Source organism: Calonectris borealis, chromosome 1, assembly GCF_964195595.1.
Source record: "Calonectris borealis chromosome 1, bCalBor7.hap1.2, whole genome shotgun sequence".
Lineage (NCBI taxonomy): Eukaryota > Metazoa > Chordata > Aves > Procellariiformes > Procellariidae > Calonectris > Calonectris borealis.
The window spans coordinates 75,337,191-75,586,907 of NC_134312.1; the positions used below are offsets into that span (position 1 = coordinate 75,337,191).

Consider the following 249,717-nt stretch of genomic DNA (forward strand, 5'->3'; position numbering starts at 1 on the left):
CATTATCATTGTGTTTACGCACTTCATGTCAGCCTTGTGCTGCAAAGAAATGCCGTTTTCCCCAATTTATAGATATAAATCAGAACAATTAAGCCACAAATTCTCAGTGGAATGTAGATGCTGAGCTCTCACTGATGTCAGTGTTACCAGGAGCCCAATGCTCCAGACGGACACAATGCCATAGTGTAACAGCTTCTCAGGGCAATGTCTCATTTGGGGCATTTCTTTCTTCTATGAACAGTTCTCTAATGCACATCTGTGAATCCAGCCTTATGTAAGTCAAAACTTTCAAAGCTTTTCCGAGACTACCGTAGCCAGGGTCTTCCTAAAATCCACACCAACCGCTGTGATGTACCACATTTTTATAAACCTGAGATACCATTGCTATGTGAGTTACTATTCTGTGCAAGCAAAGGAGTTGTGCAAATAATTAACTTAGATTGGTCTATTGGAGAGGTCAGACTCAGGAGGGCTGGATTTGCTCAGTGTCTGAAATGAATAATTTACCTGCAAACCTAAGCAGCAAAGCACAGTCTGGCCCAGGCAGTGGCTATGCAAAGTAAGATTCTGGAGTAAATATTTCCTCCCTTATGCTCTCCTCTTCAATAGCTCTTGAGCATTATTTCAACGTGTTTATACATTCAGTATCCGAGGTAAAAAATCCAGAAAATTTGTCAAAATAGCATGAAGGTGGATTCCTAGCAGCGTTGATTTCTGGAAGGGAATATTCATAATTCTTGCTCTGTGAGATGTGCTAAATGAAAATACAAAGGGAAGAAAAAAGATATTTTGCTTGAGATACAGTTTTCTCTGTGCTGCTAATTCTGTATTTCAGACAACAAGACAGAAATGCAACGATTTCCAAAGTCTCTGTTCGTTCAGCACTCTCCACCAGTGGTAGATACTGGAATACTCGCCCAGTATCACTGGGAATCAGGCATGATTACCGTGTCTAAGAATCACATCAAACTCATTTTCTTACCCGCATATGACCATAGAGTAGTCCCGGATACTCTCAGACTGAAGATCAGTCTAGAAGAGTGTTTGTTGTCCTTCTGTTCATTTTACTGAGTTTGTTTTTCACATAGCAAATTGTTGTGCAGTAGGAGGAGATAAGTATTTTTTAAATTACTTCTGTACTGGGCTGATTCTGAATGCTGCAGGCTTTTTTTTTTTTTTTGAAAGATAAAAGTCAGAAGAAGAATAAACAGAAACATCTCTTTCGACATGCTTCAAGGGCATTCAAAGTCAGTAGAGTGGTTCTCAGAGAGACTGAAAAGAAGTTAAGACCACAGTCGCCTTAGGTCAAGTGCCTGTATTCCACTGAGTAGGATTTATGCTTAAGTGGTTTGTTGAATGGGGTTAAATTTCAACATGTTAAATTTCAATCTTAATGCTGATCATGGCATAACCTGTTTTTTATTAGGTCCTTACTATACTGAAAGTCCTTACTATATACTTCCATAGCTGAATGAATGGAAATGCCTCTTTCAGCACTACGCCTTTGAGTTTGCAGCATAGTCTTTCAAAGCCTAGAAACCTTTGTCTGCAGCCGGAGAAGTAAAATGATGCAGTCCTGGCTACTTGAGGAGATGCAGATAAGCTCTGTGAAGCTGCACTGCCAGCCCCGACAACAATTCCTCCAAGGTCACACGAGAGAAGAGAGATGTACTAAGAATTCATACCTAGCCTGAGCTTTTTAACATTTCTAACAAAAAAAACCCCAAACCTAAGAGAGTCCCCTCTGAAGTATCAGAAAGGAAGAACAATTATGATGAGAAAAGGAATCACGAGAAAAAGGGAAGCTCCCAGAATATTAGGCAAGTGAGGCTGCAGTCCCTCTGTGATTACCACTTGCAGTTAAAGAGAAAATACCACAAGTTACACCAACACACTGACAAATGCCCCTGCTAGATATGATACAAACACTGTGCTGACCACAGAAAACAAACAAATATCAAAGCAAATATGTGCGTCTATATCTATGAAAGTGTTTGTGAGTGTCTTTGTACCCGAGTCTGAATTACAGGTGGGGGCATGGCACTGTACAGTAAAAAGACAGGCAAAACAGTGTATTAGTCTTGCATTTTACTTTTACAAGTTACAGCCGTATCAGACGTCCCACAGAAAATGTGGGTGTTTCTCAGAAATAGTGTTTGCATGTGCCTGTGCATTCATTTCCCAAAAGAACTAGTGGGTTTTTTTCAGTCTCGAATGCCTAGTGCCTGACTGGAGATACAGAAAGGGAGACTGCTCTCTCAGGGAACGTGGGCTCTGTGTCCACCCCTTGTGAAGAGATCGCTTCAGGTGCCTGGGGTGAGGTGACTTAAAAAGGGGAACATTCCCAAATCTCTACTCACGTGGGAAAATGGCATACATAATTTGTAGCGTAGCTTTTATGCATTTAACAGTCCTGTCCCTCAGAGAGATACTTGGTCATCGCAGCATTTATTTTAAACTGTAAATAGGACGGTAGCGTTCTGATGCTTATCCAAGTTGCAGGATCCAGCTTAGTGGCCAAGCTACCCAGGCATCCTTTTCCAAAGCCAGGTCCAAAAGGATTAACATTAAACTTGCCCCTGGCAAACTGATATCTGCAGGATGGCTAACGCTCATTCTCACTCCCCTGGATGAAGCAGCAGAGGCCACAGTGCTCTGCAGAGCTGGGAGCGTCAGCCTCTCAGACCCCCTGATATGAATGTCTTTTGTTTGGTGTGTCACGGAGCCCACGCACTCCACGCCTATTTGGGATAAAACATGTACCAGATGTCACTGAGGAAAGTCCTTTGTGTCACATCACTCCCCCAAACTTAAAATGTTTCATAGCCTCTCCTCCCTACTGGCCATTTCACAGGGTCACTGTACAGCTGCCTTCTAACTGGAAGGAAAAATTCTCCACTTGTGTGAGAGGTGGAGCATTTTGGGGACTTGCACAAAGCAGGGATGAAGGCTGTCGCTTCACAGCTGGAACGACCTGAACTTGCTGAGTTCAGGCAGGCAATTGGGGCTGGCCCTAGAGCATTTCTGAACGACTCCCTGATCTTCCCCGGACGCTGCAATGACCCTAAATGACCAATGTGCTAGAAAATGAGCTATTCTCTCCAGGAGCTGTTCTCTCTGCAAACAGCTTTGTCCTCCAACAGCTTTCTGGTATGCTGCTAACAATGCCGGGGAACCCTCAGCTGACCGCTCAAGCAGCCTCACTTCTCGTGACATTTGCACAGCAAAGCCAGCAGCTCAGGAGAGCCCACGCAGCAAACAGGTAAATGGCAGCAAAAAGGAACAGTCTCGCTGATGGGGTCTGATTCCCCAACAGCTAAGGCCCTTGTGATCAGGCCTAAAGATGGCAGCCATTGCAAAAAGAGCAGTCGGCGACACCCCTAGGAGTTCACATGCTGTTTGGAAGCATGAGTTCCTTTTACTTTCATAGGTGTTCTGCTGTGGTAGGAAAATAAAATTGTTTAGCTATTTGTCATGCCACACAACTGTTATTATCCTCTCCTCAGTAATTACAGTTTTGAACAGGCAGTTTTCTCTCTAAAACTGTTACTCCATTCACGGCAGCCTAAATGCCATGAAGACCTGGATATTTCCAATTACTATTTTAACAGATATATACAAAATAGTTTGCAGTGCTGATATAAATTGATGTCTCTCTGTCTGTGGCTTTAAGGGGCATATAAGCATTTACAATTATCCTTAACATGTTTGGGATTCAGAATTGAGGAGGTCTCTACCAGTTTGGGAGTATCCTCAGCCAGGAATTTCTCAACAACCATCTACCCCAGAATGCCGGGGCCCAAGGCTGAGTTTGAGGCTGAGGTCTTCTACCAAGGATAGAGTGCTTAATAATACATTATTTTCTAGCCTACAGTATTAGGAAAGTCAGGTCAGGCTGGTAAACGCTTATGATCCCTCCAAACTTCTGAAAAATCAACTAATTGGTAGGGGGGTATACATCCCCACCAACAGATTTTTCTAGAGTTCCCTTGGGCAAGCAATTTACCATGCACATTGAATAGAGCAGAATCATAGCTATGTCTCAAGTAGAGAAAGAGAGAAGGGTAGCTGAGCTAACAGACATGTGTCCCCCACCTCCTCAGAACAGGTCCTGATTTTATCAGCTACTACGACCTGGATGTGAAGCTCCCAGAATTTTTTCCCAGACACTTTTCCAATACATTTGACAAGAATTTGACCGTACGCTGAGTGCCAAATGCTTTAAGGGTAACTTAAAGAACCTCACCATCTCAGTCTGACGCAGACCTGTCCGTCATAATCCAGCTCTCCCATTGGGTTTCAGAGCACACGACAGCTTGGCAGCTGGCCAGCAGCGCTAAGATGCCCGATCGCAAAGCCTCTTTAAAAAAGGAGGAGGATGCTGGTGAACAATTTAGACACATCACTTAGGCAGGTTTGCTTTATTACTCTAATTTTCTCTACCACTTTGGGATTTATAATGAGGTTTACTAGATTCTGAAGCAAAATATAGTAAGACCTTACCCTTTTCTCTTTAGAAGGGTTAAAAACAAGTGCAGCCAACATCTTCCTGTGGTCATGTAACACAAAACTAAACGACAGAAAATAGACATTTCTACCTTAAAATTCTGGAAAAGATTTTTTTTAATTAAAAATCTGAGGTACACTGATATTGCAAAAGTTATAAACAATGAGGCTTTCCAGTGGGGTGAAAAAGACACCTACATCACATGGAGATCAAAGGAACACCTTTAAAAGTTAGGCAACTGAAGACAGGACATACCACAATGAGGTTCAAAAGGGGAAAGAAGGGAATAAAAACTGGGGTGAAGAGGGAAAAAAAAAAACAACTAGAATGTTATCATACTGCTTTTTTTAAGTCAACAGCATCCTCAGCAAACAAATGTCCATAATGTGCCCCTTTAGAAGAGCGGGTATGACTTGCAGGGGCACAAAATAAAGCTCAGCCTCCATCTCTAAGTTCCTTAAGTTTCTTCATAGGGGTTGCTCTAGCCTTGGCAGCCCACACTGCTGAGTACTAAGAGCTCATTTTGTTAAGGATCCCGTCTTTGCTCTTCTTTTCCTCTCTTCCCTGTGTCTCTCAGCCTGAGGCAAGGGCTTTTCTTCCAGATGGAGATGCCCCATTTTGCTGATTGCGTGGTGATTCTGTTTCCACGGGCTTCGTAGAACTAAGGTTTTTCATGAACCAGGATCCGGTGAGGGGGATAAAACAAAACAATAGAGACACTGGAGAACTCCTGTTAATACCATCAGTGCCACCTACTGCTCTGTTAGTAAAAGTGCAGCGTGTGTACATCAGTAATTGCTACAAACCATGGGAGCTTCCTCCTGTAGAACTCGACTCCATGTGTATGAGCATTTTTAACGTCTATGTCTTATTTTTTTCCCTACAGTTAACGTAGGCAAACTTTGAAACCGCAGTTATGTTTAGAACAAGCCAGACCTAGACAGTTCTCTCATTATAAACTCGTACACACTGAGAGTGTTTCTTCCCCTAACACGCACTTTCTCACTTGCAGCCACGGAGGCTGAAGTTGATTTTCCAACAGAAAAGATTGTCTGAAGTGGTTCTTCTGGAGGGACTGTGGTGTGAAGACAACATCCGTGACTTCCTGAGGTGATGTGCTGAGTTAGTGTTTGCAGAAAACTCTGCTCTACCCAAATAGACAGAGTGAGATCAAAGCGTGCAGAGAAGACAACAGCCTGGCAGGTAACAGTTTCAAAAAGAGTTTTAGTAGGGCAGGAAACACGGCATTGTCCCTGCATTGCTATCTTCAGAGAACTGTAGAAAATTTGGGAAAAACAATACACACTTTGTATGATTTCTCTTCAAAGACCTTGCAGATTCAGCCTTCTTATTGTCCAGTATCCTTGCAAGTTACATTATTTCACTTCTGTGGGCTGAAAAAGAATTTGGTGGTATAACAAATTACATCTGGCAAAACTGAGTCACATTGAATAATGCATTACCAGAGGGCATTTTCATACTTTGGTGATAAGAGCAATATGGGAACCTAGATAGGCCAGACTCAAAACCAGTTTCACTGGTTTCCAGATTTGTGGAAAATACTTTAATCAATGTTGTATTTTAAAACCTACTATTTTGGGTACGTTTACATCTTCCCACTTCAGCAGTTGTCCTCTGTTTTGCTAAAAAGGAACAAACTGTACAATCGTAGTCAGAACCTTTCCCTCTTTTGTCTCTATGACAAAAACGACATGTTCTAGCGTTAGCAGAGTCCCTTTCACCACTTGCACTTCACATGGAGGATAGCTAGTGGCTGTTCTTCTGTCCCTTTCTGCTCTCGCTGACCGCCGCTCTGCTGTGTGTGCCAAGTTTGCTTATTCTTACTGTCAAAATACAGCTTTTCTCCTGGAGAGCTCATTTTGTTGAGGGTGCACAGCTACAGGCATTACCTCCTTTATGGCAGTAAACATAGACACCTCCATGTGCATCACAGAGATCCCACACTTGATCGTGGCAGGCCTTAAATATAATGAATAGGGCCCTTTGCTCCCTAGCAATTAAGAGCATTTGCACGGATGAAAGTTTTTGGCCTGTCTCTTGGATCTAACTTTTCCTAGGTACTTCATATGCTTTTCCCTCACTAATAACAAAAAAGCAGGAATCTGGGATGGCACTGCATGAAAAAAAAGCTTCTTTAAGACGTGTAGATTGGAATAAGTGAAATGTACTCTGAATATTAAGGAATACTAATATTCACAGTGCTATTGAGCACTTTTTATCAGATCAGAAACATTTAAAAAAACCCATTAGTATTATCTCCAACCTGCGAAAGATGAGTTACATGAGTTGCCCAGGTTCACCCAATGATGGTGTTGCCAGTGCTTGTGAAATTATTTTGTGGTATCTAATGATTCTTTCAAACCCATTGTCCAAAGTTTAAGGGGTTATATCATCTTTTGTCAAATTCAAAAAGTAAAAGAAGTATCCTCTTATTACAAAAGCTGGAAAAATGTGACACCCAAAAACCTGAAAGCCACAGGCTATATAAAAAATTGTATTATTACAACTTCAGTTCATTGTTCTAAAATTATTTGCATGGTTTTTAGGCTTTTTAATGCTTAGGGACAGTGATATGTCAGTGAGCCAGTGCCACTGTTTATCTGGCATCACTTCTAGAGGTTTGCTTATCATCCGTGGAGAGGTAACTGGTGTGGGCAGTTTGATTTCAGCATCTTGAATGAGGTTCAAAGGACTGTAGAGGACAGTGGTGCCCAGCCAAGCAGTGGCGATGGGGCCCACGCACCTGCAAACCCGTCCACTTTCCCTCTGGGAAGCTGCAGCTTGCAGTAGTTGCTCGTAACGAGGGCAAGCAGGCACGAGTTCCTCTGGCGGGGATCTCATTTTTGCTAAATAAAAGTTGACATGTACGGCCTAACACTACAAACAGGCCCACTGACAGTTCTGCTAGTGAGACACGCCAGAGCCTCTGCCCGCCATCACATGAGTTGGTGCAACGGGCCGAGGGGACCGTGCGGCCTGACATGGCGGCCCTTAGGCGGCGCCCCCTGGCGGCCCGCGGGCAGGATCGCAGCAGCGGGGCCCGGCGCGAGGGTCGGCGGGGCGGGAAGCCGCTGCGCCGTGGGACTCGGTCCGCAGGCCGCCATGAGCGAGGCAGGTTGCGGGCTAACCGGCCGTGCTGTGGCGTTTAAAATGTCTGGTTTTGCAGTGTATTCGTTGACGCAGGGCTGACGAAAGCCTCTGGGATTAGGACGGGCTTGTGGGCTGCTTTGTTCTTACCTTCTCCACTTGTCACCCGAGATGGCCTTTGTGAGACTGGCAGCTTTCAGCCTCGCCCTCAGCGTTTCCAGGGAAAAGTGTCAAAATGTGACTCGGGCAGATTTGATGGTTCAGAAATGAAGTGAGCCTTAAAATATTACTGTTTTTTCTTTTAAGTAACACAATTTTTAACCTATAGGATAATATGGTTTCCTACTTATTCCAGGTAGTAAAAGCCACAGCTGCTCCAAAAATAATGATTGTCAGCCAGGCTTTTTTTCATAAACTGGTAAATAGGGCAACTCAACCCATTGAGACAAAAAGACATCCCCCCAATAAAACCCTGAATCCTTCCCTGGGCAGGCTGCAATGCCTTCCAGTTAACCTAAAAGGGAACTGTCTCTCCCCCAACGCACAGCCCGGCCCGTGGGTGAAGCGGCACAGCGCAGCTGAGCCCGCCTGCCAGCTCCACGGGCTGGAAACAGGCTGCCCAGGGAAGTGGTTGAGTCACCGTCCCTGGAAGTATTTAAAAGACGTGTAGATGAGGTGCTTAGGGATATGGTTTAGTGGGCGTGGTGGTGTTGGGTTGACGGTTGGACTCGATGATCTTAGAGGTCTTTTCCAACCTTAATGATTCTATGAAAGGCGAGACAGTATTCACTTTCACCTTTCCCGTCTCTCCCTGTTTCCAGCCGTGCTGCTCCATCCCCTCTTGCCAGGCTCTTTGCTGAGACAGCTCTGGCTCCTAACTTGGCAAAAAAGTTTTCTGTGTCCTTAGGTTAGTTTGGTGAGCTGTATCCATCAGCTCAGGGATGGGTCTGACTACCGTAAGTGCAGAGAGGGCACGGGAAGTGTAAGTGGAGGAGCAAGTCTTTTGGGGAATAGTTAGTCTTTAAGGTAGGTTTAGCTGTATTATGTATGTCTAAGAGACTTTTATGCAGATGGGCTGTCTGTCTTCTAAACCAATTGCCTTGGAGCTGTTTTGTCTTAAGTGAGCTCAGAGCCTTTCCTTCTATGTTACTATGTAGTCCATGCCTGCTGGTGCAATTTTATTCTCCACCATGCCAGAGATGCCCTGGATCTCACCCGGAGATTTGCTCACTGCTGAACTGCAGATTTTGGGCAGGTTGTGCTCTAAGCTCAGAATCGGATTCAACTTACACAGCTGTCCCAGAAGCACTGGCTTCTCAACAAGACGTGTAAGCACATAAGCATCTTCCAAACAGGCAGCTGCTCTGTGGAGCTTTGGGGATCTCAGGTTGCGAGTTACGGACCGACATCTCTGCAGACATGTGTGCACTGCTTGCAGCATCCCAGGTCTATGCTGGAGCAAGATAGGAGCATGCTGCTCCCTGACTTACTCACTAGTTTCCCTGGGCAAAGGACATGGGCCCAGAGGCCACAAAAGAGCTGTGGCATAGAAAAAGAGAAACCAGGTGGAAAATCAGGCACCAGCACTTCAAGGAGGGCCAAAGTGCATGCCAAAGTAGGGACAGAACCTTTGTAGCTTTGTTTGTAAAAGCTCTCAGGGCTGCTCGAGAGCAGAATGAAGCCAACAGCTTGCGCAGAGCCCTGGGAACACAGCTGGAGGTAATTGTGGAGGAAGGGTATGAGGTAAACTAGTGCTTACAGGCTGATGAACTGAACAAGAATAGGTAACAGCATTTAACCTGGCAAATAATCTAAGAAACATCATGTAGAACGAGTCTACTAACCCAGTTGGTAAGTGGCCAGCTGATAGAGAAGGTCCATGGGTGTTAATGGGAGGGTGTATCTCGAGGGGAGGACTCAGGGGCCGGACTCAAATCAGGTGGTGAACTCAAAGTGTCCTCCCTGCTGGAGTTTGCTCAGGGCAGTGCTGAATTTACAACCGTTGAGTTTCAGTTGTCCCTGAGGCGGTAGATACTGAATGCTGTGGCTGAGGAGCTCAAAACCATTTTTTACCTCCCTCTAAGAGAAGAAAAAGAAAGAGCCCTGGCCTGAAAACAGTCAAGACCTTTCTCAGGTCAGTCTTAAATTCTTACCTCTACCAGCAGCTGCTTCTCAAGCCCTGAGGATTTCACTGAGCCAATTTATTGCTGGTGGTCAGACAGTTTAAACCCATTAGCTCCCAGCTATCGGAATAATTTTCTCCTCGGAGCCCAGCACACTGGCAGACTGCTCTAACCAGAACTGCGGAGAACTGCCACATTAACTGGACATTTGCTAACTGTTGTGGCCTGCGTGGTGAGCATTCGAGGGCTGAAGAAAATGCCACTGGCTAGATCACTGTCCATGACTTCTCTTAACGGGCTTCCTCAGTGGGAGGATGAAGACCTGCCAGTGGAGGATTTGTTGCTCTTTGAAGTTTCTTGGGAAGTTACCAACAAAGGTTTGTACAACACTCTAGGAGTTAAGTATTGCTATTTTCATGGGAGTGGAGGGAGGCACGAAGGGCTTGGACAAGAAAGGCATTAAGGGGGGATTGGGGAAAAGTGGGCTGCAGAGCTGTTGTATTGGAACGAATGCGTGTGGCATCCGTGTGTAATCGTGCATGCTGTGTGTGGGCTGCATCTGCCTGTGCTTGTGTGGGATGAGTATACAGTCAGGACGTCTGTGTGTCTTTACATGTTTCACCACCAGGGATAGGTTTAAACAAACATCTAAGTGTTATGCCTGGGTGTGCAGATGTATGGATATATAGATGTTGCTTTGTACATATTTATATTTTACCTTCCATGCAAATTCACTTGGGAATGTAATGCATGAAAATGAGCCGTAAAACAGACATCAGATTCAGAACAGTTTAGCAGTCTCCCTCAGCCTTCTAGAGCAGTGCAGAGAAGAGGCAAAATTTGAAACAGGTATAAATAAACATAGCTGCATTGAAGCCACTGAACAAAAAACAGATGTCCATGACTAGCAGTCTTTATGCCAGCTGAAACCCTTTTGGCCTGGTCTTTGCAAACACAGATGGTGCCAGACAGGGACTTCATGCTTTGTGCATGTGTACAGATTGAAAATCTGTTCACTGCACACAGCTTGTCTATGCAAAGTGCACGCTGCTTGTTATGCAAAGATCTTTCTGCCTCCATTTCTAATTTGCTCATCAAATCATCCCCTTTCAGGTAGGTGTAGTTCACCAAGGGGGAATGGGCTCCATTTTTGCCACAAAAGTGAGTTAGTATTAGTAAATGATTGACCTCATGTGTCTTATTGTCCTGGCAGATAAATAGATTAGTCAGGAGAAGGGATCTGTAATCTGTTAAGATTTTAACTCTAAAGGGGAAATGTATGTGAGAGGAGCAGACAGTGCTAGGGTTTATCTCTATGGTGAAACTGGAATTACTATTCTGTGATAGCTTCTGGTATTTAATCTGGACTGCAGTGCAATTTTACATTGTTCTTTTTAGGATGGTGAGTATCAATAAACAGAGGTAGTACAGAGTAGCTTTTGCACTTCAAATCCCTGTGGGCTTATTTTTAAGTAGCTTCAGTCAAGCTTTTTGAGTGAATTTACTATTGTGAGAACTTGGATCATGCAGCATTTAGTTTTGCAATGTGCATGATAAGTAAGGCACTGGCAAGCAGATGGCAGCAGAAATCTAGCAAATTCAGGTGTTCCCACTAACATCTCTGAACTCCATAGTATATATATTTTCTGAGTCATCTGGACCCACTGGTTATAAATAACACACAATATGTTTAAGAAAAAGTAAAACAAAATTAGATTTATCTGTCTTTCTGTGTATGTACAAAATGCAGTGAATCATTTAATCATCGATATAGTTCTCATTAACTTGACTGAAGCCAAATCAGCTGACACAGCTAAAAGTTATTATTCTCACCTTTTGTGAAAGAATTAATATTTATAAGACTAACTGTTTATTCAGCTAGTTTAAAAATAAGGTGCTGTTAATTACATCACTTACCAAGTGCATATATTCAAACAGGGCTGACTGAACTAGTCATGGCAAACAGTTTCTTCATTAGAATCAGATCTCTGTGCAAAGTTTCCATTAACCAACTTTGACTGGAAACATTTGTGCAAACGCTCTTTAATAAGCCTATTTCAGCTTATTTTTTCTGGTACATTCTTGATACTGAAATTTTTTTTTCTGTATCTTCCAGGCAATTGAATGTCTAAGTCACATGGTGAGATACTGTTCCCTGGGGACCGAACTCTTCTAAACAGTTCTTGGAAAATGTTGAGGCGCTGTGTTTCTTAGGAGAGAGAGTAGGCAACAAAATACAGGGAGAGTCGTCACAGAAGATACAGAGGCTTAGGAAATAATAGCTTACACTGTGTTTTTCCTGCCTCCTTTAGCAGAAGGAAGAACTGTTTATTTGACTAAGTAGGCTGACCCCACATAGATTTAGTACTGCTACGTGTTTTAGTGTTTTAGTTTTAATGTTGTATATGTAATGTAATATATATTCCTTAGATAGAGGGAAAGATAAGCATTAGCTGGGTTTATTGTCTGACAACCTAATTTTGAGCATTTGATGTGAAGGTTTCTTTCTTTCTTTCTGGCAATGCAAAGGTGTGTCAGGGTAGTTCAGCATGAAGCTTCCTTGCACTGCTAAAATGGTGCAAAGCTGCTGTTGCCTACAGGAGAGAGTTCAAGTCTTTGTATTAACTTTGTGTGCATCACTAGGTGCTTGGCTATGGGTTCGTTTCCTCCCTGACCCGTGCTGCTTCTTAGTGGTTCCTCCATTTCTCCATGACAGTGACAATAAGGCTGAACGTCGTCTTGCCTGTGAGGAACTACCAGAGCTCACAGATGGCTATCTATTCCCACACCTGTAAACAGTGCACTTTACAGGTGGTAAGCTGTTTTCTGAACCTCTCAAATATATTCTTCTTCAGAGGTTGAGGATGATGAAGGGGTCCTGCAAATTGGAGCACATCTAATTATGTATTGTGAGAGGATCTTCATGTGTCAGGCTGCCCACGGGGAGCGAGCGTTTACTGGGATTTCCCTGAGCTGGAGATGGTGCTGGTTGGTATTGAGGCATGAGATGCAGCTGTAGGGAAGGACAAGTCAGTTGTACGAATTCAGTGCTGAGAGTCTACAAGTATCCATTATTTCCGGAATCTCATCAATTCTTTCTCTGGCAGCTGGCACAGCAGAGGTGTCTCTCTCTTTTTTTTTTTTTTTTTTTTTTTTTTAAATCTAGATCATTTTAACACATGCTTTAACTAGGCAGAGCTTTCTACTTTTCTGCTTCTTTTTATATTCTCTGTTCTGGCTGCTGCCTGTGCTAAGTGGCAATCTCTGACATATATGTTGGAACGCACCAGCAACTCTTCTTTCTTCTTTTCTCTGTCTGGAGCAAGGAAAGACAAGGTAGCTGAAGGGGAGAATGAGAAATAAAAAAGGCTCATTTGCCAGTGTCACTCTCCCTGTGGAAAGGAACTTGCCACCTAAACTGAGCACAACATTGAAATCATCTTGCATTGAAAGTCCCCTGCCAAAGAAATGAGAAAAATGTAGTTTGTTTTGCAAGACTTTTCCCACTTTATTTGACTCTTCACTGATGGGCAATACCCATACTGTGAAGTGAATCTCCTGTGTTTCTGTGGCAGAAGAGGAAAAAAGCAGGCAGGCAAGGACCCCAGTGCACTGCAGGGCCACATGATCTGGTGGTAATCTTGGGGAAGCTCAGCTTTTTTCACCCTTCCACTTCTCTCCTGGCCACTGTACTCCAGTAAAGCCAGGTCTCGTCATATCTCTGTGCATGTTGGAAAGGAAGACTGGTTTTCTTTCCCCTATAACATGAAGACCAATAAAAACTTTAAGGACAGGAGCACAAACCAAGTGGCTACAAGCTGTGTAGATCTTGTGTCTGAAGCCCCACAGATGGAAATTGTCAACAGGGAGCTGCCAACGGCCGTTGCAAGAGTAACGGCAGCAGTCCTGGACATTTTTCTCCTTGAAAATTTAAGTATTTAATTTGGGTATGGGGTAGAAGTCTAATTCTGTAAGTTACAAGAACAGTTAGATGTAGTTTAGTGCGTTTTCTGATACATTAATCAGAAGGTCTGAGAATGTTCAAGATCTGGTCTGTGCTCTATAAAGATGTCTTTAAAATCATTCCAGTGATATTTAGATTAGTATCTCCTGCTGTAATACTAACAGCTTTTAGACAGAAAATAGAAGAAAGCTTAAAAATGCTGGGCAAACAGCCAGTTTGTATCATCATTCAGCTGTGAATAGATTAGCTCGAGAGTCACCGATAGATGAATCCTAAATGTTTTTTTCCATCCCTATTGGAATGAAGACTCTGCTGACAACAAACCTTGGTTCAGTTCTCCCTGGAGCAGAGCTCTGTGTACAGTTTCTCTGGTGAAAATCTGGACTCTTGGAAATTAAATCTTGAATCCACTGAAGTCAGTAGGATGAGCATTTCACCCCCTCTGCATTAAACGTCCTTCCATGATGAAAGTTCCTTGGGAGAACGTGAATGATGTAATCTGTGACACACCTGAACTAGCACACTGGGAAGTGGGGATGTGCTGGCATAAACTGGGCATAAGCACAGTATCAAAGCCCTGTGCATTTCTAGAGTGGGGTGTTATGTCAATGTCAGATCAATCTCTGATGAAATTTTGTGCATTGGGGGTGATGCACACAGAAATAGCTTCTGTATTGTATTGTGGACATCTGTCATAAATTTCAGTGTTTCAGTATTATTTCAGAATATGTTTGGAATGCCAGAATTTCACAGAATTTAGAGAACTACTACCTTCTGATGAGTTCTGGCCACAAACCTAGCGAAAAATACATGAAAAACATCTGCTGTCTGAAGATGCTGGGGTTTTTTCACCTGACACATTTTATAACTCTAAAAATGGTCCCCAGATATGTCAACAGGCAATAAATAAATAAATAAATAAATAAAATTCCAACCAAACATTAGAAAAAATAAGTTCAAGCCCGATTTTATCACATCCCTATAGAACAAAGATACATTCTGAGGGGAAGGGGTGAAAGGATAGTTGATGTAACTAGTAATTGTGGCAGTGAAGTCAATTTGAATCCTGAACCTGGGGTCCCACTGCTCTCTTGGATTCCGTGACAGCCATGGTCCTCAGGAAAGCTTTAGTGCTTTCAGAGTGGCCCGATCAGGCTGTAGCAAAGAAGCTGAAGAGCCCCGGGAGCACCCTGGTCCTCTGTCTCTGTGTAGCAAAGGCGTGTGGGGAAGGGCTCCTGCACCGATGAGTGACAATCTCCACTTATCTATGTCTCACTTGCATAGCTTCACTTCCTATCACTCTTCTTCCTTTTTGGTTTTGCTGCTCCTTCCCTCTGTCCTTCTGCAATGTGGCCTGGGTGGGAGAGCAAGTAAAATGAATGGTGGGTATCTCTGGCAGTTTTGAGAAGTTTTGGCAATTCCATGATCAAAGGGTTGCACCTCCAGGAGACATTTTTTGTCAGCACAATTCCTGGGTAATGCTGGAAGTTGTGGACCCTTCCTCATCACGTGACAAAAAGCATTGGCATGCATCTTTCCACATAACAGCTTGCGGCTGAAAGAGCACATCTACATATTAGATCTTGCATAAAGATCTCCAGTTGCATAGTTAGAGCTCCACTTCTGCCTAACGTTATCCTCAGTAGTGATATGATATTGGGAGACTGTTCTTGTCTCACAGACTTTTTATTTATTTAGATAGTTCTGATGTCTATCCTGAAGGGCTCTAATTGCTGCTTGGATTTTAAATATACAAAAGAAATAATGCACCAGGACTTGAAATGAGGAAAGAAGAAAATGGCTGGAGTGATGCAGATAACTCCTTTAGACAAATTCATAATAGTGGTAACAAATATGAAAACACTGAAACTTCTAGAAATAATTCAATGAAATATTTTCTGAGAAAGTATTTTGGTTTTGTCTTCTATTTTTTAAAGATGTCACGAGAAGAAGGTCAAACTTCTCTTAAATGAACAAAATCCTTCTTTCCCAAACGTTTTAATTCCCCTTTCCATGCCAGCTTATTTTTCCCTGGAAAAAGAGGAAGAATGGAAAGGAAATAAATTGGGAAAAAGGTTTGTTGTTGATTTCCTTTTTAACTTGATTTCTTTTATTCTAAAAGTTAAAAGCACACTTTAAAAAGAAATAATAAAAATATTTTTCTCTCAAGGACATTTTAAAATGATTAAAACTTAAAATATTTGAATAAAACGTTTCGGTGGAGACCAGAACACTAAACTAGCCCTGTATCCACATTTTACTGCTAATTCCCCATGTTTGTGACGATCCGAACCAATTCTCTGGATCTGATCTCTCCTGATTCTGCATCTATTTCTCATTTTGTCTTTTATTGTTTGTTTTAAAACCTGCTTCAAAGTACAAAACTTCAGAAGCTGCATAGAGAAACTTGCAACATGGGATTTTGGTACATCCCTGTTGTTTGGAAAGGTTTTCTGTTTATAACATGACCTTAAATCATCATATTAGAGAAGAATAAGGAGGTTTACCAAATTGTTGGAAGTAATTTGAGAATTCTGTTAGGCTCCAAGTGAATATGTAAACCCTGACTCTGTTACTTAGTAGGATATGTAATGCATTGCTTACTGGCACAGGTATTTCCAGGGAATTCAAAGTAACTGAGCAGATATAAGCTGTCTCTTAATGATATATAATATGTTCCTTGAATTTGCTATGGAAAAGTGTAATTTCAAAAGTCAATACATTATTCTAGACATTGCTCTGTTCTTCTCAAGATGTCTTTTTTAAGTTATGCCCAACACTTTCCACGTACATAGTTTCACTTGGACACTTTCCCTCCCCTGTCAATTAAAGCTTATGCAAAGACATGCTTTGTGAGTCATATTTCCACAGTGACGGAGAAGACAAAAGCAAGTTTTGGGACCAGGTAACCCAGAGCTTTTATTGCAGCTATCTTCTGAAGAGTTTTCACAGTCCGTAAAACGTACTCTTTTGTTTTTATCCTAAGTACTTTTCATTGCATTTCAGGCAAATCAGTGGCCTGAAATGTTTTTTACCTTGCTGTGCAACAGATTACGATGGCAGAACACAGCATACTCTCCGCTCTTTCCCTCAGAACAGGCCTTCCGTACGTCTTCGGCAGGGCACGCTTTAGGACACACAGTGATCCTAAGCAAAATCTTGTGAAAAGAAACATTCGGCTGTTGGCTATACAAAACAGAGTTCCAGGCTCTATTCAGCTCCTGAGCTGCAGCTTTCATATTAATCTTAAAATTAATGGCTGTGGAAACTCAGCTACCTTACTGATCCCAACATTGAATGCCTTGCAGTGTGAAAGAGGCTGATCTCCATTCCTGTGATAGTGGGGAAAGAGCTTTGCACCACTCTAGTCATATACAGCTTTATAATGTTATTTAGTATCTTTCATCTTGCAAGTAGATATTTAGTAGATATTTTCTCTTTTCCTGGCGTCACCAGGCTGCTTTGCACAAAAATCTTTCTTTATTGTAAGCTCAGTATTTCTGCCAGTTAAAACCAACTAGTTACATGACTAAGATTTCTACCAAGCCCCTTATTTATCCATGTAGGATTACAGTGCCTTATGCTCATATGACGTACTTACCACCCCATAAGAACAGACGTGTCATCATTACTGCATCACTTTATGGGTTGAACATTCTGACTTGTCTCATATAATGAAAATTATATGTTTATCTGAATCCAAGCTATGTAATTTTGATGTCACTGCTGAAAGGCATAGCCTTTCCTTCTTGCCTGGAGTATTGCCGAACGTTTTCAAATTTAGTGGAGAATGAAATTTTTAAAGAGGAATACTAATTCCCTTCCTGTTGCTTCCTTTGTTGTTTGCTTGTACTTGTTGAGCTTCATTTGTCTTACCATACTTTAAAATCACTGGAGCTATGCTAAACTTGTCTCTGATGTACAGCAGCTACCTAGCTTCTGATTTTCTTTTCCCTTCCCTTCCACTTGCTGGATTCAAGCATCCGCTGTTGTTCTTCCAAATTTGTGGTGGTGGAATGCCCACTGCCTGGCACCACAGGTCCTGTGGCAAAGGGGGCTTTGCAAGACTGCCCTGCCAATGCATGAATTACAGGGCTGGCTATGGAAAACTGTGAGGAAGAGCAGCCAAGTGAATCTTGCATACCATGTGCAGGACTAGGTGTACTGACTTGTCAGGGGATGTTTTCGCATTCTCTTATACATTTTATATTGTGTTTATTTTTAAAATGGACAATATTCTGGTGGAAGATGCTGCAGACATTTATATTGGCAGCGTAGGCTACGTTCCTTCCAACTTTAACAACTCTTTAAAATGGTGATGGAACATGACACCTTTTGTGTTGAGGATACTGGTTTAAATCCATTTTTATGATCAGTAGTCAATGAAATCCATCAGTTCCTCAATTTCTGTCAGTGATTTGTGTAAAACAAGCTGGGAGTGCCAGTTCAGTTCTCACCACATGTATTTCCACATCACAAAAAATGTATTTGAAAATTGTAACTGCTGCAATAAAAAAGCAGAATGCTGTACTTGGGATGCAGTAGAATCAAGATTAGGCATGGGAGAGTGGAAGCATGAGCCCCAGGATTTGAATCCCACAATCTGAATGTAAAGATTTCAAGGTCCAAAAAGGGAGGAATAACATAAGAATGAAATAATATATTGGTCGAACATTTGTGGTGTGACTTTGAACACCTAAAAGAAATCTAAAAAAATCACAGACTGGATAAAAATAGCAGTTAAGGATAGAAAGTATCCATTTGAGATTAGAGAAATTGAGAAATTCAGGGAAGCCATATGCAGTGACCCAGGAGTAAGCAAAGGGTTAAATTGTCATTTAAGAATTACACATGGTCTGCTATCCGTGCATACTCCTTAAATGAACTGTGAAGCTCTGATTCCATTTAAGAGACTGAACTTCTATTTATTTGATAGAGACTGGGTTTCACTTAAAATCTGAATATGTGAACTGATTTAGCTAGAGGTGTATCTGATCCACAGGTGGGTTGGAGCTTATTCCAGAGCTTTGTAGCCTATGCCCCTTTCTACTTTTTGTTCTTTGTGATCTTCTTTTGCAGTGGGAGGCATTTACACTGTGATCCAGACAAAAGCCAAAATTACAGCAGATGAATGGGGTGAAAACTATTTTCTGGTTGGTCCCTATTTTGAGCACAGCGTGAAGACTCAGGTGGAAGCATGTGAGCCTCCAAACCCCGCAGTTAAGAAGGCAATGGACACCATGAAAAGCCAAGGATGTGAGGTAAATCAGATGTGCTGCTGCTTCCCAGGGCAACAAAGCTGACGCTGAGGAGATTACAATTTTGGTTAATGCTCTTGCCGTTCCACTTGACACAGCAGTCCTGGTCAATGTCACAATGGGAAAGGCTTAGAATCCACTGTTAGAACAGCAGAGACAATTCATTAAAGGTTATTTTTGAGGAAGAACCAGTTTATCCAATTACAGGTTTTAACAGTCATTTATCTGCAAGTCTACTTAATTGGATTAATGACTTATTTATCCAGTCTCTAAATACAGTGAGATTTTAGTAGATATAATATGACCTTTCTTTGACTGAACCCTTACGTTACATTTGGCATTCTTATGCTGGAGAGAGAAAAGCATTCCGCTAGCTCACAATTTTTCTTATGTAGCATTATATTGAGTTGAAAGCCAGAAAGGGACAAACCACAGGTGGACTTAAGAAAAGCACCCAACTGACAAAGAATCTGCTTCCTCAGATCAATGCAACTAGCTGTCTGTTCCCTAGGAAAACAGGTTAAACCACAGCACAGGGAGTGAGTTCATTAACCAGTTTTTTTCTGTGTGATCTCAGTCAAACCTCATAGCCTCTCTGTGACTCAGTTTCTCCAACAGTAAACTAGAAATAAACTTCATCCTATAAAGGTGATCTGCTGAAAGGAATAGAATCTACTGTGTTGATGGGCGAGCTACTAAGCTGCAAGCAGCTGCAGCCTTGAGGACAACTGATTACCTGAAAATGGGTAGAAGATAACACATGCTAAATCTGACCTCCTTTCTTGAAAGTCCTCATCAGAGATCTAAAACTCACCTTCACTCTGTTTCAGCATTGAGTCCCTCAGAAATGCTAGTTGGGAGGAGAAAAAATTATCTGCTGATAATATATGCCGAACAGATGTGAAAAGCATTGAGAAGCAGCATCAAGGAAGCATTCTTACAAGGTTCTGTTGCTGAGGGGCATGACACACTTTAATGTAGAAATTCATAAACTTCTTGGACTGCTACCAGCTGTGGCACTGGCGACGTGTTATCTCCCTTTTAACAGCGCTTCTGCTGTTCTTAGGATCTAATGCCCTATTGTGTATTGTTGGACATATATGTGCCATAGCTTTGGAAAATGTCTGTTGGGGACACTAACACTGTGTGATGCTTGCATTGTTCAGGCTGAGGTTCAAACTAAAAAATCTAATCTAACTGCCGTTTCTTATTTCTAATCAAATTTTCATAAGTGATTGATCAAGTTTTCCATGTTTTCTCTGTTGCTTTCAAACAGATGTCTCTGCAAGCTGTGTAACACTCCTGTGTTTGGAAAACAGCTGACGACTTGTGGGGCAGATTAATTGCAATGCTATATGTACACTTCATGCTGTTCCAGCAATGCATTCAATTTAATTAGCCAACTCTGCCAGCCTAACATGTGCATTGTGCTGCTGGAGTATTCATATATAGCAGCAAATCTGTCCCAGGTACATCAGGTATAGCTTTGATCTCTAATAACAAAGCTTTCGTTTCCAGGAGCTGCGCTTATCCTATTAACATTTATGTCTGGATTTTGCTTATGCATCACAATGGATCCCTTTAAACCAGGGAACCTAGAACGCTTTCAAACTTCTCAGGTCAGGTGTGTTCCTTGCCATAGCCTAACTCCATATTTAGATGAAGTCTGTGTTCACACAAACTCCCTGCCCTTTAACCTCATTTTCCTGAATAAGAAATCTGATAGCCTGAAATAAGTACATAAGGAGCTGACCCTGCTTCACACACCTGTCTTTGTTACAATCTGTATTTTTTGTGCAAATGGATCTAAGAGCTTTTATCTCATTGTTTTCAAGACTTGACCTCTACTCAGCCCATTCTAGCATCAGGGCTGGGTTTAACCCCTGAGGTCCCAGGGGTTGGTGAATGAAAAGAGATTGAACAGTGGCATAAAAGATTCTTCTGCATGGGGTATAAGCTGCGCTAGACTCCCTATAGTACCTCGTTCTTCCTGGTTAATATGTCTCTACTGCTATAGCCATTTTGATGGTAGAATTAATGTGAAATAATTTGACTGTGCAGACTGGTACAATCTGTAGTGTGGACTCAGCTGGGTTTTGTTGCCTTATGACAGTTCAGCCTACTCTCCTGGTTGGGCAGGTAGGTTATATCAGTAGAATTCTAAATATTCTTAGAGATATTTAACTATAGTGATGCAGATAAAGCAGGAAAGCTGTATTTTTAGGCTGACGTGATTTTAGGTATTATTATACCTTCTGATTGATCCTTCTGCTCTGCCAAAGGGCATCAGCTGCACTGCTTGGCCAGAATGAGGAAATGTCATGCTAGATACAGGTCCCAAGCACCTGTGCTACAAAATCTGTCACCAGTAATGTAGCATAAATGGCAAAAGATTGGTGACAAATCTGACGGAAAGAAAATAATAAGTTTGAAATAAGAACAAAAAAGGCATAGATACTTCAATAAGAACATAAGACCTCATTATTCAACCAAGTATAGTCTTCCTAAGCTTTTTTCCATGAAAAAAAGTTAAAATTGCAATGAAAATCTAAATTGAAAGTCTTAAAAACAAAATCTTCCTAAAGATTGTAGTTTCCTTTTACTCCTGCCTTTGGACTAGTACTACTCCATGTATTTTGCAAGGAAAACCACAAATCCTGGGTATGTAGGACTATGATCATGTATTCCTTATGTAAAATATTTAAGATTTGATGGATGAAAATAGTTATGCTAACTGGCCTTTACAATCACTGTCGTGGTTTAACCCCGGCCGGCAACTAAGCACCACACAGCCTCTCGCTCACTCCCCCCCGGTGGGATGGGGGAGAGAATTGGAAAGGGTAAAAGTGAGAAAACTCGTGGGTTGAGATAAAGACAGTTTAATAGGTAAAGCAAAAGCCGTGCACGCAAGCAAAGCAAAACAAGGAATTCATTCACTGCTTCCCATGGGCAGGCAGGTGTTCAGCCACCTCCAGGACAGCAGGGCTCCATCACGCATAACCGTTACTTGGGAAGACAAACGCCATCACTCCAAACATCCCCCCCTTCCTTCCTTCTTCTTCCACCAGCTTTATATACTGAACATGATGTCATATGGTATGGAATACCCCTGTTGGCCAGGGAGCACCTAGCTGTGCTACCTTCCAGCTTCTTGTGCACCTGGCAGAGCATGGGAAGCTGAAAAGTCCTTGACTAGTGTAAACATTACTTAGCAACAACTAAAACATCCGTGTGTTATCAACATTATTCTCATACTAAATCCAAAACATAACACTATGCCAGCTACTAGGAAGAAAATTAACTCTATCCCAGCTGAAACCAGGACATTCACTTTAACATTTTCTGTTTATATCCTCGCCTCTTTCACATAGGTCTTTTTTGGAAGATGGCTGATAGAGGGCAGCCCATATGTCTTGCTGTTTGATATAGGATCAGCAGCCTGGAATCTGGACAGGTGGAAAGGCGAATTTTGGGATGTCAGCAACATAGGGATCCCTTTTCATGACCGAGAAGCCAACGATGCTGTGATTTTTGGATCATTAACAGCCTGGTTTTTAAAAGAGGTACAGTTTTTAAATCTAGAGATTTTCAAACCTCAGCCTTGTCAGCAGGGCAAAAAGCTTTGGGATGTGGTTCCTATTCTCCAGTTTGAAAATTACTATTTTAAGGAAGTTGATACCTGGTATAGATCAAATTTGTATTTAAAATTTAAATCTTAAGTGCTCATTTAATTATTTTTCCAGGGGGGCGCCCTATGTGAAATCTTACGGTAGGATCTCAAACTCCCTTTTTCTCTCTTATGGTAGTCAAGTTGTCACACTCATAAACTGTTCTTAAAGCCAGTGAAGCCATACCTCAGCTATTAGATAGTACCTTGAACAGGGAATAGAGGCAAACAGAAAGAATGACAGCACATGTCACTCTACCATAGCCTACCTGAACAGAGGAGACTTTGTTAATCTGCAGAATCATGTCTGACATAGGTGCTCACGATTTTCTTATCCAAACAAGAGTTTCAACAGCAGAAGAGCATGTTAAAAGAAAGAAGAGTGACTGTGCTTGCCAGAGCTCCTCAACACTCTAGGAAGGATACTGTTCTGAAGCACAAGTGAGGCACATGTGCTTCTTGGGCTAAGGATTAGGGCTGATGGGAATCAAGACACGTGACTACTTAGAATGCTGTACTGCTTTGTCATACGAAAGAAAGCAAGCACACAGAAGAAGGCATGAAAAAAAAGAAGTTTCTAAGGCTGGGATGATGAGCAGGATAGTATGTGTTTCATGTGTGTTCTTTATAATTATTTTCAGCTTTCCTGTCAGTTTGACGACAAGCCCAACATAATTGCCCACTTCCATGAGTGGCAGGCAGGAGTGGGTTTAATACTCTCTCGATCTCAGAAACTTCCTGTTGCCACAATTTTTACTACCCACGCGACTCTGCTTGGGAGATATCTGTGTGCAGCCAGTATAGATTTTTACAACAATCTTGACCAGGTAAGAGACATTTTTCTCATTCCTTCTTTTTTCAGCTAATCACTCCTGGATCCTTTTCTGTTTACTGTGCTACACTATATGTTGTATATTTCCTGTCTTGTGTGATCACTTGCGATTGACCCACAGCTGCGTGATAGGTTGTCAGTTCCAGAGAAACAAATGGTATTTGTAAGACCATGGGTGTCTAGGCATGAGTGCCTTTGTCTCTGTGTCATCTGACAGGTCCTAAAGCTCAGTAGAGTCTAGAATACTTGCAGTACCTTCAGTGAACTTTGATTTACCAGATTTGCACTGCAGTGTACTGAAACTCATTCAGCCTCCAGGCAAGTCAGTGCCTTAATCCAGTCCACTGATACATGGAGTAATATTGCAGCAGTACAGGATTGCCAACAGAGATTCTTAACCTTCTTTTAAATGGCGTGGGACATTTTCAAAAGCAAGGGGAGAGTTACAGGCCCAAACATCACTGCAAATCAAGTGTCCGTGAGAATCTTCCCCTTTGTCTTCAGGAAAGGCAATCAACTCAAGCAATGGATGCTACGGTTTGGGAGTTACTGTTAGCAGCATGAGTAACCAGTGAATGTAAAACCTATTCAGCTGTAGTCATCATCTGACACTTCAGGTGCAGCTTCACAGCACTCTTTCTCAATGAAAGGCAGTAGAACAAATAGCCAGTAGCCCTCCTCTTGCTGAAATTCTCTGGAATGGCATTACATACTTTTCTGTTTGGTTTTTTTTCCCCCCAGACAACTTCTTAATTCTTGCAAGTCATAGTAAGTCCTTCTACTTTCATGCTTTTCAGGTTAGGCTTAATGCGTAACTGGCAAATATAGGAAGTATTTTCTGAGTTCAAAAGACCCATATCTGTTTCTTGGAATTTTTGTAAACTGTCTAGTGGTTTTGGTTTTCACTGTTCTCTTTCCACTCAAAGCATAACACAAACCAACATTTCAAGGACCCAGTCTTTAGCACTGCCTTCAGCAGAGGTACGTTACATGATCTGGGATTTCTAATATGGTTACCAACAAACTGAGTTCAAGAGATTTTTGCATTCCAGCTTTTATTGAGGGTAGAAGTAGTTAAAAGGCTAGAACAACTGCCTTATTCACTGTCCACACATTTCCTTGTCTAAAAACAGTGAAGAAAATTACTTAGTTGGCAATTTTCAGTTGGATGTTTGTTCCACAGTGTGTGAAGCTTCAGTGTCTTCCAAAGACAAGGCCCAAGCAGTAGCGTGCTAGTGTGCTACTGGCCTTATTCAGAAGCACAGAATAAATTGTCATTCCCTTGTACTCCAAGGAAACAGTCATTCATCTTACGACTCTTTTTTTTTTTTTCTTTCCCACCAAAGGCAACTACTGAATCTACTGAACTCACTAAGAGTAAAAGACTGTCTCCACTCATTTACTCATATGCATAAAGGTTGCAGGATGGTAGTGTGTAGGCGGAATTCTCTGCCCAATATGAGGTAACTAACGTAGGTAACTAACCTAAGTTAGGCTCCCTATATCATCAGTGGATTTACAGTAGCCTCTTCACTATTTGTGTAAGGCAAACATCTTCAAATTACCATCTGAAAGATCTGTCTCCGTCTATCAGCTAGGAAAACTAGTCTCTTAATGAGGCAGCATGAATAACGCAGTCATGCTGTCAGACCCAAGTTTCAGGAGTCTAGACATTCTTACTCCCTCATATTCTCCTGTCGCGAATGAGTGGTTTTGAGGCCACTTAAAGAATCACTGGCAAAGGAATTGGCAAAAGGTGATTTTAACAGAAATTTGTAAAAGCGCAACTTAACAGAATTCGATGGCAAGGTTCACTCTATTACTCATTACATGGATTAATTATACATAGGGAAAATCATGTCAGAATTATGTTGGAACGATTTATAGAAAGACCAAGAACAAAAAGGGTAAGGAAGACCCTCCTGTTGAGTCAGGAAGTTCAAGGAATAGATCCTCTTGCTTTCTAAACTCCTTCCCAGAGAGGAGTCTAGGCGCAGCTGGATCTAGCCCTAGTCTCAGACCTGGTCAACGGTTTAGCAGCGACCTAAAGTTCATTCACAGTTTTAATGTAGAGCATAAGATTTTGACAGCACTTAATCATTGACTAATTTAACAATTACAAAGCAAGTTAATCAAGTTTACTACAATTACTAAATTACAGATTATGCTTATTGTTAGTTATCCTCTAAATCAATACACACACACACACAATATAGATCTATTCACACACAGGGGCCCATAGCTAGATAAATTCATGAAAGACAAAGGCCTATAGCTAGATAAAGATACTGGTTAAAAATTTCCCTCGAGTCTGTGAAATACTCACGTTAAATGTCTTGGCATTTCTCAAGGGGTGAAGGGTTGAGCCCCGAGAAGTGTCTCGGCCGAGGAGTATTTCAAGCCCAGGTTCTGACGGTCCTCCGAATATCACAGACTTGAGAGTTTGTGAACTCTGAGAGGCGTCCCACTCAGAGGGAGACTCTAGGCACAGCCTGCTGCGGTCCAGGAGAACTCAAAGGGTCTCGCTTGGAACTGCTGTTTATAGGTTTGCAAGATGATTGGCTTTAGTCATCAGTAAATTTCCATCCTGGCCACTGTCCGGGGTGGTCCAGGATAGTAATTATGGAATTGTTTCACGACAACAATGGTATCGTTTCACTTGAGCTATGACCCAGGCAGGGAATGCTTCAGGGCTCTCAGAGATGACGAATTATCCCCCACTCTCATTCCCTACCTTGATCAGGCAGCCGGTGTTCCTGGTACGATCATTGTCACTCTCCACCTTAGCCATGCAAGAGTGCCTGGTACGGTCAAGGGACGCCCAACCGCGCAACTCGTTACACAATGGCTAACTCCTAACAGGAGTTCCTGAGATCATAAAGTGGCCCAGGGGAAGGGGGGAAATGCACCACCACATCTCCTTATGCAAAGTCTAGCTTTAAAGTCACATTAAATTATTTTTCTCTGGACAGAGCTAGATTGAAAGAACTAAACCCAAGCAGTTTCAGGTTTAACACTTGAGAAAGTGGGGACTTTTCAGCAGTAACTTTATTCATTCACCCTTGCATTCTCACACATAATTTGTTAGTAAGGAAGCCATAGTAAAAAAAAAAAGGGGGAGGGGGAAGGGGAAGAAGGGCATTTACAATGAGAAATTAGAGTTAAAAAAAAAAAGAGAATGTTGATTGTTTTACAAACTGATGCTAAAAATACTATGTCAGAGCCTTGCCTTCCTTTTGTAAAGGAAATTCTAAAAAAATTTTTGTTGGTTTGTATTCTGGTTAATTTGGTGAGCTGCAAGTAGTCTGGCAAAATAGTCTGCTTTTCTCAAAAGCAACCTTTTTTTCTTTTCATGATAACTTTGAGGGCCTCACCCTTGTCTGTGTACTCAAAAGAAAAAGTAATGATCTTACATCTGAGCAGACTTACAGGTTTTAATATAATCTAGTCACAGTATTAATATAATTTTTACTGTTCACACGTGACATGACCAACTTTATGTGATAAGGTACTGTCCATCATTCTTCAGCACTTCACAAATTCCATTGGTAACTATCAGCTACATGATAAATACAGAAATTTCTATTCAGACTTTATTCTAAGAATATATGGAATGAAACATATGTATCAGTTTAAAGTATTATGATAAACCGCTGTAAATAATATTTAAGGGATGAAACTTGTGGACTTCTAGACCTTAATGCTTTATGCCCTCTGTGGAGAGATTGACATTTAAAGGTACTAATAGAGGAAATTATGCCAAGCTGTTATACTACTGTTTAACATGCTTATAGTGTGCTAAAGCTCTTCCTGACAAAGTTAAATTTTAGTAAGAGATCAGATATCTTAATGAGGACTCCTTTGCCTCTAAAAAGGTCAACCTGGCCCAAAAGTCAGTTGAGAAACTAACTGATGAGAGGTTGATCTAGAGTACAGTAATTAAATGATACAGATAGCTAAATCTTCAGAGGCTTTTCTTGTTGCTGTCTTCTAGTAGTAAACTATTAAGGTCAAACAAGTAATTTGTCCAGTGAAGGAGATTCTCTCAGGGCTTCCTAGTGTTTAATCTTTGGATGAGACAATATATTTTTAGGGCGTGTCATGTCCTCCCATCCCAAAGTAGAATAGCTGGTTTTCCTGTTTCAGTGCTATTGTACAATTTTCTTCTTTTAAAGCATAATAGTAATGGACTTTGATCAGCGTTTCATAGTTAGAACACAATTTCCACCAGCTTTAAGCACAGCAGCTGAAAAGATGGGTAGAAAAGATGCAACTGTAGTATGTGCTATGCTAGATATCACAGAAAAAATGGTTGCAGCGCAAAAGGAATGGGTATGGCCTAACTGTGCCTAGAGACAATCAGGCATGCACAGCTCCTACAGAGAAAAGAGGAAACCTCATGTTCCCTTTTCTAGTCCCCAACACAGTCCACAAAAAGCTGGCTTAGAACGTGTACTAGAGAGAGCTCTACTCAGCCCTCTGAGGCCAAGTGCTTTTCTGCAATGTGGAAGGATTTAACAGGGATCCACAGGCAAAACCATGACATGATTGATGACTGATAAAAGATATTTACCTGTTGTATTCACAGTCCTTTCTGTCTCTCCTTTCACAGTGCCCCGGATGTGTGTTGTTCCTCACCATAATATTTCCTGTTAGCCCTGACACTGTAACACGCTCTCAGCTTGTCCTCCACTGCCTATCATCCCTGCCTGCTCTGCACAGACACACACACGCATGTGCACGTGCCCACGCAGTGCAGCACTCATCCACTTCAGTGTTAAACCACCCCTGTAGATAAGCAGGACCAGAAGATATGAGATGAGTTCAAAGATCTCTTTTAAAAATATAAAGGATTACTGATATTTTCTTTCTTTCTCTGGATTCCACAGTACCACTTTAATTCACCTTCCTAGCAAAGCGCAGTATGTGCCAATTGGCACAAGTATAGAAGGTACAAATGTATTCTCTGATGTAACCCAGTGAGGTCAGTAGCTTTAGACCAGAGAAGACTTTGGCCCAAGTCTCAACCTGTTTGGAGTGAACGTCAATATCAATGATCAGGCAAAGGGCTGTGCAGTGCAGAGTGGCTGACATTCTCTCTAGCACTTCTGTGAACAAAGAGCTCGAGTCACCAGCCCCTGTCAGGTGATAAAACTGGAAGGGAAGGCTCCATGTGGTCTTCTGATAGCCCTCACAAACACTGGACCTGTGAAAACTTGACCGTCAGCCTTACTAGTCTTCTGGAGAAAAGTTAAGAATGACTTAGTGAAGGGTTGCCACGCTGTGATGCATGATTCTTTACGGACTCTCCCTAAATCGCAGAGAGGCCTGAACTGTACGCCACCAAAACTCTTTGTTTCTTGAGCTGAGGGCACATGTCAGCCTGTGAGCTGTAAGAGGACATTTTCTGGGGGACTGAAAACCTAGTCGACCTAGTAGATTAGAGCTGTAGATTGCTGGAAGATAGGAGGGTGCACTATGGATGTAAGACTGTAATGTTGTTTGACTCCTGACCTTTTCCCAAGCCATCTGCTCTTTGCCTCAATCAGAGATAGGATCCTGGTTCTTATAGAATCATAGAATTATTAAGGTTGGAAAAGACCTCTAAGATCATTGACTCCAACTGTCAACCCAAGACCACCATACCCACTACACCATGTCCCTAAGCGCCACATCTACACGTCTTTTAAATATTTCCAGGGATGGTGATTCAACCACTTGCCTGGGCAGCCTGTTCCAAGGCTTGACCACTCTTTCAGTAAAGAAATTTTTCCTAATGTCCAATCTAAACCGCCCTTGGCGCAACTTGAGGCCATCTCCTCTCGTCCTATCGCTAGTTACTTGGCAGAAGAGACCAACACCCACCTCGCTACAACCTCCTTTCAGGGAGTTGTAGAGCGCGATGAGGTCTCCCCTCAGCCTCCTCTTCTCCAGGCTAAACAGTCCCAGTTCCCTCAGCCACTCCTCATAAGATTTGGTCTCTAGACCCTTCACCAGCTTCGTTGCCCTCCTCTGGACACGCTCCAGCACCTCCATGTCCTTCTTGTAGTGAGGGGCCCAAAACTGAACACAGTATTCGAGGTGCGGCCTCACAAGTGCTGAGTACAGGGGCACGATCACCTCCCTACTCCTGCTGGCCACTCTATTTCTGATACAGGCCAGGATGCCATTGGCCTTCTTGGCCACCTGGGCATGCTGCCGGCTCATGTTCAGCCGGCTGTCAACCAGCACCCCCAGGTCCTTTTCCTCTGGGCAGCTTTCCAGCCATTCTTCCCCAAGCCTGTAGCGTTGCCTGGGGTTGTTGTGACCCAAGTGCGGGACCTGGCACTTGACCTTGTTGAACCTCATACAATTGGCCTCGGCCCATCGATCCAGCCTGTCCAGGTCCCTCTGCAGAGCCTTCCTACCCTCCAGCAGATCAACACTCCCGCCCAACTTGGTGTCATCTGCACACTTACTGAGGGAGCACTCAATCCCCTCGTCCAGATCATTGATAAAGATACTGAACAAGACCGGCCCCAAAACTGAGCCCTGGGGAACACCGCTTGTGACCGGCCGCCAACTGGATTTAACTCCATTAACCACAGCTCTCTGGGCTCGGCCATCCAGCCAGTTTTTTACCCAGCGAAGAGTGCACCTGTCTAAGCCGTGAGCCGCCAGCTTCTCTGGGAGAATGCTGTGGGAGACAGTGTCAAAGGCTTTACTGAAGTCCAGGCAGACCACATCCACAGCCTTTCCCTCATCCACCAGGCGGGTCACCTGCTCATAGAAGGAGATCAGGTTGGTCAAGCAGGACCTGCCTTTCATGAACCCGTGCTGGCTGGGTCTGATCCCCTGGTTGTCCCACACGTGGCTTGTGAGTGCCCTCAAGACGAACCGCTCCATAATCTTTCCTGGTACCGAGGTCAGGCTGACAGGCCTGTAGTTCCCCGGATCCTCCTTCCGGCCCTTCTTGTAGATGGGTGTCACATTGGCAAGCCTCCAGTCGTCTGGGACCTCCCCAGTTAACCAGGACTGCTGGTAGATGATGGAGAGTGGCTTGGCAAGCTCCTCCGCCAGCTCCCTCAGTACTTTCGGGTGGATCCCATTCGGCCCCATAGACTTGTGAGCGTCCAAGTGGCGTAGCAGGTCGTTAACTTCTTCCTCTTGGATTATGGGGGATTTATTCTGCTCTCCATCCCTGTCTTCCAGCTCAGGGGGCTGAGTAGCCTGAGGATAACTGCTCTGACTATTAAAGACTGAGGCAAAGAAGGCGTTGAATACCTCAGTCTTTCCTTCATCCTCAGTGGCAATGTTCCCCCCCGCATCCAATAAAGGATGCATTACTGTATGAGATTATACAATTCTTATATTCTTACAGTCTTTATTCGGTTCATCTGGACTGGGAGAAATTTAGCTGCCTCTGCTCCAGTGGAAACCTGGGTGTTAAACCATTAACAGTGTGCACAGGAGCATAATGAACACCAGAAGTAACACTGTTGTGTCCTCATCAGCATGTAACAAACAACAGATGGGCTATGTCTGAGCTAAGGAACCCTGAGGCAATAACCCTATAACAGCTATTCAGTGTATGTTTTAGTTCCTAAATTCACATTTAAATCACTCTGATTCTGGAGGAAGGAAGGGAGAGAAAACAAAAAGAATAAACCAGAAGGTGACTTGCACAGTAACTGTTAGCGTGTGATCTTTTTGTTTACTTTTAAGCATCTGAAGAACCCTGGGTAAGCAGCTGGGTCAGGGACTGCTAACCCTACCTGCAGGTTACTGGCTTGAACTCTTCCAAAGTTAACACTTTCTAATTTCAGTAACAAGCAGGGTATGTTATGAGCTTAATTCCCAACAGAGTTATTATCATAGATTTAACTATGCTTAAGAAGTTTTGCAGATCTAAATAGTCCAACCAGCAATGCATTTTTCCCATAGTCCCCATGTCCAGTGTAGCTTTTACACTGGTGAAAGTAAGGTTATATTTATTGCTAAGATAAACTGAACCAAAATAGCTAATCCAGAAGGTAGGAAATTCTGTGAAAAAAGTTCTGAACCTGTTCTTTTTCTCCTCAGGAGGAACTGACTTCTCAGCTGAAGATCAAGAATGTTAATCTTTTATTGCTTTCCCCATTGTTTAAGGGGATTGGCTTATTTAGGGATTATTTTGGTTGGTTGGTTGGTTGGGTGTTTTTTTTTGGTCTCATTTCACCCCTCTAGGGTTTTAAATAGATGAACACCTTTCATAAATTGACTGAGAGACACTGATGATCCAGGCTAGTTCATAGGCGAATAGAGAGCTGTATCGGGAACAATCTTTTTGGCAAATGATCTAGCCTGGAATTTCACCTGAGAGGTGACCATCTGAAATGGTTTTGTGGACTACTGGCCTGGCATAATGGAGAAGTTTTTAGGCTTCTGCCTCTGATGCTTCTTACTAAAAAATCACCTTGAGTTATAATGGAAAAAGTGCTCTAAGGAGAAGGAAAAAAAAATTAGTCTCATTCTTCATTGCCTTTTTCCTTATATAAGGTTGCCCTGCCAATGTGTATCACTTTTATTTAGACCTAGCAACATTTTACATTTGGCTCATATAAGTACAGCTGAATCTAGTTGCAAAGTGGTGGAGAATTCTATCCCAAAAGGTCTAAAAGGAAAAGTACTAAAAATCCCAATGAAAATGAATGGTCAAGAGCTTCTATGCTGACAATACATGAGCACAAGCTCTCATTCCACTTAGTACAGTACTGTCACGGCTGTCACTGAGCTCACTGTTATGCAAAGCTGATCCGCTTTGTTAGTAGAGTAGCTAATGGAAATCTGACTTAAGCCAGGAAGTGTAAATTTCATTCTTTTTTGGCATGGCAGAGCTATACCAGAATGAAAGTTCTGTTTGCACCAGATAACAATCAATGGGAGTTAAATTTGACGTAAGCTGGATTTTTAAAAGAGTAATTCTTACATAATTCAGACAATGGCAGCCAGTGAGATTATGTTAGAAATGAAGATCTTTCCATTCTGCCTTTTGGTAGATAAGGAATTTGAACTTCAGACCTACCTCTGACTGTTCCTGATTCCACTGCAGAATCACCTTGTGAACTTGAGTGTGCCCCTGGTTTTAAAGACCAGAAGAGAGAATTTCATTCTCTGCCTAAAATCCTCAGCTAAAAATTCATGCATCAAACCTATACCTTTTATTTGAGATACAAAGTACTTACAAAAGCATTATCCACTGTTGAGGTAAGGTTCAAGTGGTGAGGGGAATCTATATTATTTATGCAAAAGTGTCACAAAGTTATTAATTATCAAAACTACTTATTTTAATTACAGTTTGAATTTGTCTTGGTTTAACTTCCATTGGCTTTCATCATATCTTTTTTTTTGTGCTTTATGAAAGCATAGTCTAGTATCAGTATGTAGAGATTATATGTAGTCTGTGACAAATAATTTATCTGTCTTTCAGAAAAGTATTTACATAGCTAGCATAGTCTTTCCTCCTTTTCTACTCTCAAATTATTCTTCTTGTGCTTTTTTTTGCAATTTGTCTTTATAATTTTCAAGTAGGAATGTCTGATTTGGATTTGTTACTTCAGTGACTGTTCATTGCTTCCAAGAGAAACATAATGTCAGTATCCCGTAACTGCTTGATATTCTCTTCTTTTTGCATTCAAAGATCATCTTAGCTGTCTTAACCAGAATGTCATGCTGGGAGGTTCAGTCATTACCTACTGTGCCCCCTAACATGCTAAATTTTAAGACATGAATGAAATGTTATGCTCATCACATGGATCCATGGAAAGGACAGAAATGAGCTGAAATTTTTCCTCAGAACTGCATTGCAGCAAATGCAAGTTTTATTCCAAAGCATTATGCCTGTGGAACGTCTTCCTGTTTTGCTTTGAAATTAGAGTGGCCTTATAAGGGAGGCATTTTCCCCTCTAATCTTGCCATCATGTAAATTCTAATAATTCTGCTTGGTTTCTAACAGTCAGAGTAGGAGGGGATCCTCACTGGGAGCAGTGGAATATTTACAGGGAAGTGTATATTGAAGTCGTTAGTCTTTAAAAGTCACTGAGGCAAGAAGTGGTGGGGCTTGATCTTAAGGGTCTTTCCCAACCTAAATCATTCTATAAGCAATTAGTCTGACTTAGATCTAGTTTTCTCTTGATGCAGCTTTCTTTTGTGGCTTTGCTAGTGTTCCCGTTTGCTGATAACAGCAAACAAACAAAAGTAAACATGACGCACTTCACAGATACTTTGCTTTGTTCTCGCTGAATGTGAACGCTATGGAACACAGTGCACAGAGCTAGGGTGGACAAGCATTCAGACAGCAGAGCCGATTGCTGAGCAGAAACATTGGTTTGGGGGTGAAAAGCAAACTAGCTGCACTGGTGTTCTGCTTCAGTTTGGCATATTGGCTCAATACAGTGCCATGCCCCATGTTGCCTCTAATTCTGGAGCTAATACTGTCACAGCAAGCTCAGCTGTCTTTTACAGTACTGTGTGGACTACATTTGTCTCCTGCACTGTCTCATCAATTAAGTTCCATTTAACCTGTCTTTCAAGTTGTCTAAGGCTTTATTTTCTGAAGTTGCTTGTCTAGCCTGCTCAGAGGTGCACAATGAGGTTTCTTACTCCACACTATAAGTGAGGTCAAAGGTCAAGATCTTGCTTTACCGATCAGTGGAGGAAACTGCTGGACGGTGAGAGCAAATGAAATGTGAGAACTCTGTGACCTCAGTTTATACTTGCTAATAGACATGGAATTGTATACCTTTGAAAAAGCATCCCAAAAGTCATGCAAGCATGTGCAAAATAAAATCTTTCCCATTTCCAGGAGATGAAAAAATGAATAGCAATGAAGAAATAAACATCAATATGTGTATTGGTTAAATGCGTTAAATGCTTTCATGCAATCAAAGAAATATAAGCCATAGTGCTTTGAATAATCCTTTTATGAACCTTTCTCCCAGTAGTGCTGGAGGAAGTGTTTATCTACAGTTAGTGAACATGTCCCAAGTTTAGTTTTTAATTACATTTTGTGAAGAACCCATTCTTGGTGAGAAAAGGAAAAGAGAACAAAAACTTTTTTGAAGTTTGGCCAGCTATTTATTTGCTAGCAATTTAAAAATTATTTTTAATACAAAGTCAAACGTATTTGAAAAAACTTGCATAGTTTTGACTGTGCAGTGGTCATCCCATTTGTGTGTTTGCCCAGCATGCTAAAGAACTGTCCCATTTGCATCTTTGGTACACAGAATCGTTGAACAATCATAATGATTTTTGGTTTTGTTGCTGTTCAATATGTAGCTTCCTACCTTATTTATGATGTGTAATCAAGATTTCTGCTCTGAAGAACATATCTGTGATTTTCTTAAGAGCTGTTTTGCAGCATTCATCAGTGGTATCTGAATGCTCCAGAAACGTTAATTAATTAGTTTACCACACCCATATGAGGGGAGGTAGCTACATCATCCACATTTTTTTAGGGAAGCTTTTATTGGAGTTAGCAGTACCAAGTACTTTATAACCTCAGAGCATAGGTCCAGTGGATTTCAGATGTAGATGTGAATGCTCAACACTTCAACAGATCAGACTCAAAGATATCAAGGTAGTCTTCCAGAACAGGAGGAATACACAGTTAAGAACTGCATGTGAAAGATTTGGTTTAGGGTAAGCAAAGCATCATGCTAGAGATGTGTGGCACTCTCAGGAGTCAAATTAATTCACCTTTATTTTTCTCTTCCTCTACCCTCCTGCCCTGTGCTTTTTCTACCATTCAACTTCTGTGACAAATGAGATGTATGTTCTAGAGAAAAGATCTTCTTTTGTGACACGGTTGTATATCATGCACGAAAATTCTCATGGGGAATGCGGAAGATCTGATATATGACGATACAACTGAAAAATGGTATCATAATGTATAGCATATTATGTGGTAAAGCATATTTCCTAGCTTTTCTAAAAATCTCTTTGGCAAGCTTAGAAACTCTTGACATACAGGATCATCAATACCAAAAGAAAGCATCTAGTTTCTCTAGAACTTTTCAGCTGAGATTTTTCAAGATTCCTTTTTTGGTCACATTAAGGTGGCATTTTCAACTAGTATAGTGGAAGCCAGTTTCCCACCAGCAGTGTAGCACCACTGCAAAATTAGAGTGCTCAGTGGATAAAAGCAATTAAGTTTCTTAGCAAAACGATTGTAAGATACCTATATCTATACCTATCTAAGTAAAAATAAAAAAATATTTGCTTAAATCTTGTTCCCTGAAATGGTTCACATTTGCTGAAATTTCTTAAAATATGTTCTATACCAACTTTAAGCATGTACTTGGCATGAAAAGTCGTGGTCTAAATAGCTTTGCTTCTGGCTAAGTTCTAAAGTGCTAAAAGCAACTAGCCGTGGCAAAAGTCAGATAGTCCTAACTATAGAAAGTGTTGTCTGCCCAGCCTACAATAATGGTTAAATCTATTATGGTCAATGAAGTTACAGAGTCAAATGCAATCAAAATCAGACTGTGCACCTAGCATTAGGCAGTGATAATGATAGAGCTTATTGAGAATCATTGTCACTCTCCATGTAACTCACACAGTCTATTTGGTGCCCATGCTGTTGACCTTAGGAGGTCAACACTTCTGTTACCAGAAGCAAAACATCATGTAAGACTAAGAGGGTTGTAATTTAATTGTAATTATTGACACCCCATTAGCATTATTCTTTTTTAGACTACATTGTAGCAGTTTTGCAGTGGATATCATTAGTGAACATTTGCACTTTTAAGCATGGGCTCAATAGGTATTTTGCATTTTTTTCCCATCAGGATAACGTAAGCTTAGTAAAAAAAGGGGTAGCTGCAATGTTTAAAGACGATTTAGAAATACTTTGGTATTTGGGATGGTCTTACCTAGCAGTTTAACTTACATCTGCCTCTAGAAATTAATGGAGTTCAAATTGAAGTAAAAGAAGCAACAAATAATAGTGGTGAATTGGAGGAAGAACATCTCTGAGTATCAGAAAATACCTCATTTTCTATTTTCTTTGTTCCCTCGGGATTTGTGACTGAGTTCTTACATCCTACCTTTCCACCACCACTCCATTTCTCTCTTGCCTACCCATGATTCCGATCATCCTACCCAGTCCCCAGGTTCTCTCCTCATCCCCATTCCTTTTTTCTTCTCTCCCCTATATCTTCAGTTACCAGCAACTTCCCTGCTCTCCCAAGTTTTCCAACAAGCCCAGGCAAGACGCAGCATGACATATTGCCAGCCAGCAGGCCAAGTAGCACAGATCCTTACCTTTCAAGGGATCATTAATCTAGGTCTCCCTCCATTGCAGAGCTGCCATTTTTTCAGGAACATGCAGGAACTGAGACCTCTCTTGCATCTTCAAACTCTTTGAAGTTGATAAAATGGTTCAAAAAACAGAAAGACAAACCAACAGCATAATGAATTCTTATTCCCTGGGGAAATCAAGCTTCATACGAGAGACCTTCTTTGTGGTAATAAGTCTGATGAGCATATCACACAGGTGTCTTTTTTGTTTGTTTAATTATTTAACAGTTTGACATCGACAAGGAAGCAGGAGAGAGACAGATTTACCATCGGTACTGTATGGAACGGGCATCTGTACATTGTGCCCATGTGTTCACCACAGTCTCACAGATAACAGCTATAGAAGCAGAACATATGCTTAAAAGAAATCCTGGTAAGACCTGAATTGTGTTCTTATTATATTTCCTCTGAATACCTACATTTCCTCAGGCTGAATGAAAATAATAGAGAGAGGTATACAAACATGAAGCGCAAGGACACATGCATAGGTATGTCTGGCAACACTACGGAGAATAACTAATTTTCAAGAGAAAAGTGCAGATAGTATCACTTGAAACACATTCTAGTGGCATATGTAATCCAGAGAAATCAAGTTCAGCACCATTTAATAACTGCTTTCAGTACCATTCGGGAGAGCATTAGTTTAACTCCATGGATGTTAGGCTTTCTTTGCAAGGACATCTCAGCTTCAGGAGTTTTGTCTCTAGCAGGGTTTCCAGCGATGGTGATATATTCAGGTCAACTGATGAAAGCAGAAGCTGGAACCTTTGTAATACATTTCACCAGCTTTTACAGTGTGAGGTTTGTTGCTTTGCTAGAGATGAGTAATATATTCTTTTAGAAATGTAGCGAAAAGTTTCATATGGAAAACAGAATGTTAGATGAGTTTTGCTTTCCAGTGCTAATGCTCTTTTTCTTTACTTAATATTGAAAGAGATGAGAAGGCAAAAACCAAACCGTAAATCAATATAGTTCATTTCCCTGTATCTCTCACAACCAAGAGTGTGGTTGTGGCCATCATGATCTTAGGACCTAACTATGATAAGTTTCATAGATAGATATAATATTTTCTACTAGACCAACCAGTACAGTTTGAAAAAATAGTCAAAATATATGCCAAACAGTTTGTCTGACTTTCCCCTTTGTATTAGTCTAATAAAATATGGAACTTACCAACAAACCGTGTCCTGTTCCATGCATGGAGTTTGCATAAGGTCATGATCCCAGTTTGATGTGTCATTAAAGTTCTTTTTAAATCAGCACAGTGCTTTATAAGGACAAGCCACAATACTCCATCTGCAGGTAAGCATCATGGGGGGAAAAAACGCAAAACTATTTTGAGACTATTTAGCAGGTGTGTTCACATCTTAGCTGGTTATTTTAAGTATAGCAATGCTCAAATGACTTTGGTTTTTTTTGGTTTGCTTACTGTTTGCAGATTTTTTTTAGGTGAATTGCAGTGCTAATTATAGTTTGGGGACCATTTTCCCTGTTAACTTCAATGCTTCAAGCCACACCGTGGTTCATGCATCAGGATAAAAGAGAAATTGACTATTGGATGCTTTGCCTCATTCCTGACTAACTGTCAATAGGATGATGAATTTAAAAGATTTTTCCTTTTTATTTTAAACATGACAGCCATGTCTTAAAAGTAATTTAAGTGTTCAGTCATCTAATCTGGGATATCTCTGAAAGGTCTTGTTTTTTACCAAGTGCAGAGCACTTGACCTCTGAAAATCAGATTGTTGAAGCTATTTTATATTGGCATGAGGCTTCTCCCCACAACAGCTACTCTTGAAAATCATAGTTTATGTTTTGGGATTTTAGGAGACTGAAATGAGTCTGAATCCAGTTTAATTTGGGAGAGAAAATCTGCAGACTGCTCACAGATAGAACATCAGTTGAAGCTGAAGAGAATTCCATGCAGAAAGATTCACAGGCCTGAGCTTTTTTTTGTTATTCTTGCAACTTTGAAGAAACCACGTAAATATATTTAATATTTGGGTTAAAAAATTGTTGACACATACCATGCTTCATGTTGACAGAGCTAGAAAGAAATTAAATAGGAATCGGTACCCCAAATCCTAGGAGACAATTATAAGTGGAAAATATGTTCTGATGGGAATAAGTACTTTAATAGTTTCTTTGAATCTTAGACCACAAATAAACTGTGTAGGAGTCTATTCTCATACTATTTATTCTCTCTGAAGTTGTGAAATCAACATAGACATTGGCTGTTCAGAAAGGTCAGCAATCCTTCAGTAGATCATTAAGCTTGAATTTGGCAAAGGAATGTGAATACTGAAAGAATTTGTACACTTCTCAATCCACTTTCAAAATGAACTTTTAAAAGGGGGATGTAGAATTGGCACAATTAACTTTTATTTGCATTTGAATTTATTGAGAGCAAAGTTGTTAACTAAAAATAACTGAGGAAATGTGGTAAGTAGAGCAGTCTCTGCTACTTCTCATTAACGTTAGACTTGGATTATCATTTAAATTATAAATCTCATCACTTGGAAAAGCTCTTTAAAATTCAGTAGACATGATTGCATAGAGAGGTTTTGCACCAGGACAAAGGCCGATTTGCCAGTCTAAACCTGGCAGAATGACTGCTTGCATTACTCTGATTTCACTTGCTGCTGTTGCTATTTGATCAATAATTTGTCAAACCATATTTGAACCTGTCCTCTTCGATGTTTCATGCAAGATTCTGTCAGTGATCATAAGTTATATTCCTGTGATTTGAAAACTGATACAGGATTTTTAATATTTTCATTCAGGTATGTAACATATGAAATATATTTCTCATTAGCAGTAGAGAAGACTTTGAATCAAAATTCCAAGAGACTTGGGTATCAGTTAAGGTCTAGATCTAGGCTTTGTATCTGTATATATTTGATCAAAATCATAGAAGTAAACTGAAAAAGTATGAGTCAACCTTGAATCTTAGTGACTTATCAACAGAAAACATCATACTGTGCTATTATTACTTAAATCAATGCCAGTTTCTTTCCTATAAATACAGAAGTCATTCTGATTTGACCTACTTGGGACAATTTTAAAACAAAAATGTCATTACTTCATTACACAACAAAAAACCCAAAACACTTAAAATAGGAACAAAGCTCTCTTTCATCACTTCTTCCCTAGGGCACATTGCCTCACACATATTCAAAATATTATTGTATGTTGAGCAGAAATAATGAACTGGATGCTTTGGGCCACCACAACTGTTCTGTATCTCAAAGGCTTAAATAAGAGATAGATTGAGCCCCAATCCTGATGAAAGGGTAAATGAATCTGCATTTGAATCAAAGAATATGGGAGTAGGTTATATACAGGCTGCTGATAATGTGTATCTAAAACTCCGTGATAAATAAATGTGAGAGAATGGATGGAAACTGGCTAGAAATACCCCGTCAAGGATTCTTACTTTATTGGGAAGAGCTTGAAATGGTTGCAGTCTCTAAGCTATGTCCTGCATAAGCCAGTTCTTCCATGCTGAACAAGAAGCAGGTCAGAGGAATGAGAAGATATGTTGTTGGTAAAGACAAAGAGAAATGGAGGGTGTTTCTGCTCTGTTGGCCCCCCCATTCATATGAGGCCACATAGGTCTTTGCTCAGAGCAGTTCCTAGTGCTGGACAGCAGAAGATAAGAATACAAGTTTTCTTGTCAGGCCCACCAAGACTCTCCTTTCTTGTCACTGAGAACCAATTCCCAAGCACCTAACCCGTAAGATTTCCTGGTAAAGGCTGGTCTTCTGTTTGAAATGTGGTATTTCAAGACAGATCCATCGAAATTTTTGGTATTGCATGGTTACTAATGAAGGTTATATTTTTATCTACTACTGTTTAACCTAAAGAGTCTCAAAACACTTTATAAGATAAAAAGTAATCAGAGATCACTTATCTGGCAGGGAAATACATATGCTGCTAAAGCAGACTGTAAATTTCAAGGAAGTCATTAAAAATGGCCGTGGCATTTGCATGAAAAATGTCAAGCAAGTATACTGGACAGCATATGGAGAACTGATTGTACTTATTTTACGATCATCTTGATATGTAATCAACCAAAGGAGCCATAGATGTTTTAAAGACGTCTCCTTAAGTCTCTCCAGAAATAAGAAACAGTTTTGTATTAGGTCAGATGCTTAATGCTAGACATGCAAACCTCTACTTTTAGGGGAAGGGATGGGAAATCCTGAATGTCAGGCATCCTTAACTGAAAGACCACAACAGAAGTAATGTTCAAGTCCTGTATTGGTGGCAAGCAAGAGACTGTACTCCCATCAGTAACCCTGATGTATGTGGGGGAGTTAACCATGTGCACTGAGCTCAAAGGAGATGCTGTTTTGTTTGCATGAACCATGTGTGGTAGGGAATGATATGTCACTGAAGGTCCTTTGGATGATGCATGCAACTTCAGAATTACTACAGTTAATGGTTGCGCTTACTAGACACCTGATGACACTTGCCAGAAGAACAAGTATGAAATCGGCACCAGTGTATCATCTAATAATTAGCTTCTTGCTTCTTTGAAGATTCTTTGTATTTGAAGAATCTCTGGTATTGTAAGTTAGTATAGGTCTACTGAAGTCAGTTGTGTTACTATGAAATACCTCTGCTGAGGAACTGGCCTCCCCTTTCATTTCCATACGTGGCTTTGATAAGCCAACTCAAAGAAAAGAAAATGGCATTCTTTCCATTTACTTCAACTAGATTTAGGGCAAACCTTTAAATAGCTGCTGTGCTCTACTCGAAACGTGAAGAGTGACTGAATTTCAATGTTGGTTGGAACAAGCTATGTCTATCCTTATAACTCTATGTATATCCTATAACTCTATCTTAGAAGATACTGGAAATGAATAAATTTTAATTGTAAGATGCTTTGGAATCCTTGAGGAGAGCAGCCATAAAAGTGTAAAGCATACTATTCTATGGCTATTTTTAGGAGAAAAACAACAGATTACTGAAAGGTGGTGTTTTTGAAAAGGTTTCTTATACTCTCCCTTTTCTGGTAAATCCTCAGACGTCTTGACAGAACAGATCTCTCTTGTGCCATAAAGTAAACAAGTGCATAGTACAGCACAGTTTCTGCTTTCAAGAGCTTTCAATCTATAGTGATAAAGCAGGCAACAATGATATCAAGAATAAACAGGTAAAGGCCATATTGCACAAAAAACATATGGCTAAATGGAGACATTACTTAAATCTTGAGAGGACAAAAGGGCATAGGGAGGCCTTACTGTTCAGCAGGGTCTATGCTAATGTTGAGTACAGGTCAAAGTGGTACAAAGCCACTTCAATGCTATAGACAGTGGAGTGCCCCATGCAATAGCTTTGTGGAGTAAGCTGGTGGAGACCATTGTGTTAGACAGTGCTGTTCCCTATCCATGAGTAATAAGAGTACATAACCTGTTCACATACTGACAACTGAAAGACACGTTGGTTCTTTCCTTAAAGATTTCTCTGACTCTGAAGATGTCTACCTCTGCCTTTTCTCTGCTTTTCCAGATGTTGTCACCCCAAATGGCTTGAACATTAAGAAATTTTCAGCAATGCATGAGTTTCAGAATTTGCATTCCATGTACAAGGCTAGGATCCAAGAGTTCATTCGAGGTCATTTCTATGGGTATGCTTTTACTTTTCAAAAATAAGCAATGGTTGTCCAACACTATTTAAAGCAAGAACCAAAGCAGGAAGACTAACAAGTGCTTCATAGAGGAAGTGAAATGTTACCAACTTCAAATACCTGTCTGGGATTTCTCAGTCAGAAGCTAAAGGAATTTTGGACACCAGTTCTGGCTCTGCTTAACAGATTGTGGGATCAGGCAGAAGGTCTTGATTTTTTCATTATGTACCCAAGAGGCAGTTTATCAGATTAAGATAGTCATCTTAATTTAAAGAACAGCAGAAAAGCCTCACTTTCATTATTTTCTTGGGATAATAAATTCCTCCAAAATAGAAAGCTGTTGTGTGTTTTGTTTGATTATATCTTGAGAAATACTTTGTGCTTGTCTGTTTGTTTGCTTGGTTTCAGCCACCTTGACTTCAGTCTTGAAAAGACATTATTTTTCTTCATTGCTGGGAGATACGAGTTTTCCAACAAAGGAGCTGATATGTTTCTAGAAGCCTTATCAAGATTAAACTTTTTGCTGAGGGTAAGAAAGCTGCTGCAAATGTAGATAACATAGAGCTTATACTCAAAGTTACCATACTATGGAAGTTACTTGCAAGAATTTCCATGCCATACTCTGGTTTATAGGAAAATAATTATGGGATATTCAGTTTTCATAAAGCTCTCTCCCTGAATCATCAGAGTATATAGCAATCTCAGGCTGCTTAAAAATAATTGATTATATATTTCAAGAAGTTAATCCATGGTTACCTCCTTGTTTTTAGAGAAAAATACTGAAAATACAATTCAAGAATTTACCCTGAAAGTTTACTTATTAGAAGGCAAATAAAAATAATCTTTTAATGATGCAATTCAAAAATATCTTTTTAAGCAAATTGCTTAATTCATTAGGACCTGACCGTGATCTTTTAAATCTTTGAGTACTATTATCACACTGAATGGGAATCTTGCATTAAAATTTACAGTATGGCAGTGGCCTGATGAATAAGCATGGGGAGGCCACTCACTCCTCCATGCTTCTGTTTCCTCAAGTAAAAAATGAGTGCAATGTTTCTAAATGCCTTTATGGAGTACTTTAATGAAGATAAGACCTAGACCTTGTCATGATCAAAGAGCAGAGCACTTATCACCCACAGATGAGGTCATTGAAAATGCCTCCAGATGCGTCCCAAAGACTGATACATTTAAAATAAAAAATAAAACAAAATGCCAATCAGTTTTCAGTCATCTAGCAAGGATCAATTGACTGTTGTCCCAGACTCTCTCTTTTGTACTCTATCATTTAAATTATGTGGAAAATCTGGATAAAAATATTGATACTATATTGTCAGCAGGGCTGAAAAAATATTAATGTTCAAAGCCCTAAGTACACTTGTTCTACCACCACCTTCTATTAATACACCAATAGAGCCTGTGGACTTTCTGGAAATACTTAATCCATTCGCTCACACAACAGATCACCTCACATAACTTAAGTATTTCTTCCACAACTTTGCCAAACAACTGACTTCTGTTGTTTGGCAATGCTGTGCAACATCAGCTACCTGTTAATGGCATTTACATAGCTATTAACTATAAATGCTGATAATATGGAAGGTCTTATGCTTGAACAATGATTGCCGCAATCTCTTATTGTATCTAATGATTCATATGACATCAATGACAAGCTAGGCTGATGGAAAGTCAAAGGAAACTGAGGCTAGTTTTCAAAAACTCTCTAAAACAGTGTACTGGAACTTGCTTCTCCCATAAGCTGAAGCTGGCTTTATTGCATTACTGTTCCAACATGCATGCCAGCACTTGATTAGCTGTTCAAAGAACACTTGCTCTGTAATTATCTCAAGAGGTAATTCCATTGGGAACAGTACAATACCTGTCCTACTTGTGAATCTGGGAATGATAGTGCTTCTTAACCAAGTCCCAGTGGTGTGCCTGAACCTAAAAAATACATAGCATTGGATGGAATTATTTTATTTTATAGAGTCCTTTTTCTTTGCTACTTGAAAACCTTACTAACATTTTGGAAATAAAATATGAATATTGGGACAGGTTGTTAATACACACTGAGATCATAGCATGATGGACTTTGAACCTGCCTTGAAGAGAGGGAAAGGAAGAACCTTAAAATGATAGATGACTCCTATAGGTTATTTTATACGATACATTTCCCTGTACCTCAATCTGAGAGAAGGCATGAGTTTAGAATGGAGGCAATTCAAAAGAACTTAATTTTTACAGCTCTGAACAGAGTTCACCCTTAGCTTTTCTTTAAATACTTACTGACAGGAATACAACCTCATTTTGCTCCATGTGAGGAATCCCTCAGGGACCTGGTATTCTGAATCTTGTTAGCGCACAGGAAAAAGCAGCAAGTGAAACCATGTATAAGTAAAGAGTCAAATTTTACAGCAAATGCTTTTTACCTTTGCAGTAGCTGGATGTGAGAGATGAGCAAGAAGTTACTTGCAGCTTTTTGTGTGTCTGGCAGGTTCTTTGCAAGGGTTCAGGTAGACAGTTGTGGCTACCTCTTTCTGCCCGTACCTCTGGGGCACTATTGCTATAGAAGGTAGTTCTGCTTGCTGCCGTAGGGAATCCCTCGCCCCATGCCTGGGCATACCCCAACTAGTAAACTAATTGCTCACTCCTTTGAGCCAATAAAGTTTGTGTCAGGTGAGAAAATGTGTGTAGGATTTTTATTTTTTGCAGTTTATGTTCACATCCTAAGCCATGGCCTCTAAACCATGAGAAGTCAGGAAGATATCTATTGCCCAGATTGGAATTGGGTGACATCTGTTTACCTGTATCTATCCTCAGCTATATCTCTGACTTGACAAAAACTTCATAGCTAAAGGGAGAGGTATAAGATCAGAGCCTTCCTGGACAAACAATCAAAGTGCATTGGCTTCTCCTGCGACTAATTCTTACTGTTAAAGTTGGCTGTGATACCTTGTAGTGAGATTTTTTTTTCTCTCCATCTTGTGTCCATGTAGGTTCATAAGACTGATGTTACAGTTGTTGTGTTCTTCATCATGCCAGCAAAGACAAACAATTTCAATGTGGAAACCCTGAAAGGACAAGCAGTCCGGAAGCAGCTCTGGTAATTGCCATTCTCACCAAGGGCCTTGTACAGTGAATTGAGGAGACATGCAAAAGATCCTGATGAAGAATAATGCTCTCTCTTTTTGCTCTGCTAAAATCAAGGATTGTGGGTAACTGGAATGTATTTGTGGGGGTGAAAGAGATGGGAATGATAAATAAGGGCAAATATTTCTCTTTTTTTTTGTTCTAGGTTATTTTAGTAAACTTGCCTTGCCATTCTTTGTAACAAGTTAGCAAATAGTACTTGTTTTGCAGTGTTAAAGTAAAAGGTTCTAGAAAATCTGGTATTCTGGATGTCTTCCAATTGTTTCTAATACTCCTTTGGACATGCCATTGAGCTTCCACAAAATAAGGACTACCTGCTAATTCATCAGAGTGAGCTTCTTTGCCACTGGTGGGAAAAAGAAATTAATTACACATCCTCTTTTATTTAGAAATATGGAACTTGTACTGTCTAATCCAGCAGAATAACGGTTGATAACAATTGTGTGTAATTTTCTATATAGCCTACAATAAGCCATGGCCATACCCAAGCAGTGAAACTTACAGTTATAAAGGGAAAATTGTCACAGCCCTTCTCAGTTTAACAGCTTTCATTTTACAACTTCCTGAACAAAAAAGCAAAGCAGGAGCAGACTTACTTAACCTTCACCTCACTTTAACTGCTATGCGATTCTACATAGGAAAAGACACATGTTGTGAGGTACTTCTAAACTGAGAGACATGGCAAAACTGAAGGTTCAAATCATAAAGAAAATCAGTGGTGGGTTATCAAGGATGAATTTTGTTTAAAAAAGTGAAAAATTCTATTTCACTCAACATATTCACATATTAATTATCTAAGTCGGGAAATGGAAATGTGTACTTTTATCAGGTGGCTAAGAGCAGTTAAACTGCTGCAGAAGTAAGGAAGCTGGTCTTAAAGCTAAGGGACTAAAGCCCACAAGACCTAGGTTCTGCTTTTATGCCTGTGTCTCATTGTGCTTAACCTCTTTCTGATGCCAGTTCTATATTTATAAAATGATAGAAATCTAAACGACTTAGAGATCTATAGATGAAAGGCACTGTGTAAGAGAAGGATACTATTTTTCTTGTTATCTCATTAACTGCCTCCAGCAGATAATCTCTGGCTCAGTTTCTGGATATCAGTAATCAAGTTGAAGTCTTTGATTAACGGATACTAAACCTGCACAAAACCAGTGACAGAAATAGTTTACAAAGATCATTGAAATCATTTAGCTTTTGCCATATCTGGAAAAGAAGACATATATGAGAAATCTATCTACTGTCTAGATTATCTCTGGAGTCATCACACAGCAACTTCTTGGGACTTACAGGAAACATTCTACCACTCTGGAAACAGGTACCACAAATGTAGAGGTTGGAATTAATTGTCCAACTCTGGTTTCCTAAAAGTAATGCATCTGAGCTGCCTTCACTGCCAGTGGAGAGTGATGCTTCACTCCAGATGATGTTTCATCCTATACCACTTCAGGAAGTGTGTAAGATGAGTGAAGGGAATCATCCTCTGAAATAAACTGTCACCCTCTGCGGACGTGTGGAGGATCTGCACAACTAGCTTAAACCGTAGATGGCTAAAGCAGGGTAACAAGCCAGAGTTTTTAATGAGAACTCTGTACGCAAGAACTGTAGGAAAATAATGTGAGTGCAGTGAGAAACAGCCATGCTTGCAATAAGTGCTTTTGGCCTCTGCTTTGTCTTTGATATAAAGTATGTAATGTTTGAATGTAATACAACAGCTACATATTAAATAAGTAATATATGGATATTAGGAAAGTTTAAATTAAATGAAATATGCAAAGTTTTTTCCCTGTTGTATCTCTACGACATGGTTATTTCTCTGGTACTCAGTAATACAGGCACAATAGTGACAGTAAAGGTAAACCTAAAGATGTGAAATCATGCAAAAAATGCTGTTTCCAGCTATTCTTCCCACTGTGTTCTGTGAAAAGCAAAAGACCCTCTGCATCATCATATGCAGCATTATCATGGTCATAATCTGGAGCTCCTGGATAAAACCACCTAATATCAGTATTACATAATAATATTAGATGATGTTAAGGATGCCACAGAAATTAAATACAAGAAGAGTTTGGCACTTACAAAGGAATAGACAATGGCTGATCTGGGATATAAAATCCCGTGTTTCCTCTGCTTCTGAAAAAGCAGTCTATCCTGTCTGGCTTAAGTTTTGGATATTGTTTATGGCATGAGTCTATGAAAATATAGTCAAGAGGGGACTAGCTTGCTGGGATTTGGATCAATTTGGTTTGATACTTAGCTGCTTTACAACTGATCCAAAATTAACTCATCCACTGTTGTGTCTATGTGAGTTGGGAGAGAGCAACTAAAAACAGGTGTGTGGATTCTCAGCTTGGTAAAGTTTAGGATTTCACTTAACAAGTTTTGTCTTAGCCCAAAGTATAATTCTTAGAAATCAGAAAGTCAGGAAAAGTTCCATGAAGTGGGTGTTTTACTCAAATTGAGAGTGCATTTGCTATTTTGACAACAGCACTTCCAGCTGTACTTTCAAGTTATTTCAACTAGGGGCAGGATAATATAAATGGCTCTTTGCATTTAGAATAGTTGTTCACTGGACTTCTTTCTTAGCTAAAATATAACATTTGTCTGGCACAGGCTTTATTATTAGCTTAAAACATGGCCTGAGCTTTCCAGGAAGTTTTTTAATTTATGGCAAACTACCTTTTAGTCTAACACTTGTTTTCAAAAGTCTTTGAATAGGAAATAGGGCGGAAAGTGAAGGGAGAAGCTTGCTTTAAAATCCCTATTTGTTTAACTCTTATATCTTACATCTTTATACTAGGTCAAGTTAAATTGGAGACCTCTCAGTCTTGATTAGTGTCCAATGTTAATGATCATGTTTCTCTATGTAGACTCATATATATGCTCTCTTCTTCATAGCTGAGATGGAAGTGTGGTCTACTGATCAGAGCAAAATATTAGAAGTAATTGCTAGTGAGGTCTGCTCCTGGCTTTCACAGTGCATTAATCTTTGGGTGCAGGTCAAATCCTCAGATGTGTTGAAATCTGTCAGTTTGGCTGCTGGCTGGATAAAAGAGCTTTGAGAACCAGACCTCTGTCTGCTTCTGCATTCTTGGTTCCATCCGTATACATGAAAGCACAATTTAATTTGCAACAGCAGAAATCTCTTTTATTCTGTCTTTGTCCTGGATTCTCCTGTTTTATACATATATTTATTTATTTTCCTAGGGACACTGCACAGTCTGTGAAGGAAAAGTTTGGAAAGAAACTCTACAATGCCCTGCTAAAGTGAGTGTATAGGTTACTTTGCTATGCCTTGCAGAGCCACGTATTCAGCTGGCTTACCTGTGGTGTTTCTGTGCTTCTACTTTTCGTGTAAGAAATTTTGACATCCATAGGAAGGGCATAGGAGAAGGATATGGGACCCTGTGTTCCATGTACAGATTACCTGTTCAATAGGCAAATCACAGAGAAAATATTTAAAGGTACTAGCACCCCATTATGGAAAGAGTCTTAAGAGACATGGGGGATGTCTAAGTAACACGAAGGCTTACTCATTGTCAAAAATGAGCTATCTCAGCTTAAAAAAGCACCAGAGACAAAGTAGTATGTATTAGTGGCTTATCCTTTCAAAAGACAGTTGGAAGTGAATGACCCAAAGCACAGATGAGATAACTGGAACTTCAGCAAAAAAAAGGTGTGTCTGAAAAACAGAAAAAAAGAATTCTTTAGCTTTTTGGAAGCTAATTGGAAGGTCAGCAAGCGTATGGGAGAACAAAATGTAGGGAATATAGAAAGGCCATGAAAACAAAGGAAAGATTCATGTTGACATCAGCAGACTTCAGATCAGACCTTGTTTGCTGTTTCTTCATTTTCTTTATACAACTGATAATAAATCATTTGGTAAAATAGGCTCTGTGTTACTTCTGCAGAGGAGAAATTCCAGACTTGAACAAGATTCTTGACCGAGATGATATAACCATTATGAAAAGAGCCATCTTTTCAACTCAGGTCAGAAAATATACTATTTACACAGTATAAATGATAAATATGACTATGTTCAAGGATTGTGTATGACATATAGTGATATGCATGCATTGAAAAAGAAGTTGTCAGTAAATATACTTCTCATCGATAACATTTAAAGATCAGCTGTGATCATTTTTAATGAGAGTATGATCCAAACTAATTCTTTTGGGGAATCCAAATCCCCAGTCACATGCAGGACACCAAAATTCCTAATTCTTCTGCACTAAGTGTGAACTTAGTGCATTGTTCCTGAAGCCTGGATTCTTCCATTTTTATTAAACATGTAAAATCAATCTCTTAAGGAGACATAACATATTGACTGAAAACCTTTAAAATTAAATGGTAGGCCTTTCTAAAAGTTAGTACAAATACATTTATTTTGAGGTAAATGAAACAAGTCCTGTGACAGATTTTATGGTCTCATTTGTAGCCTTAGTTCTATAGAAGACAACATTATATGATCGTAACTTTCTTTTCTTACCTTAAAATGAAAGGGTAAAAACCTATCCACATCAATGACAAAATCTCCCACTGTCTTCCACTAACCTTAGAAAATGGTAACAGGACTCTTTGCCAACAGTTTTGTCTGGCTTATGGATTGCCTTTCTCTCTTTAGCGACACTGTCTGCCTCCAGTGACCACTCACAACATGATTGACGATGGCAATGATCCAATCCTCAATACCATCCGACGCATTGGCCTTTTCAATAACCGGACAGACAGAGTAAAGGTACATTCTGTCATTTTCATTTTAGATATAAAATGGAATTTCTCTAAACAGTCTCAGTCTGGATCATTAGCATGGGGAGTGCAGTCAAATTCTTGATAGGCAGTATTATACTAATAGAGTACTTCTTCCCTCTTCCTCCCTTTCCAGGAATAACAACTAGTCACTTCACAGATATCCTCAGTTGCTGTTTAACCAAGTTAATTTCAAGGTAGAAATCTGATGTTAAGGAATTGTTATCATTGCCGCCTCCTGTACTGAATGAGGAGCTACTACTCTTGAAAGCCAGAAAGTGCCACAGGTCATTTGCACCCAGATGTAAAACTCTGTTATAGATTCATTTGCTTAAAGCTGGAGGTCCAGAGTTTGAGCACAGACATTTCTGGAGTTCATCTCTTAAGCACCCTGACACTCAGCATTTGCTCTAGAAGGTAACCAGGACTTTGATCCTGAGCAGAAATACTTCCTGTTCATGCTATGCTCATGTTTACATCAACTGTTGAAGCTAAATGTATGTAAATAGATCCTTTCCTTACTTCCATGTCTATCTTGCCAGACTACAGAAATTATCAGCTGCCAAAGTCTGCAAAAGCCTTTTTTGATCTGGCAATCTCTAGCATTCTCTCTGTTACCTATGACTATCTCATCATCCATCTATTCAAAATAGAACCTAAAATTGCAAATTCTTCCTCTTCCAAACCTTCTTTTCAAAGTCATATCCATAGTATCTCTGACAACGACATATCACTTGTTCTCAGTGTTTTGGCTTTTAAACCCATGACGATAACTGAGTAAACATTTTCCTCAACTTCCTCGTTGCTTCTTCCTGGCTTAACATATTCTCTGCTAAGAGTGTGTCTCCAATGAGCTCTGAGAGCATAATATGGTAATAATATACTAGATGTAACAAAAGTAGGGTGGAAGGATGCACTGTATATAAATGTAATAAAAAATTCCTCAGAACTAACTGCGTGAAGTCATTAGAAAGCAGGTAGCATGTAACACTGCAGATACCTCTTCCTGCTTCTCAGCAGACTTGATTGGCTAGGTGCATGTCAAGTTTGTACAAAACTGTCATTGCTACTGGAAAATTACCTGCTGCATGAACAGGCTTAATACTTAATGAGCTGAATCTCATAGGCAAAAATTCTGTAAACTTCAAATGGAAAGTCATTTTGAGAGATGTATGACATATCCATGCAGACACAGTTGGCATGTGAAAAATAGCCTCAGCAATGCCAATGGAAAATCTTATTTGATTCACTGGGATCAAATAAGCTTGCATAATGAGTTTACAGCCCATTTACTGGTTGAATACATTGATGTGTTGATTTACTCAAGTGAGTAGCATGACTTTATTATTACGAAAGGATAAAATCATATCCTTGACATGGAATAATGGCTGCAGCATGTTTATGTGGGGAAAAAATCCCAGAGAAGGTTAAACCCTTCCCTCACACTTCTTCCTCCCAAAGCTGGACAGCATAGACAAGGCACTTCTCTGCTTAGCAGTGGACCCTTGGGGCAGTGACCCCAAGCCCTGCAGAGTCATGCAGATAAATTAGTTTGGGTCCTGAAAGCAGGACATTAGCCTAAGTTAATAATCTTTGTCTTTCAGCAAGATTAGTTAGCCTAGGCACAGGATTGTGATGATGGGGCTGTAATATGTCTGGTTTCAAAATTCTCTCAGTTCTTGAGAGATCCATTGAGTACCGTAAGCATTCCTGTATTACAGTTGGATGCTGTGAAGCTCAGAAGTGCTGTATCCTTCTGAGGCCTCCTCTGGAACAAGACATCCCAATACTGTACCTTGCTACAACAGACCAAGAGAACCAATTTAGTATTGCTAAATGCCACAGCCTTAGACATAATTCTCAATGCACATGGTCTTTCTTGATCAACAAGGATAAAGCTGAACACCTGTCCAGAAGAATGGTTCGTTATCAGTACTATTTCCAGGACAAGACTGCACACAGGCAGGATACATTTTAGTGTGGGAAGTGAATTAGAAAACAGATGGGCAAAGGAGGAGATAACTTAGGGAAAGACCAGAGTGAAGAAATTGCTTAAGCTTATTGATAATTAAAATGTATTGATGATGGTTTTCTTTCACCTCTAATGTAAGTTTTGAATATCCAGGTGATCCTACATCCAGAGTTTCTTTCTTCAACAAGCCCATTGCTGCCCTTGGACTATGAGGAGTTTGTTAGAGGCTGCCACCTTGGTGTATTTCCATCATACTATGAACCCTGGGGTTACACTCCAGGTAGGCAATCTGTACACTTAACTAGTATTGAAAGATGAATACCCATTCCATTGATGCAGAATAGCTTTGCAGCCAGTTTCTTCTGGAGTGCTGAGAAAACTCTTTTGGCTCTATTTCCTCTGCAGTGCAAAGGTCTTACAGCTGGCAAAATTTGGGGGCCAGGTTGTATAAAATGGCATCTACTGACTGAAAACTACTCACATTTGTCCCTGCGCTGGACCCTTTCCCATACTAACATGTAATCTTTTGATTTTCTGTGGCTTTAGAACAAAAAATAATTTTTAAAACTTAATTCTTAACTTGATTCAAGGATTTTAAAAGAAGATTTAGAGGAATGAACATATTGAAAAAAGTAGGGCAAGCAATCTGATGCTACCAGCCAACATACTTCAGTGGATTTAATTCAAGATAGCAATTAAGTTTGACAGAATTATGTAACACCATATCTAAGATATTTACCACAAATACATAGTAGAGAATCTCACAGAATTAAATGGAAATTTCTAAAGATACAGAGAGCATGTAGTTTATGACTTAAAAAATTCACCCAGATTTACAAAAGGCACTTAACACCTGATGAAATCAGTGCAAACTATGAATTTGAATAATTATGAAGATCAAAGCCTAACTGCCTGGGTTTTTTATGTCCTCTGTAGTCTTGATACACATCTGATAGTTGGGGTGCCCCTCTGAAGAGCATTTGTTGTAAGCCAATGAATCAGAATAGAAATTTTGCAAATTTATTCATTCTCCAGAGCTATTTCTCTCCAAGTGAGAGAGCTATTCAGTTCCAAGTAAGACCACTGTCTTGCATTCCAGCAATTTCGCTTCCTGTTCTAATCTCAGCTAAGGTAGAAAGAAAGTGTGACAGCCAGGGATGATTTTGAAGTGAACATTAAAGTAAACCTGGACAGAAAAGTTAGACTGGTACTTAGCAGTTTTGAAGAAAGCTGTGATTTACACTAGGTAAAAGTGTAGTTTCTCTTTCATTTACTAACACAAAAGTGATTCTCTTTGTTGATATACCCATTTAATTCTCCCAGAAACAAAAAGTTATTTTTTTAAGGTAGATTTATAGCTCTATTTTATAGACACCAGTTTTATTGTCATATGAATGAAGGCCATGTAAATGGCTTTCAGCGTTTCAAAGACTAGAGTATTTACTTTATCTGCATGCTGTCTTAGGCTAGGCTTAAGTTCATTGGCAAAAACTCTTTAAGCCTGAGTAAACCTTGATGATAGAAATAACTACAAAACATGCATACATTTTCTGATTTTATAAAACTAGCTCTACATCTACTTTGAATGCAGTCCTGAGTTAATGATGGGGTTTGTTGGGGGTTTTTTTCTTACTATAGGTACCAGTTTACAAACAATGAGTATCAAAATACAAAGTTTAACACACTCCTGCACTTAAGAGATCCAATTTTGTAAATAGTTGTGAACAACTAATGAACATATGTCTACAATGGGCTTCAATTTAAAATCCAAACAAACAGTCCAGACCATATATTGGGGTTCTGTGTTTCAACACTGGACTCCCGGAAAGTTTTCAGTTTAGCTGCTGGGAAACACAAAGATATGCTCACAAAATAGTGTGAAATTTTCTCTTTAAAATTTATTTTTCTTTCTTTCTTTTTTCTTTTTCTCCAAATCCACAACAAAGCATAATAGTTTTCACTTGACATGTTTAGAGCAGCTCTAGTGTTATGGGACCTTCTGTCTGCCTGTTTCTTTTTCTTTTTTGTCTCAAGGTGAAACCATTCAAAGCATATTGCCCTGAAATGGTTTTTGTCTGTTTCTTTTGGCAGCTGAATGTACTGTGATGGGCATTCCCAGTGTAACCACAAACCTTTCTGGATTCGGCTGTTTCATGCAGGAGCATGTTGCTGACCCAGCAGCTTATGGTAAAATTTTTAACACGATATCAAAATACCGCCTCTGAGTTAGGAAAGCAAAAAGCACAGCAACAATGCTGTTACTCCTCAATTTCGTGTTTTCACTAGTGCAATGGGGTTCATGGAGGGAATATATTCAGAGCTCTGAATATCTCGTTATGTTGAACAAGCCATTCAAGCTTTCATATTTATCCAAACCCTTTCCAGGTTCTCTCTCTTTTGTCTCCCTTTAACCTTTTGTCTGCTTTATCTTTCCAAACTTGGCGCTCCTCATACTGCTCTAGAGTCTCCCAGCACTTCCCTTTAATGCCTCTGGTTACAGCGTAACACTTTGAGCCCTTCAAAAGAAGCAGTGAAAATCTGCTTCTCTTTGAATAGTCCAGGAAGGATGTACTGGAACTTTGAGGCCAGTGAAACTTGCCCCCACCAAACAAAGAGTAAATTATCATGTACACTAAAAAATAAACCTGTGAAAATAAAAGGAACATACTTACAAATAAGAATCTGCTCCTAAAGGCTTCGCAATGGTTCGTGATTGGAGTGTGGTGAGGAGGGTAGCCAAGGTGTGTCAAGACAATATTGTAAAATAGGTCCAAACTAGGGCCTCTTTCTAAGTACCTTGGCTTGTCTGTACAATCAGGCAATGACAGCTCCACAGTAGTACCCACTATGGCCAGACCTAGGGGCAGGAGTAGAGCCAGTTGCAAAATATAGCTACGCCTGCCTGGGTAGACATGTCTCTGAGAGCCTGCAGAAAGGTCACAGACTGAGAGCACAGGTCACTTGCTCTTCTTTGCCAAAACATAGATGTGAGCATTGACATAACTTACTGTACATTCCTAGGGGACATCGGGCACTTCAGTTAAGGTAGTTGTGCATCTGTCTTGTCCGTTAAGATAGCTGAGGTCTAGTACCCTCTTCTTCCCAACACCGTGGTGTAAGGAAGGTAGCAGGAATGAAGTATTGATCTGGACAAACTACATAGAGACAAAGTTTACCTTGGCCCTGTCTCTGGCAGAATTGTGTGTCAACTAATGTATGTCGGTTAGCTATCTCTATGGAAACAGAAAACACAGCCTCTCTCCTACAGGCTGATTCTGACCATCCACAATTCTAAATTCTACTGCAAACTAGGAAAGCACTAGATTATTTTTTTAAGTAGTCAGTATTTTAAAAATTATGGGAGATGAAAATGATATGTCTTTATTCAGAAACTCTTGAATCCGTTTGGACATACTTACACAACAACAACAAAGGCTCTGAGTTTTGAATAATTTGCTGAATTTCAGCCTGAAAGGTAAAGAAAATTAAAATAAAAAATACATATTTCTCTGCAGCTTTCCATTCCATCAGAATAGTAACAAATGTTCCAATTATAGCTGCTTTGCAACATTAAAAAGAACATACAATACATGTAATGTTTGTAAGACTATGTGACAGAAGGTAGAATGGAAGAGCTCAGATCCCATTTTCAGTTCCACTCATCTTCGCCTTTTTTGCGTTCTTCAGGCATCTACATAGTTGACAGGAGATTCCGCTCACCTGATGAGTCATGCAACCAGCTGACTCAATTCCTGTACGGATTTTGTCAGCAGTCCCGTCGCCAGAGGATCATCCAAAGAAACCGAACCGAGAGGCTCTCAGATCTGTTGGACTGGAGATACCTAGGCAGGGTGTGTGAAACTATGTAATAGAGGTATTAAAAATTCCAGACACATAGGTCTAACTAGCAATCTTCAGCATCACGCTACAATGCAAGGAGACATCCCTGTTCTGAAAAGCACCTCTCAAAGGTGCTAAAGGCAAAGCCTGCCTTTACATTTCGGTGTAATGCTTCCATTCTCCAGTGGTAAGGAGAGACATGACTTAACTAAATAGGTTAGAGCAGAAGCCACTCACACTGAGATCTTTGTACTCCTGGTGCTAAAGACAAGCTTGTGTCTTTGATGACACTGGCAACCCTACACTAAGTTGGATTTGTGCTCCAAAGTAATCTGGACTCTTCCAAAAATCCTACCTGTTCTTCCTAGAATGCTGCTGGGCCTTGTGGCTCCTCAACACTCCTAAACTACCTCTGTGCCTTAAAGGCAAAATAGTGTTTTTAATTTGACATAGAAAACACTGCAGTACCACCTACTAAGAAGACGGTAGCAAAGCAGTATTCTCAAGTCCACAGGAGCAAAGAAGTGGATGCACATATTTCAGTTTTGTAACTATTTTGAACTTTGTCCTGCTCTGATATCCGCGTGAGAACCTTTCTCTTTATTTGGTTCCCAACACAGCATAAGACCCTGATACAACAAGCTATTTTTTCCGTGCATGTGATGGAGACTCGTGAATATAGCGGATCCATAAATATTTTTGCCAAATTCTTAAATACCAGGCCTCAGTAAACTCATAAATGTTACTTTTCTGTAACTGTTACACATGCTTCCAATGCAAGGATGAGTCCAAAGTTTACCCATATAAACATGCACACTTAAAGATGTAAATTTTCCTGGTTAAAAAAGAGCCAGTTCTATCTTGAGGGATAAAGAATACCTATCACTCCATAAGAACTGCACTGACTGAGACAAGTGCTGGTTTCCATCTTGATACATCTTAGTCTTACAGAAATCTTATTCAGCTTCTGTTCCAGACTCTACTTCATTGTGAATCTAACATGAATGGCTCACTACTTCACAGCAACCTATTTATTACAAGCAGCGATATCAGTTGGATTCTCCTTAGCTGAAAACATGTTTAGCCTTTGTTCAGCATCACCTTTTAGAAGATCCTCATTTTATGTTCCTTTTTTTCCTGCTTAAATCTACCCAAGCCTTCCCTGACTTGTAAAGGCTTCTCTTTTACATTGCAGTATTACATGCATGCCAGACACTTGGCCCTCAGCAGAACATTCCCAGATAAATTTGTGATGGAACCAAGTGCTCCACCAAAGGTAAAGTCTGCTTTTGGAGATTATTTCATCTGCATTTTAGCTACTTTACAAAGAGAGAGAGAAAGAGTATGTGTGTGTGTAACAGAAAGAGAGAGAAGAGAGATAGCAAGTTTTGTTTTAACTGAAAGAAAGTAGGAACTCATAGTTAAAAGCTCAACAAGTTGTAGACCCAAGCTCCAGTCAGGAGTTGTAATGGTATCAGATGCAAACACTAGGGGCACCAGGTGCAGTACAGGAACAGTTCTTCAGGTGATTTAGAGTGACCTGGGTGGGAGTCCCCTATGCCACTTTAGGCCAACTGAGGAACTGGCCCTTGAAATTCCTATTAGAAGAGTGGCAGCTTCTAATTTTGCTTCTGATAAATGCCATGGAGATGTTCTGCCAAACCAAATAGAAGGGGAGCTGGGAAAGGATGCTCTAGGGAAAGCGACGCAAAGTATTGCCTTCATCTAAACATGGTATGTGAGGAGGAGGCTGTGGCTGGAACTGCAAGGGGTCAGTTTAAAGGCACACCTTCAAACAGTTCTTACATAGTACATATTAGCACTAATTTGAGAAGGGAGGCTGCTCAGATCCAATGCAAGAACCATATTATTTGAAACCAAACCTCCAGACACCTCCAGAGAGCAATTCATTTTTTTAAATAAGAAGCAGAAAGGAGGCTCAGGCCAAAACCCCTTGCGTGGTTCTGGTTTTGCAGATGCTGGCATTATAACTAGAAAACTGTTTTAAAACTTCAGACTGAATTCTGAATTTCAATAAGCATATTCTGACTACAGAGTACAGAAGAATTTTGTGTTGTGTTGATGGTTTTAAGGCTCAATAAAGATAGTCATATTTTGCAAAAGGCAGTGTTGGAAGGGCAGCATATTGTTTATGGCACAGGCTAAAGATGACTGCCATACAAGCCTGTACTTAGTGGCAGAGAAGGACTGAGGGGATCTGGGTTCAAGGGAGTTTAATTTTAGAGTGCAGAGCAGGTCTAGCTTACATCCCACCTTTGGTTTCCTTTGAAGTGTTGATAGCCTTAAATTGCTGTATATAACCAATTGAGGAACACTGTGATAATATATACAACTTGCTTCTCTCTCTGCCAGACGGAAGGTTTCAGGTACCCCAGGCCTTCATCAGTGCCACCATCACCTTCTGTCTCTCAGCATTCCAGCCCTCACCATAGTGAAGCCGAAGATGAAGATGAGGATGAAAGATATGATGAGGATGAGGAAGCCGAAAGGGATAGGCAAAACATCAAGTCTCCCTTTTCCGTTGGAGTATTGCCACAAGGAAAAAAGAAGCAGCATGGAGAATACAGGAACTGAATTCGTTGCTCTCACCCTGGCAGGGTCTCTCCATCCATTCAACAGTTTCTCCTGTAGGCTTGGCAAGCTTTGTGTTAAGGACAGTGTGATATAGTTAGGGGAATCTTAAATGTTACTTGAGCTACACTGTTGGAAAGCCTAATATTATTTCATCTTGAAAGTAGTTTAAATGACAATTCTTCTGTGCCCCTTTAAGGTAGAAGAGATTTCTCAAGCTTAATAAGTCCTCTCAGGAGCTTATACAAACTGCAGATCATACCTTTGTCTACATAATCACCTATTTTAATCATAGTCTATGCTGATAGCTTCATTATGGGTGTCCCGCATGTATTCCTGCTTCATTTATGTTCCCTCTTTTCCCCTCCTAAACTAACATGAACTTTAAGACAGAGCTCAAAACATTTAGAGAAAAAAGTGTTACACTGGGGAAACCTCTGCAGGGTTAAAAAAGATACACTGAAAAGAAAATGGTCGTTCCTTTTCCTTATGCTGTTTATTGTAAGCTTACATCATTTAAAACATTTTTTACAGCACACAGAAGTGTCTTGGTCCAGTGGTAAAACATACTTCCTGTGGAACAATATAAAGTCTTATGCAGTGGGCATTTGAATTTTAGAGACAAATGAAGTCATCTTTCTGAAGTCATTTAGACCCACAATAAACAGCAGACAGTTTATTTTCTGATTCCTCTGGTATGTGTCTTTTATTGTTTTCATCTTGTCTTAGATTCTAAGTTTGTTAACAAACTAGTTTGGGAGGAAATTAATGTGACTTGGCTACAGAGAATGACAAAATATCCTTAAGTAACACCTTCCCCTGCAGACAAACCTACACGCCATAGAGCAATGTGGCAATATTCAAAGATGAGTGGCTTTAGTTTTTCCAATTGCCCCATTAGTTCGTGGTCTATTTCACTTCTTCTGGAAGAGACCTAATCATAACAAATAATGCTAAAAGAATTCCAAGAACACATCTGCCCCACAGACATAATTTCGAAAAGCATCTGAAACTTCGAAGTGCTTGGGGAATAATTGAACCTCACAACAAGAACTAGACATTTCAATTGTCTTACAGAAAGCTTTCAAAAGTATTTCAATTGCTGGAGATGCAGAGAGGGCCTGAGCATGGTCTCCAGAAGTAGATCTTGACATGAAGACATTAGGAAGGAGCTTTATTTTACAAGTTTGTGCATCAAGAATTTCTTATGCTGTTCTAGAAAAGACATTTCCAGGAATTGATTCAGCCTGTTCTTTAGCAGGTAGGATGATGTAACCTGCAGAGGTATTTACCTTTGCTGTCAATCCCAAGGGGAGCCTAGATGTCCAACTTTGGTTATACACCTACCTTTCAAACACTTAACCAACATTTGATGATGTGGGTCTTACTATAGACCATATAGAATAAAAGTGATTAGGTGCCTATTTGTATTTTTGGCCACCTAAAATCAGTTTTAAGATTGGACTTTCATTCTTAAGCTGATTTGGATACCTAAAAGAACAACTATTCTCAGAAGACAGGTTCAGGCTTTTATGGCAAAAACTTAATTAGATTTAAAAGAAGTCACTATTTTTTAGCCATTTTAAAAGTAATTAAAACCGTGAGTAGTTATTTTTCATATGAAAGTGGTGAAAGCAAGGATACTGCAAATATTTTCCTTCATACAGTTTACTAAGTGGAGAACAACTACATTTTGTGTGTTCAGAAATGTACATTCTTCCTCAAAGTGCTTTTAATCAAAGTTCTCTTGCAGAGTCAAATAATGTAATGGCTGAGAGTCCCAACAAAAGAGTATTTAAAGGGCATATTGACTGAAAGTTAATGTCCTCTTAAAAAAAAAAAATTCAAGAAATCTGACATTATTGCTTGTATTTCAATGCACTTTGTAGTGAAGAAAAGCATTTCACCCCAAATTCCCTGTCATCAAAATTGCATTAGCATCACCTGAGAGTGATCCAGCACTTCCTTTGTTGCCTAAAAATGTTCTAGTAGCCACAGGCTGGTAAACATCTGTTTATCATCATTCCAGACCCAGCTTCACTGGAGTGCTGAAAGATGTGATCACTACACACATATTGTAAATATTGCTAAATGATGGAGGCACACCACAGACAATACGGAAAGTGGAAAGGTTTTGCTGGGGTTTCATTAAGACAGCTACACTTGCTCTTTCTGGACAAGTCCCAGAGGAGAAAAATAAGCAACATGTATGATCCAGGTTGCAGGTCCTCTTAGATGTGCTTACAGTGTTTGAGTTCCCCGGGAAGAGCAGAGCTGGCATGACATCTCGCACAAATCCAGCTGTGTTTGTTTCAGCACACTCACATGCTTTGAGCACCTGCCCGGTGTCAGAAAGAGCACAACTTTTGAGATACGACTAATGTGAATACTATGCCCATTCTTCTCAGAAATGGTCCCGCAATGGCCAAAGTGACCTCTGCCTCATGTCTCTGGGCTTATTTTAGTTCTGCCTTGAATGCTAGGATTTGCTGTCTGTAGCAAGGCAATTTAACTACAGCAAAACATTTCTGCCTTTTGAATTTGCAGTGTTAGAGGCTTTTCATTCAGTCAAGGCAACAGATTGCCTAACTTAAATGCCACACATTTCTAACAGTTACTGACATCTGACAAGCTTGGTAGCAGCTATCTGTTACATAAGCGATTATCTGCCAGATTGAAAATACTAGCGTTTCACAAACAGCTCACCAACAAGGCAGAATGTTTATTCTGTTTCATGATATTTGTAAAGAATTGTTTAAGCTAGTGAGCTTAGATCAGGAATACATACAAAAATAAGTCAACTGGGAATGTGAGTAGTACAGTTTTTGTATCCCGGGACATTGAGAGGCATATGAATTCCATGATACTAATAAACCAAAGGATGTATAAGCCACCTACTTTTTGTCTGAGCACTGATTGATCCTACTGTAAAATATGTTGAAAAATAACTTAGATGCACCTGAGATATTCAGAGTGTGCTTGAAACAAAGAGTAATTATATTAATTAAAAGATTCTGGTGGATACCGTTGGTCTTTAGATGAAGTTCATCATGAATGCGTGTCATACAACATATACTGCTATTGAAAGATATATTAGCGCTTAAAAATGAACAAAAAAGGACATTTTGATTTCTCCATTTATATTCCTCCATGAAATGATACAGATTATAAACAATTACTGAAAGTGCCTGTAGTCCCACAATAGAAATTAATTCCTCTGTTCCCTCAAGCTGCATTTTTTTGTGTCGAGGAGAAACAACTTTATAGTTAGTGTGAGTGAACAAAATTAATTAGCGGTGTCGTGAGAAAGATCAGAGGAAAGTAGCATTAAAAGATGAAGAGCACAACTAGGGTTAAAGTTTAAAAAAATAAAACATAGTTGCTTGGACACAAGAATCACGTGGCTACTTTTTAATTACATGAGAACTACAGAGGGCTTTTCAGTAAGACCACAAAACTACATAAACACTGTTAAATATATACTTATCAGCATGGAATGATAATTAACTGATTTATGTATAATTCCAGTTTTGCAACTCAAAAACCTGGCCAACAAAAAAGTACAATAACAATGCGATTAATATTCTGTGTGCCTGTTGTCATGCACGACGCCAGATTTGAACCTAGTACACCACCACCAGCTCCAGCAGTACTGCACCTCCTGACAACAGTAGTGACTGTATGCCATAGTCATTAATGAGGCCCTGAGCCTGCAAGACCTACCCCCATACTATCTTTATGTGGTGGGACTTGCTCAGTAGGAGTGTTCAGAGTATGCGTTTCCACGTGCCTGTAACTGGGGCAGCGCTGAGGTCTAAGTAAGTGCTCTCAGCTATTCTCTGTGGTGACAGATATCTGCAAAAAAAATCACCTGCTTTGCAGTCAAAGACAGCTGGATTGTTTTAATATCACACTGACTTTATTGACCATCAGCAACTTACAGGGCCAGCAGTGAAGTGGTGAAGGAATCTACCTTTACCAGAAACAAAAAGGCTTCAATATACAGCTGGGTGGAAGGAGTAAAAGGTTTCCCAAAGACTATTGAAAAATTGTTCTGAATGAAGTAGTTGTCCAAAACGACAGTTTTAATCATTTTTTCAGGTAAGATGGTACAGTGTGTTTTAAATTTTGAGTGGGGACATACAAAAGGGCCTAAACAAGGCAGGAACTTTACAAATAATTTCCTTATCTGAACTAGTAACTTCTAATCAGTTTGCATTCAAAACGTTGCAGTGAGTATATACGTCACCCTTTGGGAACTTAAGTGAGGATGGATGAAATACTCTGTTTACACAAATCATGATTTCAGGGTATATGCAATACAAATGTTAAAGAAATTTGAAATATTTCACCAATTTGATAGGTTATCTGTCAAGTAGCCAGGGTGATCACTGTTTTCTTCTTCAACTGTAAGACAAGACACAATGGGGAAAAATAAGCTGTAGATAAAGGAAAGTTCAGTCAGCCAAAGTTTCCATGAGATAAATGTGCCTCAGGCATAGGCTTAGCTAAGAGGTGCAGGCATCTGTAGAAATAATCATACGTCCTCTCGTTTTAAATGTAGGAATTTTTGTTTGCTGAAGAGCAAAGATACAAACCATGTCGAGAGGGATATCTTAGTACAAGGCACAATTTTTTCATGCAGAAGAAAATAATGTATTTGTTCTTTATTTGCATGTTTCTCTCAGTCAAGAGGATTCTAAAATCACCTGAAAGTGATCTTCTGAAATTGCAGGGCTTACTCAGGTTTGACTGTGTTGTTATTCCCTACTACAGTGACGGCAGTGTTATTCCGCATAGTATTTTTCAAACAAGCTGCCAGTTCTGCTTAGCTCTCAGATATGTCACCTTTTTTTCTTAGGGGGCTGTTGCTGTCCACTATCTCCTCTGGAATAGCAACAGCAGGCAGGAAAATACCACTAAAATTTATGAATTGTGGACTTCAGAGGATTTCCTCTTTTTGTTAGCACGCAAATTACACTTTCACTGATTTATCTTTAGAACTTCTCATATATTTTGTCCAAAGCACTATGCTCATTTTTAATTCTGCCTTTCTCTCTCAGTCAAAATGCCACTGATTTGTTTTGGTTAGCAGAGTTCTGCCAGGGCAGGGAAGAGAGAGCTGAGCACAGAGCCCCAGCACTACGTGATTCTTCCGATGAGAGAATTTAGGAAGTGGAGAAGACGGGAGTGATTCCAGCATGTCTACACATACACCAGGTAAATTCTGTCAGGTGTTTCTCACACCCTCTTTTCATTTCAGGGAAGCTGCATACTTTAGATAACTAAGGAGAGGTGATATCGCAGCGGTGGCAAGGCAGTTATTTATTACACGCTGTTGATGATGTCAAAGGCAATTAGGTAGTAACAGGCCTGTCTTACCACTCATCTATGTAAAAGGTACAAAACTACCTCATATTTTACTAGGGTTTTACCTCACATTTCCTAATTCAAGTAAAGCGCTTTTTCTTCCTGTCATGATGACAGAAATTAAGAGTCTGAATAAGGAACTCACAGCCAGGACAATAAGAAACAAAGGTAGCTTCTAGCCACCTTCTGTTCCTCCCTGTCCTGAACCAAAGAGGGGAAGAGCATAACTTAGACAAACTCCTGGGCTTGTATATGCTACAACAGCCTCCCCAGCACTCAGGGGCCAGAGCACAGCACAGACTCTCCAGAGCGCTGTAGGGTGTATCATCCTTTTACAACCTCCCTGTCCCCAGCTCCATTTCCAAAAAATAGTCTATGTACCTGAAGAGGTGAAAGGCAGAAAGACAGAGGACACGGATAGCACAGATTTAGGCTCTCAGCCGGGTGAGCTGTATGTATGCATCAGATGATGAGAGGGGTTCAGGATAATGGCTTTGCAGGAAAGCTGGTCTAGGGAGGAAAGGTGAACTACAGCAGGGTGAGGGAGCTGGGGTCCTCATAGGATAGGGGTCCTCATCTAAGGGGGCGCAGTATGCGTGAAGGAGATGAGGAAACACAAGTTATTTAAGCCTGACTCAGTAGCTGGGTTTTGCTGGGGGTGTTGTGGAAGGGAGAGGTGGGTTCTAAGGTTCTGAAGTGAGAAGTGGAAGCACGTAGCAGGTGGTGAGGAAGCAGGTGGAGAGGAGACAGAGATGGGAGGGTTAGACAATATCTCTGGGAGGCTGGGAACACATGAATGAATTATGGGATTTTTCAGGATATTTCAGGGCTCTGCCTCTAAATGTCATTGGGACCTCCTGTCAGCTGTGCCAGCAACAGAGCTCTCAGGAGCCAGATGTGAATCCCACAGCTCCTCTGCTGGGGCTTTTTAGGATTCTTTTAAGCCTTTCCACAAGGACATAAGAGCCAATGGAGGAACGAAAATTTCACAAGCAAACAATATTCTGCAGAAAAAGGAGCCCCAGTAGAGTTTTGTTTTGGAAAATCCACTTCAAAATAGCCATTTCCTTGAATCTAAACCAATAAAAATCTGAAAAACAAATCAAAAGCAGAATATGCAAAAGTTTACCTACTATCATTTATCCGATTCATGTTCTAATCTGTGTAAATGTACACCCTAATACAATACACTCTGTGTAAATGTACACTCTAATACAATGCACTCTGTGGAATAATATCTCATTTCAAACCAGGCCTTTTAGATCAATTTACTAAATTGTTAGTAAATGAAATACTGATAAACCCCTTATAAAAAAGTCAGGGTAAGGCAAAACATGCATTTACCTTCTTCTTGTCCTTTCCATAAGGAACTAAGGAACAGTGCTGCAGCTTCAGAAAGAGATAAAGGATTTGTGTTTCGGCTGCGTGTTTCTAGAGTTATAAAATCAGAGATGCGTGGTTTGTTAGTGTTTACTGGCATTTTGTTCTTTGCTTTTTTATCTCTATAACTAGAGACCCAAAGAGAAAAAAATACTGTTGTCTCCTTTGCTCTGTGACATTCTCTGCTCAAAACCAGCCTGATAAATGTAACACAGAAGAGACTAGCAATCTTTTTAAAAAGGAGACTGTTTTAAAGTCCCTTAGAAGGTAAAAAGAACATTTTCTTTTTTCACGTGTTCCTTACTTTGCTACAACATTCTGTTTCCTGCAGGAACATTGTCTAGCATGGATTAATGTTGTCTACTTTTGTCAGTTGTCAGTTCAGCACAATTAATAACTTGATTTGACTTTTTCCAATGGAAAAAGAAAGTCAAAGGTACTGATGATAATCCCACTTAACAGCCAGGTCAGTCTGGAACATCGCTTATGTAAATGAAGTCACACAGGTACACAAGACAGGAAAGTCAGACAGTTTTTATCATGTGCTTTTTGGAATGAAGGAACTAACAAAAGGGAGTTTAATTGCTTCCTTGAGTATAATTCCAAGAAAACAAATCCCCTCCTGTTTCCACAGATTCCTCCCATAATCTAAGGAAAGACTGATGTGTTACATACACCTGAGCGCATGAACTTACCAAGCTGCCTTCTGTCATACAGATCCTTTTGCTGGCTCTCATCTGAGATGAATCGACGTCCCTCTGCAAAAGCAGTGGGAAAAGGGTGAAAACAACCTCCCAAATCTGTTGTAATTCCTACTTTATAATCTCTGAAGTAGTCTTTTCAAAATACAAAATTACAAACAATATTTCTACAAATATACAATGGGAGGCATAAGTCCACCTGGGGGTCTTTCCAAATCAGCAATAACCCATCCTAAACTGGAACACTCAAGACATATTTTATTCCATAGAACCGGTGTTTCAGCACGTTTCATTCTTGTATTAACCTGCTGTAGGACCTGTACGTAGGGAGCAATTTTCCTCACTCTTTCCTCGGCTGCTGTATGGTTAAGAGCCTTCAATCTCTTTGCTGGACTATAAAGTATTGCCTTTTAAAGGGATATTTCTATCTTAAAAATGAAAAATCCTTAAAAAATAAAATCACATTAATCAATAAGAATGATACACAGGTCGGTATAGAAGTAACACAGTGCATTATTCAGCTGGAATAATTAAACAAAACAAAAGCCAAATTCTTTGCATTTATGAATAGAAATTATTTTATTAATGTCACTAGAACTTCTTTCAGTTACACTTACAGTTGTTTGGAGCCTATATTTATTTTGTGTTGTTATTATTTGTATTGTCTCCCTTTTGCATTTCTCTCAGGATTGTAAGCTTCAATATTTTTTTTTAATTTCAAGGAAGTTATTTTTCTTGCTCTCTTAATACCTACCCTCCCTGATAGCTTTTAATTTTGAAACAACAATTCAGAATAGAACTTTTAAAAAGACAAATATTTCTGTTAAATTTCATGGGTTTGCATCAAAGGACAAAATCTCTCTTTGGCTCTAAATTTTATCTTTATGTTTAACACTTCTTTAACTCTGAACTAACAATAAAAACTCAAAAGGTCATTTACACAACCTTAACACCACAATATTAATAATACTGACATCCAAGTTCTCCTCAGAAGAGGTTGCTTGTGGTCTTAATACCAACTCTAATGCAAGACTCTTGTAATAGGAATGTGTGTTCTCCTATTGCTTGAGAAGATGTTTTAATAAAGCCTGAGTGAGAATAAGGAATGATAACTATATCCAGTGTGTCTTAAACCCCCTTTAAGATTATTTCAGATAAGGAAACTGCTTTTCCAATAGGTTTTACAATCAAGCTTCAAACTCTATACGTTCTCAGTACTTTGTTTTGCTTTTCTTCTTCCAACACTTGCTTTCTTCAATTTGATTTCTTTAAAAAATAATACTGGCAACGCCACTATTTCAGAGACAAGAAGAAATAACAATCAGCACATCCCTTCAGGCCTCAGAACTTCTACCTCCACAGCTTCCTTGGGGATTTACTGCTTGTGTTGAGCCAAGCAGATCAGGAATAATCCAGTGGTAGAGAAAGTTATCTCCTCAAAACAGAAGGAGTTTGGGACTTACGTGCACCCTTCAAATAGAGCATAGCCTGAGGAGTCCAGTTTCTCCTTTGGAAATGTGCCTTTATGCCAAAAAAAGAGAAAAGAGACATGTCAACATTGCATGCCATTACTAACTAGTACAAATACTTCAATGGCACCAACCTATGAGATTCATGGATGATGAACATTCAGCCTGAGCAAGCCGTTTACCTGAGGTGCACTCCAGGAGAAAGATATGAAGGAGGCTGCCAGGAACAGTGCCATTGCAGATGCTGTCAGTTTACGCAGTCCCTGTGCACAACAAAGAACCACAAGGTTCAGGAAAAGCGTTTCAGATCTGTGGATCCACTCAACTTCAAATCTAAATGTGAGGGTATTTCCAGTTGCTCCTTTCTCCCTGCCAAACCTCCTCTTCCTCAGTGGCTATTTCAGCTTCAGTACACAGTGATGTCATGGGAGGATGAATGTTAAATCAAACGTACTTTATTCTCTTTATTCATATTCATTATAAAGGTTCCATGCCAGTGAGAACTGCCATCGAGATAAGCACCTTTTGTGCTCCTATTTACAAGGACATTAGATCCTCCAGAAATGAGAATAACGTACAAACTAAGGGGGAAAGATGATATAAAGTATATCTTGATTTTACCAAACCTTGAATCATAGACTTTAGAACACAAGCAAATGTAGGGGACTTGCCATTCCAAACAAAAAAACCAACCAACCAGGAGAGCAGATCACTACTTCCTCAGGAAAAGAAAGTTTTTAAACTTAGCATCTTATTTGCATCAACCATGATTACACACATGTCAGGAGAGAGGCATTTTTGATTCTTGGAGTTTGTTCGCTAATGCAGCACATGCAAATGAAAGCATTGAGCATGAATCCTCTGCGAACAAGGTGCATCTCTGCTTGTTCGCACAGACCATGTTGTTATTCATGCATTGATAACAGTGGTGGGCAACAGAGAGCATCTAACATTATGATTCACAGTGGTTTATTTCATCCTGGTTTTGAGAGCACATTGTGCTACTCATGTTTTTTTAATGCAGTTGTTTCAATCACACTGAATATAACTACGTATATATTCCCTTCAGGTTATTTTTAAGTTAAAATTATTAAGCCCCCCTTCAGTTCCTAAATATTATTCTCACAAGAAAAAGCACAATCTGCAAACTAAATGTTTCCCACACACCAAAAGAGTCTCACTCACCTTCATACTTAGTTCAGTGGCAAATCTTCACTCTTCTTTTCTTGGGATAATGTGTCACAAGATCTTCTACAGGTTTAAGGGTCCCTTTTTAAATCTTCGGAGTGAAGGTACCCTCCCCTTCTGTGGCAGGGCGGAGGAGTCTAAAGGGATCTCTTGTCAGCCCTGTAGATGGAGAAGTAGAAGGTCTGATGACTCCTGAGGGAAACGTGTAGTCTTGCAGGAAGTCAGGGAAATGATTGAAAGATGGATACACTTGGAGATGCACCCCATTAGCCAGGTGAATACCTTCTGAATACATCAGCATCAGCCCTGCGCATTTGCAATACGTCACCTTCTTGCCAGATGATCGATAACCACAGCCAGAAGCAGGTATTAATATGGATGATGAGTGTTTACCGAGGATAATCTAACATATATCAGATTGTTATCCATTGTGGGAGCTCGAAAAGTTAGTAAATTACTCTCCAGTCATAACATGCCAACAGCAGGAAGAAGGTGACTTATCCAGTGTCGCTAGCTTGAGGTTATTCCTAGCATACGTTTAGAGGATGCAGTCTCTTGTTTGATTCTCTAACAATCTCTTGTATCTAGCTTTCTTACATACAAGTGAAAATACAAAGCTGAATAAAAAAACACCAAAAAAACCCCAACCCTTAATAGTTAGAAACACTTTTCTGTCTCATGGATTGGTTGGAGTAAAAGCCCAGATCGTGGGCTTGAATAGGTCAAGCGGTGGAGCAGTAAACAGAAAAAAGGCAGGAAGCGGGAATCAGAGAAGCCATTTCCATAAGCTACTTCTAAGTGATTGTTTGACTCTTCGCAGTCATGGATAGTGGGTTTGGTCCTCAGGCAAAGAGCTAATCATGCTTGATGCCTAGCCTTGCTGGTTCTGTAGGTAGGGTTTTTATCTCTGCTCCTTCATTTTTTCCTTTGTAAAATGGGAGAGGGCACCAGAAGCAGAAGCAAAGCAAAGAGGGAGCCAGAAATTTGCTGATTAGAAGATTGGCCAATGGAAAGTTTACTGCAGCAGCCTCACAAACAGGACCAGCCTGTGGTATAACAGAAGTGTAGGTCAGCCCGTATGTGTGACAAACACATGCTCATGTATGTGGAGTCTGCATGAGGAGTGTGCAGATAGGCACTCCTAAGGCTTGTTATGAGCTTTTCCCTGAGATGGTGTGTCTGTGGAGACTGCTCTGAAGCACAGCGTTAGTGAAGGTGCAATTGCTCTCCTGCTTTGGGGGGGGATATTGCTCTGTTCTCTGCTCATGCCAGACAAAATTGTTCATCGAATATACAGACCTGGCATGAGGTGCAACTCACTCTGGTATAGATGAGGGAAATTCAGGTTTTGGCCTCATGCAACTCTCGTGATGGCTGGGAACTGCTATTATACCTCTATCTTTTAAAAAGGCCATGCCATGATGCACCCTAGCCAGCAGAAGGGTTTCTACTTTCATCTACTTCAATGTGAAGTTTACATTTTCCCTGCTCTTTTCCTCTTGCTCTGACAGATCAGAGGCATTTCTTGACGATGTTTAACCCTTAGCCTTAGAAAGGAGCTATGCATTGCATCCAGGAGACCTTTAACAAGCAGAGACTTGGAAAAGATAAAGCTACTCACCTATTCCCTTCTGTAGCGACTTCAGAGCCTCTCTTTATGCACAGACCACAGGGCCAGAATCAAAACATACAACTGAGTCTGTGATAATTAACCTCCTACCTTTGGTATCGGTCAATGTAAAGTATATTCTCTTCACAGCCTCTTCTGTTGGAACTGGGGAGAAGGGGAAAAGAACAGGAGTCATGGAGAAAGATTTATGTTGTTACCACACTGTAGAAAGACAACTTCAGCTTTTCTTGTCTTTTGACCACTTTGCAAAGTCTGAGTTGGTGTTGCTGGAGTCTCACCCTCTCTCCCAAAGCTGGCTGTATTGCCAGAGTCTCGCTCGCCTCCTGGTAGCGACTGGGGCTTGTTTGGGGCTGCCTGGAGGGCCGCAGGGAGCTGAACTGGACAGGCCGAAACCTGAACTGGCTTGCTGCAGGCTCAGGTGACCACCAGCTCAAGAGCAAATGCAGGGCCTGGACAGCACCCTCCTAAATTAAATGGTTTTAATGTTGTACCATCAGATGTCTCAGTGGCACTAAGGTGTCTAAAAGTGAAGTATTTAGTTTCAACAAGCAGCAAGAGACAGGGTACCCGGCCCAAACACCATCCAGGGCACCTGCGACAGGCGCATGGGGCTGCCAGCGGTGACACAGGGCCTGCAAGAGACCCGAGACTTGTGGAGAAGCAGCCGAAGGGCAGGCAGGATCCCTAGGGCACCTAAAATGTCACTAATTGCTTTTGACTAGGAACTGAATCACTCCTACCGAGAGGCGAGAAACAGGACTCCGAAGACCACCCTCTGGCCGCAGAGTGTAGAGCATTAAGCGAGGAGGACTGAACTCCCCTCTGGAGATGTCTGTGTCTCTTCACTGGCTTCAGACAGCATTTTACACAGACAACATCAGGTGAAATGAACCCAATCCCAAACTGAATTTCCATAATGATTTTTTTTCCAAGAGGTTTTTATTTTTCCCTCAAATTCTCTGTGCCTTAGGGCCCTAAATCCATTTATTTTTACTATGACCAGCGATTCTAAGTTGCTTTGGTGTTTAAAAATTATATATTTCAAAACCACCTCCCTGGAAATCTGTAAGAAGTCTGCATGCAGAACAAAGAATTCCAGGTTTGTCAATACTACTTTAGTGATTAAAATTTAAAAGACGACTCTTCTCTCTTCATAGCTCTTTCTTGTCATGATCCTATGAGAAGTTGGTCATCTCACTCTTCCCAGAAATCTAACCACTTCTAGGATGGCATATGGGACATGATTTATTTGCGAACAGCAACAGGAGACAATACTTTGGGAAGGAAGTGCAGGTACTGAGAGTGTTTGCATTCACAAAAGAACATGTGGATGTGTATGGGCATATGTAAGCTTGTACTCTTGAAAAATGAAGTAGCCTGTGATTGGGTTATGGATCATAACACACTAAAAAACTCCAGCACTTCAGGATGATGAACTGTACATAAAACACTCACTGTCAACCCTGCCATTTCTCAGCTGATTCACATAAATGAGGAAGCAGCTTTGGCATGTAATCAATACCCTAAGTGAAGGAAGTAGAGTGAAGCTTGCTGTAGCAGCAGGACCCCTTATTAGAAAGAATGTAACCTATTCTTATTCTTAAAGACGATCTAAAGGGCAGAGATTGCTTATCCTGAGACTGTAAATGATAAAAAGCCAATTTCTGGGATTGAAGTTCAGTGCTGAGGTGGGTGAAAAAGTTCTAATGTGATGGAGTTTTACCCAGTGGGGTCAAACATACATCACTGACTTGCGTCACGACCATGTACTTTCCCAAATCTTTCCCTAAAAACATAGGCTACAGTCACTGTGCCTATCTATTTTTAAACTGCTAGTAAGGACACCAGTGATCCTTTACTTGCTCTTGAGTAAAAGGTGTAACTGTTGTGTGTAGGTGGCCAGTAGGTACATCAGCAAATATGGTATTCTGATGGTGTCAGGGTATAAATCTCCTGAGATTTATGACCTTTTTCTCTTGTGCTTTTTCTCATTTCCTGTGTGTTTTCCTGTTAGTTTGCTAACTCTTTGGGAAATACTTCTCACTGCTGTCTGGCATCTGAACAGCACCTAGCACAGTGTAGTTCTGGCTCATACGTGCTAACCATAGCATCTTAAAAGGCTGTGAACTATCATGGCAGACTCTGCAAAGTAGGAAATTGCAAACAAAGAATTTTGTGTTTAATTTGCAGTAAGGGGATTTAAGTTAGATAGTAAGGCAAGCTTTCTAACAGTAGCACAGTGAAATATAAATAGATTGCCTTGGAAGGCTGTGGATCTATTATCACTGAGAAACTCAAAGAATAGATTAGCCAACTCCTTCTTAGGACTCATTGCCAGAAGAGGACTCACCTGCCCAGAAACATGGTGATGAACCATATGACCTCTTAACATCTTCTTTGGGGCTTGTTTTTTGTGTTTCTGTGATCTTTCAAAGCTGACTCTGGACTTTAACCCCATACATACCACTCAGGCTAGGGGGAACTTTGTGTCCAAGTTCCGTATTCACCTTGTAAAACCTGTTGACTGAGCAAACCTTATCTGCAATCGATCAATACATTTTATGTCAGCCATTTTATGTGACACGAACATGTTTTTCAGTATTATTTTTCAGAATAGGCCCTAACTTCTCTGGGAAGTTGTATTTTCATGGTGCAGCTCTGAAGGGAAGAGATACTCTCTGATGTAAAACAGGTGCATGATTACAGATGCCATTAGTTGCTGGCCCAAAATTTATCTAACTATTCCGTTGGACATTCAGCACTATAATGTCTGCAGGCCTGATTCCAGCACTACTGCATAGTTACTAGAGTTGCTTTTCTTCTTTTCTTTAGGCTGTATGAGAAGAACTGTACTAAAAACTGCTTGAGGTACAGAACAAGCTGTAGAAAAGCCAGCCTGCTAGGGATCATGTGAATGCCTCACACAATACAGGTAACAGAGCCTTTGTTGAGGACTACAGTGTGATCAATGCTACATTCAGGTCCAGGCACTACTGTTCTCAGAAGTGTATTGATGAAAGAGGAGAAACTTCATGGATAATTATAAGTAAAAGTTAAATATGTTATGTGGGGTGAGGGATGCTTAAAATTATCAGGAAAGAGTAGAAATCAACAAATATTTGAAAGGTGCAAACATCACAGAAAGAGGTATTATTTCTGAAGTTCAGTGAACCATGGGATGTTACAACATTTTTTTCAGTAATGGACAAGTCTGGGGCAAACACCAGGAAAAAAAGACCAGCTGAAAAACAGTTTTCTCCAGTTTGCAAGCTGGAAAAGTGATCTGACCAGCTAAGTACAGACATTTACAAAGCACATTAGCAGAAGCTGTACAGCTCTTCAGACAGGCAGATACTACTGAACGTATCTCACAGAACATACCTTTCTATAAAGACAGAGGCACCAAAGGCCAAGGAGTCATCTGACCTTTTCTACCACCCCCATGAACTTGGCAAAGAAGATTTTTGTCTTTGTCAAGAAGCTACCTAGCGGGCTACAAACTGCCGAGCATTGCGCATGCAGTCGTCTCCTCTTGGCTGAGCAGTACGTTTGTCACACAGTCTCATCCACAGAGCTGGGCAAGAAATATATGCTGCTGCTGAGCAGCTGGATGCCAACATTTCGTTGTAAACAATGGACAGAATTGAGAGAGAGGAAAAAAGCTAAGTTACGCTGAGAGACTGCATGATAACCAGACAGTCAGGTGTCAGAGACTGAGATGGCCTGCTCCGTGTTCTTGACAGACAAAGTGCCCAACCTCTGCGAGCATGGTCTGTAAAATGTGCAGCCTCTTGGACTGGTTTTCCTTACCCATGCATACCGTGAGGGATGGGGAAGGGTTGATACATTTGTATAGAAGTATACATACCTGTATGCAAAATACATAACTTATGTAAAGGAAAATGTTAAAGGTTGAACAGGAAACCCTGGGGAGTATTTTCAAGACAAACCAAGTAATTTAGGAATTCTGCTGCATTAACTTTTGTTAAATTTTGAAAACATTTGTCCTCAATATTTGCCCATGCATACTGAACATGAGGTACACTTTACCCTTGAATAGCATGTATTTTAATCCCACCATGCAGAGAACAGGAATCCTACTAAATCCACTATTTTTTTTGTGTCACACTCTTGTAACAACAAACATCGTTCTTGTTTGAAACAAAACTTGGTTCTAGAGGTAGAGGTCGAAGGTAAGGGAGAATAAATAGCTCTACCTGATGCACCAGGTCATCAGAACTGACAGACATTTCAGATGTTCCCAAAGTGGGTGGGAAACCACTTCAACCAGGTCTGTCAGTGCTTACCTGTCTGAGCCCCCAGCGAAGCTCTAAGCAATACACAGTGTAGCGCAGCAAAGATGGGCCATGAGCCACATGCACTTGAACTGCACACCAGGCAAATGGGGGATGGTGGGGATTTCCTGTTGCCGGATCCCCCACATCACTGAATCATGGTCTCTGATTCTCAGCAAGTTACAAGTATTTCTTTTTGAAGAGCTGAATAAAATAGCACGAAACCCACAAGCTGATTCACTTGTTACATGAGTCTGTGATTCTACCTGTCGTGAAGGAATACAAAGGAAAAGACCTGCTATTTTTTTAAATCAGAAACTTTATTGTGAATTTTATATTACCAGAGTTTGTACTCAAGCAGAGTAATTAACAGCTTAGCTGTTACGTAGTTACATTTAACTCTTTACAAAGTCCCGTGGCATTTGTCATCTGAAGCAATGTGAAGAGGAGGCAGACTATGTTGTTGAGGCTTTTAGGAGTGTATCAGGCATCTAGTTTGTATCTCAGGCCCTGTGAATGAAGCACTGCTTCTTGTGGCCCTACTTTTCTCTCCATCTCAGTTTAGATTGCAAGGTCTCTAGGCAAAGGTCGTTTACTCCTGCATCTGTACAGTGCCTACTCTGCTAGCTGTACAGCGGCACAAATAACATTGTCACCTGGAGGAGCCTTCCTGAGTAGAGATCACTTGTTCGTGTCAAGGTATTAAAAAATAGGGGTGCTGTTTTAATGTGGGGTTTTCTTTTCAAACCAGTAAGATAAAAATCTTCCCATACACATAAATCTCTCAAAGATAAGAGAAAAGAGAAGAGATCCTCACCTGGATTGGTTTGATCTCAGAAATGTTACCTCTATATTATTATCAGCTTTACCCCCGGAAGAAAGAGTGCCTAGTCAAAAACACCCATCTGTTAATCAATCCAGAACCGATTACATCAGCTCCATGGTCTTTGGTAATGCTGCTGTATGACAATGCCAAGTTTTCACTTTTATTTAACAGTTTTCCACAAAACAGGGAACAGCAATCATAGAATCATAGAATCATAGAATGGTTTGGGTTGGAAGTGACCTTAAAGATCATCTGCCATGGGCAGGGACACCTTCCACTAGACCAAGTTGCTCAAAGCCTTATCCAACCTGGCCTTGAACACTTCCAGGGATGGGCCATCCACAACTTCCCTGGGCAACCTGTTCCAGTGCCTCACCACCCTCATAGTGAAGAATTTATTCTTTATATCTAATCTAAATCTACACTCTTTCAGTTTAAAGCCATTACCCCTTGTCATATCACTACATGCCCTTGTAAAAAGTCCCTCTCCCGTTTTCTTGTAGGCCCTCTTCAGGTACTGGAAGGCTGCTATAAGGTCTCCCCGGAGCCTTCTCTTCTCCAGGCTGAACAACCCCTACTCTCTCAGCCTGTCTTCATAGGAGAGATGCTCCAACCCTCTGATAATCTTCGTGGTCCTCCTCTGGACTCGCTCCAACAGGTCCATGTCCTTCTTATGTTGGACACAGTACTCCAAGTGGGGTCTCACGAGAGCAGAGTAGAGGGGGAGAATCACCTCCCTTGACCTGCTGGTCACTCCACTTTTGATGCAGCCCAAGATACAGTTGGCTTTCTGGGCTGCAAGCGCACATTGCTGGGTCATGTTGAGCTTCTCATCAACCAACACCCCCAAGTTCTTCTCCTCAGGGCTGCTCTCAATCCATTCTCCACCTAGCCTGTATTTGTGCTTGGGCTTGCCCCGACCCAAGTGCAAGACCTTGCACTTGGCCAGGTTGAACTTCATGAGGTTCGCATGGGCCTACCTCTCAAGCCTGTCAAACTCCCTCTGGATGGCATCCCTTCCCTCCAGCGTGTCAACTGCACCACACAGCTTGGTGTCATCAGCAAATTTGCTGAGAGTGCACTCCATCCCACTGTCCCTGTTGCTGACAAAGATGTTAAACAGCATCGGTCCCAATACTGACCCCTGAGGAACACCACTTGTCACTGGTCTCCACTTGGACTCCGAGCCGTAGACTGCAACAGTTTGAGTGCGACCATCCAGCCAATTCCTTATCCACCAAGTGGTCCATCCATCAAATCCATGTCTCTCCAATTTAGAGACAAGGATGTCGTGCAGGACAGTGTCAAATGCTTTGCACACGTCAGCAATGTCAGCTCACTTCTGCATTTTGGGTTTTAATCACAAAGCACCTGTAAGAGCACTTCTTACTTTTTTTCCAGGAGTGCTGAAATAGCCTGTGGTAGATTGGGAGGTGTCATTTCTCCAAGTGTTTGGAGAAGTCTGATGGGCTGTGCAGTTAGTAAGTACTGGGCAGGCAGTAGTATTCCCTCAACAACATTATTCTATTTCCAGTCATTTGTACAGCATATACCTAGAGAGCCACAGTGTTAAAATGCAAATCTTGTTTGAAAATTTAATCCTAAAAAGAGGACTTGGTTAAGAGTGTTGTTCAGCATGCATGGGCAAATATTGAGGACAAATATTTTCAAACTTCAACAAACATGTCCTAATGACAAAAATCTTTTTTTTTGCTCACAGAACCAAATGCAGAGTAGACAGTAACACAGAGACTCTTTAATACACCATCAGCCCAAGACATTTCAACTCTTGCCTTCCTTTAAAAAGTGGTAAGAGCTATGAAATTTATACAATTTCTAGATTCTCTGCTCAAACTCTCACAGGAGAAACTAGGAGAGATCTGCTCCTACCTGAGAGTTTTCAGTAGGTGGGCAAAGTAGGAAAGAACTGCTAATAGAAGTGAGAAACATCCCAGGTACCTGAGTTCAGACACAGCCGTGAGCTACGTCATTATTTTCCTCACTGTTTTAAAAATAAGGGTAGGATAGCAGGGAGACTTCAGCATGCCTTGAAATTCCAGGCAATTCGTTTAACAGCTGCAGGAGAGATGTGAGAAAGCAAATGCAAGGGCGAGAAAGCTGGAGGCTGATGGTTGATTTGCACCTCATTGCAGCTCATTGCCCCTCTCAGCCTGAGAGCTGAGTGGCAGGCAGCAACAGCTGTACCTTGTAAAGCTGATTTTCCAGCAAGGAGCCCTCTGCTAATTTGAGTACCAAAGTCCATTCAGCTCGTCCTCCTCAGGGGAACAGCTAAAATAGCTTTTGTCATCCTGTGTTATCTCTACCAGAGAGGAATAGAGGGTATTTTTCCATATGCTGTTGTAAGTATAAGGTCTTGGACTGCTTTTTTCAACGGGGAATTACAAGCAATATTTAAAAACAAATTGTAGTTAAAAAGACTAATATTCTTTAATGGAGGGTTACTTGTATCTGCTTGAAGGCTCCTGTGCACTTAGAGAACATACTTAAATCTAACTGCAATGTTTTTAAGTTCTTTTTTTAAAAGACTGTCTGTATTTCTAATATAGGAGACTGCTTCAACTTCCTGGGATTTATTTTTAAGGAGTAAATCTTTTAAATCAGCCATAATAACAAAAAGCAGTCTTTTCTCTAAAATTATTCTGAGATTCTTACTATTGTTATTTTTTTTTTTAAGTATTCCTGGGGCTAAGGACATGTTCATTGAGGTAAATGTTACTACTTCCAGAAACAATGGTAGAAAAATAAACCTGGGGATCTTGACTCTGCATATATAAAACCAAGCTGCTGGCATGCAGGAAGCTTGTAATAAACCAATTTAAGTAAAACGTTGAGTATTTATGTTTATTTCAATCTAGTTAATAAATATTTACACGTGATTTTCCTCTTTGCTTCACAAGATTATACAAGCGGAAACTCTCATGTTAAATGCCAGTGAAGCATGTTGCTGTTTTTGAGAAAAGAACTATTTTTTCTACCTGAAAGAAAAGCAGGGAGCTAGCTTCTTGGGGAGTGGGAGGTTGCTTCATTTTGTTTCTTGATGCACAGTTTGAGTAAAAAGGCACAGTTCAGTGAAGTCTATATCCTTCTGGGGGCAAGTTGGTATTTGTACTATGCAGGGGGAAATCCCTTCAGGGTCAAGGAGTCTGGTGTTCCGCCCCTACGGGCAACCGTGTCAGTCCCTCTCACGTGCACACACCACCTCGTGAGCTCTAGTTATAAAGCTGTTGTTTAATTTTCCTCTCCCTCTACCCCTAACAGAAGCTGGTCTGTAATGGTACTATTCTGATAGGCTACGAGTAAAACCCAATCTTGGAGAATCTGAGGACTGTGTTGCTGGTCATGTAGGTTATGCGGTTACACTGGACTCTTGACTGCTTCCCTGCTTCTTACTTCAAAGCAAGTGTTGTTTTTTGTTGTGTGTTATGATTTTTGTTCTTTAACGTTGTATATAATCTTCTGGAGAGAAGCAATACAGTGTATTTTCAGAGCTAAGGAGTTGAAAGTGATAGAGTGGTAGAAGGTAGGTATATAGGTGCAATATTGGTTGCAAAATATCACTCAAAATCTGATTCTTGGGAGCTTCAGCTAGCTTTATCTGCTGCTTTTTTTTTTTTAAATAATATATCTCTTATAATGATCTAAATGTCATAGCTAACTTCAAAAGTATTGCTTGTTTCCCTCTTGTTTCTTTCCAATGACAAAGATTCAGTCAAGCTGCTGATGGCTGTCACAGAGCTCTGTTCAAGTCCGATCGTGTTCATTGGCTTACACTGGCTAGTGGATTGTGTTTTTCAGTGCTGATGTTTCAGCAGATGCTCTTTTTGGGGCTGAGGAACTGAGAGTGAAGTCCACAGTGTCGCAGTGTCAGATGAAAGCTCCCAGCTACTCAGTTCAGAGGTGAAGGCTGCAACTTGCAAGGTAGAGATGGATATCTCACTTGAAACACGGCTTTATGCCTGCAAAATGCACCTTCCATGCCCTGGTCACACACACATGCTTATCTTATTGGAAATACCTTTTAAAATATTGTCTGGGAGAATAGATAATAAAAATACAAATAGAACTGAAGTGCCTCTATAGGGTATGTTTCTTGGGTGATTTCCTGTGTGGTAGCATGACAGCTGTAGTTGTGGCTAATTAGTATAAGAAACAACTGAGCTTGTTTTTTTGTTCTTGTAAGCTCATTGAAATGCTGAAACTCTTGTTGCACTCACTTTTCCCACATCCCCCAAGCCAGTACCCACAAAGAGCAAACTCACAAAGACAGCCTAATATTCTCCTGAAAGTAAACTTCATTTAAATCTTGGCTTCTGAAACCTGTCATGAGATGGTATCAAGAAAGCTGCAGGCTCAGAATACTTCAACTGACTTGTGCAGCTGTGGCTGCAGGGTTTGACTGGGAGGCCACTGAAAGAGGTCAGAAACTGATAATGTCTATAGCTGCCGGAGATACCTTCAGTAAATAGCTGGACAATTGTTGCTGTTAGACCTGAGCAAAAAGCCATGGAACCAGGGAAGGAAGTATGTGCTACAAATGCGATCAGAAGTAATAGTTAGAAAAGTTGTGTGAGGTTTTTTTTCTTTTTAATGAACCCTTTTTATATAAAAAAGAAAAACCCAATCTGGGATAAACTGGTCTAAGTAATGTTGCTTAGTCCTTCCTCTAATCTAAAAAGATAGTCAACTGCTAGGTTGCAGGGATTTCTTCAGTTCTTATTTTTGTTCCCCTGCTGTCCCCAACATGCTTATTCTTAAATAGAATCACCAGTGAGATTTCAGAAAGTGTTTCTTTCTTTCTTCCCCACCTTTTCCAGATCCACATGACTTTTAGTTCTCTGGAGGACTGGACATCATGACTAAAGGTTTCTGTCACAGCTGGTATGTGGACCAAGGATTTTCAAATCGCTTGATACCAAAGCTCCAAGTTGTCTGCTGAACAGAAAAATTGGTGCAAAGAATATGTTTATGTTGATCATCCTGACTCTCATATTTTGTCCCTATTCTTTCCAGATACTTTGCAAGACAGGGGATTTAATAATGTCTTCAGAACATGGAGCTAACAAACGGCATCATAACCCGGTGGAGAGTATATGCAGAAAGATCAAATCTATCCAAATGATGGACCAAGTCTCTAACCCTGCTTTGCAGATACCAAAATTTCAGTCCCGGAACTTCGACAGTCCACAGTGCAATATCAAAAAAAATCTAGAAGAAATACTGAAGAAAAGAACTTTTAGAAGTCATGATAGTACTGGTTCACAGTTAATCAGTCCCAGTAGTGAAAGTGTTTTCTCCGCAGACTTGCAGTTGCTGTCGCCTTGTCTAAGGCGTATCTCTGACTCCTGTTCTGCAAATGCTACCTATTCAATCATTCAAAGCAAAGAGAGATCCAGCAACTCGTGGATGCCAGTATGCCCCATGGAGAACTGTTCTCCATCCTACTTCAGATCCAGAGGGGCTAACACCCAGAACAAACTGTGTGCTTTATCAAATATTGAATCTAAAGGTGTGCCTCGTGAACAGAAGTATCTTACGTCAAGTCCAAATTTATATTTCTTCACATCTGATAAAAAGTCAGAAAGCGCTGTGATCCAACCATCTCCTGTGCCAAAGAGATTATCTTTGAGTGAAAGAGGTAAGAATCCTCAAAAAACACCCCTCCCAATCCAAAATCCTAGACATCTGAACATTCAGCCTACATAGATGACATTTATTTACTACTTAAACTAGTAACAATACGTTACAAATCTAATAAGACTGCAAAAAGAGCTGAGTAAAATCTTAAATTTTCTCTAAAAATATTAATGTGAATGTAAAAAGTAAGGAAGTAATGAGTCAAGTCAAAAACTTTTTCAAATTTGCCAGTTCCTTTTTGTGGATAAGGGATTTGGCTATTGATTTAGTCTGCCTTTAATGTAAAAAGATATGAGTTTGGGGGTGGTTTTTTTGTTTGGTGTTTTTGTGGTTTGGTTTTTTTGGTTTTGTTTTTTTTTTGGGAGGGGCGGAGGGGGGTGTTAGGATTGTTTTCTTAATAACTTAATCTGACCATGACGACCTCTCTACAATATATCTGGAGGGGGAGGGAAGAAATAGCTGGCCTCTTAAAATATTCTGGTTTATGTTTACTTCATGCAAAACAATAGCCAGAGTTGCCAAACATGCATGTGTAGAAGTAGATGCATAAACCAGTTCCCAACTTAGAGGCTCCAGCTATGAACAGTTCCTGGTGTTATTTGGCAGTAAAAGCTCTGTTTTTACTTGGCGGCGGGAGGGGAGGTTTGGTTAGGTTTGGTTTTTTTAATCACCTTAAAAAAAAAAAAAAAGTGTGTCATTCAAGCTGTGGTATGCTATGTGTGCTCATGCTATTACAAATATAATGCTGTAGTTAGAAGCTGCAGTGCATGAAAGTTACTATGAGCAAATAAAGATGGACAATAACAAACTTACTCTTCATAGGATGCAGGCAGTCACTGGGGTACAAAGCTGACAACGTGTATGATGTGAGCTTGATCTGTGAAGAAGACTTACTGACCACTATCTTCTGTGCGTGCGACATAGAGCATACAGGTTTGCCAGTGGCTTTTTGTTGCTCTGTTTTATTCTGTTCTCAGCACATTTTCAAGGCTGAGTTCATGTTACAGTTCCTGAGATATGGCAATTTGTGATTGAGCCAATCTGGGACTGACTGCCTACCTTAGCTAGGTGGCTGCACGTGTGGCAGATGCAGAATAAATGTCTGTGCCTCTTTTGCATGGTGCTTGTCTCTCCCCTTCCCCTTCCCCCCCGCCCCGAGCTGATCTTCGCTGAATTTTAGCGCAGAGGAAGGAGAGGAGCAACGTGCTTCTAGCAATCAACCTTATTGGAAATGACTGTTTATTTCTTTTAGGCTTTTTCCTGTTAGAAAAGAGAACTTTTGGAAACTTCAGAGCGAGAGATAATTCTTCTGAGTTCCACCTCAAACATGGCTGAAAGTGGTAGAAAAAGGGGTGCAGCAGAGTAAGATGGTGTCAGTCACAGGGTTTGCCCAATTTGATGAGAGGCCTGAAAGTAGTAGCATAGCAAGTGAGGCAAGTTTGTTTTTCTTAAACTGAAGTCAACAAAACTAGTAAACTGGACTTTCACAGTTCTGTATTAGAAAAAACAAACAAAAGCTCTGAACTGTTCCTTTCCAGGTCACACTAGAACAGCAGGAATCAGTTGCTTGTCTCAGCTCTTGAGGGCAATTGAATATGCACTAGTGCAGATCAGTAGCACACCCTTTTACAGCTTTTTGCAATGGCCTACTGGACTTCAGAGTCTGGTGTGTGGAAACCTGTATCTATTTTAGGAAAAGTAGCGGTTTCCAAGATAGTTGATTATTTGAGACATACAACTAGTCGGGGATCGGAAGACAGTGGTCTTGAAGAGCTGTGCAACATGCTTGACCCAGATCAGAAAGACATCTCCATGGACCTGGAAACATACCATGCCATCATGAAAGAGTGGATTGAAGACTGTAAGAGAAAATGGTAATAGCTTTTTATCAATCTATCTTGTAAAAACTTCTCTGAAAACAGGAGAGTAGAAAGTTCTCCTGTGGCTTGCGCCTTCCGTACTCTAAACAAAGATGGTATCAGGACACGGTGACCACAGTGTGGGTTTTGGCTGAAAGCTTTTAAATGTTACAAAGTTGGTAAGCAGTCCGGTGTCATACTGATTTTGTGATTCTTGATGCTTCCTTGTTTCAGGGACGATGGTGCCGAGGAACCAACAGCAAGCATGGAAGACCTGGAATTTAAAGTTCATAAAAACACCTCTGAAGGTGCAGACCATTTTATTCTGTTTTTTATGCAGGAAAACCCCACTTTCTTACTCGATAACCAAAAAATCCCACCTCTTTCAGCAAAGAAGACACATGTCCAGATGAACATTACATCAGGAAGCTTGGAGGCCTTTGGGGGTGATGTGTCTAAAGGGGATATGTAAGTCCATTTAAGCAATTCTTTCTCAGAATTTAGTACTCCTAGCTTTGAATTACTTGAAAGCAATTCCTAGAACCACTGTTTCAGAAAACTATCTTGGCAGAGTTTCTAGTCTGCACTAGCTCTTCATGCTACCGTGTTCTTCCTCACAGCTTCTGCTCAGACTTAAACACACACTAGTAACTTTTCCTACTGATATCTTGGTCCTTCTGTGTCCTTTGCCTTTTTAATCCCCTGTGGTCAGAGTTTTGCCGTGTGTTTCTTTTCCTTTTTAAACTTCCTTCCCTCCCCCAAGTTCTTAGGTGTACGACAATAGAAGACATTATCTCCTGAAAATCTGGTCCTTGCTTTTGTTTGGTTTTTTATATAGTCATGACTCTGACTTGGATTCTGTTAATAGCAAAGCATTTGACAAACACCAGAAATTTCAAAGATAACTTTTGCGTTTTATGCATAGTCAAAAGTCTGAAGATCTGCTTTCTGATGCTTCCCTGTCGTTTTTCAGGATCTCAAAAGGGTGATCCTTGTTCAAGTTTCAGTTGAAAGCATAAGTGGGGGATGGTTTAGGGGAAAAGAAAGGATCCAGAAATTGTGGCGTTACCACAAAAGTATTAGTGGTGGCCTAAGAGGTGATTAACAAAGGCTTAAGATACTGTCATGCAGACATCCAGATGTGGCACTTGTCTGGTGGTATACTTTAATTGCAGGGAGCATAAAAAAAAGGTGCTTAAAAACAAAACAGTTCCTGGTGTCCATAGAATTAGAGAACTGATCTGAAGGTGATCTGATATCTCTATGCAGAGCAAATAACTGTACACTGCAGAATTACAAGTCCTCTGTGGGCTCTCCTGTCTGATCAGTGCAGTACAGCATCAGGATTTTCAAGAAGTCTAAATTAGATCCCATCACCTTTCTCAATATTTCCTGGTTTTGTTACTGAAACAGGGAGATTTCTGACTTGATAACCTGTGTTGCGGACCTGCAGTACAACAACCAGAAGCTTCAGGAAGAGAACAACAAGCTGAAGCTCACACTGGAAGCTGTGGATGAGACCAACAATAAGCTACTGGCAGAAAACGAGGATCTTCGGCAACAAATAAAAAGGTGGGAGACCCTGATGGCACCAGGTCTACAGTGTAATGGCCATGGGCAGACCTATCTTTTTCCAAGTGGTCCAGCCTTGCTTTATGCTTTTAGCCTCACCAGTGCTTCATGACAGCAACTTTCTTGACTTAATGTAGTATCTCTTGCCTGATTGTTCTGCTCTGCACCTCCTGGTTCATTCATCTTATAGCCTGGCTCTTGCAGCATGAGGTGCTGCAGGTGCAGACAGGCAAAAGCTCAGGGTAAAGCAAAATCAGGCAAACAAAACAAATTACAAAAAAAAAAAAAAGGCTTAATATTACCAAGAGAACAGCCAAGCGCTGGAAGGCTTCCAATCCTAGACCACACACTTGCTGCCAAGCAGAGGGGAAATGAGCACATAAGAGCTATTTTGCTAGTCCCTTGAGGAACTAAACTGAGTTGTCTCACTAGCTTAATATTGCTGCAGCCTGGGGACCCATCCATGCCACGAGTATGAGCCTATTTTTAGAGTCATAATGTTCATCTGACCCAATTAATTCAAATGTGATATAGTTATGTCAACTGCCAAACCATTCCCAGTATCTTCTGGGGAGATTAAGGCAAGAGTCCTGCAGGATGGCTGGCATGGGACGTGTGTCCTCATGTCGGACCATGTGCTCTGGGGTGCTCTGCAGCCTAGAGCTAGCCAGGAAAAGGGCCTTGCCCCATTGGTTAAATATACATTGTTTGGGGTATCAGATCAGAATAAGGAAATGATGCAGCGCTTACCCTTGAAAACTGAACTGAAACAGTTTCCGTAACTGCTAACAATGAAGTGTTGTAAAGATGAGTTTATGTGCTCAGGTAACCTGATATATTTGACTGTAACAAGCTAGATTGTTAGGTGGACGCAAACAAAAGCAAAAAATCTTGGATGCTATGTTTGCCTGGGTTTTTAACCCTTACTGTGAGCGAAAGGGAGTGATAAATAGCGGGTAAGTCCGTGAGCCTTTACTTACTGGACAAAAAAGGTGGGCTTAAACTTGATTGCTCTTCTGTTAAGTATCTGTGTCAAAGAGTAAGTCCCTGGTGGCTTCTAAAAATACTGTTCTTGGTATTTCAAGCTTATCTAATGACCAACAGTAACTTGCTAAAGTTTCTCTGGATTTACTTTCCCCCACGCAGCATCGAGCATTCTGTGCTGAAAGCCAAGTCACTGGAAGAAGAACTAGAAGAAGCAAAAAACAACCTGAACTTGTTAGAAGAGAAGAGACAGCAGATTCTTTGCCAGAATAAACAGCTAGTAGGTGCTCTTATTTCTTAGCTTATCATACCTTGCTGTAGCAATGGTATGACTGCTCAGACTGTAAAAATCAGCAGTATGACCTCTTCTGTACCAGTAGGTATTGAGGCTCTTTGGGGATGTTTGAAATGTGATTTATGAAAACACTGTGAAGTTCCTTTAAACTGTTGTCAGTTACAATGAAGAAAACAATTAAAAGGGGCAGTCTCGCACATAATTATGCTTAAAGACAACAGCTCTTATGCTGCCATCATTGAGCCTTGTCTGCTTTGAAGTTGGTGATGTTCTGCCAGAAATTCACGTGACTTTTCTAGAACCAGCAGCGACAGGAGACTCTGTTCAGATGTCCACACGAAAGAGTCATTTTCCAAAACACCCCTAGGTTATTGTCAATGTCCATATGGGCTGGTAGGTATGACAAGGGCCTATCAGAAATCTGTCCATTCTGGACTGACAGCTGGAAGCCAGACAGCACACCTTGGCGTGTCTCAAAGGGCACGAGCTGCCTACATGAGAGCATCTGAATTGCATCCCAGGTGTCCGAGTAGCAAAGCCTGTGTGACTGTGAGAGGTGTAAAGCAGCCTGGTAACACGGCTGATGTGGCTGCAGCTTTAGCAGGTGTTGCCAGACACCAGAGCGTAGGCTCTCCAGAGAACATATGTTTGCGTCACTGCCATGCGTGTTGTTCACACTACAGTGGCATCTCTGTGTCTTGCTGTGTGGGCGTAGCTGTAAATTGGTGTTCCATAGCTCTGTGCACTGCTGATGGTGGGTATTTAGAAATCAAAAAAAGTCTTTCATCCTGAGCAAGAACACAAGATTTTTTTCATGCTATCCTGCTGCAGTGTGTGCATGTGTTTGTTTTGTTTTAATTTTGGATTACATGCATAATTCACCTTGTGAAAAGGAGATGAGGTGGGAGGGAGAAATATTATTAGAAGTTTTGTAGTTGTGCTTATAAATCCCTTCGTTACTGTTCCCTGTGCAGTGGGATACTACTACCTTTCTTCATGTCTGATATGAAAAAAGTGTAGTGTGGCACATAGGCTTTCCTGATTTGTCTTAACTCAAGCATGAGCACAACTAGACTTGCTCACTCTGGCCTTGAATACCTCCTTCCTATCATCTAGTGGTCCGACTTTTACTCTGATTTCAAATACCTGTGTCAAACCCTTCAGTGAGGGTCAGAAGCTGGACCAGCCTCAGCACTCCCCTTTTTGCTGTGCTCTCTGAAGCAAAGGATGTGTTTGTGGTCTGTTGCTTTTTGGCTTAGTTTGGCTTTGAATGTTCAACCTGACATGCTAAAAACAACTAATTTGTGTTTGTCTCTCTCTTTCTCTCTCTCTCTCTTTTTTTTTTTTTTTTTAAATAAACCTGATCAGGAAAAAGAAAATCAGTCTCTCATCATCAAAATTGCTTCTCTCCAGGAAGAGGTAAAATAGATCATGACTTTGCAAGTACATGTTCTTGTTTAGCTAAAAGCTCACCATTAGAAATGAGATGTTTGTCAGACTTTGAAGCCTGACATGCTAATTAGGTTATCAAAAAAGATATATTTTACAAGAATGACTTATCATAAAACTTTGTATCTTGAAGTTGCACTGTGCTTCAGACTTTCCATTTGCTGGATAAGTAAGGATACGAGGTTGGGAAAGCATGGGTGGCAGGGACAAACAGCTTTTTTCCCCTCTTTTTCAAAGCTTTATAGACAAATTCCAAATATTTCTAGTTAACACAGCTGTAAATACACTAACTCTATATTGAAACAGTCTCCATCTAACACTTTTTCATATTCAGTTCTGTTTCCCTCCTTTAAGATCCAAAGGAGGAGCCCTGTATAGACCTGTAACTCCAAAAAATTCCAGTGGCTGGGGGCTCCAGTCACAGATGGATCTATTGCACTGGCCAAGGACCTACAGGAGGCTTGTAGGGAATATACTGCTCATGGAGCTGTATCTCTAGGCTCTCTTCTTTTTTTTTTTTTTAACGCCCCCGCCCCCGCAGCAGAGAGCTATTCATTCTTTCTTTCTTTTATTTATTTCATTAAAGTAAGTATTTTATAAACCAGTTTTTATCAGGTGATAAAATGTTTTAATACTTGCTTACAGCCTGTATTTTAGACTATTTAGGATGAAATAGAGAAACAGGTTAAATCATACATAGTAATGAAAAGAAGCACCTCAGGGATTCGGGAATCTATTATTTATTATAACAACATGGTAGTCATTGTTCTTCGCGTGTTTACCATGCTCAAGATTAGTCTTTCCAAAAAGCTCATAAGTCCAAATAGCTATTAAACTGCATCTTTCAAAAAATAATTCTCATGCTGCAGGGCTGAAAGCTTTTCTTTAGCTTTCTATGCACATACAATATATGTGCATAAATACTGGTAGTGTTTTAGAATAGGCAGTAGCTTGGGGGTGGAGATGTCATTTTGCCTAGTTTCTTCAAGGAGAAGCTGTTGATCCATCCGGCTGTGCCTAAACACTCTGTTTCTTGTTCAGAATATTAGGAATAGCATGGATACCGATGGACTTCAAAAGAAGATTTTGGAGCTGTCTAAAAATGCAGCAGAGCTTCAAGTAAGCATTTCAACTCTAGGAGGAACAAAAAGACAGCCTATAGTTTACTCGGGTCTAGTGAGGGGAATTTCTGCCTCTGAAAAGTCGACAGCCCTGAACCTGTCTGTAGTAAAGAACTGCAGTGCAATCATAGCTTGGACAGCGTGACAGCTTTGACTAAGCAAGCTGCTGTCTGGAGGCTAAAAACTGGCTAATATAAACAATCCACAGTTTCCTTGTTTCCTCTAAGTTTAAACTTTTAGAAACCTTTTCCCCACTATTCGAGAAAATATATTAGAAAGTCTGTAGACTGGTGTAGCTGAAACTATTAGCCTGGACAGGCAAGAGGAAAAAAAGGTGACTGTGAAAGGTGAGAACGCTTTCACTTTTAACTGGGTGCAAGATTTGAACTTTGAAACACACCATGCAAGGTATTCAAAGAAGAATTTGATTTTTCTAAGCAAGGAATCTTGATACCTTTTTTTCTCTTCCAGGTACGAGATAGGAACACACTCATATTATAGTGCATACTGATGACTGGAATTATTTTTGATCTTTCCATTCTTTAGATCCAAGCACATATCTATGAGAGCACTGTGGTGAATAAAGAGGCAAGCTTGATTCAGGTTAGTTGCTTTTACTTCATTACTGTCTTGACTGAAAATACTGACTATGGGATGATTCGTAAAAAGGCAAGGCAATAACCTGCATTGTGGCACTTTTTTTTTCTACTGTTCTCACACTGCAGAACCTGATCCTATAAATGGCTTCAAAGTAGGCGAGATCTGCTTTAGGACCTGGTTATGAGTCAGCATAACTAAAGGTTTCAGGATTTTGCTTTTATTTAAAAAAAGAAAAAAAAATCACAACCTATTAAAACAAAACAAACTTGCAAACTTCAGAAAAATGTACAGAAACTTCTAAAGGCTACTTCCTTCAACAGTTGGTAGAAGAATGTACCTGCAGAAGATCCTTCCCTTCATGTCTCTTGCTTAAATTGCTTAAATTTTTTGTCAAACTAGAAATGGTGATTCAGAGCACAATGGAAAAGCAAATTTGTCCTTTTTCATTACTGAGGTGTAATTATCTAGGCTTTGCTGAAGAGTGAGCATTTCTGACACTGTTTTTTGTATTGGAAAACTTGTATTTTGTATTGGAAAACAAAGGCATAAGACTACATAAGGGTGGTGGCATTCTCTGGATTCATGAATTATGCAAATAGCCTTCTAGGCTAATGGAGTTTCTATTTAGCAGAACACGTTCTAAATCAGCTGATGAAATATTTGACTATTAGGCTGTCTACAAAAATGAGTGCAGCTGAAGTCAAACAGTGACAAAAGAGAACCTAGCTTCAGTGTGATCCAGCTAATAATTTTGTAGCTAAGTGTTTTTTAATAGGGTTTTTTTTTTTTTGCCAGAAGCAGCTTAAGGGTACAAATGAATTAACTTTTTTTTTAAATAGCTTTCACTTTCTCCTCCTTGACTGATTCAAAGCTTTTGTGGCTTCTGTAGTATCCTTTTATTTTAAAAAGGCTAAAAGGCTTTTTTAGTCTATTGACTAAATGGGAATTTTGAAAGCAGACTGCTAGATTGCATGTTCTTGTAGATAAAAGTGGTTGGTTTGTATAATCTTGAAGAAACTGGTGTGGAAAACTGACTTTGCTTGTTGGAATTAGGATCTGTAGGATAAGGGTTTACCAGTAAGCTAAAAAAACCCTCTCATAGTTCTTTGAAAGGTAGATTGGATAGGATTGATGGTCGTTGAAAATTATTATGGCAGCCTTTCTTTTCCAGGCCTGCAGAAGGTATGTGAAGATAGTAAACACTTTTTTTTTTTTTTTTTTCCCCTTTCCTTTAACCTTCAGCATCATACATCAGTTGTCTCTGCCAAGGCTGGAAACCTGGTTCTATAACCTCACTTTTCCTGCTTAGCTTTCTGTGCATTTCATCTCTTTCAAAAACCTCAACTCTTTAAAAAGAGGAAGAGTAGGAAGAAGTCATAAAAGGGGTGAGAGGACCAGAACTCCTACTTGAAGTTCCTGTTTTCTCTAAGAAATGTTCCGCTTGTCTGTGCGGTGTCTTCTATTGTAATGGCATAACATGACTGAAGCCCATTGCTAGTTTGTGATGCTAAGAAAGCTACTACTTCTACTAACTCCTCAGTCTTACCATGAGGGTTGATACGTTCTCTATCAGCCCTTCCATTAGGTGGTGTTTTATCTGCAGGGCCCTACACTCTATGCCTTTAATCATGAAAACTAATGACAGTAAACTCAGAACATTGCAACTTGTTTTAAGGGTCGGTTGGGATTAAAACTTGTGCCAGGCATAATATAGTGGAGGTTTTCAGCTAAAACTAGAGTGCTTCTGTCTAGTTTAGTCTGCTACTGCTGGTACAGAAACCAGGTAAATAATAAATTAAAACACAGCATCTGGAAAGAGTTTTTCTGTCTCCTTAATTTCGGGAGTTACATAGAAAAGGTCTTGAGTGCTTTCCATTAGCTGATATGCAAGGTAGTTTACTGTATTCTTTTAAATTCGCAACTATTTTTATGTTAGGTAATTAGGTTGCTGCTCAAACCTAAATCATACAGCTTACTGCTGTGATGTAGGATTGAGTATAGTGTTGTTCTGGTTACAAAGCATCGTAGCCGTAAGTATTACAAATGTGCTTCAATGTGCTAGTTGCCAGGTTGTGTGCTTTAAAGGTTGTTTTCTCCACAATCTCTGCAGAAGGAGCAGGACATCAAAGAACTGAAGTTAACCATTGTGGAGTGTTCCTCAATAATAGAGGTATGGGACCGAGTTTAGTTTTTGACTATGTGAGGGGAAATCATGCATATCCTATGCTTATTCTGCATGACAAAGTAATGTTCTAACCAGGTCTGATATTATGTTTCAGACTTTGCGGGCAGAAAAAAATAAGCTACTGGAGAACATGCAACACATGCAGCAAGAGCTGATCTCGTGAGTATTGTGAACAAGTCCCAGGAAATGCAGTTCATCAAAAGTCAAAAAGGACTGATACGTATTTTTTTTTTTCCTGCTTCTTTTAGAAATGGGTTGAGTTTCCCATTGTTGTGTAAATTTAACAGTAATATTCCTGAAGGGATGAATTCACTGCACTGTGAACTGGAACTTGCTCAGTCTTCTGAGGTATGAATCAAATCTTTATTGAATCTCATCCCAGTTGTCTTGCATCACTAAAGGAAGAGCAAAGCTCATTCCCTGTAGATCATTAGATAACCCTGGAATTCGAAGCCATTAATCCTAGCACGCAAGCATAGAATGTGAAGATTACAGTATTGTCCCAAGTACATTGGAGAAAGTCCAAAGAAAAGCAAACAAAACACTCAGATCTAAAAAAATGAGACCTACGAAGTAAATCTGGAAGAGCTAGGGTCATGCATTTAGCTGGCAAAAGAACAGACTGATAGGAGAAGATATGAGTTTTCAAATATATAAAGGCTATTATGCTGAAGAAAGTTAACAGTCTGTTTCTTCTTGTACTGACTACACCAGACACAACAATGGTTTTCAATTGCAGGAGGGGAGACTTCTTTTTCCTCGAAGTCTAATGTAGTGAAAAAGAAAATTAAGCATTAGAGTAAGCATCTTGACAGGGTTGTAGAGTCTTCATCTAATTTATTCTTTAGAAACTCTGATAAGCACCTGTCTGTAGGTACCATTCCCTTGCCCCTCAGCAGGTACAATGGTGACTGATCTTTAGAAGTCCTGTCCAGCTTTTTTTTTTTCTGAGGTCTTAGGATAGTGACTCAGAGGAGGACAGGAGAGGCATCCTTTTGATGAGTCTGGCACAGGCTGACAAAATCTTAGTACTGCAGTTGAGCCTGTTGGTTTTGAGTTGTCCTCTGCCAAACACCCAGCGGGTGGTTTGGTGACTTTTGGGAACTACGCTTTTGATCAGACACACTTCACATAGCACTGGAAGTTTGGTCTCTTATTTACTGTTCTCATAGCTTTCCAGCACTCCAGTTAAGAACTACTGGAAAAAAAACAATTTACGTGTACACTATGGTTTTGGTTCAGATTTTTATCTGAGCTATTCTGTGCCCGCTTCCCTAAAGACATTCCATGGAGTCCCATCCTTCCTTACAGTGCTGTCTTCCCTTCAGATGCAAGCTGTGCAGCAGAGCTGATAACAAATATATGCTGTTGCAGTGATTTTTCTTGTAAGACTTCACCGTGCTGTTACTTGCTTTTATGTGTGGTGCATTTGCAAAGAGTTAGCATTTGCAACAGAAAAAAATCTACTAGTGGACTAAAACTACAGGCCCAGAAATGAGAGGTATGCTTGGCTAGGCAGCTCTGTTTCACAAGTAGCGTGTTGTCCCCTATTGCAGCTCCCCACAGCCACAGTGAGTCACTGTGTTTACCTCTCAAATGCTATAATGAGACACAATTCCACCAAATCACCTGTAAAGCAAGGAAGGGCTCTGCTAATTCATTATTTCGTGAAGTCTTTTCTGAATAAAGATAACTAATTATTGACTTCCTCTTGCCTATTCCTGACATGAAAATTTACATTGGATCACTCAGCAGCTTGGCTGGAGTGCTTTTTTTAAATCCCCATGACATGATGGTTTTGAAAGGCTTTTACAAGCTTCAGGTTTCCATAGCTCTGACCTTCTAGTAAATACGATGCAGGGATACTTCAGAAAAGTCTAAATGTCAGTGATGCTGGTTTGTAATAAGGAGATGTCAAAATAAGCTAGCTGGCTCTTCCATCTCTTCAAAGATTACCAAGACTGAATGGACGTCCCTGGACGAAACACTGGACCGTGAAGTGCTGTTTTTACTTCAGGGACCTGAATATGCGGGAGAAAAATTTAAGACTATCATGCAAAACCTGGTCAGTGGTAGAGCTTATGTGAATAAGGATGTGGTCTTCTATCAGCCTTTTAATTAGGATTTCTCCAAGCATTGATAATCAGATCATGTTCACTCCTTTTGAAAAAATAAGAATAGCTTCTTTGGGGGTGGAGATGGGGGTATACTTACTCTAGCAATATCACTTGGCACCTACTCTAACGCTGTAACTTATAACCTGGGTAATTCTGGGCAGCATTGTGTCAGACTAGTACTAGAAATGCCAGGTTTGATTTTTTTTTTTTTTTTAAAATTCCACCCCCACCCCCCCCCGCTCCAGCAAGAGGAAGCCTCTGAAGCAGAGGAGCTTGTCATGACTTCTTTACAATGGGTAAAAGATCCTGATGTGAACATGCAACAGGCTTGGGAGAGAAAACTTATGGTAAGTAACTGCTTCTCTGAAGCTATTTTATGAAATAGTGGGGCTGCGCAAAAACTTAAGGTGGGTATCTTACTGCTGCATGCTATGTATATTAATTACTTGAGATCATAGCAGTCCATTTGGGGGTCAGAGATGGCTGTATGGAGAGAAACATCTTTGGAAACTTTTTTTTTTTTGAGGAGGGAGGGGATGATTGCTTTTCACTTAAATGCTATGCTTTTCCTGACTTGTCTTGTGGAAGATCTCACTTTGTTAAAACTATGCCTGAAGGAAAGGGTAGATGAAGTAAGTCGATTTGAAGAGGAAAATGAGATCAGATGACAACATTAGATTGTGTGAGCTATGAAGCTTTTCTGCCCACTGCACATTTCTGTGTGTCTCGAGCACTCGTTTTCCCATGTGCTCTGAATCTGACTACGGTAGTGGACAGTTTCACCATCAACAGGAGGGAGGTGGCTTTATAACCAGATTTCCCAATCAAAACCTTCACAGGTTTGCCTTTTGAAAGGCGAAGTGTTCTGCTTTTGCTGGACACACTCCACAGGAAAAGTTTCTACAAAAACGTATTTTACAACTTAATCTTGCATAATGTATTTTTACTATTCCTCATACCTCATGTGAGGCTTGAAAGTAAAGATTTTTGCTCAAGGTAACTGGCAAAAATAACTTCCCCATGTGGTAGCAGCAGTCTGTGGACACATCTTAACTCTCTTGCTCTTGTTCCCTCCTCCCCTCCCATGTAACAGCACGGTTTCTGCAATTTTCACCTTACTGGATGTAACTTTTTCTCTAACCTGCTCCTTGTTACTAATCTGTTGTTAGGAACGCTCCTACAGAAAACTCCACCGAACTCCACTACTGCTGTCTTTTGGCTCCTTAATAGATGCCAAAACCTCAATTCATCCCACTTGGGTAATAGCAGGTGGCACCACAGTACGTGCTGCTTTAAGCTGTTAGCTTTTAAGTAGAAAGCTACCCTTCTTTTCCTCTAGTGCTGCAAAATGTTGTAGTTGGCCCTCTTCATCTTTCCTGGGCAGGCGGGAGCAATCATTGGAGCCATCCAGTCCTGCAGCCAGCTTTTTTAGCTTCTTCTTTTTTATGTAAATCCTGAAAGCTTCCTCTTGGGGAAGGTGTAAGTGTCTCAGTCTCTTCACGCTGGTGTGACTTTGGGTAGGCTCTAGGAAACTGCTGGCTCGTGCATTGCTGTAACTTTTTGATCTTGACTAAAAACTTTCTCCTTCAAAGCTGTCACAGCTGAAAAAGGCTTGTTAACTTACCATTCATGTTGGGATCCTGTTAACATGTGAAGCTAAAAACTTTTGGTGTGGGTATTGGAGTTGATTGTGGCAAATGAATCCTAATCTGGCTCCTAGAGCGCGATGCATTTGGACACTAAGCTAACAGAGGATCAAGGAAGAACAAGATTCTTTAAAAATAAAAGGTCCAGGCCTTTTGAGACCCGTGGGAATGGGAAGTGACTTCATGTCAAACATATTGTCTTCACCTAGCTAGAACAAGCCAGATATGTGGGAAATATGGTATATGGAGCTGAACAACAGTAAATCCAAACAAAGAAAGATTCAAAGTAGCTTCTTCCACCCTTAGAGAAAGCTTTTGTAGAAAAATGAATTAAATCTTGGACCATGCACTATCACTTGAAGCCTAAACGCTTCTCCACCATTTCCTGTGAAATACATTATGGACGTGTTTTGCTGGGCTTTAGTATTTTTAAATATGTTTTAAATATGTTTAACTAATAAGTATATTATAATACATAAAGTGAATTTTAAGTGTGCCTGTGGTTTTTGTGTGTATATACATATATTTAAGCATATATAGATGGTTACAGTAAAAACTTTTTCACCCTTCTCCTGCTGGAAGATAAGACTGTAGCACATGTGCCCTGATAAGCCTATACCACTTATGTGTCAAACCCATGCTATTTCTAAGACCAAGCGCTGCCTGTTCCTTGGCTGGGAAACTGATCTTCAGGATGTGGGCATTTGCACATGGTCACATCCCATGTCATCCCAGTAAACCTATCTAGCAAAACTGCTCAGGCTTTCTTTTTTTGTAGCATGTTACTTGATGTGCTACGCTTTTTTGTTCGAAGCTCATGAACAACATTAGACTCTAACTTGCAAGTAGGTAACATGGCCCATATTTGTAGGATTGATGGTTTCCTCTTTGAACTGATGTAAAATCCCAGAAATATGAACCTCATTCTTACCTGACCTCTGTTTGAATCTCATTAAACATTCTTTAAAAGCTGAGGACTCTATTTTGTATGTTCAGTTGAACAAGGTCAGAGAAAGAGGACTGGATTCTTCTTTCTCAATACGTATACTGCAAGTCACTGTTCAGAGAAATACAGAGGATGCAATGTTACTTAACACTTCATTTTTACCATCTTCCCCTTTTTCTTCCTACAAATCGGAGGTAAAACTGAAAGCCTTTGTCACAGGGGTCATCCCTTGGACAGATTTCATCTGCTAGGCATGTATGACAAACTAAAATATGGATTTATAGGTTTTGGTGGGTTTTTTTTATTTTGCTGTAATACAAACTCAAATCGGTACCAGTGGACTTAGTTGTACTTTGAGGGTCACAGAATTCTAAATTATCAATTTTAGGGCTTCCTGCAAGATGATCATTATTAAAACTTCCCCTTATGAAATATGGGTTTTGTTGCTGTATCTGGGCATCTTGTGATGGAGGTTTTCTGGAGTGAGTTGTAAAGACTCCCTCGTGCACCATGTAATCTTCTGCCACGCTTACCATAAATACTTGCTAACTGTATATTTGTTTTACAAGGGATAAAGAGGAAGAGGACTATCTGTGTACCCTAGATCTGCCCAAAAGAAAGGCTGAGAGTTGCTTTTGACTTAGGAGTAACCTTTTGAAAAAAGTGGGAGCCATTTATCAAATTGAACTAGCATACGGAAGGCTTACGTTTTCTTGTGCAAACTGTTATGTGGTGCTTCATCTTAAAGTCTTAAAGTACTAACACTAGACAGGAGTCTAGCCGGTCTGTCCCCACATCCCGTCAGATTCAGGAGTTAGAAGGTACAGGTTTAAACCTTAGGTAGCTTTGTTAACCTGTTAGACTGCACAAAACACTGTTTTGTACAAAACACACACCCATTTCTCCTTTATAATCTCTTCCTTATTAAACTGTATTTTTCCTCATTCTCTCTCTCTCTCTCTCTCTCCCCCTCCCCCCCCCCTCCCCCCTTCCCCTGTGTGAGTAGATGGCAGAATATTGTCAATCATCCATCTTCTTTATTGCTGATAGTGTTGGATATAGGTGACGATGCTAAATGGTGGAGCAGGGAAATCAATTCTCATCATGTAAATTGGGGCTCTGGTTTACTTTCTGGCTCTGCTCCACATCACATGGCAACTCAGTTTCAAAATTCCACAGGTTCTCAAGCAAGAACTAGGAGAAAAAAGACACCTGTGGATCCAGAAACTTCATCTCTTGGAAAAATACAAAGAATCCCTAGATAAGGATTTTATTCGAATGGCGAGCAACCTGAGGAGAACCAAGACAGAGCAACTTCACCTAAGGAAAGAGCTCTCTGCCAGGTACCCCTTTAAAGCATGTGTGTCTTTTCTTGATTTGTTGTTGTTGGTTGCTTAGCTGTTTGGTCAGGGGGGTTTGTTTTGGTTTTGGGTTGGGTTGGGTTTTTTGTCTTGTAGGACAAAGTTCACTGAATTCTGAAGACTTTTTTTCACAGAGGAAATAATCTGCTGTTTTGGAGAGTGGATCCGGTTTTAGCATAACATGCTATGTGGGAGTTAAGGTTTATGTATGAAGTAACATACGATCTTGGGGATGTCTTTGAAAACACCAGGGAGATCACAGACTGAGCAATTAAAGCAAGAGGGCACTGCCTATCTAGCAGGTGCAACCATTAAACAAACTGCTGGGTTTGCGTGAAGCAGAAGACCTGTAAAATGTATGCCTGCAGGTATTATTGCTTTGCGAGACAATTGCTAGCTGTTTCTCAAGGATATAGCTTCAATGAGTTATCTCATTAAATATGAAAATGTAACTTTAAATTTTAGTTTATTGGCACATGGTTCCTGCTATGAGTTTTGACGTTACAAATATGGCAGCAAAAGACAGCAGGTGTAAACCTCTGCCTGCCCGCCATCCTTCCTCTCCTCAGACGTTCAGGAAAGCAGCTAGTCAAGGATTTTTTTGTCAGAACAACTAATCTGAATTTGTTTTCTTTGTGGAACCCAGGCTTACTCATAATGTCAGCCTTCTGCTATCCTACACTAAATGTAAATTTTTGCACGCATGCCCTTACCTGGGTTTGGGGTGTAAGCAGCTTCCTAGGGCTTTGCATCCCTGAGAGCTAATGCAGAGCAGTCATACAACACTTTTGCCTGACTTATCTTCCACTTAACGTTGTTAATGTAGACCTCCCACATGCTCTCCCTTCACTCAGAAAAGAGCTGATAAAAATACTGATGGTTTGGTTTCTTAAAGCTGCCTCTCTGTATCAAAATTGTTTGTGGTGGTAGCAACAAAGAAAAAAAAATGTGAAGGTGAGTTAGAGAAGAAATGGGCAAAGGGTTTATACACTGAAAAAGAAGGGGTTCCTTGAAAGCCATCATCTTTAGCACTGGTTTTGGTGGCATCTGTCTGCTGTCAAGTGAAATACCCTCTGAAACACTGGGAAATTAACCTGATGAAGCTGTGTATCTGCAGTAATAGCCCCAGGGTATCTTTTCTACAATGATTGACTCTATATCCGATTACTATTTCTCCCAAACCATGAGACAGTGCATTCTTTTGACCAAATTGCAGAAGTTTGCCTCACTAAGCCCTTGCTCTTTGAGAGTTCTCTGGATATTCCACAAGCTTTCACTTTGGTACCCAGCTGGCTGGGGCTGGCACAGCCATTGCACTGTTCAGCTGAGCAGCAACCAGGGAAAACCTCAATCCCCTTCCTAATGCTGGAGCTGCTATAGAAAAGCCTCGTCTGCCTACTGGGTTGAATTGTGCTTAGCAAGAACGAAATCCCTGGTGCTGGATCCTGGGGAGCTGCAAAATGTGACAGCTGAATGCGGTTCTTGGTGCATGTCTCAACAACTAGTGTGTGTCATCTCCCGGGCATGCCTGCTCTCAAATGTCAGTAACGGATTGTGGTTTGTGCTCTCACCCCGCAGGCAACGTGAGATAGAAACTGTCAAACAGTTACAAGAAGAAACTGCTGGCCAGGCAGAAGCCCTTGCTTTAGAGCTGCAAAAAGCTACAAAGAAGCTGGAGGATGCCAGCAAACAGGTAAGGGACAGTCTAGTTCCTTCTATGCAGAAAACAGGCAAGCAGATGCAAAAGACTACGTACAATGCATCGCTGCTCTTGGGAAAGGAAATCGCATGTTCGGAATGGAGTGCCTCATTGCAAAAGTGGAACCAGCAGAGGAAGTAAAATTTGAGGGGGTGGTGACAACAGTTTGCTGATGAAAGAGGCAGCATTGCATATTTGTGGTGGCTTAAAAAAAAGAAAAGAGGAGGGGAAAAAAAAAAAACCAAAAATAGCTTCCATACACAGTCCACCCCAACGTAAAAATGCAGAAGTTCAGAGGGAGCTTTATCACTTCCTGAGAAAGAACAGATGCAGTTTGGTTTCATTTACATGAACTGTAGAGGCTCCTTGTGTTAGTCAGGCTGCTTTATTTTTTTTTTTCCTTCCCTTCTTTTTTCTTAAATATTGTTTTGTGCTTAGGCGGAGGATCAAGTTGAAGCCTTTCACTCTGCTTGTGAGGAAGCCGCATCCTTGCAACACAAGTTAGAGGAAGCCATTTCTGAGCAGCAAAAACTCAAGGATGTGAATGCAGCTCTAACAAGCACTTGCCAGTTGCTTCAAGAAAAGGTGGAAGATCAGAAAAGTGAGTAACTACTGGCAGTGTGCCAGCATTCACCCTTGCATGGGCAAATCCTTTATAGTTTAGTTTATGGCAACGGGGAATAGGACTGACCTGCAAGTAATCTGGTAAAATGCTCTGTGGAGTTTGTTGTGTTTTTTTTTTTCTTCTTCTTTCTTCCTTTCTTTCTTTCTGTTTTTCCTTCTACTTTAAGAGATCTGCAACCATAGCATCTGGGCTGAGAATCAGGTGGGATCCTGATGAGTGGGTGTTGGGCTGGACAAAGATGCAGAACCTGCTACCAAAATCCCCAGTCCTAGGAGGAGGGGTTAGTGGCATGGGCGGCACTCCTTTACTGAAGCTGCTGTTCCCACAACTGAATAGTCCACCTTATTCCTAACAAACTCATCCATCTTTCTTAAGCTTCCTGTACCAAAGAGACCTGGTTTTTATGTTCCGCATTCTGCATGCTGCTTGTATTTGCTTTGTGTTTTTGAATAGCTGCATGGTACTAGGCTGTTCTGTATAGTAGAAAGCAATCATGTCATTGCATTGTACACATGCAACTTTTGCTACGGAACCATGGAAACTTCATACTACCTCTTGCTCACTTGCTAACATCAACACCTCAAAAGCCTGGGCAATTACAGAATGCAGGGGTTTGATTCCAGCACATGTGGCTTTTTCTTTCCAAATTCTGGAGTGCATATCACTTACAGGAAAAAAAAATGCTGGCTGACTTGAGCCCACTGAATGTTTGGCCTCAGGCATGCATTTCCCAGGGCAATGTGACTGATGCTCAATATATATGTGCGTTGTAAACAACTTTATGTGAAACTACAATTTGTCTTGTAGGAGAAATTACACAGGACCCTATGCCTTAGCTCTAAGGCACAACTGTTATGCACTGATGTGGCAGAAACAGCTCCAGACTGTGCCTGCTGACTTCTGACCATTATTTTGGCATTGTTCATGTGTGTGTGTGCTCCTGTTGCTTTCATGCTTACTTCTTCCTCCAAACTGTGGGGTTGTTTTTTATCAAGAGAAATAACAATGGAAATAGTGTGTCATTTTCCAGCTCTGAATAGACAAAGCTCTCTGAAAAGTGAGCTAGAGTAAAGGAAAAGAGAGAGAACCCCAGACACGTGGAAGAGACTGGTGCCACTGTGACTCAAAAAAACCAAACCAAAACAAAAAACCCAAACAAACCCCCAGAAATCACCACCACCCTGGAAGTGGCTGAGACTTTGGCTTTAAATTACTCCAGGTAGTTTGCAGAAATCTCTTTCTGTAGAGAAATAGAAATAAACTGGTAAATGTGTAGAGAAGTTGCAAGGTGTTATGTAGAACAGGGTTAACAAACAAGTATGAGAGCGGGGGAGGACAAGACTTTATATTGGTTCCTGCGAAAGCCAGACAGGCCTAGTGCCCCTTCTGACTGAAGGGCTGGGTTGTAGTCTCTTCCCCACCCACCTACCCACTCCGTTCCCCTATATTCCCGCCACTCAATGATGAGATGAGAAGTGAGGGAACCTGTTGACCAAGGAAGCTACTTCAACCTAAGTCAGCCTGGCACAGCTCCTTCTGTGTTTCAGATGTCTAATCATGCCTTGCCACTAATTGCTACGGCCCTCATCCAGTGAAAAAGCTGAATGAGCTACTGAGAGCTGCCTTCAATTTTTGCTTGGGCACTGAGGTGACGGTGCTAATGAAATCTCCTTTCCCACCCAACCCCCATTATTAGCTGCGGTGCAAAAGCTATGATAGACTTATATCAAGGTAGAAGTCACCAGAGGCAGGCCCTGGCATTACCAAACTTGAACAAAGAATGACTCTAAGTATAATGTAAAGCTCATTGACTCGAAAACTTCTGTACAGGATGTCAAATTGGAAGGACAAATGCTTCTCTTCCAATAAGTTGTAATGGAGTCGTCCATTTCCACAGGGAACTGTGCCTCCGTAATGCTGCTGATGTGGGGAAGCATTCCCCCCCTTTATAGCAAGGGGAAATGTAACCACAAAAAAGTGCCCAGTGTTTTCTGGAACTTGCAAAACAAAATGTACTTTTAAAATTCTCTTTCCTGTGAAAAAGTGTTGCAGGTATAACTAGACTAAAGCAAAGTGCAATGGGCGTGTGATAGGCAGCAGTCAGGTTTGAAGACACTAACATCTGACTGCTTGTTATCAACTTAGAAGGAACCCTGTAAGACTTGTGAATGTCTCTTCATAGCAACTGTTAACACACTACGATGGGAGCTGCTTCAAAGGCGACTCTGTGAATTGCTGTGTCAGGTATGATGCTTGTCTGGTGGGAGAAGAAATGGTAGGCTTGCACAGGAGGTGCTCTGGTGGAAGGACATCTACAGCTGAGGTGAACTGCAAGTAATCTGGCAGCATCCGACTTCTTTTCTAACATGTACATAACTGTAGAGGCAGTAAACTGTATGTCCTGATCTGCACATTATTATTTTCCTTTTTCAGCCTTCTGGAAAAAATGGGCTAGAACTTACAGGTGTGGTGTTGGTCTCCACTGTAAGCAATTGTTGGTGATCATATCAAATGGGGCTGAGGGAAGCTTTCCCTGATGCATTGAGTGATTTGTCCCTGACAATCAGCCCTCTCTTCTGCAGACAGTCTTGAAAACAAATGTTTAAAATCTTGTAATAAAATATTTCTCAGTATCCAGGCATTGAATAGGCAGTGAAAGAGTTATTACCTTTGTGCCCCTCTGTGGAAATATGTTGGAAATTATATAACTCTAGAGTACTTTGCTTTAAATAAAAATGCTTTCTTCAAGTTTGGAAGGGGGTGGAGGGGGAGATGTTGTGGGAGGACTTTTTTCCCAACCAGCTCTAGTAAGGAACGCTATAGCTCAGGGTCTGAACAGTCTGGATTTAACCTAGAATAACAAGGTATTTATAAAGACAAACAGAAGACCCTAAAACGTATCCTAGGCTGTAAAAGGGGCATCAGAGGAGCAGAATCAAAACTGTGGACTAGCTGTATGTGAATAAAACTTTATTTGTGCATAAAGGTCTGCAGAATTAAGGGTTTGAAAGTCGCAAGGGGAAACAACAGCATAGTTTTCCTGATAGCTGAAAATAGTTCAATTAGATAAAATTCCATTTTGTTCATAATCAGTAGTAGTGTTCCTTCTCTTTTTTTACCTTTTTTTTTTTTTTTCCCTTCTACGTCTGCCTGCCTTAAACTATTTCTCTATCGCAACAGTGCTGTGCAGAGTTAGAATCTGACTACAGTCTGCTGCCCACATCAGCTGAGCCGGTAAAAGGGAAGGTAAGTGTTTGATATGACCATTGCTGAGCCTGTTAAAATGGGACACTAGTTTTGTTCTTAATTTTTTTTTTTTTCGTGACCTGAAGGAAACAAATAACTTTCCTTGTGAGAAACTTTGCCAAGTTAAACATTCAATAAAAATTATTTGAGAGATACATATTTATGTATTATATGCATGTACATGTATACACACATGCAAAAGTATATTCAAAACCTTATTGCAAAACCAGTTTCCTATTGCTTCTGAACAGTCACTGTGACAAAATACAGGCGCTTGATAAATTGCATTTTGAGAAGGATCAGAGGCTGAAGATGGGGCTACCTCTTCTAATTTCTTTTCCATTTTTCATCACTTAAGCAACATTAGGTCAAATGCAGCTGCATAAGTGTTGCTTCAGAAGTTTCCTCTAGCCATCTTCAGATAGAACTTCTTCAGCAGTAAACAGCAAGCACGTGGTGTGCATGCAGGGGCAGAGGACGGTGGGGGCAGTGCTTTGTCTCCATGCAGCCGAACTGGAGCTGCTCTTCTGCTCCTGCTGAGGGAAATCTGACCTGTGTAGCAGGTGCTGGACACTGGACGAATGTTCCCCTTCTCAGTCTGTCTGGTTGGCTTGGCTGGAAGGGTGGCGTTTTTTCCCAGTTTTTTTTGTTGTTGTTTTTTCTCAAGTTTTGGGTTTTTTTCACAGGGTTTGGTTGCTTCTTTGGTTTTGGTTTTTTTTTGGTCTGGTTTGCGTGTTTTTTTCTTTTTTTTGTTCTCCTATCCTGCTCATCTTGCCTGGTTTTGTAGTATCTAGTTCCAGACCTAGGTTGAACCAACATGTCTGTTGCAAATGTAAAGTTGGATTATTCTACCTCTTCCTGTATCTGTTCTGCCCATTAAGGATGTGAGCTTTTCTAGGCAAAAAAGCAACAGATGATGTATTTGTATAACTGTTAGTATTACATTATGCAGATGCAACTGCGTGTGTGTGGGGGGAGTTGGTGGCATTAATATATTCAGCGTGATTGAACAACAGCGCTTTCTATTTTTCAATTAGCAGCTCCATTGCTCTAAACGACTGTGGAGTGAAGGACCCACCTTATGCACTGAAATTCCCAGGACACTGTCCTCGGATATTTCATGCTGGCGTAGTACACCTCTTCTAGGTAAGACCTGGTGGTGTTGGCCATTTTTCTGTCTCTCTCCTGAAATATAGGAAGAGTTGATAGGTGTTATAGAACAGTATCACTGTGCTAAACGTGCTGGTAGAGTGTGGAAAATCTATTGTTGGCTTTAGCCTATTTTTGCATGTAATCCAGGAGGCTGAATCATGTTTGAATGCTTGCAGTTAAAAGCCTGAAAAGGTGGCTGCCTGTCAGCCTAACAGTGTAAGGAACAGCCCAAAAGCTTAAGGAACTCCTGGTGTAAGTCATACATCCCAGTATACTCCTGACAAGATGCTTGCCAGTCTGGATTGAGAGGGCTTGAGTTATGTTCTTCCCATTCATCCTGTTGACTGGCACACACTGAGGTAGCCAGCAATGTCCTGCTACTTCGTTACCGAGCTGAGGTCAGACCTGGTTTAAAAACCTGAATGGGCAACATAGCTACTGAGAATCACATAATTGTATTTGTTGATTTCTCCTGCATTCATAAGATGTTCGTACTTCTCTGCAACTCTCAAGCCTTACAAGTATTAAAAGCAACCACTGACAGATATGCATTGCAGGGCCACAGAACTGCAGAGTGCATTTGGGCTTTTATAGACAAAGCATTTCTTCCAGCAGTAAGCTGGTACACCACAGTCTCTTCTCACACAAACTATAAAATGCTCAAATGTAATTCTACGCCATACTGGGGGAAACGGAAGATGATCTTGCTTGGCTGCACATGCGCCTTATAAGAGCACTCTGCTGCTCTGAAAGGGCTGTTTCAGTGGGCCAACTCGGAGTGTTCTTGCAACTTGTGTAATATCACAATCCAGCCACAAATAAGGCAGGTATTCTCAATCAAGTATTGATACAGAAGAGATTATTTATTTCCCAGCCCTCTCTGCCACACAAAACAATTCACTACAACAGAGCTGTCCTACATGGAAGTTTCTATATCCTGATTGATGGAAAATCCTCATCCCCAGGTGCTGCACACTGTCCATCTGCAAAATATGTAAAGGCCACATAACCTAACCTTTTCACACCAAGAGGGAGGCTGCCTTATTATAAATCTGTATTTCGTGGGTCTGCTTCTTGATTATTTTAGACTTAGTCAAAAATTGACAAGTGACTAAATTCAACTTTGCCAATGACAGCCACTCTTCACACTTGTCTCTCTTAACAGATGCTCTGACCTTGGAAACCTCATGCCCAAATAACTACCCTGTGCACGACTGGGATCGGCCTCGTAGGCAGAGCTCTGGCAGCTGCACGTTTGAAAGCTGCGATCTGGGACACGCATCCACTTCAGATGTGTTGTCAGTGGGGTGCAAGTAAGATGGCAGAATAACCTCTTTGGGGTGGAGGGTGGGAAGAATCCATGGGATCTAGCAGGTTCCAAGGGAAAGCTGTATCTCCAGCACATGCTGAGTTCAACAGCCGGGCATCTCTTATAGGAAATACTGGACACTCGGTGATCAACTAATGGTGTCACGGGGGAACGCTTTGCTTCTATTCACAACAATAATATTAAAACTTTTTACTGAAACTGTTGGTATGGCCAAACAGAGTGATGGTGTTTCCATTTCATGCTGGAGAACTGAGGCATGGTGTAGGCGTTCTTGTGTCTATTTTCAGTATTCAACTCACAACTGACACTCCCATTTAGGAGTCAAAATCCTATTGGCTTTGAGGAGTCACGTTTTTTTTTTTGCAGAGTTTAGAGCAGTTCTGAGGTCTTTGCTTATCAAGCTGCCTCCTTAGCTCTTTAAAATAGAGATTGAACTGCTTAAGATTATGAAAGCTAGCTTACTATTGTCAGTGAATATTTTAAAAGATGAGGATGTTCCTGAAGATGCAGAGGCAGGCAGTTTGCAGCAAAAAACTCAGCAGCTCTTGAAGCTTTTGCCACTGGTTTTCTGCAGAGCTATGCAGTGTGGAGGAGGTTGGGAGAAGGACTGGTGGTGGTTCTTGCTGTTCGGGGGAGGAGGGATTGATGTTAGTGATGAATTTTTCTTTCTCTGAGAGACCGGCTGTCTGGCTATACAGATAGTGGTGACTTCAGTTGTTATGTGCTCAAGGAAAATGGGCAATATATCTCACTGTTGTTTGGGCAATATGCAAATAAAATGTGTATTGCCAGGTGGAAAATATGCTCTGCTGGTAACTATACTGATGCAGACCTTCCCGTTTCCATTACAATGATGGACTCTTCACTTACGGAGGTGAGTGCTGTCTCTGATGCCTGAGATGTGGTTTTGAACAGGTTCAAGCATTTAGTGCCTTACTCGGATCCAGATTGAGCAGCTATAAATCAGCACTGCTCCAAGGTGAATGGAGCTGGCATCAGTCAGCAGGGTGCAGTGACATCTGGTTCTGTGTGGGGTAGTCCCTTCTATTTGGGCACACCGCTGGGATATTGTAGTTACACTTGAACATCAAGACATTTAGGTCTGTATCTGGGTCATGCTTTTAGCTGTATTTTAAACAGGCTTGAGACAGTGCTGTTTCTGCAGCAATACTGAACTCTGCCAGTGAAGTCTGAGTGATTTTGCTCTTTTTATCCACCTGCAAGAAGCCACAGGATGTTTTAGTTGTGAAAGCTGCCTTTCTCTGCACTTTCTCCCACGGCTACCATGTAACAGCTGAAAAACGACATCTTTGCTGTATGAAAACTTTCCTTCAGCTGATGTGCTCAGATATGCCTTCACTGCTGTATTGAATCCTGCATCTACAGCTTGAGCTGTCAGTCAGCTTTCTCGTGGCAGCAGCAAGATGAGCTGCAGCTCAGCACACCTAGTTGTGCTCTGTGCTCAGTACCACGATGCTCACTATTGAAATCTAGACCTCAGCCCTGCCACGCGGGGCTTCTAATTAGCTTTACAAACTCCAGCATTGGTGTCGGCAGTGGTGATGGAAGAATATTGGTCAGTGGTTTCTGTGAACCTGGAAATAACCTTTGCAAGCCTAATGAGCAGGCAACCTCAGACCTACCCTAGCCGGTGCGTGGTACCTGCGAGTGCAGCAGTGGTCTGGTTGAAGCGGCAAATCAAGGCAGAAAGTGCAGTGAGGGTAAAAAGTAAGAGTGGTGGGGACTGCCTGTGGTTTCAACACACTGCTCGGCTGGGGTGGAGCAGGTGAGGAACTCCTAGCTTGTGCTGCTGCTACTTAAGCTATCTTAAAGAGGATAATCTCAAGGGCCTTTGCTTTATCCAGTCCTTCTGGAAAGTTACAGCCTCGCAAAGTTGTTTGAAATGCCTGAGCTTCATTGCTCCGGAGCTTTCTGTAATTCCAGCTGGGCTCAGAAATGTCATTTTCCATTTTTGCTTTTTTTTTATATAAACTTTCCGTGTGACTATTCTAGAGGGGGAAAATTAAAATGTTAAAGCTTGCCCCAGAGAAAAGGCAAATGGGCTGTCTCCAGTATCGGTTCTAAAAACTGTGACGTGCAGCAAAATTTGAATATCCTTGTTTAATAGGAAAAGTCTCCCTAGTTTTTTTTATTATTATTACACTCTGCTTGCAGATGTGTTTGAGCAGATCAAGCCCTTCAGCATGTAAGTAACTCAAATTATTTTGTCAAGGCGTCGTCACCGTAGGAGTTCAGGGGCTATTTAATAAAGGAGCTCTTGTGAGAGCGAGATGAAGCTTGGGCTTTTTATACTTGTTTTGATTTATAAAAGTGAAAGTTGTATCACAGTCTAAAAACCAGATGATAGGCGTTCCAAATGTTAATGCTTGTTTGGGAGGAGTTATACAAGACTGTGGACAGAATTTGTCTGCTGCGATAGAGGATCCTTGGATTATTAATGCTAATTGAAGGGATGGAGGGGGAAACAGTGATTAGGATTGTACTGCAGGATCTTCTTTGACACAATCCTTTTATTAGGAAGAAGAACCATTCTCTAATGTCCTGTGGAAACAGATTTTCTTAAGAAATCTAGAATGGGGGGGGGATGGTGTTTTTTCTGTTTAAGTGTACCCTGTGCAATCCGTGGGAGCTCACAATCCTAATAGCCAGCATGGGGTTTTAAAAACTGAATTGAGGTTTCTCCTTCATTGCAAACAGAAAGCACTGACCATGTGATTACCTGGGGAGGCAGAGGGCATGTAGAATGATATATTACTTTAGTCAGTTCCAGGTGATGCAAGGTTTTTTGTTTGTTTGGGTGGTGTGGGGGGTGTGTGTGTCTTTGTTTTAAAAGCCATTTAGATTTCTCTTGTTTTCATTCCAACATGCTATTCATTTTCACCTTCTTCTCCAATACTCCTATAGACCTAATGGCCTGAACAAGGCAAATGCAATGCTGTGTTTCATTAAGCTTAAGAGAGAATTCAAATACGAATAAAAATAGCCTGGATTTGCATTAGAGGAAACATCCGGCTGGCTGGGGCAAGGCTCTGCGAGTGCAGTCGAGCTCCGATGGGTGGAGGAGTGGAGAGGAAAGATAAGGCACTTACTGATGCTGGGAGCAGTCGGTTGCTCTCGGAAGTGACCGGGGGCCTTGGTCACCTCCTTTTCAGCTTTGCTGGGTTTTCTGGGTCCTCTGAGGATGTTTGAGGGGGAAGGGAAGATACCAGAACATAGATGATCTCTCGCTGATACGGTTTTTCTGTTGTGTCCCCCTGCTTCAGTAGTGTTCTTGGACACTTGATACGTAGGGAGCTACCCAAAGCTGGCTAGCTTCCTACCTTCTCTGCTTGGAGATACGTTTGGTGTTTTTTTTTTCTATTCAGCACTCCTTTTCAGCAGTGAAATTTGGAAATTTGTGAGTGGATTTCCTCACAAGTCATTACTGACTTAACCCTTTAAAGCTCTGTTTCACCCTGTATTTTCACCCATAAAGAGAGACCAATCTATCAATTGAATAAGCAAGCTGGAGTTATCCAGAGTGAAATGAGGAAGAAGGGTATTTCCCATTCAGTATCTCCCTTGCCATTTTAAAAGACTTAAAAGGACGTTGTTTTTGTCTGTGATGTGAGAAGTCTCTGGTCCAGAACCGCACTGTAGCAGCTAAAGGAACACGAGCAAAACTGTGTACCAGCCTTTAACTGCTGAATTCCTCTGCTGTTTGCATACAAAGGAGGAGGCCTGAAGCCTTCTGAACTGGCTAGGTAATTGTTATATATAATATTGAAAACTAGTGTCATTCAAAGACACATGCTAAAATGTACAACACAACATGAAAGTTTCTGTGTTCCGAATCATCTGTTTAGTCGAGCTGTTAACAGTTTTCTTTACCTAAACGAGCCTGACATCTATAGCTGAGTGAAGGTCTGTGCAGCTCACTTGTGGAGTTTGAGGTCAAGACCTTGAAAATGGATATATCTTGATGCACAGCATTAAGATAGAACAGTGGTGTGGTAACATGTACGTTGGTCTTCTGAAAATGTGCATTAGAAGCAAAACATGAAGTCAGGAACCAAAATACATCTCTAAGTATGATATTCCTGAGATAAGATTTCTGCAGAAACATAGTTATCACTCCTAATGATGATAACATGCTAAGCTAAATACTGTATGTATGGGTGGCTTTAGACTAGCAGATGAATCTGCATGCACTTGCCATCTAATTCTTCACTGCTGAAACAATTTAGGCACAGCTGGGGGAATTATTAAAACTTTGACATACAAATTTTCTACTAACACAGCAAGTCTTTCCCTGATACTAACTCTTCTCTCTTTCCATTAAGATCAACTGTGCAGAGCCAACACCACCAGCCAGTCTGATCCCATCCAGGTCAGGTTTTATGCAAGCTTTTAAAAGCCTTCATCAAGATTGTCTAATATGGATGAGTATCTGAAAGAATTTTATTTTGGCAGTGATCACTTAACTTCACCCCAAGAAGTTCTTACATCCTCTGTGGAAAGCACTGCACCAGTAACGGGTAAGCCCTTAATTTGGGGCAGACGTGTGAACTTTTTGCACAGAAAGCCTTGGAAATAGATATGCTCAAGTCTGTGCATTTATTGAACAGCAAGAGCTCTGTCTTCTGTTGCCTGAATTTATAGGCTGCCTTGTTATGGAGAAAAAATCACCCAAGTGCTCACGTGAAAAAGAGGAAGATGTGCCAACTTCCGTAGCAATGGAGAAAAACAACGATAAGGATCCGGCTGGTCCTGTATCAGGTACAGTAACTGCTGCAGCGCGCCGGCACACCCGCACTGAGGAAACGTCTTGCTTCCAGCACATCTTTGAAGTGGGGAAGCTGAGTAAGAAAAGTAACTAAATGGTAACTTGTGATTTTCTGTTGTTGAACATACTTTTGCCTGCAAGTGCTCTCAACCCTCCCTGAAACTCTGAGTAGGAATAAGGCTTTATCTACTTGCAGGAGGCCGGTAGCCTATAGCACTACAAGAAGTAAACGTGAAATAACTTAGTGAAATCTTGATGCTTGCTCAGCTGGCAAAACATGTGTGGGTACTAAGCCCCAGGCAATTTTGGGAGGAGAGAGAACGTTTTCATGGTTTTAAAAAGTTTAGTGACACAGCTAGACTAAATAACACCCTCCTCTCTTTCAAAACTGATGCTCAACACACAAGAAGCTGGGATGGGTCGAGGAGAGATGAGGATAGAGGCCTTTGTGTATGGTTCTGTCTTTCGCTATAGCCATAAACACCCAGAAGAACTATTCTTACCAGATCTGCTGGTGCTTCTTCCACTTAAAGACTAAAAGCAAAACAAAACTGGAGTATGTGTACACAGTGTATTTAAGCTATTTTTAAAAAAGCTGATCTGAATAAGCAGCACAGAATACGTGTGCATGCTTGTTTGTAACCATTTTTTAACCTTTACCTAAATATAAAACTTTTTGTCGTCATTTCTTGTTTGGTTTTATTTCTTTCTTTAGTACTATCTTCCTGAAATCTAATTCAGTCCCCTCACTTAAATGTATTTTCTTGCTACTAATTTGCCTCTACTGTTAGTTTTCATATGTGGTCTTAGGTGCCTTTGGCAAGGAGGAAACAGATATGCAAAACAGATCAGAAAGAGTCCAAATAGCTTTAAAGTCTGAGAATCCTGCTGCCTGTTGTACACCTCTGAATAGAAAGTGTTTCTAGTATTAGAACAGAGATGCTGATGAATCTCCACTTGTGGTTTTTGCTATTACCACACAATGTCTCTTCTAACAGTGCTTGGGAGCCAGGTCAGATATGTAGGGCTGCTGCAAAAATCAGCAGGGACAAAAGGGAGTGCTAAGCAGAGCAGTGCTAAGCAGGTTGTTCATGTGAAGGATGAAAAGAGAAAGCACTTCAAACCTGAAGGTGTCGTGTTTGGTTTTTTTTTTTTTTCTGCCCTGTGCCATTTCTTTGGCTTGCATATGTGTGGGTGTGTGTGTATGACTAAAACATAAAAGAAAAAAAAAATTCTAGATGTTCTAAAAGGTATAAATAGTGACCAGAGTTACTGCTACACAAGAAATTAGTGTGACTGTCAGACTTTCTTCAGTTTCTTAAATATTTTCCTTTTTAAATCTTTTTAATAGCTGTCTTCCTAGAGGTTATTTTTGCCTGCTTTAAAGCTTTTCTAAATTGCAGTACTTGGAAGTTTGTGTTGCTTATGAACTGGCATCATCAGTTCCTGAATGTATCAGTTCATCATCACTCATCTTCTGGGAAAGAAAGTTACTTTGTTGGCTCTATCAGCACCCTGCTAGTTCAGATTTTGGGTACAAAGGACAGTCCAAGTGTCAGACTATGTTTGAAGCTTATGGACACCTGAAATACCACAACTGTATGCATTTCATGACCTGGTTGTGCTCAAGCTCCTCTGTAACGGCAGCTGAAGTAGCATCTATTGCTTGACTTCATCTGAAATTCCAAAATGTGAAAGAAAAGAATTACAAATACTCATCACTTCTCCTATTAGTTTGTGCATGGGATTTTTTTTTTACATATTCCTGTGCTTATAGAATTCCAAATAAAAATTAATTATAAACTGTCTCTTCAAATAGCAAACAAACAAAAAAAACCCCACCCCATGCTGGTAGCAAAATAATGAAATTCTTTTATCCAAGGGAATATTACTATAACTCTTGCAACTTCAATTAGAGCAACTACAACCGGGAGTAATAGTCTCGCTTGTAGACATGTAACACTTCTTATTGGGATTTTTTCCAAGCCAAACATAATTATCATCACACTTCTTTCTTTATGTCTTTATAGCGTTCTTTGCTGCTGCCTCTCCTTCTTAATGTCCTCTCCTGGCATATGCTGCGATTTCTTTCAGCCCTGTTGGTCCATGGCTAGTACACTGGATGTTGGAGGCTTGTTTTGTTTTTATCGTTACATTTGGTTTTGGGAATGTTTCTCCCCAGGTGTGGATCTGACCAAGAAGGAATTCTGTCCCGTGATGGAAGAACAAAAACCTGCATTTCAAAATGTTTTAAAGCAAGACCCGGTAAGAGTCCTAGTGACAGTGAAAGATAGAACTGGTTTGGCTGAGCAGTGACAAAGAAAAACACTGCAGGAGGGGACAGGCCCCTCCGGTGGTGTTGTGGCTGTTCCCTTGCTATAACTCTCTCTGACATGCCTTTAGGAGGTGGGCCAGGAAAAGAAAAATAATAAAGAGCAGAGTGAGGAAGCACCAGCTGTGGTTCCCAGTAGGAAAGGTAAGAGGTTTTTGCTGAACGCATTCGTGTAACTCACTGGAGCGCATGCCTTGGTCACTTGTGTCAAGACCTGTGTGAAGAGGTGCGGAGCGCTGCCTGCCCCCCACCAGTTATTATGAGGGGTTTTTGTTTTAAGGAATAGTAGCTGCAGTTAAAGATCAAAATGGATTAGCGGTGGAGAGAAGGAAAATGTTATCATGCAAAACCTGCTTCCGTGATTTCTGCGGATACTGATCTAACCAGCTCCATCTTCCTCTAGACAGGAGGGAAAATTTCTTAGGAGTTGCAAAGGAGTTGGGATATTTGAAACAGTTCTGGTATGCCTGCTCTCCCCACAGATTTGTAAAGCAGCATCCCCTATGCTAGCTAGGGCTTGAGGTAATATGATACAGATAAGGAAGATGATGTTTCTACTGAACTGTGCCTAGACATCTCTACTCTTCTAATCACCTCACCTTTCGCCTTTGGAATTCACCAAAAGTTAGTGATGTAGCATCCTGTAGCATCACATAACATCCTGAACCTATGGGCTGGGGACTTAAACCAAAACCTGTAATTACCCATTCCTGTACTAATTAAATGCCAGTTGAAGCCAACTAAACAACTAACTTCTGGGGCTTTGTGCAAGTGCCAGTGCTGTGCTGTCTTACTGACGCTAACCCTAATGTACCCTGAGGTACACAAGTTGTTTTTACTGGCAAGAGCTTAACACTGGAAATCTTTAACAGTGGCTTCTGTTGGAGCTTAAAAGACTTTCACACGCTGTTTTTTCCCTTTTGTCTAAGAACTTTCCTCTCTTCTCAGGGATTTCTCCTACTGCAGGTGGCATTAAAGCAGATAAAACAAAGCAAAATGAGCCGTAAGTGTTTTTGACTTTCAATGATCACCTGCAGGTATGAATTTAAAGCTGTGGTCTGTTACATGATTGCTTCTTCTTATCCTACAGTGACTCTCCTAATGAGAAAGAAGTGGAGGTAAGTCTCGACTGCTTGTATCCTTAAGTATCTCGGACAACAGAAAGATCTTGTCAATAAGCCCTTATTAATATCTTGTCCTATATAAAAAGTAGCTTAAACTGGATGTATTTCTATAAGTTGGCTTCTGAAATCTGTCTTTCCAAGCCCAATGGAAATTTTGGAAAGGACAGGATGGGAAAAGGTGGCAATCTGTAAAACTGAACAAAAGATTTGTCATTGCTAAAACATTTGTTTGCAAGCTTGAAGGAGCATAGCTGTGACCTCCTCCCAGGCAGAATGTGCTGATTTAAGACAGTTTTGTCAAAAGACACAGATGGCACACTGCGTGTTGCCAGGATATCACCTATTCTGGCTGCAGATTATTTCTCCCATCAGATGGGAAGACTGGCTTTGTGGAAGTGGGCCATGTTTGCTTTCTCTTCTGTATCTCTCCTATACCTTTGTTCGTGGGGTGTAGTCCCAAATGTCATGTCAGTATCCAAATCTACTGTAAAAGCTTCTGCATCACTTGAATTATTCTGAAATCTTTTCCTCTCCCACAACAGGCTGAATTTCTGAGGTTGTCTTTAGGGTTTAAATGTGACTTGTTTACCTTGGACAAGAGAGTGAGGCTTGAAGAAAGGTCCCGAGACTTGGCTGAAGAAAATTTGAAAAAGGAGATCACAAATGCTCTAAAGATGTTAGAGGTTAGTATTGGCCAAGGCTGGTAGGGTGGACGGGATGAACAGTTGTGAAAGTGTCTCTCTTAATACGGCTCTTTTTAGGATGCCCGCGCGTGTGTGTAATACATTATAAGCAAATCTGAACAAAGTCCTTAAGTGATGCAGTTGAAATATGAGAGACTTGGCATTTGAGGGGTAACCGTCATCTGAGCGTGTTGTGCGCTCAGGCAGTGGGGAATTTTTCTGTTGCACAAACATCTGGCAAGAACCCCTGTCTGCAGCTGATTTTATGCTAGGTAAACAGAAGTCTCTGCCCACTGGAGGTCTGTATCAAGTTACGCTGATTGAGGATGTTGGGTGTGACCTTTTGACTGTGTGGGCATGAACACAACCCCTCAGTGCCTTCAGTGGGGTTCACCCTTCTTTCTCTACTCATAGCTCACACCAGTTTTCTTACCAATACGCCTCCTAGGCTTTAGTTCCTTTGTGTGAAGAAGATAACCAAGCGCAGGAGATTATTAAGAAGTTGCAGAAAAGCTTGCAGTTCCTTAGCCAGTATGCAGCCCGAGTCGCCAGTAGAGCAGAGATGCTGGGAGCTATTAATCAGGTAACTGTTTCCATGTAAATGTATTTTGTAGAAAGTTAAAAGCCCCTAGATGTAAAGGGATAGCAGTGTCTGTTTGCTAGGCTTCTGGTTCCAGAATTAGATTTGGGAATCTCCTGTATGTAATGCAGACTGACCAGTACAGCTTAGTTCTGGCTTTCTCTTCTCAGATCACTGTCTGTGGTGTTATAAGGAATTCCAGGCACTTAGAGCAGCTACATTGCACTAGCATTGTGCAAAAACATACAACAGAAAAATGGTCCTGATTTAAAACAAAAAAAAAAAGCCCAAAAAACCAAAAATCCAGAAAAAACTTTGCGTCAGAGGAATGTATACAGTAGAGAGCACAAGAATGCAACGTGGTAACAATAGTCTTGATGCTCTAATGGTAATTCTGTGCCTTACAGAAAGGGCAGCTAATAAGTTAAATCTATTTTTACAAAGACCTGCTCAAATGTTATGTGTAATTGTGTATAATGCCAAAGAACAGCATGAAAATATGACTTGGCAATACTAGCAAATGCGTGGTGGCAGCTGAGACTGTAGATCAGAGAAAGATGAGGAGGAGTTGTAAGGGCTCAGAAAATGAAGACTAATTTATTTTAGGATAAGAGTAACCACTGGAGAAATGAGACCTATGTAACTTGGGCATGTGTTGAGAGATGGGTTGTAGTTTGAAAGAGCGGACAAAAACGAAGGGATGTTGCATCACGGTGATACAAGGTGAGAGTAGCTGGTTAAGGGGGAAAAAAGTCTTGAACTCTAAGCATGATGCAGTTCCTCAAAGAGCCACTTCTTTTTCCTACTGCTGTTGCACTCGCTCTGTTAGGAGAGCCGTGTCAGCAAGGCTGTGGAAGTAATGATTCAACATGTGGAAAACCTGAAGCGCATGTACGCAAAAGAACACGCAGAACTTGAGGAGCTGAAACAGGTCCTGCTCCAGAATGAGAGATCCTTTAGTTCTCTTGGAGATCGAGGTAAAGCTGCTTTGTCTTTCCTCTTTCTAGCACCTGCTAGATAGGCCCTTATCTAATTGAAGCTTAACATGTTAGGTGGAGGGGTTATATGACTGTTGTATCTCCTTTCCTAAAAATAGAGGGAAAAAAAGCCATTTACTAACAGTATTAGAAACAACACTCTGAAATTAGACTTGTATGTAAACTGTCATGAATCTCGGGGTGGGGGGGAAACATTGCAAGTATGCAGTAACGTTCTGGCTTTTAGAAAAGTGCATTGCATGTGGAGGTGATAATCTTATTCCTTGTGAGCAGTAAATTTGGGTGCTCACTTACACTGGAGCACTCCCAGTAGCTATTTCTGGGTAGCTGAGCTTTGGCTGCTCTCTACGGATGCTTCCTGCTCTTTTCTAAATACGAATTACAAACTCCTTAAGTGCAGGTGCTCTGAAGTTCCCCCTCTAAGCAGATGGTACAGTGGTCAGGTTTTCAGATGGTGCTGTGCACTTGTGGCTTTGCCAGAGAAGGATTAAATTCTTCTGAAAAATAGAGCATGTATTTTAAAACCAGAAAGGGCAGTCTTGCACACAGCTAAAATCCTTGCAGGAGCCTTCTGAATCATGGGCTATTCCTTCCTGACTGTAAAAGATTGTCCTGTAACAGGAGACTGCCTCAATAGTAGAATAATACATTTAACGATAGCAACAGAAATTGATGCTTGCAGAGGATGTATAATGTGTGAATATTATGAACTTCTCTAACGAAATAGAAAACTTTTTCCTGAAATCTCATTTCTGCCTTCTGAGAGTACTCTGATACACTCCTTGCTTAAATAGATACTGCAAAAAGTCAGACCTTTAGCTGCAAATAAAGCTCACTGCATTCCTGTAAGCCTTTCTGATGTTTGATCTCTTTACAGATGAATCTATGAATAAAAAGCTACCAAATTCTTTCAACTTTAAGGTAATGGTCATTACAGCTTAACATAAAATTTCAAGTGTGTTTTTAAGCGTGTGTGTATTTGTGTTTTTCTTTTGCCTTGTCATGCGCTGGTGCTCTGCTGTGTGCTTGACTTGGTAGTTTTCTGTCTCAAATACGGGCTGGTGTCATCAAACACGCGGATATATTTTTCAATCACTCTCACCAACCCAAGGGAACTGCATGTGGTCCCGCTTAGAAGACAGTGTTCACGGAAGCTGAAATGGCTATGCTCTCACACAATGGTTAAGAAATATTCTTCATGTATGGTTCTCTCACCAGGGCTACAGGTTTAGCACAGAGAGATGAAAAAAATAGATCGGAGCAATTCAAATTGACTGTAGAAATTCCTGTGAGCACCGTTAGGAGAATTTAAATGCCTTCAATTTTGGTATTTTGCTGAAGCTGTGCATCCAGCCTCACTTCAGACGCTTAGCGGGGTAAAAGCAGTTAATGTGGAAAGATGCTGCTTTAAAGAATATGGTTTGGGCTGTGCTTTTGATTTGATTCTTCTTTGTGTGTCACTTCAAGCTAAGTATCAACATCTTCTTATACATTTATACATTTTTTTTATATCATTTGTAATAAAAACAGATGGTATTTTATGTGATCAGTGAGTAATCCAGTCATTCCTTGATAGAGTCAGTAATGCCTCTTATTTGTATAGCCATCATCATCCCTTCGAAGAGTTAGCATTGCAACATTGCCTAGGAGTGCTGGAAATGCAGGTACTGGGTTGCCACTGGTAAGTAGGGGTTCCCAGATGGTGAGGCGCTTTACCTTCTCCAAACTGGCTGGGCTGAAGCGCAAAAATGCCAATGCAGTAAGTGTGTCAAACTTCTTCTCTAGGCCCAATTCCATGAACCTGATGGAGATGAACGGAGTGATAAATTCAACAGGAGATCAAGCAGTTGGTAAAGTTACTTGGGCTTGTCTTTGAATAGGTTAAATATTTTTCAGCTCCTAACTGTGCCTGTATTAAGCAGCTTATGGAGCATCTTGAGGTATAATAATGTTTAGGCTACACCCTTCACATTAGTTTTACATGCTTCAATAGGTAAATGAGCCTTCGTGACTAAATGTTACAGCTCTTCTTTTTTTTTATTTACTTTTTTATTAAGGGTTGAGAGTTTTTTAAAACTATCTCAACTGTCTGGCTTTAGAACTAAAATATGAAATCTAGGCAGCTGGCATTGATGGATCTGGTTTTTGTGGGGTTTTTTGTGGTTTTTTTTTTTTAAAAAAAAAAGAATCCTAATTTCAGGCAACTAATTTTGAAACTTATTTGTCTAAGGCCTACCCAAATGAGTAGGCTGCTGCTGAGTTTCTAATTTCCTGAGGGGAAAATTAAGGCAAATTTCTTTAAAATATGACAGGGGACGACTGGGAGCAAAGCAAAATGAGAAGCGTCCTTCACTACAGCGTTTCATTAGCACGTATTCCTGGGCAGAGTATGAAGACGAACATGCTGAAACAAAGTAAGTTCAATAGCAACCCCCCTCTGAGGTGTGTGTGCAGGGTTGGTTGGTTTGGTTTTTTTAATGAACTCTTAACTGTCCACCACTGGATCAGGGCTATAAAGTCAAGCTATTGTGAGCTCTCTCAAATTGAATGCTTGATGGAAAAGCTTTGGAACTGTTGATGCTTGCTTACAGAAATGAGCAGTCGGAATCACCTGCTGAAGTACAAGAAGAACCATCAAGGAAGGAAAGTATCTCTGAAAAAGGAAAATGTTCATCAAAATGGAACCTAGAGTCAGTGTAAGTTTTCTCACATCATCGCGAGATAAAGCAATGTTTGGGTGGTGGACTTGGGAAGAGGAAGCAAAGCTGTGGCTTTGTTAATGTCTTGTTAATGCTGACTTCTTAAACCAACTGGGAATGAGTAATCTCAGGTGCCAGTGACTCGCCCCACCAGGGATTCATTACTAATCCTCTGTGGTGAGGTAAAGAGGGGCCTCATGCTATGATCCCACCTCTTCTGGTTACTCCGTGACAGCTGTTGTAGCTGGGCTACTAGGTCATGCTAACATGTACTCTTGTAAAAATGATCAAGGATTTGAGGCCTGTGCAAAACTGAACAGCAGCTTTGGCACACACCGAGAGACAAGTAGTTATCAAGACCAACTCCAGACCGTTCCAGCTAACTTCTCTGGATATCTCAAGTCAAGGAAGAGAGGCTGTCCTAAACAAGTATCCTTTGGAAGCCCCTCCTTACAGGAAAGGAGGTCTGCCATCTCTGCAGAGAAACTGTTTATTCCGTATGAATATCCTACGCTAAGCCTCCACTTTGAGCATTCCTGATCAAGGGGGAGACAAGACAATTATGCCTGTGTGTAAAACTGAGAAGACAGCAAGAACAAATATTTCCTTCTATTGTTTGATAAAGGATGGAGGTACCCAATATCATGAGAGGTCTAGGATTTGGATAGTCAGTGAGGGTAAGACTTCTCCCTAACCTCAGGGAAGGCACCAAAGCCTTAGAAAACAATAAAACACAAGGCCAGCACTTTTCAGTGCTTCCTGCAAGCAAGATTTCTTCAGGAGCTGCAAGGCAGCTTTTGTGAATCCTCTTCAGAGACATGGCAGGGGACAGGGAGCACGGGTGCCTGAACTGGGCTCGTGGGTCAGTCAGTCACCGAAACAGCTTATCAAGAACTTGCTTACCAAAGTGTGCATTTTAAACCCAGAACACAAGCTACCATTGTACATAGCTCCCAATACAGTAACAACCTTGTCACTTTTGATAGTCAAGGATCTGTATGTTGTTTGTGGGGTCTGGTTTGCTTTAGGGTTTTTTGGGGTGGGGGAGTGGGGTGGGAAGGGGGCTTCCAAGTTTTGAAGAAAAACTGAACCTCTCTATGACTTACTCTTCCGTGCAGGTGCAATTTAATGTCATCGTGGGCATCCCATTTCAAGACGTCCTTTTCCAACGCTAACAAAACTCTCTGGGTTTCTGTTTCCATCCTGGTACTGCTTGCTGCTCTTACGAGCTTCCTCACTGGGCTGTCTCTTCAAAGACCAGCAGATGCAGCGCCTGTAGGAACTGGGGACTCCTGGACTTCACTACAGCAACTGTTGTGGCCATATACAGGACTTCAACACAATGGACCACCCCCAGTATAACAAAGGTTCTGACTTTTGTAGTTATACTTCCAAGTTCTGGATAACAGTGTGAGAAGCTGAGATGGTATATTTAAGGTTACATGTTAGGTTTTGTTTTGTTGGGTTGTGGGTGTTTTTTGGGGGAGTTTTTTTTTTAAAGCATGACTTGAAATGGAAAATTGTCCCCCCATTCTGACAATTCATCCACCATCCCCCTCCCCCCCCCCATTCTGACAAAAGTAATCTTTACAAGTACCTAAAAGGGTCTCAGTTCCATTCAGGTTTACAATAAAACAGTTAGTAATTTTGAACATAGCTAACAATAAATGACTAAGTGGTCTAGCCACAAGAGAATAAAGAACTTATTTTGCTTTAACAAAAATAAAATGTTTTCATTTTAGTCACTGAAGCTGTTCCAATGATTTGAATAGAAAAGGATTCAAGACTTGAAATGTAACTTTATTGAAAGCTTTTGGTAATAAAGTTTTAAAGGAAAGCATGCAGTACTTAAGAGTATGTTAAAACTCTTGTAGCAAGTAGTAGCTGATACACAACATCAATAAACAAGAAGCTAGCTGTTTCCACTTTATCAATTGCTTCTTTGCTGGCAAAGTCCTTAAGCATATGGTAAAGTGTGGAGTGAAATTCAGAATCTTCTTCTAGCTCTTCTGAAAAAGCTTCACTGGTTTCGGTGATCTTGAGCTTTTGTGCTTTCTGACCATTAAACATGTAAAGAGACCAGTCTTTGTCTTTGACAGAATCTGCTTTAAGATGCTCACTTACCTATTGCAGAAAAAAAATGTGCTGTAAGATGAAGCCCGTGACAGAGACAATATAAATTCCAGTATGGTATACTCATGAGTGTAATACAGAAACAAAACCAAGGTGCTGCTTTGAACCCCTAAAACAATATTAGCTCTCTGTGCTGAAGAGACACTGTACCAACACCAAAATCTTCCATCTAGTTTGCCTGTGTAAAATGCAAGGTTTGGCCACTCCAGCTGCTGCTCCTGACTCCTGTGGAGAGAGTAGCTAGGTGCAACAGGCATCATTTGTTTTAGTTCTTGCTTCTGGGATTAAGTATTAGGCTAAATATTTGTATGTCACATGCCTTTAACTCCAGAGAGTGGGAAAGCTTCTCAAAATTTCAACAGTATGGTATGTTCTGTATCTACAGCCACAACTGGGAGTGTTTTTCTGTCTGTCTGGGAGAAGTTTTAACCACATGTGTTCTAATTCACAGATGGAAGCAAATCAATGCTTAAGTTGCTTATTCCCCCCTTTACAGTAGGGAACAAATGAAACCCCATATGGACAAGAAGAAATTTCCAGGTATTAATTATAAAACTTGCAGATCAGATTGCTATTCAGAGGACCCCTACAACAGGATACTTCATGACAATCAGCATCCAGCTGCATCGCCCCAGCTTTGGCTAAAGCCTCACTGGCTGACCTATCAGTTACACATCCTAGCACATTAGCAAGTGTCTCTGTTACTGTGGTGCGTGTCCCATTGGAGATCTCACAAATGCATGAGCTGCGAAGCAGTGGAGAAGCAGGCTCTGAAGTTTTACTGACACGCACTGAGGACTGCTAAGTAGTCAACCCCAAACCTTAAAACTGCTGCACCAAGAGCAATGAAGACAATGTTTGAGAACTGTAGCAGTTAATTGTTTCTGCCTCTTTAACTGTGATAGAGTTCTGTGCTGGTTTTCTCTAGAAGTTTAGTCTAAACCCACAAACCTTGAACACTACTTGCTCTTGACCTGCTTCTAGATTCCACTTGCTCCAGGCAAAAGCAAAAGCAGACGCAACCAGTGCCATCTGTTGATATGCCCTAATTTCTGCTAGGGGAGCCTGTAATGCAAAAGCACAAGTTAGAAAATATATGTATCATTCAGTCTAATTCCCTGTGTTATACAAATGTAAGAAAAAGCTTGCTTTAACCATAATCCACTGGCTAAGCTGGCAGAACATTTGTATGCTTGCCACCCAATTCTGTACAACAGGTCTTCATACAAGAAAATGTTACCCAAGTGAAAAATAGGTGGAAAAAAACAAAAGGAAAACCATCTACTCTTGCACTCACCTTCTTGTTCACGGAGACATACTTGTGAGAATACTCTCCTGGGAAAATATTCACACCAGCTTTTTTCAAAACTGCTCTTAGGTCAACTGGACTCATCCATTTTCCTGTGACATGGGAAAGCACATCCTTCTCTTCCACCACTACCGAAGACAACATACACTGATTACCCTGTTGTACAAACCAGGGAAAGCGCAACTTACTGGTCATGAAAGCTCCTTCCTGCTTCAGGCATCAAATACTGATATCTCTGCTATTCTGGATATCCCATACAGTATCTACCACTCTGGGCTGTAAACTTCCATTCACGTATCCTGAAGAAAGCCACTTTTCAGAAATGACACTGGTCTACTGGCCCATGCTTATGCTCATACTGATGCTTTTAAAATCATGTCTGTTACTGAACTGATTTATATGGCAATAAGCATATGGATAATCATGGGTAACTTGAACCTTTAGAAGGAACAAGTAGCATTAGTAGTCGGTTGCTTGAAGTGCTTTTATTTCTCTTGGTATAGTTGGGAGGAGAGAGGAACAATTTTTAAGTCTCTAGCTGGCGAGAGAGTCCCGAATTCAGCAAGGTAGTATCAGTATCAAAGCACTTACTGGAATTTTGCAGAACAATCATACAGATGCTTTCTTCTGACCAGCTCACAGAAAATAACTGACATTAAATCACCAGTACTGTTCCTTACAGTGCTTGGAAAGGAAGAGATCCTCCCTCATTTTCACCGGCGCAGATTCAAATGTGAGATTCAAATTGCTCTTGTGGAAGCATCCCAAGTTCTTAATAAAGGACACTGTAATAATTCTATATTTTTTAAAAAATCTGCAACTGTTTTATAAAAAAAATTATTTACAGTACCTTAATTTCTATCTGAATTGTTGCAAAGACTGTAGTAACTATAAGTAGTGCTTCGTCCGTGCCAGTAGGTCGCAATTCCCATGCCTGATATGGCATGTTGAGATGAGCATCCTGGAGAAGTGCGATTGTATAAAAGGCACCCATCTCAAAGGTGATACTCTTTTCTTGTGTTTCATACATTATGTTGCTGATGCCATCAGTTCTCCACTGTTGGCCTTTACAAAAGGGATGAAAAAATGCAAAGATGTATATGTAAAGCTTCTGCTTGAGAGATGTGCTGGGGAAGAATTAGTTAGCAAAGACATCCTAAGTTAACTAATATTCACAGTTAAGATAAAATATTAGGCACAAAACAGAGAGAATTCATTTAAGGCAAAAACTCCCCTCATTTTAATTGTCTTTATGTACATGATTGGGCTAATTTTGACAGGAAAGCTTCTCCTTAATCTCAAAAGAAATACAAATATACTAATATAACTGTCATTTCTTACTTGCTATATAGCAGTCCACAAGCTCGTTTTGAAGTATAACTTCAAACATCAAACCTTTTTAATATGTTCTACTCTATTTCATGAACGTAAAGTCAGAGGTATTTTGTATTTATCTAACAACTAGAATATCACATTTGGTTTTTAACATTTAATTTTCATATTTTCACTTAATACTAATACATGTAGTTAGGAGCTAATTTGGCTCAAAGTGGACTTTACATGGCTGCACCCTAGCAAAACTTGATTTGTGGTATACAATTGTACTACTGCCCATTAAATGGTGTGTATTTTTTTCCAGTCATATTAAAAAGCTACAGTAAAAAGCCTCAAGGAGCAGTCCATTATTAGATACGATGCAGAAGCCAAACATAACAAAAAAAAAACCCAACCCCAAATCAATTAACACTGAAGTCCCCAAATTATTTCTGGGCTCTGAATTGGCTCTTATCTTTAGAGCTGGATTCTGGAATTAGTCAAACTCAGGTATAAATTCCATTATTCAAACTTAAAATAAATTTATGTCCTAAGTTCGTACCTGCAGGATCCCATCGGGCTATCACAGGATCCTCAAAATACATCACATTGTCCGAAAGCCTAAGCGTTATCTGTATCGGTGGATGTGTGGCATCTTCAGCCTCTTCTGGGGGATATGGGTATGCCTCCAATCCAACATCGAGTAACTTTGGCAAGACGGGAAAAGGACAGATAACATTTTTATTAGAAAATGCAGTAGCCTACATTTTTTCCTTTAAGTCCACCTAATCACCTGCAGAGTTTCCTAAAACACCATTTAAAATTTATTAGTATTAATGGTTTGCTAATATTGCGCATTCCCAACTACAATGTGGAAGACAGTAGAAGGGTGACTACCAACAGGCCTTTGAACCCTTCATGTGCTGTCGATGGTACCCTTAAGGCAGTGCCACCCAGTAGGCATAGTCAGTGTCTCCAAAAAAAACCAAGAGCACCTGAGAGGCAAAAGCAGACATAATTCCACTTTGTCAAAGGGAATGAAAAAGGTCACATGTGACTAGTAGTGCAGGTCTGTGTGCTCGTCTGGGAATGAAGATCCCATGCCTCTTGATCTGCCCACAGCCCCGCTTTCTTAGTTTGTATGGAATTTCACTTATTAAAGGTTTCCAGCTTCACAGTAAAAACTGTGAGGTAGGTTAGTGCTGCATCAGGCTCCATGAGTGGGAAAACTAGAGCACATATTGGCTACAGTCCTCAAATATCTTGCAGAGCCTGGAACTGAATTGGCAGTAGTTTTATAACCACCCTTCTTTAAGTGTACCTTTCACATATGAAAAACTACGAACTTCCCTCTTTGCTTTTACTTTGGCCAAGAGCATTTTCCAGCACACCGATCTGTTCTAGCCACGCTGATGAGCACTGACTGAGCACACACCTCTCTCAGTGCAGGCTGATCTGTTCCCTCCAGCTGCTCCAAAAATTGGCCAAGTGTAATTGAAAAATGATTTGAAAACTTGGTCCTTTAGTTTGCTCTCAAGCAACCCTGTACACTATATACGTACAGTGGTGGCACACCTCAGGAACAGCTCTTCAAGGACGACGGAGAAGAGGACTGCATGGGGTGTAATCTCTTTCCTCACTCACCTCCACCATACTCCAGTCCTTAATTTGTTTGACCTGAGGTGGAAGCTGCAGTACATCAATGTGGTACACGCCACCCACCGGTACAAACTGTTGCAAATCAACAATGTTTTCATCAGTTATTGCCTCTTCTTTTTCATTCGTCTCTTCCTGCATCAGTGGATCCTGCACTAAAAAATAACCAAACAGCATGAGTTAACTTGATGCTTAAACTAAGACACTGAAATTTCCCACTTTTATTTTTCACTTTTGCACAAAAAGCCCACGTGCTTGAAGTGCTTTATACTCTGCAGCATTTCAGCACCATCTACTGGTGTTCCCCACATCTTTTAACAATTAATTGAAATGTGGGGAAAGACAGACAGCTGGACAATGAAAAGCACTTCTTGTTTTGGTACTGAGCTTGTTAACAGATTAATCTCTGCTCTAACTTTGTAGTCAATTCGAAGTTACATACGAATAACGTTTTACTGACAAAATGAGTCACATCATTAATCACAGAAGAATTTCACACGTATACAATACAGTAGAGTCTGGACAGGTTTAGTAAGATTGTGTTGGTATGAAAAGAAATGAGGCAAATAAAAAGACATAAGGCACCTACAGGTTATGTGCTGAAGGTGAAAGACAGATGATATTTATGAAGAGCAAGAAGGATTTAACATGAACAAAATTTTCAGATAACAAAGATAATTCATATTTTTCTATGCATAATAATGTATATATTACATATATGTATGAATTTAAGTTTTAATTAATTGGAAAATGTTATTAGAAGGCATCAATGCCATGGACAAAAATGCCTAGAAATATTTTCTTTAAAAAAAAAAACACCCAAACAATCAAGCCTACATAAAAACATTGTACCGGATGTTACAGGAGGACGGAAGTTACTGTTGACAGGGATTAAGAAAAAGTGTTCAATACTGTAAAAACAGCTACTGTAAGTGTTTTGAAATTTGCTTTTAGAGAATGACATAATCTCAAAAAATGACAAATATCTATATAACCTGTCTTCAAGCTTTTTAAAAAACAAATGAAAATGGTGTTAATTTTATAATGTCAGATTTAGTTGCATTATGCTGAGGTTTTATTCTACTGTATTCACACAACAACATAATGTTCCTTTGCAGTTATTCCCAGCAAAAAAATTACAGGAAGTAAAAACCATTTTACTATCATCAGCCACAGTGATAGCTTGCACTTTAACTTGCTTTTTAAAATAATAATACAAAAATATTTAAGTGTTTTCTAAACAAAACTATTCGTTCTCCCAAGCTAAACTAACTTCTTAACACTGGTACAATGAAGTTAAATCCAGAGAACTGCAGTAGTTCTCGCTCTTTTCCCTGTTGCTGCATTCCTGGTTTTTCTCTCTCATCTACCTGGCTGCCTGTTTTCACTGAATTTGTGGTAACGGAGTATCCTTTCAAACTCTATTCTGGAAAGTGTTTGAATGGGTTTGCAAATCATTAGCATGCCATAGTTTCATAAGCCTTTTCTCCTTATTAAAGCAGATGAAGAAGCCTGAAGACATTCAGGTATAATTAGTAAACTTCTGTGCACATACATTTCACCTAATACTATGGTAGGGATTTTCAAAGCCTTACCGAAATAAAATAGCAAATTCCTCCAAATGAAGCCCAAGTTCTTCATATTCTCTTGAAACCCACCTTGTGTGAGTGGTCTTTAGGGTCTAGTCTGACAACTGGTTGCTTGAACTGTGCTCAGCAGAAAGTGGTGTGGGGTGGGCTCTGGGTTTTTTCACAACAAAGAAAAGGCTGTACAGTTCAGCTAAACTATGCTGAATAGTTTGCAGTTGTTTTATTTGAGACAGTACTACAAGAAAACTCCCTCTTATTAAACCAAAGGACACCACAACACTGAAGAAATTTGTAACTTACTTATGTGGGACAGAGAAACAGTTTTAGTTCCTAGAATTAGGCCCTCTTTTAGCAAAGTGTATCAGCATGTATCTCGCTTTAAGCGCACATTTAAGTAATACTCAGTAATATCTACACTACCTGAGTGCCCACCATTATACATATTTGAGTAATTTTTTTCTGAGAAAGTCAATCTCACTAGACAGCCTGGCAGATTCATAAAGATCGTGTGTCTCACCCATAAACATACATAAACATATGCATAATAATACACAAATGTACATAAACATAATAAACATGTACATGAACATAAATAATAAGTAAATTAAAATAAGTGTGGGGACAAAATCCATTTTCCTCTCTGTCCTATCTTCTCCCTGCATTTAACAATCATTAATAGAAATGTCAACAAAACTGAAGTGTTATCAAAACATCAATATATTTATAAACTTTGTTCCATTTGCATAGAGATCTATATCACAATGTCTCCATATATAAAATAAAATATTTAGAATAAGTACTTTTGTAATGCTGCATATAAAAACTAACCGAATACCTTGTGATGGTATGTCCAAGATTTCTGATTTCTTCTCAATTTCCTCCTCTGTCTCATTTTTATCAGCTATGCTACTGCTGGTTTTTTTGAATGAGATAGCACTCTATATAAAAAGCAAAAGACATTTTTTTCTTTAGTCAAAGATAGACACAAAAAAGAAGAGGGTATCACCTCCTTCAAGGAGGCCCAAGGAGAAAGAGTACAGTTCCACTCCTCCAGCAACATTTGCACCAATCTTGCTACAGGGTCAAGGTTTGAGGAGAAATCATTTCTACCTAGATAGCAAAAATAGTTTTGATTAAAGGTACTTTCCAACTTTGGAACCGGATATATAAATACAGATAAACATAAAATAATTACTTCATTTCCATAGCAAATTCCATCTCGATCTCCCCAAGTACCATACAAGCACTTAACCTTTTTAGCAGTGTGGGCACTCAAAAATTATGTTTTTTGCTAACTTTACAGCTAGAAGAGTGACACAAAGAAAACTTAAGCCAATGTTGAATCCAAAGCCGTACCTAAACTCTGCCAGAACCCCCACTTGCAGTCTTAGCCTGTGCCTTGCCCATGATACTTATTCCCTTTCTCACACTGTTTTCTATTTTCAAAACATTACCCTAGATTTCCAACCCAGACACGAACTCATCCCTGTCACAGCAGACTCCTCTGGAAGCACAGCGGTAGACAAATGGCAATTCGGTGTCCAAGCCACCCCTTTGGAGGCACAGGCACCTCCTGTACCCTGTGCTGTGCCTGCCAGTGCGCGGGAAGAACACACATCTCCTGAAACAGGACAGAAAGTGAGGGGAAAGAAGTGTTTAGCACATAAACGTGGGGGAACTCAAAGCAGAGCCAGACAGGAGGAGAGGCTGCAGTAGCTGAGAGAAGTGGAGTCTTCAGAGGGAACAGGAAAATTCACAAAACTGGATTAAGAGAAAGAGAGTAAGAGCTGGGAAAAAAAAAAGAGAAGGAATGAAATGAGGAGCCTGAAGAAAGTCTGAAAAATGTAGGTGAAAACTGACAAAAGACAAGATTTGTCATACAACAAAGAAAAAAGGAACCAAGAAAAATGGAATTTCAGGCACTGATTCACTACAAAGGTGCCGGGGACTGAAAAGGAAAAAGGCAAAGGTTGTTGCTCCAAACATATTAAGGCGGCATAAAACATGATGTTTTACAGTTATTTGTGCAGAAATTTTAGACAGAGAACCCGAGTCATTTACCTGCAGGTCGCAGAAAGTGAAAAACCCAAACCCAGTAAGAAAAATACAAAACTAAGCAACCGCCACAATATCTAAAGCCAACATACTCCATTGAAGAGTGTTGATGAAGAGAATCCAGCAGCCAGAAGCGGTATCGGGAAAGCCCTCTAACTGGCAAAGCTTCAGCATGCAGACACGGAGCAACCAAGTAACTGCACAACCATGACCTGCTGAACTGAATCCTATTCTGCACGCTGCAAATGTTCCTAATACTGGATTCCTGCAGTGATTTTATGGGGCTGTCAGTTTCTCAGAAGCAGAATCTGGACATACGTCACAGATTTATGGAAATATCTTACAATGGCACCTGACGTTCCTCATGGCTTGATCCTACTCTTAAACTGCCAACCAAATGCCAACTCATGCATGTCAACTGCGTGGCAACTACCACACCCTGTCCAAGCTTCCCTTTCTACCTTCTGTATGACAGTCCTTGGTCATCCATCCTTCCATTCCCTTGAGAAGATCTATGGCACAGTATTAACACAAGCTGCCTTTTCCTATAAAACATTTAAGAACCTGGCTCGCTCCGGCATAGGACACATTAAGAAGCTGTTACACTGTGAGTTGGCCTCGAGTAACAGCAGCAGTGCAGAACATCCTTTTGCGGGATTTTTTACCTACCTTTCTCCCATCAGAACACGTTTCTTCTTCAGCGGGCATGTTGGGCTCTTCTCTGACTGTCTTTTCCTCTTCTTCTGGTTCTTCTACTTTGGCTTTTGAATGCTGAGTTAACTCTTTGCTATCTAAGACTTCCAGTCTTGGCACACTCTGACAGTGCAGCCAAAGTGGAGACACATGGTCATAATAAGTATGCAATATGCGAACAGCAACACTGCTCACAGCCAGTGACTTTGGAAGGTCAAATCCATGCTGTGTATCATAAAATATGTGATTTTTGAACCTGTAAATAACAGTTACAAAAAATTACATTCCCTAGTAAGCTTGGCAGCACTTATTTTTATATTTCTTCATAAGTTGATGTTTTCAACTTCAAACTTCAAAACTTTCAACTTCAATAAGTTGATGTTCTTCATAAGTTGATGTTCTTCATAATTGATGTTTTACACTAGAAGTTACCTAAATTCTCTTTTGTCACATTGCACAGTCTAAGAAATAGAGAGGAATGTCACGATACGCTTCCTGTCTTGTACTGACAGCTGTCTGTAAGCCCCTCCAGAAAAGCTGTAACTGCATTAAAGGGATCAGGAGCTGCAAAAATAACGGTCCTGATAGGAGGGCAAGGAGGCAGAATCAGACGGCAGCTCTTCTACACAGTACATTCCTGGTAAAACAGACTAATTTAATGGGCAAATTCCTACATAGGTGAAGTCACCAGCTGTCTGCGTTACATCAGTCTCAGCATCTTCCACATAAAATCCAAAGAGATACACAGACGTAAAGGTAATTTTGATGATCAACAGTATTACACAGCCACCGAACTTTGTGAGTGTAAGAAACAGGCTAAGAGCAGCATAGGAGGCCAACTCGCATCAAGTCAAGTATCTAACCTGTGAATTTGGGTTCTTTCATCAGATATGGAAGTTTCTTGCTCATTGCAATTCCTGGCCAACCAAACCCAGAACAATTCAAATAATACTTATTTTCTGATAAGATCAGCTAGTCACACATTCTAAAAATCTTCTAGTAAAGCAACTAGAAGATTTTCTTGGTTGAAAATTTTAAGTGCATCTCTAAGCTGACCAAAAGGCTTTAACACCAACCCAAATGGGCTCTTCCTGCAGGTCAGTCTGACATTGCTCAGGACCCAGCCTTCTAGTTATCTTAGCAAAGCTTGCAGCAACAGATCCTTATCAAGGCAAATTTTACCAATTTATTCCTCATATTTGCAGAGTGGGAGTAGGAAGTGCGCTCAAAAGTCTTGTTTTGAAAAATATATCAGTTAAATGGTAATCTAATTAAAAAAACGTCTTAGATTCAGAAGCCACTATGGAGGATATTCCAGGCTCTAGAATCCTTTATCTGCTTTGCAAGAAACTGTAACAGCTTAGAAACTATTTTAATGCATCAGCAAGAAACATTACTTCCAGAGGAATTTCAATTCTCTGCATGAGTTTCATTGTTTTCCTTTAAAAATTTTTCTGGCAGTAACAGGGTTCTTCTGTAGCATCTTAAGAAACAAAATTTATATATATATCTTTTTATACATATATCTACATATATAAAACACTCCTGTTCCTTGAATAAAACTCTGATGTAACCAGTACCTTCCTTAGCAACAGGTTGGTATGAAATCCATCAGTTGGGAGTCCGTAGAACAAAAGCTATTCAATGTGAAAAAGACTATGAAAAACTGGTTCTTGGTGTTTACTTGACTTGGGTAGACAGGTCCAGGCCTCATTTCAAATTAAGAATTTCAGTATGCTGTACCTTACTTTCTTCTTCAGATTGGCCCAAATACAAAAAGTAACATTTTTATCCTTTATGACTGCCTGCATATTTCCAGTGTCAGAATCTTCATACATATTAGCTGTCTACAAAGAAAAAGCAGATTAAATCATGTTTTCTTCTTATTTATATCACTTTGATTTACTTACATTTACACTTGAATAAATAAGAAAAGACATGTAGGAATAAAAATACACCAGACCAAGCTCAAGTATGTTGTATTTATGTAGTAAAACATAACAGTTATAGACTCAAATCTCTTTGTTAAAATTTGAACTATGTTCTTTTTCTTCCTCTGACTCCATCAATTCTGTCAGTCAAAATTCCGCCAAATATGGGATCTTTCATTATCCCCTTCAATGGTACTGCCTATCTCCCTTAATCATGTGCCCACAAAAATACTTCTCAGGACAAGTTTAAAAAAAAAAAAAAAAAAAGACTTACTGAGCAAGAAAGCACAGCCCACAGCCTATCCCACAGCCACTGCATAGATTATTTTATATTTTGGTCAATATACAACTTGTGAAATGATAATTACATTAGGAGTTTAATCGTAAAGACGATCAAGAATTTCACATTTCTTAATTTGCAGAGGTTTTGACTGTGAACAAACATACAACTGGTTCACTATTTGCTTTACTTCTTTTCCTTTTTTTGTTTCCTCTAGCAATATTCTTTTGCTAAACTTACTTACATATATGATTAATATACTTAAATAGCAAGCCGGATCACTACCTAGACAACCAGAAAACTGATTCCCAAGTACATTTTCATTTTCTTGATTAAATATTTTTTACTCTTGCCAAGATCTCAGTTTAAAAAATATTTTAGTCATATTAACTTGTATTAAAAAATGTGTACAAGCTAACCTTACGACCTGCTTTTCACATTTGCAATTTTTTGTAGTCAACTAACTTTAATTTAAATCATTGAGACAAAATAGGAAACAAATTTCATACAGCACCCCTCGTTTTCAACATCTCCAAATCTCACAAAATGTCACAATAATTTAATATTAAATGTCTTAGCGATGAGAATTTCCTCTCTAAAGTTAAGATTTGCAGAGGTTTTGAAGACATATAAGTCTGGTATCTGCTATACACAAGATTTGGAAACTCAAATACTAAATTTGGAAACTGAAATACTCATGTCTCTGACAATTTATGAACAAACAAAACCAACCGTCACAACAAGACACTTGTAGCTAACCTTATGTGCATTGGGCATATTACAACTTTGAAGTAGTAAAACTTTCTTACTTTAAGCAGGTGTTCTGTTGCTCCATTGTACTTCTGATGAAGTAGATTCTGCAATTCCAGAATAGATTCCTGGTACTGCACTGTTTCTTCTTCTGTTATCTCATTTGGTGGTGTGTCCAATAAAATAAACTGCAGCTTCTCAATTAACTAGAAGACATTATATGTGGGAAAAGTATCTCTGTTTTGACACCACCCGTAATACACTGTGTGTTCTGTCATAAAAAATGAGGCAAACTTGCTTCCTTTGTACCTAAACACATGTTGGTTGCAGAAGTAATTTTTTTCTATTCTATCTCTAGAAATTGTGCTAAGCCAGCACTATCAGATAGACAGTTAACCATGCAAAGTGCTGGAAATTCCAGGGTCAAGTCTGCCTTTCTTCATTCCTCTAGTCCAATTCCTTCATTCCTTAACCTGTGGGCTGTGAAATCTTAGCTTATGAAATAGATCATTTATTGAACCAGTTGGTCATGTGAAGAAAATTTTGGTCAAAAATTAGTTTTAATGAAAAGCTTACAGCTTTATTTTGGAAGCATATTTTCTATAGTAATAATCTCAGCTATGAAATCTTAAAAAAAAAAAAATAGGAAGACATACAGCAATCACATTTTAATTTTCCGAACAATCCTTAGCGTGAAGTTTGGAACTCTGTCATTACATTGTTGTCTTCCACTACATGCTTGTATAGAACTAAAAAATTCCTAGCTAGCGAAAGGGACCTGCAGCACTGAGATGAAGGGAGGATCAGATTACATTTTATGCCTCCCTTCAGACTTGCCAGACTCTTCCTCCTCTTAGCCTGTGGAATCGCGGTGCCACTGCTCGTTAAAGGTGTGGCAAAGCAGCAGCCGAATTGTAACTGCTACTGTCTTTTTTGCACCTTTAACATGGTCTTCCTTGAGACTGAGGTGGTCCCTGTCAACTCTGAACTGCTGATCTACATGACCTCACAGTTCAGAGTGTTTAGCAGTTTCCTCTAAAAACATGGAGAACAGGAAGGAAATGCTCAAGTGCTTCAGACCAAGAGAAGACAGCCAATCTTTTTGACATCACCTTGCATTTCCAGTAGGGGCGAAACAAAAATGCCTGTGTTCTAGTATCACATAATACTCTGCTGAGCATACAGTGCAAGGTAATATACGTTCACAGGGCCTGAAGTAGCTGTAACTGCTTCCATGTTGGATGGGAAACACAGAGCGGGGGCAGGAAGCGTGTTTGTGGGAAAGACATGACAGCAGGGAGAAGAGTGGTGAGAAGGAACGGAAGTGGGCAACTGCCAGGCTTTTTGCTTGGGTTGCAGTGTAGAAGAGGAATGGAGGAGTTATCTGTTGAAATTCTTGGAAAGGACCGGCACATCCCCTGCTGTCTCAGAAAAAGGCAGTATGCAGAAAGTGAAAATTGCAGCACCTGGCAAGCATTGCGAGATAGGAAATCTAACGCTCGGAACCAACCAGCCCAATGAAAGTTGTATTACGCATGTGACATTCACCCCCAATTTCTGGAAGACCCCATTTAACTTTCTGAAAAACACTATAAAGTTAGCATAAATGAAAATAAAATCTTACACTTACAGAGTAGCCACAAATTGCTTAAAATTGCCTCACAAACTGTCAATGGTTGGTGGCTTGCATTTTGGGAACTGCTGCTCCTGAATGACACTTTACTGGCTGTGTTACACAAGAAGGCTGCTGTCCACTGAAGCATCTATATACGACACGAACTTATATGTTCTGGCTCAAGACATAGCAGGGAAGATGGATGTTGGAATACTAGAGCTCAGTGTAGAAACATTACACACACATCCCTTAAATGCACTGCATATTTAAAGTCAATAGTCATCTTTTTTAGAGTTAAGAATAAATTGGTAATTAAAAAAATGTGAAAACTGAAGAAAAACTTCTGGGTTTTGAAGGTTATAGCCAATTTCAGTCATTTGGCTGCAAAAAAAAAGAAAAAAAAAGAAAGGGGGAGAGGGCTGTTAAGGGTGTGTTCTGGTAAGTTTAAACTAAAAAATACCACTTTAACACTTACATTTAGCACCTGTTTTCCCTTCTCCATCACAAGATGAATGTCCTCGTTTTGATCTTCACGCCATAAACTCATGAAAGTATTTATTTCCTGCAGTACAGTTGGGTCAGGACTTCCATCACAACTGAGGTAATGCTCCCACTACAGAAAATGTTCAAAGAAAAGTAGATATGGGCATGTGGTGCAAATGACTATCATTATTACAAAAAAAAGGAGGATTCTGAAAGACAAATACATTGCAGTGATACATTCACACCTGCATCTAAACAGGACTGTATCACCACCTGGCTTATCACTATGCCAGAAAAAAAATGGTTTACTCTGATATTAATGTGTTAAGATACTTCTGCCCACCTAACATTTGCTGTTCATACTTAGTCATTTATTAGTGGTTTCTGTTCTGCTAGGTAGAGCTTGCATGACTACAAAACCAATGAATTCAGCACCTGCCACAAATGAGGGGCTGAAAGAATAAATGACTGAGAACATAAATGAGGAACCAGTGCAGGTGGAAGAGGCAGATGGTTCTCAAACCAGATACTGCCAACAAAACCGAAAATTCCCACGCTGGCAATAAAGCTGCTTAAGAGCCTTCTACTCCAACATGTTTATTTCTCCTTTCTCTGCTTTTGAAGGAGATCTCCTCCTCCTCACCAGCACCAATTCAGCTGTTACAGAAACCTCTGGTGGGAATGTGAAGTCCTAGATCTTTTTTTTTTTTTGAATAATTTTATTTTCAAATCAATTATTAGTCATTCTTATAGGTGGGGGAATCAAAAAAAAATCCACGCCAGGCTAAACCCACTTAACTCTATACATGAGCTTAACATTGGCTCATGGGATCAATTTATCACCTCTAATGTAATTTTTTTCATCCATATAGTAAGATATTAAGGAAATATTGCTGCCCTGCTTACTGTGAAGATTGATAACGCAATGTTACTGAAGAATGCATTATAATGTAAAATGGATCTTTTAAAGCAAAAGCGCTTGTATAATTGCATTCCCAACCACTTCCATAACCACTCCTACTGACTTCAAAAAAAGCAATAATAGGCGAGTGCTCAGTGCACTGGAAACTCCTGTATAAAAGACTGATCAGTCTTCAGTAATTAAAACATCTGATTTCTTTTTTTTTTTTTACATCTTTGCACTTAAAAGAGACCTTCAGTTTCACCACCAGGAAAACATATCCTTAAAAATAACAGCACTTGCTCTTTGAGAAAAAGGGTAATTTTAATGAAAATTTGTAAGCGTATCTGTTAATTTGAATTGAAATTGTTCAGAAATGAACATGGAAACTCAGCATTTGGTATTTTTTTTTTTTTTTGCCCTAAATATTCTTAACAACAGACTAATGCAAACTCTAGTATTTCCTATAATCTACCAGTATTTTATTTGAAGATTTATTTTTAAAATAATAGTTCTATTTTGCCATTGCTTTTCAAAACAAAAAAATTCTTGTTTCTCCTTCCAAGAAATACTCTTCAGAAACATCCATAAACAACTGTCACCTTTCAAAATGACTGACAGATTCTCTTGTTCACAAGAATAATAAAGTCAGAACTTGTCACCAACTGAAAAAGGTAATAAACATCATCCAAAGGTGTCAAGAGGTAACTGTGAAGTTCTCATGCCGCACCCTTGTGGCAACGAATGCCAAGGGCACAGTGGAAGAGTGTAACCAGTGTGCCTGGGACCTCTGTTCCCTCTGCAGGGCTCCTGAGGCCACAACTGGAGTGCTGTATGCAGTTTTGGGTCCCTCAATACAAGAGAAAGAGTGGTAAATTGGAGAGTCCAGAGGAGGGATATTAAGATGGTTAGGGTACTGGAGAAAATGTCACATGAGGAAAGGCTGAGCTTTGTTCATCTGGAGAGGACTAACAAAGCTAAGGGAGGAGATAATTACAATCTACCAGTACCTAGAGAGGGGCTACAGAGAAGTCAGAGGCAAACTTTCCTCAGATGTGCACAGGGGTGATGTGACATGACAATTAGGCAATGATCGCAAGCTGTAACAAGGGAAATGCCAATTGGATTTAAAGAAAAATTGCAGAGCTGCCAAAAAGGTTGCTCAGAGATACTGTGGTATCCCCATCCTTAGAAATTTTCAAAACCCAACTGAGCACCTTGATCTAACTTCAGAGTTTGCCCTGCTTTGTGCAGGAGGTTGAACTATATGAATTTCTGAAGTCCCTTCTAACGTGACTTATCCTATGATTCTAAATTTGTTCCACAGAGGCTTTATAAAGGATTAAGCAATATGCAAGACAAAGAGAAAATCCTGGTGTCCACAAGTTTATTTAACCTTACCTGGAACCAAACTGACCAAATCTCATATCAAACTGTTACTGAATGATGTTTCTGCAAGATGGATTCACAAGAGTGAAATGTTCTGCTAGTGTATTTCCATACCTTACTATTTAAAATTTAACTTTACAGGCATATAGTTCTATTGGGTGATGATTCAACCACCATGTATGTCACCCTAAACTGCAGACATTAACTCTTAGCTGCATTTTCACATATTTCCAGCCCTGATATCTGACCCAGATTTGTGCCATGTCCTTCAAAGTTTTGGCCAATCTCCCTCCAAATGATGACCTGTGATATCCAGGAACCACTGGAACAAATGTCAATTGTCTCAAATTCTACAAAAATATTTTTAAGCCCTGGTAGAGCTTTTTTTATGGAATTTTAAAAGTAGAATGAATTAAAGATTTAGAAAAGGAAGGACAAATACCAGAACATTTGAAACCGCAATTCCTCTTGACTGCTGGGGTAAGCTGTGGGGCCCTAATACCTTGATCAGCCAGACAGGCTTCTCTTTGCCAATGTTTCTTTTCTGTGTACACCAAAGTATGGAAGATAGAGGAGAGTGAGGATGGCCACTTACTACCTTGAGATGGAACTTGAAATGCAGTCATAGCACACACCTAAGCTCAAGAAATGGAAGCATTTCTGGATCCTGTAATGGAGACATAGCCTAAAGTCTCTTCATTGTCGAACCTCTACAACACTGAGCGAATTTTGGAAAGAAAGCTTACCTTTGCATGTGCTCTGTAATCTGTTTTCCACTGCTGTGCAGACAAAAACTTCCGTTCCAGTGAATGAAGTTCTGCTAGTTCAGATTCCCTTCGTTCTTGATCCTGTTCATATATCAGAGGAGTTAAATATTTGGTTTACTACTTAGAATAATTTTATATAAAAGAAAAAAATTTAGGATATTTGAATGAGTTATCATTTAAACAATCCAAACACTGATAACTTGCTTTTTTATGAAACATTTAATTGAGAAGACTGCAGCAGTTCACAATATGTTATTGTCATTACATTAGTTGCTGAGCCATATGATAAACATAATGTGTCACATGATTGTTAACCTCTCACTTGAACAGTTTCCATATCATCATCCTGGAACTACCTCTAAAGAGAGCTGATGAAAAATGTAAGCACATGTTGGAAAAATGTGTGCAAGATGATTTATTTTTTCCGTATAATTTTTATTATTTTAAATTTATCTTCTCTCTAGGGGCAAAATTCTGGGAAGGACAAGAGGCACAGGCAAGAGTGACTTTTTTCTGGGGGGAAAAAATAAAATGTGGTACATCTTTTTTTTTTTCTTTTAAACACAAAAATATTTAGATATTACCAATCAGTTTTTGTTCTGAATTCCATTCATCTTAGAAAAATAAACATACATATTCAAACACACACACACACATATATATATACGTGCACAAATCACTGCATCTGTCCTAATAAGTAATCACTTCTAGAATTTATACCAAAATTTTCCTGCCACAACTGCCACAAATGTAATTATGGGGAACATAAAAAATATATCCAATTGAAAGTATAGTGGAAATGGAAAAAAAAGAAGTATTTATTCAAACTGGAGTATCACATATCCCAAAAGTTATTTAACCACAGCATCTTTATGTATCAAAAACAGGCAAGACTATCTTGTCTTAGAGAATTTTTCTGAATCAAAGCAATACTAAGCCAAATATTGGCTTCCTGAAAGAATACTATAGAAAAAAATTCAGCACCGTTTCTCTTGACTTTACATGTAATGTGTTTTATTTAATTACTAGTCCAGCTCACTACCTTCTCAACTTGTGGGATCATATGAAAGAGTACCTTTCAGTGATTTGGCTAGATTTTTCATTATTATTTTTAATCTAGTGATGCTAGAAAATTTCCTCTACATTGTTCCCAACATTAAGGACATAAGGAAATTCCTTCCCATTCTCACACTAAATTATTGATATTTTACAGACCTTGTCACAAGTTTAGAAATAGGATTAGAATTTTTCAGTAACTATTGAGTATGAACTAACTTTTGCCTCAAGCTTTTCCATCTGCTCTTGTTCAATTCTCTCCTTTTCAAGTCTTGCTGCTTCTTCTTGTTGAGCTTGCAATCGGGCTTCCTCTGAAAATTGGGAAATATATCAAGAGCATAATTATATTTTGCTTAATAAAACCAGACAAATTATTTTCTTATTAGACCTAATGGCAAAACAACCATAATAATGAGCAACACAAAGGTGTATCTTACATTGCGCAGAAATCTTCCAAATGAGACAAATTACTTTGAATGACAGTACTAAAACACACTATCTATGGCACTGGCCCTATCAGCCTGTGACCGTAGAAGTGGAGACAAGGACGAGCAAGCCCTCTTTTTCCCCTCAGAAACAGTGCCCTCTCCTTTATCTACAGCTTGGACAGGCCCAGGTTCTTAACCCAATGTCTATGGTGAAACTGCCTGAGTGGTTCAGTCCCAAGGTAGTCTTGTCCTTTCCTACAACCTTTTGTAGGTACCTCAATCTTATAGTTACTTCTTCATTGAAATCCTCTCCAGGATCAGTTACTCCTGATCACAGTTTTAGCTTTTCTTTGCTGCCACAGGGACTAGAAAATCAGAGAGGATGTGAAAACTAAAATTGTTTTCAACCTCTAAGCATTCAGCTTAAGCTAGTACAGCCTATGCGTCAATACAGATGTTCCCAAACAGTGCTTGAATGTCACTGCCTGCATGCAAATCACTTCAAATATATCTGTGTTGCATGGAGGCAAGAGCAACAGCAGTTCCCAAATCTGCCTGTGCTCACCTGAGCCACTACCCCCGTCCACAGAGGTTAAGAGTGATTAGTAGTCACTTACTATTACTAGCAGGCATAGCATGCCCAAACCCCCACCAGGATGGATTAACGGCAGAAAGGGAAGTAGGAGAGATGGATCTGATGTTCAGACAGGGGTATTGAGTTATGATGCCAAACTGCAGAAGCAGACATATTCAGATGGTGGGGACAGGTAAGTCATGCAACTGGGATTTCATTTGAAGGGACACAGTGATATAGAATAGAAAGATCTCGAAGAAGTGGGTGGAGAATCAGTCACTCGGTAGAGACAGAAGAAGTAAGCCCAAGCAAACTATACTTCAGTCTAGCCTAGTTTGTAGTCACCTTATCTGCTACCCCTTCAGAACACCAGTTAGCCCCCTGCCAACAGAGGTATTTTGTTGGCCTTCTTTGGAAAAAGTCCTTTTCAGAGAATTTCTCTTGCCTACTGATAGCTAGGCTTGGAAAGGGTGGGGGGGCGGGGGGAAAGAAAACCACAAAACACTGCATTTCTAACTTGCTGAGAATGTTTCAAAAGGTAATGGTAAGAGAGAAAAAAAAAAAAATTCATTCTTTCAGCCATCCTCCTTCCCAAGTTCCTAATGACGGTAGAAGTAACTAGAGAAAAGAGTATGGCTCTAATAGGAAAGTGAGGTGTGGGAGGTGGTAATAAGGAACACAGAATTTGGCCCACACAAGAAAAGAGGGATGAATCACCTGTATTTGTGAAATACAGATATTGGTGCACATATATAGTTTGGGAGATTACTTTCTGTCCATTTATTTAAAACCAGTGATTTGTGCCATCACATTCCCTGTAAATGAAGTGCACAGTACCTTCCTCTTTCAGCCTCCTTTCTTCTTCTTCTTTCTGTAACCTCAGTTGTTCAGCTTTGCTAACTTTCTTTTTGCCACCGGACTTAATGTTTGCAGTAAATTAAAAGAAAACAAATGTCAATATTACTTTAATACGTTTTGGGAGGTATTCACCCTCTACAACATTGCCCTTCTAATCTGATCCCTGAATTAAGATTTTAGACTCCCTACACAGTCATTGAAGCCTCCAGAACAGCAATTCACATCCTGGACTCAATTTTCTTCTCATTTTCATGATACAATATATGCTTTTACAATTAATATATTATTCTATGCTAGACACTCCTGAACACGACCACAATCGGAGAATATTAAAATCTCTTGTTTTAATGTAGAAATTGAATAATAGGTAGATCTGCTAAGAAAGCACATTCTTCAAATGTTTTAGAAAATACTGGGAAATGTATTTTGGGACATAGGCAAGTCTGGCATTTAGAAGCATCTATTTCACAAGACAACTAACAGAGAGTTCTCTCTTCTGTCGTTAAATCCTAACTGCAACTCAAGACAGTTAACTGTTCAACCTCTAGGCTAATCCTACAATAACTATAGTTTAAATTTGGGTTTCTCAGAAATTATCTTCCTGATCAATTCTTTGCAGTCTGGGTACACATTTTAAAAAAATAAAAGATGAGGTAAGTAACATGCAAAATCTGTGTTGTGTAACGGATTAACCAAAATAGAACACTTATTTTTGTCCTGTAATTCATAGATTCCTCACTGATGACACATAGAAAAACTTGATAATTGGAGCTGTGCACATGAGGCCACGTTGCCTTCAAGAGACTTAAACAGCTAGGATGGGGAAAACATAATTCTCTTTGGATTTGAAGATACTTGCTAATGGACCCTCTCTTTTTACCTCACCAGCAAAAAGACTGATTCTTGGATGGGTTTTTATTTTTTATTATCATTTTGTTTGGTTTTTGTGTTCGTTTGTTTTTTGTGTTGACACAGTCGTGGGATGTTTAATCAAATCTGTAGGATCAGCACTGACACTAGAAAACAGCACTTAAAATAAAGACACACAAGAGGAAAACACTGATTTCTGTTAAAGCAATAGCAAAAGCAGCCAAAGGTTGCAATCCTCACCAAGCACATAGTTACTAAGGACTAAATTATCTTTATTCAGTTTTACTCAGTGTTTACACAGGTAACACTGCCATTGTATTGCACGCATAATAAACTTGCGGTCAATGTGCCTCGACTCCATCTGGGGTTGATGGAACGATACCAGGGAGGAGTGCTGTTCCTGAAGGCAGATACTGCAAAGACAAGGCCTGAATACAACAAAAAAAAAGGGGGGTGGGGGGTGTGGCAGGAGGAGAAAGATGGGCCAGGAAGTAAATCAAAACAAGTTCATGGAGCTAGTAAAGACAAGGAGGCTGATTTTGTACTGAACTGGAAAATTAATTCACAGCCAACGTTATTGTTTATGAGTGGGACAGATAAGGCTATTTTTTCTGTACACATGAGAAAATAAACCATGATATTCTGCATAGGCTCCAGCATACAGAGAAAACAAAGATTGACAGCAGCCTAAACTACGGTTGAAAGCAAAGGTATGGATGACAAAAGACAAGGTGTCATGGAAAACAAATGACTTGCATTGGTGGTGTATCTACGTACCAGCTGAACAATGGTATTCTACCACCGACACACACAAATGAAAGAGAATTAAATTAAATTAAATGTTTACTTTTTTAAAACAGAGAAAATATGGAATGTAAATGGGTTCAGAGTGCAAGGCACCGAAAAGAGGAGGAGACACCCTCTCTACCTAGGCATCTAACCTGGATGTTGCACATCAGAGAGCTGAATCCCAAGTCCCCATGCCATCACTGGTGAGAGGCAAGGGCTTACAAGGATTCAGTCAGGTAAGGTAAAACGACTAAACCAGTATGAGTTTCATCCTCAGTGTCAGCATCAAAGGCAACTGTTAGGAACCCAATCCTCCTCTTCCGCTGAGAAATGGGTACAGAATGGTACCAATCCAGCAGAGTAGCATAGTGCCCCTCTTGCAGAGGTGTAAATAAGGCAATAAAGAAAGAGGTCCAACAAAGCTGACAGGGAGAGACAACAAAAGAGGACTTACGTCCAGACAGTTGCAAATGAACACGATGGTATTATGAAGTCTTCCCACCCACTCTCCCCAAGTATTCCTAGTAATTTGGTAAATATTGTTACAAGTAATTCAGTTGATAGGGAACTTAGAAATAATCAAGGAGAACCTTTGTCATTTATCACACAAAAAAAAAGTGTGTTACAAATACTGTTATTTCACATTTTGATTCTGACTAGTATATTTTCAGATATAAATAACTACTTGGAAAGCTATTCACTTTACACTACTTTGCATGGCAATAAATATATACATAAATGTAACTTTGAATACAAAGGTTATCATGAAGCTTGAACAAAAACAACGGTGAAAATTTAGTGCCAACAACAAACGTACACTCACCAGAGTTAGTGTGCATCTTATCACCTTTGTTACCAAAGCATTTATTTGCAAAATTCTCCTAGAACAGAGTCAGTAAAAAACACAATTCTACCCATTAAGATTTCGGGGAAGAATCAGTGCCTTCCAGTTAAACAAAAAAACCACCGTAAATCTTTGATTACTTTTCTTCCAGTGAAAATGGAAAATCTGCTTGTTTCAACTACTTGTAATCACTTTTTAGTTAACTTCTTTTCACATTCTTATGACTTAACAGAGTACTGACAAATTTGAGATGCACAATTCTCCCAGGAATACATTTGAACGTGTTCTTTTTTGAGGGAGGGGTGGATAATTTCATTATCACTGAATTAAGAATAATCCACGGGTATGAATTTATGCAATCCAGTTTCCCGTGGACTGCTGTCTGTTGTCCCCCCTACCCATCATGTTCTGTGTCCAGCTCGTGGCTCAAAGCCAGGACGCTGGCTCTCTGCCTGGACATCCGCTGCCAAGCAAAACACAGAGCGGCTGCGCTCGCCACCTTCTCTCTAGTAGTTCTGCAGGAACACAGCCCAGCCTCCTTGCAAAGGCACATAAGCTTGGCGTCCTGGAGATGCCTGTTCCTCTTTCAAATTTGATTGAGCCTGACCAACTGGCTCAGAAGAAATACAGATGAAAAAACAAAAAAACCCCACCTTTTTCTTTTTAAAAAGCACATTTGCATACAATTACGGTGTCACAGCACCTTTATTATGACAGAACCCCTTAAAAATAATGTTTTGTAGACATTAAGTCCAGAAGTAACTGATGCTTACTTTAATTTCAGTATGAAGTGCTTTGTAATTTTACTCATATAATTTCCAAAATAACAGAATTGTCCTGGCACACTATCTAGATGACCACTGCAAGGGTCAAAATGCTGTATGTGAAATAGAGCATATTTCTGCCTACCTACCTTTTTTTTCTTTTTTGGACCCTAGAAGATCAGGGGAGAAAAAAAAAAAGGAAAGTGAGCATCAGAGAACAGAGTATCGAGTATAAAGGAATAATTAGAAAATACAACTATTCCATAAAATTAGATGAGATTAACTATTGAAAAACTATAATGACAATAATTTCAATATTGCCGAAAATTAGCCACTAACACATAACTCCAGACCATCATAATTTATCAGACTAGATTACACTTATGGTTATAGATATATATCTACTTATTCCCACTGTTAAAAAATTAATGTACATGAACTATGCAATCTAGTCTGAGACATAATTGTGTCACAAAATGTTTTCAGTGTTTTCTGAACTCATCAACTGATACTGTGTGCTACTCCTAATAACACCAAATTACATCATGCGATGACTTAGAAGAACATAGAAACACCATCGAGTCTTTTGTCATTTATGGGGAAACTGCACATGAGATGAAGAAATGTAATTAGGGGCCTTCTCCAAACGACTACAGGAAATAAGGGCAGGTTCTAGAAAGCCAAACATCTAACAGCAAATCCCTTGTCTGACTTACCAGTTACCTTTTCTATGCAACGTCTGAATATTGCCATGTGAATTTACGTAACCGCAGTGTGATTAGTTCCCCACACGAGCATACTCCCCGCGGGGCGGAGAAGGGGGAAGACGGCGCAGGAGACAGGCTGCGCCCGGGAACGCGGAGGAGCTGGCTACGGCGGAGCCATTCTCACAACCACGAGTCAGTGACCTCCACGCTGGGTTTGACGCCAAGCAGCCATAGTAACAAACCGTAGCGCAAGAAGGTAGATGAGGGGACTGCAGAAAAGCTCGCGCGCCCTTCAGCTGATTTTTTTCAGTCTTAAATCTTTTTTTCCACGCACCGGTACCTCGGCAGCCCACGTGCAATACTTCAGTCCAACCCTTATCCCCTTCACCACCTGAGCAGCGTCTCAAGGCGCCCGTTACCGTTGCTCTTGCCTGCCCTCTTTACCTGCAGGAGCTCAAAGCCCTGCGGCTACACCGGCACCGGCAAACCGCCCGGGCCCACCGCCCGGGCACCGGCCGCTGCCGCCCGCCCGCCCGCGGCAGCAGTAGCAGTAGCGGCAGCGGCAGCAGCTGAGGGCGCAGGCAGCTTAGTCACCCGGACCGGGCAGCGGCAGCCCCCGCCCGCCGTGCTGCGGCCCCCCAGAACCAGCGGCCGTAACGGGGAGACGCCCAGGCCGCCCTGAGCCGCCCGCCCCCGCCAGACCGTTCTCACCATGGCGCCGCCGCCGCCGCGTTGCCTAGGCGACCAGCCCCTCCTCTCACGTGCTCGCGGCCGCCAATCGCGTCCTTCCTCCCTCCCACCGCCCCGCCCCGCCCCTAGCCGCAGCCGTGCTGCCGCCGTCCCCGGCCGGCCGGGGGAAGGGCGGTGCCTCCGGTTACGGCTTTGCCGTAAAGCGGCGCCAGCGGAGTTTACGGCGCGGCGCGGCGCGGGGCTGGTGAGGCGCTGACCTTCTCCTTCTCCCCGCGGGCCCGGCCGGGGGGTGCGGGGATCGTGTGTGGGAGGGTGCCGGGGGTACGGGGCAGGGCGGCAGGCACCGGCCCCCGTGGGCAAAGCAGGGCGAGGCGGCAGCCCGAGGGGACGGTCCCCGGCCTCTCCGGGCCTCCAGCCGGTTCCTGCAGCGCCGGGAGTGCCAGCTGCGGCCGCCGGGCTGGGTTCTAGTTGCTTTTATTTACAAAAATAAAAGTTGGTTTACTTCGTTACTAACGCTTTTTTTTTTTTTTTTAACCACCTTCCGTTTTGCCAGTATGCGCTGGCCTCAATTCGTAATGTACTTAAACGATTTAAAAAAGCAAAATATATGAACGCAAAAGTTGCGGGAATTCCTAGTTTTATTCTTTTATATATCGATGTACACACACCACTATATGCATTTATACACATACGTATCCCGCTATAAACGTTTCCGCAGCAGAGCAGAGAGGCGGAGGCTGCCAGCCCGGCCGCCGGCGGGCGGAGGGCCAGGCGGGAGGAGGGCGGCGGGTGAGCAGCGGGAAGGTACGGAGCGTTAGAGCAGCTGGGGGGCTCGGGAGGTTTCTTGTCCTGTGTTTGAGGTGAGGACAGGTGGAAGCGGGGAGGAGAAAGAGAAGCTAAATGGAAACAAAAATGAAGCCAAAAGCAGAAGAGGCAGAGAGCAGAACCAGAAAATAACCGAGTTGGAGCAAAGGGGGCTCAGTGAGATCAGGGAGTCTGCTTAGAAGCAGTGCGATTCCTGTGGAGGATGAGGCTGGGGTTTACTGACTCCCGAGGCTAATGTCAAATTGATTATTCTTCAGGTAAAAAAAAAGTCAGACGAGAATAAAGAGTTCACTGAAATGTGAGAATGGCCAATTCTTTAAGAGGTGAAGTGTTGAATCTGTACAAAAATGTAAGTGTCTTAAATGCCACGAGCACTTTCCTTAACTAGATAAAACCCTTTCACTGCGCATTCGATCTATTAAAAATTTTTTTTTTTTTTTTCTTCAAGCTGCTGTACCTTGGAAGGGAGTATCCCAAAGGAGCAGACTACTTTAGAAGCCGTTTGAAAGCAGCTTTTCTAAAAAATAAAGATGTGAAAGATCCTGAAAAAATTAAGCAACTAATTGCACGAGGAGAATTTGTTATAAAAGAGTTGGAGGCTTTGTACTTTCTCAGAAAATACAGAGCTCTGAAACACCGCTACTACAGTGACGACAATCAGTAACTACTGCTAATGACTACGCATGTTACGATACAAATCCATAAAAATAAACAATAAAAGAGCTGTAACCTCAGAAGAAATGAAACGTAAATCCTTCCAACCCATCTAAAGCACAAATTAGGACTTTGCTTCCCCTTACATAGTCACGTGAAGAATTGGGGTTTGTATTATATGGGTAGTCGGTTTTTCTCAACTACTTTTGACCTCCATGAACTAAAACTTCATGTATGAAAGCAATTTTGCAGAAAGTGGTGGTAATACGATTCTGTTCTGTTTCACTTCAATACATATGTTGAACAGATAGCTGCTCTTACATATTTACCTGATAGCTGTGTGTTTGAACGCTGGTTCAAGGCAGTACGCTTCCCTTGTTACCTAGAAGATTAATCTGGTTTTGAAAGTCTTCCAAATTTAATGATTCATTTCCACCATAAATGAGCAACTTCTCAAAAGTAAAGTAAATTCTTAAAGATTTTAACTACATCTGCTTAAGGTGCAAGAGCTGGCGTTGGCAGGCTGGCGGAGGCGCTGTCTTACTGTGTCAGAAGACTATGTGGTCAGGAAAGGGGTGAATTTGAACAAAAGCACTTAAATCCTGAAGACAATTCCTGCTATTGCTGATTTCTCACGTTGTGTAACTGCTGTAGCAGGAATGTAGAACTTGATCCTTTCCCCTGGAGGAGAAGTTTGACCGTAGATGCGTGCTCCGTGGCTAACTCTGTAGACCTTGGCGCGACCAGCACAAACTTGTGCCAGAACGGATACTCTGCACGTACCAGGGTTGGGCTGGTGTTTCCGCACCCCCCCAAGAACTAAATGACACTGGAGATAGATAAAACATAAATTATCCTTGAAATATAGGTAGAACTGCTGGCAATAGCAAGTCTTCACAGGCGTTAATTCCAGAATAGCATTAAAAAAGAAAAAAAAAAGGCAAACTGTGATGAAATATATGTGCTTCAGTTTCTAGCACCACATCGATGTGGAAAAACAGTCCTTCCACACCAACTTAACTCTTCTACAATATGTAGCAGTTAAACCTACTCTGAATGAATACCTCTATATACAAAATTTAACCTACCCTTCTCAGTAACTGGTAAAAGATTATCTAGAAATGGTAACAAAGGGCCAAAGTGTAAGTTTATAGAACAGTAGCAGGTTCACGCTTTCTTCCCCATAGGACACAATTGGTACTAAAGAATGTCTTTCATATTTTCTGTGAGTTTATGGAAGGCATTTGATTGATAGAAGAAAACGAATGTGCCCCTGCGAACAAACACAGAATAGCTATTCAGAGTCTTTTAAACTTGCAGACTAATTCAAATCAAGTCTGCTGTTAAGACTAATGAAAACAAGGTCTCTGGGGTGTGACTGAAGACGGTACAGGCCACGCAGGACGCACCAGTGAACGAGAAGTGCAGCCTTGCCTGAAGTGAGGTTCTGCTCAGCACGGAATGCAGAAGCAGCACGGACCAGAGGAGATGGATCAGTACGATAAAGCATTCTGTCAAAGCGCGGCGGCACCTCCTCTCAGAGGAAAGGAACAGCAGTGGGCAAAGACAACAGCTCTGTGACAGGCAACAAGTACAAGAAAAACTGAGAACCACTGCCAAACACATGCAATTCATGGGATACTCCGTTACAGAGATGAGGCACTGAAATTCTTGGGAGAGAAAAAGCAAACTGGGACAGAAACTCACAATAACTATTTTTTATTACATTACAATAAATAGGAGCAGTACAGTTTGACAAAAAAATGACAAATTCCAGATCACCTCACAGCACATACTCCTAAAAACATTAAAAATTTTAAAACAAACAGTGGTCTTTTTTTTTTTTTTTTTTAACTTAATGTCTGGTATGACCAACATTCCTAGGTCACGCAACCAAATGATGGAAAAACTGGATCACACTGCATATGTTCCACATCAAATAAAGCACAATGTACAAAATGTGCATGTTTCAGTTTACACTATACAAAAATAGTTAAAATACATTCCAGGTAAACATATTACATTAAGAAGTCATTCTAGTAAGAAGTTGGCACTCAAGAGGAAAAAGCAGAAGTATTTTCAACATGAAAACACAAGACAGTGGAATAAAGAAATGTTAGGAAAGGTTTACCATCTATGTAGCTTTATGTAAACTTGAGACAAAATGATTTCTTTACAGTTTGATGGTCTTTGAAGGTAATAATTGTATTGCTTCATAGTATAGACGAGCAGAAGATTGTGTGTCAATGTTTATCCATTACAGAGATCCTGTTATCGTAACAAAATCTATGCAGTGAAACTAAGTTAGCAAAAATTTTAGGGCAATGAGACTGGTCAAAAGAATTAAATTTCAATTTTGAGAAAACCAATGATAAAGTGGTTTACCAGAGTTACATAAAGCTACTACAAGAAGGTGTTACTCCCTGACACATGGCAATTTAATGTATTAACGTGGTAAGTGATTCACATGTCGTAGTTGCTATCAGAACAGACAGCATCCAGGTATGTTCTTTGAAAGCATTTCAAATAGGGAACGACAGAATAATTGTAAGATTAACTTGGGCAAGCTGCAATCCAACATGCTTCACCAAATCTCAACAAATATTAAGACAAAACTGCACAACAGTGGCAAGGATGTATATTTTTCTTTTTTTTTTTAAAGTAAATAAGGGCTAATCTAAATAGATTTTGTACTAATTTAATTAGATTCGTAGCTACAGATCACATTTACTGAAAAAAAAGAACATTTTATATATAGCTTTATATTAGAGCTATATAAATCTACATTTGATGATTAAGACATTTCAGCTAAAATTTCTCCTAACAGTTTTTAGTTAAATTAACATAAGAATTTTAGACCAGCCCTAATTTTACATGCAGTGTGACTCAGTTACCAGAAGTCTTCAGGTAATCTTAAGATTACGTCCATTTGCTCAAGGTGTACTATCCACTTTTGCTACATTCTTCACATATAATCAAGAGTGTCTAAAATGTGCAAATAACTAACTTGTCTCCAAAATGTTTTAACCTTGGAAGCTATAAAATGTTCTGTGACATTAAGAATCTGTTCTTACTCCTTATTGGTCCTTATGATATAGTATTAGGGTCTCCTATTACTGCTTTTCAGAATATTTCATAATCTAAAGTATATTTCACATTGAAGCTGAAAGGAAGGGAGGGGGTCTGGGTTTTGATGGAGAGTGGGGAATAGGAGGCGCAGGCAGGGAAAGGCATTATTTCTGTCAGCCACATTAAAATTAAAGAACGCACAGCAATCCAGACAGTGTATGTCCCCTGCCAGCTTTGCAGTTCTCCACCTACAAGAGTCACCGTGGGGTGTTTTTTTTTCGTAGAAGCAAAAGAATACTTTTCTCATGCAGTTGCACCTTTGACATCATATAAATGGTCCAAGTTACATAGGCATATGAAAATTGTACTGTGTAAAATTTCCACATCATTGTTTAGGTATACCTTAGGTTAGGGCAATGCTGTTATTCCCTGTTCCAAACTTTCCAGTGTCCTGAACTATCCTACTTCAATGTCTTGTGTTTCATTTTTTCGGGTACATCAGAGTCACATTTTCAAATTTTACTCTGCAGCTGAGTTAGGTACTATGAAGCAGTGTACCTTCAGGAAGCCAGGCCCTAATGAAGCAATCAAACAATGCAACATTTACAGTACGACAACAGGAACTGCCAACACTGGAATTACCGGCTCTTACTTTAGTGCAGAATAACTAGACTACTGCAGTACCAAAAATGAAAGCTTCTGCAAAAATTCTGCATTAATTCCAATCAGAAAAAAAAAGGGGGGGGGGGTGGAATCACAAGAGAACTTAATCACAGAGAAAGACAACGTTAAAATCTTGGTCTAGCTTCATGACAGTCTAGACACTGGAATGCCACTCACCAACCATTAATCTGTGCAACAAAACTAGTACTTCACGAACATCACACAAACAACATTGACTCTGGAAACCATGTTCTATGCTGACGGTTTGTGCAAATTCCACACCATTTTTATGGCATAGTGGATTTCCAAATTATTTGCATGAAGCAGCTAAATTCAACTCATTCATTCACTCATTTGATGTTACTAGAATTTAAAATTCCTCCCCTATTTTGCACAGAATGGGCATCTGGAAATATTTAATGCCACTCTTTGGGGGAAAAAAAGAATGGTTTTACTTCACTATATAATTTAGGATTCATTCTGATTTAATTCTTATGGTAAATTCTGGATCCATGTATGAATTAACCTAAGAATTTTAATCAACTTATCTGTTAAGGCTTTCTAGTATTTTCTAGAGACACTAAGGGTGAAATCCTGTACCTACTGAACAAAGCTTCTTAAAGATTTGCCACTGGGGGTCAGGAGAGCTAGAATTTCACCTAGGTCTTCAGACACAGAAAGTTAGTAAAAGTCTTAAAGCAATGCATTAACAATAGCAAATCAACCTAATTAGAACTTTTACTTTTTCCATTGCCAGATGTGCATTGTTGTCTTTTTTTAATTTTTCTTTTTTTATAGAAAAAATAGAGTATTTAAGGAGTGACCGTGAGAAATTGCAGTGAAAAATTTTTTTGTGAAAGTTTTATCTTTACATTCATTAAAGTTGATCTGAAATGCTACAAGACTAGATGCCTAGAAGCAAAATCTACAGGAAGACTATAAAGGCTTCTGGTCTTTCTATATTGCAGTCAGTCTAAAATAAAAGAAAGGCTGAAATGAAAGTCTCTTTTGCTAACTAGTCCTTTTTCCCAACCAGATTCAAAAACCAAAAAATTAAAGGGGATGTCAGAATGTGTAGAGCATCATTTCATTGTTTGGTTTGCACACAGAACAGAAGTTCACAATCAGTAAGAAAAATAGGAAGTTAGCAACTGTGCATGCACCAAAGAGTCCTAAGAGAGTTCTCAGGTTTTTGTGTGTGGTTTTTTTTGTTGTTTTTGTTTGCTGTTTTTTTTCACAGGCATTGCTAGTTCAAGAACCAACAGTCAAAGAATACTGGCACTTTAAGAGGAATGAAGTTTCCACTGTCATTTAAAACAAGCATTCAGGTAAAGCTAACAGGATCATGAAGCAGAAAGTAAAGTAATGCTAAAACAAATGCTAATAATTTAGTGTAATGTACAAAAATTACTTAAGTACTTCTTAAGAATAAGGATAAATTGTATTTACATAATTATACACTTTGTCTTTGTCTTCTTTTTCTTCTTTTTACCATCTTTGCTCATCTTCTCTTTGTGTTTTCTGATTTCTCGAACTAATGTATAGAAAGCATCATCAACGCCCTGAAAAGATACATACATGCACACATTAAGATCACATTAACAGACTTACACGCCTGCTTAGGTACAGGTCAGGTGAAGTGTGTTCAATCAGAAGTCTGTTTTGCTGCCTGCCAGGAGAGGTTACACTGCCTTCTCCTTGCTGAGGCTTTTACAACGTCCCTTTGAGTAGGCTGTGGGTTGGAGGAATTGCCAGGGCAACAGTCCTCTCAAGCATTCCTGTTTCTTGGGAAAGGGTGTGCTGGGAAAAACACACTCAGATGGAAGGGGAACTACAGTTGTCTCCTGTCATATAAGAGGAACGTGTCGGACCGCACTACTGTGCATGGGCAGAGGAGCCTTCAGGAGAGCAGCTTTGGGGAGTGGGCTGCCATCATTTGAACAACTAATCCTGGCTTACAGGCTGTTCCTCTCCTGATTTCTGAGGATCACTGAGACAACAACCTGAATGAACTGTTTTGACACCAGCAACAGCTAGCACCTGCCTGCCTTCTTTCTCAGATGTTCCCCAAACCGGGCTTACAGCAGCCTGCAGGTGACGTACTGCTCAGGGGTTGAGCATAGATACCCCATTGGTCCAATTCCATTACTAATGTGGTAAGGAAAGTAATTCAGCGTGCTGCTCTCTTCTCTATCTCGAAGAGGGCACATGTTGTCCCACCTCAAACTACAAAAGTATAGGTACTGCACATTTAGATTATAAGTGTGTACATTAATAGTACAGAATAAAGTTCTGAAGCATTAGGTAGCTTTTTTAATGCCTTAATAATCTTTACGCAGCTTTAAAAAGTAAATACAAATATTTGTAGCAAGAATTCAATACCAAAGAGATGGTTAGGATTATTCTACATATTCAGGTCATTTCTCAGGCACACTGATACAGTAATCACACCACAGTTTTATAAGTCTTTACATAAGCAAATCAATCAAATCAATCCCATGTTCCAATGATAAATTATTATTTGATAAATCATTCTATTTAAATTATATAGTTAAAGACACATGGAACACATTATCTATGGTGCTGTATCACGTACAGTCACTTAAAATCTCCACGGCTCCAATAGTTAAGTTACAGACACAAAAGCTAACGTTTCTTCACGTTGAGTAGTTTTTCATTTTTGGGAGGGTAATTAGAGCTGACAAAAATTAACTCTGATCAAAAAAGATCAGCATATCTAAAAGCCTGATGTGAACCATTATCAAGTACAATGTTACACGGTATACATTGTAACAACCTATTTATGTGAAACAGTTTATTCTATTGCCTAGCTTTCAAGTTGCTCCAAATTCCAATCAAGTACCCATACTCTCCGTCAGCCTTTACATTTAATAGTTTGCATACTAAGAGTTGTAAAATCATTAAGACAATAAATGACCTTGATTCTTCACTGTCTTACTCCTTATATTATCTTTTAGACAGATCAGAAATAGTTGTATAATGTTAACGTATCACAGCAGCCAACTGCACCACTATAGAACTGGGTCTACAAATTTAGCCCTACAGCTGGCAGGCAGCTTCCTACCTCGTCAGCTACAGAGTTTGTCTCCAAGCTGCCAATAAAAGTTAACAGTCTCTGTTTACTCATGTATGCCTACTTCAGTAAAAGAACTGAAAGTGAACTCTGAAAAAAGCACAACAACGAAAGGCCAAAAATCACCTAATTCATTACTGTTTCAGTCAAAACACCAAATGGTGATGAAACTTAATATGGAAAGTCCAAATAACAGTGAGGCGTTAGCTTCACTTATAAAGCAATGCTCCCAGTGTAACTTAAATTTATTTAAAACCTTCACATTCAAGTTCATAAAACATTTACAAATAACTGACATTCGATCAAAGTCCTTGGCAGCCTCTCTCCTGATACTAATCGCACACTTTTGCAAGACCTTGTAATATACAAAATACACTTGCAAATAACTTATTCTACATTTTAAAATATTATTGATCAATATAAAATTGATACAGCATGCCTAATGGAAGAGTAGCCTTGGTTCTGGAAAAGGTCATGTCCCCCATTAATCTTTTGAGAATTACAAATGTTTGGTATTATTTCACAAAGAGTGTATTTTCCTTATAACTTCAGCGTTAATGCACAAAGTGAACATTTAGCAATGTTCATGTAGGGAAATGATGTGGAAGTAGTGATGGTTCAAAGTGCATCTACTGCAGTTCTCATCTCAGACAGCCAGCTAGGAGGAAAGCATCAAGAATCAATCAGAACAGACAGAAGAATATTTCCATTCTTAGAACACAAGAATGGTATAAGAAAAACCACTGCACAACGTTCTTCTACAAGACTGTTCACATTTCCTTACAAAACTACCTTTCAGTACTTCACACTTAGAATTAATGTGTTAGAAAAATAATCATTACGAGGACAGTCGTTGGCTTTCAGCAGTGTCTTCAAATGAGACACACTAAAAAAAAAAAATTGCAATTTAAGTCTTCAAAGGAGCAACCCTCCCTCATTAAACTGGTTTTAAAATAAATACAGAGAAAATAACTTGTACACCCCCAAAAATAGACCCTTAAACAAGTTTTAAATTGTAGAAAAAAAGTCTTTTTTATATTTTTAAAAATACATAATACATACATACATGTATCAGTCACGAGGAAGAGAAAATATTTGTACGCCTCTAGTACTATAGAAAAATCATTAAATTACCGTTTTAATCAAGAATCTAGAATTTTTAAAATTCAAATCTAGAACTTTCGTAATTCAAACTTTTTAATATTAACCCAGCTCAATCTGAATTACATTATCTACATGTCTAATTTATGCCCTAGAGAAAATTTTTTTATAGTATGCTTCTCATGTAAAACCTTTAATGCTTTCAAGAAAGAGAGCTTTTGAGCACTTTACACTGAGTTTTAGAAATTCTTGCTAGCTGGCAATTACAAACGGAGCAAAAGATGTTACGTACTTTCTGCCTTACTGTGTAACAACTAAAGGAATGAACCTCTTGGAAAGCATCAGCAGTTAATGGTAATCTGGGTACTCAAAGTTTTCAGGTACCTCGAACAAGATTAATAAACTAAGAAGGCATCCCATAAGCAGCAAGAAGATAAACTCAATATTCCAAGAGGTAGCAAAACACTCTGAACTATCAAATTTGATTATCCACAGACAAAAAAGGAAAATACTGTCTATCACTGCAAACTGTGTTATAACGACTATTTTTGAAGTCTCAAATCCCAGCTGAAAGACTCACATCATTAGGTGCGGCTCTCCTTAGCTATCTACTATGCATCAGACTGAAATAATATCTATCCTCTTACTGAATGGAAAGTAATACAAGCGAGACTGTTTTAAATGCCAGATTTCTAATTCCACTAGAATCACTACTGAACTACAGCTATACCACAATAATTTTGGAATACGCTTTCTCCAGCTTAACCTCCTAAATATAAAGTGCTGAAATGACTATCAATACTATGTAGAATTCACTTGAGTGTAAAGACAAATGTTTCCTCCCCTGAGCAGACACTCTTGAAGTTCTAGAGTCTTATATCCAAGACTGTTTTCTAAATAGGGTATGGGGGGAAAAAAAATCCAACCAAGCCAACTCAAAAACCCAACAATATCCATTGTTGACAAAAGATTTCCCATCGGGGGGGGGAGGGGGCGGACATGACACGACAACCACAAAACCCCAAAAACATACTTCTCTTGAACACAGGCAGAAAGAAAGTAGGAAGCTGGTAGAAAGAAAGCGTATGTTCGCTGAGCTATCAAAAAGAATCTTAAAATCTGAAAAGATGCTTCCAGTGAAAAAATAATGAAAACCACAATTCTCACCATCCTGTTCTTCTCCGAAAGAAGTTCACAGAAAGGAAAAACAGACAGAATTCAGGATCTTTGAAGTCCCAGTATACAAAAAGAAATTCTACTTTTGAGGTATGGCTACGTTAGTAAGACAGCAAGAATCGCAAAGTTGGTTTTCAGAAGGCTACAGGAAGGAGGCTTAAGCAATCTAATTCATATTGCTCTCATCGAAAGTAATCTTGCCAAGCTGCTGTTAGTTGGTTTTGATAACAAGGAAAGAATAAAACAAGGTATTTTGATGGCATCAATTTTATTAAGATATTTCAATGCAAGACTGGGGAGCTTCATAACTGAAATTTCCAGTTCCCTGCAATGGAAACCTTTGATACAAACAGTATCACAAAAGTGTATCTTTTTTAAGCAAACATCTAAAGAATTATCTCAGAGCACTCATTCATCACTTAAGAGCGGAGAATATAATAAGCCTAAGCAGATCTATTAAAAACTGGTATGAAATAAAATTTCTCCTCCCTCCCCCTGGAAAGGGGAATAAAACTCCCTTATTGAAGGGAATATTCCTACAGCTGTGACATTCTCTTTAGGATACACATCACATTCCACTACCTCTCTACAAGATATTCTGAAGTGTGAAAAAACACCTTTAAAAGCAAACAGTTTTTCTTTTACACAATGGGAAATTCCAGGTCATCCTCCTGTTGAGCAAGTATGTAAGGAGTAACAACCCACTCTCTGCAGTGGTGCAGTAAGAGGTAAAGAACTAATGGGATAGTAATATATGCAAGGAGCTATTCTGATGGTGTGTTCAAAAAGCACTGGAAGTGATTTAGACTAGCACTTCTTCCACACCGCAGTTGCTTCCTCCGTCCCCTCCTCCCTTTTTTCTTACAGTGGAATATACAGATAAAAAATGACTTTGTGAGAATTTGGGTATTGGTTATTTTGGTGGGGTTTTTTTGTTGTTGTTTTTGGTGTCCCCCCCAGTTTTACTTCACTGTTGTTTCCCCTCCCCTTGTAAAGGCTCTCAAAAAAGTGAAACCCTACCATTTTGTCCAAATCTGGATCACTCATGACATTATGGTTGACAAAAAAGAAAACTCATGTATTTCTGGAAATGATAACTTGTTTAAGATGGGGGAAAACAAGGGAAAAATGGCATGGCATAAGGAAGGGCCTAAGAATTAAGAAATCCTATACGCCAGCTGCTAGCCAGATACTGTTTTGCTGGATTAGAAACCTCCTGTTTCTGCATCTGAGAAGGACTATAAACATTATGATCCTTTCCCCTCAGTTCAACCTGAAGATCCAATCAATATTCACTTCAACAGTATCTGCAATATATCTGTAATAAAACTTTTTCTTCTTAACTTCTTCACACACAAAACCAGGTCTCCGTTTCACAGATGGATAACTTCACATGCAGTAAAGACTTCTTGTTAATCTATTTATTAAAAACCCATGAAACAAAGAAAATTCATAGTACTTGGTTGTTTGCTAGGAGTATTATTCAGGACTACTATACTGAAATCTGATTTGTTTTATATCTTAAATTATGTCATCAATTAACCATAAAATGTCTGATTTGCAAGACACTGTCAATCATTTTCATTTGGCAAGCGATTTGTAAAACTTACCCTGTTACATTACAAAACTTACCCTGTTATATTACAAAACTTACCCTGTCACATTACAAGGCATTTTTTAATTTTCACGCACCCTGGAGTCTTTTCTTCTTTGCTGATTTTTTTCACTCTGTACTGTCGAATCTCTCGCACCAATGTATAAAAAGCATCCTCCACTCTCTGCATTGTAAAACACAACTCCTTAAAAACCGCTTCATTAACAATCGTGACATATTGGGACACCCATCGCAGGGGAAAAAACCACAACAAAATCACTGAAATTATGAGCTTTACTTGAGAGAAGTATATGGATTTCCACTTATATATTTAAAATGCTGGGCTTGCACATTTGCTGCTTGATAAATACTTTTTAATGTAAGCAAAAGAGACACACACTGATTTATTGATTACCAATTACTGTGAATATCTATGCTTCAAGCACTCCTTTTTCACTGTGCAAGGTAACGCTTGGACAAAGAAAGAGTAAGAATTATTTTCTTCCATTGCATACCATGTTGAAAATAATACCGTTTGTGTTACTGAATCTTTTCACACATTTTTGTGGGCATGGATGTATTTAGCAGGCACAAAACCTTATTAGATTGGTAACCGGGGGTACTTATAAACACACACAGTTAACTACCTATTTTCACTTCTTAACCAAAGCGAGAACCTGTTACTGTTTGGGCAGGCAATGAAAAGTAAGCTCATTTATGTTCTCTTCTTTATATAAGAAGGTGTACTTTCTTTGCAAAAATCTGTGGAACAAACTAACAAAGTATAGAAAAAGTCTAAACAGGTAATTTCCCAAGAGGTTACAAAGAAATAAAATCTTCTAAGAATACTAAATTTTGGGCAATATTGCTTTTAAAGCTACTTACTTTACAGAGCAAGCACTATGCTCTTTAGGAAAAGGGATATTTGAGTCATGGCAAAGTGCTTTTAAGAAGCACCTTAAGTCTATTATATTTCAAAGTAACTTTCAAAAGTAATTGCTTATTGTAATTATAGAAGTTATTCTTCCATGCAGAAAAAGCAACAAGTTCATTATTACCATGTTTAAGAGCTTGGTTCACATCAACGTACAAGGCACACCTTATCTGTTCTCTCTGGGCCAGACTCAGGCAACCGCTAGGGTCCCATATAACAACTAAGTGCAAACAGCCTGTGAAGTTCTGCAGCTCAGATTTTTCTCTGGTTAAGAGAGCTCTTCAAGTATTCCAGGGATGACAGAGCTATGTGTTTTACATCTCTGGTCTCACACCCCACCTTTCTGCAGCTTTGTGTTTAGGCCACTTGGAGATGAGGACACCAGAAACATTTAAAAAAAGAAAAAAAAGTATGAGGACTGAAGAGATCTTTAAGCAAATACAAAATAACAGAGGTACAGCGCCAGCTTTAAGTTATGATATCTGTTATTTTAAACTGACTATATCTGTGCATCAACTTAAAAATTTAGGTAAATCCGTGAGGATGTTCTTGTTATAACAAGATGCAAAATGTTTAGCTGCAGCTTTTAAAGGGGAGAGCGAATCTCTCTTCTGCCTTACTGTCAATCTCATTACTTGTCTCAGTCAGATCAACAGGGTTGTTACGATTACAATTTAAATTACAATTTAATACAAACTCATTATTTGAAAATAAAAACAGAACAGACTTATGATCGTGGAAACGAGTACAACCATTTAAGCCCCAAAAACTTTATTATTACCCAAACGCACAATCTGGGCTTTTATTTGGCAGATTTTCCATAAATTATCTCTCCAACCCATCTTCATATTATGCACCTAGAAACAAAAATAGCTAACATTTATTGCCACAGTTACTGGGTCATTTTGCATGAACTGTGCCATAGGTTATCACATTTAAGACTCATTCTTAACACACTGCTGCTTATCTGAGGGTTCTTCTGAACTACAGCCACTTGAATTTAAAGATTAAATGAATTAGATTTATTTCTTGGATTGTATTTCTCTGGTATATACAATGTGCCCTGTTAGGATGTAATGAAGTATTGACAAGGTGACAAATCTTCTTACATTCCGGGTCTGAGAGTTTGCAAAAGGTAAAGGAAGCCATTAAAAAACAGCAAAAAACAAGTAAAGCTCATAATTTCATGTTTTTCTAGAAGGAATGGAAGTTTATTCCTGAAGAGGAAACAGTAACATTGATCAGCTGCTATGTGCCAAAGCACAGGCTGTACAAGAATCAACATTTTTGCAAATCTACTGTTTTGCAGTAGAAATACATAATTTGATTATGGAGATTTCACATGAATAATTAGATAACAATTCTTCAGTCAACATTTATTGCCAACTTTCCCATCACCAATAGGAGCTGTAATTTGCTTTAGCAATGCAGAGAGAGGGAGAGACAGAGACAAGAGTGAGAAAAGAAATTACTACTGCCATCACCAAGAACAGTCTTATGAATTCTGTTGAAAGAAATTGTTCTGAAAGAAAATTTATACAGAGACACATTTGCTAATTTCATTAGGACAAGGTGACATTTTAAAGAGCCAGGTGCCAGTCTCCCAAGCTTAAGAAGTCATTTTAATACCCATTTCTTTTAAGATTCTTCAGTATTTTTTCCTTGGGCATGGACCATATATCTAAAATATGATTAACCAGTTCTTTTAGCTGTCAGAACTGGAAGCAAAAATAACCTTTGGCAGATATTAAAAACTTCAAAATCTCAACTGCTGTTTACTTTAACAGCCCAAAGAACCCATGACCTCGAGGCAATGTTTTCAAGATGCTTTTGACTCCTAGGAGACAGCCAAACATTCAGTTTAAAATATGACTATGCGCAAAGAGAGACTATTTCAAATACAGACCAAAGTACAAATGGGAATTTTCACATGTTCTGCTTCTGTAAATAGCGCTTAAAGGAAACTAGTGAAAATTAGCCTTGACATCTCAAGAGTGTTCTATGTCCACCTTTATACACTTTATCAGAGTTGGTCTCCTAAAACCAACTGTTAGACAAATAAAAATCAAAATTATTCATGAGGACATGACCAAAAAGCATGCTACTTATTTGCACAAAAGCACTCCCAACATAAAACTTTGTAGGGGTAAGGTCAGCCTAGCCAGTACTGGAGAACACAGAAACCTGCGAAAATCTACTAGCTCATGTAACATTTAGCTTATAGGTTAAGGCTAATTTTTTGCTGTCTCTAGAAAAGACATAGTACTTCAAAGGACTGTTTGGCAACATTACTACAACTCAGCCACATGCAGAACCTCCACTAGTTTGGGGAGGGAGGGAGAGGGTGTTAAGCTGATCGTGTTATCTTATCATGGTTAAATACCAGACATACATCAGTAAACTCGTATTAAATATTGCACAAAATCATGATTAAAGTTACAAAGTTCATCACTTCAAAATTAAGAAGTGCCAGAATTACAGCTGTCTGTCCTACCTGAATTTCACCCATTGTGCACATGTATGCCTTTTTTGCTACACCTATTTATCTTTACAATAGGTAAATAACAAACCTGTTTCCTCAGCATCCTGGAGTCATTCAGCACACAAGTTGGATGCCAGAATTTGTTTCAACATTATCAAAACTTTTCTTTTTCTTGGGGCCTTGTTCTTGGGAAGGACTAAACCTTTTTGGAAAAGTTTTACCTTACAACAAACAAGTGACATAAAAAAACTCAACCCACATTGTGAAGTCTGACAAAGTTATAAGTAATTGAAAACAAATTTTTAAAATGGAACCTGTACATTAAAAATGGCTTGGAGTGAAACACATACAGTATCATTAAACAGATATGACAAATCCCTAAAAAAAATGGCGAGTTGGTTCAAGCAAACTGCCTAAATTATCAGTTATTCATGAATCTTAACTGAGATGTAGGAATGAAGTTCTGTAAATACTGTACCAATTACTTCATCAGACCAGGCACAGGTTCTCAAGTTGTTTTCATCACAAGTTGGGGGCCTAACCTATTGTACATCAGACAGCTGAAAAAACTATAATGCTTTCTTAACAGCATCCTTGTGATTTACGTCAACTTCTTCATTAAAACTTCCAAAGTGTGTTTTAAGTATATATTCTCAACGAGACCTAATGCTTTGGTGAATCCCTTACTATACTTACAATAATGCCCATATATCTGCTTTTTCTTTGAATTCAATACTAGCAGGACAGTTGAAATGTTCCAAGGAAAACAAAATCATACAGTCAAACCACATTTGGGGTACAGCCTTCCAGCTTTTCCTTGTGTAACTCATAGGCAAATAGAAGCCCAGTTAAGAATACAGGATGCAGCCTTGGTGGGGATAAATAGAGTTTGCCTCTCATCTCTCATTGATATTATTGATAAATATTGGGAGCTATATGCTCATGTGGATAGGAAAGAAGTTTAATTTAAAGCTTATGTCAAAGACAGAAAAGCAAAAACAGCTATCAAAATAAACTTAAGAAATTCACATCCTTCTGCATAAGGATTGTGAAAGAACGAGTATAAGTGATGCAACATGCCTTACAAAACCACCAGTATTGACATGGGTTTACATTTAGAAACAAGATTATTTTCATAAATTACATTATATTCATTTCAGTCAGTGGTCTAATTAAAAAAATTAATAATCTATAGCCTTATACCCAAGTTGTAGGGTCCACTAAGCTAATGTTTAACTGATGAACTCAATGATTTGTATGAAAATTCACACAGGCTTAAAACACCACCTTTTTGCAGTAAGTTAAAGCTTACATCTTTATTGCCAGTCAGAACCAAATAAAAACAAACACACTAACTTTTAGAACAACTTATTTCTGCACTTCATTTCAGTGTTTTTCATCTTTCCTATTTTGACCTTGTCTATGAATTTTTGGAAATCTTAAAAACCGAATTATTTGGAACTGAAATATCATTTTGCATGAGCATACAATGCCATCCTTTAAAAAGAGTGTCTCGGCAATCAAAACAGACTACATGGCCAACTCCTTTCCCTTTCCATCTCCCCTGTTTCCTTCCCCAGAAACCTTTCTGATTCTCTCTGAGCTCCAGCAGATGCGGGGCATGGGGAAGGAAGCAAGAAGATGGTGAGGGCCCCTTCAACAGGGCATTAGTGCTGACGTTTCAGTGTGGTGGTAGGGGTACAGGAAAGGAAAAGAAGGTTCCTACTTCTAAGTATTCACGTCAGACTTTCTACAGACTCCAGAAGTTACCAGAACACCAGCTACATTTGTTCATACTTGGAAGTTCTGCATGTAACCAGAGAGGACCAGATTCTCATTTATTTATTGATTGGCCAAGGACTCAATTCTGCCCAATAAAAATATAGTCCACGGGCCACATGCAGCTCACAAAATGATCTGAATCCCCTCATTTAAAAATTTACTTTGGAAGATGGTGTGTGTATATATATATATGCATGTATTTTTTATATATGCCAGTGTGACTGAAAAATCATAATATGTAAATGCATATGTATATACATATATACACAAACACATACACAACTATTTAGATGATCTTGCTGTAATTAAAGATCAGGTTCTTCCTCCAATTCCTTTTTGCCTTCTCAAAAATATTTTATTAACACAGTATCTTATGAAGCAGTTTCATAACACAGCATGTTATGAACAGCACTGCGAAAGAATCAGCAACCATCCCTAGTGGTTCCAACTTTTAGAAGCCAACATTCTCAAAAAAGTTTATTGGGTACCTTTATTTTAAAATCCATGAGACACCTTTAAGGACTCCTTATCTGTAGAGGGTATAGAGCCCTGCTTTGAAAAACAAAAGCCAACAGTCCCTTCTACAACATTTCAGTTGGTACCTCCAGAAATATAAAGTCACAGATAAAAGAACTCAAATTATAGAATAACAGTTCCTATATGACTGATCTATTGTTCTCTGAAACAAGTACAAACCTCCATCAGACCTCCTAAAAGTCTGAAAGATCAAAAAGCAGATACTATTTTGTGTAAATAGAGATTATAAAACCGAACAGGAGTAGAGATTTTTGAGCATGCGATTTTGTATTGGTTAGACATGGTGGGGCTGCTTGTAGGAGTAAACTGCAGGTGGGGTGGGGAGAAGAAATCATCATATCAACAGACTTTCATTAAAAGTGGCTATGCAAAAGGAATATTTCCTAAACAAAGCTTGACGCTCTACACAACAGACTGAACAAAGTAAAATCTAGATGTTAGTACGGAACTTCTATTATTTCAAACCTCAGACGTAATTTCAGAGTTCTTCCTTTTTTATCCTAACGTCTCAATGACAGCCACTAATACAGGACCTTCCAAACAAGAACACTGTAATTACTCAGTCCACTTATACGCTATGTTCTTCAGAACACTCTTGTGGCCTAATTTATTCTCAGCCATTAAAGTTAGGTAGGATTAAAAAAACAGAACTACACAACAGAGACTTTCTCTATTGCCAAAAGTTAGCATTCCTTTGATTCCTCTGTAAAGTTTTACTAATTAGTCCAGGTTTCAACTTGTCAGGAACTTGGGTGGGTATAGCAAATTTGCACTAATAAAATATTCATTTCTTATATCCAAAAATAACTTACATACTGTCGATGAGGAAATTCTGCCAAGTGATGCAGCTGAATCTATTTAGCAGTTACATTGAGCCGTTACTCAACCTGCAGTGTTCTGCTCGTTTGCCTCCTTCTGCTACACCTAATTCCCGTAACCTGCATGTAACACTTCTGATTACGCAGAGAGTATGAGTTATTCAGGAACTCAGGCCTGATCTAATTTGTACTGATAGTAAGTCTTTACTCTTAAAAGAAAAACCACAAATCAGCATTTTTCAAAAAGAATGCTTTCTTCCAGAAGTACCGAACCAGTTTCGTCTGTATCTGTACAGCTTATCTTCTGAATACACAGATGTACCACTATGTGCACCTTTGTCCCAGCAAACCCTGAGAGAAGCACTGAAAGGACCCTATGGCTGCCTCTTCCACCTATATCAGTGGGGTACAATAAAGTGAGCTCTAAAGTCTTAGAAGAATACCAGTTTACACAAACAATTAATCCAGTAATTTCAACAGAGACTTATGGTCAATTGCTTAGCTATAAAAAAAGGTATATCAAGCAATGGCCCACTAATGCTGAATCAACGCCTTAAAGAAAAATTCCTTTTGTTATTAATGAAAAGACTTAAAACAATAAACTAATCAGCTGTTTGTCTGCTTAATCCTCTTGCTGAGGAAAAAAGCATTTCACCTCTAAGTAGAAGTGCTTTTTATTCTATTAATACCTATCACAATATTAAGAATGCTGCAACCGTCTGACAGTGGAGAGTAATAGCAGCCCAGGTCTCATTCTTTGAGTTTGTGCAACTGAAGCAAATAACTCATTAATAAACAATTACCAGCTATCAGTGAGTAGACAGAAACGGACACCACAAGAATTTCTACTCTGGAGAAATATATCTATTGATATGACCAAGCAATTGTCAATGCCTAGAATAATTAACATTATGATAATTCAGATGAGAGTTCTACATTTATATCTGGTAAGCTTTGAGCTTTACCTGTCTTGTCTTTGCTGATGTTTCAATGAAAGGAATTCCATAACTTCTTGCTAAATCCTGAGCTTGTTTTGTATCTACTGTTCTGGAAGGCAAATCACATTTGTTTCCTACTAGCACCATTGGGACATCTTCAGAGTCTTTAACTCTCTTTATTTGTTCCCTAAAAAAAAAAAAAAAAAGAAAAAAAAAGACATTTTATTTAATAGGTATTAATAGTTTATATGGTACATTTCAAAACAATGAAACAAAATTAAATTAACAGATTCCAATATCATTCTTTATGTTAATTTACTGCACATACACTATTAGAAGCCACCAAAAAATAAACTGACCAATCCTGTCACCATCAAGTTTATCACCTTATTTCAAAAGAGAGGCTGACATTTTGCAAATTACTATAGATTTTGAAGTCATCACACTTTTCCCTCCCTCTCCCCCTTAGTTTTTAACAGCTAATGCCAGAACAAGCCTTGGAAGCTCTGGTATAAATCTTACTACTTCTCTCTCATACTCAGCACTCACAATACTCAATTCATTTGCTAAGATAAAACACTGTCAAAAGCCCTAGGCCTATTGCCTCGATTTTGGTTTGGTTTTGGGGGGGTTGGATTTTTTTTCATTTTTTAATTAAAGACAGCATTACAAACTCTGCATTTAGACAGGGGTTTTTAACCTTTGAAGACCGCTGGTCTGGTTCTCTACAAAAAGAAATTTGGTAAGGGAGTCCTTTCAAACACTAGTTAGAAAGCATCTTGAAACTAGTTAGATATAATTCTCAAGAATCTCAAATAACAATCATTAATTTCATTACTTTTGCCTTCCCAAATAATCTAGCAGTATGTTCCTTAATTAATATAGTCACTGTTTTCAGTTACTTATTTATAAGCCTTCAGCTTCAATCTGCATGGTCATCCACAGATGTGTGAATGCACAGTAGAAACTCCAGCATTCAACTCACAACATTCTTTGAAATAAACTGGGAAGGCCTTTTTATGCGACTCTGCAACTCTCTCTTTAAAAACAAAAATTCCACATAAAATCCTCTACGCTCCTTCTTCCCCTTACATCAACATCTATCTTACCTTTGTCCCTTCTTCCTCTATAACCAGAGGAAACCCATTTGTAATAATCTGCCTAGATAATGAAGAGAAGTTTACATTTTTTCTGAGAGAAATAGATACATTTTTTTAATTTGTTACTCCTGCTGTGCTAACTCTTAACTGTTTCTTTTTTTTAAGTCACCAGTACCACTACATTCAATTAGAACATTTTATATATAATGAAATTTATAGAAAGGCTGGCTAGGTCAATTTAAATATAAAAAATAAACAGTCCTGAAAAAGTGCCCACATCCTCAATATTGATCTCTCCCTGGGTTAGTATGCAGCAATTTTGCTCCTCATTTGCAACAGTACTCCCCTGATCCCACAGCTGCTCCAGGGAGATAAGCCAGCAGTGAACTATTTCTGGAGGTAGGCATCTACCTGTTTAGCTACTCACATCAGCACACTACACAGTCAAAGGAGCTGATTTGCTGGCATACAGGAGAAAATGTGATCAGGGCAGCTGCACCTCCTGACTTCGATTACCTTAAACTGTCATGGCATCCCACCTTAAATGAAGAACTCTAACTTCTATTCGTAACAAAAATGTGCAACTTCAGCTTATGAGTAGATGTTGGGTTTGTGGGTAATACTGATAGCAAAACACTCCTCCACCATACAGCAACATAGATCTGACAGCATTACAAATGCCCAACTACAAATAGCTTAGCATTATGTGTTTGGGACTAATCTTAAACTAATACTGCTAAACTCAGCAATCTTTGGTGGAATTTGCATTGCATTCTAACAGAATACCCAAAGAGAATTCAGTATAATAGTAAGGACCAAGTTATAAATGATCCAGCATGATAATCACCAGAGACTGCTTCTATTTCTGTATTAGTGTAGCTGACAAAGAAAGCACGAGTTGAAATTTTTAACCAATTATTAAAAAAAAAGAGAATATGAAGAAACTAATTACAGGTTGTTTTTTAGCAGTCATCCTGGAGCTCTGATTTTGTGTGTGTCTGCCTTTCTTAGATGTCAGGGCTCATCCATGTTACTTTTCTAGTAACATCCCACAGGTATTTCCCCTTCACCTCCAGAACAAAAGCTAACAATTGACATTATTGTCTGTACAATTTCAACTGCATAAGTTTTTCCATCTTGGCACACAATTTTATCTATGGAATGGGCAGAGTTTACCTTTAGATAAGTCTTCACTATGAACAGGCAGAAATACTAAGTCACATTAGTTTATACCAGAAGAGCTTTCAGATATTTTGCCTGCCTACGTTGCAAACCACGCAGCAGATTTTCAGATTACTCAAAATTTCAGACCTACAAATGCACAAGTAAGTTGCAATATTGCTAATTTGCAAATTTCCCCTTAGATGCTATTTCGTAAGAGATCATTCTGTTATCTAGTGGAAGAGCAAGCAACCTATCCATCTAATACAAGAGTTAGTTGATTATCTTTCAACATACACACCTATAATGGTGAATATCTTCAAAAGACTTTGTATTGTTTATAGCAAATACACACAGGAAGCCTTCCCCTGTTCTCATATATTGGTCCCTCATTGCACTGTATTCTTCTTGACCTGCAGTATCAAGAATATCCAAGAGACAGGTTTCTCCATCAATTACTACTTGCTTCCTGTAGGAATCCTAAGAAAAGAAAAAAACATAAAACTTGGTTAAACACAAACAAGTAAGATTCCAAGCACCTATAACTCAGGAGATATTGAAGTTGTTTACTAGTAAATCGAGCATGACTGAAAACACTGGAGAGATGAATTCCAACTCTACAGATGCACAAATGACAGTAGGAAAGTAGTGTCCCATATTTACACATATACAGTAATCTAGAAGTGGAAAGAGCACTGAAAGGACACATTATAATCTGTATTCTGAATCTTCAGTGAGTAACAGTACACGTGCTCACACACATACAGAAAAAGGACAGTGTTCTTATTTTGCCCAAAAGGACAAAAAGTACAAATTGGAGCCATATCAAAAGCATCTCCCCTTTGTCTCTGTTAATAAAAGAACTGAAGAAACTTGTAATCCTGGTTTTAAAAGGTTTGACTTTGTTTAAGCTCACTCAATTTACCATTTTATTTAAAAAGGAAAATTTGACCTTCATTGTATGGATGTTTACTAACGTGTTGTGCCACAGCAACGTACAAAATAATGACACAGAAAGAGTTCACAAGTAAGACAACTCCAAAAATCTATGCCACTGAAAAGGAAATGAGTATAAAAAGCCTTCAGTGTTTGGGACAGGAAATCTGTTTTGTATGCCTAAGCAGGTGCACATAATATATTTGTTATTAAGATATATTTGAAGTTCAAGCTTTTTAGCCAAGACAGACCAACACAGAGTCATATAAAAGCCCTGATGAGTTGGTTCACAGAGATGTTGGAACAAATGATTTCAATGCTATCAATTCAAAGTTTTCAGGTCACTGATTCAAGTAGCTAAAATCTGTACAAAGTCCCAAGCAACTAGATATTAATGTCTACTTACAGCTCTTTCTGGTGCTAGGCTTCTATGAGTACATACTTTTAGTGATAAGAACATAAGCATTACTTTCCCAATAACTCCGTTTTCTATAAACATCTACATATTCAAAATAAAACCATGCCAATAAGCTTTAAAAATAGGTCATTGAGCAGTGCCATGAATTATTCTCAGTAAGCAGTGCTTGTAACAAATAAAAGGTATAAACACAAAATCTCGGTATTACCTTTCAGATCCTTTAGCTAGAGATTACCACAATATTCCTATTGTTCTTTTTAACACTATACAGAAGTGAACCTAAGCTACTGGGAAGGGAATTAAAGAATTAAATTTGCAATTCTAGCCAACTTCAGGATGAATTCAGAATGACCTTCCTTCCTTTGTACACATTTTAAGGCACAGTATACCTAATCCTGTGTACTTTCTATCTACTTGTATTTTTACAAAAAGCTCTCTTCTTTCCCGTTGCTTGCCCTAAAAAACAAGTAGGAGATAATTGTATAGAATCAGTATATTAAACTAAACAAACCCTGTAATCTCACATTTCACTTGAGCCTGGATGACATTTAAACAGTATCAGGTAAAACAATATTGACTGTTTACCTTAAAGATAAAAGTTTACCTCCAACATGATTTTGGAAATATTTATTTCACAGAAGTGTAAATTCAGTGTTCAAGTAAGAAGTAGGTAACTTACTTCAGAAATTTATAAGCCACGTTTAAATATTGATACAGCTGAGACAAATACACAAGCTCCAACATGTTTTAAAATAAGGTTAATATTCTATCTCATTGCTTAAAGGGGGGAAAAAAAAAAACCCACCAGACACCAAAAAAACTCCCAAAGGACAAATCTTTATTCCAATTCACTTAAATTCAATAGCAGATCCCCCCATGTCCTATGATACCTTTATCACAGTTCACAGTGAAGTACTAGTACAACTTCTATCATTATACTAGGCATATTTACAAAGCTTTCATTTTCTCTTCTTGCAATTTGACCGCTAGTTTAAAAATATGAAAAACAGTTCTTGAAAAGCCTGTATTATTCCTTTACATCTTAGCACTTCAAAGGAAAAGAAATTCCCCTCAACTGAGCTCTAAACAAAAGCTTTAGGTAATTTTCATCAAAGAAAATCATTTTTAAGGGAAAAGAAAATAACTTTTAAGAACTGCTGGCTTTAGCATGCCTACTGCCTACCATGTTAGCAGTAGTAGCAAAGATGCATCGGCATAAAGCACAGCACAGGTACAAGAAGGAATGCTTTGAGATGGTATTTGTTTTGCCGACTTCTGGAGAGAAAGTTTTGTCACTAACTAGAAAGGGGATTTGAGGTGGAAGGAAAAGAAAAATGTGGGAGAGAAAATTCAAGCTTATGATTTCCTTCCAAGCTACTGAAATAATAAACACTTTGCTTTTTTGCCTTTCCCCTCCCCCTGCAAAACATCAAACCTGAAATCACATTTGTCAGTACAGGAAAGAAAACTGAAGCACCATGTTAAACGCTCAGGCTACTGGGACCCCCACCCCCACCACGGTGAATACCAACGTAAACATACCTAAGATAAAATCTGTTAATTTAAGTGTCACCATACTGTAAAAATTGTCAAGTCCTGCAAAACAGAATGTAGGATGTACCAAAAAGAAACGTTATGCCACTACAGTACTTGTGGCACTTCTGCTTCAAAATGCAACTGCAGAACCCAAATGGACAGAATCCCCTTCAACAATGAAAAAAACCAACCTTCTAATCTATAAATTTCATAATTTATATAAATCCAGTAGCTTTACTGCACATTGGAAGACTTGCAGTAATGAATGCAATGAAGAAACAATGAAGAAACATCCAGTATAAGGCTATTAACTAGAAACAAAATGCAACCTAGAAGTTAATTTCAAAATAGTACCCGACTCCAAATAGGAATTTGCAATTTTTCCCCAGTATACAGACTCAACATATCTATATCAAAAACTTTTAATTTCATTAATCACTTAACCTGCTTTTATTGGCCTTTCACAAGCCATGAAAATCAGCATGAATTATGCTAAAGGAGTAATAATTCCATCTGTTCACAAGCACTGACAAGAAAATGTGATAGGAAATCTCAGCTATACGCTATAAATGGAATTTATCTAAAAAAAAAACCCTACTGCTTAATAAATCCCATCTAAGCTAGTAACTATTATTTTGTAAAAATCCATTATACCAGTGATTTAATATTAAAATATCACAGCTACTAAGACTAAGCTATTACTAAATACTGGTGGAAGTTTCACAGGTGCATAGGTCATTTAAGAACACAGACTTAAATATCAGTATTCCTAAATCAGCTGAGGGATTTTGCTAATCCAATTGAAAAACCTCTGACAGGCAACTAGGAAAGCTGTTCTTTCTCTAGGACATTTAAAAGATGACATATATTTAGCACTAAAACATGCTGAAGCTGTAAAAAAAAAAAAAAAGGCAAGAAAAAAATTAAAAATTGTATTATCACACAAGAGATGGCAAATAAAGACTTATCAAACCTCGACCAGTAGAGGGCACTAGTCCAACTGTTCTGTATATTAGGCCAGATTTACAAGGGTTAGTGTACATACAGTTAAAAAAACCACTTAAAATTGCTTGGTTATAAAACTGTGCTTGGACATCTACTTCAAATAAGATATGAAATTATGAAATATATATAAAGCATGTATATTTCAATAACAGTAGCCACCCAAACATGCACTCATTTTAATTCCTCCCCCTGCCCCCCATCATCTGCTATGCTCAGATATATAAGTAAATAAAATACTCAAGCAGGCCATGAAACTTGACATTTTCCAAACAAGTTATTTGTCGAATCATTAAGTCTATTCCACTGAAACCAGCAACAACATTAACATTGTAAATGCATCTGTGATTAATGTATTTTTTCCTCTCTTCAACTGCATCATGTCTTCACGACGTAAGAATTTTAGAAGTGTTGAGTTTCATTTTGTTAATCACAGGAAAGATTTAGAATTATTCAGTAACTGTGTAGTTATGGAATCCACTATAGATAACAAACATTGAACTCTTTTCTCCGTCTAACCCAAAATATTTAGCTTGATTGTTTGTCTGCGAGGGAAAATGAGTATTTTGGCAACAGCCATATGGCAATGAAAAAAACAGTAGTAAGTGAGAAACAATAGTAGTGACACTACTGAACCGTCTTAACTCTTATTATTTACCGGTCAAAGCAACTTTACTTATTTCCTCATACTGCATAAAAAACACTCTACAGCTATTGTTCTTTGATCAGCCCCTACCACGGCAACTGCATCTGTAGCAGAAGCACAATCAAGCAACCTTTCTCAACTGAACGGGGTTCTGCCCAGGCAAGGACCGAAGCATTTAAACCCAATTACAAGCCCATTCTCTGCAACCTGTTTGCCACTCCAAATCACAGACCGCTCTCATTATAACTGAATTATTTCTTTGCTACAAGCTTACCTACATGACTATACCACGGCAAGCGCACACAAGGTGATTTACCACAAGTAGGAAGATACAGTCTCCATCCTCAAGGTCTCAGAATTTACAAGACAAAAATGGTAATTAGTACTCACACACGAACTTGTAGGAGTTGCAGAAGATTAATACTGTTGCATGCGACAAGTTGTGAATGCTGGTAAAACCCATTAGGTTAAAGGTTTATTTCTTTCCAAAGAACATACTGGTTCTGGACCACACCACAGTGTTACAGTCATCCTGCACAATACTGAATAAAAGCCACAGTTCTGGGATTTTAGGTTCTTTCTATAAGGAAGTGTATTTACATTTTACTGTTTTACATTAAAATGTATTTGGTATTCCTCAAAATACTCAGCTTGTTGATTAGCAAAATCCCTCAAGTGATTTAGGAATACTGGCACTTAAGTTTTTGTGTTCCTAAATTGTTTACACAATTCTGGCTTTATATGACAACTTACAACATAGAACGTCCACACTTTCTATAATGCGTACTTTTTATAACGCGTAAACATACCTCTAATCTAAGAGAAACCCAGACGATTATGAACAAGTATTACAAAGACCAACATCCTCCAAAGTTCCTTTTGCAGGAAAAGGTAAAATCCCATTTTGCTCGTTTCTCTCAATGAGTTTTGTGTGTTTTCTGTTTTTTAAGCGTGTTTTGGTTGTTGTTGTTTTGAGATTTCACATCTTAGCAATTGAAAGAGCTGCTCTCCTAGTGCAAGTAAAACACTCTTCCTCTCTCCATAGGTCTATTCACAAAATCTTCTACAAGCATACATGAGGTTACTTGGCCATGCAATAGAGAGACAAGGCAACACACAGGCACAAGGTAAACTCAAGCCAACACATCTCTATTTAGGGCACATTAACTCAGGCCTGTACTTTGCTAAAGTAAGAGAGCTTCCTATCATCTCAGGGCACTGGCTCCTTTCGCTTAAGTCTACCTGAAAATGACTACATAGCCATTTTCCAATTCACCATTTTAAGCCTAGATTTAAACCCTTGTGATTCCTTCAAGTGAGCTTGGAAGTGCCTCATTGTATAAACATACAAATGAAGTCATAAGCTACAGAGCTTCAGTGCTAGGAACATAAAAATCTTAGATAAATTACAGTGTCATTTCTCCTTTTATACAGTCTGAGGTTATTAAATCAAACGATCCACAGGAGATTTCAGACACCACTAGTATTTTTCTTACATTTAAAAGGTAGAGCTTGCCTGCTCATTAAAAACCTTCAAAATACCACAACTTTTAAAGCTTAAATACAATTTCAGATTTTGAGGAACTGTACCATGTATTTCAAAGAATCTACTACAGCAGCTATTTTATAACATTTTTTCTACATATGGAAACATGCACTGGTGTGTTAAAAAAAAAAAAAAAAAAATCAGGCTCCAAATTTTTGCTTCATTCACCATAACATTCCAGGACACATTTCTCACTGTGTGAAACAGATCCTAACGATAGGAGCTGAGAAAGCTTGACGCACACATTTCAGGACTACAAATTTTCGTTCTTGATATCAAAAAGAAAAGTTACATTTAACAGGTTGCATGCAAAGCCATGAAGAGCTTTGCCAAGCATTCTCAAGTGAATTTGGCAAATACTTTGTTAAATGCTAAAAAACACACATCCAAACTTTCCAACAAAACACGGCAATTAACACCGTACTTTAATTGATCAAAATTGTTAGTTTTTTACTGCAGCTGTTGTTCCACAGCCAGAACAAGAAGCACAGCAACCTCCTCTCTAATGCTGGTGCAATGCTGACCATTATCTTTGAGCTCTTTTTATTATAAAGCCTTGTTCTATGTTTTTGCAGTAACTGTTCAAAAGTAAACAACTACCATTATTACTGATAATCTCTCTTGCGACAAAATCTCTTAATAAGACAAAACTGTTTACCTCTATTGTAGGGTCATATTCATCCACAAAGTGATTCTGAATTAGCTGTATTGTCAAGGCGCTCTTGCCTACACCACCAGCTCCAACGACAACAAGTTTATATTCTGTCATTTTTTAGCAGACCTGATGACAAAGAAACCAACATTAAGCAGAAAGAGTCAGGCTCCGACTAATGAGGATGCTCTTGGTGCAGTTTCATTCAGTATCACGTTCCTTTACTATTACCGGAAAGCAACTCCCTCCCTGAAAGACAAGACAAAAAGCTATGAGGGAATGCTATTTCTCGGACAAAATTATACATAGAAAACATAGTGTGGGCACTAAGCTGAAAGATTACAAAGAGATAGAAAAAACAAGGATACACTAAATTCTGCAAAAGGTCAAAGAACATTTCTTGCGGGGCAAAGATTTTGTTCTCCGCTGCTCTCTCCCAAAGCCCCGGTGACTCTGGGAGACCTCCCCGATTTTTACGAAAGCCGGGCCAAACCGAGCGCCCCTCAGGTTGAGCCACACACCCGGGAACCCGCCTCCTGCAAACGGCTGTGCCGGGACAGGCTCGGGTGCGAGCACAGCTTCGCTTCACCTCCCCGGGCGAGCCCAGCGCGACCGGCCCCCGAGCTCCGCCGCGGGGCCAGCGGCAGGAGCACCCCACCTCCCCGGGGGCTCGGGGTGCCGCTGCCCTGCCCGCCCCGCCCCGGCTTCCCTCAGCCAGGAGTTAGCGACGCGGCCAGGCCGCCGAAACTTTCCGGCCCGGCGCCTCGTCCCCGCGCACGGAGGTCTTAAAGATTTGGGGGGGGGGGGGGGAGAATATATATATATATACACACACATATGAGGGAAAGGGAAGGGGTGGAGGGTTGACTCGGCATAAGCCGCCGGGTGCCGGGCTCCCGGAGGGCGTTGGCCACCTGTCCCGCCGCCCCCTCCCGCGGCCGCCGAGCCACCGCCCGCGCCGCGGGGAAGGACGGCAGAGGGGCAGGCGAAGGCTGCTCCGGGGGATGCCGGCGGAGAAGAAGCGGGGCAGGGCGCAGCCCCACGGGCGGCAGCGGGACAGGCGCCGGGAGGCGGCCCCCGCCCAGTTGCCGGCGTTTCTGCCTCTCCGTGGGGCGACGCCGGGAGGAGGAAGGGGGACGGGGGAAAGAGGCGCCCGGCTCCGGGAAACCGCACCGCTTCCCCCTGCCCCACCTCGCAGCGAAAGGGGGGAAGAAAGCAAGCGCGGCGACTCGTCCTGGTTCAGCGACGTAGGGATCGGCGCGTACCTGCCTGGCGCTGCAGCGGGCCGCGGGAGCACGCCGGCGCCTCCCTTGCCCGCCCCGCCGCGGCGGTCGCTCCGCGTCCCTTTCCGTCCCGGTCTGAAATGGCGGGGGACGGGGAGGGCTGGAGCTGCCGAGGGAGCCGAGTGCCGAGAGGGTGGATGGATGGATGGACGGGCGCGATCGATGCGCTCTGCGCTCCCCCGCCCCTTGCGGCAGCCCCGGCCCCTCCCTCCTCCTCCTCCCCCTCCTCCCGCTGCGCCGCCTCAGCCGCGGGCGGCTGAGGCGGCGCAGCGGGAGGAGGGGGAGGAGGAGGCTGGGACCGCCCGTCGCGCGTACCGGGGGCTCGGAGGCGGTGTTTTGTGTCGCAGCGTGAGGGAAAGCCTGGGCGGGAAGTGTGCGCTCGAGGGTGGTGAAGGGGAAATAAGTACAATTCCAGCGTTTCCTCGCCATTTCCCCCTCCCTCATCGCCGACGGGGACCCGGCGCGCACCGCCGCAGCTCCTCAGAGCGGGGACTGAGGGGAAAAAGGCTCAACTGCTGCCGTAAGGCTTTCTACCGGTTCCGTCCTGAGGGGAGCGCGTCGGCTGCCCGGCCGAGGCAGGCGTAAGACGGTGTCTGGCTAAACATAAAAAGCATTTTTATCCGTAGCCGGTCAGGAAAATATCAGCAGAGGCCTTGCGGAACTGCTGCGAAACTTAAGCGCCTGTTGAAGTTGGTCGGCGTTCACTCGTTTCAAAATAAAACGCAAGACTTCATTATTAGCTAGCGGGATGCTCTGTGTAAAAGTTAATAAACGCAGGGTTTTTTTGGAAGCAAGTTAACAATCGCATAGTGAAGCCTGTTTCCTTATTAAAAGGCCAAAAACGTAATTCCCTGTAATTGAAAGGCTAGTATGTGTAGATTAATATACTATAATCATTTATACGCCTGTGTTACATCCCAAGCAGTAAGATTTTTTTTAAACACGTTGCCAGGTGTCAGACACAGGTAGTGAACTTTACTCCTAACAAAGCTTATTCTGAGGGTAACTCCAGCAATGTCGACTGGCTCACACAAGGGATTAATTTGGCCAGGTTTGCTTTCCCTCTTTAAATTGGAAGGTCAAAAATAAATATGTCGTGTCTACACATCTGGTGTTCAAGAGTTTTAATTTAAGAGGCCGGAGCTTTGTTCTCTGTGACAACTTCCATGTGACAACTTCCAGCTTCTTTCGTTCTCAGTGTGCATCTAAGGGGCTTTGCTTTTGGGCCATACCCAGCTGAGCATCAAAGGCATTAACCCTCTGGGACTATGCCGTCTGGTTTAGAAAATGTGTTCCTGTGATTAATTCACGTAAATAAGCCAAAGCCCCTGTGGTGGTGTCAGCACTACTCCCTGATGCTCAGGTGTTAAGACTGGGTGGAAAACAAACACATCTTTGAGCTGTTGTGTGAAAAATGGTGTCTCTTCAGGCAGAGACCGCAAAAGATCAGACGAGCTTTTCTTGTATTCTTGAAACGAGTCTTTTCTGTCACTGAAATCAGTGACAAAAGTCCTACGGACTCCTATGGGAGCTTCTGTAAGGGTACTTACATGCAGTGAGAGGGTATATATTGTCATGAACTGTGGAGAAAATGAAATTGGGAAACTCTTCATGATCCCCGTTTCTCCTCTCCCAGTGATTTAAGTGTTAGTAACCTGGTCATTTTTGTTAAATGTTCTTATTATATTGTTTCCCAACAGCCTCAATAAAAAAAGACTTGCAAAAATACATATGACAGTGTAACATTAAATCATCTCGCAAATTAGAGTTAAAACTGAGTGATTCAGTTTGCTTATTAAGTAAGCTACCTCACATAAGCAGATGTAAAAAATCAAAAGAAGGACCTGCTTTCAAAGAACAAGTAGCCTGGTGGTAAAACCACAAGCTTGGGATGTGGGAAACCCACATTCCCATCTGTGGTGTGAAAGAGGCAAAGAAAGGATTTGAATGCAGATGTTCGGTAACTGAGGTAACGCCCTGATCAGCAATTTTAGGATAGCCAGATCTCACTTATGTATTTTGCCCCCCCTAGGAAAACTATTTGAGTGTTGTGGTTCTTCCTAGTGCAGTGGGAAAATGCCTGCATAACAGGAAAACTTGCCCAGTTCTGCACATAATGCTGGTGTTCCACAAACAGCTTGGATCGTTTGTTCTCATCTACAGGGCTTTATATGGGGAGAAGCTGTTCATCTTCAAACCCACACAGTCCCAGCTGGGATCAGACGAGTATCCGGAGAGCAGCTGCCTTTGGTAGAACCTTTTCTGTGAGAACTTCAGGTCTCGATGACAGCTTGAGTCACCGTATCTCCATACGATCTCAATGAAATGTGCAAACAATCATTTTGCATATCGTTGGGAGGGAAAATGAATTGTTGGGATTCTGGAAAAAGCAGAATGCAAACCTTGACTTTTTTTTTTTGGTTGTGCACAGATTTGTTTATAAATGTCTATTATGAAATTGCTGTTTGCTTGAATTAAATATCGTTTAGAAATAGCTTCTCAGGCTCATGTGTGAAGTGGTTTGAAAACAAGCTGAAATAAATGAGCTGATCAAAAATATTAAGTGCCAACCCATACACTGCATTGATATGAAAACTGGGGAAAAGTCAGCACAAGCAATGCAAAACCTTCTAGATTTTGCAGAAGTGCTGCTCTATGAGTTTCCGACTTCATTTTAGTGATTGTTTCTTCAGTGCAATTTGCACAGAGAATTCTGAACACAGGCAAAAAAGATGCACGCCCTTAAATCCCAAAACGCTTCAGTGTGCTAGAGCTAAATACTCTTGTCCAGTTAAAGCATATTCATCGATTCAAAGGCTTCTTCACATTTGCATTAAAATATTCCAGTCCCAGTCTTCTGGATCCTCCGTGGATACAGATCTTTGGGGGCAAATCACCAGTCACAGCTCCTTACTGTGACAAGATGCTTCCCTTAGGATACCAAGCACGAGGCCAAGTATAATCCCACAGCTACATATTTACGCTACTCAGCTTTGCCCGATCCTAAACATCATACAATAAATTCAGTGACATTTTAACTTTGAGGATATATGAGCTTTCACCACCCGTCAGCAGTTGCGAGGTGGGGGGGGGAGGAAATGTAAAATACAGCTCCAGCCTCAAGATAAATAGTAAGCTTTCCCTGTTAACAGAGAGAGTCAGACAAGCTGAGACGAGTTAATTTTCCTGTGGCTTTTCCTGGCATTGAACTCTATGCAAAGCAGATGCAAAGCCAATGGAGGGTTACTACAGGAAGATAAGTGGGTTTGTGCAACTTCAAGTTTGCCTGCTGTGAATTAGGAATATTAGTAAAGAGAATTTTTCTGTCACACATATAGATAGGCCAAGGGTCCCTGGCCCATACGGCCAGTAGTGATGACTAATAATATAGATTCAGTCCTGGCCATGCATAAGCACACAGTTATACTTCAGTTGGTTTAGCCAGAGGCCACAATACTGGCGTTAATGGTGGTTTCATGCATTTAGGCCACTATTACGGCACTTTGCGCAAGGACAGACACTACCTGGTCAGCCTGCACATGTGAAGTGTTTACATGACTAAGTTTTTTAAGACATTGGACCGGGCTGCATGATTTTATATGGGCTGTGTGTTTTGTTTTATGCAGGCACGTTATTTTGCTCTGGTGTAAGATTCCATGTGTCAGCCAGGAGCAGCATTTGAGACATTTCCGTCATTTGGGATGTACCAGCCTTCAGTTTTTACCTCTTCCTCTTCTCCTCCCAGGAAAATTAAGACTTTTAAGGAAGCCCTGCCAACTTCGTTATGCTGCCCCATCGTTGTTAAGACCACCTACAGAAGATTTTTCTTTTTAAGTCCTATCTAGAGCAGTACAAATGCCCTTACAAATTTTTGTCTGCTGACACAGCAGGATACAATTATACTCCCCAAGACTTTTAACTCACTAACTCTACTCAAGATAGGATCTAGAAGACATATATAGGACAGCAAACAGTGAACTTAAATATATAAATATTTACATCCATAGATAAATTATCTCTATATATGCAATTTTAAATATGTGAGTTTATATTAAAATAAAGGCTATAGTTCTCATGGGGTGTTAATTTTTGTGCCCTATCCAATTTCCTGTAGTGGTATGGATGTCCTCTAATTTTACATGTATAGATTGAAGTTTAACGTAGATGAACTCACATAGTATATGAACACCTCATATATGGACTCACACTAAATGTGAACATGTTTTGCCTTGTCACTGCAAATCCTTTTCAAATTATCTGATGGATCCCAAGAAATCCACAAACCCTAAACCAGAATTACCTTTCAAATGCCCAGCTATATAAAGCACAAGTCTAGGTTCTGCTCCTTTGGCTTCAGTGGCAGCTAGGTTGTCCGCTAACCACTTTAAACGCAAGAATAGAGCAAGGTCCTGCAAACCTTCCTTCTTTTTTATATGCAGGCGCTAAGGAAACACGGTTAATGTATTTTTCTGCAATAACATTAGATTTGGCTTGAAAGTAACATGCTAAGATACACCACATTACTGGTATTTGCAAATGGTTTGACTTTTGGTTTAATTCAGCTGTCTGACTTTTTGAATATAGTTCTCTGCTAAAAATGGGGTGGGGAGAGAGGAACAGTTCAACTGTGAACTATTCTTTAGAAAACTGGATGCTTTTGCCATCCCACTAATGTCATCTGGCATTAATTAACATAGCATCTCTCTAATTATATTGTCAGCATACAGCCACTAAATTAAAATACAAAGAGAATTGTTAAAATTTCCCAATTTAACTTTGGTATTCCTTTTAAAGCATAATTTTTCAAGTTTTGTGTATATAGGAAAACATCCAAAGCCCACTAAAGTTAATGGGCTTCATTCCGATTAGGCCCAGAAATGTTTGGAAAAATCAGTGGGGTGTCCAAATTGCCTCTCTAAACCAAGTGATTAGATGCCTCATTTCTATTATTGGCACCCACAGCTCAGCACCCAAAACTAACCGAGTATGCAATACTGCAGATCTAACGGGTCTCTCAAGGGACTGAAGACTACCTCGTGGGGAGAAAAAGAGAGCATTAGACACGGGAAGTTCACCATCCCGCTGCACCCATTCCTTTAGGGTGCCAAAAAGAAACACTAGGAAGAAGGACTTAAGTAAGTAGATCTCTCCCACCCAAGACAGCACAGAAGAGCTGGCGTGGGGGGCTCCACACCACACACTTACAGTGTGACTGGGTCGGTTGCAGCAAAGCATAGTCCTGAGACATCTGCCTCTCAAGTGGAACCTGCAGGAGGTGAACAAAGAATGCCAGCCCCACCATGACCTACTCCTCACAAGTAGCTCCCACCTCTCTCCTGCATGTTTTCCTCTTCCCATCCTCGTGAATTGGTGTGCTGGGCACAGCACAGTGACTGGCTCTGCGAATTGCCCCTCAGCTCTAGCTGGTAGGAGAAATCAGGTAGCTGAGGAAACACGGCAGTGCTGCATGGTGGCATACCTTGCTACATCCCGTACTTTTTCTGACATGCTGGGGTCAGCTGCTCCCTGATGCTCTCCTAATGAATTTTGTGTCTCTCTTTCTTCAGCTGGGGAGAACTGTGGAGAATAACTAGTGCTTAGCAGAGCTTGTGCTCTCAGTGCAGAGCTGAGAGGCTTCAAGCAAAACCTTTGGTTCCAGCTAAGTCCATCCTGTTTAAAAGCACCCTGTCCATGGCGAAAGGAATCTGCATGTGCGGCTGAGCCAGGCTGGGGGCGACACCGAAGTAAAACACTTTGGGTTAACTTTGCCTTTTGGCATGACCTAGAGTTCAATCCTGCTCTCAGTCAGTGGCAGTTCTGCCACTTGCTTATGCCTAGGTTTACACGTCAGCATTGACTACCCTTTAGCATCACTAGCCTCTAGTGATTTCTAGCTGATCTAGCTGATTTCTAGCTCACCAAGAGTTTTATTTCTCTGGAGTTTGGTAAAACTATACATCTCCCTGAGATGATCAGAAACACATGGAAAAATATTGAAGAGAAAAAGAATGAAATATTTTCTTTCCAAGACAGTTACTTTTTTGCTGCAGACTTTTTACTTCAGGAAAAAAAATCAAAATGTTGTCAGCACTTTGGAAACTACGTCCCTTTTTCCACCCCAACAGTCTTTTGCCTCTTTTGCCTAGACCTGTAAGCTGAGCATGTAGCTACAGCTCAGGACAACGCATGAAGACGTAACATTTTTCAAAGAAGTAAAAAGCATTCCAGCAGCAGTAGCAGTTCACATTTTTCTTGGACAGGATGTATTTCCCCAGCTCCCCTGGGAAACTGGAAGCAGAATCCCAGGGCAACCCTCCTCACAAACTGCTGTGCTTGGGAGTCAGCTATTCCAGGGATATAAACCAGCCTGGGAGACTCAGCCACTGGAGATGCTGGACAACTTGTAGATTTAGGGAAGGCTGGAAGCCCCTGATCTCAGTGGTCCACAGATCTCTCAGACAGCAGAAGAGCTCGGAGCCTGAAAAGCTGAGGCACCCCGGCTTGCAGTCCAGGGAACTGCCTGGTGGGTTTGGAGCCCAAGATCCTGGCAAGGCAAAGGACAAGGCAAGCAAGAAGTTTAAACTGAAGTCACCAGTTTCACACAGAAAGTTCTGATTGGCAAATCCCTGTTTCTCGATCAGGGCCACAGGCTGGATGCAGCTGTTTGCCAGCTGAAGCTTGGTCAGCACAGGGCTGTGTTAACTCCTGCTGGGACACCCTGGACACAGATGGCAAGGAGCATGTTGGCCTCACCTTACGTAGCCTCTCCCACGGAAAATGTGGTGCTGCACCTTCTATGAAGAACCATGTGTACCTTGCTGCGGTACCTTCATGACCTGTCGGTGATTTTCATTCACTGCTGTCCCAAAGGCTAAAATATGGCATATTGAATGGTATTTTTGGCCTGTCCAAATGATAAAGGACTGGACTCCCCATGCCTTGTGACTTCTGCATTCATGCACACCAGTGCCAAAATCTGTGTGGGCAGGGTGCATTTACAAGGTCACTAAATCAAAGCGGTGGGATTTTACACAGGGAGAGGGGCAAGCATGCACCCACGTTCCCAGTCATGGGGCACTTAAAACACATCTGGTCTCTGAGCAGATTATTCTGTAAACTGAAAACCAAGCCTGAATATACCAAATTTTGTGCTCACACCTCTTGGTTCCATAATGCATTAAGTTAGATGGTAAATTGTGGCCAGACCCTCCATCCGCATAAAGGAATATGGTGTGTGTGGAGTGATACCAGTATAGCCTGTTGCAGCCAGTTCTGGGCTTCCCAAGGCTACAGGTGAAACTGAGTTTTGCAACTCAAATGATACAGTGGCCAGCGGCAGAGAGGGCCTTGCCACTTCTGTGGTGGGAGACAAGGATGTGTAACTGGGACAAAACCTCTCTCTGGCGAGCTGAACTGTCCGTTCCTGTTGCTGCCAAGGCATAGGGAGGCATGGGGCAGTGGTTGCTACTGCTGGGTACGGCCAGCCCCAAGCAGATTACTCATCTTTATCCCATATAACCAAGCTCTTCCTCGGCACAGCAGCTTCCACATGCTGTCACAGGCGTAGGCAAAAAAGACAGTGGGGCCACACTGTTCCTGCCTCTTCCCTTACCGTCTTGGTCTGCTATCCTCTCTCTATACCTAGAGCCAGCCCAAATAAATTATGTATGTATTATTTACATAAATTGTATGTAAATACATATAATATATGTATTTTATAGCAACCTACAAAACAATTCTTTGATTTCAGTTTAGGTCTTTGGTTGTTACTACGATACGAACGATAAGAAATAAATAAACACAGGAAGAAGTAATACGTATCTGCAGCAGCAGTTTAGTTACCTGCTTCCTCACACATACACACACTCCAATGCTAGAATTTCATTTTAAGAAAAGGTCACTGTACTCAAGATCACAAGTCCTACTTTGCTGCACTGTAATTCAGTTTTCATCCCATTGCATTTCAGGAGGTTCCACTGTACATTTATCAGCTTACACACTCAGAATTATTCGGGAATGGCTGCATTTACTCCAGACTTGAATTAGAACAAGTTACAGCAAAATTTGTCTAATGGTGGTTAGAAAGTCCAATAGCAGTGTACAGCCTTAGGAAATGTGCCTAGAAGCACTGCAAGAATGTGAATACGGTGGGAAGCATTGCTGAGGTGTAACACATACACTCAGAGATGGTTCTAAAAATAAAAAAACTTGTGTTTAATCACAATGGTGGGATTTTTAGGATCGCTTGCTCTTGCAGAGGCAGTTAAATAGGTCCTGACACAGAGTACCAAGGAAGGAAATGTACGTGTTTATTTTGGAGTGTTTGGGTCATTGGATAGAAAGCTTATAGGAAAATGGAAAACACGCAGCAGTAATTTATTTCTAAAGGGAAGGGGGAGAAAAGTCAAGGAAATTCCCTCACAGTCTGCTTGGAGCCAGGTTTTCAGCTGGTGTAAATCTGCAGGCTAGGTTAAAATTATTGGAACCAGCTCATGTCCTGTATCAATAGAAAGCAATACAGCAATGCTGATTTACATTAGCTGGTGATTTGAGGCCCTAAGGAGAGTCAGCGTTACCAGACTTCTGCATCAGGGTAAGACCAGGGATTTGTCCTAGGGTCAGATCCAGCTCTCATCTGCAACGGGGCTGTGTGGCCAGGTAGTGGCCCCTGTCCCTTGTTATGTGTCAATAAATGTCAGCCTCTTCCTCTCTTTCCACCACCCTGATAAGTCCCTCCCTGACCAATTCAAATAAAATTTGACCTTTGCCACAATGATTCCCATTTGCTTGTCCTTAGATTCCAACTCTCAACAGCTTTGCAGACGGAAAGTGTATTCTTTGCGACCTCCTCAATATGTTGGCATTATCAGCTGTTACATTTTTTATTACACGTCACTGAATTTGACGCATCAATACTTTTATGCAGCTTGCCCCTGCTCTCTAGGAATTTCACAAATAAATCACTGACATGCATGCAAACTGTCAAAGAGTCGCTGACATACGCTACAGCAGAAAGGCATTGGATAACCTTTTGCACTAGAATGCTATTTTTAAGTGCTTTAATAAAGAGCACTATTGTTTTGAAAATACATGGCTATGGTGAAAGAATTTAATGGTTTGCACATGATGTATCACACCCATGATAAAATTCTTCACAGAAAAGTTAAAAATCCCAAGCAGTAACCACGCACATAAAATTGTTCAAGATACTCTGTGGGTTGAAGCTCTTGTCTTTGTCTGAGCATTTAGACCTTTCTGAGCGTCCTTTGTGTAACAGAGCACAGATATAAAAGCCAGGCTTAATGATCCAGCCACTTTTCCACACCACAGGGTCAGAGCCTTGGTCAAAGGTTTCTCCCGTTCAAAGGCAGGGATGGAGGAGAGAAAGGGGTGCTGCATGTGTCTAAATAGCTGCCCCTCGGTTTTGTGAGTGCCCTGAAAAGAAAGGATACCAAAGCATCTGTTTCTTGGGACAAGGCCATGGTGTTTCTGCAAAGGGGAATTCACTGTGTGCTGTTTATAACCACCCTTGTGGTAATCAGCAAGTGTCTGTATGTTCTTTAAATAGACACATTACCCTAAGGAAACACCCAAGTCAGCACCTCTGTATCCTGCTCTTAGAGAGGAAACCTGACCTACAAGACATCAAAATTTGCTGCCGCTTGGCAAAGGGGCAGAAATCTTTTAGCTAAGGCCTGACTACTGCTTGCTTTTCTTGGAGAGGTAACTCCATCACGATTGGTTCAGTTCTCTCATATGTCAGTTTTACTCTGAGGTGACTCCAGTTACTTAGAGGAGTTGCTCCATAATTACACAAGTGGCAATGAGAAAAGAACCAAGCTCAAGGAACTGCTTCCTAAGTAAATCAAGAAGGATATGATCAAGAAATTGATTAGTTTCTAGATTCCTCATTTATTCTCACTAATTGCTGTTAAAAATGGAACTATACACTTCCAAATATTTGTTCCAGGAAATTACTGCTCTTTTATCTGATACTCAAGTATTACTGTATGAATCAGTTAAAACCAGACAAGACAAACCACCAGAGAGTGTGTTAAGCAAAATGAGGATAGAGTTGCAGTTGATCAGAAGAACAGACAAGATACTCTTCCTCCTTTCTCAACGCCTATAGAAGAAAGTTCTGTACTAGAGTTTTTTAAACTGACATGGTGCTTGGGACAGTAATTCTAAAAAGAGCTTCACTGAAATACTTATCTCTAAAGAGGTCTTCATAACCAGGTGACATCTGGAAAAACGTGACTTCCAAAATAGTATAATTACACATTTAGAATAGAGAAGAGACAAAAAAGCCACTGAAAAGGTGTTGCAAACTGTAGCACTACACACATCCATTAAACTGCATTTTGCTATCTCAGTGCAGTCAAGAACTTTGCAATTATAAACACGAAACAGAAGACAGAGGTTAGCATGCTAGACTTTTTACACAGTATTTTACATCAGAGTCTGGTTGTATAAGCTAAAGTGAGGATATTAGCTTATACACTTGGGAATGACCCAACCATAAGTGAGATCAGAACTAACTGTAATAATATATTGTTAAAACTTCACTAACACCAGAATGAGTGGGGGAAAAGAAATTTTTCTAATACATTTCCATGATTACTTGTCAGATTTTGATCAGCCTTTCCTGAAAAACCTGCCATTTATAAAAATACGTATTTTGGAGGAAATGCAATAAATAAGCCAATTTAGTTTTGCAGGAGATGTACCGAGGACGCAAATACACTTAAAGTTTTCATAAGACTTAGTCTAGGGGAATCAGCTTTACAAACATACACTTCCTTACATTCCTTAACAATTCCTTACATTGTCCTCCTGCCATAAGGCCCATCTCTATCCCAAATTTGCCCTTTGAATTGTTGATTCACATTCTCAGTTTTCAAAGACATCTAAATAACTCCTTGTGAACAGCTGACATCTCGCTTAATTCATGTCAGAGAGCACTTCTGTATCTAGAACAGCTCCTTGTCGGTGGACCTTCCCTGAACAGGTAGAAGGATAAAAAGTATTGTGGTTAAGGAAGAAACATGAGTCACTGGGTTTGTCACCCTGTCAACTCTTAAATTGCTGCGTTCATACTCACATTCAGCTTGAGATTGAGCATGACCGAGCTGTGGCCAAGCCATACTTCTGGCCATGTCTGAAGTCTGTCCAGATGGCAGGCATCCCTGCTCCTCACAGAGGCAAGATCTTCACTTCAGTGACAGGCCAGGGCTTCTGACTCACGCAGCTCCCGCTGAGCACAGCCGCCATGGGGAGGTACAGCCAAGCAGCCAGGGGGAGGTATAGCCAGTCATGGAGACAACAGCATGTGCCGGGGACAGGAGCAGTGGCATCCAGGGGACAATACCTGATAAAGTAAGCTACTTCAATCTGTACCCTGCCTCCATGGGAAGGCTGAACTGAGACCTTACAGGGAGTGGGAGCAGCAGGGCACTTCCCTGTGGGGCACTGCCGGTCCTGCCGGAGCTTAGCACCAGCAATAGTGCTGATGGGCGACTTGAGTCCTGGCTGTGACCACAGGGGAGGACACAGGCCCGCTGAGTCTCTGATGTGGAGAGATAAGATTGGCTCGCAGGCATACTTAGGGAATGCCACTTATATGCAGTTTGGAGCTTTTCTCCATTTGGATGCAAACTGTTAAAACAATCTGGGGAACTGACAGTCAGGCTAAACTGTCTGTGTAGACATAGCAAATGTGCTTCTGATGCGGACTTCACTGTGTGAGCTTCTTTTTCGCTTGGCCCGAATGGAAGATGTAGCCTCTGGTTATCAATGTTAACTGGTGTTTAAGGAGCAGAGACTGTTACAGTTTTACAGAGGACATAGCCAAAGAGTTAACAAAGGCCTCAAATGTTTTCTTTTTCTTACTGGAACCACCTCACTCTTGACTGGGACGAGCTACGTATCGTAGGCACTGTGTAAGCGTTTGGAAGCCTTGTTCACGACAGCTGAGAAGGCACATAAAGATGAGTGCCCCTGAGCACACTGGCAGCATGGTACTCTGAGGCTCTATACAGCCTCCCTTAAGTTTCCACAACTATTTAACAGGGCAAGAGCATTTCTGTGGCACGCTACACATGTGACTCTTTGTGGACAGGGAGTGGCTACACACATTCACAGATCAACCTAAAAGGGACAATCATGATTCATTTACGCTCTCTGTTCCCAGTAGGTCCTGTGTGTGGGTTAGCGGCCCTCTGTAATCAGTAATCCTTAAGCCGTTGATAGGCATGAGCTATATGACCACTGTGGTTTGAACTCTCTGCATTTGCAGACGGTGGCCAGTCTGACCCCTTGCACAGCACAGAACAAAGCTCACCCAGGCGTTTCTGCAGCAAGCTCTGAGCTTGTCTGTGAGGTTTTACACACCCGTAAAGTAGTCACCTACTAGATGATCTTTTTTCATGCCATGGACTGATTTAAGCTTTGTGGTATAAAGGGATAAAGCTGCTAAGGCAAATACATCTCTGTAGGAGATATATTTCTTATGTTCTTTCCCCCAGCATGCTTGCCAGGGAGGGTTCACCTGCCACCACTGCTGCCAATGCAAAGAACAACTCTTAGAGAGGAGAGCAATCTGCTTCACCAGGGAGCATGGATGGGGCGAGGGGAAGAGTGAAAGCCTGTTGATGTGAAAGGCAAGGACAACAATAATCAGTGGAAGCGTATAAGCTGACAGGTATATCTTCTATCAAGAAAACAAAGAAACACAGAAGCATAGCTCTGCTTTTTGTGAAGAACAATCCTTCATATACAAGGAATGTCACTTACTGACTTTTGAAGAATTCCTTTAAAATTCCTGTCGAGCATCACTGCTGGTAAAGCTTATAAATCTGTTTGAGACCCAGGAAAGGAAGATGATATAGGACTGCAAGATGTCGTTGTACAAATGGTGTAGTTCACCAAAAATAAGACCCTGAAGACTTACCCCTGTCCTCACCCTACAATTAAGGGGAGGGAGTGACCGTGGAACACAGCGTTTAGGACACCATGGAATATATTTGGCCTCAAGGCAGTCCTCAGAGCACCTTGACATACATAATTAGTGAGGATGCTAGTGTTTATTCAGGGCTTGTAGTTGTGAAAAATAGAACAAAGAGATTTTTGAGGGGTGGGCAATAATCAAGGCAGTAAAATAATTTCTATCCTCTCTTTGCTTTTTCTCTCAGATTTTCTATCATAGAAACACATCGAACCCCACCCCTATCCAGTTGGTTCACTTAACTCATGCTTTCTTGACAGCTAACACATGCTATGCAAGATTACTTTCCTACATTCCCTTTTGCCTTTTACCCTTCCATTTCATTCTTGCTGTATCATCTTAAAGCTAGAAGATCTTACAATTTCAAACAGTTTTTGAGAGCCTATAGTTAGACTGACAGAAGGCAGCAGGGAATGAGCTTAGCTTGCTATTTTTCTCAGTAGCTCTCTTTGAGATGAGAATTCCTCCTTGCCACATACAGTCCTAAATGAAAGAGTAATTTCTGACGTGCTTTCACAAGCCTTTTGATTTTCTTCTTCTTTAGTCTGCACATGTCTCTCAGATATTTCTCCAGCCCCTGCTCCTTATGGACCAGTATCATCTTACATCACTCATATATTTATCAAAGGTTTCCTTTTAACAGAGAGATGCTCTTTAGAAAAAGTTCAAATCTAAGTTTCCCTGAGCTTTGTGAGAGGAATCAGCCTGGAATTTCATTTTTCTATGATGCTCAAGTCAATGTTTTTCTGTTTTGTTTTTTTTTTTTTTAATTTGGAAGAAAACCTGCTTGGGTTAAAATTAACGTTACTTTTTGAAAATATAAACTCATATTAGCACCTGAATTTTGTAGCTTATGCCCATCCATTCCTTTAAATGTTCATTAGTAAAATACTCACTTACTGAAGGCAGAGAAAGAATTAGTATCATCTGACGTTACAGTCAGAAGTAAAGGTTGTGTATATATATGTGATCAAACAGTACAGTTAGAGTGCATTACAGAAATCTAATTCAGCTAACTTTACTTAAGCCTACTCTGCTCTGCAGTTCCTTTGTTTCAAGGAGAAACAAGATAAAGGCTGGCTAGGTGAGTAATAAACTTATATCACATACATTAATATACAGTAATCAGATAGTACAATCTTATTCAAAAGGCCTATTGTGCAAGACACTGTACAAACAAAGACAAACATAGTTCCTGCCTGGCAACTCAGTAAAGGCAAAAGGGAGAATGAATCAATTTTAACAGAAGTAGATCTTAACATGAAGCATAGTAAAGTCAGTGCTGGTTTTTCCATTGACTTCCCTTGATTTCAGATCACGTGTCCATATGCACACATGTGTGCACACATACACACAGAAATTTATTCCACCTATGTTTATAGAATCACACATTTTACTTAGATGCAAGTCTTGGAGTGATACTATATATGCACAGTGGTGTACGCGATCACACCAAAAAAAGAATCCAGGCTTCACTTGGCAATGAAACCAATACCTACTTTGTTTAATAGCTGCCACCCTCCTGAAATGCATTTGTGTCTTAACAGTTGTACTATGACAGAAGCAGATAGTGAGGGAAGATCTGTCTTGAACAGAAATAGAGGATTAGATTGTAGAAATAAGATATTTTTGTTGAGAATAACAAGCATGTATTTTCATTCAAACAAGCTGTTCTATGAAAAGGAGAAGGAATTTTACTATTTGAATTTTCTGTTTTTTAGTGTAAGCTGAAGTACTCAAATCCTACACTGGATGCATGAGCTACAAAGGTTAAACCTAGCAAAGCAGAGTTTTAGCAATGTGGGGGCAGGGTAAGAATGTATCTTTTCTTTAGCAGCATTTCAAGAACTAGTTCTCACAAATTTTTGAAATATTTTGTGTGGTATTTAATGAAGTCACATCAAGACTCCCTACTCAGCCCTTAAGAGATGCTATTGTCTTTTTCAAACATGCTTCTTCAAAGCATACTCCTTCACTGGTAAACTTGTGATAAAAACAAGCATGAAAGACAGAGAAAACTTTGGATAAATGAAACATTCCATTTTTGTGGCAAACAAGTAGCTCAGAAACTTGAGGAAAGAAACCAGTGTTATAAAGTCTAATGCATGGAGGACAATTTTCAAACTTAAGCTCAACGAAGTTGTACCCAATACACAAAGATTGACCAAAACCAGTGTGAAGTGCTTGTGTCAATGTGAACTTCCAGACACAGAATTTTATGCTTAGATTTAGCTTTTATTTGTGAACGCTTACTCCCTATTTGCCCTTTAGCCCATTATGTAGGAGGCTGGCTCCTACGTAAAAACCACTGTACCTTTTACCTAAATCCTTCTTCCTAGCCTATTCCTAGCCTTTCCTAGCCTAGCAGGAGTAACGTTAGACTCAAAATCCTGTCCAAACTTCAGCAAATAAATGCACTCTACCTACCTACCTTTCCTACTTAGTTTCAGTTAGAAAAAACTATGCTGCAGGTTCTGTGTTTTACAGAGTTTGTAACATGTAACACATATTGCTGTGTTTTACAAAGTTGGTACAACGTAAATGTACTGAGTCTTTGTCAAAATGTGCTCTACTTCAGACACAGCCACAAAAGTGGGTGAAAAATTGCTCAGTGCGTAGTGTACATTGATGGCTCTGAAATCTCTTTGTGTTAAGGAATTTCTATAAATGATGTCTAAATCTATTTTTGTTCATTTAAAGGCATTTGTTTTTGTGGTTTATTGTCTCAGGTTAATGTAAGTGGTTATGCCACTGTTGTGCATTTACAAATTGGGGTATGAATAAATAACAATTAAAATGTTTATACTTTCATTTTCAAATTTTATATTCTACTGGCACTGAGAATGTATAACTTGAAGGTTGAATCCACAACTGAGGAGTCACTATAAAGGAAGGATGCACATGGCTAAGTACTGATTTTATAACATCTTGCTTGCAGATATTTCCTTTTGCAAACTCTAGTGGGAGATGAGGGAAGATCCATGTTTCAGTTTATCTGAACCACCAAAGTTTACAGAGAAGGAAAAGAGTGGGTGGGAGAAGAGGAAAAGGGAGGGGAGACTGGGGGAAAAAAACATTTCAGCTGTTGTCTATCTATGTTCTAAATACAGGATCCTCTGATCTACTGATATGTAATTCATACCAGCAATTTGATACCTTGAAAATATTTTGCATGGACCTGATGATGTTATGGATATTTTTCCTCCACCTCCTTTAATAAACAGTGCCATCAGATGATTTTCCTCTCTTAGCCTGAGTCATTTCCTCTTCCGTCGCTTCAAGCTCTTTTAGTCTACAACTGACACCGACCACCTCTCCATCACGGGAGTCCTTCAAGTGTGTCCTCGGCAGCAGTTAGCTTGCAAGAATTAGGTGTTACTGTTTGGGGAAGCTATTGTGAGACTTGCCAGGGTGTGAATTTAGTTATTGTGGTTTAAGTGCCCACGTGGACACTCTTATCCTGTACTAAAAGTGCCTTTTTTGTGGTTTAATTTAATCCATTTCCAACGTAGCCTATGCTAAAGGCACATGGACACATCTACATGCAAAAATAGCTTGAAATAGCTTGTAATACTACCTCCTATGTGGAGATGGTTATTCCCACCCTAATTACACTCTGGAATTGCTTATTTAAATCTTGGGTAGTTTTACATAAAAAATCTATTTTGCCTCTATTATCTCTTTTATGATACCAAGTGCCAGCAACTTTGTCCAGCTGTATAAAATGCTTCCCCGATTTCCCTTTTTCACAAGCATTTCGAAATGCCTTCAAATGAGTGATATTTTAAAGACTTTACTGTAATACCACAGATAAAACACAGCTTTTCAGCAAAATTCATGCTGATGAGATGTTGCTATAGAAACACTTAAAATATAAACAGCTTTAATCTGCAGCCATTGTGATGGGGAAAAAAATGACATATACTTACAGCGTTTACAACTCCAAAAAGCTGCTCCAAACCAACAAACAAGGCTCTTGAAGAGAGCTACCACAGATCCAGTTTTTCCTCTGATGTGCCATTTTCCTCTCCCAGCATCCCATCTGGGCACGCTTGTAGGAAGTGCAAGCTGAGCCAAGTCTTCTGCAGTTCCCACAAAAGCAGGTCCGTGGTTTTGGCATTCATGGCTGAGCCTGGCGAGCAGTAGTATGACAGCAGCAGGTAAGGAGGCAAAGAGAGCCAGGATGTGAGGCAACAGCGTTTCATCAGGCAGAGCTGGAGGAGCCAAGAAGACAGAGGCAGTGCATTATTAGTGAGAAGTTGGAGCTTCTGGGGCATATTCAGAGGAAGGGGTTTGGGCTTGGGAAGGAATGGAGTGTACTGGTGGGAGAAGGGCTTTGGAGGAAGGACAATCCTGGCAGCAGGGAGAGGGAAGTGGGGAACTGGAAGGGCTGAAGGGCTCTGCAATGGTAGAGGAGGAGCAGACCTCTTGGTGGCAGGCAGTGTTAGGCAACCGAAACAGAAGTACTGGTGAATGGGAGCTCTGGCTGGGAAGTGCAGGAGGGCTCTGAGACAAGAGGGTGGACAGCTGGGATGCCTCGTGCTCACACAAAGTTGGATTTGCCTGGGACATACGCCTTCCCAGGCATTCCCAGTTACACCTAGGGTTTATTGGGGGGCGACTAGGGTTACTTAATGCTACTACCCTATCGATTACCTTTATGTTCCTCGTCCTCATTTTACTGTTAGAAATACGGTAGCTCAGTTCAAAACTCTGTGCTTACTGCTGGTGGAGCCTCTTTGAACTTTGGGGACCTCAGCAACAGATTTGAAAGGACTTGCTGCAGCAGGCTCTGGGGAGCGGTTGCAGGGGTGCTGGGCCTCCCCAAGAGCTGTATGAGCCACTTATCCATGCACAAAGCTACTTGTTGATGACTTTGTTCACTTTTGAATTCAGAGTTGAACATGAGCTGGACTGGGACACAGCATATGGGGTACCATAAAGATAGTTTTATGTGCTGGAAAACCACCATAATCCAAGGGGTTTCAGACTGTGGTAGAGCCAGGACCCCCCCAAGGACAACATCAAAAGAGTGATGTAGATGTTCTCGCCAGGAGCCCCACAGACCTAGAGAGTGAAATCTTTGTCCCATGGGGCTGGGATTTTATTTGCGGAAACACAACTAAATGGACTCCTGAGCAACAAGTTAAATGATGCTGCTGCTGCTGTGATTGCTCAGGAGTCCACTTACTCACCACCGTATTTGGCAACATCATAAGTTAGTTTTCATTATTTCATTTAGAGCATGGAAGACCTTCAGAGAAAGAACTGAATGATAAGTTGCTTTGAGTTGGTTTTATGTCAGAGAGCTTTATCTTTTAACAACCTGAGTTATGACATATTTTTAAAAAGCATTTGTCTCTATACCTAGTTTTTATAGACAGCCTTTACAAGAGTTGGGAGAACAACAGACATTTCAACCTGAAACACGAAGGAATCTATGTGGAGCTTGGCTTAGGGATGTTCAATTTAATTTCTACTTAGGTGATAAATTTATTTTTCGTGGATTTGTAACTTGGCTATAAAAGCGTACTTGAAGACTTGAATCTTGGCAGTCAAAGCTTTCAGGTCAGGAGAATATTTTTAGCAATATTTTATTTAAAAAAGAAAAAAAACATAGAGGTTGTTTTTATGTTTAGAAAGTTAAAGAGAGAGTTTTAAAAAGCATGGGTTGGGTCATATTTTGACACCCATGTTTGTTTTTTTTCCCTTAAAGAAGAGGGATCCCCATCCAACCTGCTTCCAGCTTGACAGATAATAAAAGATATTTCAGATTTATCCTTTTAAAATTGCCCACAGGCCTGTTTCATGTTCAAGAATAAATAATCCACCTCAGCTAATAATCCTTAAAAACTGAAATCAAGGCACTGATGTGAATTTTAATGGTTATGTTTAATGAGCAGATCTTCAGCTCATACAGATCATCATAACTCCAGGAATGGCAATAGAATTACATCAACTAGCACTCGCTGAAGATGTGGATGGTAAACACATACTACACTACCTCCCTCAAAACACGTGACTAATTCAGTAATACTGAGGCAGTAAAGTAATTAAAGTAATTAATACGTTAGAAGAAATGAAGAACCAATGAGAGCATACCAATCAGCTCAGCATGCCACGTACAAAAAGCATTAGGACAATTTTGGTCAAGCCTACTGGGGCAAACACTTCGCCACAAAATCTTTGGTTTTACAGTTTTGTTCAACCTCAGAATTACAGAGGGGCTGAGTCAATCCTGCCAGGATTTGAATTAGTGGTTCCAGGGAGACTAGGAGCTAAGCCACTGGTATAGTTAAGCAGGGGGGCAGAAAAGGTGTGGAGCAGGCAGAGCAAACAGGAAGGTCCATTTCTGGTCTTTAACTTACACCCTCTTGTTTACTTCTGCTGCACAATCTCCCTTCTGTGACTTAGACTCCCTTTAACATCGTGGGCCAAATTCAGCTCTGGCTGCTAGTGTTAACCTCTTTGTGTTGTACCAGCAAGGCGAAGGGCTGTCCTAAAAGAGTAGCTGGTGTTTTCTTGACAGTAAGAGAAATCCAGATTTGGTATAGAGATGGTTCATCCCACCTGCTCCCAACCCAGACCAGGAAACTCCTTAGGACACTAACTGGGCCAGACCTAAGGCACCCCCTGCATATAAGACCATTTTAAAGAAGCTATGGGTTTAAATACCCTGGAGCCAAACTGATCCCAGCCCTGCAAAGTTTTAAGGGAACAGAAAGATGACTTTCACAAATTTAACTCTCACCACAGGTTCTGCACTCAGTTCAGATCATTTGGGCCTGAAGATGTAGCTCTTCTAAGGTGATCAAATCAGCATTAAGACCAATTCTCACCCCCTTAGGCACCCCAAAGGAGGCCTCTGAGTTTATCTTCAGGTGTTTTACATCCAGCAGTGACTTTTGTAGGCCCAATTACTGTCTCAGTCTCTGTCCCTCTACCTCTGCTCCTTCCACTCTCCTCCTCCCTTGCTCTGCCTTCCCTGGCTCCTTCCTCCTGTGGCTGGGTTCCCCCCTCTGTGCTGTACACACCCTACTAATGATTTCTGCACATCAGCCCTTCCAAGCACACATCCTTCGTACAGCGTGTCACATAACGCACCTCCCATTCAGAACAACAAGCCTTTTCTTCAAGCTTCTGTCCAATAAAACAGCTTGGTCCATATACCTAGCCACAGCCCAAAATAGAATAGAATAAGGAGGGGGACGACTGGGCAAGGTTTGGGCTATGTTTTAATGGGCTGGGTTTCATGCACAACAAAGCTGTGGGACAGCAGTTAGGATATTTGCAGCCTGCTCGCAATAGCATGGTAGCTACACTCAAGGAGGTTGATATGTGCATTCACTTAAAGCAGAAGGTACGGTTCTGCTAACATCATTTAGATGGAGAATCTCACCACTCAGCTATTCCAGGGAGCCTCTGAGCTGCTGTTGGAGTCCTTTCAGCTTGAGTTTAGGTATTATATAGTCCCCTTAGCTGTAGTATTGGAGCACCTCCCAAGTATTTAAAAATAGAAGTCACAGTAACAATCTCCCTTTCTTACTTGGCAGCTAGGAGAAATACTTCGCGTAACTTATACATTTGTTTGCATATTCGTGGGTGGGATCAAGTTGTTTGTTGATGTGTATATGGGAAGAATTAAATTTCTCTCAGTAAGTTGAAAAGATTTTAGCACAAAAAATGATGACTTCAGTGGCACTTTTCCACATATGTATACTGCAGCTCAATGAGCTGCCTTGTGTCCTCTTGGATTCCCTACATTTTGCCCAGAGGGCGAAGGTGTGGTCAAGGCCACGATCTGGAGCGCGTCGTTCTTGTTAATTAGCTGCTGAGGTCTCCATAACATGAAGAACTTTCTGTCCTCTCATTTCTGCTTCTGGGCAAAGCACACCACTGCTTCTGAAACACTTCCATGCTCTGGAAAGCCTTTTAAAACACCCGAGCAGCCCACCCACATGGCACAAACACCAATTGTTTATTTGTAGAGGTCTCTCTCTAATAGAATGTTCTTCACCTCACATCCTTTGTCAACCAGAGTGGCTGACTGCCACGGGATGTAGCTTGTATCAAGAGCTCGGTGCATGGATCCCAGATGTGAGTGTGCATGAAGTATGGTCATCAGTTCACACATCTATACATTTAGGGAGGACACACCTCAGACTGAGGTCAGCACATTGCTGAGAAAGGCAGAGAGCAGTTTAAATCTTCATGGGTTATCAGGGATCAAGCCCAGAAGGTGACTGAGCCTGGCTAATCAATGGGAAATGATGAAATTGCTCTCTGATCAATATTTGGAGGGGAGGGAAAGGGTAGAAACGGAAGAATTCAATCCAGTTGCCTGCCTTAAATATAAATTGGAGGTAAATATAGAGTACTTAAATAAATGTGGGGAGAAATATGAAAGTTAGAATATCTTCCCAGACGGAGATTTTCCTATCCGAGCACAATCTAAAGACATAGGATGTACCCTAGGACTGAATGTCCAAATGTATTTTTTAGGAAGTTTCTACCGCTTGTCAGCTAGATGTAGGGAAGGGAGAAAGAGCAAGGGGCTTTTGCTCTCTGGATGTGTTCTTGAAGAGAGTAGATAACCTTAGATTTCTTTCCTTTCTGTCCCCTGCTTAGGCAAAATGCATTGTTTCTTATTGCTCTCTTGTTATTAACTAATTTCTTAGCATAGATATGAGATTTAACATATACTCCCATGATACTTGCATCCTTTTGCTTCTTGAAGCTTTAGATTTTCTGGTGAAGTGTCCCTGGAACAATGCAAAACTTTGGCAAAAGGAGCTTCTGTAAGTAATACTCATTACAGACTTAGAGGCCTGAAAACAACTAAACCTGCTCCTTCTCACTGTGAGAGTTAATGCAGGTAACATGGACCCATCAGCCAGCCTTTTTAAGGATGCGAGGTATCACCCGGACAGGAGTCTTCCTTGTAATGCAATCCCCTATAGAGAGATGATGCAACAGGTGAACTGCTCCTGAGATGCTGGATGCTAATTTGCCTCTGTTGCAACGTGTCCTACTCGGCCTGTCTGGCACCTTGTCCCTGTTCCCACAGTTCCACTCACCTCCCCAAATCTCACTTCTGAGGCTTCCTGGTGGGCGTCTGCCTTTCCCACACCTGACTTAGAATAGCTTAAGCCTCCCATGTTGCCTGCTTTGATTTCAGTCCCTTTTGCCACACAACCAGGCAGGTAAGCTAAAGATGCTTTTGTCTATCCCAAATCGTGGCTGACCTATCAGGAATGAACCTGACCTAACAGTCTCTGTATGCTAACATGCAATTAGCAACACTCTGAGTTCATTATGGCTTTTCCTCACGCCATCAATACCTCTCTGCCTGACAAGCTTTCTAAATTTTGCAGAGTCTGGTTTATTGACTCCACACATATTCCAACACGGTACATCATGATTTGTCTAGCTGGTCTTACAGGAAGCTAATCACTTCTCCACGCACCCCTGGAGATCATCTAGTCCAACCCTCTGCTCAATGCAGGGTCACCTAGAGCAGGTTGCTCCAGACCATGCCCAGTTGGGTTTTGAATATCTCCATGGTCAGAGACTCCACAACCTCTCTGGGCAACCTGTTCCAGTGTTTGATCACCCTTACAGTAAAAAAGCTTTTTCTTGTGTTTAAGGTGGATTTTCCTGTATTTCAGTTTGTGCCCATTGCCTCTTGTCCTGTCACTGGCCACCACTAGGAGAAGCCTGGCTCCATTTTCTTTATATCCTCTTGTCAGTTATCTATACACATTGATAAAATCCACCAAGTCTCCTCAGCCCAACACTCTCAGCCTCTCCTTGTATGACAGATACTCCAATCCCTTAATCATCTTAGTGGCCCTTTACTGGACTTGCTCTAGTATTGCCATATCTCGCTTATGCTGGGGATCCAGCACTCCAGATATGTCTCACCAGTGCTGAACAGAGGATCACCTCCTTCAACCTCCTGGTAACACCCTTCCTAATGCATTCAGGAAGGCTCTTGCCTTCTTTTTCCCTAGGACATATTGCTGGCTAATAGTCAGCTTGTCCACCAACCCCAAGTCCTTTTTTGCAAAGCTACTTTGCAGCTGGTAGGCCCCAACCTGTACTGGTGCATGGGGTTATTCCCCCCCAGTTACAACACTCTTTGTGACACATGGGAGGTGCAAGATGATATCTTCGGTTCCCTGAGAAACCAAAACAAGCACCTCTTAGGATAAGCAGAAGCATACCTTTCTCTGCCAAAGATTTCCTCTGTGACTTTGCCCCACCTCCCTGGAAGAATGCTTCTTCTTGAAGCTGTATTTTCTGGTAGCAAAGGTGTACACTCAGAATAAACAGGAAAAACAAAGCTACTTTAATTTTCCCTTTCTGTCACTGAAACACTACAGCTATCACTGGACTTATCAGGAGTAGACTGTGATTCATGCTAACTGGCAAACAAACACAGGTCCTACGCAATTCCTACCACAATCATAAAATCCCTTCCATAGCTCTGGGCTTCTGGCATTGTTCTGACTATCATGATTAATGCCAGCCACCAGAAAACACTTGTACATGGACTCCTGAATTATGAGACGTGGATCACTGGAGATACACTGGAGAGCTTTTGGATATCCTGCAGAAAGATTTTGAGCTGTTGGGCACAGTGACAACGTTCTAATATCCTGATTTTAAGACTGCCACTCATGCAGGTAGGATATATCTTGATGGTAGACCCTTACCTTGCAATTGCCTTTAACATAAGCCATAGTACGGTAAAAGCAAATAAGAGCATTTATGTACAAAATCCAAAATCCATAACATGTTGTAAATATTTATAAAGGCAGAGGTAACAAAGATGACAGAAAGAAAACCATCTATCACATGGTGATCAAACCCTTAAACCATCCTCCTCTCTCCCTTCCCCCATAAGCTGATAAGCTGTAGATCCACTCTTAACCTGCATGGTCAGGACTCATCCTTGTGCACACTCCTGCCCTCAGGCAGCATTTGCAGGCGGTAGAACCACACCAGTTCTGTAGTTTTACCTTTGTTGCGGTTTGTCTGGGGACTTGCTCGGATTCATGTCTCAAATCGCTCCCATCTTAGCCCTGCTTCCAGTCATTATAGATCTCTTCTTAAAGAACTGTTTTCAAACTTCACCTCCTGAAACTGTACCTTTTCTGGAAATACTAATCCCTTTGCCAGGCCTGATGTGTCATAACTGTCCCTAAGGAGGTGTAAAATGCCTTTTCTCACCTGGTGGGACCAAGTGCAATATTCAGTGAGGAGCATTTCCCTACATTTGAACTTGTTTTGCACATGAACATGCATATCAGCAACAACACTTCAGACAGATACCTATGCCTATTGCGTGCAGTGCTGGCTCCTGACAGAGATTTCACACAACAGTAATTAATTACTTGAGGCAATAATATACATGGAAATCTGAGCAACCAATTGTGGGTTTGGGGGTGTTATTTGCAGGTGTACATTGCAAATTTGCCAGGGTAAATTAAACCCAGCATTATGTACCTAATTTTAACACTTGGTACCTCCTTGTTTACAACCATAAAGTGGTGCCTTGATTTTCCTCCCCTTCACATGTCTGCAGTTGTGTGACTGGGCAAGATGCAGAACAGTTTCCTCTCAAGTAAATTTTTTCCCTTGATAATAATAATATTGAACACTTAAATAGCACTTTTCATCCACAAGGTGCCTCACTAGTGTTAATACAATTAGCTAGCTTAATTCTCCCTCCTCCTTCCCCCTGAATGTGCACAGAACAGGCAAAATGAGACACCAAAGGAAGTGTTAGTCACTGGCTTCCAGTACTAAGACTGCTCCCTCTATGAAGCAAGTAGTATAAGACACCCCCTACAAAGCCCCACTATCACAGCTGCAATTTTGTAAGCACCTTTTTATAGCAGCTTTTGTTCTTTAATATCCAACGCATTGGGCAAATAGCTTCTGGGAAGGAACACACTCATGTTTACCTTTGCTCTATGTGCCACCATCAGCGCTATCCGAAACCCAGACAGACATGAAACAGGTGCGAAGTTGCATATTTGAGTCACCATCAGCAAAGGCTGACTCATAATTACAGTTGAATATATAGTCTGTTTTCAGATCTTTGGGTAGAGATGTAAAAATCGAATGTCACATTAAAGAGAGGCTGCCAGCCCTCTAGATCTCTAAGGAAACAAGGTTTGACCGTAAAAATGGGTAATGATATTATTTCTGGAACATTTTTTAGAGTTTATGACTCCTAGACTTCACACAAATCAATTAAGCTTCTCTCTGCACCCCCTACAGAAATATATCTGAAAAAAATGCAGATTTGTGGAAGAAGTCTCTCAGTTGTTCCCAGGAAAAAAGCTTCCATTTAAGTGAATGGAAGTTAAATTGGGACAAAGACTACCCATTTTAGCATAGACTGAAGTCCAAGCTGATCCAAGGCTATGTCAGGCATAGGTGAGTCTTCAATATGGGAAAGTTAATTCATATTCAGGCACTTCTTCTGCACAGTCTGTGCTCTGCTCTCATTACAGAGGACAGTCTCTATCTTTTCCAGGATACCTTCAAGTTTAGAAAGGGCTATTCCTTCCCTATGGAGCATGAAGTGGTGGAACATGAAGTACAATGAGCTTCTCAGGAGGCAAATGAGCAAAGAGACCTTTAATTTCTGCAACAGGGAGCCTTTCCTACCTTTGGACTAGCAGCACTTCTCTCTACCCCCTTCCCTTCTTTGCAGCTGGCAGCTGGGAGCAGCAGCTGGAGTCCAGCTGCAAAGGTCATTACTACATTAACCCCTGCTGGACTGGTTTCCTACCCTTCAGACCAAGAGGAACCTGGACTGGGGAGGTCTGATTGTACCTTGCAAAAGGAGTACCAGATGACTTGGCCTACCCAAAATACACTGAAGAGTCTATGTCCTATCACAAAGGAGCTATACAGGTTAATATGCGTGCATAGTACTTTTAACTGCAATAGCACGTTGTCCAATGATTACAGATCACTCTTTTTATATAAAGGAAATACTATTATCTCCATTGTATAAAAATATAAGGCACAGGAAGTTGTATGTAAGCTTCTTAATGGACATAAAAATCAGTATCTGAGCTGCAAACAGAACGCAGGTCACCTGCTCTAACCTCCCACTGCATCCTGTACTCCCTGTTTATCTCTGCTGGGTGTATTACTTCAGATATTTCAGAGGCAAACCATTTCAGAGGTTAGATTTTCTAAAAATTGTTGGAGAATGCGATGATTACTCAAAAAGAGCAATCTCTTTTTTACTCAATTACTCAAACTACTCAAAAGACAAGAGCAAAAAGATACTTACATTTCATCTCCATTTCTTCATTCCCTCATCAAAAATGTACTTGAGAGTGTAATATCTACTCAACACCTGGTTACACACCAGCTAACTTCCATTAACGTAACCCTTGAACACTGATCAAAGAGACCCGCCAATGAGCAGATCTGCAGTAGAACAATCCTGTTTCAGTGAAGCAAGAGCCACTTCCATTCACTATGATTATTACACCAAATCAGTTCCCTGGGAGACAATCTAATCAAGTGATCAGTTTGATCAAAGAGGTTTCTATTAAAGTTTTATGTGCTCCTGTCCAGCAAGAATAGTATATTGCCAGCCAAGTTCTGGCATGTTTGACAGATTGAGAAATAACAGATTCCAGGAGTAGCAATTCAGAAGAATTTTTCCCAGCTAAGGCCCAGACCGTGCAATCAAAAGTAAGCGAGCAACCTCCTACACCTACAAGCCATCAGCAACTTAAGTGAAATTTTGTACTGACTACAGTTCTTGCCCATGTGTTCCCACTTATTACGCTGGAGCCAAAGACTCCAGGGCAGGGGCAGATTCACAAGGAAACAGAAAGGCTACAGGGGCAGCATTCACACCATGCACATGTATTCCAGCTGTCGTGGAACCCCACCTAAATTGTGTTTGCTCTTGGCAGAACAGAAGGCAGCTTTCTTGTATCTCCTAATGAGGTCTTCCTCGAGAATGACTCTTCCCTTTTTCTTTTCTTTACTTTCCAAAGTTTTGTACATTCATCTAATTGTCTCACGGAAACCCCTCATTGCTAGCTTTCATACAGTCCCCTCCTGCATCTACTTCTGTTTCCACAGTACTACTAAATATTTGGAGACTATCTGAAGACCACATCAGTCTCCTGCCCTACAACATCACCCTCACCTTCATTAGTACCATCTTTCATATCAAACAACAGTATTTCTCCCATCACGGAATATCACACAAAGAAAGAATCGAGTATTTCATCTCCTATGTTTAAACATATTGTCCCATTTTGTTCTCTACTCTTCCACCCATTGTGGTGATGGGCTGAACAATGCACTTTAATCTGAACTAAAAAAAAATGGGGAAGTTGAAATCTAGAACTGCCGTTGAGATCATCTCTATAAAGCAACAATAACAACAGCAGCAAGAGCTAAAAAACAATTAGACTTGACATATCCAACATTGCCGACATCCGAAGAACTGACATGAGTTTGCCTCAAAGTCAAGGTTACGAAACTCACCTAGTTCACCATCAGCGTGATGGCCTAACTTCCACAGTTTTAGCAACTCCTTTCTAGGACAGGAGAGTCAACGCAGACCGGAGCATCCCTGAGCTTTATAGCCATCCACTCCAACTGCATCAGGCTATCTGGGAAACATTAGCAGTTTTGGTGCTAACCTCGGAGGGCTCAGGCACATCCTGTTGAAGTCCCAGTGAAGAGGCTCAGACTCTCATTCCAAAGGAAGAGGGGGAAGAAAATTTACCTTATGGAATGGGTTTTAAGAAGCATATGCTCATTTACTTTCTAAGCCTGTACATGCAATTACACAGGCAATTACACATGTAAATTAGGCATAAAATAGAACTTTGCATGAGTAAAAGTTAGTCCTTACATCATGTCTATTTACAACTGCTAATTGTGAAAGTGCTAAGTCTTTGTCTTAGGCTGCAATTAAAAATGAAGCCAGTATAGTTACAGGAGAGCAGGAGTTTCTGTGTGGATATGTGGGAACGAACCACTTCTTTCCAGCGCAGCTCTCCCTGGGAAAAACACTTTCTGCTACATCACCAAAGGAGAGTCCATAAGCTGGTATATGTTAGTGCTTCCAAGTTACATAATATAAGCTGTCAAAAATATGTGTGTGACTACAAACTGGTTCTGCATTATCTGGGAAATTTAGCTCTATAATGCATCTATCTGGACAATTCTCTTTGGGTAGGCAAAGTCTTTTTAAGTCCTGTGCAGCACTGAAAACACGTGCAATTAGTAGTCAGTTCTAATGGTCCTACGATGATTTCAACAGAGTAATGCAGTGCGATTCAAGGTCAATGCTCCCTGAATCAATTTTCCATGGTCTATAATCTTTGCTGTAAACAGCCCGCTCTGCAACTAAGAAAGCAGAAAGGGTTTTAATGCCATCAGTTTCACCCTTAATACCGTCACGTTAAGCTCAAAGAGATGAAAGGATTTCATATGATTTGTTCCAGGCTTGTATCAGACCCTACATCAAGGCACCTCCCTTATTCTAGACCACCACGGTGGCCTCTAATGTTTGGCTCATTGCAGGACCAGCCCTGTGTTCAGCATAAATTAAAACAGCTGGAGGATTATATCTAAAGGAGTAGGCAAACACTCTCAGTGTAACCTCTGCCCCGTTCACCCTCTCCATGCTTGGCATGTATCCATATTGGGAGCAAGACAGAAGGACTACAGGCAGCCAATGACTGCTTTAATTTCTCTTGCAGCATGGAACTCCAAAGAAAGCCAGTTCTACCGTGTGATGTCCCCTTTGAACAGCTTCACAGGCATTAAAGGGTCATAGTGTTGGGGTGGGGTGAACTGGTCTCTTTGTTTCTCATTTCCACCCTGGAGTCAAACATCCATTCTCTTTTTAGCGATTAAAACTACAACCAAGTCTCCAAAGGCATTTTCCCAATGTTCACCCCCAAATAAACCACACAAGAGAATGCCACAGGGTGCTAGAAAGACTTTGAAGTCCCCGTGAGAGAACTTTTCTATGATGTTCTCTCCCTTATCATGCCTACATTATGCTTTTAAAAAGACAACAACAAAAGAAAGATAGGCGATATCCTCCATTTGCTACTGTCTCCATTTAAAACTGAAACACATGAAAAGCTGTAGATAAGGTCTGGCATAAATAAAAGTAGAGACTAGGCTATCTATAAAATCACAAGATAATATGGTAAGCAAAAGAGCATTTAATAAAAGAGAAATCATCCCTGTAATTCTCCCAAACCTCAGTAATACAGCAGGTTTTCCACAACTTGAAGTAGTGGGGTGTTTTCAGTATTATAGCAGAATACTCTGAAATAATGACTGCGTAAATAATAGCAATTAATCAAAAGCTCCTTCCATTGATATTTCCCAAAGCCAGGGTGGTAATACGTCCTGGTGCAGGCCATGTCAAAGCTTATCGTATTGCCCTCCAATACACCCACTCCCAGCAGACTGACCACCCGCGATGCAGCAGAAGACAGTATTGCCGAGTGGAGTAGCACTGTCACCATGTGATAGAGATTCAGGGGAATTTTTCTACTGACAAAACACCCCTCCCTTTTTTTTTTACCTCTGTAGCATCCCTTTGGAAGGAAGAGACTGCCCAAGTGGCCACTATAGCTACTGAAAAAGAATTAGACAAAAAAGGACAAAAGGTTGAAGAACAGAGAGCCAAATGTTAAAAAACAATCTCAATTTTTGACATTTTACATGGTTCTGCCTTATTTTTTAAAAATCTCGTGTACCAATGTTTGGATTTCAGAAGTCCTCAAAAGCGTTCAGTGTTTGGATCTCAGGTTCTGGTTTGAATTAGCTCTTATTTTCAGACTCTGTTTTCCCTTACCATTGGCATAAGTACATTTTTACTTTATAATGCTTCACAATGATTAGCATGCCTTTTTGATTTTTTTCATTTGTCTTCTGTATGGATATGGAAAAAAACCCCAACACTTTCAATTTAGATCAAAGACACCTTTTTAAAAAAAAAAAAAAAAATCTCAAAAAGGACAGTTTTTTCCTTCCAGAGTTCTAAATCTCGCTATTTTATTTTGGTAATTCCCAAAACAAAAAAACAGTATTTGAAAATTAACTGAAACATTTAACTTTTCCAACACTTTTTACATGTGTTGAATGAAAGTATCCCATGAACTCAGAAACAGGTCCCTACCTCCACCAAAACTACATTAATTGGTTGGATGGATGGATAGATGGCAGGGAGGGAGGGAGGGAGGAAGGAAAAGTCAGCTCCACTTATCCTGTGATGCAAAGTGAACCAAGCAGAAGACACAGTAGAAGTACACCGTGTCTTACACTACGGATGTGAAAGCCTTTGTGCTAATGAACTAGCTGTTAATAGACATGGCTGTAGAGAAAGTGTGGCAGCAGACATATTTTCAGCAACACCTCACATACCACACTGTACATTTTACAGAGACAATGGGTATTGGCCAGGACCTTGGGCTCATGTCTAGACTCAAAGAAATGAGGCTGATTTTTCATTACGATCTTTTCAGAAACAATCTGTGGAATAACATTTTGCAATCTTACAGGTGGGCTGTTTCAACAAAGACACTCAAGTCGCTTTTGCAAGCTGCTTCCCAAGGCCAAATCATTCCTGTGCAGTAGGCGTTGCCTCCATTTTGCAGCAGGGGAAACCGAGGCACCACAGGCTCAAACGACTTGCCCAAGATGACACAGTAAACCTGCAACAGCCCAGCAATAAAGCCCAAGAGTTATGAGATAATGATAGGAACTGTCAGCGTATCATTTTCTCATTACTTCACAGTTTGATGAGGGATAACGCATTACAGAACAGCAGCTGCCCATGTGAAATTGTTAGCCTTAACTTTTTGTATGTGTGAACTGTTTACTGAAGCAGTCAGCAACTGCTGTGTTTTCGTTTCTGTATTCCTTGCCTGCGCATTTTTCACGCAAATGCCAGCTACAAGGTACTGTTATAGTGGGGGTTGAGGGGAAAATACAAATATTGTAATATATTCAGTTTGTTCAGTTAATCTTTTTGTCAGTCTTCACAGCTTTTTTTGTGGTAGGTTTCTGCAAGCACTTGAGGTGCCTGGGCAAAAATGCTCAGTCAGTGCACTTCCTCAGTTGTACACGTAAGCATTTGCAGAAAATTAATTTCAGATTTGACTGTGCAAGAATTCATGCTCCAGCTGCGTGCACACAACCCAGCCAGGCAAGAGAAGAGTGCTCAAGGTATTCAATCACTCTCACAAGTTAGCCACTGTTTTAGACATAACACTTCCCTACTCTGTAAAACGTGTTCTTCTTTTTCGGTGTGCCACTCCATGCAGATAGCTTAACACAGCTTTTGTCTGCCTTGCAGAAGTACCCTTCCCCTGACAATTAACAACAGCTCACCAGACTAAACTGGAGTTTGTACTGGTGGTGTTTTGCTGTCAGCTGTGAGGTTTAGTAAGAACACTTGGCCAAATTAATTCCTGGCAAAATTCTAACTTGCTTCACAATGAAGTAATCACGCCCCCTCCAAAACCTATTACTAGTAGCAGTTGCGACACCTGTTTAAAAATCCCTGTTTTGATCACTTATAGCTAAAATCAATCCCGTGGTTCCCTTCTGGGGCTCTCCAGGAACCATGGGCCTCTAGTATATTCAGGGCTGTACTGAGGGTGGGGCAGAAAGCAAGCCAGCTCCAACAGAAGCACAAAATGCGGAAAAGAACGAAACACAGCAGCTCCTCATGAATTTAGAGACCCCTGCAGGGAGCCTCCATGAAGCAGGGGGGCAAGCAGGGGAGTCCTGAACTACTCTCCTGCCCCAGACAGGAGCATGCCTTGCTGCAGTCCTGAATATCCTGTACCCTGAACACAGCAGACTGAAAGTTCTTGCTTAGCTGATCAATAGGAAAATAAGGTTAGCCTTATCTGATGAACCGGGAACCTGACTGCGTAACCCCACAAGTTCAGGCTTCAGAGCAGCAGGTTTCCACTGAGCAACAGTGATTCAGCTTCAAGGCATGAAATGAAAATGCACAGAACTGGGTCCAATGAAAGTCTCACACGCCTCATCTTCAGGGGCCCGTTCCCTGGAATGGCATAAGAAATGCCAAGCCAGACAGCTAAGCTGCTTACCTGTCTGCAAAAGGAGCATTAGGAAACTTGGAGTAAAAAAATCAAACTCACGGGGCTTTCAGAAGACGAAGAAAAGAGGGCCCTTATTCAGAATATCTGATATTACAGCGGTAAGAGCACGTTCCTGGGAAGGTGAGATACGGTTTTGAACCTCCTTTGGCTGAGAGGGCATAACACCTTCTGATGTCTCATCTCTGCGCAGGTGCTCTAACCGCTGGGTATTACATCCCCTCTGCAGAGTTGATGGAGGTGACTAAAACACCCCGATCCTCTCAACAAGTGCTGGGCGTGAGTTGAGGCTGCCTCCCGAGCAGCCCCAGAGCGAGCCAGCCGAAGGCCTGTCTCGTCCCTGCTCCGCTGTGCCCCGCCTGCACCGGGGGCAGGTGCAGGACGGCTCAGAGAGGGACAGCTGTGCAAGCGCCCGAGGCAGAACCACAGGGGCCGGAAACCGCGCGGTTGAACAGGGCAGTGCGACGTGAGCGCAGACACCTCTGGAGTTCAGCGGCAGCTGAACAAGGGACTTCTAGGTGACAGTCTTAGATTGGTGCCCCTTCAGTTCCACTTAAACACTAATGTGGCCCCTAAACCATTTATCAGGTGTAACCCTCAGCTTCACCCAGTGAATGAACTCACTGGTTCTTGCTTTCTGCACTTTGCATAGCTCCAAGTCACCAACACGAAAGGCCCACTAGAGTAATGCAGCGCCACTTCGTTCCTGCAGTGGGTACAACCAGAGTGCCACTTCATGCTGCAGAAAATATGCTTGACCCAGAAATCTGAAAATGCATTTTTGTACTAACCAAGGAGGTTCCTTGTCCTGGAGAAATTCAAAACTTCTGCTCTCTTATAGATAACACACGTGAAGGTAAATGCTGAGGCCACTGGCAAAGGAGCGTAAATTACTGTAGTTTGAAGTGTGGCAACCTACACCCTAATCTACTCAACAGGTTTTATTTAACTGTAAAATAAATGAACCCTAGCTTTAAAAATGCATTAACCAAAAACACTGCTGCTTATTTACTAGAGAGAGCTTTTGTTTACTGATATTGAAAGCATATATGGAAAACTATTACAGCTGCCTACTCTTAGCTGAGTAAACGTCACAACATTGTCACAGCAAAAAGCGATCTCTAAATGCCATCACTAATGCTTGTTGCTCGAGATGGAGATCCTTCTGCGGTGCTGCATGCCAAGAGAGCCTTTAGCCCTTGAACACAATCGGTGAGCTTGTCAAAGGGTCAGGTTAACAACATCTGATCCCAAGTGAGCTCAGAAGTCTCACAAGAAACAAGAAAGAAGGGCAATACAAAGCTGTTTGTAAATAGCACATGTCAATGGGTCCTGAACATATTTGCAAATTTCACACTAGATTTCATCCAAATTTCATACCAAAAAGTATTATCAACTTCATCAGTGTGGGATCTCTCACTAAGGGCCCATAAGTTGGGTGGTATTACTAATGCAGCAGAGGACACAGAATGAACTATATACTTGGCCTTTGAACTATACACTTGGGTCTGCCACAGATTAATGGGGTAACTTTGGGACAGCTTTCAAAAGCGATCTGTAACTCTGAGGGTTGCAATTTTGGGGAAATCCATGTGTTAAAACAGCTGCTTTCCTTGCTATGTACTGAAAAATGTGAACCGCTAGCTTGAGGCCACTTTCAGCCAGACGTCTCCTGTTTTCCCATCTATAAAACAGGCACAGAATTACCCTGCATTGCGTTTTATCCTACAGTCCCTTGTTTAGGGCGAAAAAACCGAAATTATGCCAGGAGGACTATTTTGAGTCTATTCATAAAAGGAACAGTTTGCAGAACAGAGCTTAGAAATTACTGCATGGCACATCCTATAGACAGAGACGTAATGTTGGAGAAAACTAAATATGAGATCTTTAATCCCAAGACGTGTTTACACAAATGTGTTCTATTTCAAAACTGCCTCTAAATTATTTCAAGCAAGCAAAGAACATTCACTCCCCGAAGTGTTAAATTATGCACAGAAATTGCAATTCAGTTCCAGTAAAATACTCATTCTGATGCTAGATTTATTTTTCCCTCCTGATTAATTGCATGTGCTGAAAAGACCACAAAGTCCACAACAACCTGAGGCCATTTTACTGAATGCTGCAGAGCAGCATGATGGGTAAGCAAGGCAGTTCTTGTAACATGCCACAAAGCCTGGATGACACACCTTCTGTACACTCTGCCACCTGGGTTTCTTTCCAGAGTACAGTATTTTATGAAAGAGCAATTTTAGTCCACAGACTAATAATGCAAGACAAGTTGCCCGGGTTGGAAACATGGGAGGAGTCACTCAGAAGAATGTAGCTCTTAACACACTGGATTAATAATTAACAAGACAGACAGAAGGACAGAAGAAAGAAGAAGAGAAAAGAAAGACCGTATTGAAAGCCACAGTTAGGGCTACCTCCAGAAGGCCAAAATCCATTCGCGCAATGATTCTTTGGAGTATACTTCATTCAGCTAAAAAAAAATCCAAACCTGTTCGGGTTTCTAGCATAAGAGAAAAATGCAACCACCTTCCTCAACAAGTCCACTGAGTTTATGTCTCCTGTGGGATCCCTCTCAGCATGCCCTTACTCCTGCATTTCCTTGATGCTCAGGCAGATGGCAAGCCAAACTCCACAACTCAAAGTCCAGTTTTTGTACTCTGACTCCTTTTCACATGCTCAAATGCCCTCAGACCCACTACTGATAGACATGACTCAAGTTGGTATAAGGATCCGAAGACTGCAACTTACAGGCAGAGAAATTCAACAAAAAGTGCATTAAAGTAGTCTGAGTGCTACTCTAAAAAAGGCTTGAATATTGCTTTTTGTAAGGGTATGAGGTATTTTGGATCTAAAGGTGATTTTTTTTTTGGCTGTGAACTTATGTCATCTTCTGAATCTGGCTGTGCCGGTAAAATCTGTTACCACCCCGAGCCCCTCTGCTGGATGTTGGCCTCATCCAACTGCCTATGGAGCAGTTCCAGCGAGCACTCCTTCTTTCACTTCAAATGAGCTCAGACGGACTATTGCAACTATTCAAACCAGCCTGCCTGATTTTTGCCTGACAAGAATTAGGATGTGCTCCCACAGACCGGCAGCTCGATGGGAACAGCAGTCTTCAGCCAGGAGACAATTACAAGCAGCCAAAAAGCTCTATGTGAAAAATGACATCTTCCTATAGCCTCACTGAAATAACCATACTGGGAAAGCAAATGTGCCAATTCTGGTACAAAAATGTCTTAGTTGTGCTGCCCAGCCTTATCTGGCACCTAGCTGGTGCCTTGTGGCCTCCAAAACAGGTAGTGCGTCCCCTTTTCCCTCTCCAGGCTGCCCTGTCTGGCCCCTTGCACTGCCTCTATTGCTCATCAAAACACATGGGAAGTAATTCAGCTCATTAATCTAGCAAAGAACTAGTGACTTTTGTCTGTGATTAGCCTTAGTACTAGTAATCTTCTGCTGCGTTAGTGAATTCAGCCAGCTTTACCTGGGGACAGACAAGCAACAGAGACAGTGAATGCATGGGACAGACCAGTATCACCCACCCTGCAGCCTCATAGGGAAGGGTAGGAGCGGGTCACCTCCCTTCTGGTGCCAACAAGCCATTAGATCTGCGCAGTCCCCGCCGCATAGCTACAAACTCCAAAGAGTCACATTTATTTTGTTTAATCTAAGAGAATAAATACTAATAGGAAGCACCGGTGTAACAGTATCCCTGTCACAGGCCCCATAGTGCTGTAATTCTACCAATGCAGTTCAAACCAGACAGCTTCCACATTTAGAGAATCCCAAACTTACACCTTTGTGAAACATTTGCACAGAAGCAAAACCAGATTTTTCCCTTTACATATATATATACCAATGTATTTATATATACACACACCTCTCTATATATACACACCTATATGTAGGTATACCTACATTGATTAGCATTCAGCATCTTTTATTAAAGATCTTTATTGGCACAAGTCTCAGTGTGGACAGAATTATGGTAAGCGAGTGTATGCTGTTCCCAAAGCTATTGGAGACTTTATACCAGTGGAGCTGCATGCCTGCTGACAAGACACTGACAGCCTGAGGCATCCCCTACGCTATTCAGTTTTCAGGGGTAGTGATTAAAAAAAAACCCACAACTGTATCAGAGCTTATAAGCAGAATGAGAAGACAAGTAGAACAACAGGTAGCCACACACACACACAGATGAGTAGCTGGGAGAGGGGCAGAGGGATTTCAGCATCCCTCCCCGATTCAGGCAGCTCACCAACAAGTACGAGTCCCTGCCAAAACACACCAGGGGCTATTAAATTTCAGCACAAGCCTTTCAGAAAGCCAGTTACCCTCACAGGCTGCACTGTCGCAGATGGAGCTTGCTTTCCTCTCCTCTGCCAGCACAGGCACTGCCTCTCCACCTGATCTTGCCCTGCGGAACAAAAGCCTTCTGCTCAGCAGCATACCGGGGACTGGTATGCATATCTGTTCCTTGCTGCCCAGCTCCATCACATTTAAACTGGGATGTGCAAAACCCTCCATCCTTCCTTCCTCCCCCCAATATCTGGTCATTTGAAATTTGAAAGCAGTTAATTTCTTTGTAGATACCGAGTAGAATTGGGAATCCTTTATATTACTGACCAATATGACTACGCAGATGGTATTTGCCTGTGACACTTCACAACCAGTTTAACTCCATTCTTTTTGGATCTGGTTGTTTTGTGCTTTCATTTATTATGAAATATAATTCAGAGCATGAAGAAGGTGCAAAATTACTGGCCTAGTCAATTTCATACACTAAAGCGGTCAAGCAGTTCGCTATGTAAATTTCCCTATATTCACTTGATTAAACTGCAGAGGGTATTAAAACCTACAGCTTTAAAACTGAATGTAAACATTGCAGTCATTTTTCAAGTAGATACCAACAAAAGTGCAGTTAGAAAAAACAAGAGAAAAACCCAACCAACCAAAAACAGCTCACTTGAAGCACATTCCATCTACGAAATATGTGTCTTCCTCTCTCCCACAGTGGCAGTGATGAGATCCTTAACAAGAAAGAAAATTGGGCAGCTTAAGCATTTCAAAAAGCCCTTGTAAAATGCACTTACCCACCACAATACTTCAGCACACAGGTTCTTCAAGGATCTTACCAAATTGGTTGTAGTTTTCAATGCACGAGTAATCTGTTGTCCTTTTTACCGATTTACTCACAATGTCTCTCCCTTTCCCAGATCCATTTAGGTTTTATCCTGGAAACTACTGCCATTAAAACAGGGGTCAAGTCAATCTGTGCACTTACAGTACCATTTAAGTAAAGTACTTTTAAGTAAAACACATGCTAGAAACTAGCAGCACGTATTTGAGGCTATTCAAAGCCCTGTAGTCAGTCAAATCCCAACACAGGGGTAGGCTTTGGGGTTGTTGTGGGGTTTTTTTAAGCTTTTGGGTTTTTTTCTTCTTTTCCTGGTTTGAGGCAAATCCTAATAAAAGCCAGAAGGAAACCTATCAGTCTGCCTCTGGTGGGCCAAACAGTAAAAGCTGGGGCAGTCCCTGTCCCCATCCCCATCCTTCTCTCAATTACGCATTAGCAGAGTAACCAAGCTGTCTTGCCAACAGCACATTGTGGAGGTTTTCTTTAAAACAGGAGTGAAGACATTTGCAGTTCTTATTAGAGAGTCAGTGCTCAAGAGTACTGTGGGAAGGAGAGAGAAGCGCAGATATCAACTGCATGAGAGTATTTGTATGAATATACATACACACAGAAATAGAAGGCTTAGTCTCTAAGTGAAGGGGAAAATGCTATTGATTTCTGTAGGACTGCAAGCTATCTATCAATGCTGCGTAAGAGGGCAAAAAAAAGCATTACTTATGGAGATACAAGTCACAAAGCTGCTGTTCATCTCATATCTAAGTTCTGACAGAAAACTCCTGGGGTCCCAGTTCCTCAGAGATGACTTGTGTAAGAGCAAGCTTGCAAGATCAGGTTCAAATCACCACTGCCGCTCGCTTACCTTAGTCATTTATTTCAGTGCAGAATGATTACAAAATCCTGCCACTCCATTAATGCCTTACAGCCCGGAACAGACACAGATGTTGGGAAACCTCCATCAGCCCTAAAGCATGATATGTCTCCCTTTCAACTCTCACTGCACAAAAAGCTCCAGTAAGGAGACTTTTTTTTAAGGGGGTAGAAATGGGGAGCAGTGAAAAGGATTTTCACATCTCTTAAGTTCTTGTCCAAAGAGGATGATCTGAAAGCAGGAACACCACCGCTTGGCAAATCGGTAGCTTCTGACTGAAACCACTTATGACGGGCCCTGGATTTTAACTCTAGGTCCGCACATACTGAGAGGACACATCCCAAAATTCACCAGACGCTCAGGCCGGGCGGAAAACGAGGGACCTTCCCCAGCGCACAGCGGCCGTGTGAGCGGGCGGAGAAGGCTGCAGCGGAGACCCGCGCCTCGGCTCCCTCCCCCCGCCGGCGGCAGCGGCTGGGGCTGGGGCGAGCGGACCCTCCCGCAGAGCCGGCCCCAAAGCTGAGGCAGCGGTTGGGCTCGCGCGACAACGGCCGGCCGGCCCGGCCCGGCCCGCGCGCGCCCCTCCCCCGCGCCCCTCCGGGCGCACGTGCCCTCTCCGCCGCGCGCGCCCCGCCGCCGCCGCCCAGCGCCGCGCGGAGACTCCCAGGGGCTCTTTAAATAGGGTCTATAAATACAACGGCGGAGGGCGCCTCCCCATTGGCCGCCGCCGCCCGGCTGATTTGCATGCCGGGGCGGGGCCCTCGTGTCACGTGGGGGCGGGGCGGGTTGTGCAAGCCCGCGGTGACCCATTTCCCGGCGGGGCGGTAGCGCCCGGCAGCCGGCGGCGGTGGGCGAGCGCCCCCGGCCCCTTCCGCCCGCCCGGGGAAGGGTGCATCCGCGCGGGTTTGCCGTGCGGTGCGTCACCCTGCCCTGCGGAGGTCTGCTCTGCTCTGCTCTGCTCTGCTCTGCTCTGCTCTGCTCTGCTCTGCTCTGCTCTGCATTGCGTTGCTGTGCTGTGCTGTGCTGTGCTGTGCTGTGCTTTGCATTGCGTTGCACTGCACTGCACTGCACTGCACTGCACTGCTTTCCGTTGCACTGTATTGCTCTGCTCTGCACGGCACTGCATTGCTTTTTCACGCTGCCGGCAGACCCTCGGATGGTGTCCGTGTGCTACTGAAGGCACTGGCTCAGTAAGGGGCCTGTGGTTGGCTGCAAGAGGAGGCCAGAAGCCATCCCCCTGTTCTGTAGAGCGTTCGGATCTGGGCCGAAAGGAGCACGTTTCACACTCCCACTGATGTATTTCTGGAATTAGGTGGGGTGGGAAAGACAAATAAGGCCCTTGAAACTGTGGACGTCAGTAGTGTGTCATACCAGGGTCAATAGATGACAATGCAAACCACAGCCGGGAGCTAAGCAGCGGAGGGGGGAGGGCAAAGGGAGCTGGAAGTGGCTGCCTGCTTGAGGCTGGACCAGCAGCTGGGCGAGAGAAAGGGAAGCCCAGAATATAAATGCAGGATGCCTTGCGCACCCGCTTCCTGCAGCACTGCTCTTTGCAGAATCAAGTGTTATGTATTCACTGGAATTGTCCAAAAATTTCTGAGAACGCTGTTCCCCTTTGGAATAGTTGCCAGGCAAAAAAACCAAGGTGCTTTGCGGGAGCAAAATTTTGCTTTTTTATATCCCAAGAGTCTATTCAAATAGCTCCTTTAGGTCTGTTATAATTTCTGTAAGTTAAGTGTTTTATTTCAAATGAGGCCAAATTAAGAATGAGGACTGCTATTGACTTTTTGCTGATTCACTCTGAAATAATATTAGAAAATGTTGAGATTTCTTGGCACGAAAAACTGGAATTTCGACAACTCCTGGAATTTACACTGTTGCCCTGATTCCTTAGGAAAGCACAAACCCTCTCTCCTTTGCCAGCAGAAGGAGGGATCTCTTGGGCCCACAGGAGAGAGATCCCCCGTTGCCCTGCAGCAGTCACGGGGCCTTACCTCACGGGCAGCTGATCCCAAAGCCCATCCATGCAAAATACTTGACCTTCCCCAGCCCTTTGATCTGTGGCGCCTCCAAGTTCCCGCCGTGCTGCCGGACTTGTTCAACGCCTGCCACAGTCGGTCCCGACCTCGCCAAAACAAGGCGATCCACGTGCGTAGTGATTCAGGGGTGAGCAGCTGAGTTTCCTTAAGCAGAGCCTAGACCTGGCGCTTGGAAGACAGGAGGCATAATCAAAAGCCTGAGTATTTCTTAGGAAACAAAGTACCTTCCCCCCCCACACACTTCTTAGTATGTAACAGCTTAGCAATGCGACTTGGAGTTGCCAATATATGGGGATTTATCTCAAGGCTCAGATATCAGGCTTTTTTCTTAGGCCTATGGCACTCTGAGTCATATAACACAATCTCAGCTTTAATTAAAGAAAAGGAAAATGTTTCTGGATCTCGTGACTATGCAGGAAGATGAATTGTGGTAGCTATAAAGGAGACAGAAGTAGGGAGAGAGAAAGAAACCAAACCAAAATGCAAAACAAGCCAGAAATTGTTGTATGAACGATAATTCAAGATTTCTGAATTCTTGGCATCGGCTGTGCCGCATCGTGATACCGAAGGCCGGTGTTGGGGGTGTGGGTGTTGCAGCACTTGTAAGAGTTAACCCGCTCGCATTGAACAGGCAAAACTGAATACTTTCCCACACGCTGCGTTTCCCAGTAATTTTACTTGAGCTGTGCTGACCTAGATCTGCCTGAGGATCTAATATATTTTTGAGTGCAAACATAAATACACTCTGTTTCTGCATTTAATTTTTGAACAGCTCTAATTAAACCCAGCTTTATTTAAACACATCTGGAGCTCCCTTGCTATTTGGTCTTCAGTATGAAGACTCTGCCATTCACAAGAAGAGCTGTGCCATAAATGAACTGAGGAAGAGTGGCTGCTGCTCCTCCATCCCTCTCTCTTTTGCTGTTCTTCACTCTTTTGGGGGCAGTGGCTCTTGGAAAACAAGTTTCAAGCTGGAAGAAGATCTAATCGCACATCCAGCATCTCCCAGGGCAGAAGAGTCCTACTTCTGTGAGGAACGTGTGTTTGATCTGCACAGGGGATGCTGCATCAGGACCTACTTTTATTATCATTAATAGCAACATTAAAATAATAAATTTCATTTTTTAGATCACAAAAAGTGCCAAGAGGTTAAAAACTGCCCGTGTTCAGTATTTTGTCTATTTAGTCTGAAAATACGCCTGCCAGCTTTCCTGTGACCCTTCTCCAGGGACACGTTCAGAGACAAGGCATCGCTGGGCGCTGGCAGGTCAACCAAAAGCAGCTGCGCGAGCCACCTCCCAACGGGGCAGGACGGTGCCTCGACCCTCAAGGCAAGCAAGCAAAGGTGCTGCAGCACAGATCCCGGGCAGGCACCGTCGGGATAAAGGGGGGACGTGGGGCCGGGGGAGGGTGTACAAGCAGGGTTTTAGCACGTGGCTTGCCGTGATACTGTATAACAGCTAAATGGTTGCTGCTGTCGTAACCTGGAAGTACTGCTTCCGCTGCAGCCCCAGTGACTTGTCTGAGCCTGACAGGCTGTCGGAGGGCTTGTACGATGAGGGTGAGAGAAGGAAATGCAGAGTAAAAAGAAAAAGGAAACAAAAAAAGCTGAGAACCACAGGCCGCAGGTTTCAGTTGTCATGTTAACTGACGTTTCACGGCTCCGTTGCATTTGCATGCCAGAGAAAAGCAGAAAACGTGTTTACCACTCAGCGTACAACTGGGTTCTTGTATTAGAAGATAACAGTTCAGATCTGTAGTTCATACTTCTTCCCCTCTCCTGGTTTCACCGTTTCAGCTGGCAGGGAGAAGAGTCTGGACCTTTAATACTTTTTTTTTTGCCTGCAAGAATGAGCCATTTGTGCCTTTGCATCCCCAAGAAATGGTATCAATTCGTAAGAGCCTCAGACAGACGTACCTGTAGACCGGACTTTGTAAAGGGTCGCAGGTCAGACCTTGCCCTGTTTTGGCACTGTTAAATAACCTCGGCGAGGCTCAGCCCTGCGCCCTGCGGGGTGCGGCGGGAGCGGGGGCTGCGCTGGCCCAGCCCGGGACAGCCGGGGATGGCAGCGGCGGAGCAGCCTCTGCTTGCCAGTGGCTTTCCTGCCGCGGGCTCACCGGCCTCTGCCCGGCTCCCTGCCGTAACCTCCCCGTCACCCAGCCCATCTGGCCGCTTCCAAAACACCAACACCGGCGGGAGATTGTCGCAGAGCTAAAGATCGGGCTGGAGGCATGGCTCAGAGGGGTGGTCGGGCAGCGAAGCCCTCTCCGTGCAGGGACCTTCCCATCCCGCTGCCCCGCAAGGGCCCACCACGGGCTGGCCAGCTGCCTCGGCTGGTCCTCAAGTCTTCTTGACTTCTGAGATGTCCGACGTGCTTAACGGTGGCAGTGCTGTGGCTGGAGGTAGATTTGAATCCCTGCGCCCGAGCGCTCAAACTCACTGTACGTAACCACGAGGTTTTGTGTGTTGAACGTGGACCCTCTGCCCAGCAGTAAAATTCAGTCTGGCTTAACAGAGTGGGCTAAAAAAGGGAAGCTGCTCTTGCATACCTGCCCTTTTTTCCCTTTGCTTCCTGCTGTTGTCAAAGTTTCAAAAGCCGAAGCCTTTTGGAGCAGCTCCACCAGAGAGTGAGCACCGCGGTACCCGTGGAGCTGCGCTGTCTCACCGGCTCAAACCTACTTAGACCGTGGGTCTGTTTGCTCCTTCTACCACAACAACAGTTGGTTTCTGTAATGAAATACTTTCTGCACGAGGGGTGCGTTGTAATCAAAACCTACTTACGTGATGCAATTGGCAAGGCAAGTTTATCATTTTACCTGTGTGTACAGGCATATCCAGAGATTGCCAGTTTTCCTCCAAAAGGCAACTGGAACCTGATCGTGAGAAAACACAAACATTAAGGTAGGAAGATCTTGTTGCATTAGTAGATTTAAAGTACCAAATGATAGCATGCTTTACAGCCATTTATTTCAGTGCAGTGTTGCTATGAAGTACTTCTAAGGCTGACTGCCTACACTTATTCCCATTTTACGCTATAATAAATGACCACACAAGATGCAGCGCCATAAAGATTCAGGTCCGTGATCTGTAAGTAGTCACACCGTGCAGTCAGCCAAGCCCTATCAAATCCTATATTGCTTTTGGCATTTCTATACTGTTCAATGCTCTTGTGCGTGACAGGTTGTCCTGAACTTTATTATATATGGCTTTGAACATTTCATCAAGTCCTGCTCTTGCTGAAACAATAAATAACCAGTCCTAACCAGGTGCAACTCTGGCAAATTAAAATTGCACTGACATGGAAAATTAGCCCCTGCTAGTAGGACTTTAGCAGCTGGACCAGTGGGACTGTGCAGACCAGCCAGGGAGACGCTGAAGCTGGTGGTGGGAAGGAGTTAGCTGCCAAAGCAGAGGTGTCTAGTGCTATTTTAGGCATATGTGTGTATCCCACTCAGCCGTTCCCTGCCAGTCCAGAAGGGTGTGGGACTCTCATGGGTTGCGTGTCAGACATGCCAGGCCTGTACGGGTGTTTTGGGTATTGTAGGATGTATAAAACAGCCAGTCAGAGGCTGGGCAGGGTAAACGAATGTGCTTAAAATAGCACTACGTGACTACATTCAGGCAAATGAATGTGGCCTTGGCTTGTCTGAAACCCTGCCCTGTTATGTCATTTCGATACCTGGCGCGCGGCAGGAGGGAGACTTGGTCTACTGGACTACACAGATTACACAGATGCAGCACTTAGAAAAATCTAAGGTCAAGAACGAATGTTACTGCCTCTAGAGTTAGGTGGAAACTGAAAGGGTGTGGTTTTTTGGAGGGGTCACAACTTTGGACTGGAGAGTTTTGGTTCCCTCTCGGTCATGCTGTGGGTAGCTACACACACGATACGATCTTGCCCACAGCCCGACTCCTGCGGCCATTGCTCTGCCTCGGGCACGTGCTGCAAATTGGAAAGTGCAAACGAGCTTGCATGGCTCACTGCTAACTCCATGGATTGCAAATCGTCCAACTGGATCCTGTAAAGAAAAAGAGAAGCGAGGCCTCGTCAGAGCTGGGGGGGACTCGTTGTGAGTTCAGAGCAGAGGCTTCTCCCTGCTGGAAGCGTCTGCAGTAGCCAAGGAGGGAAAAAAATTGTCTTTGTATACAGTCTTTATAAATAAGTAGGTTACACCAAGCTTGTAACTGACTCACGCCTTTGTCATCCAAGGGAAGCAGCTCGGCCAGGCTCTGAACTCTGGCTGCCCGCGCAGCCGGCAGGATTACACGGAGAGCAGCTCAACTGGAGGGATTGGGTTCAGCCACACCACGCAACACAAACCCTGGTGCAGCAGGGAGGCCATGGCAAGCTCATCCCTAAATAGCACAGAATTGTAAAAGTGCCATCTTTTCCGGGCTTTGAGAGACGAGCCTTGCTGTGCCCGATGCCCCTGCCACGTTTGCCATCTATTTGGTGAGCGGGCAGGGAGGAGAGGCAGAGAGGGGCTGGGGCAGAGGAGAGACCACGCAGCCACGTAGCACAGGAAAGCTCTCCCCAGCCAGCCTGCGTAGGCAGGCAGTTTGCTGGGGGAAAGGACAATAATTTAAGCTTTTGCCTCATATACAAATGAGCAGAGCATCGCTTCCATCAGCTGCTTTTATTTCCAGTGGCGATATCTATACCAGTAAACCAAAGAGGGTCAGGGGGCGGCCTCAAGCAGCGACATGCAGCCCCCCATGGTTTTTAACTGTTAGCACGTTCCCTGCCACAGTTTTGGCCCGTGACACCCTGGGCTCTCCCAGTTGGCAGTCCTGGGGCTGGTCCTGACCGCAGAACGGGTGACCTCAGCCTGTCCTGGGGAGAAAACGAGGTCAGCCCCGAGGACATGAGCTGGGCTCTGCATACGCTTGCTTGACCTCAGGGCCAGAGAACAGGCCCTGGCCAATGCGCTCGCGAGTACAGATGCTGCCAGCATGAATGATTTCTTGGACTATTTTGCTGGGGAAGGCATAATGGTACCGCATGCTGCAAGAGTTAATTGTCTGATGTCATCCTTTCGACTGCTGAGGTGATCTCAGGGGCTGTCACTGAATTTGCAGGCTTTCTGCAGAAAGCAGAGCAACCCTGACCTCTGCCTTGGCAAATGCTTTGTGCAGATGCTTCCACAGAACGTTAACTGCATCCTTCGAAAGTCATTGCACCGAGCTGGTGTGTGGAGTCGCTTCTGAAGGCAAGTTACAGAGTTGCAGATAGGCAGATGAGAGAGACCGAGCTTGTGCTGGGCCTGAGGAGCTGCAGCGGGTAAACCTCTCCTGCAGCCTTTCCCTACGGAGGTGCTAATGCAGATCAGAAACGGGCTTTCAAGCAGTGCCCCCAGCTGCTCAGCACTGTCAGCTCTCCTGCGTCCCGATGGCGTTTTCCCAAAACTGCTGAGGAAGCACTTGTCTGCCCCAGAAAAAGTCCTCAGAAACTTTCCTGAAGTTCAGCTTGATGCTTTACATTGCAAATTCCAGCTGGCTGACACTCGCTGCCGGTGGAGGGACGCATCTGCCCACATCCCTGCGGTCCCAGTCCAAACAGCAGTCAAGTAACACACCCTACCCCGCCGTGGGCTCGTCGTTCAGCCCAGGTTCGAGGCCATATATTGAGGGACGGAGGTCTCAGGCTAGCTAGCAGGTAGCCATTCCTTGGCTAAGCAGGTCCAGTCCTTTCCTGTATCTCACACGAAGTCTAGGTCCACTCTTGTCCTATGTGAGTCTAGTTTGGGGCCTAGAGAACTACACAGACCTTGTATGACCCAGACAGGAGTTTCTGTGGAAATGTTCCTCGCCCGGACAGCCACTTTTAGAGGTAGGACTTGTGGCTCTGGCTGCATGCGAGAGGTGTTTACTGCCCCCAACTGCTCATCGCCAGCGAGCACCCGACTGCAACCCGGGCGTATGATTTTGCATCTGATTGCAACCTGAGTGAGACTTTTTTTTGCATCCCATTGCAAGCGTGCTTTTTCCCCAGCCACCACAGACCTTTGCTTCAGGCCATTTTACGGCTTTTGGAAGACGGCGTGTCTGAGACGCAAACACACAACTACCATGGCTTTGAACTAAGTGAAAGATCACAGGATGTGTTTGCAAGGAATTAAATTTGCAGCCGTAAAAAACAAAAGCAGCAGTCTAAGCAGGCTTATTTAGGGCTCAAGAAGCAACCTGACATCTGAAGTCTGTCATGTATTTTCAGAAGTCTGCCTCTATCAACGTCACCACCACCCGTGGAGTCGCTGCATGTCGATGCTTATGTTCTATGTTGTCATTTTTTCACCAGCACAACCACTGTGTATCAGTGGAGATGTCATGAAATGCCTTCTTAAGGCTGGCAAGAAAGTGAAAAAGGGTGGGGAGCCAGGGAAAGCCGGGCACGGTGCTCCCATGGCATTTGAACAGCAAAGCTTTGGACAACCACCCAAAGCCAGGTCATTGTCCTCCCAGTACCTCGCTGGTTCTCCAAGCATCTAGTTAAAAATAAGCCCAGCTTATTTTTAAGGAACTGGAATTAGGTGTGTAGCAAATGGACAGAGGATGTCTAGAGATTTCCAGAACGCTATAGAAGTCTCACCTGTTTTCACTGAATTCCGATTATTCGTAACGTGCTAGCGATCATTTTGTGTCTCACCTAACAGGTGGTCTATTAAGGGTGCTTGGCTGCAGATGCAGGAATAATACTTCTAGGCTTTACAGGCAGTATTCATCATGACTGGCAAGGTAATTTATGTGTCTCTTAAATACTTGTAATTAAAGTGCCTCATAGCTAGTACAGTGAGAAACAAAACAGATTTCAGTAACACGCAGATGAATAATTCAAAGTGTGTTCCTTTTAAAAAGAGCATTTGTTTTTCTCTCTGTTCCCATTGTCACTTTGAGTTCCTTGATCTAAAAGCTGGGACCGGTCTCCCCGGGGTTTGCAGGTCACATAGCTGCCACCCCCCCCCGGGAAGTTAGGAAGTTCAGAGAAAACCAAAACATTTAACAGGGAAAAAAGTTCTGTAATGTCAGCTTCTCTATTCTGGATACGCCAGCTCCCAGCTGCTGCCTCTCCAATAGGTACTCCACCCAGCCCTCAGATAATAATCACAAGCTATTTCGCCAGCTCTGTTTCCTTCTACATTTTTGCTGTTAACTCCATCAGCTGAATTGATAGCATTTAGCTGGAGAACGTGCTGGCTTACAGTGCAAAAACCTGTTATTTGGGCTCTGGGCTATGAAAATTTTGACCCTTGTCCTGCAAAATACACAAGCACATGCTAAGCTTCGTTTCAAGGAGGCTGCTTGTAAGTGTAAAGTTAAGCAGGAATCTTGAAGAAACAGGGCCAAAAATGCACGGGGTGCATTGCCGGGGTGAGCCGATTTGCTAAATAGATGCGGACATTCGCAATGTCACGTTCTTAGGAAAAATCGCTGCTGTACCCTACCGTTCAGGCTCTCTCTGGGGGAGGAACAACTCTGCTGTCAAAGGGCCCAATGCTCCTGTTTCTACTCAGACAAAAATTCCACTGAGAGTAAGGGTTGATATGGCTGAGTGAAAATTGCAGAACTGGATTCAGATTGGCACGTGGTCGAAAGCCAGAAATCCTCAGTGATAAAATGTTTTGTTTTTCAAAGCATGCATCAGTTTCTGAAGCAGATTTTATTTTTCAGAAGTGTTATTTCCTCCCTCAGTTGCTCATAGTTTCCCTCTTACACAGGATTATTTTAGCAGCCCAAAATACGTATCTGCATGTGCAAACTTCAGCAGCACGTTAAAGAGACACTGCCCAAAACACTTCAGTCCGCATGAAACGCATAGCGTCTGACACGGAAAGTTTGTATTAGTTTAAGCTTGAATAATTCAATCCATCTGTCACAGAGACCTAGTAGAGTTCCTTTTGCTGGACTGGTTTTCTCTAAGGCTTTCCTTCATCCGAGCAGGTCTCCAGGGTTGCTCTTCCTGGCTTCCCCTGCCACATTTGCTGCACACAAACGGAGTCCACAGGCAGGACCTGGCATTTCCCAGCAAAACCATCCTCATGAACCCCAGGAGGGTTTTCCTCCCCCACCTATTCATACAACGTGGCTTCAGAACGTCATCTCTGAGGGCATCCTAGCATACAACCCATCTCTGCAGGGACCTGTGAAGCTGGAGAGACGCATATGTTTTTCCAAGGGATCAAAAAGTGCTTCAGCCAGCACACAAAGAAAACAGCTTAGAGAGAATAATAGTGCATATATAATAGCACAGGCATCTCCCCACCATTTTGAGGGCTTCCCTCAAAATCCACTAAAGAGCTTAGTGTACTCTGTCACTCACAAGGTTTTCCTTGGGGTCTCAGTTGCCCAGATAGGGCAGAAGCCCTCAGTGCCCTGGGACAAGTACTCTGCCCAGCTGGCCAAGCTTGCCCTGCAGTAGAGACTCTTCCTTTCATAAGCACCAGTGCCCTGCACCAACTGATCCACATTCCCCATTTGGTGATCACTTTGTCCCTTCCCTGGTGTTCAGTCCTGAGAAAACGAATTCAGCCTGGGCAGTGGCCATCTCCCCATCCAAGGGCTCTCTAGCTGCATGGAAAGTCACCCACGCTCAAGAACTTTGCATCCGTGCTACCGTGCCCAGCAAAGGCATTTTCCCCCCTCGTCTCTGGAGAGCTCCAGCTCGATGTGACAGGGGAAGAGGGATGAGAAGGTGAACCAGCCCTCCGAACAGGGTTGTCCTTCTGCCACAAGCGTGCTGAGAGAGGCCCCAGTATCAAGCAGACTTCACAAGGGCACACTTACCTATGCGGCCAAAATCCTCCCATCAATACCCAGCAAATTAAAGCTTGCTATGGGTCTGTTTCACCTCTTCAAAAGCACGTGCTTAATTTGGCATAATTAGAAGCAGCATTTCAATACAGCCTTTAGATACAGCATTTAAACCTCCAAATGGTATTTTAGAGGCATAATGGGTTCCAGGTGTGACAGTAGTTGCCAAGGAGGGAGAGGGAAACTCTCAGCTGGGTACAGTCGATGCAGACAATCGGTGGCCGTAATTTTCAGCAAAGGAAACATGGGGAAGCTGTCCAAGGCTTCTACCCAGGGTGACAGCACTCCGGGCTATGTTCCGCCACCTTTATTTATGCTGATTTCAATGAGATGAGTCATGGCCTGGAACTTGCTGCAGGTCAATGACAGAAGCTGGCACGCAGGGGCGACCAGGGCTAGTCAGAGTTACGCTTTTTCCTAGCTGAGCTGATAGAAGTAGCTCAGATGTCTCTCTTCAGCTCCCCTTTATGGGACTACTTATCTTCTGCTTAATCGCGTTGCTTAGTTAGCTCTGGTTTCTTATAGCACTGCTTTCTAGCAGCTACCTCAAAGACTAGAGTGTCCCAGTGGGGAAATCTTGATTACAATAAAATCAGCAGCATTTTGCCATTAATTTCATGGCAGTAGGATTTGACCAGAGAAAATCTATAGAAGTCAGTATTTTGATTCTGTGAAGAGCACGCAACTGGAAAAAAGACTTTACTCAAGAAAAATGTGCATAAACAAAAGGAAGGTCAGCTTAAACTGAGAAGTGTGAGTCTGAACAAACTCAGAACAGCTAAAATCTGCCAGTCTGATTTGTAGGCATGAAGCTCCAAGATGATTGTTGTTTGGACAAGAACCAGAAGTTTGGTCTTCATTTATGAGCTAGATAATCAATATGGGCTGAGGCCAAAACCCACAGTTTTTATAAGGCTGGGCTATTTCTTGCTTCATATTATTAGGCACAAGAGACAGAGCTGACTTAAATTTACAAAATCTTGGCTCACATGCAAAAAGCATCAGCAAGACTACCGAGGATGAGTGTATTCTCAATTAAGGTCCCTCCAGGAATCAGGACGTTTTACTGAATTTTAAAAGCCCAGTTCCAGTGAAGATGCAGTATTTATTTCTACGATAGCATCACCTGTGTATTACGTGGAGCAGTATAAGATTACATACAAGGCATTTTTGGTTTTTAGCCTTTTCCTTTTATTCAGCCCTAAAGCGCATTGCAGTGCAGACAAATCCTGGAACCGCTGCCCCCTTTGCAGCCATGCTGCTTCTGCACGCCCTCAGACTTTCAGCCGTCGGGAGGTACATACACAGCCGCAGCGGCTTTCATCAGGCACCAGAGTTCCTTCGAAAAAATCTCATTCAAAGTGTTTTCCTCTGTGCTGTACCACTGAAATGCAGTTGACTGAAGCGAGACAGCACTGCTGGATGCCGTGCGGACACACCGCAGAGCAATTCTGAATTTGAAGGGAAGAGTAACTTTTCCCAGTAAAAACTTCAAGGGGAATTGAGGCAGGGGTCCTGGCGAAAGCAAGAAAAAACGCGCCTTTTTCTCTGGGAGCGTTGCCTGGAGAGTTTTTCGATGGCACCAGGAAGTTAGTACAGTTTTCCACCTTATCCAAAAGATGGCACTGTTAACATTGCAGCCGCGCTCCGCTCCCGCTGCGGCACCGGGGCACCAGCGCAGCCCGGCCGCCCCTGCCTGCAGCGGCTGCGCCTGCCCGGGGGTCTTGCCCTTAAGCACCCACCACATGCAGCCCTGCTTAGTTCCCGAGGGCTGATTTCACAGTGCTGTGGCGGTAGGCCTTTTTGCAGCATTAGCCATACCTGGTTGTCGTCGTCCAAGGCAAAAGCGTAGCTCAGAAACTGACTCGGTTCAGGCATATTTGATTCCTCTAAAATCCAATTCCTAATATTTTGGAACAGCTTTGTGTTGTAAAGTGAGATAGGATACAGGGAGAAACAGGAGAGGGGTGAGGGGAAAAGGGGATGAGAAGTTGTGAGAAGAAAAGGAGTGGATGAGCGCTGGGGTAGGACACGTGTCAGCAGTGGGAGAGGAGAGGGAAGCGAAGAAAGGAAGGTGAGAGAGGAGTCAGCGTGCAGGCAAGGAGCAGAGATTCAAAGCCCCAGGAAGAAGGAAGAGGCGAAGAAGCTGGGGTGGGAGATGCTAAACTGGCCTTGCTCAAATTTCTCTCCCTGCCCTACTCTTGCACTGAACATGCAATTTATTTGTAGCGCTGAAGAAATGAGAGGAATTTCTATCCGTAGTCCATAATGAGAGTTAATGACCCAGGCACAGTTACTCATGGAAAATAAAAAAATTGCCTCCTCCCAGGCCCTGCAATCGCTCTACACTAAGCGCAGTGGTGCATTACTAACCAGAGCCCTTTGCACAGGAGCGTTGCGCAGACGATGGAGGTTTTGCCTTGCTGTGGCGTGGCACTCGCTAGCACGGGCTGGGTGAGCCAGTCCACCAGGATCTGGGTGTAGCCCCATGCAAGAAGCAGGGACAGGGTGCAGAGGAGGTGTCTGGCCACTGATCTGCTCCATGGATCATTCACATGAAGCGGAGAGGTTTACCTGCAACGTCTGGCCCTGCAAATGGCCACTGCCGTGTCAACGGGTGAACCTGACCTTTGGACACAGCTCAGCCTGAGCCGGAGTGGCACAGTCTGGGCTGGGGGGTCCCTCCTGCCTCCCTCCTTTGCTCACCACAAGAATTACCTGGCTTAACACCTGGAAGGGACACGCGTGTCTGCCGCCTGCCCAGAGCAGGGTGGGGGCTTTCACTTGGTCAGTCCAGCCTTGCGCTCACTAGCCCAACTAGAGACTACCTTTGCAGAGAGATATGGAAAATAACGTATCTGTTTTTTAGGAGACCACAGGAACATTACACAGGAGTGTTGGATAAGAAGTGAGAAATTTGGTATTAGCTTGAAACTACAGGAGAAGTTTAATTACACTTCCATCCCTTTCAATCCAATTTATAACTTTAAAGGTGATCCAGGAGGTTGTCAGTTTGAGTTTAATTGACCTATTTGCAATTGAGCCAGTTCATTCCTACAGCTGGGGACTCTTTTTCATAGATTTCAATTCACTGATTCAAGATTTTAAGGCCAAAAGGGACCATTAGGTCATGTAGTCTGGCCTCTTGTGTATGGACTTTCATCCGGACATTCTTCTTCTGAGCTGCACAAGATGTGCCTGGCAAAAGCCTGCATCCCAGAAGGTGCTCAGTCCGGACCGGTGGTTCCCAGGGATGGGCAATGTACCGTTTCCCTTGATGGCTCGTTCCCATGGGTAATCAGTCATTTTGAGATTCAAATGTAAGCATAATTAGGATCTTGGTGATCCAAGATATTGCCTGATCCAAAAATGTTTAATGAACAGTGCCTGACAGACATGCTATTAATTCTTTAAAGAAAAATTCTTAAAATATAAATTGGATTATGAAGTACTTAGGAGATGTTAATTTTGCCGAGTGGGCTGATTAGCTCCAGATACAGACAGAGCAGACCAAACAGTGGGAGTCATCACTTGTTCTCTCACTTTAACTTACATCCTTGTTAAAACTCAAGCCCTTTTGGGCAATGGCGTATGTTTTACAGAACTCAGCTTTTAGTTACCCTTTGGAAGCTGTGACCGGGAAATGCCCCTGTAAGACACTGCAGATGGTTCTTTCCACGCACCGCTTGGCAGATGCACAGGAAAATTACGCTGGAAAGTTGGCTCTCAGCTGGGCTTTGTAGCGAGGCGCTAATGCATGTGCTGTAACACTTTGTAATGACATGCTTTGGGTTGGTTTTTTTTTTTTTAGCTTCTTTGCCAAATTATAAACCCAGTTGCAAGTTGGAAGCGTGAAATCTCCCATCTTTACGAGAAGGCAAGCGGTGAACTGAACAGATGTTACCCAACCTGGAACGGGGAGCTGCCTACTGGTGTGCAACTCTCCCTCTGGGCACGGGCATGGGCATGGGCACAGCCGCTGGGGCCACGCACAGGTGCTAGAGCCTCCCTGGTCTCCCAACACCTCCCCAGCCCCTTCAAGCTCCCTTTAGCCCTCATTTCTCTTGGTTGTTTTAACCCCTGATCTCCTTCCCCCACTCCCTGTCTCTGGACACCATTGCGTCTTCTCTATTGCTTTTTTCTGCAGCTCGCCAGGACGGGCCCTTCCCTCACGGCCATGGGCTGAGGGATTTTCTTCTTCACTGATGCCAGCCCCAGTACCCAACTAACTGGGGACCAGATGACATGAAATAACTTCTAATAAGGCAAAACACCCACCTGTCAATCTGAGACACAGCAAAATGCGCCAGGGTTTTCCAGGGTCTGCACGGCCAGACATCAGGCTTCTCTTTGCGGCTGTGGTCAAACTCCCTACAAATGTATGCATTGCAGCAGCCCTGCAACACGTCCTGAGGGCCCAAAGTCTGTCTGGGGAGCTGGGAGAATCCCCCCTTCCCAAAACTGAAGCCTCCGGCACACACACAGGGCACGCAGGGCTGGGGCATGCTGGCGAGAAGCAAGCTTTGTCTTTGCAGCCGTTTGTCTGAGCCTCAAAGCCACTGCAAATGCTTTTCCATAGGCAAGGGGGTCCTTTTCCATCCTGCTTCCACTCCCCTCCCAGCACTGAGGCAAGCCGCTGCTTTCCAGGGATTCGGGCAATGTTGTGAGCGTTGGCTAACATTTAATGCTATTTATTCTTATTACAGTTATTTAACAAACAGGAGCAAGAAACTGGGATCAGCAAGAAATCCAAGGGCAAGGCATGTCGTGCCTGCTGGCCAAAGGACACCGAAGCCCTGCAAACCCTGATGTGGTGGTCTCGGGGAAATGTAAGGTCTCGATTCTTTGGAGCAGAAATGAGGAACACTACCACTAAAAGAAACTGCAAAGGGAATTTTAAATTAAATAGGGATTTTAAATTTTAACAGCATTTAAATTTGAAATAGTCCAGCTCTCAGTAAAATGAAAGCGATATTTCTGCTCCAACATGAAATGGGCCAGATCCTCTGCAGCTGTAAGTTGGTGGCCCTCTGCGCAGGAATCAAGGGAACTTAATTTATTTGTAGCAGCTGACGATCTGCCAGTTCAGGCTCTCTCCTGGAAATACACTACTCCAATCTGGCTGGTAGTGCAGCCTTGATGTTTCATTAATTTGCAAGAAAGCTGCTGCCAGGATAGACACACACTCTGGCAACACGGCTGAAAAGAAAAAAAAAAAGAAAATTACTCTAAAACTTGTTATCATCTATCATATTATTGAAACTAACTTAAAAAGCATTTCCCAGGCTCCCAATCTCAAAGGATCACTTAAGGATGTTTTTCTTTTTGTGTGTGTGTTAGGAATCCACTGCTCGCATTGTGTTTTTTGGGCTCTGTTTCTTTCAGAAGGGTGAGGGCACGGAGTCAGCAAGGAGGAATGGGAAAGACCCTTCTTGCCCTGCCAACACATGACTGTTCCCCACACTCAGAGCTTTGTCCTTCACAGTTTGAAATGACTCATTGATAAAGGTTCCCGCTACTTCCTTTGGGAGATCATTAAACAGCCTTTTTGGGCTTCAATGTTAGGATGTTTTTCTTGATAGTCAGCCTAGACATTTCTCTACTCTGTTTCCTCCCATTGCCCCTAGTTACGCTTCGTCCCACCCTAAACAATTCCTTTTCCCTCCTTGCGTTGATACCGTCCCTGTGCCTATCAGAAAAGGAGGGGATGACGGACACAGAAATAACACACAAGCATGTTTTTAGTCTAGCCTGCAAAATAATTTGCACTAGCGATCCTGGCATGATGCTGCAGCTGGGAGAGGGAAGAGAAAGAGGGGGCATTTGCGTCTACATTGGCTGTGCCTAACCCAGTGCGATGCCTACTTAAATTAATGGGTTTAAGGGACCTCGGGAACTTCACAGGTCGGAGCAAAGCTCTCTGTTAGACAGCTGGACCTTACAAAGAGGTGCAGCTCCCTTTCACCAGAGGCTGCCCTCAGCAAAGGTGCCGCAGTGCAAAGCTCGCGGCTGCCGTTCTGCACGCGGGAAGGCAGCCAGCAGAGAGGCTGCCGAGAGCCGACGCAGCCAGCGTTAGAGGTAAGGGAGCTCAGCAGTTGTAAAAGACAGGTTACTACATTATCCATCATCCTTTGGATAAAGAATGAGCGCAGGGGTGTAAGATGGCATCAGGGAAAGTCTTGAAGGAGTTAACTCGATCATCTTCCATCACCTGCTGTCCGTTCACTTCAGGTATTGAATACTCACAGTACCACCACTACTAGTAACTGGAGCCTCGTGGTCCTCGCTCTTTTTAGTAAGCACGTGGCTTACTGTAAAAACTGTGAGTTTAACAGAAGCTAAAATATCCGTCTGGATGAGCGAGCATATGGAGAAAAGAATTTAATGGCAACATTATATCATAATCACAAACCAAAAAGTACTTGAAACTTGTGTTTATTGACTTCTATGCAGCAGTAACAGCCTGGCAAAACAAAATGGAAGAAAAGCTGACAAACGCGAGGCTACAAATGCAGTGCAAAGCAAAGCACACAGCAAACAGGCATGGATTTAGTGACAAGAGATGCGCTTTTCCTCCCTGGCTCATAGGTAATTGTGCAGCTCGCTCTGTGCTATTGAAGTGTAGCAGAGATTTTTTGGCTTATCAGTTAAAGCTGCTTCCAAAACTGTGCTTTAAATATCTCCATAGGTTTTGGGGGAAACCTCACTGTTCCCAGGTCTTTTCCCTTTCTCAGCTGCACACGTGTTAAACTCGGATTTAAAGGCACTTCTCAAATTGACTTTGTTTTTGCAAATAAACAGCAATGAGAAGTTGTGCTCCTTGGCTCAAAACTGCTGCACTGTCATATTAGCTGTAAGAAGCATTGCTTCTGCAGAACTGGGAATGACAGGCTGTCTGGGAAGGAGGAGAGAGCTCACCTGTTGCACTGGTGCAAACCACACACACAGATTTTGGAGGAAAAACTCCAGAATCGCCTGTTCACACGTATTTCTCCACATTATGCCTTAAAGGATCAGAGCAGTTCACCTGAACGGCGCTGCAGGGGTTAATGTTGGGGAAAGATTCAAATGCAAGCGGCCAAGGAGAAAGCTGGACTTCAGAGGCAGGAAATGGGAATTGTTTTGCCTCCTCCTATATGACTTCAGCTGACTTTCTCCTCACATTTCGGGGTCATCAGTTGAAAGCTTTGAGCTTCTTTGGCTTTGTTGCTGCTATATGGGTCGTTCACTGGAATGTAAAAATCAGTGAGGTCAACAACACGCCTCTGGGGATGGAGACTGCCAGCCCATGAAAACCATCTTCATCCTTCGCCACTGAGGAGAAGCACAGGCATTTCTCCTGGTGGCATTTCTTCTGGTGGCGGAAACCACACACACCTCTGTAGCCTCCTGCAGGGCAGTTATTCTCTGTCATTCATGTAAGGAATCGATTTCTTAATCCAGAGATGATGCTCAAAGGTAAAGGACTAGTTTAATACAGTCTGTGAAAAAAAGAATCTGTAAAGATCTGTGGAAAGAACTGGAGCAAGTTTTTCTTGCTGACAGCAGGATTGAGGATGAACCACAGCTTTCCATGTCTGGAGAAAAACTAGGCATTTAGAGTTGGGACTTAAATTTCATAACATTCTCATAATGAGTGAAATCAAAAGGGCCTTTGGGATCTCAGCACTCCCTAGGTTTGCAGGGAGCTGGGATCTAAAAAAAATTGCTTCGAAAGCCGCGCTCTAGACGGGATAAACACATTCCTGGGGACAGATCTGATTAGGTGTGTTCCTTTGAGGGGAGCCATGATATATATATAGCTGTGGTTGGCCATTATGACTCAACTAATCTGATTGTTACCTCCTGCTGGCCTCGAGGACACCCCATCCGACCAGCTCTGCCTACCCGTTCGAATATATGAGCAGCTTCCATTTCAGTGGATGGTTTGCCAATAACTTACAGGGCCAAAGCAGAAAGCAAACAGTGATTGCAGGAGAGAGAGCACACTGCAAGATCTTTTCCATATCCCTTGCTTCTGCAGGCAAAATGGATGTTGCTTCTGAAAAGCTCTAGAGGTAAAATCACTGACCTACGTAGCAATGTTTTTTTCTCTTAAATGTTACATACATGCACGTATACATATGAAGTTTATAAACTATACATACCTCAGTAAGCATCAGTAAAAATATGGAATTACTGTGAAATGCTAGTGATAAGAACCATTAAAGTAAACTTTATGGGACATGCCAGTCTGTACTGATAAGATCGACAGTCTCTGGTGTCACCACAGAGCCAAATCTCCTCATTTCTTGAAGCAAAAACCTGCACAACTGTTTTGCAAAGGATTTTTTTTTTTTTAAAGGCCCAGATAATCTCTTCCTGTTCATGGAAGTGGTGCTGGAAGCTAGAGCAAGCAACGGGTTTGTAGCATGGAGCTGTAAGATGGAGTGACAAAGTACTTCTGGAGAGCAGTGCCAGCCGGGGGGAGAGACCCTACATACATCACTCCACCAAAATTAGGCTGCAAGAAAAAAACAAGATCTCTCGTAAGTACTGGCAGTGTATACAGCATTCAATCAATAATTTTTAACGATATCCCTGCTGAATTAGTTTAGCTTTTCTTTCCTTTTACTAATCTAAATGCTCACGAGTGCTTCTGATTATTTATTCAGTATTTGGCAGGTCAAGTGACAACGGAAATATCTCTTGTGCCACTCCTGCTGCCTCAGCCCTGGCACCGAGGGTCCAACAAATGTGTCTGGATCCTTTTCCTGAGACTCCTGTGGGGAGGCTAATTGGTGGTGTTATTTCCATTTGCATTCGTTCACTATGAATTGGACTGCACACGATTTTATATTTAACACTTCTCTCTTCCAGCTGCAAACTGACCACTGCTAGTAAATCACATTGGATAAAAAGTCAGGTTGGGACCCTGATATCATAAACATCCCTGCCTTTCCCAGTTCTCTGACCCATATTTGCTCTGCCTAGCTCCTTTCTGGAATTTTATCAAGCAAAAAATGTCAAGCAAAAAGATAAATTGGATTTTCCAAGGGTACTGCTGACCATGGAGAATGCAGATGGTATTATTCTAACAGGGCCTGGTTTTCAGCGAGTGGTGAATATTTATTCACTTTTGGAAAAATCAATGGTTACTCGAGATGATCGCCTAAATACCAAGGCATTGCAGATCACCGGTCCCTTTCCAAACAGAAAGGACCTGAACTGTTCAAAATAATAACATTCAGACAACGTTCTGAAGCTCAAAAGTTTACATTTTCCACTCTGCAGCTGGAAAAAAAGAAGTGTCCCAATTTTAGCCACCGCACCCAAGAACTTGTGCCAACAAATAGATAATTCCATTGCCTTGCAATCTCTAACTGTGTTCCTAAGTATGCAAGCAGCAGTATGGTCAGTATGCAAGCAGCTGAGGAGAACAAGAGGATTTTCAGGTGGTTGCATAAAGAAGCACCATGGAAACGAAAAATGTAATTCTTGAACCACTGAACTATGAGTGTGAAGTCATTTCAGTGATGCTATTACTGCTAAAGCACTCACAAAGTGAAAAGCCAAAATATGGAGATCGTCAAGGTCAAGAGGGTCTTCCACTGGCTTATATGGGCTTTTGCACCTTAGCAATACTTTGCTAAACTATATAGTGCTCCTTCTTAAAAATGAAAATGCCGTGTTCTCTTTCTAAGTCAGTGGGGTTTCCATAAGGCAGTTGTAAGGTTGAAGACGATGTTAAGTCACTGCGAATCCCAGATCTCTCTCCTATACTACGTTTGACCCAGCTGGAATTGTCCATTTACTTTGAAGATGAGGTGTAAGACACAGCTGAGTTGACACATTTGTCAAAAAATCTTGGCCAAAGAGTCACTGGTATGCCAAGTATGATGCGAGATTGCAAGATGATTTTTGATGCTTGTAACGATTGCAGTGCCGTGACTGGACGTTCATAGAGGAGGAAGAAAGAGACTTTACTGTGGAAGGATGTGGGCTAGTGGCTAAAGAAGCAGCGTAGTTTTTACGAGAAACTCAGAGATTTATCACTGGCAGAACTAGCTATTTACACTGTGACCTTGAAAAGGTTACATTAGGCATCAGTCTAATAATACCTAGGACATAAGGGTAGTTGAGAGGCTTAATTAATCACAGTCCTGAAGTCTCAAATCCACAGAAGGGAAGTGAAAAACAGTATTATAATAATTTGGGCCCTCTAGCAGGTTATGTTCAGGATGAGTTACCTAGAGTGATTTAAGAAAAATGTGTTGGCAGGTGCCACCCCTGCAGTTCGTCTGTTACAATTCCCTGCCGAGTGGCAGTATTTTTAGCTGTAAATGAACCTACAGTATAAATCAAAGGAGCGCAACTATTTCCCAGTGTAAGGTATAGGGGGCTGATGTTGAATTTAGGAATAGCGCAGTGTCACTTGCCAGGCAGTGATTCACTTAGTTCAATACCCAGCCACTGCCAGCGGACAGGACCAAAAGTTCCCAGAGAAGAGGAAACCGAGGCAGAAGTGGGAGTTCACAGAGCAGGCTCCCCACAGGATGACTCCTGGGTTCAATTATACCTTGTAGTGAGAAGATCTCGTCATTAACGAGATCATTAAGATCTCTTACCTTGTGGAGGAGAGTCCTTTTTGATCTGTTTTAAATACTCAGTCTAATTAAATTCCTTTTATTCTTCTTGAGAAGAAAGAATAAGCTGAAGTAAATAAGTTACCCTCTCTCCAGTGTTTTCCCTTTTATTTGTCTCTAAATGACAGCTCCAATCTTTTCAATTTCTCTTCCCCTGAACACTTTTATCTAGTCATTCCCATCGTCCCATTTCTAGACTTTTCTATTTCCACAAAATCCTTTCAAGAAAAAAATAACCAAGAATGAATACAGTATTTCAGGTATGCCAATATATAATGCTTGGTTTATAAAGCAGTGTTGTGATATTTACAGAGCCTGTTTTCCATCCTGGGCTGTGCAGTACGCACACAATTTGGTTTTTGGATGACTCTGCATTTTAAGTAGGGATTTTCACTGTCATCAATGATGACCCACTTTTTTTCCTGAGTAATTTTCAGCTTTTAAGAGTAGCTGACATTTGGTTTTGCTTCTTTTTCCCCCAAAATCTGATTATTTTATATTTATTGAAAACAGAAGATTCTGCTTGCTCTCATATTTCTATCTCACCTCGCTTTTCTATAGTCTTCTAAAAGTTTTCATAGCCATCCCTCATCCTTAGTGGCCTTCAACCATTTTGTGTCATCTGCAAAATTTCTTACCTCACTGCTCACTCAGTTTTCCAGACCATTAATAAAAACAGCAAAGAATACATCTGACAGTATGGATCATTAAGACACCTGCTGCTAATCCTTTGCCAATGTGAAAATGTATAACTTCTTTCAGACATTATTGTCTCCATCTTATCTAATTTCTAATATTGAGTAGTAATTTAACTGTTGCTTAAGATGTGTACAAGAAAGCCAACAAATAACTCTCAGGCACTGTGAGATTAAATAAAAAGTGCTTTAAATAAGAACTGCTGCATGAAATGTTGTCTTTGATGATTCTCACCTTATGTTGATATTGTCTATTCTCCTTATGCTCCTAATGTCAAATTGCATTAGTCCTTAAAATGACAATATCATGGGGAATATAAAGACAGCCTGCTGACATTTTTGATCTCTATATTTCAATGCAATGTGGTCATCAAAACTGTTCAGATATTTTTCTTTATTAAAATAGCAGTCTTAAATACATATCTGGGAAGAATAAGTGTTTTTTGATGGAAAATAAATTCCATTATGTACAATGAGGGAAAACATGATTATCTTTACCTGTTAAACCAGGAGATCTATTCTAGGAATAAATCTGCTGGGACTGATATTCTGAACAGATCATTTCTGTACGTATGTGAAACCACCTTTAAAAACTGTCTGCACAAAAAAATAAATCTGCTATATGCTGAGATTTAGTAAGGCTATAGATTCAAGAGGCTTTCACTACACTGAATCTTTCTGAAATAATCTGATTTTAAGTATATCACCTCATTTCTAAGTGTTGACTTCCTTGGATGAAAGTGGAAGTGACTAAACTAACACATGCAGGAGATATGTTTGCAAGTAGAAGAAAGAGGGCAGCAAAAGGATACCTCATTCTCATCCACAGGACCAAGTTAATTTCAGCTCAGGCTTATCTGTAATCAGTATAGACCCGTAAAATGCAAAACTTTTCTGTATGGGATACTGACCAAAATAAGTCTTCTGTGCTGATGCTGCACGCCGGACAAGAGATGCTTTTGCTCTGGAATAATGAGTACGTTTCTAAAGCCAGAGTGATTAGTCTGGGATAAAGTCACCGTTCTCCTAGAATCATATTTTTGGGGGGCTGATATGGCTAGTGATTAAAGTGAAAATGTACAAATTCTGACACAACATTGTATCCCACCTCTGGAAAATGCAGCAGAGGCAGTCGATACCCCGAGCTCTGCCAATATGTGACCTACTGACTGTGGGAAGATCTGCTGCGCAGTGATTCACTCCAGCAGCAGCGACTGCAGCTAATTGTCCCCGGGCAGAAGAGCTCACAGAGCTGCGGAAGAGATGCAGTAAAGCTTCATAAAATGTCTTTCTCCGAGTCAGAAAAGCATCCTCATTCAGGAAGGATGGTAACATAAGTGTTTAATTTTAAGGGGTTCCAACTTGCATGATTTATTCCTCATTATCAATTTCTCTGTCATTTACCTCATTCTTGCACCTGGTATCATCAGAGGGATTAGGTGGTCATCTGAGGGAAACAGCGTGGTCCTGGTGGCCTGGCTTATGCCCATATTAAAAGAACAGAAATAGCCACTTGGGCTATTCTTCTATATCTGGGATGAATCAGAAAGAAGATGTAAACATCAGCCTAATATATGGATCAGCTTAATTATTCTGCTGGCCTAGCAAAGGAGACTATCTATCTATTAATGACAGCAAAGGGGGTAATTACTAAGTAGCACATTTAGAAGCTGGGTTGTTCCGCTTCAGTTTTAATTACTGATAAAAAGGGAGAAATTAGAATATTTTAATAAAACTCCAGGTGTCAAGAAGTCAATGTAATAAATTGGATGTGGAAGATAACACTTTACAGTTATAATTTGTCATCTCAGAAGATCCAGTGGGAAACCGCATCTTTCAGAGGCTCTCACAAGATCCAAAAACATGCTGATAGCTCAGATCCCACAAAACAATCAGCATCTCTGGAGTGGAGAGAGATGTCCATCTGCGTTAAGGCACTTCTGCTCCCTTTCGCCCACACATGCATCACTCTCCACGCTTCATTGCAAGGCCAGGTCTTTTATACAGGGCCTTTTATAAGAGAAGGCTGGGGCACACAACTGGATGCCAAATTGTAGAAAGACGTGAATGGGCACAGGTCCATTACACAAATTGCACCTACTTGTACTGACTGGGGAACGGGGCTGTGAATTCTGGGTGACTAGATTTTATCCTTATCTTTACAACTTGCTTAATGTGGCCACTCACGATGTGTTTGGCCCCAAAGAGTCTCAGTTCTGCAATTTATAATATGTGGAGGGTTTTTTGACAGTTGACAGAAATCATATCGCTCAGTTCCGTTTTTGTCAAACACACCCACATTTCTCAATGGAGGGCAAAATTATACCACAGTGCATACAGATATAACATTCCTTTGGTTTTTTTTCCTTGGGAATGAAATTATCTTTACTATCTACTTCTGTCAATTTTGCTACAACCTTATCAGAGCTGTAGCTGGATCCAAAGCCTTGACTGTAATAGAGAAGCTGCAAAGAAAGACTGTAACCAAACACCTTTCAGCACACCTTTCTCACAAATATGTAACCATCTAAAAGGCAGGCATCCTGTCCAAGTTAGTTACACAGGTTTCCTCACTGTGTGGAGAGAGAAAGATATCTCCAGTGGGAAAATCATCCAGTCAGTCCTAGACACCTATTTTTGGATAGAATGAATCATCTTCTAGAAGCACCTCTCTCTTCACTGGCTACTGATAGAGCCCAGACTGAGACTAGACATCTATTTTTTTTCTGCCTAAGGTTAAATGAAGGAAGTCTTACTCTAAATCACAGTATCATTATGTTTCAATCCAAACAATTTGTTGCTGTATCTTCATGGTGTAAAACCAACAATTTATCACACAAAGACAATCAAACAGAGATAATGATAATGATCCTGATGATAAAATGTGAAGCGCTATTTATTCTAGAAATGCCAGTTTAAAAGTAGGACTCATCAAGCTTAGAGCAATCTTAGGAAAACTAGGTGGCAATCTTAAACCTCAGTAAAGAAAGCCAGATGCTAGTGCTGTGCTTTCACTCTCTCCTTGCAAATACAGTAAAAGCTGTGGGTATACTTCATGCATTTTCTTGCTATTCTTCTTGCTTGGTACCTAGTATAGTAAAAAAAAAATAATCTTTACAAGATTTAAAGTTCTTAACATGCTGCATTTATATAACTTCTTGGTGCCCATTCAGTATGTTGAGTAAACAAATCAGTCCTGTGAGCTTTTGGCTCCCCTCTGAATCGCCTTCTTTTGCAAAAAAATAGAGTCAACATTGAGTTTGAGAGCATCCCAAACAGGTATACACAGTGAAGTCAACACACGCAGCTTTTATAACTGACCACATCACCAGGCAGAAGGCTCTCTGCTCCATGGATATTGTAGCCAGAACAGATATCACCTGTGCAAAGGGCAAAAGGGCTATGGAAAAAGAAATGGTCTAAGCAGCTAATCACTGCTTCGTTAGGGAACATGTAGGTATCAACACACACAGACCACGCACCTTGAGCCAGCTTTTAGAAGCTTTCCAAGGCTGCTACACACTTCTTGGCAGGCGGCCATCTGCACGTAGCCACTACGTGCCTCTCCCCGTGTGGGTGGAAGCTGCTTTGCTGTCTGCAGCATCTGCCGACTCTCTCTACCTCCCCTCCGAAGTGGCTGCATGAGCTGCCTTTAAATCTTTGTATTGGTTCACAATAATAGTAGTGCCAATGATTAAAAAACCCACAGAAATGAAACAAAACACCTTGGCTCCAATCATTCATTTCACAGCCTCCTTCCCCCTCTTTCTGCCAAGTAAAGGCAACTTCAATGCAGCAGTGTTTTCCTTTCCTCTAAAAAAGGTCTTTTCTTGCTGGAGTTCCAGCCAACTCCAGTGATTTTTTCCTGTCTACCTGATCTCAAACTAATTAAAAAACAGTCTTTGCAAATGTCTCTGGAGGATCACCAAACTTAAAGCGAGTTTTCAAGAGAAGGAATACAGTCCAAAAATGTTCGACGTATATTCCAGTAACAAATTCCCATGACTTCGGGTCAATCCCTTTGATGGAGTAATCTGGCAAGGTTCATTTCTGACAACAGAGGTATGCTGGTTTATACCAACTGAAGGTTTCATCCTGCCTTTGTTTACCAAATGAATGCTGAACTTCCAAAAAATAATGAGGTTAACAGGTCACGCAGCTGCAGCCTTCCGTTCCTGATAGAGAGGCGGAAGGGATATCAATCCCACTTTCCTCCCTTCCCAACAGAGTCCTGTCCCAGTGGTGGTACAGAGATGGGGATCCTTGGGGAGCCTTCTACACTCATTAGCTACTCCGTAACTGCGGAATCATTAGATTTAAAGCAAAAATGGGCAGATCTTGCTCATTCAGCAATAATTACACAAAAATAGGGACTGATATATTCATAGAAGATAGGTGCTGATGGTAACAACTCAGTATTTAATAATACTTATGAGAATCAGCAGGATTGAAGATAGATGATTTTTCTTTGAAATTAAAGCAGCTCTGAAATTTGGACCAGATTAGAGACAATGTCCACCTATTTCTTTCAGATTCTCAAGTAATCTGCTAAATTCTAGGAGAAAAGGGAGAAAAAGACTATACAGTGATTCTCCTGCTTCTTTTTAATTAAATTTGAAACAGAGGAGGGTCAAATAAGAATCTAGCCTGTGATTTATTTATCTAGTTGAAACACAAACTCTGCTGCTTTGAAAAACCAATATATACAAGCTTGTTTCTAGCTAAGGATTTCTTTATAGCAGAAGATTCTTGGAACGGGGAGATTTATGTGCTTCACATCTCTTTGTACAACCCCACAGAGAGGGAGAGGATCCGAGTGTAGGTGAGTGTGTGTGTGCACATGTATGGATGCAAAATATACGCTGTAGCATTAGTATACAACGTATCTTGTTATTTTGGTCACAAATTACAATGAGGACACAGAGCTACTCCAGCTGGGTGTAGATATTCATAGCCTTTGTTTACTACCTACTTGGCAGGAGATATATATGGAACTATCTATATGACACCAGTGGACTATGCACCACAGTGCTCAATTCAGCCATAAAAATGCTCTAATTTATTGAAATAGTGCAGTTGGATGACACAAAAACTAATCAAGCTAGTGATGCCATGACTATCTGGAACCAATCACCCCCATGTTTCACTATACCTCTGTTCAGCCCATTCCTCCATCATTTAGAAGTAATCTCAGCACTATTAAAATGTGCCAGATAAACAGCACTTGAAACTGAAGTTCTCTGTTCTTCCACGGAACAGATCTCACTAAGAAATAGCAATGTATTCTCATCCTTGCAATAAGACTGTGTGTTATTCCTGCCAACAGAAACACCATTACGGTCAACTCTCGCTTTTCTGCGGGCAGCCTATCTGGCACAGACAGGTCCTACCATGGATCTGGTGAAATCCAAGCGGTTTCTGGTTCATTGCAGAGCACAGTCTTCATGAATGAAGCTATACTGAATGAAGCTACACTGCTTTCTCTGGAAGAAACATAGCTGTGCCAAGAACTGAGACTGAGCAGTTTTGTCCCAACAAACCTGAGCTGGCGTCATTTAGCGCTAGCGTGGGTGACTCTGCCTTCTGTACCTGGCTGAAGAGGACAGGGTGCAGGTACTGGAATGACTCAGGGAAAAGCCCACCTGAGACGAGCAGAGCTCATGCACTAATGCGCAGCATCACTCTGGACAACCGGAGCTGGCTCCTTGCTGCACCACTCGGGTATCTTTCCAGTATGCTCCCCACCATAACCTAGTGTATGTGCATAACCTCAATTAGCCTATTAGCTGATCTTCCTAGACCTCCACTATCACAGATAATGAAGAACCAGCTGTCTTTAAAAAGTACTGCAGCCCTACAGATTGTCAATATTATTTTATAAGGACTTCCAAGTGCTAGGAGATTCTGGCCATACCCACTGAAATCATGATTTGAAAGTTCCTTTTCCACCTGCCTGAGCACATGCAATGTCCTAAAGGGACATCAAACTGAAAAACTGGACAAGTGAAGGCCATTACCCCTGGGTGGAGGGAGGGAGTGAAGAAATGAAAGATCAGCCACTCTCACTGTAAGCCGGCGGCATTCTTCTCCTCCAGAGGAGCCCATAATAAGCACAGGGTGTTTTGGTTCCCAGATCTCAGTCCTATGCCATCTGAATTGCGGCAACTGTGAGGATGTTTCTTGGCCTCCACCTCCACCTGCCAACTCATCTCGCAGGGTGGTATCTTTATCACGTGCTTCAACTGTAGTAATCAAGGTGAAATAACAGGCCGAGCAACTACTAGGCTTCATTCATTATCAACCACAAGCACATTTAAATCTGCTAGCTGGGAGGGCTAGCTGGCCCAGGAGCTCCACCAAAGCACGCAGCGTTTCAGTTCTGGGTGACCTGGAGTCCGATGCCACCACTTGGCAGGGAGGGCAGGAGGGAGCTGCCTAAGTTGCATTCGCAAGGAGGTTTACACTAGACAGAAGCGCTGCCTATAGACATGTGCCTTTAAAAGAGTTTGGGAATAAGCGTTTGTAGAAATGTTCTATGGTGTATCCAGTTTAGCATTTCCTTTTGGTGAAACCGGCAGCGATGCCAAAGGGTATGGTTATGACAAAACCAGTGAAATCATGGAGACAATGTCAATTCCCTGTGGTTTGTGGTTGTAGCGAGCCATGGCATCATACAATCAGGGCAAACCACAGAGCATGTAATTCAGTCAAATGTGGCACAGTTATAAGGCAAATATATTTGTCGTGCAATAGAAACAGTTGAAACAATCATACGTCTTTTTGTGTGCTCGGGCTTCTTCGCAGCGCAGTGCCCTGCTGCTGAATCAATTAACTCTGCGTCTGCAGGTTACCGCAGTAAAACCTCACTTTACAGGATGAACACGACTAGGTGTTTCTCAGTGCTGCACATTTCTTTCCCATTTGCAATGTTTTTTTTATAGGCCCAGGCTTTCACTGAGGACACAGTGTTCTGGCCCAAAAGGACGTGCCTTCACAATACATTTAGAGTGAGACTGCATCTGCTCTTGTGGAGACACACGAGTCTAATAGGCAATCTGCTTGATTTATGTACCATGAAGCATGATTAGAGTGTGGGTAAGATTCTCATTCATTACATAATTTCTTTGAAATGATGAACCTGGCGTGTTTGTTATGAGATCCAAAACAAAGAGTAAAAGGACATTTTCAAGGTTGGCTTTAAGCCCATATTTAGCAAATCCTTTTTTGTTGTTCCTCAGACCTATGATAATGCTGTAGAATTTTATTTTTTTTTCTAAACAAATAACTTCTTCTTTTAAGAGCACAGAGGCATACCTTTAAATAAGTAGTTTCCCAACTGGGAAGAATCTTTGTGTGAGGAATGTTTAGGACCTGATCCAAAGTCTACTGAAATTTCACACTGGCTTAAATAAAGCTTGGATCAGGACCTAATCTCTATATTTGTGCAGATATTTCTCAAGTGTAAGAAGTGACAGATCTTCTGTGCACAGCTTAAATGAAAGAATAGGGGCAGCAAAGGGAAATAATATCTGTAAAAACAGAGCAAGGAAATGGTGGAAGATCATTCAGTTATCACTTTTCTTTTTAAAAGCAAACTGTCAGACAGGAAGGAGAAAGTAGTAATTGGGAAATGAGGTGCATCCCAGATCCAAAAAGGTAGTGTCCATACATCAAGAAAAATCTAATCAATATTCATTGAGAATTATTCTCTCTCACTCTGTCTCCTGCCAATTTCTAAGTATATGTATATTTTTATCCACATAACAATAAATATACCTATTTTTATGCTTTTAGGAGTTTTAAAAGAGTTTGACAGCTCCCATGCAATTACTATTTGAATTTCTGAGCCTACTTATTAAAAATCTTTGAAATACACTCTACTGGTCTCTACACCTACTCCTCAACCGAGGTAAAACAGCATCTGTCCTCTGAAGCCAGCAGAACATCACAGATTTACAAGGGGACAAGATCTCATTACGTTGGGTTTGAGTTTATACTGTGTGTACAATACCTGCCGCTTCGTAGCGTTCAGAGGTGCTTTAGAGCACAGAGTCAGCGTGCCACCGTCTGAAATACACTGCCCACGAGGAGGGACTGCAGCAGCTGGAAAGCATCACACGGCAAGGGAAGTCAGTGTGTTGTATACCTGGGTGGTCATCGTGGCAATTGCTTGGGAGTATAGAGGAGAAAGATTGTAAAGCAGCAGAGTTTCTTAACTGCTTTCAAATTTTTAAGCCTCTATTACCAAGGTTTACCCAAACTTTTCCCAAATTTTCAGTAATAAAGCCTGAGATCAAGATATTTTACTTAGAGGGAACGTGGTTGATAGAAGCGTGCCTTGATAAATGATGCTGCATGCCATGGGGAGTTCTTTGCTTCTCCTTTAACTGATACTACGGTCAAGGTCACTGTTTGGTTAGTTTATGGTTGTTTTTTATATATAGTGAACATAAGGCAGAATCTCTACATGACAGAAGCAGCAGCTTTTTTCAGAGATAGGCTGGAGCTGCTGAATTGGGAGCCCAGAGCCAGACTACCAGCTGGTGCACAATGTACGTTCAAGTCAGTCCGTTTTCAGCTGAGAAACACAGCCTTGGGTTTTGCTTCTTTCAGGAAAGAAGGGAGAGGAACTATGTCTTGTTTTTACCACTAGAAAGTATTAGCTGTTGAGAGTGAATTTAAACTATCTGTAGGCTGCATGACTTTATATGAATTGTTAATGTAACTTACTATCTGTTGAGCATGGGTACTTACATGGGGAGACATGGAGGGCTGTGCTTCCCCAGAAAACATAATTCTGCTTTTTCCCCTGGCTTTGCGGGAAAAGCACAAAACGGGCATCAAGAGACCTGAGGTCTAGTTAAGGTGACGGCGCACACCGTGTGGGAAGGGTTACTTCTGCTGTGTCTGATAGTGCATCGCTCACTCACCTCATAAAACGTGAGAGGAAATTGTTTGTTTGTGAATGTACCGTCCACTGAGGTTGTTGCATACAATGTGATGTATCTGCTGCTGCCTGATCAGCTGGTCTGCTGCAGCCAGCTTCAAATGTAAGAAATCAGACTTGGAATGAATGAAACCAAAGTTACACGACTTCTGATGTACTGTTTGTGCCTTTTCTCTGGGCTTTTCTTTATCCTGTTTTGGCAACTGCACCTTCAGACTGCCAAATGCAGAGCAGGATTTACTACACATTAATGCCCACAGAAGTGAAGAGTGGGAGGAGATGAGCTGAAGGTACCTTCTCAAGCTCCCCACCACCCTCCAGACCAGAGCTCAGACTGTATCCAACTTGCCACCTCTGTTTCTGTCCAGCCCCCAGCACTTTATGTTGCCAGTTCCAGCCCCCCGTAACACCTCAGTTCAGCACTGTCTGGGGGACTGGAAAGGCCCCAGCCATGATTTATGGGGGACTGGGACAAGGCAGGGTCAGGGAGTCTGTCTAAATTACCCCGAGTTTGAATGGCTGCCCTGCAGACTGCAGTATTGCCTAGGCTCCCCAAAGCTTCATCGCTGCTCACCACTTTTTATTAAAGGTTCAATCACAGCTGGAAACTCATATGAACAATCTGGCTCCCTAGAGGATAAAGAATAAAAGGGGCAAGCTCATAGTCTATCTATAAATCGTACATGGTAATGTACCAGTGCATTTGTACCGAGTGCATTTGTAATATTCTCGTGATAACAAGCATTGCAAACTCATCTGTGTGACTGACATTTGTGAAAATTAGGGCCTGTTCTGAAATCAGCCAAGGCCAAAGTCTGTTGGATAATTCACTCAAAACAAGTAACTGACCCAGCGCTATGAAAATGTGATGCAACGTGCTTATTTGGTGACCTGTGTGAATGATTAGTTGCCCTTAACCCCACTCTTACCGAGACATTGTTTACCCTCAATAAAATTACTACACAGCTGGCATTATTTGTTCTCTCTTTTGACACTCTCAGCAGAGGCACTTACAAATGAAAGGGTGCAGGGAGTAAAGTATCATGAACAGTTTTCAGCACACTGGCAAGACGATGAGAGGAAACTCGTCCTGCCATTTCTCAGGCTCCCTCTGTTTTGTGGATAAAAGTTAAGTCTCAAGGAAGATCAGCTTGGAAACTCTGAGGAGCCCTGGGTTTCGCACGTACTGAAGTTCAACGAATTTTGCAAATTAGAAAGGCAAACCCCCCTGATTAAAACAGTTGATGATATTGCACCACCAAACAAATTTAGTTCATTTATTTTGAATTGTAAGTTTAGGTTTATGTATTTGTAATAACACTTCATAGAGGGCCATTAAATGTTTTGTAGCAGCGTGTTGTGAAAGCAATGAAATGACAGGAGATCTGACCACAGCACTCTGAATTCATTACTGACTGCCTTTCCAGATGGAAATTATTGGGACTGCAGAAGAGCTAACTGAGAATGATCAAGATTTTACTGTGGCTAGATGAACTCTGTTTAGATTGTAAGACTCAGCATGTGTAAACAATAAAACAAACAAAAAAAAATCATAAGTGAGAAAATTAAAGAATACGAAATTAGGTGTTGTCAATAAAAAAAAATCAGTTCTTTTCAAAACCAGCTCTCAGGCTCTGTTCCTGTGCACGTACAGAAAGCATACGTGCTTCATGCTTCCTGCCTTGTGTCGTGACAAGCTTGCTCTCGTTTGCTGCTGGCATCTCTCTTGTTCTTGCAATTCCACAGACTAAAGAAAGAGCTGCTCACAATTTATTTAATCATCATTACCCAGCACAATCACTTCCCCACGGTCATTAGGCCAGTGATGCAATGTCGCAGGCTTATAAAGCACCTCCTGCCCCATGAGTCATTGCAAACATGCACGCGTGTGCTAATCTTGTACAACTCTGCAAGAACTGTTTCCAAAGCTGAGATAGATTGGATCTATCTTTCCAAAATGTAATTCATAATCAAAGAAAAGGAAGAAACTACCCTTTGCCTAGTTTCTACCTTGCAGCCATTTGATGCGCTTATATTCAGCGTACACTGTGAAATGGTCCAGCACATGCTACAACAACCGCAAGGAAGGCAAATGACAACACAGCACCCTTAAAACCTAATGTCAGCTAATGAAATAAAGCTATTTACATGGTGTATTTACCTACTACCTGTTTCACAGGCTGTAGTTCAGTTACTTTAGGATAAATGGAAACCAAAAATAAAGTTGTGTTATGATGAAAGAAGACACCGATGTCATCCTATTGCAAAAATCCTATTTTCTATCTGCTCAAGTCAGATAGAAAAGGCCGCAGACAAACCACAGATGAACACAAATCCCATGTTTTGAAAGTCAAAAGAGGCAAGAAAAGTAGTACACTTCCTGCTGCTTGAGTCATATTGATGCCCTTCAAGGGACCGTCGAAAATAAACTAACAAAGCTTTCAGCAATTAATTTACCAAATCATCATAAAGATAGAGTAGATCAATGAGTTCAGAGGATTCCTGTGTCTTTATCATTAGCCAGCACAGTGACCTCTCAGTGGTTGCCAGTGATGATGCAAGTTGATCCCACTTTCCTGGGACCACACAGGATTTCCAACACGCACACAGGTACCAGCCTTGTACACCTCTGCATAAACCGTTTTCAAAGCCAATGCTGGTGAGAAACTGATGTAAATCAAAATATTTTGAAGGCAGAGGCTACAACAAAGACTTGGAAGAGATCGAGAATCACACACTTGGGAAGGAGCCAGTAACTGCCCATAGGAGGATGAGAGGATGGAGTAGTTGGATAAAGATGTGATAAGAAACTAGGAAGGAGAGCTAACTGGGGAATCTAGGACAGAAGCCAGCAAGCAGAGGTAGGAAGTGTCAAAAATATTGGAAAACATACCTAGAGGATACTGGGCCTTGCTAGTAAAAGCTTGGGCCAGGCATAAACCATGCAATGCATCAAGAGTAGAACAAGACAGAGTGGAGGGCAAAGCTGTAATTCCTCAGGGATCTAAACTGAGGTTGCACAGGATGTCCTAATTCTGGCATTTCTAAGTTTTTGCTCGCACAGTTTTGCAACATGAACAGTCTCTTAATGTAACTTTTTCTGTGTAATGTAATTTTTCAGTAAAGTCATGAATAAGATGTAATTTCTCCCTACTGAACTCAAAGGATATATTTTAATGTAAAGTTCTTTTACAAGCAGTTTTATGCATTTGCACCTCACTGTCCTAAGTAATGTTCCACCGTAACACTGGGCTTGCCTGGTGGGATGCATCAGGACATTTTGGCAATATAAAATCAGAAGTGAATCCTTATCGTGCCCCTTAGTCACATCCCACTTAAAACTGCCACTGAAACTTAAAAATGGGCCCTGAGCTGAACAGATGAAGTTGGTAGTGCACTGCGTGCATGTACTTATTCACAAAATACATGTATGGACTACTATATAGTCATCCTTTCAGTGTTTATGGCTTGAGCTTTGAAACTGTAAAGATGTACCCAATAACAAATTTTTTGGGGCTTTAAGTTTTGCTATGAAAGTTTCTCTCAGTATTGTGGGGAAGAAGAGGGGATTTGTCAAAAGTACAGCCCTTTCGTAAGGTTTTGGGAATGCATTTTCTTTCAGCGAGGTTACAAAATAGGCTTCTACAGTGCCCCAAGATTCACAGGAATCCCAGCTGTCTTTTTGAGCTCTACTACATCTGCTGCCTTTCTAATAACTGTGATATAAATAATATGTGATTCTACTTTGCTTTCGGAGCTCTATCTAAAGAAAATGTGCAGTGACACATGGACATGTACCAACTCTCTGGGATTACGCACAGTAATATCAACCTACAGACTGAGCAATAAATTTTTAAAACTCCTATCAACTCCATGGGGGAGTTCACTGTGTGTTACAGTGTCTCCTGGATGGAGCATGCAGCAAAATTGTGCTTCATGAAGTATTTTGTTTAACAGAAAAAGAGGCAGACTAAAGGAAAACAGGCCACTCTTCATCCACCGTGTGTTGCCTGTGTACTCTTGTGACTGTGCAGGTATTCCAGACCGGAGTCACGTCTGTGCTTCTGTTTTTTGGCACTTGCACCTTATACTCCTGCAAAATGAAGTGCTTAGGGCCCAAACCTGTGGGCAAACACGGCTGGTGCATGTGATACGATATGGGGAGGTCCCCACACCTGTCTGACTGTGCACACACCCTTCCATGCAAGAATACATCATCACCAACAAGCATATTTGCTAGTGACTTTTTAATACACTCATTTTCCAAGCTACTAAAATATTGTAATGAACAAAGCCAGCTTTCTCCTGCCTGCCATCAAAACACTTTAGATGGAGCCTGAAATTCACTTCCAAGGGGAGTAACTGTATTCTCTTAGTAAGATTTAAAAACCGCTAAATAGCCACTAGGTTCACCTTTTCCTTATTTCTGTCAAGTCCTGTATACAAGCCAGGGGACCTGTTTACAACTTGTCTGATCTCTCCTGAAGTCAGAGTGCAGTTAGTGCACAAACATCGCCTGGGACACCATCACTTCTGTGCTGCTGTTTCTAACCACCGTGTAAGGAGGCTGACGGGCAGCTATATCGTAACCAGGTCAGATGTGCTGCCTGTAGCTGTAATACATATACATAGGATTAAGAATGAAATCGAGCCCTCCCCATGCTATCAGCTTGTTTTTCAGAACTACTTTTCTCAACTAATACTTGAGATTTTTCTGAAACAATCTCCTTCATTAAAGGGTAAGACAGAATATGGAGTGGCCTTGCCCTACGTTACTTAAATGGGATAAATCTGGAGAGAGGATTTCCACACCATGAAAACTGTCAACTGTAGGGAATATGGGGATCAGAGGTAAGGTGCAGATTTAATTTCCTTGTTTTGAAGAACCCTGGTTTACCCTACAGTGTCCAAAGAAGCCTCAGAAGAACTGAATGGGATAACATTACACCAAGCCTATCTTCACAGACCTTTAGAAATGCCTGGGTCTATTTTGGGGTGCTTGACACTCACTTAGCTTGTAAAAGAAGCAATATTGCTAGCCTCAGAGACTAAACTTTAGAAATGCATAAATCCACCACACAGGGTAAATAGTAGAAACAGTGCTTTTATGCTACCCATCCAATTTGTCTTAAAACTGTCCCGCAGGTTTGCTTCTTTTCTATGCCCATGCAGTCTCTGTCTTTGCTATCGGGATTGCTACTAGCAGCACATAAAGCTGTGGCTTCTCTACTAGAGTCTAAACTGAGACCTACAAACATGTCCCACACAGGTTGCAACCTGCTTGTGACAACAACAGGGTCATAACAATCACACTGCTGACACACAGGTGAGAGAGCCTTTGCAATTAAATCCCAGTTCATTAGCATCCCCACTGCTGGAGCCGTTTAGTCTAAGCACTGAGCGTGGCTGCAAAGGT

General features: G+C 41.2%; 6 protein-coding genes across 27 annotated transcripts; 3 read left to right on the forward strand and 3 right to left on the reverse strand.

Moving 5' to 3' along the window:
• Positions 1 to 9,994: 9,994 nt before the first annotated feature.
• On the forward strand, positions 9,995 to 59,401 carry GYS2 (glycogen synthase 2). The gene is made up of 16 exons (XM_075161111.1): positions 9,995 to 10,115; positions 18,782 to 18,963; positions 22,332 to 22,523; positions 23,269 to 23,454; positions 37,005 to 37,149; positions 42,294 to 42,411; positions 42,820 to 42,940; positions 45,408 to 45,514; positions 48,769 to 48,828; positions 49,473 to 49,551; positions 50,186 to 50,299; positions 52,436 to 52,562; positions 54,374 to 54,469; positions 55,970 to 56,133; positions 57,318 to 57,398; positions 58,496 to 59,401. Exons 1-16 carry the CDS (start codon positions 9,995 to 9,997, stop codon positions 58,715 to 58,717), a joined length of 2,115 nt encoding a protein of 704 aa, XP_075017212.1. The 3' UTR covers positions 58,718 to 59,401.
• A 3,661-nt stretch (positions 59,402 to 63,062) lies between these two features.
• SPX (spexin hormone) lies at positions 63,063 to 68,308 on the reverse strand. Its single transcript, XM_075164278.1, is given in 6 exon segments — positions 63,063 to 63,121; positions 65,429 to 65,515; positions 66,160 to 66,222; positions 67,629 to 67,686; positions 67,817 to 67,897; positions 68,261 to 68,308. Coding segments are annotated over 6 exon segments (396 nt in total).
• An 11,181-nt stretch (positions 68,309 to 79,489) lies between these two features.
• On the forward strand, positions 79,490 to 120,696 carry IRAG2 (inositol 1,4,5-triphosphate receptor associated 2). 4 transcript variants are annotated; one of them, XM_075161024.1, is made up of 40 exons: positions 79,490 to 79,512; positions 80,605 to 81,229; positions 82,051 to 82,161; positions 82,922 to 83,102; positions 83,322 to 83,395; positions 83,477 to 83,555; positions 84,501 to 84,659; positions 85,806 to 85,923; positions 87,307 to 87,357; positions 88,429 to 88,506; positions 89,055 to 89,111; positions 91,219 to 91,278; positions 91,388 to 91,452; positions 91,542 to 91,641; positions 93,245 to 93,358; positions 93,656 to 93,757; positions 97,182 to 97,345; positions 98,942 to 99,056; positions 99,501 to 99,663; positions 101,870 to 101,931; positions 102,868 to 102,933; positions 103,971 to 104,079; positions 105,251 to 105,398; positions 106,208 to 106,289; positions 109,759 to 109,805; positions 109,889 to 109,953; positions 110,078 to 110,194; positions 112,384 to 112,466; positions 112,605 to 112,677; positions 113,482 to 113,536; positions 113,624 to 113,651; positions 114,200 to 114,340; positions 114,789 to 114,923; positions 115,750 to 115,897; positions 116,796 to 116,839; positions 117,522 to 117,599; positions 117,704 to 117,768; positions 118,231 to 118,332; positions 118,510 to 118,614; positions 119,736 to 120,696. In XM_075161024.1, the coding sequence occupies exons 2-40, from the start codon at positions 80,632 to 80,634 to the stop codon at positions 119,977 to 119,979; spliced, it is 4,386 nt and encodes a 1,461-aa protein (XP_075017125.1). In that variant the 5' UTR covers positions 79,490 to 79,512; positions 80,605 to 80,631; the 3' UTR covers positions 119,980 to 120,696. The 4 variants fall into 4 exon arrangements, with proteins under 4 accessions (XP_075017125.1, XP_075017107.1, XP_075017098.1 ...); XM_075161006.1 differs by lacking the exons at positions 79,490 to 79,512; positions 80,605 to 81,229; positions 82,051 to 82,161; ... (14 more) ...; positions 98,942 to 99,056; positions 101,870 to 101,931 and having other exon boundaries at positions 99,111 to 99,663; XM_075160997.1 differs by lacking the exons at positions 79,490 to 79,512; positions 80,605 to 81,229; positions 82,051 to 82,161; ... (14 more) ...; positions 98,942 to 99,056; positions 101,870 to 101,931 and having other exon boundaries at positions 99,112 to 99,663; positions 103,974 to 104,079.
• DNAI7 (dynein axonemal intermediate chain 7) lies at positions 120,397 to 145,160 on the reverse strand. 14 transcript variants are annotated; one of them, XR_012675344.1, is made up of 17 exons: positions 145,084 to 145,160; positions 143,815 to 143,835; positions 140,378 to 140,459; positions 138,758 to 138,849; positions 137,462 to 137,563; positions 137,158 to 137,259; positions 134,418 to 134,555; positions 132,387 to 132,533; positions 131,110 to 131,213; positions 129,343 to 129,622; positions 127,454 to 127,556; positions 125,018 to 125,184; positions 123,936 to 124,080; positions 122,910 to 123,124; positions 122,048 to 122,187; positions 121,702 to 121,815; positions 120,397 to 120,741 (listed from the first exon to the last, which is right to left on the reverse strand). XR_012675344.1 is itself a non-coding variant. In XM_075160873.1 (17 exons), exons 1-17 carry the CDS (start codon positions 145,084 to 145,086, stop codon positions 120,466 to 120,468), a joined length of 2,259 nt encoding a protein of 752 aa, XP_075016974.1. In that variant the 5' UTR covers positions 145,087 to 145,160; the 3' UTR covers positions 120,397 to 120,465. The 14 variants fall into 14 exon arrangements, 13 of the variants coding, with proteins under 13 accessions (XP_075016974.1, XP_075016994.1, XP_075017001.1 ...); XM_075160873.1 differs by having other exon boundaries at positions 122,048 to 122,215; XM_075160893.1 differs by lacking the exon at positions 140,378 to 140,459 and adding an exon at positions 142,881 to 142,938 and having other exon boundaries at positions 122,048 to 122,215; positions 145,084 to 145,108.
• A 58-nt stretch (positions 145,161 to 145,218) lies between these two features.
• ETFRF1 (electron transfer flavoprotein regulatory factor 1) lies at positions 145,219 to 151,061 on the forward strand. Its single transcript, XM_075161097.1, has 3 exons — positions 145,219 to 145,306; positions 146,145 to 146,236; positions 146,336 to 151,061. Exons 2-3 carry the CDS (start codon positions 146,192 to 146,194, stop codon positions 146,549 to 146,551), a joined length of 261 nt encoding a protein of 86 aa, XP_075017198.1. The 5' UTR covers positions 145,219 to 145,306; positions 146,145 to 146,191; the 3' UTR covers positions 146,552 to 151,061.
• Positions 148,245 to 175,203, reverse strand: KRAS (KRAS proto-oncogene, GTPase). Of its 6 annotated transcripts, none has more exons than XM_075161081.1 (7): positions 174,992 to 175,203; positions 173,733 to 173,975; positions 167,292 to 167,470; positions 164,757 to 164,916; positions 157,307 to 157,422; position 157,255; positions 148,245 to 151,835 (listed from the first exon to the last, which is right to left on the reverse strand). In XM_075161081.1, exons 2-7 carry the CDS (start codon positions 173,841 to 173,843, stop codon positions 151,719 to 151,721), a joined length of 684 nt encoding a protein of 227 aa, XP_075017182.1. In that variant the 5' UTR covers positions 173,844 to 173,975; positions 174,992 to 175,203; the 3' UTR covers positions 148,245 to 151,718. The 6 variants fall into 6 exon arrangements, with proteins under 6 accessions (XP_075017182.1, XP_075017157.1, XP_075017146.1 ...); XM_075161056.1 differs by lacking the exon at position 157,255 and having other exon boundaries at positions 157,299 to 157,422; positions 173,733 to 173,855; positions 173,958 to 173,971; positions 174,992 to 175,201; XM_075161045.1 differs by lacking the exon at position 157,255 and having other exon boundaries at positions 157,299 to 157,422; positions 173,733 to 173,855; positions 173,958 to 173,975; positions 174,992 to 175,201.
• Between the last annotated feature and the right edge of the window lie 74,514 nt (positions 175,204 to 249,717).

What these genes read in the sequence shown, in the direction of transcription:
- IRAG2 (XM_075161024.1), top strand. Translation starts at nt 80,632, where the DNA reads ATGTCTTCAGAACATGGAGCTAACAAACGGCATCATAACCCGGTGGAG. An exon ending in ATGCTCTAAAGATGTTAGAG is followed by an intron (nt 114,341 to 114,788) that starts GTTAGTATTGGC and finishes TACGCCTCCTAG; the next exon opens with GCTTTAGTTCCTTTGTGTGA. An exon ending in CAGGTACTGGGTTGCCACTG is followed by an intron (nt 117,600 to 117,703) that starts GTAAGTAGGGGT and finishes CTTCTTCTCTAG; the next exon opens with GCCCAATTCCATGAACCTGA.
- KRAS (XM_075161081.1), bottom strand. Translation starts at nt 173,843, where the DNA reads ATGACAGAATATAAACTTGTTGTCGTTGGAGCTGGTGGTGTAGGCAAG. An exon ending in AATATGACCCTACAATAGAG is followed by an intron (nt 167,471 to 173,732) that starts GTAAACAGTTTT and finishes TTCTTTTCTTAG; the next exon opens with GATTCCTACAGGAAGCAAGT. An exon ending in GAAGATATTCACCATTATAG is followed by an intron (nt 164,917 to 167,291) that starts GTGTGTATGTTG and finishes TTTTTTTTTTAG; the next exon opens with GGAACAAATAAAGAGAGTTA.
- ETFRF1 (XM_075161097.1), top strand. Translation starts at nt 146,192, where the DNA reads ATGGCCAATTCTTTAAGAGGTGAAGTGTTGAATCTGTACAAAAAT. An exon ending in TGTTGAATCTGTACAAAAAT is followed by an intron (nt 146,237 to 146,335) that starts GTAAGTGTCTTA and finishes TTTTTCTTCAAG; the next exon opens with CTGCTGTACCTTGGAAGGGA.
- GYS2 (XM_075161111.1), top strand. Translation starts at nt 9,995, where the DNA reads ATGCCACTGGCTAGATCACTGTCCATGACTTCTCTTAACGGGCTTCCT. An exon ending in TTTACAACAATCTTGACCAG is followed by an intron (nt 23,455 to 37,004) that starts GTAAGAGACATT and finishes ATTATTTAACAG; the next exon opens with TTTGACATCGACAAGGAAGC. An exon ending in ACTGGAGATACCTAGGCAGG is followed by an intron (nt 56,134 to 57,317) that starts GTGTGTGAAACT and finishes TTTACATTGCAG; the next exon opens with TATTACATGCATGCCAGACA.
- DNAI7 (XM_075160873.1), bottom strand. An exon ending in TGGAAAAGCTTGAGGCAAAA is followed by an intron (nt 137,564 to 138,757) that starts GTTAGTTCATAC and finishes ATATATGAACAG; the next exon opens with GATCAAGAACGAAGGGAATC. An exon ending in AGGGAAAACAGGTGCTAAAT is followed by an intron (nt 132,534 to 134,417) that starts GTAAGTGTTAAA and finishes AATGTCTTCTAG; the next exon opens with TTAATTGAGAAGCTGCAGTT.